Source organism: Crinia signifera, chromosome 6, assembly GCF_055691185.1.
Source record: "Crinia signifera chromosome 6, ASM5569118v1, whole genome shotgun sequence".
Taxonomy (NCBI): Eukaryota; Metazoa; Chordata; class Amphibia; order Anura; family Myobatrachidae; genus Crinia; species Crinia signifera.
This window is the reverse complement of record NC_139222.1, coordinates 245504309-245792666: the sequence shown is the minus strand read 5'-3', so window position 1 is coordinate 245792666 and position 288358 is coordinate 245504309. Positions and strand designations below refer to the sequence as shown.

At 45.1% G+C, this 288358-nt stretch overlaps 4 protein-coding genes across 8 annotated transcripts in view; 2 read left to right on the top strand and 2 right to left on the bottom strand.

Moving 5' to 3' along the window:
* The window catches only part of LZTS2 (leucine zipper tumor suppressor 2), a 147842-nt gene extending 109780 nt beyond the window's left edge, over nt 1–38062 (top strand). For all 3 annotated transcript variants that reach the window (XM_083149221.1, XM_083149223.1, XM_083149222.1), the window contains 4 exons: nt 22882–23403; nt 30480–31070; nt 35044–35313; nt 36037–38062. In XM_083149221.1, the coding sequence (XP_083005347.1) occupies nt 22921–23403; nt 30480–31070; nt 35044–35313; nt 36037–36741 (2049 nt within the window). In that variant the 5' untranslated portion in view covers nt 22882–22920 and the 3' untranslated portion in view covers nt 36742–38062. The remainder of the gene's footprint in view (nt 1–22881; nt 23404–30479; nt 31071–35043; nt 35314–36036) is intronic.
* A 15585-nt stretch (nt 38063–53647) lies between these two features.
* Nucleotides 53648–132487, bottom strand: PDZD7 (PDZ domain containing 7). The gene is made up of 16 exons (XM_083149218.1): nt 131953–132487; nt 126257–126663; nt 123272–123412; nt 116032–116206; nt 114729–114905; nt 112688–112835; nt 110213–110273; nt 103299–103784; nt 100181–100372; nt 95404–95567; nt 80645–80736; nt 79590–79681; nt 63222–63293; nt 60719–61339; nt 55130–55230; nt 53648–54169 (listed from the first exon to the last, which is right to left on the bottom strand). The coding sequence occupies exons 2-16, from the start codon at nt 126447–126449 to the stop codon at nt 54017–54019; spliced, it is 2868 nt and encodes a 955-aa protein (XP_083005344.1). The 5' UTR covers nt 126450–126663; nt 131953–132487; the 3' UTR covers nt 53648–54016.
* A 3957-nt stretch (nt 132488–136444) lies between these two features.
* LOC146009140 (proton channel OTOP2-like) lies at nt 136445–157283 on the bottom strand. Of its 2 annotated transcripts, none has more exons than XM_083149219.1 (7): nt 157173–157283; nt 154732–155133; nt 151931–152067; nt 144285–144343; nt 144051–144175; nt 142219–143180; nt 136445–136970 (listed from the first exon to the last, which is right to left on the bottom strand). In XM_083149219.1, the coding sequence occupies exons 2-7, from the start codon at nt 155129–155131 to the stop codon at nt 136749–136751; spliced, it is 1905 nt and encodes a 634-aa protein (XP_083005345.1). In that variant the 5' UTR covers nt 155132–155133; nt 157173–157283; the 3' UTR covers nt 136445–136748. The 2 variants fall into 2 exon arrangements, with proteins under 2 accessions (XP_083005345.1, XP_083005346.1); XM_083149220.1 differs by lacking the exon at nt 157173–157283 and adding an exon at nt 155251–155920.
* A 5022-nt stretch (nt 157284–162305) lies between these two features.
* Nucleotides 162306–193315, top strand: SFXN3 (sideroflexin 3). Of its 2 annotated transcripts, none has more exons than XM_083149217.1 (11): nt 162306–162468; nt 165901–166067; nt 167026–167196; nt 168609–168707; nt 169588–169663; nt 170223–170308; nt 172406–172533; nt 177568–177617; nt 178605–178654; nt 182920–182967; nt 185475–193315. In XM_083149217.1, the coding sequence occupies exons 2-11, from the start codon at nt 165904–165906 to the stop codon at nt 185569–185571; spliced, it is 969 nt and encodes a 322-aa protein (XP_083005343.1). In that variant the 5' UTR covers nt 162306–162468; nt 165901–165903; the 3' UTR covers nt 185572–193315. The 2 variants fall into 2 exon arrangements, with proteins under 2 accessions (XP_083005343.1, XP_083005342.1); XM_083149216.1 differs by lacking the exon at nt 162306–162468 and adding an exon at nt 163978–164539.
* The last annotated feature ends 95043 nt before the right edge of the window (nt 193316–288358 follow it).

Sequence of the window (288358 nt, the reverse complement as noted above, 5' to 3'; positions counted from 1 at the left end):
TATGTCCCTATGTCTCTATGACAGCTAGACTGATCCCACTCGTCATTATGGTATTGGGGAAGGTTACTGTAAATATCAGTGTCTATTTCTGTTATTGCTCAGCAGTTTGTGATAGACAGCTTAGTGTGACCATCCCATGAGTTAGACTGTGTAGACTCCGGATTCTGCAGAGATGCCACTCTCATAGTGTCAGTATACTGTGCAGTATGTGTCAATTATAACAACCTGTACGGTAAGGTAGTAATACATGGCAGCCGGATAATAATATATAGCAATCATTTATTGCATTATGCACAGTCTAATAGTAATTGGTGGTACCCTGCACTCTCTGATAGCAATTGGTGGTAACCTATGCTGTAATTGGTGGCAACCTGCGCGGTCTCCTAGTAATTTGTGGCAACCTGCGCGGTCTAGTAGTAATTGGTGGTAACCTGCGCAGTCTTCTCGTAATTGGTGGTAACCTGCGCAGTCTCCTAGTAATTGGTGGTAACCTGCGCTGTCTCCTAGTAATTGGTGGTAACCTGCGCGGTCTCCTAGTAATTGGTGGTAACCTGCGCGGTCTCCAAGTAATTGGTGGTAACCTGCGCAGTCTCCTAGTAATTGGTGGTAACCTGCGCGGTCTCCAAGTAATTGGTGGTAACCTGCGCAGTCTCCTAGTAATTGGTGGCAACCTGCGCGGTCTCCCAGTAATTGGAGGTAACCTGCGCAGTCTACTAGTAATTGGTGGTAACCTGCGCGGTCTCCTAGTAATTGGTGGTAACCTGGGCGGTCTCCTAGTAATTGGTGGTAACCTGCGCTGTCGCCTAGTAATTGGTGGTAACCTGGGCGGTCTCCCAGTAATTGGTGGTAACCTGGGCGGTCTCCTAGTAATTGGTGGTAACCTGGGCGGTCTCCTAGTTATTGGTGGTAACCTGCTCGGTCTACTAGTCATTGGAGGTAACCTGCGCGGTCAACAAGTAATTGGTGGCAACCTGCGCGGTCTCCTAGTCATTGGAGGTAACCTGCGCGGTCCCCTAGTAATTGGTGGTAACAATCTGATCATAGTTTACTGTTACCTGTGCAGTCTGATAGTAATTAAACCATTTGGCACCTACATAATAGAGTGCAAGCTTCTTGTTTCAGTGTGTGTCCTGCCTTAAACTGTAAATACTTATATGACACTAGGGTGGTGCTGGTCTTCCTACCAATGTTCACAGTGTTTAGCAATAGTAATAACATTGGAAATGCACATACACAGTGGACTCCTGGTAAAACTGGATTCGATCGGAGCGTTGCTTGTTAGAGGACTGTATCTTATGTCATGGAATCAGTCATTCCTGGCTCGCTTCATACTCCTGTTTTTGATGGCATTCAAACAAAACAAGCAGTAGCCAATGGTGGGTTAGTTGAAAGCACATGGTTGTGCTCTTGTGGTGACGCTTGGAGCGGCAGATCAGATTTATAGGTTGCATAGGCTGTCTCCGTGCTGACCCAATGGGCAGATTTGTGGGAACACCATTTCCTGCCTTTCTTTCCACTCTCTCACGTCTGCGCCATCTGCCCCATAGCGAAAATCCCATATTTCAATGTATGCTTCTAATTAGGCTACTGTAGTATGAGATCGCCACAGGGAATAAAACATTCACCATGTTCATTATTTCTCAGTATTGAGGTCACCGATGAAAGGGAATGAAAGTCAAACAAGAATAAGAACCACTTTTCATGGTTGTTATTAATGCTAAAGAAACCTGGCATGTAGCAAGCTCGATCTTACATGTTTAATACAGCGCGGGGCGAGGCCTCTGACCAGGGTCATTCCTATGCTCTAAAAAAAATGGCTCGAAAACTGTTCCTTTTTTAAAATTTAAAACCACGTCCGTTGACGTTCCCTGGCCCTGTCTTGATTAACATTTCCTGTTATGTGCTCGGTTCTCTTCTCTCATCCCGCCACTATTAGCCTTCAAATGCTCTTGGTGCAGATTTGTTTTGCAGCTGCAGACAATGCTGGAATTCCCATTGTATAAAGCAGTTCCTGCAATCACTCCTCAGATAACACTCTCCTGTTTGCCCATGCTATTTATTCTAAGCCATATTCTAACAGCCTTTTAAGACATGATTTGACTCATTTTTAAGTTGAATTTGATGGCAGTGTTATTTGAGGCTGCAGTCTGTATTGAGCGTGCAGAGGAGCCATGTGACGTGATTGTAATCGTCTATTTTGTTCCATCCCAAACCCAACATGAGGGCGCTTCAATAACATATTCCCACACGTGAATAATGGATGAAAGGATGGGAGGCAGAGGTTAGGGTGACTCATGACTCACTACAGGCACTGCTGGAAAGAGAACCTCATCCCTTTCTGTATGCATGATGATCCATGTTTATTTTCTAGAGAAAGTTAAAAAAAATCTATGGGAAAGGCTTACTAACGCTTGGATAAAGGGCCAGATGTATCAAAGTGGAGAGTGATAAACAACCAGCCAATTAGCTCCTACCTGTCATTTTTCAAACCCAGGGGGCGATTCTCTAAGACAGAAATGCAGTAAAAACATCGTTATCAGGTTTTTACCGCATTTCTGTATGCTCTAACCCCCCTCCGCAGTGGCAGCGCTGCGGAGGGAATCGCCAGTAAAAGCTGGCGATTCCCTGCAGAAACCTATGGGCTTCTTATCGCAGCGCTGTTTTAGGGATCCGACACGGATCCCTCCCAGCATGCCCTGTGGCCGGCGCGTCACTCTGCACATGCGCAGATGGACTCCCGGGTCACAGACCCAGAAGTCCAGTGCCGGCACCGCATCGCAAGGGACAGCTCTTATCGCAAGAGCTGTCCCTTGCGTTAATGACCGCATGTGTTAGAGCATATGCGGTTATTAATAATGCGGTGGCCGGCGAACAGGGCTGCGGATGTTACAACATCCTGCCCCCAGCCTGTAACAACATGGCAGTAAGGATTGGCTGGATGTTTATCACTCTCCATCGTATCACTATTTGAAGCTTGACTAATCCGCTTCTTACGGTCAGGAGGGGTTTGGATGATAGTTTATCTTTCTCAGCTTTATCTCTCCCCAAGCTTTGAATAACTCTCCCTGTGTGTTTTGTTCCCAAATTTCAGCTGCGTCATTCCTTGTGGCCGATCAGTTACTGTGCTGTATCTCTTCTCCCAGCTAAGAGTATGAGTCACACGACCTCCGCTCCGGTGAGATTACTTTTGTAACCGCACCGCCTGTGTTGGAATATGTGTGTCATTATCTGATGGGGAAACCCCCATTTAGTGACAGGCCTGTGTGGCTGGATGTACTTGTTGTGATCGCTCTGGTGTGAATATGGCCCAATGTAATGAATTTATGTTAAATGTTCAGCTTGCCGTTTGCTATGAAGTTCTTAGAGATATGATGGAGGTATATATATCAATGTTATAAGACTTTCACGGAAAGGTCAACTTTTCAGTGCAACATTATAAGAAGAAAATCGTACAACAGTATTGTCCTCAAATGAAATGGAGAAAATGGCTTGCATGTGATACCATTTGATAGAGAAATACACTACAAACTCACGTTCAAAAGTGTTTTACGCCAGGGCTGCTTACCCTCCCACCTTCAGTAACTGCCTGTTACCGACTCCACCCACTGCTCATTGGGCAGGAAATGTGCTGACACCATCAAGCTTCTACAACCAGTACCTGGAACTGCTTATTTCCACTTGCGCATCTATTGGTGACAAATGCCTACATCTTTGTATGTATGGTCCATGAACACGTTGCCATGGCAACACCTCCTAGTTGGTGTCTGCTAAATACCATTGAACAGACCTGCTTGGTAGCTGTCAGAGTCTGGAAGCACTGGGCTTACTGCTGGGCAGCTGGAGGATGAATAACCTTTTGCGCAATTCTGTTCATCGTAGGATACCGTAGTTCATAGTTTCCTGAAACAAGATGATCATTATTGCTCCATAGGATACAGTATATTAGGGGAAAGAAAGTGAACATGTGGTGTTATGAGATTTAAACCAGTGGTAAAGCAGCAATGTTCAGGATTTTGTCTCAGACTTTAAATTGGGATTTGGATCAAAGGGGCAGTAAACGCCCAAAATTACATAAATGCATGGACTAAACAGAGGCCTGTTCAGTGTGCCAGCTACCATCTGAAGCTCATATCTACAGATCGGTCTCTGTGAGAATTGTTGTTTCCTTCCAGTAACAGAACTTACTCATGTCCGTTAGACCGTGGTCTGAACCACAAAAGTGGTTTATGGCTCAAATGTAACTTTTTGTTTCTGTTTAGCAAGGGTTTTATCCTTTAACATTTGCCATATAGACCTGCCTGTATGCCATTTATTGTATGATTTTAAGGTCACCATTTTTTTTCTCCTTCAAAAGTTTGGCCTTGGGGTGCCATGAACAAAAACCCTGCTACTTGATTTCTATGGACAACCAACCAGATTTGATTATCTTCTAGAACAGAGATGGGGAACCTTCAGCCCTCCAGCTGTTGCTGAACTACACATCCCAGCATACCCTGCAACAGTTTTAGCATGGCCAAATAGCAAAACTGTAGCAAGTCATGCTGGGATGTCTAGTTCAACGACATCTGGAGGGCCTAAGGCTCCTCATCCCTGTTCTAGAAAGTGCTCAATAAATAAGTTGATTCCGATTGGTTGCTATGGGTAACATCCCATCTTCATTAAAACTCCTATCTTAGTAAATTTACCCCATAGAGTCTTTATGCTATTTTTAAAAGCACTAAATAATCATGAGGAGAGTCTGGTTACATAGCAAGCATCATTTTCCACTTTTGTATATAGTTGCTAAAATAAAGCTGGTTTAAAAAAAAAAAAAAAAAAGTGATTTCATTTCAGAATGTTGAGTTGTGATTAAAGGGTGCTAGCATTCTTTATTCAGAAACAAATGACCACAATATAAGGGTCTGAACAGTGCAAGGCAGGGCAGTGTATATGCAAGAACTGCCTGATACTCTATAAACAGTCTGTTTCCCAGGTGATTAATGGGCTGCTTGCTATGTAATTATGTTGGGACGTAAGCACAGGAGATTTAGAGAGTAATTAGAGAGAGGACGTTACAGTTGGTCACTTTCTCTCACTGTGGTGTTTCTGCATTTTATTGTCCTGGGTGAAATATAAGCTGTGACCACTAATGTGTTTGTGTAACACAATCCTCTGCTGTGGTCCTATCCCTACCTCGTGCTATGTTTACGGATATAAAAATATGTTTTTATTTTTTTACTTTTCTGTAGGTGTTCTGCTTTTCCTGTTTGTGTGTATTTTTAAAGTGTTTGATCCCAATTTGTATGTAGCCATTATCATCTGCTTATTTTCCATCCTGTTTATAAACCCATTATGTTATCAACCAGTAATTATTTTCGGTACTTGTGTATTATCACGGCGCCCATAGCATTGCATCGCATACCACTAATTAAGGTATGCGATGGGACCCGATTTGAGCCTTTCCCCGGGCTGAGTGTACAATTTTAATATCACGTCGCATCGCATGCCATTATAATGGCATGCGATGCGACGCGATTTGGTATAATTCCCATGTTAAATGCCCACCCAGACCCGATTTTTAATTGTATCCCCATCCTGATGGGTAATGACTATGTGAAATGGCCCCCCATTGTTAACGCCACCCCACTATCAACGCCAACCCTAAGCGTGGCGAGCGGCGGCGGTACGCGTCCTCCGACCTTTTCATACCCTTTTCATACCCCCACTATCCACGTCGGAATGGAGTTTATTTTATATAGTGTGGCGAGCGTACGTGCATTACTTCACAAGTATTACACGTCCCCTCGCGGGGCTCGGTGGCTCGCTGCGCTCGCCACACTATATAAAATCAACTCCACGCCGACGTGAATAGTGGGGGTATGAAAAGGTCGGAGGACGCGTACCGCCGCCCCACGTGGGCTCGCTGCACTTGCCACGCTTCGGGTTGGCGTTGATAGTGGGGTGGCGTTAACAATGGGGGAGCATTTAACATAGTCATTACCCATCAGGGTGGGTGTACAATCTAAAATCGGGTCTGGGGGGGCATTTAACATAGGAATCAGGCATCTGGGTGCCTGTACAATTAAAAATCGGGTACAATCAATTTTTTGTCCTAAGGACAAGTCTGACCTGGTTTCCCCTGCAGCTCCCCGGGAGGGGTCACACACTTGATGTGCCAAGTTTTGGATATGATAAATTGAATGAGATTTATCATATGCAAATCCCGGGGCGCTGCAGGGGGAGAGCCGGGCAGGGGGAGATTTGTGCAGGGTCAGCGGGCGAGGGACGCTGGGGAACTGCAGGGGGAGATGATGGCGAGGGATGCTTTTAGGAAGTACCTTACTGTATATGGTCATTGACATGAAAAATAAAAATACTTATACAGGAATTCTGAATATCTAGAAAGAAAAAGACCAACTGATCCATTGATTCTTTTCTGAGAGTAAACTATTAACCCTTTGAGTGGTAACGTTGCTGTGAGAGATGTGCATAATATCTGCTAAAAATGCCAGCGCCGCTCACAGCAACTGTTCTTTTTTGGGAGGGAAATGTTTAACAAAACTTCAATGAATTGACTTCAGATCATTTGTCGGTAATAACTGAAGTGATTCATATTGCTCGGCTTTGACCCTGGCATTTTTAGCAGATATTTTGCACATTTCTCACAGTAACGCTGGCACTCAAAAGGTTAATAAGTAATTGGAGCGGACCGATGTTTATTCTGGAAGGTTTCGATTCCTTACCTCACACTCTATAAACAGCAACTTCTTCCTAAGCTTATGCCCATGCTATAGTACCTAGGATCAGTTTGTACTATTACTCCAACCATCCATCGTATGCTTTACTTCAGATCCAAACTGTTTTCTGGCAGCTTCCATCTCTCTGGCATCAAGCAGGTCCAACTTGTCTCTCCAGCTGTTATGTAGGACCCACCATGCCATAGCTATTAGGGAATGCTAAAATTGTGGCAGGGCATGCTGGGATGTGTAGTTTCAGGATGGCGGGGAAGCCATAGCAGATTGGCCAGGTTTTGACCCTGACCGTTTAGTAGATTTGGAGCTCGGGGTATGTCTTGTAAAGGAAGTGCAGAATATTTAAAAATTCTGTAATTTTACCAATCCTTTTTTTTTTCTTCTTCTTTCTGACCTGCAAAAAAAATGCACATCTATCATCCATGCAATACTGGTGGAGTGTTACAGAGTGTGTGGTTCTGTAGCGCGGGGCATCTTTTCAGTTAAGTTTTCCGTTAAACAGTTTCCTAATTGCAAAATGGAGCGAATAGGATGCACAAACAGCTTCTGCTGATTAACATATGTGGCGTGTCTCTATTCAGTGTGTGACTGCCGCTGTTTCTGCATAAGAAATGGAACGTTGTTTTCCTAGAAAACAATGTAACGCAGCATTTTGTATGCTAAATGTTCGCCAGAGTCCGAAAGAATGGGGCGCATGAGACGCTTGCGTACCCCGTTCCGATGGAAACTCTGCAGCTGTCTCCCACTTGCTGCCTATCTCCCCCACTCACTGCACACTCCCTACCTGTCTCCCTAAAGCGGAAACGGGCAGGGAAGCACCTGGCCAATGCCGCCTTGCTAAGTGGGACGCGCAAGCGAATGAGCCGCTTGCACGTACTCGGCCACCCCCCCCCCCCCCACCAGTGCGAGGTTTGCAAGTTGATTAATCACTTGGGGGTTTAATTTCTTCGGTACTTGTGTATTATCACGGCGACCAAGTTTCTTACCTACGGCACTGTAGGAAAATCGCATCACATGGGCCATTTTAATGGCCGTGCGATGCGATCCGATATTCCTATGTTTTTTATTCACTGCTCTCTTAGCCCCAGGGGATCGCATCGTATCGCACCTCCCGCATATATAGAGTGTACAATGCCATTACATTAGCTATACAATTATATCATTGTATGACATACAATGAGGTTTTAGGCACCCCCACTATCCACGCCATCCCGAAGCGTGGCGAGTGCAGCAGAATGCGTCCGCTGACCTTTTCATACACCTACTATCTACGTCGGCGTAGAGTTGATTTTATATAGTGTGGCGAGTGGACGCGGATTACTTTATATGTATTCCGCGTCCCCTCGCAGGGCTCGCTGGGCTCGCCGCGTTTGCCACACTATATAAAATCAACTCCACGCCGACGTGGATAGTAGGGGTACAGTATGAAAAGATGGGAGGAGTCGCTGTGCTCGCCACGCTTCGGGGTGGCGTGGACAGTGGGGGGGGGGTTTGCCTAAAACCTCATTGTATGTCATTATTGTATACCTAATGGCATTGTACACCCTATACAATATAAATAAGAGAGCACTAAATACATTACATAGGAAAATTGGATTGTATTGCATCGCACGGCACTTAAAATGGCCCTTGCGATGCGATTTCCCTACGCAGAATAGCCCACTAAGCAAATAGCTTAGTGGGCGCCGTGATAATACACAAGTACCATTTCTTCATATGGTATATGTTTTGCATGGGTTAAATTTTTTTTCTAACATGACAGAACCTTTGTCTTGTTTTGTTACACTGCTGCTATGAGGACCACAGTGTTCTGTACAACGTGTGGATGTTACAATGGGGGCCTTGTCATGTTATACATTGTGTTATCTCATCCGCCTCTTCTGTTTCATCTCTCGGGCAATGTTTGCATTTTTGGAAATTAATCTCAACAATGAAACTGTGATACCATCTGGACAAAAGCAACACACATCTTGGGGAAAAAGCAGCACACATCTTGGGGAATTCCACAAGAGATATTATGTTTTTGAAGTATTTCCGATGAATATTATTGGTTTCTTTGGGTAAAATGTTGAAGCAGTCACATATTTTAGATGCTTGTATTATGATAACAACAATAAAGGTAGACTTTGATCTAATGTATACATTGCTACTTGGTTACATTGGGAGGGTTTTATACTAGAAAATGCCTGCAGTAGGTGGTGTGCTATGGTCAGTGTGACCTTTTTGTAATTGTAGCAGGTTTTATTAATTGCCCATGCTGTGTCCACCACCTTCGGGGTTCTTGTAACCAAAAGTGCAAATCCAAGTTCCCAAAAAAGTGATTCCATTCAGCCCCTAGAAGTGTCTCTGTGGCTCCTAGATTCTGATTAGCATTTACCGTTTGATTGGTTTGCAGTTGTCTGTGACTTCACTGGTCTATTCATTGTGCTGCAGCTCTCAGCTCAGAAGTTGCTCCCAAAAAGTTCTCTTAATGAGATATCATTTCTAGACTTTTTGCAAAGTAATGTTAGAATTTTTAGTCCCATAATTGTATACAGATGTGCCTACGTACATGGAGGTTCCTTTTGCGTTAAAAACAACCCTTCTAGGCCTACGCATGTGCAGTAGACTCAGGGACAGATCTTGGGTCCCATAGAGACCCTAGTGCTCAGAGTCTACAGTGCTACAGGCTATCTGGGTTTTTACCGCATTTTGGGATGCTGTAAGCATCCCCTGCCGGGTTACCGCGGCGGGGGGCATCGCCAGAAAAATCTGGCGATGCCCCATAGAAGCCAATGAGCTTCTACCGCAACCCTCCGCCGACCCCCCGCCGCCCCGCATCGCCCCCTCACCTGTGTCCGGGCAGCACAGAGCTGTGCTGCCCGGACCTGAGACCTCCTCCCTGCACTGATCCTCTTCCAGGTGCAGGGAGGAGGAGAGACCGGCGCAGCAGCAGCGCCGGGTGTGTGAGGGAGGGGGGAGCCGCCGGGACCTGCTGGGACCCGGCGACTCTCACCGCAAATGACCGCTCTTAACGCAAGAGCTGTCCTTTGCCTTAATTATCGCATATATTACAACATATGCGATAATTAAATATGCGATGGGCGGCGAAGGGGGGCGGAGATTCTTAGAGAATCTCCCTCAGTAAGAGCTACTATACTTGGTAAAGTGCTGGGAAATGGTGCTGATGATTCAATGGAAATGTATCTATCTCTCATTCCTTTTTCCCCCAAAAAATGTAACAGTGTAATGTGGTCTAGGTGAAATGACCGAGATTTCTAGACTAATGAGGGAGAGTGGGAGATTACTGCTATTTCAGGGAGTCTCCTGCAGAATGCGGGAGGGTAGGCAACTATGTTGTAGATGCTTATAAATATGTTTCCAGACAGTGGACAAAACAGTGTGCACATGAAGTGCAGTACAAGGGTGATGTGTTGCTGTAAGAGTATGTATATACTCTTTATATCAGTTTATGACAGGGTCTGTCACATTACCCCCAGTTGCAGCACAGGGAAGACTTTCACTTGCATCATTTTATGACAGTTGTACTAAAGTGTTCATATTATATGACCAAATAAATTGCCTCCCAACAATCAGGCAGCATGTGTGAAAGGGGTGACTCCTTTAGGATAAGGTTTACAAGGAAGTGTTACACCAATTACTGCACAAATTACAGTCTGTGTGTGTCACCCAAATGGAATTAATAGCACAAATGCTGTTTGTTTCTTTCCAACCCCCTGCAAATTTAACCAGCTACTGTGAAAGAGAATACACAAGTGCTAAGGCCAGTGGATGGAGTTCCAGTAAGGGGATAATAATATATTACAGCTCCAGTACTGTCTGGTTGGGATAATACTTTGGAGCTGTATCTGGCTGTCTAGCCAGCTGTGTCGGGCCGGAGAATGCGCACAGGGACTGTTTAGACGCCTTTGACCTGCACAAGAGCTGTGTTGTTTGTGTTTTATGTATCTGCAATTGTAATTCTCTATTGGCAAAAGTGCGAGAAATGTTCTAGCAATAAATTACCTGATAACCCTAAGTATTAGTGAGTCGTTTGATTGTAAATATTACATATGCTTAATTTCATTATATAATATTAATCACATGGCTAATGCTGTACAGTGGATATAAGACAATATGACCCTTATTCAAATCTGATCGCTGTACAAAATTTGTTTGGAAAATGGGCAAAACCATGTGCACTGCAGGTGGGGCAGATGTAACATGTGCAGAGTTAGATTTGGGTGAGTTATTTTGTTTCTGTGCAGGGTAAATACTGGCTGCATTATTTTTACACTGCAATTTAGATTTCAGTTTCAACACACCCCACCCAAATTTAACTCTAACATGTTGCATCTACCCCACCTGCAGTGCACATGGTTTTGCCCATTTTCCAAACAAATTTGTACTGAGCTCAGATCTGAATAAGGGCCAAAATTCAAACTATACACCGGATGAAGAGCATTCATTATAGTAACTCAGAGTATTGGCCTATCACCCTAGAAACACTGGGGCAGATGTATTAAGCTTTAACAAGAGATAAATCCAGTGGTGATAAGGAGAGATAAACGTCCAGCCAATCACCTGCTATCTGCCATGTTACAGGCTGTTTTTGAAAAAAGTCAGTAAGGAGCTGATTGGCTGGACGTTTATCTCTCCTTATCACACTTGCATTTAACTCTTGTTAAGGCTTAATACATCTGCCCCACTGTACGCTGAGAACTGGCCTGTCATGCTAGCAACACTGTACACTGGGCCTTATTCTGGTTGACTCGCTCAGATGCAAATTCCTATCCTTGCGAGTCACTCTAACCTCGCCTTGCGATTGGTTAGCCGGCACCACCATTTGCATGAGGTTGCGAACAGATGTTTTACATAAACATCCCTTTGCATACCAGTGGGAACCTCCCCCATCTTTCGATGGTCGCTGACTATCGAATGATGGTGAAGGTGCACACATATTTAAGGGTGGTCCAGGCCACTCGTACATATGCGTGTAGAATTCCAGGGTATTGGGCGGGCAGCTGACATCAAGTTATGTCAGCTGTCCGCCCCTAGCACATGCACCACGAACGCATTAGTGTGTGTACGCCCAGCGGTTTCATGGGAATTCTGGGCGTCCACATATGCTAGTGGGCCAGGCCAGCACCCCACGTAACCCCCCCCCCCCCCTGTTCACGTGCACTCAGCAATCAGACTTTTCGCCAAGTTCGCACGCAATACACATGCGCAGAAAGGATGCGGCGCATGCACAAAACATCGGTCCCCAGGCAAATTTGTGGTCGAGCGAGTCAACCAGAAGTATTGGCCCATCATGCTAGCAACACTGTACACAGAGTATTGGCCCATTATGCTAGTAAAGGTATTGGCCTGTCACCCTAGTAACACAGAAAAGGGGGATACCCAAGAAAGGATATCCCCCTTTTCTGTATACGTTTACCTACTCCCCGGGAGCACCTCCACAACCATATCATATATTAATGGTCATTTTTGTTGAATGGAGAATGCCTTTTAACCCTTTGTCAAATTAGTCCTGTGCCCTAGGCCCATATCCCCATTACCCCTTTCCCTATTTATCAACCCTAGTAACACAGTACACTCACCATAGTAATATAGTAATACTGTACAATTGGTACAGGACTGTCACTGTAGTAATACATTTGAATATATACTGTGTTACCATCCTTTTTATAACACCAATCTTTTTACCAAGTACATTGCCTGCACAAAATATCATGAAACACTAGGGTTACATTATAGGTTATACATATTATAGAACTCATAACCCTGTTTAATTCTACAGTTTCTGTTTTAGGATATTTATATACGAACTGGAACTTTATTTTTAATGGGCTTATATAATAAATTAAATTGCAGTTTTGGATAACTTTGGATTAACATCTCCAATAAAGGACACCCGTGAGTTGCATTATCTGGCACAATGGAGCAACCGTTGAATTGCTCCGTTGGGTGCCTATTCATATAGACATCCAACATTGGGCGCTCAAAATAGTTGAATCACCACCTGTGACTTCTGTCCGTACTCCTCAGCCTCTGCTGTTGATTCTTTGCAAATCCTTGTGGGATTGCGGCACTAGAAAATACATCTTGCCTGACCCCTGTTATCTGTGTCTCATCTGCTAGTGCGTGAGAGCTGTGGAATGTTTTATTAGTAATCTTTAGTTAAACACACAAAAAGGAAAATAAAACAAAAAGGAAAATTCTGTCTCTTTGTTTGTTTTTTACCAAAAGATAATCATTATTGTAAGAATGCGAACAAGGTCAAATTGCATTAGAAATGTATTGTAAAGACCACCTACTTATTATTATGTATATTGTGCTGAGCGAGAAGAAATTAAATATCACTGCAAAATAGCTGCAAACAAAAAATCCAGTATTGCAAGAGGCAACGGGGCCGATTCAGGGAGGAGGGCGCGGTAGGTCTGAATCAGGCCCAATTTTAGTACCAATAACTGAAACCTTTCCTAAAATATTTGGCTACTAATGTTATTTAGATATAACTTACCATTTAAGCGTAGTTAGACATACCACAATTCTGCAATGGACACAACAAATAACCTTGAAGTTGAATTCATTAAAGGAAACACAAACCCTTTTTGCGAAGATGTGCACAATTCTTCTTCTGCCTTTGGGTGGTATTCCGTGGCTTAGAGTTACACCCTTGCAGCCTGGTTCTTATTTAGGAAGGAAGTTGATGAAAGCAGGGAGAAATGGCCGTGATACAGAAAGGAAATGATACAGCAGGAAGCACAAGGTGCGTGCGACCGCAGAACCGATGTTTTTTTTTCTGTCCCTTTTGATGATGTTTGGAATATTTAGCTATTTTTACAGACTTTCTGAGAAGATTACAATGCGTGCCATTAATTTTATAAATAATTTTCCCTCGCGAGGTCCAAGGCTTTGTAGCTGGTAATCATCTAATGTGAGTACAGATGTTATCCTAGCAGCCTGCAGCACCTGTAACAACAAGTGTGAATGACGGGTATTGTTCTATACAACAGATGGGGAAATTATACAAGTCAAACGTGATCTAAATTAGACTTATTACTGTACCACGGGGTGAGGTTGTTTTTTAAATCCTGTTTTCTTTTGGTAGTTGTCGTGTTTTTTTATTTGATGGGTATTGGAAAATCCGTCTGTTGCACAGTGAAATTGAAATATCTTGGAACACAGAGATAAACAACACACAAATTATTACCAGATGAGCAAAATTAGACATGAAAATGATGAGTTGCAATTAATATGGCTTCTAAAAGAGCTGATGTCCCCTAGCAACCACTGAGATGCTAGCTGTCATTTAGTAGGGGTTGGTAGGACATGTCAACGTTCATCATGTCTGTCTGGATGATATGCTTACATGATGAACTGTCGACAAACGGTCCCTTGTGGTCTAGTTGCTGCTTACAGTTTTCTGGTGGTAGTGACCGCTCTAGCGTCTTATCCTGGATCGCGACGGTGCTGTGAGAGTCACTTCTGGCATGAACCTCTGATGCTGTGGTGTTCCAGTGAGTATTTCTTCCCCTATCCCTAACCCTCTCACCCCCTCCTCCTTAAGATTAGAACCCTTTTAGCACTATGGCCCATTGAGGAGGCTAAGACTGCCTTCCATAATTCTAAACATAGTAGATTAGGTTGAAAGAAGACTTACGTCTATCGAGTCCAACCTTTTTCCACCAAGTCCAACCTTTTACACCTAATGAGGGGTGCTGCCATGCTGAGACTTGTAGTCCCAGACAGAAAAAAAAAGAAAATACAGGTGCGCAAAAACTAAACACCACTAATCAAAATAATTCTAGTAAACTCTACAATATAATAGTGTAAACTTGAGGTGCTTAGCATAAGTTTGGCTTAAAGTAAGGGCCCACCAACCTAGACCAGTTGACCTCACCTGGTATGTCCTGGCCACTAAGCTCAGGGCATGGGTCCCTCCAGCCATCACAAAGGCATCACAGTAGTTTTAGCAAAAAATGACCGGATGAAATTCTAATTTTTATTTAATATGTAATAGGAATAATGCTCCAATGCTTGATGCAGTAGTACATCTAGGCCTGCGTAATTAAATATGGTTATCAACATCTGTCTCGCTGTGCGATAAAACCCTGATAATTATAGCTGATGTTATCCTTTAGCTATCATGTCCCTGCGGTATTGCACCAGGGCTCGACACCAGGTGATGGCAGCTTATCACTGTTCGCTCAAGTGATCTCCCCATGGAATAGTTTGGTGAATAGAATACATGCACATAAGCAAAACAGGATAAAGTGGAGTCAAAACGAATGACTCAGTATAATAGTATTTGTCTCTCTTATATAATCTGAGAGATCGGGGTCTATGGGGGAGGGTGCAGAGTCCTTCTGGGTGAATGTTTGTGCACCCTGTGTGCTGAATGGCAAGTGACAACAGAGGTAAATGTAGAACTTAAACCATACTTTTGGGAAATGTGTTCTGGAACTATGTCAAGCTGTAGATTATGTTCCTGATAGTGGATTAAGTATCCGAATGACTGCTATCATTGTATCATTGTATCATTGTATAATTGCTTGCCCAGACAATAAAGTATAAAGGCTCCTGAATCATCCTCAAACATGTTCATTGGATGATGTGAACCACCACATACCGCAGGAAAAAGTAGCATCACTACAAATGGAATAAATGTGTTAAACATAAGGAATAATTGTTATTTCCCCATTACTAAAGGAATAATGAGATCTGAACGTAGTACCTTCAAATTATGACACCTCTAAGCAAAATGTATAGATGAACAAGGCGTTGTATGTATTATTATTATCCATTATAGCTACAGTATGTAGGTGGCGCTACAGTAGACAAAATAAAAAACAGCAGGTAGGAATACAAGAGAAAATCCACCAAAACAAATCCAGTTAAGGACAGACTATAATTCGGACCCAGCATCCCTTACTGTGTAAAAAGAGGAGTGGTCAGATGGGACACGCCCTATGTCTCTGCATGTTGGCTGAGCAGAGATTTAGGAGGCGGAGCTGCTTGGCTAGGCTTTCAGGGGGCCGGACTAGTCCATCAGGTCATCAGTCCAGAATTGCAAGATGGCCAGTCCAGCCCTTCATGTGGCCAGCTTAGTCATACTGGAATAGATGTACAGATGTAGCGGGGGTCATCTTTGCTGGGGCTGGTGATTCCATCGCCAGCCCCGTTAGCGGCCGGCTACCGCCAGGGACGCGCGCACGAGATGCTTGGCAACGGAGCCTGCCATCGCCACTGGTCCCCCTCGCTGCCCGACCTGGGCAGCATCTCCCTGAAGCGGAGATGGGCAGGGAGACGCTGCTCAGCCGCCGTGATACCCTATTGCCGGAACTCGCCAGTGAAAGGGATCTGGCGGGTGCCGGGATTGAATGAGTGGCGCTACATCTGTATGATCCTCCGTTATGAGGTAGAAGTGGTATCAGCGCACGTTATGTTCATGGATATTGATACTCCCCCATGTATGACGTTGGGGGTGTGTGTGAAATGCAGAGAGAGTTAGATTTGGGTGAGTTATTTTGTTTCTGTGCAGGGCAAATACTGGCTGCATTATTTTTACACTGCAATTTAGATTTTAGTTTCAACACACCCCACCCAAATTTAACTCTCTCTGCACATGTTACATCTGCCCCACCTGCAATGCACATGGTTTTGCCCATTTTCCAAACAAATTTGTACTGCAGATCTGAATAAGGGCCTGTGTGTGGGATGCAGTTTAAATCCCGGCGTTCAGAATCCCGACCGCCAAAATACCGACAGTTTCTCCCTCCGTGGGTGTCCACGACACCCCTAGAGGGAGAATAAATTAGCGTGCCGAGCGTAGCGAGGCATCGGGCCCGCTGCGTGGCGAGCGCAGCGAGCCCGCAAGAGGGGGCGATCCACGTCCCCCCCCCCTTGTCGGGATTTCGGCGGTCGGGATTCCGGCGTCGGGATTTTGAACGCCGGGATCCCGACCGCCGGGATTTCATACTGAATCCCTGTGTGTATGTAGTTTCCCTGCTTACGCAAATGCACATAGACTGAGGCTGGACAAAAGCTGATTTTCCCTTGTGCTGTTTAATTGGTCTTATTGTGGGACAGAGTAAAGATGTTTTTGTTCTGAATACTAATCGGATTTTAGCTGAATGCAGGGTATAACAGGTAACAGGAAGCAAAGGTAATTCTATGCCAGCTGAACGTAATCCTGGATGGTCCCCTTGTATTTTCAGCCCTCTCCCGAATCGCGGTTTGCCAAGATAATGTTCTATAAAGGACATAAACATTTTTTCTGTTTATTAACTTTGTAGTGAAGCCTATGAAATGATAATTATTATTACTACAGTATATCCCTTCTAGCACATTACTTCATTGTTAACTGTCCATTTCTGTGTACAATGCCCAAGTGCATTGTGGGATGAAGGACTTGTGTCATGAACGAACTACTATTTCTTAATTGCCTAACCTCAAATTCTTGACTCTTGTCTTCAGAGTTTAGTAGTTGTTCAGCAATGAAGTAGAGATGTATCAAGTCAAGAGAACGATGATTTATGGTATAGAGCAGCCAATCTTTGTCCTTTCAAAGACTGTACTAAATAAATGGGAGAAGTTTATTGGTTGCTTTGCAAAATTTGTCTACTTTATTTCTCCGCCGCGCTTGATACATTCCTTAGTTTGTTAATAAACAAAGATTTATTTTTAAAATATCTTCTACAGTTGTTTTAATACTAGAATAGACAAAGGGAGCTAATAAATCTTCATGTCACAACTGGGTGACTCCTGGCATTTGTGAAGTTTTTGTTTATCAACCGTTTGAGTGCCAATTGAATTGGTCAAAATAGGTGTGAAAATTGGCAAGCAAACATTTTTATTTATCATAAGGAAATATCATCTTTTTTTTTTTTGACACAAATTTTTTTTTATTTGAATTTATATAGCAAATGTGAGCGACGCTGGCATCTTTAGCCGATGCTTTGCACATCTCTCGCAGAGATGTTGGCACTCACAGGGTTAACAGTTCCAAAAACAAACCTATTCCCTCTTAATGTGCGTACACACGGTGAGATATTGGCTGTGGACGCATGGTATATTTTTACTTGTGATACCAACCTCGCGCTACCACGTATCAGTATCGCAAGCAGTACAAAAACTGGGCCAAATGTAATAGAGGGTGAGAATCAGAAAGTGGGAGATTTTGGGAGAGTTTTCCCTTTTTTTTTTTAAAGCGGCAATTATTTACATGGCAAAATCAGGTTGACTTAAAAAAAAAAAAAAATTTTTTTTTTTAAATCACCCCAAATCTCTCACTTTCTGACTCTCAAACCCTATAACATTTGGCCCACTGGGTAATCTTTACTATATACCGGTAGTCAAAATCATAAGGCAAAATTGCACCATGTGTATGCAACCTTAAGTATGTATTAATTTCCTGAAGCTGAGAGAGGCCAAATGTGCAATGTTTTTGACTGGTGATATGGTTTATGTTTCTAAGATGCTAAACTATTTTACACCAATTACCCCCATTCCTAAAGACCTCTGTAGGGAAAAGTGTCACAGAGAATTTAAGATGTGAAAGAAAACCCTGCTTTTCGCTCTTCGCTAATACAGTCTCTGGAAGGTTCTACTTCTTGTCTGTATCAGGGACATAGGGACTATGTATCTATATTTTTATTGTGTCATGTGGTGATGATATTAATTTGTAAGGGAACAAAACAGAAAGCGCCATCTGGTTCACATACACCTTTTCTATCTATCTGCATCAGGGACCAGCAGGTCTGGGGGCCCAATCTCTGCCCAGCAGGGTTGGAGGCTCGACCCCTGCCCAGCGGAGCTGGAGGCTTCATCCCCACCACGTAAAATTATTGTTACTGGCTGCGCTTGCACATTTTCGTATAACCTTGTGCTGGCAGAGATAGGCTGGAGGACAGCCTGTATTGGTAAATAATGGCAATGCTGCCATATATGCGTTGTGGTAATGAAGCAATCAATGAGTGCATCGGGCTCTGTGGCTCGCTCCGCTTCGCTCGCCACAACTTTACTAAAGGTGGTGTGGACACAGGAGGGTGGTGTGGACCCCTAAAATAACCCTTGTGGCTCGCTGTACGCTACCTAAGTTCCGTAGCGTAAGCGGTGGCCACAAAGATGAGGAAGTACCGAAAAAAGTTGTATTGTACAATAATATACAGTTAGGCTTCGTTATTTTATGGTCATATAACCTTTTACAATTGTTTCTATTTTGGGAAAACTGCGTTGGTCTAGTGTCTAACAAAGGCGGACATTCCTAGGTTAGCTCTTCAGACAATGTGACTTGTTTGTTTTGCCCCAGGTTCATTGCCGGGGCTGCTGATATTTGACCCTGCGGTAGAGGGGAACACTTGGGCGGAGAATGGCTCAGTTGCCTTGGGAGCACTCGGCAGGTGTTTGCGATCAAGGGTGTAGTGTTAAAGGAGTCTGTGTTATTTCTCAGCTCGCTGTCATTGGCAGCAAAGGTTTTCATTAGCACAAGGCAAGGCACCGGTGTCTAGTGTTTCCACAAATGTGAACTAGTCACGCAAAGGCTCCGTGAACTCCTGGCTACAGTCAGAAAGCGAGTAACAACTGAGAAGGGGGTAAAGAGATCCCCATACAAAGTAAAAGTGAGGTCAGAGGATACATGGCATCTGTAGACATGAAAGCGGGGAAGGCGGAGGGGGATTAGCGCAGGAATCAGATGTATAAGTCAGACAGCAGCAGAATGTTTATTGAGAAGGTTAAAAGCCAGAGAGTGGATTCATCCTCTGAGATGTGCTAGAACTTGGTTTTTATACCACATTAGAAGCAGATGTAAACCAGGTTTCCAAGAAGTGCTATGACGATCCATATTGCCAGATATCTATTTCTGTTTGATTTGTCTGATCCCAGAAATGTAATATGCTGCGGTATCCGGGACAGGACTTGGTTATTAGTGCTTTGAGTTGTGTTGGGCCTGTTGAAGAGTAATAGCAACTTGCAAAATTACCATGGATGCGCGGCGTGTAAAGGTCATTTTGGAACTGGATAAAGTCCAGAGAAAAGCAATAAAACGGTTGGAGTCCTTAAGCTTAACATGTACAAATATATTAGGGGGCAATATTCTATCAGGCAACCTCTTTACTCTGAGGCTGGTTTCACACACTCCGGCTCCTGCCGGACGGTGAAATCCCGCACGGCCAGGGAGCCGTGCTGCACACAGTACTTTATCATGGAGGGGATGGCCACAGCCCGGCAGCCGTCCCTTCGGCTGGTTTCACACACTCCGGCTGCTGCCGGACGGTGAAATCCCGCACGGCCAGGAAGCCGTGCCGCACTCATTAGTTGTGAATGGACACTATTGTGTCCATTCACACGGGACGGCCACGGCCCGGCCGCACGGCTGCAGCCGGATCCCGCCACTGGAAGGGACGGCTGCCGGGCTGTGGCCATCCCCACCATTGTAATCTGCTGAGTGCGGCACGGCTCCCTGGCCGTGCGGGATTTCACCGTCCGGCAGGAGCCGGAGTGTGTGAAACCAGCCTTCCAGTGGTGGGATCCGGCTGCAGCGTGCGGCCGGGCCGTGGCCGTCCCGTCTGAATGGACACAATAGTGTCCATTCACAACTAATGTGTGCGGCATGGCTCCCTGGCCGTGCGGGATTTCACCGTCCGGCAGGAGCCGGAGTGTGTGAAACCAGCCTGAGGTCGAACACTAGGACAAGGGGGCATTTGTTCAGACTAGAGGATAGAAGAATCCGTACCCTTAGAAGGAAAGATTTTTTTTTTACAGTCAGGGTGATGAAGGTATGGAAAGGAGGCGATAGCTGATACATTGAACGCATTTAAAATAAGTTTGGACAAACTTCTAGGGGAAAAACATTCAGGGGTACAACTAATCACTATTCAGCCATAGTTGGAACAGATGGTAATACTAAAATGGTGATCTCACATCTAGTCTATACCACATAACGGGTCCCATATTAGGTTGAACTTGATGGACGCAAGTAATTTTTCAACTTCAACTACTATGTAACTATGTTATAAGTGTAAAGTAAAGTTTGGTATTAAAAGCCCAGAGCTTATTGTTCTGTAATGGGGTGGCCAGTATGGTGGTTCCCTGGGAATGAATGCATGTTGGCCTGCCTTCATCTTCAGTTCAATGACTCCTTATAAATCTTTCGCATTATATTATATTACTGTCCAATGACTTCCATTTACCTTGGCATCTAAGCTAGTAAATTGTATATTTCTGGAAAACCATTTTTTCCTGTTTGGTTAAAAGATTTATTGAAATGAGTGATGGGGATTTGCAGTTCCAACTCTTGTGTAACTTCCCAGGACCGATCATTTGTTGTGAGACTATGTTAGAGCAAAAAGAATGACCGTAAATATAGCTACATGACATACTTTAGAACAAAAGGCAAGTAAACCTTACTCTGATTACCTTGGATTTGTTGTTATCAAACTCTTAAGGTGCCCATACACATTGCGATAACAGCTTGCAATGCGACGCATTATCGGGCGCATTGCAACGCATGCGATGCGATCCGCGGGCAGTACAAAAAGGATGTGCAGCACAGACTTTTTGTACTGTGCGATGCCCGTGGGAGCGCGCATCGCGTTGCATTGCACGCTGCTGATCGTAACGTGTATGGGCACCTTTAGAAACATTGGAGAGATCAAGATTGTGCCCTTGTTTTCACCTTTTTTTTTTTCCTTGCATAAATAAGTTTGTTTTTCACCCTGTAGCTCAACTTCATTTAACTTGTAGGTACAAATAGTGGGTGCCTGCAAACTGGGTTTTGCTGTTTGGTGCTAGCAGCTGCAATTACCAGGAGACCGACCGGGACTGTTTTAGCAAGTTTATATGGGTTGGTACTGCTGTGCTTTGCACCTTAGTGTATGCAGCAATGATGACTGACAGTTTAATAATTAATTGTTCAATGCTTTACTGATTGAGAAATACACATATATAAAGTGCAGTACAGTTATAGATAAAAATCGTACATATAGGGCCAGATGCACTAAGCTTCAAAAGTGAGAAAATAGAGAGTGATAAACAACCAACCAAACAGCTCCTGCCTGACAGTTTTCAAACACAGGGCCTTATTTTGGTCCATTCTTTCTGACAAAATCCTTCTTAGATGGACAAAACCATGTGCACTGCAGGGGGGGCAGATGTAACATGTGCAGAGAGAATTAGATTTGGGTGAGTAATTTTGCTTCTGTGCAGGAAAATACTGACTGCTTTATTTTTACACTGCAATATAGATCTCACTTTGAAGTAAAACCCCACCCAAATCTAATTCTCTCTGCACAAGTAACACCTGCCCCACCTGCAGTGCACATGGTTTTGCCCATCTAAGAAGGATTTTGTCAGAAAGAATGAACCAAAATAAGGCCCACAGTCTGTGACATGACAAGTAGGAGCTGATTGGCTGGCTGTTTATCACTCTCCATTTTATCACATTTGAAGCTTAGTGCATTTAGCCCTCAGTGATTATCACAATGCAATGGGGGTGGGGGGGGGGGGGGGTATGGGGAAAAGGTCCTAATGGGGAAAAGGTCCTAATGGGATACCTTCGGTGGTAATGTCAGATACCCTGTGGGTGTGTGAGCTGTTTCTCCCACAGGTGGTACGGCTGTGGCATCCCGCTAAACCATACCTCTAGGTCTCCCTTGGTGCTTACGGTGGGGCCTGGTGTTGGCGTGCTTGTTGGTCTCGTCTGGAGGGTGCTTTTCTGAAAAGGGAGGCATAGAGGCCTGCACCTGATTCTGTAAGGGTAACAACAGCCCAAAGAAGTTGCTATGACTTTAGTACTGAGAATATTTCTTCCAGATGATGTTCTTTCCCATGTTGTTTACTTTTAGATAAAACGCTGTTGCGCTCCCACCAAAAAAAATAATTGGAACACATCCCTCTAGAAAAAAACTATCCTAACTTTCTTTTATTTGCTCCATTAAATGTTAATTTCAGTACTTTCATCTGTGTCCTGAAAAGTAGGGGAGAAATGTAAACTAGTGCACATTGAGTCAAAGGAATGTAGGGAGAAACAGCCTTCAGCCATCTGAAGCCAAGCCTAGCGGTTATCTGTTGGATACTCCTTCAAGACCACAAATACTTTGCTTTGAGATTAAAAGTACTAAGAAATATAATGTTTTCTTTGTTCTGTTTTTCTTGCTTTTAGGTTGCTTATGTAGACCTACGTCTTCCAGTCTCCAACACAATGGCTGCAGTGCAGGCTTTTCCGCCATCCATTGACCAGAACACCGAGGTCAACGTTCCCCAAGGCCAGCCAGGGTCAAGGTCCCCGGTTACGGAGAACACTATGGGAAGTGTGAGCAGTCTGATCTCCGGTAGACCCTATCATGACAAGCAATGCAAGGCCTCGGAGTTTAGCAGCAAGTGCCGAAAACCTGTCAGCATGCCAAACTTTTTCAAACAGCAGGAGGAACTCTTAAAAAATAACTATAACTCCCAGGACCCGTTATTTAATGGTCTCCCTACAAAGAAACCTTGTTCTGCTGTGTCTGGGAGTAATGGGAATTATACCTATGTCAATGAGGACTTCAAGGAGGAGTGGCATGAAGCAAGAGCCCCAACTAGCCCTTACAGTGATGTGGAAGATATGCGAGAAGACAGGACCCTCAGTGGGAATATACGAGGACCCCCACCCAAGCTCATTCCTGTTTCTGGCAAACTAGAAAAGGTAGTGTTTTTTTTTTTTTTTTTTGCTATGGGCTGACTTGCATATACTTGGAATAACAAAGTGGACATAATAAGGCTGTTTCTTAGTTTAAATAAAAAGTATTTTATTAGGTTGTATCAGGATAGCTACTTTGTTATATTCACTGGAATCAATGATATATTATAAAGGTTCTGTTACTAACTTATATCATGACACTGCTGCAGCAGGAGCTGTAATGGGTTTTGTACGGTATCCCGGCGGCTGACCATGCCAGTGGTCAGGATCCCGTCACCCAGTGGGTAAGTAAGTGTACTAGCCCTTTCCCCTACTTCATAACTTTAATTCTGCCTACCTGCAGCCTACCTGCAGCCAAACCCTAACAATTAGTGCTACTTCATATATAACACACTACAAGACATCTATAATTATTTTTTACTATACCTTCAATCTCGTCATATCTCTCCTTCCTTCTCTCATCACTCTCTCCTTCCTTCTCTCTTCTCTCTCCCATCTCTCTTCCTCTCATGTTTCGCTCTTCCTCACATCTCTCTCCTTCTTCCTCCTGTCTCTTTCCTTCCTCTTGTCTCTCTCTCTTTCTTCCTCCCATCTCTCTCCTTCTTTCTCTCACTCTTCCTCTCATCTCTCTCTCTTCCTTTGCCATCTCTTTCTCTCCTTCTTCCTCCCGTCTCTCTCCTTCTTCCTCCCGTCTCTCCTTTTTCCTCCCGTATATCTCTGTCCCTCTTCCTCCCATCTCTCTATTTCTCTCTTCCTCCCATCTCTCTCCTTCTTCCTCCCGTATATCTTTCTCCCTCTTCCTCCAATCTCTCTCTCTCTCTTCCTCCCATCTCTCTCCTTCTTCCTCCCGTCTCTTTCTTCCTCCCGTATATCTCTCCCTCTTCCTCCCATCTCTCTCTCTCTCTCTTCCCTCTTGCAAACTGGACACTGCCAGGTATTCAGTAAAGTACAGTCTCCAGTTGGTGACTGTGGCATTAATTTATTGAAGGATCAGTCCGGCATTTTTTTAAGACCTCTAATTTGGTGTAATGTTTTTTATAATATCAGGACACAAAGTAAACAGAACATGTAACGTTTCTCTGTATATTTTTGTCATCTAATTATAAATCTCTGCTGAAAAACACAGGACAGAGAAGACGTTGTGCGGTTCACTAGGCATAGCTGCGGTTTCCCTACTTCCGTATAATGATAGTCTGTGCGCGTTACATAATCTGAGCTTTTTACAGCAAAATGCTAAGGTACTTCTATGGCTAGTTTAGCCCAGTAATACTGAATCTAAATGGCTAGTTAGCTCAGCCTCCTAATATCTACTTAAAAAAATATCTACTTGGCTAGCTCAGCCCTGTAATACTGTATCTACGTAGCTGGCTCAGCCCAGTAATACTGTATCTACATGGCTAGCTCAGCCCCCTAATACTGTATCTACATGACTAGCTCAGCCCAGTGATACTGTATCTACATGGCTAGCTCAGCTCCCTAATACTGTATCTACGTGACTAGCTCAGCCCAGTGATACGGTATCTACATGACTAGCTCAACCCAGTAATACTGTATCTACATGGCTAGCTCAGCCCCTTAATACTGTATCTACGTGACTAGCTCAACCCAGTAATACTGTATCTACGTGACTAGCTCAACCCAGTGATATGGTATCTACGTGGCTAGCTCAGCCCAGTGATATGGTATCTACGTGGCTAGCTCAGCCCAGTGATATGGTATCTACGTGACTAGCTCAGCCCAGTGATATGGTATCTACGTGACTAGCTCAGCCCAGTGATATGGTATCTACGTGGCTAGCTCAACCCAGTAATATGGTATCTACATGGCTAGCTCAGCCCCCAATACTGTATCTACGTTACTAGCTCAACCCAGTAATACCGTATCTACATGGCTAGCTCAAACCCCTTATACTGTATCTAAGTGGCTAGCTCAGCCTAGTGATACTGTATCTACATGACTAGCTCAGCCCAGTGATACTGTATTGACGTGGCTAGCTCAGCCCAGTGATACTGTATCTACGTGGCTAGCTCAACCCAGTGATACTGTATCTATGTGGCTAGCTTAGCCCAGTGATACTGTATTTACGTGACTACCTCAACCCAGTAATATTATATCTACATGGCTAGCTCAGCCCCCTAATACTGTATCTACGTGGCTAGCTCAGCCCAGTAATACTGTAGCTACGTGGCTAGCTCAGCCCAGTGATACTGTAACTACGTGGCTAGCTCAGTCCAGTGATACTGTATTCTTGGCTGTACAACAGTAGCATTTATTCACGTCAGGCCTGTTATCAAATTTCTCACAATAGCCTTTTTGTAATGGGATACAATTATACAGTATGATGAGATCAGGTCAGTAAGACTTATTATTATAATTGTATTTATAACAAGTGTTTCGCAGCACCGTACAAAGGATCCGGTCAGTAAGAATGTGTCTCAAACACCAAAGATAAAGAAGCTCCAGTTATCTTCAATGTAGCAGCATTTTATTGGCTAATAACACCATACCTCCCATATGGGAGATATACAGTATCAATATAAGCCAGACCTCAGGTTCCCAACATATTCCGCAGTAGTCAATCATTCTTAAGGTGGAGAAAGGCTATTTTCAGATAAAAGCCAGAATGGGAGCTTCTATTTAGTGGGTGCAATGCTTGTGTGAATAAACCCACCGTAGGTGTTAGTCACCATGTTATCCTGGAATTACTATGTATTTCTTGCTGTACAGTAATTCTGTGACAAATAATAAGGGTTAGTGCTGTACCTACAGAGAAAACCATTGCTCTCTGCCAAATTGTGTCCGTTTGCTGAAAATAAAATGATTTGAAAACTGTCCAGTATGTTCCAAAGCACAAGACAGAGATATAGACTAGCAACCTGGGTTCCAAATATAGATTTTACACTGTATTTATAAATGTATGCATTAATTATGAACATGTCTGTATTTAACGGTCTCCATCTACTGCAGTGCACCAACATACTTCCTACCCCATTTGTTGAGCCTACATCCTCTCTACTCATGTCCTTTGCAGTTATACCATATTGATTTCTAAAATGTTCCCATGGGGAATAATGTGTGCGTGCCATGGGTATGCTTATATCACATAGGGTTAGACTCCACCCAGAGCACATCCCGATCCTTACCCCATCCATTAAGACATCCCTCCCATGAAGCAACACATCTCCCTCTACCTGTTGCATCATTTTCCCTCATGCTCTACTTTCTCTAGCAAAAAAAGTACCTTAGAAATTACTTCTACAAGAGAACGAGACTTCGAGGGAATGACATATACAATAGCGTAAATGCAGCTTAGTCTGTGAATCTGTACACAAAGTGCTACGCAATATGTGCGATGTGACTAGATTTTGACTGCATGCAGTCAAGATCTAGTCAGGCGAGACTTTGCTAAAATGGACTAATGTTAGGTTGAATAGTTGGTTAAGTGATCTGCATAGTTCATAATTTGTATTACAACTTTAAGTTGTCATACAGGTTATCAGAATTGTGGGGTAGATTTATTAAGCTCGGTGAAGTGATAAAGTGTCTGTTTTTTATCACCGGCCAATCAGCTCCTACCTGTAATTTTTCAAACCAAGCCTGTAACTTCACAGTTAGCGGATTGGACGGTGATAAAAACCAGACCCTTTCACTTCACCGAGCTTAATAAATCTGCCCCAATGTGACTTAAATATAAAGTGTCACGAATACCCCTTTTCCATTAGCAAAAATAACCCGGGTCGATGCGGGGCACAAAATCCAGGGTGGGACCGGGCTTGCCTGGTGTAAAATGGGTATTAGATTGTTGTTTCGCAGGTGCCACCCCTCATTGAACGTACTGTAAATGTACTCATAAAAAAGAATACTACATACACACACACACACACACACACACACACATATTGTGGTGTATTTATCCTAAACTAACACTGGAAAAGGTAATTGGTAATTTGGGATATATATATATATATATATATATATATAACATCTCGTTATAGTTTTATATGTACTGTGTATAGATAGGTTATATACTGTACATCCAATTTCCAAAGGGAAAAAAAAACGGCACCCAGTAGACGATGTCAGTAGCAAAACGACATGTAGAGTGAAATGTAATAGGATGAGAGATTCGGAAAGTGAGAGATTTGGTAAGAATCTCCAGTTTTTTTTTAAAGCGGCAATCATTTACACTGGTTTTGCAGTGTAAATGATTGCCGCTTTAAAAAAACTGGAGATTTCTTACCAAATCTCTCACTTTCTGAATCTCTCATCCTATTAAATTTCACCTGTACTGTATTTGGTATACATGGGGAACGTTTCGGGGTATACCCCTGAAACGTTCCCCATGTATACCCAATACATGTCTTTTTGCTACTGACATCATCTCCCCGGGAGCAAGTTGCTGTACTTTTTGAGTGCTGGCAGAATTGGATCACTCTCTCTCGTTATACAAAGGTTATGCTGATCTATAATAGATAACGTACCCTATGCTAGACATTCTATACTGTATATGATATTTCATATAAAAAACCTCCAGAAGAGGCCATTTCAAATCGGTGACTGTCATGTCTTTGGCACATAACACACTTTAAACCATATTTAAACCAGTTTTGGCGCATGCGGGAATTGCTCATATCAGAATGCCAGGCACATCTTTGGATGGTGTCACCCGGTGTGGCGATACTGTTGATCTTAAGAGCACCAACTGGGGCAGATGGTGAGAGTGATATAAAGTGGAGAGAGAGAGAGAAATGAACACCCAATTAGCTCCTATCTGTCATTTTTCAAACACAGGGGCAGATGTATTAAGCTTTAACAAGAGATAAATCCAAGGGTGATAAGGAGAGATAAACGTCCAGCCAATCACTTGCTAACTGCCATGTTACAGGCTGTGTTTGAAAAAAGTCAGTAAGGAGCTGATTGGCTGGACGTTTATCTCTCCTTATCACCCTTGGATTTATCTATTGTTAAGGCTTAATACATCTGCCCCAATGTCTGTAACATGGAAGTCAGTAGATGATTGTCTGGTACTACTTCATCATTGTCCAACGCTTAGTACATCTCCCCCTTCTTTTTTTCTTTTTGTTTTGCTCATTGTTTGTGTAATTTGTTCAGTGATAATGCTGTTAAACAATTAATTGGTACACTTAAAATTCATACAATATAACCAAGGGTTATGCATGCAGTCTAGCAATGAACTCATACCAATGATTGTTTTTTTTTTTTATTTATTTACAACTCTGCAGCTTAAAATATTTTTAAAGTTTTTAAATTTGACCTTAACCGTTCCACTAGGAGAACTTGTGTCTGGGCGGGTCCTGCGGAAATATCTTTTCTTGGCTTTCTTGCCTTTATAAATATATCCCTCTGCTCTAGTCAGGGCAGCATAAAAATGACGCCAGCTGCATTGGTATACTGATCTGGAAAAGTCTAGACAAGTGATTTGTTTCTATTTTTCTGTGGAAAAGATATTCCAGCCTGATGCTGCAGGTTGTGGCCTGCCTAATGTACCCATCACACTTTAAGTCGTCACCTGTCACAGAGCAGTTTGTGTATACATTCGTGACTACATATTAATATAAGCGTCAAACTTTTTTTGTTATTTCTAGAACTTTATTTTCAATAAATATCTGCACCAAATGCATCTCTACACAGGATGTTCAGAAATAATAGGAATACACGTAGCGTATAAGTGAAAAGGCCTATATGCCTATATTGCTTTTCATCGCCACACTAACAGGTGTGTCCTCATACCCCTAGCCTCCATACACCTTGCAGCCTGAGGAGCCTGGCCGAAGTGAGCTGTACTGAGTGGTGTAGCGTCTTTTTCTCTCAAATATGAGTCTTGGGGGGGGGGGGGGGGGAGGGGGGGGGGATTTACTAAGATTTATTTATTTATTTATTAACAGTTTCTTATATAGCGCACACAGATTCCGCAGCGCTTTACAGAGAATATTTGAACATTCACATCAGTCCCTGCCCCAGTGGAGCTTACAATCTATATTCCCTACCGCATGTACACGCACACACAGACATTCTAGGGTTAATTTTTTTGTTGGAAGCCAATTAACCTATCTGTATATTTTTGGATTGTGGGAGGAAACCGGAGTACCCGGAGTAAACCCACGCAAGCACGGGGAGAATATACAAACTCCGCACAGTTAGGGCCGTGGTGGGGATCGAACCCATGACCTCAGCGCTGTGAGGCAGTAATGCTAACCATTACACCATCCGTGCTGCCGGAGTTCTATTTCACATGGGATGTTGCTATGGCAACCAATTAGAATCTACTTATTTATTTAGCACCTTCTAGAAGATAATAGATCGTATCTGATTGGTTGCCCAATCCATCTAAAATAGAAATCCCATCTTAGTAAATTTCCCCCTTAGAGTCTAATTCATACCTGATGGCATGGCTGGGAATTCACGTGTGAGGGCGTCCTGCGATAAAATCCTGCTAACTTTTGTATCGCTGGCCATATGCACGGTGGTTGACAGGAAGCCGGCATTAGAGGGTGGTAACCGCCTGTTTCCTGGGAGTGTCGGTGAAAACGCAGGCGTGTCAGGGCATTTTAAGGGAAGGCGTTTCACGTCAGCTCCAGCCCCATATAGCCCGTTTCTCTCAAAGCCGCTGAGTAAGTCCTGGGCTACGCACAGACTGCGCACATTGGGAAATCATTTAGTGGTGAGCGGCTTGCGGATGGATTTGCAGCTAAACGCCGATCCGGCTTATTTTCGGCTTAAGTTGCGCTAAGCAATTTGCAAGCTTACATGGGCGGGATTTCACTCTGGCGGGGCGGCAGGTATACCTTATCGCTGGGCTCCAACAATTAGCAGCCCAGCAATCAGATCTGTATTAGGCCATTTGTCGCAATCCAAGGTGACAGAACCGCATCACGTGACCTACGCGCATTCGGGCAAAAAAGAGTGAACTTGCTTTTTTTTTTCTATGTTGATAGAAGCTTATATTTTAAGCTGTACAATATATACCAACCTGTGCAGTCTGGCTAATAAGAGAAAAATGATTTAGAATGTGTCATATACCTTGTTATTGACAATTTATGTCACCTTTTCTCTTATTACAGAACATTGAGAAGACCTTGATAAAACCTACAGCTTTCAAACCAGTGGTGCCGAAAAAACGTAACTCCTCTCTACAGTATCTGGTTCAGCGGAACGGAGGCCCAAGCCTGTCTGACAGCCAAGGCAGTTTAAACCTCCTTTTCAATGGGAACTCAACAGGGCCAAATGACAAACACAACTCTTTCAGCTGCCGGAACAGTTCCGTCTCCGGAACACTGTCAGACTCTGGCCGGAATTCGCTGTCTAGTCTTCCCACCTACAGCACAAGCTGCAGTAACCAGATAGAACCCGTCAGCATGTCCATGAGTCACATTAACCTAGACAATCACAGTAATATTAATGGATTTTCTGACCGGACGTCTAGAGCTCGGACACGACCTTCCAACTCTGACAGTGGCCGCTCGTCGTCCAGCAAGAGCACAGGATCGTTAAGCGGAAGGGGGAACCCGTCTTCTGATAGTGGCTCATGTGACCGGTCCCCGATTAACGAGGAGATTCTCATCAGAGAGCTGGAGGATAAATTAAAAGACAGAGAGATGGAACTGCAGCATCTGAAAGAAAATCTAGATGAAAACGAGGCAGCAATTTGCCAGGTTAGAAAGATGAATTCATATCCACAGGTTCAAAATGCACCTACTGTAGCCAGGGCATTTTATGCAAATGTTGAAACCTTGGGGGAACAATTTCTGGGGTAGATTTATTAAACGCGATCAGGGGAATATGCGCTATCCCCATGCGTTATTGCAGGGGATAGAGCTTACCCTGATCTATGACACCCACAATGCAGTTGTGTAACGTGCAGGGCAGGAGGCATAGCGCAGCAATGATATTTTAAAAGAGCGCCTGCGCCTTACCTTATGTATGATCTGGCAATGTGGGGCTTCGTTCTTTATGGAGCCCCGTCCCGGATCGCCATCTTCTTCTGGCGCTGCGGGTCTCCTGCTTCTAAAGTTCAGCGCCACATGCTGGTCTCTGGCGTCTTCAAATTAAAACCGCGCGTGCGCCGGGTATAAGGCATCCCCGGCGAACATTTCCTGAACATTGCAGAGGACACCGGGTGAGACACGCAAACCGGCGCATGCGCAGTGGATAAAAGAAAGACAGCGCACAAGTCGTTATTGGAGGTCGCATATCCCCCGTTGGGTGGGGATAACGCACTCCCATAGCGAATACATAAATGATGATACATCCAGGCGATGTGCGAAAAAGTGGTGAAGCGGTAGGGGGGAACATAAAGAACGAAAGATTGCGGTTGATAAATCTACCCCAAAATTTACATTTATCCTTAACAACATGCTTTGGTCACCGTGCAGTATTTATTACTAAATACAGAAAAAGAAAGTGAAAGTAATCCCTACTTTCTATGACTATTTACTCCCAAAATTCATTGTTTTATATCTATTATATATACAGTATTATCTGTTTTCCGGTGTTCCACCTTTTTTGGCAGGTTCCCAATTCCTGCCTTGTTTTGGTATGCTTTTTCACGCAGCCAGCATGTTGTTGACCAGTTATGTCAGGATACTCTGATGCTGGCACCAGGTGAGAAGGTCCCACGCGAGTCCCTCTCACCTCCTACGCCCAGGGGCCTCCTGCTGCAGGGACTCCCAGGCTCCTCCTCCCTGCAACCAGAAGGGGAAGTCCTGTTGTTTGGGAGGAGGAGGTTACCAGGTCCAAGCAGCACACCTCAGGAGACTGCCCGGAGAGCAGGTGAGAGGCGGTGGCAGTATGTAGAAAGAAGCCGCAGTTGTCTTTTGATACATCACGGCCTCAATGTTTAACGTAAGACTACATTTATTGAACCCCACCAAAACTTGCACTCATGCCACTAATTCCGCTGTTTGAACGCTGATCAACCTAATCACTGCCCCACGTCACCACGCACAAGTGAAATCCCTCCCATCTGCACAGCTGCAATGCAATCACAGCAATGCAAAGAGGGGGAAATTAATTTGACCATTGAGTGGAACATGTGCGCAGCACAGCATAAGCTGAGACTGTGGGGAAATCGGGACTGCTGGTGACATCCGTGTCCTGTCCCGCCTGTGTTTTCTGCAGTCCCTCCTGCCCCGCCGGCAGCCGGTTCCTCAATAGGTTTCTATGGGGTATGCGATGATGCCTGATGTATCGATATCTGGCAGCATCACATCAGGTCCCAAGGCTACCGCCATTCTGAGATGGCGGTACCCCATTAAAGCCTATGGGCTACAGACCGCACTGCCGGCAGGGCAGTGTGGTCAGCCGGGTTTCGCTGCTAACCGTGCATGCGCAGACCCCCAGCACCCGGCGAAGCAGATCGCCGGGACGGGCTCCTTTTGTCTGCAGGACAAAATATTCGGCTGAAAGTCTGGCATATTGCATTGTGGTCCTGGGCGATAGATCCCGCCCACATCTCATTACATATGCAGCCCTACAGTAAATGGCCCCCCTAGGTTCATGTATCCAGACCTGTGAGGTTGCCGTCTTGCTAGACCTGGTAAATTCCCATGCCACGTCTGAAAGCGGCATGTAGATTGCAGCCACAATAAGAAGTGATCCACACCTGTGCTTGGTAAGGGCACCTACTGTAGCTTCACGGCGTCCTATATTGTTTTATCTTACCCTGTTGAACAAGCCCTGAGCCGATTATGACAGCGCCATGAAACTATGTGTTATGTACCATAGCGCTATTACTAGCAGACTCGTGCATTATTAACCAGTTTTCCATTTTAGCAGGTGCTTCATGTAGCAGATGGGCCGCCGTGGTACCGTGGCCAGCCTCAGTCTTATAGAGCAAGTTGTTAGATATCATCATACATTCACTGATCCAACGTCTGTCTTCTGGGAATGACTAGAATACAGAGTTTCTCTCTTTACACTGGGCCTTTACCATTTCCTTGTGCATTAGTGAGAAGTACTGGGCTGCCGCTGCTGCATGTATGGCAGCGTATTACTACTGGTGCCGGCTTTCACCCCTGTTCGGCATAGTAGGCTGCAGGGACGTGAGCAATGCACAGAGCCAAAAGGGACAGATTACCTCATGTCTTTATCCACCTACTGTACTACTAAAGAGATCTAGTGGTTGCTGGAACAAGACAGCTACTTGTCCCTTATTTGTTTCATACATTTTTTTCAATGAATCAATGAAAACATTTTAATAGTACACATTACATGTCAGTCAATTAATTATGTGACCTCTGCAGAACAACTGAGGTCACATGTATCTTCGTAAAGAGCGTAAACACTTAAGCCATCAATTATTGAAACTTTGGAGTTCTCTGACATATATGGACTTTCTGACTGTAATCAATTCAGACCTTCGAAGCTCTCTCCAGTTTCCTCCACATCTACCCCCCCCCCGCACACACACACACACACACTGCCCTCCACAGCTCACCCTTTCCACCATACACCTTATACACTCCTCCTGCACACTGTCCCCCTTTTGCTCTCACACACACACACACACACACACACACTAGTCGATTATCGCATTGGGACGATGTTATCACAGATGTTGATAAATCCACCCCATAGGGGTCGATCCTTTTAACCCTGATGTGCGTGGATGATTCGCAGAGTGCGAATCATCACAACACCTGGCGCACTTTATGGCGGGCCGAATTCGCTGAAAAGTGCTCGCACTTCCATAGGGGTGCGAGCAAATTTTAGCCAATTCGGCCCTGCAAAGGGTGCGAGTTAGGGTTAATTCGGGTGCCGTTTTCAGCGTGTAAACGGCACCCAAACGGCAACTCGCACCCTTCGGGGGTTAATAGGATCGACACCATAGACTTTACAGTAGATGATGCGTCATGCTTGTGTGTGATTAGATTATATCACATGGTCTCAAATATGGTAAACATTATAATTATCACATTTTGTTATAGTCAGCACTATTATATGAATGTGAGTTTTTGGCCAGATAGAACAATTGTCACAGCTGTTCTGTAAGAACGTAAGGCCCTTCTCATCTTTTTGAAATCCCTCCAACCCAAAATGTGTTATGCTGGCCACACATGTGCTGTATCTGCTGATATAAGGCAATAGGTGTAATGCTGCATGCAGCCCAAGTACAGTCTCATCAAAAATCTCCTCACTGTGATACCATGTCCCAGAGGCGGTGGCTGCTCTCTTTGCTCTCTCATTTTTATTGTGTTTTTTTTTTTATATCATAATTACTCCTTTTATTATATTTAAAAGGTATTTCTATCCAAATAAGTGTAAAGCATTATGGGCCAGATGCACTAAGCTTCAAAATGGATAAAATGGAGAGTGATAAACAACCAACCAACCAATCAGCTCTTGCCTGACATTTTTTGAAACAGTTTGTGACATGGCAGGTAGGAGCTGATTGGCTGGTGGTTTATCACTCTCCATTTTGTGCATCTGGCCCTATATCATTACTGGTACTTCACCAAAATCTAAGAAATTCAAATGTCAGCATACAAACGGGGTAGCATTGTAATAACACAAGCTTTATATAGATGAATGAAACATCTTCTCTGTGCCTGTACATCTAATTTGACAGGCGTTGGGTATGTGATGTGGATGGAACGTTTTCATAGGATTTCTTAATGTCGTCCTCAGGTCTATGAAGAAAAACAGAAGCGATGTGAGCAGGAGATGGAGGATCTGCGCCAAAGCTGTGCCCTGAAAATGAAGCAGGCTTCCCAGAAGGCTCAGCGGCTGCAGCAGGTACTGCAACTTCAGATATTCCAGCTGCAGCAGGAGAAGAAGAAGCAGCAGGAGGACTTCTCCCAACTTCTCCAGGAGAGGGAGCTGCTGGAGAAACGCTGTGCCTCGTTTGAGAGAGAGCAAACAGAAATGGGGCCGAGACTGGAGGAGACAAAGTGGGAGGTACTTTAAATATAATCACACCTGGAAACAAAGTTTTGTTATTATTTTATTTAAACTTTGTGTCTATTAATATTTATTTTTTATTTATTCATTTTTTGGGGGATAGACCTCTTGGTGCACAATTCATAATTTAAGAAAAGTTTTATTTAGACATTGTGGGGGAAATGTAATAGGATGAGAGATTCAGAAAGTGAAAGATTTGGTAACAAATCTCCAGTTAGTTTTTTTAATGCGGCAATCATTTACACTGCAAAACCAGTTTGATTTTGCAGTGTAAATGATTGCCGCTTTTAAAAAAAACTGGAGTTTTCTTACCAAATCTCTCACTTTCTGAATCTCTCAGCCGATTAAATTTTACCCTGTGTTTTTAACAGCAACATATCCTTACTGAAACTGCATTTGTACATACCTGTCCCATGAAACACTGAAGAGGAGTTCGGTAGTGATGCTTCCGGCCAGATAACAGCAGGGATGCGTGGTGGATTGCTGTGTGCAATACTCATCCTTGCTACTGCTAGAGCAGCATTTCTGTAGGGGACGGAAATTAATTCTGAATCAACTTTCCAACTAAACCCATCTGTTTTTCCGTAATAGAATGTTTCGGCATTTCCTTCTATTCATTGTGGAGGAACCGTTATTAATTCCCAAGGACAGTTCTAGGTTTTACACATTTGTCCCAGAAATTCTATTTATTTTAACACAGTTTATATTTTTTTTTTTCAGGTTTGTCAGAAATCAGGGGAAATATCGCTGCTTAAGCAGCAGCTGAAGGACTCCCAGGCTGAGCTGTCTCAGAAGTCCAATGAAATATTGCTGCTCCGATCCCAGCTGAGAGACGCACGATCAGACCTCCAGGTTAGTGAAGACCAAGTCCAAGAGCTCCAAGACACTACTCACACAAAGACGCTGGAGCTGGAGGTGTGCGAGAACGAACTACAGCGAAAAAAGAACGAGGCGGAACTTCTACGGGAGAAAGCCAGCAAGTTAGACCAAGAGGTGTCTAGTCTGAGAGAAGCAGCCGTCGCCAGTCTACGGCACGGGCTGTGCCACTGCCAAGAGAAGGAAGATCCATTCTTGCTTTATGAGAGTGACGAGGCCAAAGCACAGCGGCAGAACTCTGAAAACCTTCAAGGAATGAAGCAGTACATGGAGCGGCTCCGGGAGGCGCTGGTGAACGAACGCCGGAGAAATCAGGAACTTATGGAAACGTTTGAGGATGAACGTCGCATATGGCAGGAGGAAAAAGAGAAGGTGATTCGGTATCAAAAGCAGTTACAGCACAACTATATCCAGATGTACCAACAGAACCGGGAGCTGGAGAGAGACATTAAACAGCTGACTCTAGAACTGGAGGCCAGGGAGCTGGATGATTTTGACTTGCACGGTGCAGAGATTCAGTTTGAAGAAATCACAGCCACAGAAATTTAAAGCCAATACCTTACCATGTATGCCTTTTTTCTGGACCTTTAAGACATTCCAATTGGTGTGTTGCCAAAAAAGCAACTCACACTTTGAGACACATCATTGTCTAAAGGACCAATGTAACTTGTCGTTGGGCAGGAACAAGGACAGTACTGTACCTTGGATATTGTTCCCGTTCCATTCTCAGGACATCCGTTTTGTTCTAGAACAATATGCTTCCATTAGATACAAACTGCAATAGTTTTATTTTTCATATCTTTATAAACCTGCCCTGTGCCTCTCTCTAATTTTGTTGCTATCAGTAATAGTATCGCCATATTTTTTTAATGTTTCCTGTCACGGATAACGTCTGCCATTCGCTTAGTTCACATTAGGACAAGTTTAGGTCTCCTCTGTAAATAATGTAACATAAGAGATTTGTTTCCTGAAGCAAAATGGCCGGTTTTGTACAGACTATGATAGCAACGTCTCTCTTTCTTCCATTTTTGACAAACGTAGTCGCTTTCGATCTCAGGTAGGCCACCTGCTACAGCGCAATCATAACACACTTCAAATAACACCTTATGCAATACACACTGTCCATTCGCCTCGTTTCTAAATGGGCTACAACCCCATACCAAGTGCAGAAGCCCTTTTGGCAGCCAAGATCATTAACCCTTTGAATGCCAACATCTCTGTGGGAGATGTGCAAAATACCTGCTAAAAATGCCAGCGTCCCTCCACGTTTGTTTTATAAATTCAAATAAAAATAAATTGTGTCAAAAAGATTAGATTTCCTGTATGTGGTAACATTTACAGGTCATTATCTCACACCTATTTTGACAAATTCACTTGGCACTCAAAGAGTTAGAGAATGTTGTGCATCCGTTTTACGGAACCTCACTTAATTTACCTTATGTCATGACAATAGCATTATAGAAGTGTTGCGAGAAGTGTATTATCTACCTTTAACCTTTGAACCCAAAGTTAATGCAAAGGGCACCTACTTGAGAGACAAATGGTTGGATTACATGACGGCGCCTCCTACTGCCCATTCGCTGCAGGCAAAGAAACATCTGGAAGGCAATGAGTAGCAGCTACAGTGGAGTTTTAATCATTCTGCCCTGCAGCCATTGCAACATGTACACTTGCTTGACTTTTAAAAGACATGTACTGTATGGATGCCATTGCAACCACGTGGTAAGAGAGACAGGTTGGGACAGGACTGTGCTCTCAAAAACGGTATGGCTCATGTAAGGCCGATAAGAGTGGCTTATCCCCATGTTCTATGGGTCATTTGTTTGTGAACCTAATAAAACCTGGTTCAGCCCAGGAATGCAAGGAAATATGTCTTGCGTGGTTGGTCTAATTTAAAAACGGTAGGTATGAGGGAATCTTAGAGGTTGTCCACCTGGCTACTGCTGGAGGTGGGGCCAGGTAAATTTCATTATTAGGACTTGCGGGTGTGTGGGAGGGGATGCAGCTAAAATAACACCTGCGAATCACAGCATTACACCGTGAGGGGGTGAGGCTACGATTTGTGGTCAGTCAGGGTAGAGGGTTACGGTATAAAACATCTAGTGTCTAGGTCTACAATCATATGGTCGACAGGGTCAAAAGGTCGAAATCAAAAAGGTCGATCTGGTCAAAAGGTCGACATGGAAAAGGGTTGACATTAGTTTAGTTTTTTATGTTTTCAGGGTGTCTATGTCAACATAGTTAGACACGGACACTGTCTAAGTGTACTGCGTCCCCTCGCATGGCTCGCTGTGCTCGGCACACTATTTTATTCTCCCTCCACACCCTAATGGATGGTAGAGCAGAAAATACCGCCTGTCGGCTGAAAATGTAGTAAAGAAAGCATGTCAACCTTTTTCATGTCGACCTATTGCATCTCAGGGCCGAAACTAGGGTTTCCGGCGCCCGGGGCAAGGCAGTCATTTGGTGCCCCCCCCAGTGATGCTGGTGCGCGCCGGAGGCGCGTTGAAATTTTCGGGGGGGGGGGGGGGGGGGGGGGTGGTGTGTGGCCTAATTTGTGGGCGTGGCCTATAATCGGTGCTCCCCCGTGAGGCCACGCCCCCATTTTGCCGCTATGGGGGCATGACCCAGAGGCTCTGTGAGCCTCTAGCCATGCCCCCAGCCCCCTGGCTGCGGGAATAGACGCTGTGCGCATGCGCACAGCGTTTATTCCCCCGCTGCTTAGTTAGCAGCTGACAGGGGGGACCGGACCAAATGACGCCTTGTCCCTGGCGCCGGAGACCCCCCCCTCCCCGCACAGTCCTCTCACCGCATCTTACTTTGACTTCGTCCGTCTCCTACTAGCGCTGCGGCGGGAAGCGCTGATGACTTCAAAAAGACTTGCCAGACGCTGATTGGCTGAATTCAGCCAATCAGCGTCCGGCAAGTCTTTTCGAAGTCATCATTTTACTAGCACAGACCACTTGGTAGAATAACCCATCTGGTATAGCACTTAGGTGGGGACCACTTCCAATTTGGAAGCATAAAGGGAAGGTAAATGATTAAGTATATAATGAAAGTAGAAACATGAGATTCTGAAAGAACATTCTCAAGGATGGAAATATTAATACTAAATCATAATGTAATATTTGTCTGTCGTTATTTGTTAGGTGTGTTTTATTTAGCCTGTTCATTTAGTTATATACTGTAGGACCTGATTCAGATGTTAGGAAGGCTGCAATTTTTGAATATGGACAAAACCACGCTGCGCCGCAGGTGGGGCAGATGTAACATGTGCACAGAGCTAGATTTGGGTAAGTTAATTTGTTTCTGTGCAGGATAAATACTGGCTGCTTTATTCCTACACTGCAATTTAGATTTCTATTTGAACACACAAACCCATATCTAACTTTCTCTGCACATGTTACATCTGCAGCGCAGGATGGATTTGTCCATCTGAAAAATTTGCAGCCTTGCAAACAGGTCTGAATTAGGCCCATAGTGACACACTTGGGCAATGTGTCAAAACGGCATTAATGATCTGTTGTTACTGACAGGGGTGGACTCCATAATCATCCAGAAAGATTCCTAAGCCCACTATCATTACACATGGTATTCTGCAGAATCGTTTTTTGATAAATGTTGAGGCCCTAGGTTTACCCCAGACATTGGGAAAAGTACACATTTGGTATCGTCCGTCTCCTACTAGCGCTGCGGCGGGAAGCGCTGATGACTTCAAAAAGACTTGCCGGACGCTGATTGGCTGAATTCAGCCAATCAGCGTCCGGCAAGTCTTTTCGAAGTCATCAGCGCTTCCTGCAGCCGCGCTAGTAGGAGATGGACGGAGTCACAGTAACATGCCACTACAGCGTCCACACACCTGTCACCGTACCTCACAGCGCCCCTCACCTCCAGCGCCCGGTGCGCGTGACCCCCCAGCCCCCCCCCCCTAGTTACGGCCCTGTGCATCTTTTGACTGTTGACCTTTAAACCCTGTCCACTTTTTGACTGTCAACCATTAGTGGTCGACCATATGACTGTCTACCTTAAGTCATTCTATGACCAGTCCTGATACCGGTTAGAGCAGTGGTAGCCAACCCTAGCCCTCGAGAGCTACCAACAGTTCACATTTTCCAGACAACCTAGCTGCTGCACAGCTACACTCATTAATCACTGACACATTTTAAAAGATCCACAGATGGAGCTAATTAGCTCACTTGTGATTCTGTGAGGAGACCTGCAAAACATGCACTGTTGGTATCTCTCGAGGACTAGGGTTGGCTACCCCAGGGTTAGAGTATGTACTTAGAAAACCCCCATGTGAGCTACTGGGTAGGTACAGATATAATGTACAAATGGTTTTATTCAATCCATTCTTTGCATTGTCTCACTACTGTTTTACTGTCTCATCTACATACAGTACAGGTTGAGTATCCCTTGCTACAAGCATTACTGGGACATCTGTAACCACACTACTGAGCACCCCTGATATGAAACCAGCAATAAATGTGTACAAGAAAATGATAGATTGGCAATCAAATTCAGTGCTGAGATAGTACACAAACTTTGTTTCATGTTTTGAAACCTTGTTTCATGCGCAAATAAAATAGTATTTCATGTGTTTAAACAACATAAATGCAAGGTACCTCATTGAAATATCCAAATATTCCGAAATATTAAATAAAAATCCGTTATCCAAAATTCTTCTGGTCCAGAGCATTTTCGATAAGGGATACTCAACCTGTACTTCCATTTTGTCAGATAAACAGGTTGTCCATTATAGCACAGACCACTTGGTAGAATAACCCATCTGGTATAGCACTTAGGTGGGGACCACTTCCAATTTGGAAGCATAAAGGGAAACTAAATGATTAAGTATATAATGAAAGTAGAAACATGAGATTCTGAAAGAACATTCTCAAGGATGGAAATATTAATACTAAATCATAATGTAATATTTGTGTCGTTATTTGTTAGGTGTGTTTTATTTAGCCTGTTAATTTAGTTATATACTGTAGGACCTGATTCAGATGTTAGCAAGGCTGCAATTTTTGAATATGGACAAAACCATACTGCGCTGCAGATGGGGCAGATGTAACATGTGCACAGAGTTAGATTTGGGTAAGTTAATTTGTTTCTGTGCAGGGTAAATACTGGCTGCTTTATTCCTACACTGCAATTTAGATTTCAATTTGAACACACAAACCCATATCTAACTTTCTCTGCACATGTTACATCTGCCCCACCTGCGGCGCAGGATGGATTTGTCCATCTGAAAATTTGCAGCCTTGCAAAAAGGTCTAATGGTGGCCATACACACGCAGATTTATCTTCAGATCTGGCTGGTTGGAGCAAAAACATGGTTATGGATGACAGTAAATGACAGTTGACCATTTGCTTGGAAATGCTGGAAAACAGACAAACTGTCACTCATCCATAACCATGTTTTTGTTCTAACTAGCCAGATCTGAAGATAAATCTTACTAGTGTATGGGCACCTTGAATTAGGCCCATAGTGACACACTTGGGAAATGTGTCAAAACGGCATTAATAATCTGTTGTTACTGACAGGGGTGGACTCCATAATCATCCAGAAAGATTCCTAAGCCCACTATCATTACACGGGATGCGGTCATCTATTAGAATTAACTTAGGTCTACAGTCATTAGGTCGACCCCACTAGGTCGACTGGCATAAAGGTCGACCTGACTTAAGGTCGACATGGGCCAAGGTCGACATGACTTAAGGTCGCATTTGCATAAAGGTCGACATGAGGAAGGTCGACTGGTCATAAGGTCGACATGGGGTTTTTCACTGTTTTTTGAGCCAACATGTGCCGACAGGCGGTATTTCATGCCCTACCATCCACTAGGGCGTGGAGGAGGTTATTAAAGCTGTGGCGAGCGAAGCGAGCCACCGTGCCCGAAGCATTGCGAGCGAAGCGAGCGATGCGAGGGTCCGATTCTCATTGCCAACTGTGTCCATGTCGACTGTGTCGACATTCGAATAAAAAAAAGTGAAAAACCTATGTCGACCTTATGACCAGTCGACCTTCCTCATGTCGACCTTTATGCAAATTCGACCTAAGTCATGTCGACCTTGGCCCATGTCGACCTTAAGTCAGGTCGACCTTCCTGCCAGTCGACCTAGTGGGGTCGACCTAATGACTGTAGACCTAAGTTCATTCTGACAGATGTACCGATTCCCATTACACATGGTATTCTGCAGAATAGTTTTTTGATAAATGTTGAGGCCCTATGGTTACCCCAGACATTGGGAAAAGTACACATCTGGTATCACCCTATATAGGACAACAAGCAAATAACATTTGGCACTTTTTTATGGAACCTGGGCAATTTGCTTGTGATTTTGCCTTTTACCATATATACAGAATAAATCTATTCTGTTATCAAATAATAGATTTTTCTCTTTAAATCTAAATGTTGCTTAATTAGATTGGCTTTTCTGGAACAAAGGTTTACTTCTAAATCTAATGGGCCCTGTTTTTAAATAGAACAAAAAGAAAAGGGCTGGTCTCTCTGTTGGCACACAAAGGAGAAAAATAAATTGTATATTTTGTATCCTACGGTTGAATAAATTCCTTAAAATTTACATTTTAAAATTTACCATTGATGAAATAAAAAATACATTTTAAGGAATTCATTCAACCGTATGATACAAATATACAATGTCTTCTACTTTCTCCTTTGTGCGCCAACAAAGAGACAATTCTTTTTTCTTTTCTTCTGTTGTGATCTATGTCTTTTGTCCTTGGCAGCACCCCCGATCCTAGAATCCGATATAATGGATTAAAACAAATTGAGGCAGTCATATATTAATATCTACTAGTTTCCCACATGTCCCTTTCTCATGTATTTGGTTGACCTTAAAGAATGTCAGCATGTTGTTTTTTTTATTTAGTAATTAATTTTAAGCTCAGTGAAGTGAAAAAGTGTCTGGTTTTCATCACCAGCCAATCAGCTTCTACCTGTCATTTTTCAAACCAAGCCTGTAACTTCACAGTTAGGAGCTGATTGGCCGGTGATAAAAACCAGACACTTTATCACTTCACTGAGCATAATAAATCTGCCCCTTAGGCACCTTAGTTACTGAGGGGAAGATGTATAAAGCAGTGATAAGGGAGGAGACGTGATAAAGTGCCTGGTACTTATCACCGGCCAATCAGCTCCTGATTGTTAAGTTACAGGCTGGGTTTAAAAAGGGACAGTCAGGAGCCGATTGGCCGGTGATAAAGTACCAAGCACTTTATCACTTCTCCTCCCTTATCACTGCATCATACATCTACCGCTGTATGTGTGAGAAAGAATTCAATGGTGAGGATGCAACTTCAGTACTTCACAGACAATAGTCCTGTTATCATGACAACATAATGTTGACCAGCCCACCAGCTGGCCTCATGGTCTGACGTAAATTATAAGTATAAAAATTGTGTTCCTGTTTTCCTCAGAACATGATGCAATTTTTTGACCTTTTACATTTGTAGAGAGATATTGGGGGGTATACAATTATCCAATGTAATTTACATTGGGTGATAGAGTTTTTGTGGCTATCCAATTAGCCAAAATGCCGGCATTTATCAGGGATCAGGTTTAGGAGCGCAAAACATAATCTACAGTAACAGACCCATTTTTCCACAATAGCTCATGGTTCTTGATACTTATTCCGGACCCCATGTGTTAGCCCATTAATGACCACCATCAGCCTGTTTATAATTGGCTTAAAAATTAGGTTATGTAATTGGATACCCCCCATTGCAGCTGTCTATGTAAAGGTGTACATGCCTACATGGCATTGACCACACCCGAGCGGCACTGATCCCACATCCACTGTTTCTCATACTAGGCCCCTTTTCCCGCCCCAGGCCCATTTGGCCCTGGAGAAAGTAAATGGCATATATTAAAGCTCAGCCTAGCCACTGTTCTCCTCACCATAGCACCATATAGCCGTTTCATGCTGCCATTGTATCTAATGCTCTATGGAACATCTCAGTCATAAAATGGAGGGGGCTACTCTTACTTGGACTAGTATGAATGAAGCTGCAAGCAGCTTTCTATTGGTCCTTCCACTCAAATACATCCCATTTGGCCATTTTAATATTGTGAAAAATTATGCCTACTGCTAATCGGTTCTGCAGCTTTAATTCATCAACATCTAACGCAGACCACATACGATCAACCGTTCACACAATCATACGACCTGCATATGATCTACATTGTATGCAGTTCGTTCTAATGTATGGCCAGCTTTAGTTGTATTGTGTCACTGGCAGAAGAACAAATGCATAAATTATCAGACATTTGCATCTATACAGTAGATTATAGTTTTGTCATATCAGATTAGGACAGTGCTTCCCAAACTGTGCGCTGCGGCTGTCACAGGGGTGCCGCAGCCTGTCAGCCACATGTCTTTTTTATTTGAGCGGGCCAGGCTGTCTGTACACCGAGGGTGAGTGCAGGGAACAGTGTGGCTGGCCGGGCAGTGTGTACAGCGCTAGTCAGCGCTGTGAGGGGTGAGTGCAGGGAGCAGAGCAACTGGCCAGGCAGTGTGTATGGCGCTAGCAGTGCTGCTGAGTGTGAGTGCAGGGAGCAGAGTGGCTGTCTTGCGGCAGTAATCTGTGCCGAGTCAGCCAGTGGCTCGGGTGCAGGGGTGGTGCGGGATGTGCTCAGGGTGTTCCCTTTGACTGTAATCAACCGGCGTGGGTGGGGGATGTTGCTCGGGACTTGCTTGGAACAGTGCAGGGGGTGTAACCTGGGACTGGGGTCAGCCGAGTGAGCTGTAGTGGCCAAGGAATGTGCTGGGCAAGGGTCCTGAAGACCGATTGAAGTTCTGGCTGCTATTAAAGTGAGTAAAAAATGTACGTTATATGTGAGATGCTCCATAGCAGGGCCGGACTGGCCATCTGGCACTTCTGGCAAATGCCAGAAGGGACGATGGCCTTGTGGGCCGATTTTGTGCATCCAAGTCAGCCCTGCCTACTAATAGATTGGAATCGGTGTCCGCATATTTGCTGAGCTCCTGCACTGTCACGTGTGTAGGAGCTCAGCAGGTAGCAGCAGCAAAAGTGAGAATCATCGGGGACTACATGCTGACGCTGCCAGTTCCGCCTGCAGCTGCACTGTCTGTTCCAGTCTGCTACAGTGGACTTTCTATGTGAGTACCTGCCTGCTGCCAGGGGACAGAGGAGCAGTGCCTGGGGAACTGTGGGGGGAGGGCAGAGGATCAGTGCCTGGGGAACTGTGGGGGAAGGAGAGAGGAGCAGTGCCTGGGGAGGATGTGGGGGGAGGACAGAGGAGCAGTGCCTGGGGAGGATGTGGGGGGAGGACAGAGGAGCAGTGCCTGGGGAGGATGTGGGGGGAGGACAGAGGAGCAGTGCCTGGGGAACTGTGGGGGGAGGAGAGAGGAGCAGTGCCTGGGGAGGATGTGGGGGGAGGACAGAGGAGCAGTGCCTGGGGAGGATGTGGGGGGAGGACAGAGGAGCAGTGCCTGGGGAGGATGTGGGGGGAGGACAGAGGAGCAGTGCCTTGGGAGGATGTGTGGGGAGGACAGAGGAGCAGTGCCTGGGGAGGATGTGGGGGGAGGACAGAGGAGCAGTGCCTGTGGAACTGTGGGGGGAGGGCAGAGGAGCAGGGCCTGGGGAACTGTGGGGGGAGGAGAGAGGAGCAGTGCCTGGGGAGGATGTGGGGGGAGGATAGAGGAGCAGTGACTGTGGAGGTCACAAGCAGGTGGGCCTGTGTGGTGCAAATTTCAGGGCCAATTTTTGGTCCCAGTCCGGCACTGCTCCATAGGGAAATCTATAGGAGGGGGGTTCCTGCTATAGTACCCCCTTTCACATCGCAATAACCTGGGTCGTTCCCGGGTTGTTGCCAGGTCGACCAAGGTCGGTGTGTGGTGTGAAAAGACCATGTTGTATATCCCGGGTCCAGCAATCTGACACGGGGTATAAGCATTGTTATTGCTGAGTCAGATGTGGGTTGCCGGGCAGTCTGAACGGGTAACGCATGTCGAGCAACCCAGGTCCCGTTCTCTTCTAAGGAGGAGGCAGCAGCGTCACCACAGTGCTGTTTCCTCTCCCACCCCTGCCTGTCGCGTTGCCGCGCCACCCACACCCCAGATGATGTCAGCTAACAAAACCAAATATCGCAAATGCTGGGTCACTCACAGGGCAGACCAGTGTCCGAATCCTGGATGTGACCCGGTATTTGCGGTGTAAAAGCTGTAGAAATGACGTATACCCCTTTCACATGGAGCAGCAAATGACTGGGTTAAAAATGTCGACCAAGTAATTTGCTGAGTAATGGCCCCTACACACATAGCGATATACAGGCATTTTCTAAGTGATCTCACTAGGTAGCTTAGAAAATGCCGCTACATCGCTGCGTGTGTAGGGGCCATAGCGGTAGCAATGCGTGGCCCCGCGTGTCGCTATAGGCCCGAGGACTAATATCTATCACACTCTCCGGTGAGAACACTGGCCCTGACAGATCGCTCAGCACACTGCGCTCATACATCGCTGGGTGCTGAGCGATCATACTCACACTCTCCGGTGAGAACACTGGCCCTGACAGATTGCTCAGCGCGCTGCGCTCATACATCGCTGGGTGCTGAGCGATCATACTCAGCAATCTAGCATCGCTCAGAATGCTTTGGCATCACTATGTATGTGGGCCCCTTAATGCAGAGATTTCTTCGGTATGATAGGGTGCCTTGAAAAAGTCATAGAGACCCAAAGGGTGCCTTGGACTTAGAAAGTTTGGGAACCACTGGGTTAGGGCATATGTTATTGCTAAATGATCTATGCAGGAATACAGCCTGTACATAGGTCTGTACTCCTCTGCTTCTGTGACCTCTTGGCAGTAAAAGCTGCGGTGGCAAAGCACAAATTGTAGATGAATAGTCCGGAGCCGCGGCTGCAGTTAAGCTTTAATGACGTAATGCACAATAGCTGTAAATTCTTACTGATTTTGGAGCGTCTGACTGACATGAAAGATTATTATTCTCCAGGGATTCTTCGGTTACTGGGCTATATGGAGGCATTGACCTGAAGTTGCACACACACACGTCATTGCGGAATTAATGCGATGAGGTAATTCAGTGAGGTGAACATTACAGGGAAGCAGGCGTGTTGGGGAGAATTAGAGTTTACAAATCTACAATTAAAAAAACCCCAAGCATTCGGTCATGTTGTGCCACAGATCCACACAGCTGGAATGTATTATTATTAATGTTATCCGCTATTTATATGGTGCCATAAGGGTTCTGCAGCACCTAACAAAGTACATAATCGAATGCACAAAACAAGACAATGTAGCACAAGTATAAGGTATATATATACATTTCTTCATCAACGGACATGACACTGAAATAGGCTTCAGGGTGGCAGAAAGCAAGGCTAAGGGCTGCTGGAGTAGTAGAGGATAGTCAAGTAAGAGAAGGCAAAGCACATGAGGGGAGAGGGCCTGTTCGTGACTGCTTTCATTTTAAAGGGAAGAGGCAGGCAGACCAGGGTGACACAGGTGGTGAGCATGGATCAGGGGGTTAGGATGAAAGATGGCTGGGTTTAATGGAGGAGTGGTTCTAAAGAGCCCGTTCTAAGGCCGGTTTCACACACTCCGGCTCCTGCCGGACGGTGAAATCCCGCACGGCCAGGGAGCCGTGCCGCACACATTAGTTGTGAATGGACACTATTGTGTCCATTCACACGGGACGGCCCGGCCGCACGGCTGCAGCCGGATCCCGCCACTGGAAGGGATGGCTGCCGGGCTGTGGCTATCCCCTCCATTATAAACTAGTGTGTGCGGCACGGCTCCCTGGCCGTACGGGATTTCACCGTGTGTGTGAAACCGGCCTAAGGGTGGGTGCCGGACGGGGTCTAGTTGGGATCCCGACTGTTAAAACACCGATAGACAGGTTCCCGATGGCCACCGGCTATTCTCTCTCGTGGGGGTCCACGACCCCCATAGAGGGAGAATAAAATAGGTGGCGAGCATTGCGAGCCACCGCGCCTGCAAGGGGCTTTGTTGCGCTCGCCATGCTGTCTGAGTCTGGCTAGTTGGAATACTGACGTCGGGCTAATGACTGTCAGGATCACGACTTTCGGAACCCTATACCTATGCCTACCCTCGCGGAATGGCTGGAGGGTCCTGGAAATCGGGTCCCCCTCCTGGCCCCCTGGAAAGAGGGGCAACCCTCCTGGAAAGGCTCCCGCACCCCCCCTCAGCTGGGGCGGTCTGCAGGTCTAATGGAGTGAATCATGCTGTTTTAGCCCTGCCCACCGCAGTGCAATGCCTTAGAAATGGCATTGTACATTGGGATGTGGCTAAAACAAAATCACTCTGGTTATGCCCTCAAACAAGAATCCACTCATGTAGCTCCACCCCCGCCCCACCCCTTTTCACTCCCGTAAGATATCTATACCTTACAGAACATAAAAGGAAGGTGTTTAGCAATAGTCGCAGGGTGACATGATCTAGAAGCCAATAAAATAGACATCAGAAAGTGGAAAACCCATTTAATTACTGTTACTGCAAAGTGTTTCTGAAAGCAAATCAAATTGTCTTATAGCTTTTACAGGACTATTAATATCATTACCTGGTAGCTCAGAGCAAACGGCAGCCGTGTACCGGCGCATTTCTGGGCAGGACCAGAATGCTTGGAAGTAATCAGAGACCATTGCTCACATCTGCAGAGATAATCACAATTCCTCTATTCTGCCAAATGATCTGCTGGATTTACAGTCACTCGCATTAAGCATGTGTCCCAGGACATTGAAAGGGTTCATTGTGTCTGACGTCTGTGCTTTCATCTTGCTTTGTGAAGACTTTTATCTGGTTTTGGTCAGTAAGTCTTTTTAGTCATCACACACATCAAGATAATGATGTTCCCCAGAACTGTTGTGGATCTGGCAGGGGCTCGTGGAATAGATGCCAGAAACCATTTCCACAACAAGCATCGCTAAACTGACGTTCGTATTAAAGTGGATCTGTAAGCCGGTAAGAAAGGTGTTTCACCACAGGTGCTGGCAATCCTACATTACCAGGGAAGGCCAGGACCAGAGCATTTTCTCCCTGAAGGAAAGGGTCAGGTAGGCAACCCTGATGTATTTTTCAACTTGTATTTTTACTATAGCTGTCATTAACATACAGTACTGTAACTACAGACCCCAACAGTGACATCTGCTGGCGGAAGATATATTACACAAAAACTGCCAAATTCAGAGCTGATCCTGCAGTATAAACTGTGGTTGAATAACATCTAAATTAGTAGTTGATTATTGGAAATATATATTAGGGGAAGACTAAGTTGTTCCAAAAATACGAATACAAATATCTCAAAAATCTTTCATCACAACCAAACAGTAAAATGTGCATACAAAAGAGTACTTTCTTCTATTTATATCGGGTCTTAGTAACATCCGTTAATTATTATTAACACTAAAAACATGTTTTTCAGAACAAAAATAATCACAACAATCTGCCCCCTACGGGGTTGGGGCAAGTTGTTACTGATAAAATAATCAATATAAAATCTTAATATAAAAAGTGTTCGTTAGAAAACTGTACGTTTACCACAAAAACTCCATTTGGCATATATTTGGTATATGAGGTCTGAATATGAGGGTTATTCAGACCGGATCACACCTGATAAAGCAGTTGTTGAATGACTGCACAAGCATACAGATTGTAGGCTGTCCTGCAATAACATCCAGTGTCTTTATAAATCGCTGGCCGTTTGCAAGTTGATTGACGCCAAGCCGGTGTTTATGGGCGTCACCCGGATGTTTTCTGGGCGTGTCAGGGAAAACGCAGGTGTGCCCAAGCCTTTTAGGGGAGGGTGTGGGATGCCCGCTCCTACCAGTGTCTCTTTTCGCTTCATACATTATACTGTCTTCGTGTCATAAAATGAACTTGATGGAAATCATCTGCTTTTCTTAAAAGTAATTCCATTATTTCCATCATTTGTTGCCATCTGATAGGGAGTTTCAGGTATTGTACCTCTGTCTGTTTTCTCTTTTTTATAATTTCCAACCATGGCGGACCTACAGAAAAGAAAGACCGAAACTGAATAGAAAAATCTGTCCCAGTGTTCACAGGACAGTCTAATTGTGTGTAAATGTTCCGCTTTCCCACCTGCGGGTAGCAGTTTTACGTGGTGGGGGCAGTTTGGAGACCCCCTGACACTCACTTGCACATGGGATGTGGTCGTTAGGTGGCACAAGAAAGGTGGACAGGCAGAAGGCCAGCAGTGTCCATAGCTCGACCGGTGGGGGTGTGGCTTGCATTTGCAGCATTGCTGTGAGGTCAAATCCCCTTTGCCAAGGCCACACCCCCACTTTGGAAGCACACACAAGTCAAGTGTAGGAGTTCCAATTCCATAACTCTCTGCACATTAGATTTTCCCCTTCTGTAGTGCACATGGTTTTGCCCACGGGCTTCTTATTAGGGAGGCACCTGAAACATAATCTGCTGCATGTGGCGTGATATTAGGGCTAATTAGCCTGTAACAAGCTTTTGTCTGCCCCCCAAAAAGTGCAGCTTGTTGTGGAAAGGTTATTTTTTATTTTTTGAGAACTGGAACCTCCCCATTTGCTTATGCTTGGACTTTTTGAACAACATATGTAACTTTTGTTTCCACTAATATATCTACTTTAATGGGGCACTGACAATATATCAATATAACATAAGGGAAGGAGAGTGACACTTTTTGGTCATTCCTTTCTGTGTAGAGGACATTCTCACTCAGCAAAATGACTTGAATGTTGCTGTCTTAGGGGTATATTTACTAAGATGGGTGTTACCGATGGGATGTTGCTATGGGCAACTATAGCAACATCTCATCTGAAACAGAACTCCCATCTTTGTAAATTTAGAGGGGTACAAAGAAGGGAAACCGAAATGGTGCAACGCACGCATCACGAAACTTACCCGGAAATCTAAGAATTCTCCACATATATAGTTTGGAGCAGAGAAGGGAAAGGGGGGACATGATAGAAACTTCCAAATATATGAACAAGGTACAGGTGGGAAAATTCTGCAAATGAAGGGAAATATTAGAACACGAGGACATGCACTGGCGCGGGGGGGGGGGGGGGGGGGGCGGTTCAGAGGAAATTGGAGGAAAAATTACTTCACAGATAGAGTAGTGCAGCGGTTCTCAAACTGTGGGTCCTGACCCCAAACTGGGTCCCGACCACCTCAACATGGGGTCACAACTCCATGTTGCTGGTCATCAGACTAATGTGTTTGTTAAGGGGGGACAGGGGATAGCTCATTAAGTAAACACCCTCTGCTTCCCTCTTCAATCCCCCTACCCCTTTTCCATCCCTGCATTTCCCACTGCCTCCCTGTTACAATAGTGGTCACTTCACTGTCCACACATGTGGCGGCCATTCTGTGGAAACTTGATGGGGTCCTTAATAAATAATATTTATTGTCTGACAGGGTCCCAGATCAAATAGTTTGAGAACCACTGGAGTAGTGGATAAGTGGAATAGCTCCCATCACAGGTGGTAGAGACTAAGGGGGTTATTTTTGTTCATTTTGACAAATCCCTTCTTAGATGGACAAAACCATGTGCACTGCAGGTGGAGCAGATGTAACATGTGCAGAGAGAATTAGATTTGGGTGAGTTATTTTGTTTCTGTGCAGGGAAAATACTGACTGCTTTATTTTTACACTGCAATATAGATCTCACTTTGAAGTAAAACCCCACCCAAATCTAACTCTCTCTGCACAAGTATCTGCCCCACCTGCTTGGGATAGGCATATGAATATCTTTACAAATAATTGGGGATCAAATAGGGTTTGAGGTAACAATATGGTAAAAAAAAGGGGGGGGGGCAGACTAGATGGGCCAAATGGTTCTTATCTGCCGTCTCATTCTATGGGGTAAATTTACTAAAATGGGATTTCTATTGAAAATATGGGATGTTGCCCAGAGCAACCAGATTCTACTACTTATTTAGCACTATCTTGAAGATAAAAGTATCTGATTTGTTGCCCATAGCAACATCCCATCTGAAACAGAACCCCTATGTTTCACTTTACTGAACTTCAGCAAACTACAAACCACGTAATAAAAGCTTACACAAAAACACTAATATACCACAAAAACATTCCAAATGTCCCCTCACTCTTATGCTTCATGTAGGTGACAGGTACGTGCTGGACAGACCATCTGCCGCACCGCTCTGCATCCAGCACCCTCATAACAAGCTACACGATAAGATCATTGCCGTGGATAATGTCTAACCTCCAATCTGCAAGTACAACACGTTTGTATCCTCAGGCACCCTATGGACGCAGAGGCAGACTCAGTGCACTGGACCACATAGGGCTTCACAACCCTGCTATGCCACTACAGCTTATGTATCCTTGCCATACATAAGGTATACAGCCTGTTGGTGCATTCTGCACCAGAAATGCTACAATGTCAGCACATCCTGTGTCCAGGCTGTAGTGTTAACAGTGTATTTAACCTCTGCATTACTGCTGTTACCTGCTGTTAGCAATATCCAGCTGCCTAGATAAGGCCTAGTACGTCATATATCCATAAAATGCCCCTCTGAAGTGCAGTGTTCTTTTCCTGCACTTGTATTTCCTGCTGGCTAATTGCACCTTCCAAATGGAACAAGACCACCCTTGTGTCCAATAGGTATATACTGTAAAAGCACCACAATCACTTTCATGTTGTACCTGATAATGTATTCCTGTGTAATTGTTCCCATACATGTGAAGGGAGCTATATCCTCTGACTTCCCAAACATGGGGCCAATTTAGAGACACAATTGAATGAACAGAGTAAACTGATCCAGTTATATAGGGCAAGCTAAATCACCCGAATGCAAAAGGTTTTGTATAATGATCAGCACCTTGATGCGGTTGTCGTTCCACTAGATATAACAAGCACACCCGATACCACTGTTTGCAGTCTCCTACATTATGGAAATGGTGCAGTAGTATAGCGCTTGTTAACAGGTCACTCTGTGATTGGCTGGTGACCTAGGGCCAGATGTACTAAGCTTCAAAAGTGATAAAATGGAGAGTGATAAACAGCCAGCCAATCAGCTCCAACCTGCCATGTTACAGGCTGTGGTTGAAAAATGTCAGGTAGGAGCTGATTGGTTGGCTGTTTATCACTCTCCATTTTAGCACTTTTGAAGCTTAGTACATCTGGCCCCTAGTGAGAAGTGTTAACCATCTAATCCTTGATTACTCTACATGTTGGTGTTAGAATTGCCACCAATACATGTGAAATGAAAATGTACTAGTCAGGGGGCCATATTGTCTTGTGTGATTGTGCAGTGGTTAATGAGTAGACAAGTGTATGTATATACTATTTTGTTGTGTGTGTGTGTGTTTGTGTTTTATACTGTGTTGCTACGAAAACATGAGGCTCAAAATTCTATCTGGTCTTACCCGTTCGTTCCCCAACAAATAAACCAGAAATCTATACTATACCATATAGACAAAGTGACGTTTCATTTATTTTTGTATTTTTGCCCATTTTAGTGCAATAAAAACTTTGTCACATTCTAAAAAATACATTATTTACATAAATAACAAAAATAAAAGTCATGGTGCTCTTTCTTCAGGTCTCTTCCTATATACATATGATCATGCATAGCTCTTGGTGCTGGTGCGCACAGGATAGTTCATTGCGGGAAGCATACGGGTATTGCAGGAAGGCCGAAGAAGACACATTAGGCACTTGCAGTGATAACAGAGAGCACTGACATTAGGAATAGGATTAAGGCTTTCTGAAATGCCATTAATCTGTTTGTTACGTCTTTTAGTGCAAGTGACAGATCGGAAGGCGAAACTCCTGGTCACCGCTTCTCGCTTCTCTTTGGAATTTTAACTACAAGTTCCATTGGCTCTTTTTGCTTGTTGCTGTAGGACTGGCGAATCACGTTCACTGCCCGCTGGTGGGTTACGTTCTTCAGTGTTTCTCCGTCAATAGAGACCAGTTCATAGCCAGCCTTGAAATATAAGAAACTAAGAGTGAGCTACTCACATTATAATGCATTTCATTATTACTGATATTGGCATAGACATACTGTAGGAGGGGAAGTTACATAGGTCCCAGTAAGCAAATACTGAGAACTTAGAGGGTAGGAACTTGAACTCAGGCAATACAAACAAAGTGTAGAAATGTCCCAAGGTGCAGCCAGTCCCTGCAGCCACATATCCAAGTGGGGGACCACTATGCAATCCTCACTTGACGATATTCCTAAACAAAAGTTGAATCTGTTGGTGCTAAACTTTGTTTGCCTCCGAATTCAGTGAATTTTCTAGTGATATCGGATAATAAAATTTTTTTTTTTTTAAAAATGTGTATAAATAACACAATAATTCTAACAAACTTAATAATGTTACAAGAAGGGAACCCCAAGCTTCGTACCAGAACCCACACTGGGGTAAGTGCAGATGTGAATATAAAGGTATCTTTATATTAAAGGATCACCAAATGTGATAATGATAGAATAGTAGTAGTTATCAAACTTCACGTCACAAAGAAACCTTTATATGTCTAGAGTAATCTGTCATTTCAGTGAGTACGGTACGCACTTCAAGTTTGGGAACTACTACTATTCCTGATCATCCATCATTATCACATTTGGTGATCCTTTAAAATAAAGATATAAAGATACCTTTATATTCACAGCTGCACTTACCCCAGTGTGAGTTCTGGTACGAAGCTTGGGGTTCCCTTCTTGTAACACTATTAAGTTTGTTAGAATTATTGTGCTATTTATACACATTTTTGTATTTCTTTCATTTTCCTATATCATGAGAAAATTCACTGAATTCGGAGGCAAAGTTCAGCGCCAACAGATTCAACTTTTGGTTAGGAATAGCAATCAGGCAGTGCTGATGGCTGTTTAGCCCACAATGGGGTGATTGAGTCAGCTGCCAGTGGTCCTGTCATTTATTATTACCTTGAGTTTACCGCTGATAAAAGCCGCACCTCCTGGGAAGATCTTCTCTATTTTAACCATAGGTTGGACTTTTGATTCAATGCCACCAGAAATGCTGATTCCTGCAACAAATGAAAACAGGTGATTTATGATCTACATTGGTGAACGTTGGTGAATGGTAGATGACAAAGCTCAAGCAGAATCCGCCGCTCGACAACTGCCTAAATTACTAATGGATACAGACATCACTTCTTAACATACATTAGTAATTCTAGGTAAAACTTTACGGTTTAAATGAATAAGTAAAGAAGTTGCCTACAATCTCCCTTGAACTGGCAGCTTCCTGGGCTGCAGATCGCAAACAAAACACCGTAGGCCGTCCTACTGTATATGATGTATTGTATGCGATCCTGGCCAAGGCTGCCAGATCTGATAAATCTAGTGCAGCCCTTGTGATCTCCAGCGCCGATCCGATGTGCATCGGAATCAGATCTAAAACACATGCGATTTGACACTTTTGTATCCGATTTGTCGGAATCGGATGAAAAGGACCCAAATTGCACTAGTGTATAGGCACCCTTAAGAGTTTCAGCAGTAATCAAAGGCGCTTACACCTCTAGCACTGGATTCAGACACATTGGCCCCTTTTCTAGTCGAATCAGACGGATGCATATTTCAGACAGGAACCGAGTGCTCTTAGCCCTGCCTACCGCAAGGATCGCTCACACCGTCCGAATGCGGTAAGACGCAGAGTGAACGGACCGCAAATGGATGTTTCATGTGAATACCTCCCCTATCTGTGGGAACCTCTCCCATCCTCCGATGGTCGCCGACCATCGAATGATGTACCGAGTGGTCAGGCCGCACCGAATGCTCCAGACCACTCAGACATTTTTCCGAATGAAAGCAGGGATATGGGCGGCCAGCTGACATCCGGCTATGTCAGCTGTCCGCCCCACACTAGCCTCACGGCCGCATTACCATACCTACACCTAGCGTTTTCATGGGAACGCCCATGAAACGTGGGGCGTACGCATATGGTAATGAGCCAAAAACAGCCCTTCACGCCCCTCTCCACCCCCTGATCGGATGTTTCCGTACGAACATTTTCTGCACGGAACTCACGCCGTGTTCGTATGTGTGAGGCGTTCGCACATGCGCAGATACACCTCTGCACATGCGCAAACACCAACCATCGGACGTCCGAACACACACTGAGCCATCCGACTCAATCAGAATAAGGGCCATTGAGACTTTGTTCTGGAATGATGACACTGCAAACTTGTTCCAAGCATCTATAGATCTATGTATATTTATAGTGTTATAGTAAATGATTTCTATATAGAAGGATAATGCACACTACAGTTTCCACTTTTATAAGTACATTTGAAGAAAGTTCATAAAAGAAAACATTAGAACAAAAATGTGTTCCACAAAAGCTGGATGTCACCTTCCAAAGTGCAAAAGGAGAAGCCTGAGGCAAGTATTATTATTGCCCCTTTTCATTTATTTATTCTACTAAGGTCTGAATTCAATGCTATACAGTAGGTTTAACTGCCTCCGAGTACTTACTAATCTCTTACCTAGTCAATTGTGCTTTTCTTTAATTTTTGGTAGAACCCAATCAGGCAGTTTATGTTATCTACTGTAGATTAGCACCAGTATTGGTCATCTTTATTTAGTGCATTTAAGGTTTAAGCAGTGGCAGATTTTATCTATGGGGTACAGGACCGCAGCACCCCAGGTAAAATCCACCACCTCCTTGTCAGTGGCTTTGCATGACAGGCAGTCCCATTGGGAGGTGTTCCCTCCCTCCAGGACTGCCAGTCCGGGCTGTGCTAGGCAGAGAGCTGGGTTTCTGAAGGAAGCCACTCCCTGCCTTACTGTGCAGCCCTAGTCAGCTTCTATGGTCTGCAAACGATGAGTCAGGCTCGGCACCTGATAACTGTATCGTACAGGTGCTGGGACCCTGGCAGCGGAAACCGCCAGAGATCTGGCTGCGGAAACCCGGCGGCGTGCCAAGCAGCAGCCCCCTCCTACTTACAGGTAGGAGCGGCCACTGGGGTTAGCGTTTTCATAATACAACAGGTCTCATACCAGTAGCTGAAGCACAGTCCAAAATTCTAATAAGAGACGCACCAATTTACCCCAAACTCTGCCAAGCGTCACCAGCCGTGACTCACTGTCAGTGTAAAGCCACTGGTAACTGCCAAAACTGCAGCAGCAAAAGACAGGACATTGGATCATCAGCCCTCTATCGCAGCCTCCACAAACATCTACTGGCTAGCAATCTGCCCGCCCTATCTATGACAGATGAGTCTGGGTGCGGGCTGTTAATTAACAAGCCAGTAGCAGTTTGTTGGCTACGGAGGCTGGGGATGGGAGATCATTTTTTGTTTCTATTATTTGTTTTGTTAGAAGACATTTTAAGAGCCCATCTCCAGAGGACTAGTAAAGTCATGGGCTGCTAATGGTGCCCACACACAAAGTGATTCTCGGATGCATTTTGAAATTCAAATGCATCACTTACAGTTCACATCGCACTTGTTTCTTCTGTCTTGCGATGCGCGCTCCAGCGTAGTTCACAATGCACCGCGTTTCTTTTGCCTTGAGATGCGATGCACGCTCCCACGTAGTTCACAATGCACCTAGTTCAAATTGCACGCTATTTTAGTGTATCGCAAGAGATCTGTACCAGGGGCCTGATTCTGGTTCACTCGCAAAAGCAAATTCTCTTTAATAGACAAAACCATGCAGCACTGCAGGTGGGGCAGATGTGACCGGTGCAGAGAGAGTTAGATTTGGGTGTTATTTTGTTTCTGTGCAGAGTAAATTCTGGCTGCTTTATTTTTACACTGCAATATAGACATCAAGTACAAACTCCACCCAAATGTAATTCTCTTTGCACATGTTACATCTGCCCCACCTGCAGTGCTGCATGGTTTTGTCTATTAGAGAGAATTTGCTTTTGCGAGTGAACCAGAATCATGCCCTAGATGCGATCTATTATAAAACGCAGCACATATTGCACCGTGTGTGGGCACACTGGGTGCTGACTGGGTCTGAACCACACAACTGGATGAAGACAGTCAGTCATAAATGGGAGGACAGGTGCTAAGGGGAAAATGCACTAACACCCCCGTTTTCGGGGGTTTTACTGCATTTTCAAATGTACTAATGCCCGGCTGCCCCGTCAAGGGTATCGCCACCTTTGGGCACAGATCCTGACCCCCCCTGCCCCTGACTTGCCTTTCTCCAGGTCCTCCAGGTAAACTCCTCGCAACTCAGCCGGACGTCCTTTCGGCTGCAGGGGGTGGAGGAGGAGCCGGGGACAGCCTGCTTAGGCTTCCCAGCATGAGGGGAGGAGGAGGTGCCCAGAGATGTGACGGAGACCCCCCCCCGCACACAACCTCACAGGTATTGCAGGGGGCCTCCATCACCGCACTGCTAGCCACATATGTGACATATGTGTACATATGCGCTAGCATCGCTGCGATCGGGCGGGGAGGGGCAGCGATGTCTTTTAATACATCCTGCCCTAAGTGACAGCATACTAGCTCTCAGCAAGGGGGAGATGTCTTGGAGAGTGATAAAGTGGAGAGAGAGAGATAAGCTACCAAGCAGTCCCTAACTGTCATTTTTCTAATACAACATGCACCATGGCAGTTAGGGGCTGGTGAGTATTTTCTGTTTGAAAAATGACAGGAGCTGATTGACTAGTACTTTACCATTCTCCAAAGTTTAGTCCATCTCCGCCAAGGGAGAGTTTGCGAAGTGCTGAAAATACAAATGTCAGCTGACACAAGTTTCCTACGCGATCACATACTGTACCGCCCTCCAACATCACACAATCTGAAGAACTGAAGAAGGATATTTTTGAGGGAAAAAAAGAATAACTATATAAATATTCCCCACCTTAGGTCAATGAACGGTCTTCCCAAGGGGCCATCATGGTGCTGAGAGCATAGAAAAACTGCATGAAATGTGGTTCCGCTCTCTATTTTCCCACTCTTAACACAATTATATAATCAATCTTTACTTACATTGGTGAGAGCGAGGATACTCTGCAATCAGTACATACACCACATACAAAGCCCGGCCTATAATTATCCTGAGGACCACTCTCTTCATTAAGTTCATTTTGCACTTATCTGCTAAAGTGCTGCCTGGCTTCGCCGCGCTCATGTGTCAGATGAATCATGAGTGTTTTGTGCTATTGGAGAGGTCTCTTTTTACATGTGCCAGGTCCATGTACTTATGTCGGATACAGAGGGCTTGAAATGCACTTTCCTACAGAAGTGCAACTAAACTTTGCGCAATATGTTCCATTGTGTAAATGGATGATGCATTTACTGATCATTCACAAATGAAATCATTTTGCAGTAAGACAAAGGCTGTAATAAAGACGTACCGACATCCCCATAGCTTACAGACATAATCCCAGCAACAACAATAAAGGGCCTGATTCAGACCCAATCGTGTGTGGGGGGTGAATTCTGCCCTGTTTTCAATAATGCGCATGTGTAGACTCCCTGTGCGAATGCCTTCGGTGAGTATCAAACCCGCAGGGAAGGGGGCGGAAGCAGCATTCTCATGAAATACTGTAGCTGGACGTTCCCCTGGGAATGCAGGCGGATCAATGCCTGCTTCGGGCAAGCATCACATGACATCACCGCCTGCCCCCTTTTTGGCCATCTCCGTCGGAAATAAAAGCCAGTCTAGACCAGTGGTGTCAAACTTGTGGCCCTCCAGCTGTATTGGAACTACATGTCCCAGCATGCCAGATTTTATATAATGGATTGTGAAAACTGCAGCAGGGCATGCTGGGACGTGTAGTTCCACAACAGCTGGAGGGCCAGGAGTTTGACACCACTGGTCTAGACTGGCTTTTATTTGTGAACCGGAAGAAAATAATTTGATGGATGGCCACGTGTGTGGCCGAAAGCGAGGGGAGGTGTAAGAGTACACATCCCCTTGCATTCAAATAGTGGCTGGGTGGCATTTACCTAGTCTGCTATTACTCTCTTTACATGTTTACAATTAGTCATTTATATTATATTATGCTATAAAATATCTATATCTGACATGTGCCGTCAGAGGCGGACAGTTATGTCGGGTGCTCGTCCCATGCCACTGGTTCCGTTGATAGGTTGAGAGTGTCTAAGTTGACGGTCAATAGGTCCACCGCTATTGGTCGACAGGCACAAGGTTGACATGGACAATAGGTCAGCAAGTCAACATTGTCAAAAGATCGACACAGGCAACATGCGAATGGTCACCACATGAAAAGGTCTATATGAGCTTTTCGCTAAATTTTTTCTTTCTATTTCATGGTTCCACGTGGTCCACAACTGGGAATGGTACAGTGTGCCTGAAGCATGGCAAGCGAAGAGAGCCATGCGAGGGTACACGTCAACCAATCTCAACATCGAAACCAAAAAACTCACGATGACCATTGCCATGTTGACCCTGTGTCTGTGGACCATTCATGGTCAATCTTTGACTCCCCGAGTCACAACAGAGCGGTTTCAGCCCACTTCCACAAATAACACAGGTTGGTGCGACTACACAGAAAGTTGACACCACCGGGACAAATGTTGTATAGCTCACCCAATGATTGCTTCATTTTAGAGATTGTTACAGTCACAAGGTCATATTCCTCCTCATTCCCATTGCTGAAGCCATTTTGGGAAACTGGATCAGCATCGAAGGGAATTGCCTCCAATGTTACAGGTTTTAGCTTGATATCAAGGTTTGGTGGACTCATAGAGACACCTCTGAATATCTGAGATAAGATTGGCCGGGATTTCTTGGGTTTATTGAGCACAGAATAAGCAGTGTCCTTCTCTCTAGATCTGCTGCGAGTAGTTCTTGATGCTTTTGAGTTGTCGCTGGTGTCCTTTTGATCTTTTCTACTCCTTGTAGGCAAAGACTGGTTATCCCCAGGCAGTGATAAGGAGCGGTCACCGGACCCTTGAGATAAATTAGAAGACTTTGAGGATTCGGTAAGGAGCCAATTTGGCCTTGCAGGCCTAGAGGAAGACTTTTTAAAAGTTATATTTTGGGCATCGTAGGAATCGACTGGCACATCTTCAAGTGGGAGAAAGTTTTTGGAATGTGTCTTTTTTACATCTTTTGTATCCGATACCTGCAACCTCTCCATTTCCCCTTGTAGCGCTCGCTCACTGTTCGCATCATCCGCTAGCTTAAGTTGGAACGTTCCTCTGTGATCTAAAACAACATAAACATAATAATGATAATAACAGTACAAATGCAAAGCTTGGGAATATAAAAGCTGCATCTGTATAATAAGCTGAAGAGTGTGTGTGTGCGTGTCTGTCGCATTGCAGACACACCGTGGCACTCAGAGCCACCAAATTCAGCAACAAGGTACCTCTTGACCTGTTGGTGTGCACCTCAAAGCCGTTTTTGGGAAATTTCACTTAGAAATAAAAAAAAACACCAAGGTTTAATTTGGTGAGGAGTAGTTAGCCTTTTATATAAAAGAGGGGAGGAGTAGTTAGCCCGTTCATGGGAAACGCTGAGCGTTCCCATATGCTAATGGGCCAGCACGTTGCCCCACAAACCCCCACCCTGTTCGCAAGCATGGGTGCACGCACCAAGTGCATGCACATTTGCAGAGATGCCCAATACAAAAACATTGACCCGGTGCGAACGCATGCTGGCCTGCGAACGGACCAGAATAAGGTCCAATATGCGGCTGATTTAGAATAAGGTCCAATATGCGGCTAATTCACAGTTGGGAGCAAAGCAAAATAAACAAGTAGATTTGCACCTTGGTAAAACCATGCAACAGTGAAGAGAGGTTTGGCCTCAGAGAGAGATAAAGTAATAGCCAAAAAGCTCATAACTGCCATGCTACAGGCTGTATATAAAAATGGCAAAGGCTGGTTGGTTTTCTCCATCCACTTTATCTCTCTTCAAAGCTTACATAGGCTTGGGTGGGACAGTGAAATCTAAATTGTGATTCAGTATGTGTGACTAGTGGAGGGAACGCTGGTGGTCCGAATTCCCTGACAGTGGCATCACGCTAAACAGGATCTTGACAGGGGCAAGGTAAAAGTGGAATACTCTGCAGTATATTGGCATCCGATCCCCCTTGAGCTGCCTGGGACCTTCCTGGGCGGCAGGACCGCATGCAATACATTACATGTGGTCCTTCTGCATGCGATCCCTGTTCCCTGCTGCATGGAGGGGATGCATATTTGCATCACGTATAATCTCCGACTCGGATCCAATGCGAACGGGACCGTGCATCGGATCAGATGTCAACACAGGTCCGGTTTGGATACTTTGGTACTTGTGAGTTATCTGGACGCCCGATTTTTTGATTGTATGCCTTAAGTTAAGGCATACAATCAGATGCGATGCGATATCGCATCGCATCGCATGCGACCATCGGATGCGATGACCCGATTTTTCCATAGGAATCAATGTTAAAATGATTCCTATGGAAAAAGGGGTCCTTTTCATACCCCTACTATCCAAGTGGGCATGGAGTTGGATATAAACCTGTGGCGAGCGTAGCGAGCCACCGAGCCCGAAGCGTGGCGAGCGAAGCGAGCCCCGCGAGGGGACGGTATTCCGTGTCCCCCCCGCGGGGCTCGCTACGCTCGCCACGCTTCGGGCTCGGTGGCTCGCTACGCTCGCCACAGGTTTATATCCAACTCCATGCCCACTTGGATAGTAGGGGTATGAAAAGGACCCCTTTTTCCCATTGAATTCCATGTTAAAATGGACTCAGTCCATTTTAACATTGATTCCTATGGAAAAATCGGGTCATCGCATCGCATCGCATCGCATCCGATGGTCGCATGCGATGCGATGCGATGTGCCCGATCCGACCCGATTTAGAAATCGGGCGTCCGGATAACTCACAAGTACCGATACTTTTCACCCGATCCGTCGGGATCAGATGACAACAGGCCAAATCAGACCTGTGTATGGGCAACTTAAGTATACTGTTTTTTTTTTTTTACTTGCACAAAATAGTTTCATTTTAAAAAGTTATTAATAGATACATCTTATTAATATATGGAAACAGTTTATATAATGAATAATCCAAAATAGTATTCACTGACTCATTACTGACCAGGAACCGGAGTGACAAGATGCTTCTTTGGGAGTGTGTCGTATCTGGGGGGTCTGAGTGCAGGAGATGTCACTGGAAGGAATATACAAAATAAAATATTATTGAGAAACTGATTTATTTTTTTTGTTAAATAAAACTGTTGTACCAGGTTTACATACACCACCCATATCATAACTGGACACATTGTGGGACTATATATACATCTGGACCCCTATAAAAACACCCTGAGGGAGTGAAATGAGAACTCATTCATTCACTATGTATATATACTGATTACCTTGGTCTCCCAGCAAAAGAACTGCACCGATTACAGCTGGTACAATACACAGCTGTCAGGCTGTTACCCAACCAGCCCTGTTCTAGTCACATAACTCCCATTCTCTACTCCCTTCACTGTCTGCCCATAAAATGGCAAATCATTTTTAAGATCAACTTACTAAGTTTCAAAACCCTACATGACCAAGGCCCAAGGCTTCTGATTCCATACTGGCCCACCCGATTACTGTGATCTGTAAATGAAGGACCAAGGATACCAAGGATCTTCCAAAATTAATCTGCCAGGCGGTGCTCCGATGGAGACACCACTGGCGCGCACCTACATAGTGGTATGCCCGGAAATTTTCCGGGACAGCCCTCTACAGCAGCGCAGCTGAGCTTGGAAAATTTCCGGGCATACCACTTAAGTGGTTAAGCACCTTCTAGAAGATAATAGATAGATTCTGATCGGTTGCTATCGGCAACATCCCATCTTCTGAAAAAACTGATCTTAGTAAATTGACCCCAATGTGTCTAAGATGATACATACATGAAATAAGTACTACTTTCACAAAAATGTATATTTTGGGGGAATAGGGTGTGGGGGTTTTGGGTCTGTCAGACATTGTTGATGTATGCAGAAGTGTCACCAGGTCCTGTGAGGTCACACATTGGCCCTTATTCAGATCTGATTGCAGTACAATTTGTTTCTCAAAATGGGCAAAACCATGTGAACTGCAGGTGGGGCAGATGTAACATGCTTCATAACAGCTGGAGAGCCCCAGGTTGGCCATACTTGCTCTAGTCTATGACCAGTGGAACAATATGCAGCAGACAAAATTTTGGCGGATATTTAGATCTACAGTACAACATGTGACAAAAGGCAGCCATATAACATGACGGCAGTTTCTATTCTGTCAGTAAATAGATGATGCATATCCACATTTAGGCCCTTATTCAGATCTGATCGCAGTACAATTGTGATTGGAAAATGGTCAAAACCATGTGCACTGCAGGTGGGGCAGATGTAACATGTGCAGAGAGAGTTAGATTTGGGTGGGGTGTGCTGAAACTGAAATCTAAATTGCAGTGCAAAAATAAAGCAGCCAGTATTTACCCTGCACAGAAACAAAATAACTCACACAGTGCACATGGTTTTCCCCATTTTCCAATCACATTTGTACTGCGATCAGATCTGAATAAGGGCCTTAGTATCCTGAATACACTAACTTTAGGTAAATTAAGTGTGTTAGATGATCTGCACCATTGAAGACCCCCCATTAGTAGTTGTATTTTTCTTGACATTTCACCTCATAAACATGGGCCCCATACATCAGGCAGCAAATGGGGAAATTCCGCATTCTGGGTTGGGGGTTCTAGGAAATCTGTCAGTACAGCAATTATTGGTAGTCTGTGCATGCAAGCACCTTAAGGCCACCATACACTAGTGTGAGGTATTAGAAACCATACACATACCCTCCAACATGACCCATTCCATTAGGTACAAAATGCTCTGTTTATGGACTTCCCTGCCAGTTGCAGTTACAGAGGTGAGCCTGCAGCACAGTCCAATATTCAAAAAGGGGAGCCACACCTACTGCCACCCCAAACATCACTGTCTTGGACTCACTGGCAGTTGATGTGACCCCCCTCTTTGAATTTTGGACTGTGCTCAGGGCCGGTGCAAGGCACCGGAGCGCCCCAGGCGAGGGGGGGTGGGGCGCCCCGGTGCCTACGGGGGGGGGGGACCTGCGGCACTGTGCGATCTGGCGGCGGATACCAAACCCAGCAGCGCTTCCCGCGCCGCCGCCTGGCTGCCGGATAGCGCGCATCACTGCAGGGACCCCGCCGCCAGATCACACAGTGCCGCAGGTACCCGGCACGGACACCCCTGCAGCCTCCATGCGAGAGGCGAGGGGCGAAGTGCCGCCCTCCAGTGGCTGGCGCCCTAGGCAAATGCCTAGATTTGCCTAGTGGTGGCGCCGGCCCGGACTGTACTGCAGCCTCACCTCTGTTACTGCCACTGGCAGGGAAGTCCAGGAACAGAGCATTTTGTACCTAATGGAATGGGTCATGTTGGAGGGTATGCGTACAGTGTTCTGAGTGTAGCAAAGCACCTGACCAAAAGCATTGCAAGTGAAGCGGTAAACTAATTGGGGCACCACGTGCTCAGGTGTCGAAACTGACACAAAAACCCCCATAAAAAAATGTCAACCTTTTGCTTGCATCGACGCGTATGTTTAACTTTTGGTGTCAACCTAATATACCACACCCTTTGCATGATGTTTCCCTTTAGCGCACCAGCAGTGGAGGAAGCTGAGCACTGGCAGCTGTGCACACGACGAGGAGGAGAAAATGGAAAATCCTGACTGTTCCGGAACCACCTCTGCCTTTTAATGGACACCCTGGTGCTGGAATGTACTGTGGGAGTTGAGCATTCCTTATCACTCACCCCGTAACCATGTCCGATTAAGGATATTTTAAGGATCAATCCCAAAATATTATAGCGTGTAGATGTAACACATGGGCCAAGGAAAACATGACTAATTTTATATTAATGTGGACTGTCTCCTCATACCGAGCAGGGAGCCATTTCTTGCCAACTGTGGTATTGAAATAGCCTCTATAGCAATACGCCTGGTGAGCAAAGGGGATGCAGTGTCAAATATAAACCAAATAAACCTGATATTGGCAGTTTGCAGACGGAGCTGGTGGCGGCTGCGTGTGAGAATTACGTCATCTCCCTCTATCCCTTTTAAAACTCAGCTATAACCACGCTATACGCTATGTTGCCAGCGCACACAAGACTGTTATACACAGCTGTTATGCAAATCAATCTTATTATGGAGTCTGCAATATACTGACCACAGCCTTTTCCATATTGTTAATACAGGTGAAGATACAAGTAACCAAATGTGATTTATCAATCACACATGTATCAGAGTGGAGAAGTTGTCCATAGCAACAATCAGCTTCTATCTGGCATTTGCCAAGTACATACTATAAAAGAAAAGCTAGCAGCTGATTGGTTGTCGGCTTGTCCATTTCTTCACCATTATAAGGTTTGATACGTTTCTCACAGTCTAAATAAGTAACCGCATGTAATATACTATATACAGAGAATGGGAAGCGGTCATCTATTAGAATGAACGGTACTCTTTACCTAGAAGGGCGCCCGCGATTGGAATCGCGGGCGTCGGGGGTAAAAAATCGCGGCCATCGTGGGTAAATCGCGGGTACATTAAAAACGGATGACCGCGATTTTCCCATAGGGATCAATGTTAAAAACGGCGATTGACCGCGATTTTAATGTTAAATGCCTCAATGCCCGCGATTTGGCCATAGGAATCAATGTTAAATGGGCCACAGAGCCCTAATAGTCACCGTGAACTCTGAAATGGCCCCCACAATTGTTAACGCCACCCCACGATCAACGTGAACCCGAAGCGTGGCGAGCGCAGCGAGCCCGCGAGGGGCGGCGGTACGCGTCCTCCGACCTTTTCATGCCCTACTATCCACGTCGGCGTGGAGTTGAGAATAGAATAGTGTGGCGAGCTCAGCGAGCCACCGAGCCCGAAGCGTGGCGAGCGCAGCGAGCCCCGCGAGGGGACGCGGATACCTTCACAGGTAAACGCGTCCCCTCGCGGGCTTCACAGGTGTCCGCTTTTCGCCACGGACACCTGTGAAGCCCGCGAGGGGACGCGTATAACTGTGAAGGTATCCGCGTCCCCTCGCGGGGCTCGCTGCGCTCGCCACGCTTCGGGCCTCGGTGGCTCGCTGCGCTCGCCACACTATTCTATTCTCAACTCCACGCCGACGTGGATAGTAGGGCATGAAAAGGTCGGAGGACGCGTACCGCCGCCCCTCGCGGGCTCGCTGCGCTCGCCACGCTTCGGGTTCACGTTGATCGTGGGGTGGCGTTAACGTGACTATTAGGGCTCTGTGGCCCATTTAAATGCCTATGTAAAATCGCGGGCATTGAGGCATTGAACACTAAAATCGGGTCCAATCTCATTTTTAACATTGGTCCCTATGGGAAATCGCGGCCATCGCGGGCATCGCGTCGCACCCGATTTTTAGTGCATTCGATGGTCGCGATGGTCGCCCTTCTAGGTAAAGAGTACCGAATGAACTTAGGTCTACAGTCATTAGGTCGACCCCACTAGGTCGACTGACAGGAGGGTCGACCTGACTTAAGGTCGACATGGGCCAAGGTCGACATGACTTAAGGTCGAATTTGCATAAAGGTCGACATGAGGAAGGTCGACTAGTCATAAGGTCGACATGGGTTTTTCACTGTTTTTTGAGCGGACATGTGCCGACAGGCGGTATTTCATGCCCTACCATCCACTAGGGCGTGATGGGAGAATAAAATAGTGTGCCGAGCGCAGCGAGGCACCGTGCCCGAAGCATTGCGAGCGAAGCGAGCGATGCGAGGGTCCGATTCTCATTGACAACTGTGTCCATGTCGACTGTGTCGACATTCGGATCAAAAAACAATGAAAAACCCATGTCGACCTTATGACCAGTCGACCTTCCTCATGTCGACCTTTATGCAAATTCGACCTTAAGTCATGTCGACCTTGGCCCATGTCGACCTTAAGTCAGGTCGACCTTCCTGCCAGTCGACCTAGTGGGGTCGACCTAATGACTGTAGACCTAAGTTCATTCTGACAGATGTACCGCTTCCCAGAGAATACACATTGCAGTCAGTATTGTATAACATTCCGTATCAGACGGGGATGGATCATTGGACAGACAGCAACTAGGTCGATCATCATTAGGTCGACACCACTAGGTCGACATGCGGGAAGGTCGACATGGGTTAGGGCGACCGGGTCATTAGGTTGACATGCATAAGGTCGACATGGGATTTTTCACTTTTTATTTGGTCCCGAATGTCGACGCAGTCGACATGGACACTGAAACATAGCACTGCTGAGCTCGGCATGCTTCAGGCACGGTTCCTCGCTGCGCTTGGCACACTGTTTTATTCTCCCACCATGGGCGAAAAATGCGATTTTTAAAGGTGCGATTTTGTAAGCAAAAAAATCGCACCTTTAAAAATCGCTTTTTTTTGCCCTGAATTCGCATATGTAATGAGATACGACTTCGCGGCAAAAAAGTGCAATATGGTGCGATTTCGGGCGATTTTTAGTCATGAAAATGTGCGCATTTTAAAACATGCGATTTTGTGTAAAAAAAAAAAAAAAAACGGGAAAAAAAACTATGTGGGGTCCCCCCTCCTGAGCATATCCAGCCCGGGCTGAAAGAGCAGGTCCTCGTTTCATAAAATCACAGGAGCAAAGTCGGAGTTCCGTGGATTTTATAAAACCAGCACCAGGCTCAAGGGCCGGTCCTGAATCCCAAAATATGGGGGACAAAATGAGTAGGGGTCCCCCGTATTTCAACCTAATACATGCCGACCTTCAGTCATGCTGACTTTCATGCATGTCGACCTAATGCTTATAGACCTAGTGACCGTATCCCGTATCAGACACAGAACCAGCTCAGCTGGAAGCAGATAACCGCAGCTGTGCCCGCATACATCTGGCCTCCTTTTGCTTTGGACAGCCCTCTAGTTGTGACTCTGTAGAGCCAGGTGTATCGGCACTCAGTTCTGAATCAGGCCCTCTGCCTGACTAAGGTTAGACAGCCATAACGACAATATGTATCAGTGCTTAATATATTACCAGCATGTAGGACCCTTTTTCATCCACCACCCAAAACAACCTTATGATGCCTTGTACAATAAATCTAAGTTGATCACGGGAATCGCATTGTGTTTTACAGCTGGGGACGCAGATTAAACCAGAGTCCCAAGGGATGTGAGCCAGGGTCTCCAGCAAGCCTGTGATTATTCTGACATCGGAGTCACTGACCTCGAAACCACCCCTCATAGAACAAAGGTTTGACTATCGTGATGGCGAATTCAGAAATCAACGAATAAGCACCAAATCATACTCTGAGGGGTACTGTTGGGTGAATGAGACGACTCAGCGACTTAGAGCTCCATTCCCACAAACATTCTATGGACAAGGGGATGCATAGGAAGGGTGGCTGCTTGTGACGTTATCTGTGTTAGCTTACAAGATGTAAAACAGGCTCCGCCTCTGTGTCAGTGTTATATGTATTATTAGCTGGAAGATTTGCATATTCCTGAGTGAGGGATTAACATGAAGATGTACAGCGTTCTACTTAATTCTATGTCATTGCAGACAATTACCTCAGTGTTAAACTGCTAACATCAGGTGACTGTGATCATGTGATGGACATATTACCATTATGGGATCTGGATGATAGGTCAAAAGTCTAGATTGACAGTTAGTAGCTCGACGCCATATGGCAGATATGCACAGGTCAACAAAGACAAAAGTTTGGCACAAGCAAAAAATCTATATAACGATGGTCAACACCTGTTCATATGTTTTTAACAATTTATTTTCTTATTTAAAAAAAAATGTCATACTTTACCATCCACTGTGTTAGGAGCTGCACGGGCAGCGCCTCCGCTCGCCCGGCAGTCTCCTCTGTTCTTCCGGCGGTTGCCGGGTTACCGCGACGCCGTCGCGTCATCAGCCGGGAGCTTCCGGCAGGCAGTCAGGCTGCCGGCGTACAACCCCTTCCTCCCCTGCCGCAGCGGTTGCCAAGGCGACGGGGGACGCCTGGCGGCCGCAGGGAGGAAGGGGTGTGCATGACGCCGCACGCAGCGTCAGGGTAGCGCTTGGCGCGCTATTTAAACCTGGTTGCTGGAGCACTCAGAGGCCGGCTATAGCTCTTGATTTGGCGTCCTGAGTGTTTCCGGTTCCAGGCTCCTGCTCACCCGTGGTTCCTGTTTTCCAGTCCCTGTTCCTGGCTGCCTCCAGAATCCTTGCTTGTGTCTGCCTGCCGATCTCTTGGTGTTCAGATAAGTTGGGACATTCTCACTCCTTGCTTCCCATATTGTGTATTGTTACACCCGTCAGCAGTTCTTATTGTGTCAGCATATTGTGTATTGTTACACCCGTCAGCAGTTCTTATTGTCTCAGCATATTGTGTATTGTTACACCCGTCAGCAGCTCTTATTGTGTCAGCATATTGTGTATTGTTACACCCGTCAGCAGTTCTTATTGTGTCAGCATACTGTGTATTGTTACACCCATCAGCAGGTCTGATTGTGTCAGACTACCGTGTATTGTTACTCTTGCTCAGCATCTGGGTACACCTCGTGTATTGTGATACCAGTCAGTTTGGCCACGGTACATTGTCTTGCCTGTTGCCCACAGCATTAGCACCGCGGGACCCAGCCCAGTCCGCTATCCACTGACACCCCCTCCGTGGGGCAGGGTGGTTCTCGCCTCTTTGGTTGTTAGGTAGATTTCCCCTTGTTTACCTCCGGCCTTGGCGGCTGCGTTGTCACTAGTAAGACCAGGTGGCATCGGGGTGGGAGCCTGACTAACGGGCTCCCACGAACGCGGCTATTATTGGTGAAGGTTAGCTTAGCACGCATCCGCCAACTCCAAGGGGTAACAACGGAGTTAGGGTAGGCGAGATCTCCCTGTTCCTAACATTATAGCCGGCCCATACTTCACCCAACTTCCAGTCAGCTATTATGGATCCGGCCCAGCAGGCTGCTAATCACGCTCTGGCGGGGCAGATGCATACTCTTACTCAAGAGCTTCAGAAATTGACCCTCCGGGTAAACTCACAAGAGGAACGGGTGCAAGGGGTCTTATCCTCATCTAGAAACCCCGAACCCAAGTTGAGTCTCCCGGACCGGTTTTCCGGGGAACGTTCCCAGTTTTTTAACTTTAGAGAGTCATGTAAACTTTATTTCAAACTCCGCCCGGCCTCCTCTGGCGTGGAATCCCAGCGTGTGGGAATGGTCATCTCCCTGTTACAAGGAGACCCTCAGACCTGGGCGTTTGGCCTTCCCGCAGGGTCCGAGGCCCTTACCTCTGTGAATGTTTTTTTTTCTGCCATGGGGTTGCTTTACGACGACCCAGACCGTGCTGCCTCAGCCGAAGACAACCTGAGGGCACTACGGCAGGGTCAGAGTAACGCAGAGGCTTATTGTACCCAATTCAGGAGGTGGGCCATTGACTCTGGTTGGAATGACCCAGCACTCCGTAGCCAGTTTCGCATTGGTTTATCTGAGACGTTAAAAGATGCATTGGTTCACTACCCTACCCCGACCTCCCTGGATGAAATTATGGAGTTAGCCATCAAGGTAGATCGGAGGTTCCGGGAACGCCAGAGGGAAAGGGTCTCTGGGGTATATCCTTCCACATCACCGGGGGAGACCTCGGAGGTTGTCTGTGACGAACCCATGCAAATTGGGGCTACACGTTTATCTGCCGCAGAAAAGAATCGTAGGAGGCTGAAGGGTCTCTGTCTGTATTGTGGAGGTCAGGGTCACCGTGCAGTGGTCTGTCCATTGAAGGCGGGAAAAGACAGGGCCTAGGTGGGTTTGGGGAAACTCACTTAGGCCTATCTTGTTTTTCTCCCCTAGACTCGATCATTATTCAGGTTTCTGTCACCTGTAATAACTGCACTGTCGCTACCACTGCCTTTGTAGATTGCGGTGCAGCCGGCAATTTTATTGACAAGGGGCTGGTTTGTTCGTTGGGGCTCAAACCCATTTCCCTGGTCAATTCCTTGTCGGTTTGTGGCCTGGATGGTCAGCCACTCGCCAACGGCAGTGTTACCGCGTGCACCCCTTCTCTCCAGCTTTCGCTGGGGGCTCTTCATTCAGAAGAGATTTCTTTTCTGTTATTTCACTGTCCACTCACGCCACTCGTCCTGTGGTTACCATGGCTTAGGAAGCACAATCCCAGTATCGACTGGACCACAGGAGAAATCATACGTTGGGGCTCTTCCTGTTCTGATCATTGTCTCTCTCTTCCTCTTCGTCTTGTCCTTCCCGTTTTTTCTTCTTTACCCGTACCCTACAGAGACTTTGCCGATGTGTTTTCCAAGAAGGAAGCTGATACGTTGCCCCCTCACCGTCCCTTTGATTGTGCTATAGACTTAGTTCCCAATGCCAGATTGCCCAAGGGACGTCTATATGCTCTCTCAGAACCTGAATCCCAGGCCATGGATTCATACATAAAAGAGAGTCTCGAAAAGGGATTCATTCGTCCTTCTAAATCTCCTGTAGGTGCAGGGTTTTTTTTTGTTGAAAAAAAAGATGGATCTTTGCGTCCCTGCATAGACTATAGGGCCTTGAACAAAATTACTGTAAAAAATTCCTATCCGTTACCACTCATCTCTGTTTTGTTCGATCAAATCCGGGAAGCGGTGGTGTTTTCCAAGATTGATCTTAGAGGAGCATATAACCTCATCAGGATTAGAAAGGGAGATGAGTGGAAGACAGCCTTTAACACACATTCAGGTCACTACGAATATCTTGTGATGCCGTTCGGCTTGGCCAACGCTCCTGCAGTTTTTCAGGATTTCATCAATGAAGTACTCCGGCCGTTCCTGGGGGTATTTGCTGTGGTTTACTTAGACGACATTTTGATTTTTTCCAAGTCACTTTCTGAACATCGGCAACACGTCCGCCTGATTCTTCAGAAGTTGCGTGAAAATCAATTATACGCCAAACTCGAAAAGTGTGAATTCGAAATTGCTCAAGTCTCTTTTCTGGGTTATGTCATCTCTCCAAAGGGTTTTTCCATGGACCCCAGCAAGGTTCAAGCCATCATGTCCTGGGCTCGTCCAAACAATCTCAAGGCCATCCAAAGATTCTTAGGATTCTCCAATTATTATCGGAGATTCATCCGGTCCTTTTCTGACATTGTTGCCCCCATTGTGGAACTGACTCGCAAGGGAGCCAATCCTGAAATTTGGTCCCCACAGGCCGTTGAGTCTTTTCATCAGTTAAAGAAGGCCTTCTGCTCAGCTCCTGTCTTACATCACCCAGATCCTAGAATTCCTTTCATTGTGGAGGTTGACGCCTCGGATGTAGGGGCTGGAGCTGTCCTGTCTCAGAAGGACATTCATGATCAGAAGATTCATCCTTGCGCCTTCTTCTCCCGTAAGTTCTCCTCGGCCGAAAGGAACTATGATGTCGGGAATCGTGAATTGTTGGCCATTAAGTGGGCCTTTGAGGAGTGGCGTCATTGGTTAGAAGGGGCCAAACACATCATCACTGTGATTACTGACCATAAAAACTTAGCCTACATCGAGTCTGCTAAACGATTAAACCCACGACAAGCCCGGTGGGCGTTGTTCTTTACCAGGTTTCAATTCATCATTACATTCAGACCCGGCCCCAAAAATGTCAAAGCTGATGCATTATCTCGTAGTTTCCAGACTTGTCAGAGCACTGGACTCAAAGATACACCCATTGTCCCGTCTTCTGTCATTTTTGCGGGTCTGACTCAGGACTTGGCCTCCCGTGTCCTGGCTTCCCAGCCTTCTGCTCCTCAGGGGACTCCACATAATAGACTGTTTATTCCCAAACACCTCAGAAAATTGGTCCTCAAAGACTTTCATTCCAGTAGGGTCACTGGACACCCTGGCGTTACCAAGACCCTTGAGCACTTGTCTAGGGCGGTTTGGTGGCCCACCATAAAACAGGATGTTGCTCTGTTTATCTCCTCTTCTCCGGTATGTGCTCGACATAAATCTCCCCGATCATCACCAGTGGGTTCTCTCCTGCCGTTGTTCATTCCAGAAAGGCCATGGTCCCATATTTCTATGGACTTCATTGTCGATCTTCCTTCTTCTTCTCGTTTTACCACCATTTGGGTCACGGTCGACCGCTTTAGCAAGATGGCACATTTTATTCCCTTGCGTAAACTTCCCACTGCTAAAGAGTTGGCACAGCTCTTTATCTCGCATATTTTCAGACTCCATGGCCTTCCCTTGGATATAGTTTCTGACAGGGGACCTCAGTTTGTGGCCAGGTTCTGGAGAAGTTTTTGTTCCGGTTTAGGAATACAGGTCAGTCTTTCCTCCGGGCATCACCCACAGTCCAACGGGCAGACCGAAAGGGTCAATCAGGCATTGGAGCAATATTTACACTGCTTCGTCTCCAAATGTCAGAGCAATTGGGCCGAACTGGTACCTTTGGCAGAATTTGCTTATAACAACTCGTATCATGCGGCCTCCAAGAGCTCGCCTTTTTTGTGTAATTTCGGGTTCCATCCCAAGTGCAACTCCTTCTTTGTTCCTTGGGATTCCTCTCGGCCGCCCTTCTCCACAGTGTCCTTCCTTAGGAAGTCGTGGCAAAAGGTTCATTTGGCTCTGAGGCAATCTTCAGCACGTTCAAAAAAAATTTTTGACAAACATAGGAGACCATGTTTTTTCCGAGTGGGGCAAAAGGTGTGGTTGTCTACTCGCCACATTAAGCTTCGCCAGAGATGTCCTAAATTAGGGCCCAGGTTCATCGGTCCATTTTTGATCACTGCTCAAGTCAATCCGGTGGCATTTAGGTTGCAGCTCCCCAGAGCACTGCGGATCAATAATGTCTTTCATTGTTCTCTTCTTAAACCAGCCTCGATGGCTTCCCAATCAGGGCCTGCTTCCAACCGCGAACCAGTCCTCATTCAAGGGCACAAGGAATTCATAGTAGAACAGATATTGGATTCCAAGGTTGTTCGGGGTCAACTGAAATTTTTGGTCCATTGGAAGGGGTTCGGAGAAGAGGAGAGGTCTTGGGTGCCTGAGCGATTGTTACATGCGCCCAGGCTCAAAACAGAGTTCTTTAAGACCTTCCCGTTCAAACCTGGTTCTAAGGGTTCGGTGACCCCTCCTCCTGTTAGGAGCTGCACGGGCAGCGCCTCCGCTCGCCCGGCAGTCTCCTCTGTTCTTCCGGCGGTTGCCGGGTTACCGCGACGCCGTCGCGTCATCAGCCGGGAGCTTCCGGCAGGCAGTCAGGCTGCCGGCGTACAACCCCTTCCTCCCCTGCCGCAGCGGTTGCCAAGGCGACGGGGGACGCCTGGCGGCCGCAGGGAGGAAGGGGTGTGCATGACGCCGCACGCAGCGTCAGGGTAGCGCTTGGCGCGCTATTTAAACCTGGTTGCTGGAGCACTCAGAGGCCGGCTATAGCTCTTGATTTGGCGTCCTGAGTGTTTCCGGTTCCAGGCTCCTGCTCACCCGTGGTTCCTGTTTTCCAGTCCCTGTTCCTGGCTGCCTCCAGAATCCTTGCTTGTGTCTGCCTGCCGATCTCTTGGTGTTCAGATAAGTTGGGACATTCTCACTCCTTGCTTCCCATATTGTGTATTGTTACACCCGTCAGCAGTTCTTATTGTGTCAGCATATTGTGTATTGTTACACCCGTCAGCAGTTCTTATTGTCTCAGCATATTGTGTATTGTTACACCCGTCAGCAGCTCTTATTGTGTCAGCATATTGTGTATTGTTACACCCGTCAGCAGTTCTTATTGTGTCAGCATACTGTGTATTGTTACACCCATCAGCAGGTCTGATTGTGTCAGACTACCGTGTATTGTTACTCTTGCTCAGCATCTGGGTACACCTCGTGTATTGTGATACCAGTCAGTTTGGCCACGGTACATCGTCTTGCCTGTTGCCCACAGCATTAGCACCGCGGGACCCAGCCCAGTCCGCTATCCACTGACACCCCCTCCGTGGGGCAGGGTGGTTCTCGCCTCTTTGGTTGTTAGGTAGATTTCCCCTTGTTTACCTCCGGCCTTGGCGGCTGCGTTGTCACTAGTAAGACCAGGTGGCATCGGGGTGGGAGCCTGACTAACGGGCTCCCACGAACGCGGCTATTATTGGTGAAGGTTAGCTTAGCACGCATCCGCCAACTCCAAGGGGTAACAACGGAGTTAGGGTAGGCGAGATCTCCCTGTTCCTAACACACTGGGTGCAAAGTTCGTAGAGTGCGGCACTTGGCCCAAAGCATGGGGGGCGACGTGAGCCATTGGAGGGTAAGCAATACACCAATTGGGGCCATGAGTTTAGGTGTTGACATTGACACCAAAAAATGCAAAAATGCATGTTGACTTTTTATGTGTCTACCTTGTAAATGTTGACCCTTTGCAGTTGGCCTCTTAACGGTTAACCTAAACAATGTGGACCCTACGATCCATACCCTAATACAATGACAAAGGTAGCACCAATAGTAACAAGCCGGGAAGTGGGGGTGTTCAGGTTTGATCTCTATACAGACAAATTTCATTGGAATGCGAGCAAAAAAGCCGCCGCCCATAAGGAGAGAATCAACGCCCCTTGGAAAATGGCGAATGCAACGCTTATTGCTGTGCATTCACAAATCCATTCACAATTCCCGAATGCCATCTGTGCTAATGTAAGTAGGTCTGAGGCTTCCACTAACCTGCGACTGAGACAGGCTGGAAGTGGTCAGCGCTGACATCACAGACCCACCTTAAAAATGCCAGAGCACATCTACGTTTTTTTTAAAACACACCCAAAAATCGGCATGATTCCACCCCAACGCCGCTTACTGTCAGCCAAACTGTGACTGGGTTACGATTGCAAAGCATTCACATTTTGATTTGCTATTTGGGCCCGCGCCTGCGCAGTTCATATTAGATTGATTTGCAAATTCTCTAATTAGCGATCCTTTGCAGAATAACCCCCCATATTCAGTAGGGGCTAGCTCAGAGGACCGGTGCTCCAATGCTCAGCCATCAAAGCATTGTTGTAAGCCATTGTTTAATCCCAGTGTTAACAGAATTCTGATCCAAGCTCTCTCTCAAACTACCGTCCCATTTCTCAACTTCCATGCACCTCGACTTGCCTACACTAGCCTCACACACTTTCTTAACTCGCACAACTTAATGGACCCGCATCAGTCAGGCTTTCGTGCCCAACACTCCACAGAGACAGCACTGACTAAAGTTGTGAATGATCTGGTCACTGCTAAGTCTAAAGGCCACTATTCACTACTAATTCTTCTAGATCTCTCTGCTGCTTTTGACACTGTTGACCACACACTTCTCATACAAACACTACAATCCATAGGTCTTAAAGACACAGCCCTCTCTTGGTTCTCATCCTACCTATCTAACCGCTCCTCTATTGTTTGTTTCTCTGATTCTACCTACTCTTCGCTACCTCTTTCAGTTGGAGTACCTCAGGGTTCAGTTTTAGGTCCTCTGCTTTTCTCAATCTATACCTCATCTCTTGGCAAACTAATCAGCTCCTTTGGATTTCAGTATCATCTGTATGCGGATGATACTCAGCTCTACCTATCCTCCCCAGACCTGTCCCCATCTGTATTGAACCGTGTCTCTGAATGCCTTTCTGCTGTTTCATCCTGGATGTCATCTCGTCACCTCAAACTTAATATCTCAAAAACAGAATTAATTATATTTCCGCCAATAAATAGTAGTTGCCAACCTGATATCTCTATTGCTGTTGAGAAGATGACAATCACTCCTACCTCTCAAGCTCGCTGCCTAGGTCGTATCCTTGACTTAGAACTTTCCTATGTACACCACATTCAATCTGTCTCAAAATCATTCCACATGCACCTAAAAAACATATTTAAAATTTGCCCTTATCTTACACAAGACACTGCGAAAACTCTAATCCATGCTCTCATCATCTCACACATTGATTATTGCAATAGTCTCCTTATTGGCCTTCCCCAATACAGACTCACACCAATACAGTCCATCATGAATGCAGCTGCAAGGCTAATCTTCCTAGCCAGACGTTCATCGTCTGCAAAGCTACACTGTCAGTCACTTCATTGGTTACCTGTATTCTACCGTACTCAATAGAAAATTATTTTACTTACACACAAAGCCATAAACCAAACTACACCAACATACATATCTTCTCTTATTTCAAAATATCCCAAGATCTGCGTCTCTCATCCACACTAATTACTCGCTCCCATTCCCGACTGCAGGACTTTCTTCGGGCTGCACCCACTCTGTGGAATGCCCTCCCAAGCACAATAAGACTCTCCTCCAGTCTCCAAACCTACTGTATAAGCGTTCCCTAAAAACTCATCTCTTCAGGCAAGCTTATCAAATTCCAGAACCAGTCATAGAACCTTGCATTCTGGTGGAATCGATGCAATAAAGAATACAGGGGTAGATTTATTATAGCGGCGCCTATCTCGCCGCTATAACAGTTCCTGCTTCGCCTCATTAGCGAGGCGAAGCAGGAGGGGACACCGACAAGATCTATTAAGATCTTGCCGCCGGAGTGGGGGAGCGCTAACTCCCCCCTCCGGCGATGTCCCTCCTGGATACAGTGCATCAGTTAATACTGATGCGCCGTCTCCTTCCCCCCCCGACCGGCTGACTGCGCATGCGCGGGATCTCGCTAGTCTCGCAAGATCCCAGCGCAGCTCAGCGCCAGCAGCAGGGAGAGTGCTGTCCCTGCTGTTAGGTATAGGGCATCGCCGCCTGCAGCTGGCGAAGTCGACAGCTGCAGGCGGCGGAACCGTCAGCGATGCTGACCGTTCATAAATCTGGCAGGAGGCAGGGGCGCAGTGCAAAATATCGCCCCTGCGCTATGCCTCCTGCCCCACACCGCCGGCGTTAGAGTAAACGCTCGGCGGGTGTGATAGATCAGGGGAAGCGCTATCCCCTGCTATAACGCACGGGGATAGCGCAGATTCCCCTGATCGCCTAATCATAAATCTACCCCACAGTATCTATCCTTATGTATCAATGCCTATTTCCCTATAGATTGTAAGCTTGCGAGCAGGGCCCTCCTACATTTTGACTGTCTGTAAATACCCAGTTTGTTTTATCACTGTCTCCTTTGTAAAATGCAACGGAATATGCTGCACTATATAAGAAACTGTTAATAAATAAATAAAATAAATAGGTCTATGACACTGCCTAATTAACATGATGGAGGCCTTTGTCCGGGGATGCTAAAAAAAAAATCATTTATAATGAGGACCTCTGCTGGGAACCTGATGTACTGCAGCCAGACATCAGGAGGGGAGGAAGCCAATGTACTGGCTAAAATAACATTCAGTTACCACTGTTCTACCAAGTATCCATTAGTGTGTAGTAAACCCAGGTGACTGAAACCCAATAATGTACTAGCTATGGGAACCTCACAAGGTGGAACCCCCACCCCAGCACCCATGTATGCTGCATGCCCTATAGCCAAGATTCTACCAGAAATCACTGCAGTTCGCAGTTTTCATTGTAAAATGCTTTCTCACCTGATCTACTTTTGAGGGCGTCATACGCTTCCATCTCCAGGGAAATGACCATACTGTCAAACCGGCCGAGATCGGTGAGTGCGATCAAACCTCTGTAAGGTAGACAGGACAGAGCACGTGAATCCTGTACCTGCCACACTGCTGACGCTCCTAAAGGAAGCTATCATCAGATATAATAGCTTACTATGTGCTGTACAGGTATGGTAATACACCACTGATACTTTTTATAGGTCAATTATTGCTTTGCCACATTCCTCATTTGAAGTGTTTGTGGTTGTTGCACACACCTTGCCGACAGCTTGTACATGCCGACATGAAAGCCTACACATAACACATTTCATACAACTCATCTGTTTTAATGAGGTTTTGCCAAGAAATCTCATTGGATAAATCTAATCATAGATTATTAATATGTGAACTCTACTTTCCAGCCAAAAGAGCTTCAACATGACAGGAGACCACCAGTGTTGTAGGGATGAGCATCGACAGGTTTACCTTTGGTGGTCTACACTGACGGCAGGAAACCGTATACAGGAAACCACTTACAGTATTGCTGACAGCGGCACAAACTGACTAGGCGGGGCATGATGAGGCTCCAATCAGGGAAGGGTTGGAGCTGTATGGGAAACATCAATGATTGATGGGCATCCCTAGAAAGGGGCTGTCCAGGGTCTCTAGCATACGTTGTTCAGTGGTATCTGATGCTAAAATAATGAGGGTTCCATTTGATGTTAATTTTCAATTTTTTACTGAAGACGGCAAGAAAGTTAGAGGGTCGGGTGCGCAGGATATTTCATCCGGTAATATACACCCAAATAAAGAGGAGTGAGAGAAACTACCAAGCACTCAGCTCCTGTAATTCTTCCAACACAGAGGGCAGTTATGGCTGGTACATTACCTCCCTTATTGCAGTACTTAACCTCATGAGCTTGATAAGAAGATGATTAGCATCAGAGTCTCCTGCAGGGGGCGCTCTTTGATAATGATCCATTTATTATCATCACCAGACAATACTTCATCTGCGCCCAGTTGTTTAGATAATTCGGTAGTCTTACCTGATGTCTCGTAAAAGAAGAAGCTTCTCAGGCCGATCCAGAATTGCAAGCAATGGTCTAACTAGGTCCTCAATCCCTCCATCCTGGATGTACTGCAAAGACAAATCATGTAAGGTAAGTGCTTTATACAGTTTTAGTACTTTTTACAGTTCATTTTGAAAAAACTGAACTCTAATGCAGTATTACACAATTGTATGAAACAAACAAAAACCAAAAGGTATAATGTGTGCTCCCCTCAAATCCATTATTCTTTCTGCTCAGGTTCCAATGCCGAACTCAAACTAGGTTAACATGGTCAAAAGTTAGACATGGCACAAATGTGCACAGGTAAAAGGTACACAATGCAGTGGTTCCCAAACTTTTTTCAGGTACCTTTGGGTATCCATGATTTTTTCAAGGCACCCTTAAGCCAAAATAATTATCGAGGTGTCCCTTTTTTTAAGTACTTGGGCCAAAATAATGTGACAAGTACTTTTTTCCTGATCTTATTACTAATCAACTTGTTTGCAAAAAATGGATGGTGGGGGGGGGGGGGGGGGACTTTAACGCCAAACATCGCCAGCCGTGACTTACTTGACAGTTGGTGCACGTCCTCTATTTAAATTTTGGACTGAGCCGCAGCCACCCCTCTGGAGCTGCCACTGATGGGGTCTAGTCATAATATATAGAATAGCCATGTTTTGTGGAAAACAGGGCTTTTCTGAGCTTCGGGCTGTTCACGGAGCAGGTTACTGTGGAGAAGTTCTTGACTTCTCCTGTGGAATTTAAATCTGTGGTTTCTGCTTGTCCATGGTGTTTAGACTTGCCATCGCAGGATGGCAGAATCTGAACCTCTGTGCAGAAATTGCAAGCAAGCTAAGTGCTTCCCTGCTCAGCACCCAGCCATAGCTCAGCCCCTTACCCCCCAGCAGCGCTCCGGGACCTCAGGCACTGGAGCATGTGCAGAGACACCCGTCGGCTGAATCCAACACCACAGCGGGGGACAGCAGAAGACAGCACAGCTGTAGCCTGAAATACCACATCACATTGCCGCTTACCTCCAAACTTTCTGAAAACACGACGGAGGTGCGTGCCCGAAATTTGGGGGCATGGCCTGTAAGTCACTTTACACCTGCCCGTGAGGCCACAACCCCATTTTCCCCACTCTGGTGGCATGGCCAGTGCTGTGTGAGCTGCTGTCCATCCCCCCCAGACCCTCTGTTTGTGGGAATAGAAGGAAAGCAGAAAGAAGGGGCGCTCCATAGTGCATTAAAATATACATTTAATATACCACATCAAATAAGTAAAATCCAGGTACAACAGGTATGAGCAAATAGAACTCTGTGGGCTGGCTACCACCAGCGTCTGCAAAGCTACTCTGTCAGTCACTTCATTGGTTACCTGTATTCTACCGTACTCAATAGAAAATTATTTTACTTACACACAAAGCCATAAACCAAACTACACCAACATACATATCTTCACTTATCTCAAAATATCCCAAGATCTGCGTCTCTCATCCACACTCATTACTCGCTCCCATTCCCGACTGCAGGACTTTCTACGGGCTGCACCCACTCTGTGGAATGCCCTCCCAAGCACAATAAGACTCTCCTCCAGTCTCCAAACCTATAAGCGTTCCCTGAAGACTCATCTCTTCAGGCAAGCTTATCAAATTCCAGAACCAGTCACAGAACCTTGCATTCTGGTGGAATCGATGCAATAAAGAATACAGTATCTATCCTTATGTATCAATGCCTATTTCCCTATAGATTGTAGGGCCCTCCTACCAGACCACCCCTACAGATACCGCATGCCAGCGTGCGCCTGAGTTAGCTAATTTACGCTGATTACTACTCAAACACATACACCTGAATGTAATAAGCAATGCTGCAGTCTATTAAGTCCAAAGCATGATTTCACTACCTGCAAGCCACACACAGCACGCAAACACATTGGAAGCTTATCTTTCTATACTTCTCGACATTTAAACGTTTGTTTAATTTAAGGTAAGAATCTTTTTAACACCTGCTTATATATGCTAAGGTAGGTATTTGCTAAACAGTTAGACACATTCACTACGTGCTTTCATAGACTTTACGCAGTAGCACACTCAATCTACACAAGTCGACATGTGTCAACGTGTTCACTCTAATACAAACATAGGTTTTGTATTTAGGATACAATAACATAAACCACATCTAACACCTACAAAGGATGTTTCAGCAATGTTTTAAGCCCATGACCACTATTTTGCACACAATCTTTGTATAGTACCCAAAATACAGAACTCTACCACTATCTCATCTGCTATGAATTGGATGTTACTACACTCTGGATATAAGATGCCACCAATCACATTATTGCACTCACATCTCTCTAACAAAGGATTCCTACATCTGCTTATGACACTGTAAAATCATATATATTTTAACCCCTTCCCGACATTGCCTTTTATGGTAATTTTTTTTTTTTTCCTCCTTGCGTTCAAATAAGCGTAACTTTTTTAATTTTCCGGCTATATAGACACATGAGGGCTTTTTTTTTGCGGGACAAGTTGTACTTTTTAATGGTACCATTTACTATACCGTATAATATTCTGGGGAATCAGGAAATAATTCAATGTGGGGTAAAAAGAAAAAAAAAACGCAATTCCACAATTTTGCGCTGGTTACGTTTTTTTTGGAGTTCATAGTTCGTTTAAAATGATGGGTTATCTTTATTCTATGGGTCGTTACGATTCCGGTGATACCAAACTTATATAGTTTTCGTTACATTTTACCACAAAAAAAAAAATAGAAAATGTTACGGTTTTTCGAATTTGCGTCGCATCGCCATGTTCTGCGGCTTATAACTTTTTTATTTTTCCACCTACGGACCTGGGTGAGGGCTCATTTTTTGCGGGCTGAAGTGTACTTTTTAATTAATACCATTATGGGATATGGGCGACTTTCTGATCTCTTTTAGCTATTTTTTTTTGGGTAGGCGATGCGACCAAAAAACGTAGTTTTGGCGTTGGGGATTATTTTCCGTTTACGCCTTTAACCGTGCGGGATAACTAATGTTATATTTTAATAGATCGGACTTTTAGGAACGCGGCGATACCAAATATGTTTATTTTTTTTATTTTTTATTTATTTTTATTTGGGAAATGTGGAAAGGGGGGTGATTTGAACTTTTAATATTTTTTTATTTTTTTTTTTATTTTTATTTTTTTTTTTTTTTTTTTTTACTTTTACTACAAGGCCCCCTAGTGTACTTGACCACTAGGGGGCGCGATCGCCTGTACTAGGTTCAGCCATAGAGCTCTATGGCTGAACGTAGTGATTTTATGCACTTCCTATTACATCCTGCCTCAGGCAGGATATGATAGGTATGCAGACACGGCCAGCACAGGGGTCTACATTAGACTCCTGGCTACCATGGCAACCGATCGGCACCCTCCGATCTCGCTGCGGGGGGCCCCGATCGGCGCCGGAGGGGGGCGCCCCCCCTTCGATCAGCTATTTAAGCACTGCGGTCGCTTTGCCCGCGGTGCTTAAAGGGTTAAACGGCCACGATCGGCGAACTCGCCGCTCGTGGCCGTGAGAGCAGGGACCTGGCTGTAATATACAGCCATTACCTGCTCTCTTTCAAGCCAGCTCACTCCGTGAGCTGGCTTGATTCCCCCGCAACCGACATATGACGTAAATGTACGTCATATGTCGGGAAGGGGTTAAAAGTTATCATGTTTGGCCCATTCACACATCTTTTTTTAGGGAGGACACATATGCATTCCTACACAAATTTACCTTTTCACCCTTGTTTGTCTGCCTCACCCACTCCATGAGGAAAGCATTGTTCTGGACCTGCTTTTACCTACTACTGTAGGAGCTACCTCACCTGCACACAAACTGCTTTCTCACCTATTAAGTTGCTCTGCACATGTGCTGACACAAACTAATTAGCTGGGAAAAGTTGGATAGGAACATGGCAATGGCCATGGAGAGGGTTACACATGGGGAACTTCTACCACACTTCAACAAATGTGCAAAAATACCCTGGTCAGTAAGTACACATAAATGTAGTATTTGTTTCACACAAGAAATTACACATACCACAATTTTTATTGAATTGGTAAAAGAAATTTATTTGCTGTTCAGCATCACAGCTTAGTAGACACTTTCATGTCATAAATCAAATAAACAAATAAAATAGACACAAAAATAAAAAAAACAGCCAGAACAAGAGGTTGCATATCTCCAAACATGTGTTACCCTGCAAATGCAATGGTGAAAGAAATGGGGACACCAGAATACGTACTGCAACAACCAGGGTGAATACTAAGCAAGATACACACCACCAAAAATTTATCCTGCATTTGTAGAGGTCAAAATAAGAACTTTAATGCCCATGGCACGAAAATGGATAGATGGCCAACTCAGGAAGTGGATGTCCAGTGCAATTGAAACATTTGGGGTCCAACCACAGAGGAAGTGAACCAGGTCTCATTATTTGGGCCCTTTTCTCCCCCTTTTAGATGGGGCCTTGGGGACAGGGGCCTTTGGGTCAGATGGCTTGCGGCGTCTTCCCCTAGTGGACACAGGAGGGTCAGCAGAGGTGGAAAGTTGGGGAGCAGCTTGGGGTGGGGCAGCAGATGGGGGATTGTCCCTTAGGGACCTGGCGGTGGGCAGCAGCTCCGCAAGAATGACATTCAGGCGGCTGAGGTGTTGGCCAATGTTTTGCATGCCAGCCGCCAGAGTGTCATTAATGCGGTTGAAGGCCTTACACTGCTGCCTGTTTGTGGCCTTCCAATCCTCCAAAAAATCCCCAATCTGCTGCTGACGGAGCGCAGCATCCACCCCTTGCTGCTCGATCCTCTCTAGCGTCACCATCATGCTCTCTTCCCATGTCTCCTGTGGCTGGGGGTGTCTTCTTGGTGGAGGCTGGACCACTCGCTCCACCTGTGGCTCTGCAGAGGAAGATGCTGCCGGTACATCCTGGGTTTCTGCTTCTGCTAGGATAATAATTGAAAAAAATGTCACCATCACATACGCACTAAAAAATCTCTTTCAAAATACAATGCATTACTGTGACTTACCATCAAAAGCAGCATCAAAGACCTCCGCCGGGAGCTCACTGTCCATATTGGAGATCCCCCTGACCTCGCCCACATCAATGACATCCAAGGCGTCCTGCTCCAGGGGGGTATACTCCAAAGTATCGGGCATAGGACCTCTCCCGGTGAACATGCTGTGGTTGTACCGGTCAGTCATCTTCCTCTTCATTGCCGTTTTGAAGTCAGTCCACCTACAAGTTTAAAAATACAAATATCACCATGAGATATGTGCACCACTGTGCTACGTGTAGGGTTACCACCTAGTCCCTTTAATTCCGGACACATGTTACTTACACAGGTTCTGTGGCAGTTTAAAATTAGGTGAAGTGGAGTCTTGAAGTCAGCCAGCCACAGAACCTGTGTAATTAATATGTGTCCGGAATTAAAGGGACTAGGTGGTACCCCTAGCTACGTGACATTTCCTAGTGTGGGTGATCTTATGTTTTTTAGCCATATGTGTCCCACACACACATTCATGTCTCCATTAGGAGGCATTTCAGTGTCTCATCACATTCATTAGGCCACTAAATGCACATACATACATCACTATGCAGAAATGACATCATCCATGGCCAAATTATGCACCTCCACCTGTTGTGAAACTACACATTCCACCATAGCTTGACAATGTGGTTATTATGGAGTAATTTAACTATGGGATGGCATACTGGGATGTGTAGTTTCTCACCAGCTACATGTGCACAGTTTGCTCATTCTTGTTTCAGTAGCATCATATGGAACATGTTACAACAACTCTTTCAAAAACACACTTTCTCTTGTCCCATCACATACTTCACATGAGCAGAACTGTGCCCATAACCTCACATCACACCAATGGTGCATGTTTCATATATCAATGTGGGTTATTAGACATGGTTGTGTTCACATGTGACATTGAAGTGTAGCACTATCTACAAACACACCTTTCTATTATTCTCAAAACATACATGTAACATATGTACACACATATGACATTATCAGGGGGACAAACACCAGGGCTATTTTTCAGCAGGCTCCAGCAGCAACTGAGGCCCTTATTCTAGGTCACTCTTTCTGACCACATATTTCTTAGATGGTCAAAACCATGTGCACTGCAGGTGAGGCAGGTGTAAAACCCCACCCAAATCTGATTATCTCTGCACAAGTAACACCTGCCTCACCTGCAGTGCACATGGTTTTGTCCATCTAAGAAATATTTTGTCTGAGTGAACTAGAATAAGGGCCTCAGTTCCTGCTGGAGCCTGCTGAAAAATAGCCCTGACAAACACACTAACCTTTTCTTCACCGCTAGCCAATCTCTGACCACTGGTGACACCTGGTTCACTTCCTCTGTGATCTTGTCCCAAAGCTTTCTCCTTGCACTGGCACCCGGCTTCCTGGTTGCCAATTCTATCCATTCGCGTGCCCTGGGCACTAAGATTCTTAATTCTGCCTCTACAAATGCAGGGTTTCTCTTTCTGGTGGTGGCATCCTGCTCAGTCCTCACCCTCGATGTTGCAGCCTGTTTTCTGGTGGCCCCAGTTCTCTCACCATGCACCTGCTGGGTCACACCTGTTTGGAGAGATGCAACCTCTTGTTCTGGCTGGTTGCTTGGCCCTTGTGGAGCTGGTGGAGGTTGAACAGGGCCTGTTAGTGAGGGGCCCGCTTGGTCTGGCAGGCTACCTCTCTCTTGAGCCCTCCTTCTCCGCTCCTGTTCCCTCTTCTGTAACGCTTCAAGCAGGGATTCTGCTTGTGCTCTCTGCAGAGCGTCCTCAGCTGCGGAATCGTCTGAGTTAGACATGTTTGCAGCAATTCTGGCCTGCATCTGACTGAATATTTATATGTTAATCTCCCGCCATGAACAAGGGGGCGTATATTTTTTCCCGCAATGTGCATGCTGTTGGTTTTGGTCTGTGTATATCGGAACGGTCCGCGTAAGTTTCTATTCGCATCCAGTTTGTTAATGTAAGAAGGATTAATAAAGTTAATACTAAACAAACCATTTTTTACACCAATCAGCAAGCACCAAAAGTGATATATGTACCTGCAATTAATAACTGCGCCATTGGCACTATGACTTCAACCAGGGCTAGGCCGTTTTCGACCCAGGAGTAGTTGGCCTTGGTTGAGGTCATGGACCGTCACCTGGGGCCCAGGGGCCCATATGTCAGCAATATGGACAAGCGGCGGGAGCGTATACTGCTGCCCGCCGCCTAATCTACTCCACGACCGGCGTCCGCAGAAGCCTGGGGCAAGTGGAGCGGCGCTGGTCTGACCTGCGCCGGCGGCAGCCAGTTTTGCTCTGCACACTTTGCCGCCATATTGCCCGATGTAAGTTTTTATTACTAGTATGTCTGCGTTTTTTTGCAAATGTTTTCTGTACTTTTTATAAATATGTTCCTGAGTATGTGGGTGTATATGGGGTGTATAGGGGGTGTATATGGGGTGTATAGGGGGTGTATATGGGGTGTATAGGGGGTGTATAGGGGGTGTATAGGGGGTGTATATGGGTTGTATAGGGGGTGTATAGGGGGTGTATAGGGGGTGTATAGGGGGGGGGTTTAAGTAGTTGCTCAGTTTTTGGGTGTATCATATCAATTAGTTTGCATGATAAATGTCTGAAATATAACAGCAATGATAATTTGGAAGGTTATGAGCATGACTAATGTGAATTTTTCTTTCCCCCTTTTTTATGCAACCCAATCTTCGATTTCTATGTCATCAACATGAACATTTCAGCACGGGCAAGGGCACGCATGGAAGCCCGGGAGCAGGCAGCCCGGGACCAGGCAGCCCAGGAGCAGGCAGCCCTGGAGCAGCCAGACGAGGAGGAGGAAGAGGAGGAGGAAGAGGAGGAGGAGGAAGAAGAGGAGGAGGAAGAGGAGGAGGAGGAAGAAGAGGAGGAGGAAGAGGAGGAGGAGGAGGAGGAAGAGGAGGCCGAGACAATGGCTCAAGCTGGGGCCCACACAATTTCCCCATCCCCTTCCCCCACCCCCTCCACAACCCCCACCCCCACCCCCTCCCCAACCCCGTCCCCTACCCCCACCCCTACCCCCACCCCCACCCACACCCCTACCCCCACCCCTACCCCCACCCCCTCCCCACCCCATTTCCAACCCCCCTACACCTCTCCACCACCCACCCCCAAACCTCTCCAATCCCCACTCACACCCACTACCTCTATCCAAATTCCCATCCCATCCCCCTTGCTCCTGACCCCCCCAACCACCGCACAGCCAACCAGCGGCGACCAGGATGGCTCAAGTAGCCGTAAGTAAATAATGTGTCTAATGTTTACCTACACATTTCTACACATAAACAATCACAACAACCACATATGTGTATCCAACATCAACATTAGTTGCAACATATCACTGCAGGGCGACCATGAGGTGTGTCCTGTCCTTCTCCAGGAACAAGGGTCCCCTTGGTGGTTTTTTGGAGTGTGGCCATGCCTCACCCCTTGAATAATTGACATAACAGTACATCCAATGAGATATCCGACATTAGTGGTGTGGTAGTTATGTGGCTCCAGGTGTTGGGTAACTCCAGTTCCCAGCATGATGTGCAACATAAATGTAGAGATTGCTTTGTTAATAGTGTGTGAGGCCATGCGGATGCATGCTTTACAAACATAGCTGTAGGCCTATAATTTGTACAGCAATGTCCTAAATTTAAAATAGTAAGGAGTGCTTAAGCCACAACAATGTCATAACCCTTAAATAGCACAGCCTAATTGTGAGGTTAGAGCAGGGGCTGGCTGGCAAATTTTAGCCTGGGGGGCAAGTCCAGAGCACTGGCCCATAAGTAGCGCATTGGACTGGACACCACAGGCTGATCTGCATAAATAAAGAACAGGACACCACAGGCTGTTCTCCTGCATAAATAAAGGACAGGACACCACAGGCTCCTGCATAAAGAACACAGCACCACAGGCTGCACCCTTGCGTAAAAGACAGGACACCACAGGCTGCTCCCCCTGTATAATAATCATGCCGTGACATTACAGGCCGCTCTCCCTGTATAAGAAAAGTAATGCCATGACACCACAGGCTGTTCCCCCTGTATAATATAATAATAATGCCATGATACCACAGGCTGCTCCCTCTGGATAATAATTTGTGTCATGGCATTACTATTATTATATTATACAGGGGGAGCAGCCTGTGGTGTCATGGCATTATTATTATACAGAGGGAGAAGCCTGTGGTGTCATGGCATTACTTTTATATTATACAGGGGGAGCAGCCTGTGGTGTCATGGCATTATTATTATACAGAGGGAGCAGCCTGTGGTGTCATGGCATAATGCCATGACACCCCAGGCTGCTCCCCCTGTACAATAATAATTATGACACCACAGGCTGCTCCTCCTGTATAATATAAAAGTAATGCCATAACACCACAGGCTGCTCCCTCTGTATAATAATAATGCCATGACACCACAGGCTGCTCCCTCTGTATAATATAAAAGTAATGCCATAACACCACAGGCTGCTCCCTCTGTATAATAATAATGCCATGACACCACAGGCTGCTCCCCCGTATAATATAATAATAGTAATGCCATGACACAAATTATTATACAGGGGGAGCAGCCTGTGGTGTCATGGCATTACTTTTTTTATACAGGGAGAGCGGCCTGTAATGTCACGGCAAGCACTCTCAAGCACTCAGAAGCAGCACCCTCCCCCTCCTCAGTGGTAGTACTCCCCCTCCCCAGCCCTCAGTGGCAGCACCCACCCCTCCCCAGCCCTTAGTATTAGCACCCCCATCCCCCAGTGACAGCACCCCAATCCCCAGCTGTCATACAAACATAGAATCATTTGAATTTATCAATGGCAGAATCCCCCTACCCAGCCCTCCGTGTCAGCAACTACACCCACCCCAGCCCTCAGTGGCAGGACCCCCATCCCCAGCTCTCAGTGGTAGCCCTCCCTTCCCAGCCTTCAGCGTTAGTCCCAGCCTCCTCAGCACTCAGCCATGGCCCTCCCCAGCCCTAAGTAGCAGCTCACCTTCCCCTGGTGTGTCCTCCTCACACGGCTTCATAGTTCACAGGCAGCTCCTGGACCTTGCCGCTGGCATCCTAGTGGTAGCTGGTCTGGCTGGGAGTTCTTGCGTTGACCCGTCCTTCAGCGGCGCTGGCTGTCCTCAGCTTTTCGCCCCCCCAAAAACACAAAAACCTCATGCGGAGTGCAGCTGCAATGCAAAGTGCCCAGGCGGGAGAGATGGGGGAGCCACCGCTTCTGAGGAGTCGGGACAGCCAGCGCCGCTGAGAAGCTGAGGGCAGCTGGCACCGGCTGTCCTCAGCAGTGTTAGCTCCCGCTGGGGCACTTTGCATCAGTGGGGAGGGAGCGCTGGGCAGAAGCTGCCGTATTACATGGAGGGAGCGCCGCCGCCGGGAATCAGGGGGTCACGTTGCTACTCCTCCGGCGCCCACCCACAGACCCCGCTCCTCCAAGCCGCCGCAGGGGGGTCACTCTGCCGCATGGTGGCTACGCCACTGTCTGCAGCCTGCCTTCCTCTGCAGACGCTGAGACGCGTGGGTGGGAGACGTCATGACGTCCACTCCACACCCAGCGTCTGCCCGGGGATAAGAGGGAACAAGCAACCGGGCCCTCCTCCACGTAGTCGTGGAGGCCGGCGGCCATGTTCCTGTGGCCGCAGTCTTTTAAAAGACTACAGGAACATGGCCACCGGCAATGAAAAAAAAACGTTAAGGCGGCCGCGTACACGGCCGCGGCCCGCAGCACACCTGACAGAGCGGCCTGGGGGGCAGATGGCACCCTGCCCCCCGGCCCAGCCCGCCCCTGGGTTAGAGGACAGTCCCCCAAAACCAAACTACCAATTGGGATACAGCATACATTCATCCAAGAAGGAGTAATTGAATTAATGTTATTTACTATGTACAGTATGTGTGTGTTAACATATTATTTTTTAGTACTGTGTTTACAGCAGACCCATCTTCAATGTAGTTTAAAAATGTATGTGGCCTTCACACATAACTCTGAACTTTTTATTATGTACAAATACAACAAACATTTGTGTATGTTATATATTATTTTTTTTTTTTATCCCTTCACTACAGACACTGAACAGCAGCAGGAGGAGGTGGCAGCCCTGATGCGGGAGATCGTCCTGACTCTCCTGTATCTCCAAATACTTTTTGGCCTACTGGAGGCCCGCATTTAATTTATTTTTATCCCCCCCCCCCCTTATTGTTTTTGTTAGAAATAAAAGTTTCTATTCTGTTATAAATTGCCTGTGTTTTTAATAATAAATATGTTAGAGGGCTTGTAAGGGTAGGTACATACAGATGTGTAATGTAATTTATATTTGTCATTTGAGGTGAGGGGTAATGATTGATGTGTGAATGTGTTTTTGAGTAAAATAACACATAGTGAAAATGCATGAATGTTTAATGTTGTTCGATTAAAACATCACACATAACATCAGGGTAGGTATACATGTTACACATTTTGGACAAACTAATTATGGACATAATTTAGTACATATACAGAAACACCAACATAACTTGATTTAAAAGTAACAGCAATATGGGGACACATAGATAGTCATTAAAATGCCACATTAGAACATAACAAATATACATGTAATGAGGGTTAAAATGTAGTTTTATTAGGTTCTTTATTAAGGTAGACAATTGAGTTAATAGAAAACAATAATTGAATAACAAATAGATTAATTAATCAGTTGTCAGACTTCTAGTTGAAAGGCAAGATTTGCAGGTCCATATATGTGAAGGGTATGCCAGCGTACACGGACGTACGCTCACTCTCACGAGCGGTGACATAAGCTGAGTTTTCCATTGAAAACAATAGGGAGCCGTCCGTGCAAGCTGCCGTACGCTCAGATCTCCGCAAGAAGTCGGTGGGAAGACGGACGAAAGACGTCCGCGTACGTTGCCGTACGCTCAGTTGTACGCCAGTTGTCGGAGTGTAAGGGCTGGGCCGGCCGCGTACGTTGCCGTACGCTCAGTTGTACGCCACTCCCCTTCTACGTTGTTACTGCCCGTACGTAAGCGGCTGATTTGTGGGTGGACTTAACCCCAACGGCCGCATACGGCTAGCGTACGTTAATAGCGAACGTACGCACGTTTGGCCGCTACGATCAGAATAACCTCCTAAGTCTCTACTGGGCAGAACATGTGAATCCTTATTTAACAACAAAGCATGTTTATAACATGTATGGATAGATTATTGACCTGCAAGCAGGGCCCTCCTGCCTATATGACTGTCTGTAAATACCCGGTTTGTTGTATCATTGTTTCCAATTGTAAGGTGCAAAGGAATTTGCTGCGTTATATAAGAAACTGTTAATAAATAAATGTTGTAATATAAATACAGATGTAACTTCATATATTTTGCCCCAATACGCCATGCAACGCAAGATGCCTGGTGTGAGTAAGCCGACAGTTCCCATACCTGACAGTGTCTTATTCACATCACTATGCAAATAAGACCCATAAGCAGACTCTGCTGATTAAAATGATATGTATTCCACATATCATGTATATACCGCACTATATTCTGTGTGTGACCAAGATCTTCAAAAAAGATTAGAATAAATGTGAAATGATGAACAAGCTGCAACTCTTGGTGCGAGCAGACGTGTGATTGTATGTTACTAATACCACAAGGGTTTCTGCACAGCCTTGGAAGTAAATGTATACATGAAAATAAACGAGATTTAAACACAGGTTGCTTGTACTTTGGCACCACCTAGTGGTCACAAAGAATTATATCACTGACAATTATAAAATGTCATGTAAATGATATACAATACTGTGCAAATGTCTTAGGCACGCGGAAAGCAAAGTAAAAATGCTTTCAAAAATATAAATATTAATAGTTTATTGTTATAGATTAACAAAATGTGAATGAACAGAAGAGAAATCTAAAGAAAATCAATAAAAAAAAAAAAGCGTGACCAAATCTTCAAAACAGCATCAATTCTTCTAGATACATTTGCAAGTCAGGGATTTTGTAGGATTATAGTCCAGTATAAGATCAAGCAATTATAACAAACAGATGAGAACAATCCTCATTTTTATATGTAGGTTGAAACACAGTCATTAATTGAAACAGAAACTCATTGTTACTGGTTACTCATCCAGGGCCACTGAACACTGCAGCTTTTTAAATGTAAGCAGCAGTGATAGCCTCTCAGTCCACATCTGAATGAGGCCCAATTTTATTAAAGCAAATCTTCTTATAACAAGCTCTCAATTTGTCTTTCCCTGATGTACATATGTGTGACCTGCAGTCAAGGTGAATATATTTGACTGGCTGAGTAGTTATGACATTAATTCTGATGGAAAACCTCAATACTTAGCAAGAACTTGTCTGTCATATTATAGGCAGGGTGATTGCAAAGTTTCTTTGTGCCCTTAGCAAGGTGAGCCATACGCATGCGCACTGTATCGATAATCGGCCACTCGGCGAAATTGGAACCGTGCAATCAGGTCAGAATCGGGCCCACAGTACAAAAGATTAATACTGTAATACAAAATGTTAAAATAAAATGGGTTACATAATCCACCCACAAAAGGTACCAGGAATGGCAGCCATTTTGGGCACACTATGTAGGATTACCCTGAGAGATGACACAAAATGGGTGGTTGCACCCTAATAATGCTAGGAGTACAGTATGTATCCAACATAAGTGTCAGGTCCATGTTTTTTTCTAGCCATCCATGAGCGTACCAGGTGAGGCAGCCATGTTGGGTTCATTGCGAAGGTTGCAGTGTGAGATAAGTCATTGAAAGATCATCCTAGAGCAAACATAGGAAAAATGAACACATGTGTAGTAGTACGATATTCCCTGTATGGAACCGCTGAAATACATCCTGCCCAGAGGACATGGTAGAATATAGGGTGCATGAGGCAGCAGATAGGATTGGCCATAGGTAGCAATGTCCACATAGGGCAAAAGAGAGAAGATTTACAAGCGAGAGTCCAGAAAAACCAAAGTTAGTCTGTGTGTGTGTGTGTGTGTGTGTGCCATCCGGTAATTCCAGCAGCCGTGTCCACCTGCAGCAGTGCTAGTGTCCAGGATTCTTTACGGATATGCACTGGTAGATCTACTCTGGGTACATGAAGGCAAAGCGGCCTTGGGCCAGGGAAGGGAATCAGGTTGGCAGTGGTGTGGAGCGGCTAGATGCTGATCCACCTTGCATCTCCGCCTGTGCAGCCACAGAAGAATTCACAGTACCAGATGTACTATGAATCCACAAATAGATCCAAAATCCAGCCTTTGTGCCTGCATAGCTGTCCAGGTGTTCTAATCAGGACGTCTAAAGCACCTGTACTCAAGCACAAACATCCTTTAACCCTCACTGTAAGGGGCTAGTGGTGAAGCAAATTATATTTTGGATGTAGACAGCATGGACAGGATTCACTTGTCTATAGAAACATGCTGAGGGCCAGATGTACGAAGCCTTGAATAGTGATAAAGTGGAGAGTGATAAACCACCAGCCAAGCAGCTCCTACCTGACATGTTACAGGCTGTGTTTAAAAAATGGCAGGCAGAAGCTGATTGGTTGGTGGTTTATCACTCTCCATTTTATCACTTTTCATGGCTTAGTACATCTCACCCTGAGTGTTTCTAATTTTGTATCTAGCCCTGGAACACAGGAACACCCGATATAGAGTAAATCTGATATATTTGGTTACACACGTACCCGTCTACAGTGGCGCAGGACAGCCGCTACCTCATCCTCATTTAGCAGTTTCTGGGCCATGTCTTCAGCCACAGACAGCCGATCCTCCATAGACATGTCTCCATTATAGAGGGCATTCAGATCTCTCTGTGCACCAAAGAAGAATGGCAGAGTGCGGCGTTTACCTAAGGGCAAAGAGAGTGTAAGTGTAGCACACTAATACCCCTTTCACATCACCAAAATAACCCGGGTTATTGCCGGGTAGACCCGAGTCGAGGTGCAGTTTGAAAGCACCCGGGTCGAGCAATCTAGCAATTCAACCTGGGTTAAAAGACAAGTTAAACCTTGGTCACAGTGTGTGGGTGACCCAGGTTCAGTGTGAAAAGGTCTGACTTGGATCAGATCCGCATTCAAAATCCCAATGCGAAAGGGGTATAAGCTGTAAAAGTCAGTTCATGCACTTACTTTAATTTACCATGCGATTGTACCATTCTTGAAATAGCTCTATTCAGAAGAGTTGATAATGCTACCAGTGGTGCTGGCTAAATTCAAGACTGCATTTCACCTGGTTTTAGCCAGTCACAGAACATGTGTAGTATTATTACTCTTGCTGATAGTAAGTCAGTTCTAAGTTATGTCAGGGGCTCTTTGTAATCTTAAAGGATACATTCTCGGTGATGTCACTAGCTCTCTGGGATCTAATAGGATGCTTTCTCAGTGATGTCACTAGCTCTCTAGGATCTAATCGGATGCTTTCTCAGTGATGTCACTAGCTCTCTGGGATCTAATAGGATGCTTTTTCAGTGATGTCACTAGCTCTCTGGGATCTAATGGGATGCTTTCTCGGTGATGTCACTAGCTCTCTGGGATCTAATAGGATGCTTTCTCAGTGATGTCACTAGCTCTCTGGGATCTAATAGGATGCTTTCTCAGTGACGTCACTAGCTCTCTGGAATCTAATGGGATGCTTTCTCAGTGACGTCACTAGCTCTCTGATATCTAAAGGGATGCTTTCTCAGTGACGTAACTAGCTCTCTGGGATCTAATAGGATGCTTTCTCAGTGATGTCACTAGCTCTCTGGGATCTAATCGGATGCTTTCTCAGTGATGTCACTAGTTCTCTGGGATCTAATAAGATGCTTTCTCAGTGATGTCACTAGCTCTCTGGGATCTAATAGGATGCTTTCTCAGTGATGTCACTAGTTCTCTAGGATCTAATGGGATGCTTTCTCAGTGAAGTCACTAGCTCTCTGGGATCTAATAGGATGCTTTCTCAGTGATGTCACTAGCTCTCTGGGATCTAATGGGATGCTTTCTCGGTGATGTCACTAGCTCTCTGGTATCTAATAGGATGCTTTCTCGGTGATGTCACTAGCTCTCTGGTATCTAATAGGATGCTTTCTCAGTGATGTCACTAGCTCTCTGGAATCTAATAGGATGCTTTCTCAGTGATGTCACTAGCTCTCAGGGATCTAATAGGATGCTTTCTCAGTGATGTCACTAGGTCTCTGGGATCTAATGGGATGCTTTCTCGGTGATGTCACTAGCTCTCTGGTATCTAATAGGATGCTTTCTCAGTGATGTCACTAGCTCTCAGGGATCTAATAGGATGCTTTCTCATTGAAGTCACTAGCTCTCTAGGATATAATAGGATGCTTTCTCAGTGATGTCACTAACTCTCTGGGATCTAATAGGATGCTTTCTCAGTGATGTCATTAGCTCTCAGGGATCTAATAGGATGCTTTCTCATTGAAGTCACTAGCTCTCTAGGATCTAATAGGATGCTTTCTCAGTGATGTCACTAACTCTCTGGGATCTAATAGGATGCTTTCTCATTGATGTCACTAGCTCTCTGGGATCTAATAGGATGCTTTCTCAATGATGTCACTAGCTCTCTGGGATCTAATAGGATGCTTTCTCATTGATGTCACTAGCTCTCTGGGATCTAATGGGATGCTTTATCAGTGATGTCACTAGCTCTCTAGGATCTAATGGGATGCTTTATCATTGATGTCACTTGCTCTCTGGGATCTAATATGATGCTTTCTCAGTGATGTCACTAGCTCTCTGGTATCTAATAGAATGCTTTCTCAGTGATGTCACTCGCTCTCTGGGATCTAATAAGATGCTTTCTCAGTGATGTCACTAGCTCTCTGGTATCTAATAGGATGCTTTCTCAGTGATGTCACTAGCTCTCTGGGTTCTAATGGGATGCTTTCTCGGTGATGTCACTAGCTCTCTGGTATCTAATAGAATGCTTTCTCAGTGATGTCACTTGCTCTCTGGGATCTAATAAGATGCTTTCTCAGTGATGTCACTAGCTCGAAACCCTGTGTTGTATCCTGCATTCACAGCCTCATCTTTATCTGCCATAGAAAGGAATAAGTCAAACCCACACAGAATATGTTGAGCTGAAAGAATCACAATAGAAAAGAGATGTTCACAAGCAAAGCCAGAACTCACAAAGATGCATTACTGTGATAATAGAAACGTTTTTATTTTTTTTGTCCTTTACTTAATTGGAACTGCAAAATAGACTCCACATACATTATGGAACTTACTCCGGTCCACACGCAAAGCTGCATAATTCACAGCTTTGCCTGTGGTTTAAACCCCCCCCTCCCCCCACGCAGCGTTTCCGCGCACGCGTGCGAATGGATGTTTAGCATAAATATCTCCATTTGCAGCTTGCGTGCGTGGATGAAACCATCGAATGATTTCTACCTCTCTTGTGTCTTTACATCTGCGAGCGCCCTGTGCGGAAAGCGGGTGGGCAGCTGACATCCGCTGACTGGTTGCCCGCCCCCCACACACACGTCATGGGCACATTAGCTTGGGCGCCACCGCCCCACACACCCCCGCCGGCACTGCTAGGTGCAAACTGAATGGCGAACAAGCAGTTTGCCATGCCCACTCGCACCAAGCGGCTGCACATGCACATAAATGCTTATGCATAGTCGCTGAACATCGCTCCCCCGTGCGCACACAAGGGGGAGCGAACAAATCAGAATAACCTCCTATATGTATGTTTGATCCTTAGACTTGGCAATGGTATTATACTACTTCTAATGCTTGTGATTATTTTATATTAAGATTTTCTTGTCTATTCATCACAAGCCGCCTCTCAGCATGAATATGGATTATGCATCTTTATGTGCGTTAGCCTGGAAACAGAAATCTCCTCCACACTCTGTGTTACTCCGAATTACCCTTTTTCAGGCTTCTGATCATAAATTTCTGAACAATGTTAACTAGAGAATAGAGAGGAAAGAATATTACATCCATACATATAAAGCAACAACTTACCTGCACCGTGACAAGGATCACAATAACATTCTGTATATAGGACTCGCCTTTGTTAACATATTTTTAACAAAAATAGGACAAAACAGGGACAACAACAAAAAGTGCACTTTCCTGATAGTCTACCTACGGCTGCCGCCCCATAATGTTACTTCCTGAGGACTTGGGGCCTGATTCAGCTTGGTATGCTAAGCAGCTTGCAAGGAAACCTCGCGGCGTAGCCCTTGGCCTCCCCCTTCCCGGAAAATAGGAGTGACATACCCCAGTTTACAGAAGCACTGGCTGCCCCCAGCCCTCCTTACAATTGACAGGTAGAGGTGTTCACTGTTCTGAGATCACAGGACCCATCCTGCATGTGTGCAGAACCTCACCATTGGGAATAATGCTATTTGGATTGCTTCTGTGATACACCCTGAATAAGCCCCTTAGTGCAATCTGTAATGGAACTGTACAGTAGCGCCCAGTGACACTGGTACACAGGAATTACATTTTAAACGTTATATTTATTCTTTTTGGAATTTTTTTTGTCAATTTGTACCCCCTAATCAGAGATAAACCTCTTAAATAATGCCAGCACGGACTAGTTCCGAGAAAACCAAATGTAATTTTATATGTATATTACAGGGTTGCCTACCCTTACGGAATGGCCGGGAGGCTGCCGAAAATCGGGTCCCCCAAAACCAATTACACTTGCAGTGTAAATGATTGCCGCTTTAAAAAAAACAACTGGAGATTTCTTACCAAATCTCTCACTTTCTGATTCTCTCATTCCATTACATTTCCCTCTAAATCTTAAATTTAAAAATGTTAATAATAATGAAAATACAGTAAAACTAATATGTGACTGTATAAATATTCTGAAACAATATATATATTTTTTTTTAGCAAGTCAGGTTCACTAAAGGTAATCTAAACAGGATTTGGAAGTCAATCAAATATAGGATCAGATTACGAGACAAAAATTGGATTGGTCTCCAAATCCTTCTTACCAGTGACAGGCTTAGTGCTATGTAAGGTGTCACTGTGACAGCACTATTGTGTATTCTAGAACTGCCACACAATACAGTGTGACAGCAGCTGATACTTCACAACTTTGAGAGCAGTTACTAGTTGCATACAGTATGCAGCATATAAATAGATAGACTTGGCCACCCTTGTATGTGCTTGTACCACAGATACACCCTCTCTAATGTCCAAGTGCCACACATCTGGGTTCCTCATACTTGGCCACCCTTGTATGTGCTTGTATCACAATCACAGCCTGTCAGGTATACTGTATGTGCTATTATTCCAGACTTTGGCAGTAAGAGAGGAATTAAAGCTGTGTGATACCAGCCATTACTATGATGCCTAGCCGCGTGCATACTGGCAATTACGGTGGTTCCTCCACGGTGTACATAGTAAAACTTGTGATGCTAGCAGATGCAATGTGCCATACCAGGAACACCACATTGCCTCCATGTTTGGGAATGTCATCCCTTTAAAAAGAACGTACCTTTCTCTGTGTCACTCTGTGATGGTGATCTGGCTCTTCTCTTGGAGTCCGGAGTAGAGGTTTCCTTACTCTTCTCCCCATTCTGCTTTCCACGGCTGCCTTTGAAAAATAAATTCATGAAGGTTTTCGAGCGCTGTAGACCATCGTTTTCCGGGGAGGTGTTCTTCTCTTTCTTCTTCTTCTTCCGGGCTTCTACATGAAAGAATATTTTGACGGACAGCAGTAAGTACCTTTTTCTTACTTATGCTACGTGCTATGCTTTTACCTGTTTCCTATTATTCTGAACAGACAGCTTAAAATTAAGTTTTGTGTTAGGAATGTAAGAGTTAAAATAAATGAATTACAAAAATAATAATAATAAAGGTGTTTGCCGGGAATTCTAGGGGATATTCTTCTCAACTCCTTCACTGTGGATGATGAGTAGGGGCCTCTTCCACTGGGTATATTTTAGGACTGCAGAGGATGAGCCCCACACATCCGGTGCAGTGAGGGGCCACAAGAATAAAGCTTATCCTACCTGCATACTTGTCGACAGAGAAGGGGACAGGGCCAGGCTCTTAAAAAGTCATTTGGCAAATTACATCATGTTGGCCCTGCCCCCTCCCTACAGACACATGATTCCTAGGAATAATTCCCTATTCTGCTAATTCACTAGAAAGAGCCTGGGATGCGGAATATTCACCAACTCTATCGGTGGGCTATTTGTATATGTATAATATAATATAAGTAGGTACTGTAAGTATGCCTATCTGTGCCAGTAGCGACTGGTAGGGCCCCGCTGCAGCCGCTGGGTTGGCATGTGCGTCGTCGTCAATTTCAAAATAAAAATAAAAGATTGAATGAATAAAAGTAGTGGGGCTGGTCCCTCTACACACTGCACCACTTACAAAGATGCTGGTGGGGGTGGATCTTCGGTCGAAAAGAAGAGTCCTCTCTTAAAGGGCTCTCTACCTTTTTCATGTTGTCATTTTCCATGTTGACATAATGCTTGTATCAGCCTCATGACCAAGTCAAACTAAAGCATGTTGACCTATTTCATGTGTCGACTAAGTGGTCAACCTAATTGCTGTTGACCCAGTAAACCTAACCCTCCTGTTGAGTAATTAGTTGTTGCTGACATGCTAAATGGGTTTCTGCAACGTGCTTACAGCTCTCAGCCTATCATCAATAAGCCCCCCCCCCCCCCCACACACACACACACACTCCTATTGGCTTCTTTTACAGGAGTCAGGGGGTGGGCTTATTGATGATTGGCTGAGCACTATAAGCCTGTGTCCTGTTTGACGGTCGTGACTATTGGTCCTGGGCAGGGCAGCCAGCACATATCTTACATACAACTTTACATTTTTCTTGATATGTGGTTGGCTCCCCTTGCAGGCTTTGGTCAGTGCTGCAGCCCAGGAGCAGCAGCCGCCATTGATACCATACATCAGTACTTTGCCCTTTTAGCACTAATCTGACCGGACCGGAATCCGGCCTATTGTGCGCTACTGGAGAGTGAAGTCATGTATTGCGTATGTTTAATTACACTGTCATATACACTACAGTATCTAGTAATTAATTCATTAATTAAGTGGTCACTGTGCAGGTTTGGCAGTTTTAAAATGTGCAGAGATCTAGGGGTCATAGATCTTTGCGTTGGGAAGGGCTGTGTCCTAGCTTAAGTCTAGCCGTCAATTTAAAAGAAGCCAGTGTTTTTCCTGCATGCAAAATAAAGTTAAAATAAAAAATTCTATTTTTGCACCCCTTGCATTGCAAATTGCTCCTTGTTTGCTCTTTTTATTATATATTTTCTCCAAACTCTGAATCCGCACATAATGCCTAGCGTTTTGTAATGCTTGGATCAAGCTAGTTGGATTAACCATATATGCCAAGTAAGCACATTCCTATGGCAACACTGTTCCGCGTGCACAAATAACTAGGAACGCCTATCATTTCCTTGGTCTTTTTGCTTTTTCATTAATGCCTATTCTTCCCAAAGAATAAGTAGGGGAGCCTTTTAAACCCTGGATGCAGGAAAATTAATTACAGGCATATAAACTTGCAAGTGGTATAAACTCTAAACACAGTCCCAGTTCCAAAATTCTTCTTCTTTATTTCAGGATAAGTGAAAATGGAAACAGACTGTTGAAGAGACAGCTTAATTCAACTGAGATCTAAGAATCTATTACAATATTGAGGTCTATGCAATAAGCCTTTGAGCCAAAAAATACCAGCCAATCAGCTCCTGCCATGATTAAAATAAAGCAAAATAACATGACAGTTAGGAGCGGATTGACTGGGACTTTTATCTTCTTCCATGTTATATTTTTCCAGGGCTTAGTATATAGATCCCAATATTGTTATATAACATATACAATTTTTAACCACAGATGTACAGTAATCTCAGGATCAAGACAAAGGCCCTTATTCTGGCTGACACACTCGGGCACGAACTCGCACCCTTGCGAGTCAACCAGAACCCACCCTGTGAATGGTGGTATGCCCGCCCCCCCTTCGCACGCCGGATTCGTTTGCCCGGCATGCCCTTGGATGTTTTACATAAACATCCATACGCATGCCAGTGGGAAACTCCCCCATCATTCGATGTTCGCCGACCATCGATTGATGTTGAAGGTGCAAGCATATGCAAGGGTGGTCCAGACCACTTGTACATATGCGTGAAGAAATCCAGGGAATTGGGTGGGCAGCTGACATCCGGTTAGGTCAGCTGTCCACCCCTGTATGTGCGTCATGGACACATTAGCATGTGTACGCCCAACGTTTTCATGGGAACGCCCGGCACCCCACGCCCCTCTCCACCCCCTGCTTGAAAGGCAGGAAGCATGCACTCAGCAAACAGATTTTTCGCCGAGTTCACACGCATCCAGTGTAAACACATGCACAGAAATGCTGCTCTGAATGTACACAAGAGGCAGTCAAACCAGGAGTGTCCAACAAATTCTATACTTACACAAGGTATCATCTTTGAAACTAATAAATGAAACATACAGATTGTATTAAGTCACAGATTAATCATGATATGTCTATGGTAAGAAGCGAGGTGCGGCCAAGTTGACTGTGATATATGGACAAATCTGTAGAACATACTGTAGATAAAACATTTTTGAAAACTCACCCCAAAGAGTAATATAGCTCTGAGATCTCTTGATAGGCCTTCGAGGTTTACTAAGAGCCATTAGTAATGCTGTCTTTGGGGATTCGGAGCCTGGAAAATCTCCAAAAGGTTTCCTCTGCTTCTTCTTCATCTGAGCTTCTAGAAAGCTCTCAGTTCGTATGGCAGTGTCTTTAAGAAGGAGAGTGGGGTGCACAGTTCTTTGGGTTTCACTTATGATACTTCCCAATTTCTGAGGTCCTTCGGAGAACCCTGATGAAGATGCATGGAGATCTGCCTGTATGGTAGATTCCAAACCACCCATGTAGTTTGGATCAAGTTCAGTAGAAATGCCCACATCCACCATCCCTGGCTCGTACAAGGCTGGACTGGAAATAAGTGCTTGATGATATCCATTAACGGCACCATGAGGAACTCCGGATGAATAGGAAGAAATGGAAGAGCTGGTTTCTGAGGTTTGAGAAAGTTGCTGCAATTGGCCATTTGTTACTGGTGTAATAAAAACATATAACTATAATCAGCAACTTAGAAAATAACAAAATACATCTGCAATTGCATGTAATGACCTGGACAGCCAATATGGTTGCTTCACACCAAACTGCAGGGCCAGATTAAAGGTTCCAGGTACCGTAGGCTATTATACATGTAGCTCTCCTGGTAATACTGCGAAACACACGTGTATGAGCACTCAGGAACTCATCATTTATACTGCCCATGTGCATGTAATGAAGGGTCTACAACTGGCATGTAGGATCTAATGTTTGTAGTGTCGGACGGGGGTTTTGGCTTTAGGCACTGTAGAACATTGTACATACCTATAAGTAATGGTTCCATCAGTAAGTCACAGACAACCATCTGTCAGTCACCTTAAGAACTTCACCCCCTGCAGTACATTGGGACGGGTAATCGCTAGCAAGCATGGAATAAATTTGGCTCTCATTTTATTCCCCAACTGTCACCTGAAAAAGCACTCGGCCCCTTCCAAGGCCTGGCGCCCTAGGCTGCAGCCTAATCAACCTATTAGTTAATCAGGCCCTGCCAAACTGAAAACTAATGGCGGCAGCTCAAACCAACCAGCAATTCCAATCAATTCAGATAGAATCAGGTAGGTTAATGACAGCTATATTCCAGTAAAGGTTATAATATAAATGACTGCTATATTCCAGTGAAGGTTATAATATGACCTCAACAACATTCATCCAGCTTAAGTACAGACCTATAAAATGCCACCACATGGGTGATCAAATGAAACCAAGATAGGCCACTTTGGGTTGAGTGAATGTATCATCCAATATACTGACAGTTGTGAGAATTCTTTGATCCTCCTCCTTAGGCCGGTTTCACACACTCTGGCTCCTGCCGGACGGTGAAATCCCGCACGGCCAGGGAGCCGTGCCGCACACATTAGTTGTGAATGGACACTATTGTGTCCATTCACACGGGACGGCCACGGCCCGGCCGCACGGCTGCAGCCGGATCCCTCCACTGGAAGGGACGGCTGCCGGGCTGTGGCCATCCCCTCCATGATAATCTACTGTGTGCGGCACGGCTCCCTGGCCGTGCGGGATTTCACCGTCCGGCAGGAGCCGAAGTGTGTGAAACCAGCCTTAGGCAAAGTGTAAGTCTGTCTGCATTCACCAAACAGAGTTTGTACAAACGGTACTTTACATTTTTGTCCATCATGTTTACACCTGTACTACCAGTACCCATAAATACTGGGTAGCATTTGACACTTGTTGATCTCTCTACACTGGCTTTCCAGGGACCACATACACTAGATGTCGGCAGCTGAACATCTCATCCCTATTTTATGGGTCTAAAACACAATTCTGCTTTAGTTCCCTCCTATGCATTGTTGTGCATTTGTTTTATGCGAAGTCATATCTCCTATATATTTGGCTACATCTGTCACTCAAAGTGGGTGTCTGTGTCTATAACGCTCTGTTCCTGGACTTTCCTCTTAATGTGTGATTGCCTTCATCTGTGCTGAACACCTTTCTGAGAAATTAACCTGTTTAAAACAGGTGATGGCAATCATACATTAAGGGGAAGTCTAGAAACAGAGCATTGTGTCCCTCCTGGAGAGGGTCATGTTGGGAGGTATGTGACAGAGAACCAGCCCAGTGAGCCCACAGACAGTGCCAGACACCCACTGCCTTCCCATGTTGCCCAGCACTGCTACTCCACAGCCACCAGGTGAGCGCCCCCCTCCCGCGATTTGCGGCAAAACCTCCCCCCCCCCCCGCGCCCCCCCCCCCTTCTTGCGATTCGCGGCAAAAACACCCGCTCCCCAGCGACCCCCCCTACCGCGATTCGCAGCAAAACCACCCCCGCGACCCCCCCTCCCGCGATTCGCTGCAAAAAGAACCCCCCCCACGACCCCTCCCGCAATTCGCGGCATAACCACCACCCCGCGACCCCCCCCTCCCGCGAATCGCGGCAAACCCTCCCCCGTGACCCCCCCCCCCCGATTTGCGGAAAAAACACCCCCCCCCCCGCGTCCTCCCTCCCGCGATTCGCGGCAAAAAGAACCCCCCCGAGACCCCCCCTTGCACGATTGGCGGCACCCCCCCTGCGACCCCCCTCCCGCGATTCGCGGCACCCCCCCCCCCGCAATACGCAGCAGCCCCAGGATTAAATGGCACATGCAAAACACTGACATGGCTATGGTCGACAATGAAAAAGGTTGACATGAGTTTTTAAAGATTTATTTTTAATTTTTTTAATTTTTTCATATTCATTGTCATGTGTCGACATGGACACCAATGAAGTGGCACACTTATGTCAACATTTACATGTGTTGACCTTTCTGTGTTGATTTTTTCTTGTGGCGATTCGCGTCACACCCCCCCGCAACCCCCCCTCCCGCGATTCGCGGCACCCCCCGTGACCCCCCACCTCCCGCAATTCGCTGCAACCCCCCACCGGAACCCCTGTGAACCCCGCCCTCCCGCGATTCGCGGCACCCACCCCCGCGACCCTCCCTCCCGCAATTCGCGGCACCCCCCCGTGATTCGCGGCAGCTCCAGAATTAAATTGCACATGGAAAACACTGACATGGCTATGGTCGACAATGAAAAAGGTTGACATGAAGTTTTTTAAGTTTTTTTGTCATTTTTTGAATATTTTCATATTCATTCTCATGTGTCGACATGGACACCAATGAAGTGCCACACTTATGTCAACATTTACATTTGTTGACCTTTCTGTGTTGATTTTTTTCTTGTGGCGATTCGCGTCACACCCCCCGCAACCCCCCCTCCGGCGATTCGCGGCACCCCGGCACCCCCCTGCGACCCCCCCCCCTCCCGCAATTCGCGGCAACCCCCCACCGGAACCCCCATGAACCCCGCTCTCCCGCGTTTCGCGGCACCCACCCCCCCGCAACCCCCCCCCTCCCGCAAATCGCTGCACCCCCCGCGATTCGCGGCAGCCCCAGGATTAAATGGCACATGCAAAACACTGGCACGGCTATGGTCGACAATAAAAAAGGTTGACATGAGTTTTTGAAGATTTATTTCATTTTTTGAATGTTTTCATATTCATTGTCATGTGTCAACATGGACACCAATGAAGTGGCACACTTATGTCAACATTTACATGTGTTGACCTTTCTGTGTTGATTTTTTCTTGTGGCGATTCGCGTCACACCCCCCCGCAACCCCCCCCGCGATTCGCGGCACCCCCCGTGACCCCCCACCTCCCGCAATTCGCGGCAACCCCCCACCGGAACCCCTGTGAACCCCGCCCTCCAGCGATTCGCGGCACCCAACCCCGCGACCCCCCCCTCCCGCAATTCGCGGCACCCCCCGTGATTTGCGGCAGCTCCAGAATGAAATTGCACATGGAAAACACTGACATGGCTATGGTCGACAATGAAAAAGGTTGACATGAGTTTTTGAAGTTTTTTTTTTTCATTTTTTGAATATTTTCATATTCATTCTCATGTGTCGACATGGACACCAATGAAGTGCCACACTTATGTCAACATTTACATGTGTTGACCTTTCTGTGTTGATTTTTTCTTGTGGCGATTTGCGTCACCCCCCCCCACAACCCCCACTCCCGCGATTCACGGCACACACACACACACCTCCCCCGCGATTCTCAGCACCCCACCCCGTGACCCCCCCTCCCGTGATTCACGGCACACCCCCGCGACCCCCCCTCCCATGATTCGCCGCAACCCCCGCCCCGTAACCCCCCCTCCCGCGATTCGCGGCACCCACCCCCGCGACCCCCCCTCCCGCAATTCGCGGCACCCCCCCGCGATTCGCGGCAGCTCCAGAATTAAATTGCACATGGAAAACACTGACATGGCTATGGTCGACAACGAAAAAGGTTGACATGAGTTTTTGAAGTTTTTTTTTTTAATTTTTTGAATGTTTTCATATTCATTCTCATGTGTCGACATGGACACCAATGAAGTGCCACACTTATGTCAACATTTACATGTGTTGACCTTTCTGTGTTGATTTTTTCTTGTGGCGATTCGCGTCACACCCCCCCCCCCACCCCCCCCGCAACCCCCACTCCCGCGATTCACGGCACACACACACCCCCCCGCGATTCTCGGCACCCCACCCCGTGACCCCCCCTCCCGTGATTCACGGCACACCCCCCGCGACCCCCCCTACCATGATTCGCCGCAACCCCCGCCCCCGTAACCCCCCTCCGGCGATTTGCGGCAACCCACCCCGCGACCCCCCTCCCGCGATTCTCTGCAATCCCTCCTCTCCCGCGATTCGCAGCATCCACCCCCCCACAACCCCCCCTCCTGCAATTCGCGGCACCCCCCGCGACCCCCCCTAATGCAATTCGCGGCACCCTCCGCGACCCCCCCTCCCGCGATTCGCGGACACCTAAGTTGCAATACAGGGCATCTTTCATACAATTCTAACCATATTTCTCATATACAAACGTTCACAAATTAAGGGGGCGCAGCCCCTTACGACGGTGTGAAGAGCGCCCGTAGGGCGCGATGAATCACCTAGTTCTCTATATTAGTTAATGGCAGTATAAACTTGGTCAATGTGTAACTGCAGGGGGGGGGGTGAATATAAACGGAAAAAATAAATAAATATATATATTTGGATCCCTGTGAGCACACTTCCTGTGACCCAGTCATATATGGGCTTTCACTTTGGGGATTAATACTCTCATTCAATCCATCTCAGAGGTCAAGAATTCTGTGGGCAGTGCCATACCATACCCTAATTTTTTTTTTTTTTTTTACAATTATTTGGCTTACTCATTTCAATTGTATCAACATTTATGAATGCTGTTCTCACCATTGCTGCGTATTTGAATTCTGTCTTTTATGAAGTGGTCTTATTGAATTCAATGCTCTCTGAGCCCCCGTTGACGAAACGCGTTGGGCCAGTTACTTTATTGGAAAGACCAAAATTCTGAAGGATCACAGATCCAAACCTCTTTATTGTGTTGGTTATATTGCCCATGAGGCATTGTTTTATTAAATTATGTTTTTCATTTTAATTGTGTGTAACCATTTATAGCGCACTCTGAATCTGTTCTTTTTATCTCTTTTACCCCTTCGGGTCCTTTCTAACAGGGGACTCTCAGAGGCGCTGCCTGCTACTCATACCGTGTGCACAGTTTGGGTTATTTCTGTGTCTGCATATACTGACCCCCTGTGCCCCCCCTTTAATCCGGCCCTGGCTACAAGTATAAGTCTGCTACTGTATGTAAAGTATGTAAGTCTCCCGCAATCAGCTCCCGCCTGTCCCTCCCCGCCCACTTTGCGCTAGACTGCATTATTGAGTGACAAAACCGGGAATCTCAACTTTATATTTATACTGTAGCATGGACATCTACAATGCAACATCATTGTGGATGGAGGTGGAACCACAACTGATACGTCACATCCCCTGCATCTCCCACCAGAGGGCAGCATCAGTCTTGGGATGTATGTCTTTACATTCTATTTTATTTCACTGAAAGTTATATATTTGTATGATAATCCCATTTAAGAAACAATGGGGGAAATTTACTAAGATGTGAGTTCTATTTCACATGTGATGTTGCTATGGGCAACCAATCAGAATCCACTTCTTATTTATTTAGCACCCTCTAGAAGATACTAGACAGGATCTGATTGGTTGCCTATAGCAACATCACATGTGAAGTAGAATACACATCTTCTTTAAGACACATTAGGGCAAATGTATTAGTCTGCCCCTAACGTTTTTAAAATAATGGGTCCCGCTTCTTCTGCATAACGTGGAGAAGCAGGCACCCATTATGGGCGAATGTAGTAACCCCCCAGTGCCGATAAGGAGAGCCCTTATGCCCAGTGTTAACGGCTCTCCTTATTGGCGTCCCTTTGCATGCGCACTTGTGCTTCCCCCCGGCCAGCTGTAATGGGCATGTGCGAGATCTCGCTATTACCGCGAGATCTCCATCGCAGCCTGGAGCCAGCAGCAGGGCTAGCGTTGTCCCTGCAGTGGGGATTGGACAACGCTAGCCCTGAGCTGGCGCTGTGGCCAGGGCAATTTACTGCCTAGTCGGCTGTTATTACATCCCCCGGCCGCTAAATACTGGGGGATTTGCAGGGGACAGCCCCACCGAGCGTTACTTGCAGGCTGTCCCTAGCGCATGTTAGGTGCACTGTTGATACATTTAAAAAAAAACGTAATCACCCCAGCAGAAATGCACTTAACGCTGGTTAATACATCTGCCCCATTATTCCTCTTGTCTATGCGGTGCAAAGAGTTTCTATAAAGAACATAACATTTACTGCCCTAGGTCTAGATGATACATTTACCAATGTGGAAAAAGTTGGTGAACACTCAGTAGTGCTATAGGAAACCTTATATCTGAGCAGTATACATTTGCTTGGAGATATCTGTGTCCTGGCAGAAAGCACTCAGCCTCCTGCTCTGCGTCCCAGTACTTACATCTGTTAAACCAACAGTACTCCGCAATCATCTCCTTGAACGCAGGGTACATTCCCGTCTCCTGAAAAATATGGGAGGGGGGGGAAATGAATTGGAAAAAATGAAAGAAAAAAACACACACCTGCAAATACAAGAAGAACTACAGAAAGTAAAACCTGATAGTTGTGTGTGATGAATAATACATCCCCCTTCACAGATGAAACAGAATACACAGAGCCTTAAGTAAGTGACCCTGCAATGCCTTGAGATGGAGCCGATGCTTGATTATTCCCGTCCCTTCTGTGCGGAGGTAATTAGTGGGAAGTCATTTATCCGGAAACATGCTTTGCTTTTCCCTTTTCTCTGACTCTTTATGTAAAAGCTCCAAAGGGATGTGAGAATTCTTTTTTTTTTAAATTCTCTCTATCCAGCTATTTATTTATTACCATTTATTTATATAGCGCACACATATTCTGCAGCGCTTCACAGAAGAATATTTTGAACATTCAATATATATCCCCACACATATTCATTAAAGGGTTAATTTTGTTGTGAGCCAGTTAACCTACCAGTATATTTTTGGATTGTGGGAGGAAGCCGGAGTACCTGGAGGAAACCCACGTAAGCATGGGGAGAATATACAAACTCTATACAGTTATGGTCAAGGTGGGAATCGAACCCATGACCTCAGTGCTGTCAGGCAATAGTGCTAACCATTCCCAGAAAGTGATGACACTCTAAACATAAACCTAACGGTTCTGAGATAGGTAGGACATCCAGCTAGTGAACCTTAGGCTTCCGATACAGTGATTATACTGAGGAAGTGAACCTAAGGGTTCCAAGACAGTGATGACACCCAGGCAGTGAACCTACGGGTTCTGAGATAGTGATGACAGCCAGGCAGTGAACTTAAGGGTTCTGAGATAGTGATGACAGCCAGGCAGTGAACCTAAGGGTTAATAGATAGTGATGACACCCAGGTACTGTAGCAAGCCTAAGGGTTCCAAGACAGTGATGACAGCCAGGCAGCGAACCTAAGGGTTCTGAGATAGTGATGACAGCCAGGCAGCGAACCTAAGGGTTCTTAGATAGTGATGACAGCCAGGCAGCGAACCTAAGGGTTCTGAGATAGTGATGACAGCCAGGCAGCGAACCTAAGGGTTCTGAGATAGTGATGACAGCCAGGCAGCGAACCTAAGGGTTCTGAGATAGTGATGACAGCCAGGCAGCGAACCTAAGGGTTCTGAGATAGTGATGACAGCCAGGCAGCGAACCTAAGGGTTCATAGATAGTGATGACACCCAGGTAGCAAGCCTAAGGGTTCCAAGACAGTGATGACACCCAGACAGTGAACTTAAGGGTTCCAAGACAGTGATGTCACCCAGGCAGTGAACCTAAGGGTTCCGAGATAGTGATGATAGCCAGGCAGTGAGCCTATGGGTTCCGAGATAGTGATGACACCTAGGCAGTGAGCCTATGGGTTCCGAGATAGTGATGTCCCCCAGGCAGTGAGCCTATGGGTTCCGAGATAGTGATGACAGCCAGGCAGTGAGCCTATGGGTTCCGAGATAGTGATGACAGCCAGGCAGTGAGCCTGGGTTTTGAGACTGGGATTATACTCAGGCAGTAAACCTAAGGGTTCATAGATAGTGATGACACCCAGACAGTGAGCCTAAGGGTTCTGAGCCAGCGATGACACCCAGGCGGTGAGCACAAAGGTTTCCGAGACAGTGACAACAGCCAGGCAGTGAACCTAGGGGTTCCAAGATAGTGATTATACTCAAGCAGTGTAGCTAAAGGTCTTGAGACAGTTATGACACCCAGGCAGCAAACTTAAGGCTTAAGAGACAGAGATGACATATAGACAGTGAAGCTGAAGGTTCTGAGACAGTGATGACACCCAGACAACAAGCCTAAGGGTTCTAAGACACTGATAGGCTTCAGAGACAGTGTTGACACCCAGGCAATAAGCCTAAGGGTTTGAGACAGTGATGACACTTAACTGGCTTCTGACATAAAAGGAATCATAGAGGGAAATTTACTAAGATGTGAGTTCTATTTCACATGGGATGTTGCTATGGGCAACCAATCAGAATCTACTTATTTATTTAGCACGTTCTAGACGATAATAGATATTATCTGATTGGTTGCGCATAGCAACGTCCCATCTGAAATAGAACTCCCCTCTTAGTAAATTTCCCCCATAAAGTGCATCTGTACTTGGAATATATAATATGGGTGCGCAAGGGACCTCTTAGCGAGCAAAACTGCTTCCTTTATTATTAAAATTACTGTTAAACTTCACCCCACTGGAGAATACGATGTACCAAGCCTTGCAGAGAAATAGAGTGGAGAGAGATAAAGTGCCAACCAACCAGCTGCTAACTGCCAAACACACCCTGTAGCATGGCAGTTAGGAGCTCACTGGCTGGTAAAGAGTTTCTCTCTTCCTTTATCAAATCAGAAGCATTTCTGCCCCTCCCCCAATCTGTATACCTTAATCGTGAGCATGATGTGAGTTAACCCCTTTAGCACTTCGACTGCCTTGCTATGGCTTATGTCTTCAAAGTTGACTCCATTGGCTGCAAGAACTTGATCACCGACCTTTATGCCCCTTTCTTCCGCTAATCCACCTGGGTCAACTCTGAATAGAAAAGAGAAGTATATGTTAGTAACAAGAACCAATAGAACTGAAGGCTTTTACACTGATCACAAGCATTCCAGAATTCCAGAATAAAGAACCAATCTATTTCTAGGGGTCAATCCTATTAGGTACAAAGGGCATACAAATGTCCAGAACAGCACCGCAACTTGCCCACCTCACGGCCAAATCCTGCCCTGGACTTGGGACATAAGTGTTGCTAGACCCATAAACTCTGTATGTGTGACATTCAAGCAATTACTAGGGGTTGCCAGGATTAGAAAAAAAAAAATTTATATATATATATATATATATATATATATTTTGGATGTGGCCCGGCACTCGCCGCTGCTGTTCGACTGCCCTGGTGCCCGTCTATGTGGAGTATTCAAGATCAAAAAGAAAAGACTGGCACTCCGGGGTCTTCAATAAACGTGCTGTATTGAGTGGTCGCTTTTGTTGCCACTCAATACAGCACGTTTATTGAAGACCCCGGAGTGTCAGTCTTTTCTTTTTGATTATATATATATATATATATATATATATATATCGAAAGGGAGTGGGGTTTAGTGATCCTTTTTCCGCGCCGGTTTGTGGGCTGCACTTCTATCGTACCTAGCTGTTAATATAGGTACCAGATGGGAAAAATAGAGATAGAGAGAGAGATAGATGTGCGCTCTATTCACCACTTAATAACCATACATTGGTACATAAAATGTATATTTATTCAGACTTTCTTTACAGTATAAATGAAATAGTTTTTCAATAAAAACAATGGCAATGTGGATTCCAGATTCAGACAAGATGTTATTCAAATGAATGACAGGAAAAAGATCCGACTTCAGAACAGGTAAACTTCTTTAACAAACGAAACCCTACGCGTTTCGTCCCTTAGGACTTCATCAGGGGCAAAAGATGATCTGAATATGAATCAAGTCTGGACAGTGCCATATATAAAGGTTTCTTCCAACGATATAAGCTGGATAGATATGGTGGATAAATTGGGTAAGGTAACTGACCACGTCAGTTCTGGTAAAACCTCTGTCCTGCAGAGGTATAGGACTTCAAAGAAAGGGGTCCAATATCTGCCGATATCTAGCTTGAAGCGACAACTGCTCAACCACAGAGGTCCACGTTAGTGGTTAGCAGATACAATTTCAGCCGATATGTAGCTTGAAGAAAAACTGCACAACCACAGAGGTCCACGTTAGTGGTTAACAAATACGGTGGAGAGATAATGTCCAACTCCTGTGGGTGTGCAGCGATATATATATATATATATATATCCGCACTCCATTTAATAGTTCATCCCGGTAGTGCTCACTCCAAGGCACAAGACCACCATATATAATTTTTGAAAGGAGGGCACTCACCAATTCGCAGTTAAAACTTCTTATTTATTCAAGCCATTAAAATATTGAACTTCAAACAGTCGTCAACGTTTCAGTCCGCATTTCAGACCTTCTTCAAGACAGACAATGCAGCAAGAGATCTTACTCCAACAGAGACCTGTTGGAGTAAGATCTCTTGCTGCATTGTCTGCATCTATGTCTTGATAAAGGATTTCAATATCCGAAACGTTGACAGCATTACCCGTGGGTTTTGTCGTTTTTTCTGTTGAGCTGCTGTTTAAAGTCTGAGTGCTGGCTGCAGCTGCTAGATATATATATATATATATATATATATATATATATATATATATATATATATATATATATATATGCAGATCAGCACTATTAACTGATTAATGAGCTGGCGACTTTGACAGCTCTACAAATAGCCATCCACAAACAAGCTTACAGAGCAAGGCTTACATTGATGGGGATTTAAGCGCCAACAACAACAGAAAAGTGGGAAGCGATGTAACAGGGCAACTTCTAACAGTATTGTACTTACTTGGAAACAAAGATCCCAAGTCCAAATTCTTTCCCCCCTCTAATATTAAAACCCCAGCAGCTGTCATCGGAGGACGTGTAGAGATGGACAATCCTTCTCATTCCATCTTCAGAACTGCTGTCCGATGGAGTAGAACCGCCCTTTTCTACAATCAGCCTCTTGTTCAGCACATCAACCCTATAGTAATAGAGTGGGAGACAGTTACTTTCCCTGAATCCTCTCTTCATCCTTCAATGCAATAATTACTCCCATACATGGTCCAACTGGCCATCTGGCTCTTCTAGCAAATGTCAGAAGGGCAGATCGACTGATGGGTTGGTCCGACGACATAGAGAGCAGGATTCGGTGGCAAGTTCCTTTGAGTGTGAGTCCATGTGTGTGCGTGCCTTAGGTGTACGAGCAAAGTTACAAGCCAGGCTGCTCACGGCCCGTCCCTGCCCCCATCACATAACATTTTTTATCTAATTTATTATTTTTGGTACATTGCTCATCCTAATATGCATTCAAACACCCAAAAAAGATCAGCTCTAGGTGGTAATAATAAAATGGGTCAATGCATATAGCAATCAGCGTAAAGTGAGTTTAAAAACTCTATACATTTATTTAAAAACACATTGATGAAAGCACAACATATTAAACAAATGAATAAAAATAATATGTACGAGTGCCTGGACCATATTCCCAGCGATTTTACATGAAATTGCACCCGTGTGTACTCACCTTTAGGGTTAGGGATCAGGGAATGTTACTCACTGGAACCTCAGAGGATGAGATGGTCACATGACCTCAAGTACCCAGAAGCCTTGATGGATCCTTATCACATATCACAAGAACTGCATTGGTACTGTATGTGTATAGTGTTATTTGCTGCGTTATTTACTTTTTAGGTTATATCATTTTAGTTAAGACTCAGAAAAGGAAATTCCATTTGTTTGGAAATATGTTTGTTACCAGTATACAGAGCACAACCTAATAATAATATTAATAATAATAATATTATATATTTGTATAACTCTGTTTCTATATATGCTACTAGCTGATTGGTTGTACTGTTAGTAAATAGGGTTCTGTATGCTATGCAGATTTACGGTAAGTTAGTGATGTGTATTTGCGTTGAATCTTCCCTGGTCAGAGGTCACGGTCACACGAGTCCTTGTACTGTGATGAAAACAGATACTGTGATCCTCTAATGACACTGACACGCTCTCTTTGGCCCATAGACGTGATACATTGTGATTTTTGGTTACCTAGAAGGACTGACAATGGTGCGGGGAATGTGAGTGATGAGCACGGCTCTGCTTACCATGTGGTCTTCTCTCTGGAGAATTTAATCCCTGGCACTTTTCCCATGCGTCTCACCATCATGCGCAGGCGGTTGTTTCCGGTCAGCACTTTGACTGCACTTCCCATGGTTATACTTTCTAAGCTGATACCATTCACCTCAGCAATCTTGTCTCCAACGCACAGCCCGGCCAGGTCTGCAAGTACAGGTTTATACCACGTTAGGCTTAGTGCTCACTTTACCTTACATATGTTAAATTAAACTGTTATGAACATTGCAGGGACTACGGAGAATTGGCTCATAACCCAGGTGCAAACTGAGTCTCATAACCCAGGTGCAAAATTCCCTCATTAATGATTGTCGGGATACCGACTGTCGGGAACCCGTCCGGCACCCACCACAGACATAGGACCAGATGTATCAAGCTTCAAAAACTGATATTGGAGAGTGATAAACAGCCAGCCAATCATCTCCTTACTGACATGTTACAGGCTGGGTTTGAAAAATGACAGGTAGGGCTGGTTGCTTATCACTCTCCACTTTATCACTTTTTGAAGCTTGATACATCTGGCCCAGTCATATACACATTTTGCACCCTCACAATGTAGACATCTAGATATGCCAGGGATTGAAGTGCAGCTGAATTGTGTATAAATCAGCACCGCACCTTGTGGGACACACCCAGCTCTGTAGCATGGGCCTGGTACAGACCTGTTTGCTCAGAAGCGAATTTGCAGCCCGAGCATTGACCGCTCAAGCGCACAGTCCGCATGTGCCCAAGCATGAGACATCTGTGCGAACAAAGCCAGTGATAGATAGCCATCGCTGGCTGTTCGCAAGATGATTGACAGCCAGGAAGTGTTTGCAGGCGGCAGCCCGGCATTTTCTGGGAGCGTCACCTAAAAACACAGGGAGAGGTTTGCTGACATCAGCAGCGGCCTACATCTCCCCACGGTGATCGCAGCACCAAGTAAGTCTAGACTTACTTGATGGCTGCAAACAGGGGGAGAACCATTTGATGGTGGGTGATTGCGAATGGGTTTCCCCTTGTGCACGGCTGCAAATGTATTCACTGCCCCGCACAGCTGCAGGGAGAAGCTTTTACCTGAATGTAGGGCTGCAGCCCAGCGATCAGGTCTGAATTGGGTCCCATTTCCAGTGCATTTCAAAAGACTTTCTTCTAGGGGGTTATTCTGATTTAATTGGTCCCCTGCGCGTTTGCATGGGGGGCAATTTTCAGCATTATGCGCATGTGCAGACACTTAGTGTTAGCGAGCACGGCGAACTGCATGTTCGCTGTCCCGCTTGCACCTAGCAGTGTGGCGGGGGGCAGCAGCAGGGGCACAGCCCATGGGAACGCCCAGCGCCTGCTTCCCGCACAGGGCACTTGCAGATATGAGACACCACAGAGGAAAATCATTTGATGGTCGCCAACAACAGCACCCAATACATTATCCAGCATATATACTTGCATTACACTGACATTGAACAGCAGGGCCACATACTGACATCACAGCTACATTACACAGCAGGGCTACACACTGACATCACAGCTACATCAAACAGCAGGGCTACACACTGACATCACAGCTACATCACACAGCAGAGCTACATACTGACATCACAGCTACATTACACAGCAGGGCTACACACTGACATCACAGCTACATTACACAGCAAGGCTACACACTGACATCACAGCTACATCACACAGCAGAGCTACACTCTGAGATCACAGCTACATTACACAGCAGAGCTACACACTGACATCACAGCTACATCACACAGCAGAGCTACACACTGACATCACAGCTACATTACACAGCAGGGCCACATACTGACATCACAGCTACATCACATAGTAGAGCTACACATTGACATCACAGCTACATTACACAGCAGGGCCACATACTGACATCACAGCTACATTACACAGCAGGGCTACACACTGACATCACAGCTACATTACACAGCAGAGCTACACACTGACATCACAGCTACATTACACAGCAGAGCTACACACTGACATCACAGCTACATTACACAGTAGGGCTACACACCAACATCACAGCTACATTACACATCAGGCTACATACTAACATCACACCTACATTACACAGCAGGGCTACATACTGACATCACAGCTACATTACACAGCAGGGCTACACACCAACATCACAGCTACATTACACATCAGGCTACATACTTACATAACACCTACATTACACAGCAGGGCTACACACCAACAACACAGCTACATTACACAGATTGTTACATACTAACATCACACCTACATTACACAGCAGGGCTACAAACTGACATCACAGCTACATTACACAGATTGTTACATACTAACATCACACCTACATTACACAGCAGGGCTACACACCAACATCACAGCTACATTACACAGATTGTTACATACTAACATCACACCTACATTACACAGCAGGGCTACAAACCGACATCACAGCTACATTACACAGATTGTTACATACTAACATCACACCTACATTACACAGCAGGGCTACACACCAACATCACACCTACATTACACAGATTGTTACATACTAACATCACACCTACATTACACAGCAGGGCTACACACCAACATCACACCTACATTACACAGATTGTTACATACTAACATCACACCTACATTCCACAGCAGGGCTACACACCAACACCACAGCTACATTACACAGATTGTTACATACTAACATCACACCTACATTACACAGCAGGGCTACAAACTGACATCACACCTACATTACACAGATTGTTACATACTAACATCACACCTACATGACACAGGGCTACATACCGACATCACACCTACATTACACAGCAGGGCTACACACTGACATCACAGCTACATTACACAGCAGGGCTACACACCAACATCACAGCTACATTACACTGATTGTTACATACTAACATCACACCTACATTACACAGCAGGGCTACACACCAACACCACACCTACATTACACAGATTGTTACATACTAACATCACATCTACATTACACAGCAGGGCTACACACCAACACCACAGCTACATTACACAGCAGAGCTACACACTGACATCACAGCTACATTACACAGCAGGGCTACACACCAACATCACATAGATTGTTACATACTAACATCACACCTAAATTACACAGCAGGGCTACACACCAACACCACAGCTACATTACACAGGTTGTTACATACTAACATCACACCTACATTACACAGCAGGGCTACACACCAACATCACACCTACATTACACAGATTGTTACATACTAACATCACACCTACATTCCACAGCAGGGCTACACACCAACACCACAGCTACATTACACAGATTGTTACATACTAACATCACACCTACATTACACAGCAGGGCTACAAACTGACATCACACCTACATTACACAGATTGTTACATACTAACATCACACCTACATGACACAGCAGGGCTACACACCAACATCACAGCTACATTACACAGATTGTTACATACTAACATCACACCTACATTACACAGGGCTACATACCGACATCACACCTACATTACACAGCAGGGCTACACACTGACATCACAGCTACATTACACAGCAGGGCTACACACCAACATCACAGCTACATTACACTTCAGGCTACATACTTACATAACACCTACATTACACAAGAGGGCTACACACCAACACCACAGCTACATTACACAGATTGTTACATACTAACATCACACCTACATTACACAGCAGGGCTACAAACTGACATCACAGCTACATTACACAGCAGAGCTACACACTGACATCACAGCTACATTACACAGCAGGGCTACACACCTATATCACAGCTACATTCTAACATCACACCTACATTACAGAACAGGGCTACACACCAACATCACAGCTGCATTACACAGCAGGGCTACACACCAATGTCACAGCTCCTTTACACAGCTTGCTACATACTAACATCACACCTACATTACACAGCAGGGCTACATACTGACATCACACCTACATTACACAGCAGAGCTACACACTGACATCACAGCTAAATTATACAGCAGGGAAACATACCAACATCAAACCTACATTTCACAACAGGGAAACATACCAACATCACAGCTACATTACTCAGAAGGGCTACACACCAACATCACAGCTACATTACACAGCAGGCTACGTACTGACATCACACCTACATTACACATTGTGATGTCAGTATGTAGCCCTGCTGTGTAATGTTGGTGTGTAGCCCTACACACCAACATTACACAGCAGGGCTACATACTGACATCACAGCTACATTACACAGCAGGGAAACATACCAACATCCCACCTACATTACACAGCAGTGCTACATACTGACATCACACCTACATTTCATATCAGGGCTGCACACTGACATCACAGCTACATTACACAGCAGAGCTACACACTGACATCACAGCTACATTCCACAGCAGGGATACACACTGACATCACAGCTACATTCCACAGCAGGGCTACACACTGATATCACAGCTACATTACACAGCAGGGAAACATACCAACATCACAGCTACATTACACAGCAGGCTACATACTGACATCACACCTACATTACACAGCAGGGCTACACACTGACATAACAGCTATATTACACAGCAGGGCTACACACTGACATCACACCTACATTACACAGCAGGCTACATATTGACATCACAGCTACATTAAACAGCAGGGCTACATACTGACATCACAGCTACATTACACAACAGGGCTACACACTGGAATCAAATGTACATTACAGCAGGACTATTTATTTTTTACTATTAGTATCAATAATAAAAGTTATTAATATAGCGCACACATATTCCGCAGTGCTTTAAAGGTAATATTTGTACAATCACATCAGTCCCTGCCCCAGTAGAGCTTACACTCTATATTCCCTACCACATGTACACACACACAGACATTCTAGGGTAAATTTTTGTTGGGAGCCAAATAACCTACCAGTATATTTTTGGTTAGTGGGAGGAAACCGGAGTACCCAGAGGAAACCCACATAAGCATGGGAAGACTATACAAACTCCGCACAGTTAGGGCCATGGTGGGAATTGAACCCATGACCTCAGCGCTGTGTACTTACATCATATTGTGATAAATGCATATAAAGTATCATTTCTGTGTATGTACTGTATTAGAAATGTTGGCAACAATGATGAAGAACATTTAACACACTGTTCACTCTGGGAATGTCTAGGTGTCAGTATAGGGCTAGAATCTGGCATTAATCTTACACAGAAATCTTTTGTAACTCTTTAACATGATGCAAATTTTTCCAGGAGGTCCTCTTATAACTCACTTTTCACCATTGATTTTATGTGATACATTTATATTATTGAGACTGAAAATAAATGTCTCTCTACACCAGTGGCGGCTCCTGCCTCTTTTAGGGAGGGGGGTTGCCTCTGGCCGCAGGCACCACCCTCCCCCCTGTCACCGCCGCTGCCACTGCCTTTAGGTCCCCGGCGCCTGTCCTATGGTGACAGGCGCCGGGACTGGCACATGCGCAATACAAACATATGTACTGCGCATATAGCCAGCTTCTATGGGCTGCTTCGGCAGCAGCCCATAGAAGTAATCATGGTCCCGGCGCCTGTACAATATAAGTTACAGGCACCCTGGACCAGCGCGTGCCCAGTACCGATATAGGTACTGTGCATCCGTATCTGCCATTCTTGCACGGCAGCCCGCAGCAAGGCGTCCCTGAGGGAGGGAACACCTCCCAATGGGACTGCGTTTGTGACTGGCAGGTCTGACTTCCAATAGGAAGTCACTGCCGGTCACAGTGAAGCCAGTGCAGTCTCACAGACTGCATCTGGCTTTACTACAGTGGTGGATTTTACCTGGGGGGGGTGCTGCAGCCCTGCAGTCCATAGGTAAAAACCGCCACTGCTCTACACCAGGGATGGGAACCTTCGGCCCTCCAGCTGTTGTTGAACTACACCTCTACAGCCCTGCTACAGTTTTGCTATTTGGCCATTCTAAAACTGTTGCAGGGCATTCTGGGATGTGTATTTTAGCAACATCTGGAGGGCTGAAGGTTCCCCCTCCATGCTCTACAGAGTCTACACAGTCAGCCAGGAAGCTCCTCTGCTGGCCATATGGTAGCAGGGTAGCAGGATATTATCATTACATATTATTTATAAGGCACCACAAGTGGTTCGCAGCGCCGAACATATGGCACACTAGACATAACAGTAACTCAAGAATTAAAACAGAGCACAGGTAACAAGGAATGGGATCAATGGGTCCACCAAAAGATGGTCGAGAGTCCTTAGGTTGACACCATTGTGTCGACATACAGCAAGGTCGACAGTGGTCTAGGTCGACATGGGACAAGGTCGACAGGTGCTTAGGTCGACACAAGCATTAGGTTGACATGGTCTAGGTCAACAGTCAAAATGTTGACATGGGGTTTTTCACTGTTTTTTGACCCGAATGTCGACACAGTCGAAATGGACACAGGTTAGGGTGCACCGCGCCCCCTCGCATCATGGCTTGCTGCACTCGGCAAATTATTTTATCCTCCCACCACGCCCTAGAGGATGGTAGGGCCTAAAATACCGCCTGTGGCACATGTCAGCTCAAAAAACAGTGAAAAACCCCATGTCGACCTTTTGACTGTCAACCTAGACCATGTTGACCTAACGCTTGTGTCGACCTAAGCACCTGTTAACCTTGTCCCATGTCGATCTAGACCTCTGTCGACCTTGCTGTATGTTGACCCAACGGTGTCGACCTAATGACTGTTGACCATCTTTAAGTCGACCAACCGACCGTATCCTAATACCAATTCTCAGTACATTATACACATCAGATGTAGGGAAGCAATGTAGTTGTCTAGGGGCAGGTTGTCGTAAGAAGAGATGAATGATTACATGTGAGAAGAGATGCAGGTATAGAGTATAGACAGTCGCTGAGTTTGAGAGAGCTGTAACTGAAGTACGAGGGAAGAGGGCTGTGAGAACAGGTGGAAATGGGGCCATGCTCCAAGGAGCTTACAACCTAGAGAGAGGAGGTAAAATGCCTCTAGAGTTATTAGGTTATAATTTTTTTCAAAACAAAATCTCTCCATGCATTTAGCAAAAGGTGACATCAAAATAAATGGGAAAACCCCTCCACTGGGGAAGATTGCACTTACAATACAGATAATTGACACTTTGCAGCTCTGTGACTTTTATCAGCTAATGTACATCATAAATGCTTCATCTTACCGGCACTGCTTCCTTCTTCCACTTTACTGACAAATATCCCCAGTCCGTGCTCAGACCCTCCTCTGACGCTGAACCCCAGCCTTCCATCAGGACTTTTCTCTACCGTGATAGCAAGGATAGAGTCGCTCTCATCGCTGTTGGCTGCAAAGTGATTGATACATTGTTTCTGTGAGTATAATGAGTTTTTAACACTTTGTAACAACTTATAAACATGTCCCTAACATAAAGGGGGAAGATTTATCAAAAGTCTTAGGGCCAGATGTATCAAGCTTCAAAAAGTTCTAAAGTGGAGAGTGATAAACAATCAGCCAATCAGATCCTACTTGCCACTTTTCAAACCCAGCCTGTAATATGACAGTTAGGGGTTGATTGGCTGGCTGGTTATCACTCTCCACTTTTATCACTTTTTGAAGCTGGATACATCTGGCCCATAAGGTGCCCATACATGGCACAATTATTGTATGCAATTTGGACTAGATTGCATTGCATCACATATGTTTTGCAATGCGATGCGATGCAGTCTAGTCCAAATAGCATTCAATAATTGTACCGTGTACCTTGAAAGAGATAAAGTGGAGAGAGATAAAGTGCCAGATTTAACAACGAGTGAAATTTTTGTTATCACTTGTTAAGAATGATCCAGCTCCAGCACTTTTTTTTCAGACACATGACAGTTTTGTTGGGTTGTGTACCCACAACTGTCATGTGTCTGAAAAATGGCACAAGGGCGGTTATTCTGGTTGACTCGCAAGGCTGCGAATAATAGTAACTCTGGAGGAGGGGGGGAGACCCCTTTATTGGGTCCCCACTCCTCCAGGGTCCCTGCCTGGGCTGACCAGATGAATGCCTTGGTCAGGGAAACTTGCATAAAAAGTTTCCCGCGGCTGTGGCATTACCCCTACTAATTTTGTCCCCCGTATTTTGGGAACCAGGACCAGCCCTAGAAACTGATGCTGGTTTTAGAAATCCTGGGGATCCCCTATGTTTTTTGTCCCCTTAATTTCTAAAACCAGGACCGGTTCTTTGAGCTCAGGGTTATGCTCAGGAGGTTATGCTGTTTTTTTTTCTTACACACATCGCACAGGTGCATTAATTTGCACATTTTCATGACTAAACTTTGTACTTTATCGCATTTCATTGCATGTTTCATGCCTCAATTCGCATTCCATTAAATAGTCGATTCCTTCAAAAAATGTGCGATTTGAAAACATGCGATATGGTACGATTTCAGAACCTTACTAAAAATTGCATCCGATTAAATGTCTCCTTCTCAAGTGGACAAAACCATGTGCACTGCAGGTGGGGCAGATGTAACGTGCAGAGAGAATTACATTTGGGGGAGATATTTTGTTTCTGTGCAGGGAAAATACTGACTGCTTTATTTTTACACTGAAATATAGATCTCACTGAAGTAAAACCCCACCCAAATCTAACCCTCTCTGCATGAGTTACAGTACATCTGCCCCACCTGCAGTGCACATGGTTTTGTTCATTTGAGAAGGAAGCCTTTGCGAGTGAACCAGAATAGCCCCCGTAGTGTGTATACACAGGATGATTTTTAGAATTTGTCGTACCAAGAAAATTAATTTAAAATATCATCTAGTGTGTCCCTGGCTTTAATAGTCTAAAGGTTGATTTGAACTCTCTCTCTCTAAGCTTTGCTATATCTCCCTCAACACTTCCTTAAAGGTACTTTTATGTTATTTGGGCGCCCACTAAGTTATTTGCTTAGTTTTCCGCGTCCCCTCGCGGGGCACGCTACGCTCGCCACACTATATAAAATCAACTCCATGCCGACATGGATAGTGGGGGTATGAGCATACTAACTATAGTGGGCGCCGAACTAACATATAAGTACCCTTTTAAACCAACTTAACCCAACTCTCACAAAAAGTTTCAACATTTTCTTCCATGAACGCTTCAGATTATTTTACGGGTGCATAGGAACATTTCCGCACATTGTATTAAAATAAATGTCTGTCTGGCTTTGTTCTATGGAACGCGGACATACATGTGTTAAATGTGGAGCTTCATAAAGTATAGAAAATTATCTTTGATGCTGGGGAAATATACTGCAAGACAATGGGCTTGTATAACCAGGTCGACAATGGAAAGGTTCTTCTTGAGCCTGCGAGCCGACCTGTGCCGACAGGCGGTAATCCACACCCTACCATCCTCTCTGGTAGGAGAATATAATAATGTGTGGAGCGCAGCAAGACACAGTTCCCGAATGGCGAGCGCAGCGCGGCACAGTGCTCAAAACATGGTGAGCAAAGCGCGCCGTGTGGGGGGGACGTGGTACACTTAGATGGTGACCATGTCGACATTCAGGACAAAAAAAAATGAGAAAAACTCATGTCGACTTTTTGATTGTTGACCTTCCCATTGTCGACCTAATGCTTGTGTCGATCTTTTGACCTTAGCCATGTTGACCTAATTCAGGTGTCGACCAATGTATGTCAACCTTATGACCTATACCCAGTCATATCGCGTCCAGGTGGCATTGCATATACATCAAAGTTATGTTCTGGGCCTAATTCTTCTCAGAGGCTTTTACCTCAGACTGGCTGCCACTGCTGTGAAGGGATGAGAGACATGTACCACAAAGGCCCTCTCTATTGTCAGAGATGTTTAATCACTCCAATTATTGCCTTATTGCATAGTATTTACTTTGGATATCTTTCTGTTGGAATTCAGCAGAGGTATGGACAGAGGCCGCATCTCCAATATATACATTATTCATCTCTGGCAAACATACTGGAAGCATGCACAACTATATACAGGTTGCATATACAGTATAGGGCCAGATGCACTAAGCTTCAAAAGTTATAAAATGGAGAGTGATATACAACCAACCAATCAGCTCCAGCCTGGCATTTTCCAAACAGTCTGTGACATGGCAGGTAGGAGCTGATTGGCTGGATGTTTATCACTCTCCATTTTATCACTTTGGAAGCTTAGTACATCTGGCCCTCTGTGATTTACCTTCTAAGGGAGAGTTTATCAGAATGACTCTTCCCATTGGAGACATGGCCCGTAGTCCCTTTTGGTGGCCATTTCCCGGCCTGTTCAGCCTCCGGAATATTTGCCTAGTCCTAACTGAAGAATCTCTCCTGGAAGTCCCGGGCAAGACAGCATTGGTCATCTCACTGTCATCCATTTCAATAGCATGTGCCATGGCGGCGCAACGTGAGGGAAAGTCATAGGGATCCTGGAGTCAGATAAATGCCTGTGGAGAATAATTCCCGTGTGCGTTCAGATGTGAATCTCCTTCATGTCATCTCCCACCAGAAGAGATGTATGTTGGACATGTTGAGGGAAAGCATGTGTTCAGGACATGACCGGAAATTCTGCGTTTTCCATTCCCAGGCTACAGAAAACAATGACCTGAACTGGTATAAAGCAACAAAAATAAAACATTTTTTTTATAAATCTCTATTTCTTTTATAATCTTTTCTTCCAATACTTTACATTGGATTAATAAGGCACCATATGCTGTATAGATACGTTCTATATATAGTATAGTAATATAATATATGAGGAATATATAATAATAAGAGCAGGTTAATCTTAAAAAATGGTACGCATCTAAAGTGTGCAATACGCTACTGGCAGGAATTGAGGGTCTGTGTACTTAGGAGTCTATTTACTGAGCCTTAACTGTTCACTAGCCAGCCAACCAGCATCTGTTTTCAAACGCAGCCTGTAACATGTCAGGAGCTGATTGGCTAGTACCTTATCTCCATCCACTTTATCTCTCTCTCTCTCTCTCTCTCTCTCCAAGGTTAGTACATAGACTCTTAAATGTTTTTATGACGGAATCACTGTTAATGCCCCCATACACTTATGCGACTTCTGAGGTAAAAGTCGCATAAGATTTCCCTTAAACCGCACGGCAGCTTCCTGGGCATACGATGTATATGATCCCAGCAAAGGCTGCGGCATCTGGTAAATCTACAGTGCAGGCCTTGTGATCTCTGGCTATGATCTGATGCATACAGGAATGCACATCGGATTGGAATCGGAGCTGAAACGCATGGGATAACTACAGCGTTGTGCTTTGCAAACTCCCATCCAATTTCTCAGCCTGATCCATTGAAATCAGAAGAAAAGTTCCCAAATCACACTAGTGCAGGGGTCCTCAAACTATTCTGCTCATGGACCCCGTCAGACAATAAAAAAAATAATACAGGACCTCAGCAAGTTATGGCAAAATGGCCGCCACATGTGAGGTAACTGAAGTGAAGTGAGCGCTATACTGACAGGGAGGCAGTGGGTAATGGTGGGATGGAAAAGGGTGACAGGTGGATGGAAGAGGGAGGCAGTGGGTGTTTACTTAATTACTTAACCTGTCTCCCCCCCCCCCCCCCCCACATCCACAGACATGCTTGATGGTCAGCAACAAGTCGTGACCCCCTGCTTAGGTGGTGGGGACCCACTTTGGGGTGGGGACCCACAATTTGAGAACCTCTGCACTAGTGTATGGCCCCCTCTAGAATTTGCGCACCTTTTGATAAATTATCACTAAAGTTTTGTTATTGGCACTTTGTGTGTTACTGTATACAGAAAGTAAGCTGAGTCCAATCATACTACAGTAGGTAACAGGTGTTTCTATAGTAGTTAACCCCTGATCTCTACTTACTGTACCTATTAGGTGGTTAGCAGCAAGGCGTTATTAAGGGACCCTGTAAGTGGCACATGATCCCCTAAGTGTGCAGCAGGTTACCTGCACCCCCCCCCCCCCCCCACCCCCAGATAAAATACACGCTGCTAGCATTGATGGGTCAGTAATGTTGCATTGGTCCTGTAGAATTTTGTCCAGTCTCCGCCGGCAAATCTCTCTTGCGTGGTGCCTTGGGGTTCACCTCTAAAAAAAATAGCCAGGTCAGCAGTATACAAGTCACTCCTGGGAGATATACCTGGTCGATATGAATAATTAACAAGAGGCAGAGGCTTTCTCAGCATGGCCGGTAAGCAGAGCTAACAAGCAGCTGTTTTTATTTGGGTTCCAATATGTGCGTGGGTGACACGGGTGACTAGCTGAATTGTAACCTGACTTCAAGCAGGAGCTACCAGTTTTCTAATGAAAGAAAATAAAGCATAACGATGATTTACAGTATGTACAAGAGACGTTATAACATATTAGGGATTCACATTCTCCATTAAATCATCTAGGAGCACAAATAAAACTACTAACCACAATCATAGCAACCAATGTGTACCTGTACTGCAGTGACAGAAAGAGCAGCCTGCACATGGTGATACATGCAGCAGTATAACAGTCTGTGTGGTGACAGCAGTGTGTATTGTAAACTCCCATCTCACCAGAATGATGGAGCGGTATCATATGACAGATTGCTGTTACACTTCATAGCACTGTAGCACTGTATAACCAACACAAAGGACACATGCTATTTAACCTGTTCCTCTAAAGCCGGACAGTATGAAAATATACTTATCCGTAACAGTTTACCCTCACTCTGCAGACAGAGCAGCGCCAGGATCTAATAATCGAATACGTTAGGCTGTAGGGGGCACAATGGTGTACAATGCATTGGACCTCTTACTATACTTGGAAAGGGAAAACAGTCACTGAGACCTGTACACTGTACCCGTAGTGAGGACCACAGAAATAAGGCTGCAGGCTTTTAATGACTTTCTATTTTGTAGCTTTTTCAGTGATCTTTATTGGGTCACTAATTGTATAGTACAAGTTTCCTTATGTATTAGCGATACCTGTAGGATAAAGTTTCCATACTCTAACTGTACTCGGAAAACTCTACATTGTATATGTTTGCTGCACAATTGTACGATTATGGCCCTTATTCTGGTTCACGCGCAAGGACAAAACCATGTGCATTGCAGGTGGGGCAGATGTAATATGTGCAGAGAGAATTAGATTTGGGTGGGGTTTTACTTTAAAGAGAGATCTATATTGCAGTGTAAAAAGAAAGCAGTCAGTATTTTCCCTGCACAGAAACAAAATAACTCACTCAAATCCAACTCTCTCTGCCCCCCCTGCAGTGCACATGGTTTTGTAAATTTGAGAAGGTATTTGTCTTTGTGAGTGAACCAGAATAAGGGCCGTGTCCTGCCATTCTTAAGGTGGCCATACATCAGAAAGATATTGTACCCAATCATACAATCTCAATTGATTTTAAGATGGATTGTATGCAGATTGTGTGCACATTGTGTGTCCAAAAACCACCAAGGACTGCCGGAAAATTGAAGAAAAATTGGACACAATCATGAGCGCAATCGATCTTAAGATCGATCTTTCTGATGCATGGCCAGCATTAGTTATAAGAGGCTACTGGTGAGTGTACTGTAGTGTCAATCATCATACTTACCACTCATACTATCACTGAGGTCTGCTGTGTGTAGCTAGTAACCCAGTGTTGCCACAGGATAAGGTCATAAGGTCGACAGTGTCTAGGTTGACAGTTAAAAGGTTAACATGGAAAAGGTTGACATGGAAAAAGGTCAACATGAGTTTATTATGTTTTTTTTTTCTTTTTTTTTAAACTGACTTGTTCATACTTTACCATCCCAATGGGCATAGAGTGAGAATATAATAGTGTGCCAAGCACAGCGAGCCGACGCAGTACACTTATGAGGTGTCCATGACCTATGTCAACATAGGCACCAATACTAGACAAAAACTCATGTTGACCTATTTGTTTTTGTTGACCTTTTGACTATGGATCGACCTTAGGACTGTTGACCTAGACCAGTGGTAGCCAACCCTAGCCCTCGAGAGCTATCAACAGTTCACATTTTCCAGACAACCTAGCTGCTGCACAGCTGCAATCATTTATCACTGACACATTTTAAAAGATACACAGATGGAGCTAATTAGCTCACTTGTGATTCTGGCCCTTATTCTGATCGGTGCGGCCGGAGCCGCATATGCGGCTCCGACCGCACAGACGAATCCCCGCCTTGCGTACGGATCGCCACCTCCGTCCGTACGCGGATATGTGGCGATCCGTATGAAAGTGGACGGGGATACGCCTCCTCCACCTTGGGAGCTGCCCCTGCATTCGATGGTCGCCGAACATCGAATGCAGGGCCGCACGCTCCACCAGGTCCCGCAACACAAGACCACACGGACACTTGTCCGTGTGAAATCTTGTATTGGGGCGGGCAGCTGACATCCGGCGATGTCAGCTGCCCGCTACCTACACGCGCGTCATGGCCTCATTACCATGCATACGCCCCGCGTTTGCATGGGAACGCCCATGAAACGCGGGGTGTATGCATAGGGAAATGAGGCTAAGTAGCCCCTCACGCCCCTATCCACCCCCTTTGCGGCGGTCAAAAGAAGTGTGCGGCGATTTCGCCTGCACATGCGCAGAGTGCCCTCTGCACATGCGCAGAGCGAAAACATCGGCGGAACGGCCGCATGCGGCCGTTTCCGAACCGATCAGAATAAGGGCCTCTGTGAGGATACCTGCAAAACATGCACTGTTGGTAGCTCTCGAGGACTAGGGTTGGCTACCCCAGATCTAGACACTCTCAACCTAACAACCCATACTCCTTTGCCACTGCATCCTCCCTGACCCCCGGCCTTTCTCTGCAAGTGCTGTCCGGCAGGGGCCTCTGATGGGACGATGTCCGTTGGGGGTTTCCCTGCTCACACCCAGATGGGGAACCTTGCCATTAATCCAATCTCCCCATAAGAGAAATAAGATAAGGTATTAGAGCAGACACTGTGGTGTTATAGGCACACACATAATAACATTGCCAGACTGAATTCTGAGTCCCTGCTGAAAATGTGGATGTAACCAGAACCTTCCTGGTGAGACCCCAGCAACAATACAGAGAGATGGGACGCAGTACACGGCACATCCCAGAAATAATAACTTATGGTAATGAGAGCGGAGTAACGGAAAGAGGTCATACGCTGGATTGTCAGGTGTTATAACGGGCAAGTTTACTAAAACCTCTACAAATATTGAAGCGATGTTGTCCATAGCACAGGGGTTCCCAATCTTTTTAGAATCACGGCACCCTATAGTAGCAGAATTTTTTCACGGCACCCCTAGGCCCCCCCCAAAATATATAAAATGAAGTAGATGGTGTTTATATGTGTTTCTTAGGTTTAGTTATGTGGTAAAGGGCAGGATTTGCTTCTGATTGTACATATTTTATGATTGGCAGCCACCATCACTGGTTTTGTCCACAAATAATTGATCATAAATAGTTTGAATTGGTCCTGGACCACCAACCCGTGGCACCCCTGTAAGTGTCCTGAGGCACCCCAGGGAGCCACGGCACACAGTTTGGGAACCACTGCCATAGCAACCACCAATAAGATTATGTCTACCATTTCTCTGTTGAATCCTAGACAATTATGAAATCTAACTAGTTGCAACGGGCAAAACCACATCTTCATTTATATTTATTCAAGTTATAGTAGTTACTTCTCTCTCTCTATAAAAGGTTAATGACAATAGTGCAAATATTTTAGTATTAGTATTACAGTAATTAAATATGAAAGTTGTCATTTCAGTAGTTCTGCTTATTAGTACACAATACTGCGACTACGCATACAACTAGCATACAGTGTATTAGAGTTACACAGAGAGGATGCTCAGTACACACTATTGATATGCACAGTGTATAATGCACCAGACGTGATACAGTGTACAAAGTCATTACAAGAGTACAGTGCTCACCTATGGTGATAATACTGGAAGTCCCCAGCCTGGCAGGTAAACAAGAAGCTGCAGCACGCATGCAAACCCCACACTCACTGCACTGTCCCTGCAGGGGGATAATCTCCTGCCGCTGCTGCTGCTGTCTGTGCTCACCCAGGGAATGAGCTGTTACATCACCAGTGCATGGGAGAGGACAACTGTATGTGCGCCCTCTAGTGGTTGATGCCGGCCAATAGGAGAACCCCGCTGCACCAGGCTGGTGATCAGTACAGGATGGGAAACTATTTGTAGCAATAATGTTTATACTGGGTGAGAGAGCATGAGGTGAGGGCAGTCAGTAAGATGAGGAGGCTGACACCCTAGTGGGAAGGTGCTTTGTGTCAGGGGTGTAGTAGTGAGACTGAGAGACATCTAATTATTTAAGAAATGGACATTTCCATATACATTTAAGGACAAATCCCACTTGCTTATTCTGTATTTAGCATAACGTAGATTTAACACATGAAATAATCATAAATGAATGAAAACTAAACACAGTGCTAACAGGGCAAAAAAACAAAAGGTACTTGTGTAGTTTCACGGCGGCAGCCAACGCTACGCACGGCGCCAGCTTACGCTACATTTGAAGCTACTCTAATAGCGTAGCCCAACAGCTGCCTGCGGCAGGCTAAGCTACGTTATCAGCATAGCCCAACGGCTGCCTTACTTGTGTAGTTTCAGGGCGGCAGCTTAAGCTGCGTTATCAGCATAGGCTGGCGCCGTGAAACTACACAAGTAATTACCGGGCTGTTGCCGGGAACATCATCTCTGTCCCCGGCGTCCCTTGGAAGCCTAGTCAGCCTCTCTCACACCAGCAGCGCCAGCATGATCCCCTCTCTTTGTCGGAGAGGGGATCATGCTGGCGCCGGCGGAGAGGCTCTCCATCTGTTTGATACGCAGGAGCGTCTGATGCGACGCTCCATCAATGTTACGCTCCTGCGTCTGAGTATCTATGGCTGAGATCTAGGATATGGCAGGTGTGAATGTGTTCCTGAAACACCCCCACTATCCACCGCAGCCCAAAGCATGGCAAGCGCAGCGAGCCCCACGAGGGGACGCGTTAAGCGTCCTCCCGACCTTTTCATACCCCCACTATCCACGCCGGCGTGCAGTTGATTTTATGTAGTGGGGCGAGCGTAGCGAGCCACCGAGACCGAAGTGTGGCGAGCGCAGTGAGCCCCGAGAGGGGACGCGTATGGCCTTACACGCTTCGGGCTCGGTGGCGCGCTGCACTCACAAACTATCTACAATCAACTCTATGCTGACGTGGATAGTGGGGGTATGAAAAGGTCAGGAGGACGCGTAACACGTCCTCCCGACCTTTACTCCATCTTTCTCCAAAGTGTAATACATCTCCCCAACTTATGAGAAGATCAGAAATACAATTCTAATAATTATGAGAGAATTTTTATGTGGGGGTCTGGGGCTCCACCTGCCCCATTGTTAAACTTTCCCTGCCAATGACACAATTGTAAACAGCTCCCTGGTTTTACTGCAGGATGAGTTGTGGATTCACGTTCCAATCACTTTTGCTGTATTGTGGGAAATAAGCTCCACCTGATGTATAGCTATGCAGATAGATCCCGCAATGTGTCAGACCATGCGTGGAGGCGAGAGCATACATCTATGGGCAATTCACAGGCGCGTCACACTGAAAGGGCATTGGCAGTCTCAAAGGCTGTTTGGCACGATGGGTGTATCTAGGTCGTATGCTGAGGCATGTGCAGAGAGCCATCTGAATTAAGACTTATCTCTTCCACCAAGGGAAGCATATGTTGTGCGTGCAGCTTGATGCCACCATTTGCAATGTCACCCACTTGAACTTCCTGCCCAGGACCTTCCAGAAGAAAGATTTAAAGGGTAATTGGATGAGCAATAATGGCCATAGTGCGCAACTCAAAAATGCATACCTCCTAACTTTGGCCTTTAGGACTCCGAGACCTGCCACACCAGAGGCGCGGCTGTACTTGAAAAAGTGGTGGGGCCTAGGAATGATGGATATGACCTCATTGTGGACTGCATGGCCTAGTGCTGTGACCCCTGTTTTTTCATCTGTTTGGTGGTGTGCCTGTGCGAATGTGCCCAGGCCTTGGTCCATGTGACCCACACCACACACTGCACCCATGTTTTGATACTCACCTTTCCGTTGGGTGCAGAATCCACAGCAAAAAATTATTGCATGTGCAGTAGTCAAATTAGTCTCCATAACATGGCAGGTGCCATGTTTCCGGTGACCTGCACATGTGCAGTAGACTCTGGCACATTACCAGTCTACAGAAAGGTGTAGAGGTGGGGGCAGGGTCGGTGTAAGGCTTCTCGGCACCCTAGGCAAAACTTCACTCTCTGACAAACTTGGGTGGTCCTCCCAGCCTCCCAGGAAGGTGGGAAAGTTCCCTGCTTTCCCTGGAGCCTCCCTTTGCCACCCACAACAGAGTACAAGGAGGAGGGGGCAGCAAAGTAGGGATGTATCCCTCAAGGGAAAGTTTGGAGGTGAGGTCTTTAGAAGTTCCACATCAGCCACCTGCAATAAGTACAACAAGGATCTTCATAGACATCCTTGATTTTTTAATTGGCAGACTTGGTGGCACCCCCCTAGATCCTGGCACCCTAGGCAGCTGCCTAAAGCTGCCTAATGGTAGAGCCGGCCCTGGGCGTTGGCCCACTCAGAATGTGAACCTGGAAGAGCATTATCTGCAGGGGTGCAAGTGTGCAAGTGTGGCAGTACGGGATGGTATGGCATACCGCTAAACATATAGCACCGGTACCCAGTACCGTCATAACAAAAAAAAGGCGAAGTCACCGCACTTGTGCAAGTTTGTGCCTTGGCGGCATGACATCATGGTGCCGCATTCCTATTGAGTGTGCCGCGGTGGCGCTCAGTTCTTCAGAGGACAAGGCACCGCCGGTGGGACACGATCACGCAGCGCAGCCTGGAGAGTGAGGCTACACAACTGAATGTACAGCTACACACCTGAATGTGCAGCCCCAGTAACTGAATACATCACATGAATGCACAGCCCCAGGAACAAGAGGCATCACACCATCTCAGAAAACAGCCCCAGCTGGTATTTAGTACATTAAACCTCAATTAGCAGCCGCTCACCTAGGGCCAGATGATATACTAAGCTTGAAAAGTGATAGAATGGAGAGTGATAAACAGCCAGCCAATCAGCTGATACCTGTCATGCTACAGGCTGGGTTTGAAAAATGACAGGTAGGAGCTGATTGGCTGGTTGTTTATCACTCTCCACTTTATAACTTCTTGAAGCTTGATACATCTGGCCCTTATACTTCAGCCCAGCTCCCTTCTTACCTGGGCACAACCGTCTCTCTCTCTCTCTCCCCTCTTTCACAGTAGCTGCCTATGGAATTGCCAAGTTTACATCCATCCTCATGCTGCGCAGATCATACAAGGAATGGGATCAGGCATTGATGTAGACCACGCTGTGCATATGCAAACACATTTCTATTCAGGCAAATCATGCTTTGTTCTGCATGTCAGTTCATACATTCTCTGACATTACCCATACATCTGATTATTCTATAGCAAATCCTATGAACATAAAATATAGGTCAGGCAGCCAGGAACCCATCATTACAAGAAAAGGGGCTGTAAATTTGGTTATGCCCCTTTTGTCATGTAGCCACTCCCCCTCGTGTCATATGACCATGCCCTCGACCACACCCTGACAACGCCCATTTTCGACAGTACCACTGAGACGTTTTTTTTCTACTTGCACCACTAATTATCTGTTCCTGAATTAGCTCCGCCTTTTCCCCCAAATTTACCTAACCTTAATTAATAGATGTCATTTAATTTAATGAGTGCAGCAGACAATGATCATAGGGACAGAACAGGTCACGTTGCCTTCACACAGAGATGGTATTAGCAGACTGCAAGAGAAAAATATAATTATGGAACTAGCTGTTAATTTGTTCTAGTATGAAAAAAAAAAGATTTGTGACATGTAAAATATCTTTGAAGTAATGGTAATAGAAGCGCTGTATCACTAACTTTTCCTATCCATTAGTTGGATTACAATGTCTTGGATGAGTGACCTAGGTAATAAATTAATCATCATACTCCCAATAAGATCTCAAGTGCATTACATTCTCAGACACAAAGCACACAAAGCACAACACAGGGAAGTATCAGTCTATTAATATCACATTAATGGGAAGATATGATTTAGATGTCAAGTTTATTACTTAACACTTATGTAATCGTTGTGATTTGTTCTCTATAAAATGTAAAAACTTTATTTACATTTCTGTTGCTGGAATTTTTCGCTCTGTTTTGTTTTCTTCTTCGAATAAAGTTTATTGAATAATTCACATATATTGTGTACAGCGGGCATGAGATGTGTCATTGAGCCTTATTCTAGTTCACTCTTAGAGGCAAATTCCTTCTTAGCTGGACAAAACCATGTGCACTGCGGGGGGGGGGGGGGGGGGGGGGGGGGGGCAGATGTGACATGTGCAGAGAAATTTAGCTTTGGGTGAGTTCTTTTGTTTCTGTGCAGGGAAAATACTGACTGCTTTATTTTTACACTGCAATATAGATCTCACTTTGAAGAAAAACCCCACCCAAATCTAATTCTCTGAACATGTTACATCTGCCCCACCTGCAGTGCACATGGTTTTGTCGTCCAGCTAAGAAGGAATTTGCCTCTTAGAGTGAACTAGAATAAGGCCCATTGTTATAATCAGCAGTCATCTGGTAAATGGTTATGGGACAGATGTCATGGCACTGAATTGGGAGTTCCCAGCGATGGTCAAGGGTTGAAGTCAAATGAATCAGCGGGTTTCTGCCAGGCAGCTGCTTCGCATATGTTGCAGTAGGCTTCAAACAAGCTGGCCACTGAATGCATGCGGTAGAAGATTCCCAGAGGGAGGGAGATTTTTACAATAATCACCCAGAGGGTGAAGCCGTAGAAGGACTGTTCAATTTGGCTCACCAGATGTGGCCGGGTCCCATAGGCGTATAAGATCCAAACCTGCCGAAGTCAATGAAAAATTGTAAGTTCATATAAATAACTAATGCTTCCAAAATTCAGGAACATGGCAGACCGTAGACAGATAGACGGACAGCACTTTGCATTGTGTGGTCAAACCAGAAGCCAGGACCAGTGACTATCACCTGGAATATCATTTCCCTCTCTGGAATGGATGGATGTTACGTGGATGGTTCGATGACCTGTGACTCCTGGTAGGTGATATTTTAGTTTTTTTGTTGTTTTCATTTGTTATTATTATTTGGCAACTGTTTTTATTTATTTGTTTCTTTTTGTTTCTAAACTGGTTTGGATTTATAATCTTACTATAATTACATTATGTATCTTTGATGGAAAAAGGAAATGGAGCTGTTTTTTTCCTGGTTTTATACTATACCATACCTCCCAACTAATTAGCCGCAACCTCATTTTCATACGAAAATAGACGCTGTGCGCATAGCGTCTATTCTACTAGATTGGGGGGTCTCCCAACTGCCACCCCCGCAGCGGGACAATGCCTGCCGCAGGTGGGACAGCGGGACAGGACCCGAAATCGGGACTGTCCCGCTGTAATTGTGACAGTTGGGAGGTATGCTATACTTTACAGCACTGCATCACATGCACAATACTGCATAATATATCCTTGATTTGTGCTGATTTGTTTATATTGCATAAGGAAAATTTGTGGGAAAAAAAAGAAATCTAAATACACTGGCACTTATGTGTTTTATATTGTAACATATGCTTAACATATGTCTATAGTAGCATATATCTTATCGTACATGAACATACTGTAGGTACTTTGTAAATAAGTTAGTGCTTGTGGTTGCAATTGCAGCCCATGTTGTGCCCCTAGGGATGTTGGTAATTCAGTGCTGCCCTCTTGTGGTGTTGCACTATTTTGTATCCTTTTATTACAGTTTCAAAAAGGATGCATAACAACAGCAATGTAATGAGCGCTCCCGGCGCCCTGTGCTTCCTTTGCGTGTGACTTCAGCTCGTATTGATTAATATATTGATTTATTTGCCATTTGTATTAACATTTCTTCTATATTACTCTCCTGGAATTGACAGGAGGCTCCCAAAATTGATGTGACACTTCTGCCTCCCCCCCCCCGGATAATTAGGGAAGGCCCTTGCATCCCATTCCCTGCCTACCCTCACACCACTGCACCCCTGCACCTCCATACCGCTTTACATATAGAAGAAAGGGGTGAGCTGATGACACGATTTGCAATAAATTGTGTAATTGTAGACCTGCTGCCGCATCACAACGCTGGTAATGTGGCATTGTAAGCAGAGGGCGGAGCTATGGTGTCTCATCACTAGAGACAGGATTATATGCAACATAAAAAGCTTGAAATATGCATGCAAATATGCATGAAAAATACTTAAAATATGCATGAAAAGTGTTAAAATATGCTACATTAAATAATAAAAAAAGTAATTTTTAACTTATTTATTTAAAAATCAGCATAAAATTAGTTGCAAATAAACCTCAAATATAGGCCCACAGCACCTGCAGGTGTCTAGTGCTGTACACAGGACTCTTTTTCTTCCTGGCTGCTACAGCAGACTGCAGCATCCAAAGCTCTTCTTGCATCAACTACACGGACCCTCATCTCCAGCGCCAATGGATCAAATGTCAGCATAGCGTGTGAGGGTGGCGCAGTGGAAGGCTTCCTCCCTGCGCCGCATACTCACTGTGACACAGCATTTCCTCCGCGCCGCGTGATGTCACAACCCTTCCGCCCGCCTCCTCTGCTGCAGAAGTCTGTCTCTTGGTGTAAAGTCCCAGGCAGGGGCAGGCAAAAGTTCAGGAGCTTCGTAATGGCATCCGCTCCAGCTGACTTTTATCACCATGGATTGGCAGCCTAGAGCAGTGTCAGACATAGCGTACATCCAAGGTTCCCCACACTGCGCACATATTGCCCCGGCCTGCACACTCTACCACTACCTGGCCAGCAGCAGGGCAAAGCAGTGCTGTAACTTGCGGGTGGGAAGAGGACGGGGCCTAAAATATGCACCATCACTAGAATTTAGGTAAAATATGCAATAACCAGTGAGAATGGGCAAAATATGCAAATGCATATAATCCTGTCTCTACTCATCACCATGCCCCCAGACCACCTTCTTCACATTCCCTCCTGTGCAGCTTGGATAGTCCCTCCCAAGGGAGCTGCTGGAAAGTAGGCAGAGAAGGTACAAACTGAATTACTCCCCAAACTCTCAAGTTAGAGCAATGATAAACATCTAACTGCACATGTTACATCTGCCCCACCAGCAGTGCACATTGTTTTGTCCATTAGTACACCAAATGTGCTTTCCCGATTGAACCTGAATCACCCCCATAATGCAGCCAGGGAGACATAGGAGTTTTAAGCTTCTCTGGTCATGTTTGTGCTCTGTGTCATTCTTGTGTTCCATAGGAAACACACATAGGGGATATTTACCGTTAATCGGGAATTGGTTGTGATAATTATCATGGTACTTGTTTCCTAGCACGGCACCCGTCGGGTTCCATCACATACCATAACTTAAGGTATGCGATGGGACCCGATCAGACCCGACAGACCCGATTTTCGGGTTTTAAAGACCTTTCCATACAATTTAAAAATCGCGACCGACCTGATTTTACATTGCACTCAATGTTAAATACCTCCCCAGACCCGATTTTTAATTGTATACCCACATGATGGTTAATTATTATGTCAAATGCCCCCCCTTTGTTAACGCAATGCCACGATACACGTCAACCTGAAACGTGGCGAGCACAGCGAGCCCGTGAGGGGCGGCGGTACGCGTCCTCCGACCTTTTCATACCCCCACTATCCACGTCGGCGTGGAGTTTATTTTATATAGTGTGGCGAGCCACCGAGCCCGAAGCGTGGCGAGGGAATGCGTAATACATGTGAAGTAATGCACGTCTCCTCGCGGGGCTCGCTGCGCTCGCCACACTATATTAAATCAACTTCACACTGACGTGGATAGTGGGGATATGAAAAGGTCGGAGGACGCGTACCACTGCGCTCGCCACGCTTCGGGTTGGCGTTGATCATGGTGTGGCGTTAACAATGGGGGGGGGGCATTTGACATAGTACTTACCCATCAGGGTGGGTATACAATTAAAAATCGGGCCTGGGGGGGCATTTAACATTGTAATCAGCCATCAGGGTGGCTGTACAAATAAAAATCGGGTAGATTCGGTCACATCGCATTGCATGCGATTTGGTCGCATATGATTTGGTCGCATGCGATGCGACCGATTTTTCCGACCCGATGACAATATAAATCGGTGGCGCTGTGCTAGGAAACAAGTACCATTATTATTTGTATATAACTAGAATCACTAATTAAATCACTTTACTTCCTGTTTCGACCCCTGATACAGCTAAAGGGTACGCACAGACGGGATGCAGTTAAAATCCCGGCGGACGGGATCCCGGCGTTCAGAATCCCGACGCCGGAATCCCGTCTGCCGAAATGCCGACACATTCTCCCTCCTGGGGTGTCCACGACACCCCTGGAGGGAGAATAAATTAGCGTGCCGAGCGTAGCGAGGCACCGGGCCCGCTGCGTGGCAAGCGCAGCGAGCCCGCAAGGGGGGGCGATCCCCGTCCCCCCCTTGTCGGCATTTCGGCTGTCGGGATTCCGGCGTCGGGATTCTGAACGCCGGGATCCCGACCGCCGGGATTCAATACTGAATCCCGCACAGACATCAGATCACACATGTGTACTGGGATATTTAATAAAGCAGAGGAATATTTACATACAGTAACCTTAAAATCCAGCATAAGCATTGCTCTAATGCATGCCTATTCAGGAGGACATCCAGGACAGGTGAATAGACCCATGTTCTGTTTACAGAATACATCTGCACTGTGTGTTAAGGGGGACATTTATCACAATCTCATCGAAAAAAAATGTTTGCCCATATCCACAAAGCATTGCAGCAATGTATCAATTATAATATGGAGGGTCAGAAATTGCAAAAAAGCTCTGTCCCTGAGGATCCGCTTACCACAAATCTCAGGGTATTTATTGTAAAATGAAAAAAAAAAAAACACCTGTGATTGTGTCTACGCAAGTATCAGCGGGTATCTCCAGTTTATAGAAAACACAATTTTAACACTTATTAATAACTCCCATGAAAGTGGGGCTGATTCAAAAAGCCCCATAGAAATGCAAGAATCACTATTAGCTTATTTTCGCATTTCTGTGCATGCCCGGCCACAGCAGTGCAAATGCGCCATGCTCAAAGTGCGATCACATTCTGGAAGGACGCATTTGCATTTTGATGGCCAGCAGAGGGCGGTGACGCAGTGTTTTCGGTGCGTGTTCTGGACAATGCAGGTACATTTGAACATATTCAGGGTGGCTGTGAAGACAGGGGGCTACTCTTATGGTAGCGGTCACATTTCTGTGATGTGATCCCAATTTGATTGCCATTACATCACAGGCCACCACTACTTTACATGCTGGGTGGCCTTGTCCTGTGCTGGGAGTCCCTCAGCATGCGAAAGACTGATGATGCAGTTTTGCTCTTGATAGTAAAACTGCAACTGAACCTGAATCGGGCCCAATATACCCTTCCTTGTGTCCATCTTTTCCAACATATGTTCAATATGTCCAACTCTAGATAATACTTGCATTCTTTTATTATCTCTTCTCAGGGAGGGGCCTACAAGTGGCAATTGAAAGCAATCACCAAACGCCACCTCTCATGGGTAAAATGGCAGAAATCAATTGTACTTGAAGAGTGGCAGGGCCAAATGACATATTTTGTCACCCTTCTCTCCTTACGAACCCACAATGACCAAACTGGGCAGAATGCAGTAGAAATACCCTTTCAGGGATATGGGGGACTACTCATCAAATTGGGAGTCTCCCACATGTTCCGAGAGAGTAGGTAAGTATAACTATGTTGTGATATGGATTGAGCTTTTTCTGTGTTTCACTGGAATCATGAATTATCACTTACCTGTGGGGTAGTGGTGAAGGAACTCGTCTAGGAACTGGACAACTAGGGTTCAATCCCAAGTAAAGAATATGAATGATCACTTACCTCTAGCTGTTAACACAATTATTTATGAAAGGCTTACATAAAGCAAAGCTACATTTATTTTTACATATAATATTATCATACCTGTATGTTATAAACACTCAGTAGATATTTCATAATAATGTGCATTTTTGTCGCCTGGGTTGGGGTTGTAACATTCTATTTATCACCATTTAATAATACACTTACCGATATATTGTAACAGATCAACAGGATTGATATATTTTGGAGAATCTTTCTTCTGGTTGTAATAAAGGTCGGTTTCTGCTCCTCCTTTAATGTGTGTCTTGTGTGAAGACTATCCATCAAACTGCTTCTGTCCTGCTGATTCTTAGGAACATCTGCACGCAAGCCCACCAACATTTTGGCACTCTTTACACTGGCCTCATGTTCCGAGCTTGAGCTCCTACTTTCATTTTCTGGGGATGTATTGCTTATAGTGTGTCTATTGGTTTCAATAGCTGAACCTTGAGATATAGAGAATACCCAGTCCCTTGATGTATCAGATTTACCTTGAGCTGGTCCAGAATAAAGAGCCTCGGTTATAAAGAGATTTTGGCCAAGTATCTGGATGGTTTTACAGAGAGAAAAACAGAGATCTAGAACGTAGAGGTTTCCTTCAATGTGCAGGAAGAATATGGCCACTAACGAGAACACGGACACCATCAGTGGACCACAAGAGCTTCCCATCAGAAGTGTAATGTCCAGGCTTCTGACCACACTCTTAGACTTGTCGTCTAATAGAAATCCTTTCTGGAGTCTGCATGTTACAATCCCAATTACAGAAGCAATGAACATTGCGGAGAGGAGCACTGAGTTGAAGAGGTAGTAGATACGCAATGCCTCCGGTACCGTCTCTGCAGACTTGGCAAGAACGCCAAAGCTAATCATGACACCAAATGTTGCAGAGATGGCGAATGCTCCCAGAATTAGACCTACAAAGGCCCCGTTGATGTGAAGAGTTACTCTCCTGTGTCCTGGAACTGCTGCCGTACAAGTCACCTTGCCTGTGTTCTTCCACAGAACGTACAACATTGTGGAGGAGAAGAGACTGAATTCAATATTGAAGGGGTGCAGGTAAGCTGCTCCTTCGTAGAAAATGTGGCACAGATCCGTGGCACATACACAGCTGTTAGTATGTACTCCAGCAGCTGGAACAGAAACAAAGATGGCTAAATGTGTCAATGCAAGATTTAGGGCCATATTCTGTTGTGTTTGCTCCCCTGTGTCATTGCACGGGGGGGCAATGTTTTTTTTTTGCACATGTGCATACGCTGGGTGCGAGTGGGTACGGCGAACATCGCCATCCCGTTCGCATCTAGCGGTGCGGGCGGGGGCTTGGGGCTGTGGCGATGGGCTACGCCCATGGGAATGCCCAGAATTTCATGGGTGTTCCCATGATTATGCTGGGCATTCCCATGAAAATTAGGCAGTGCCGGGGGCGGGCAGCTGATGTCAGTGGATTTAAGCTGGCCGCCCTATTCCCATAGAGGGAGCACGCAAAGCTAAGACATCAGAGAGTGTCTTCGTTTTGCATGCACCTTCCAAATCATTCAATGGTCGGCGGCCATCGAATGATTTGGCCCCGGAACCCAAGGCTGCAAAACATCCATTGACAGCCGCGCGGGGAACTTGGCGAGCGAGGGATGGGCGGCTATGCGAGCAGTGGGTAGTGTTTAAACCACACGCAATGCTGCGAAATTCGTATAGTGTATATTCGAATAAGAGCTAAGGAAACACTATAGCAACAAATATAATAGAAATGTAGGGGGAATGTAATAGGATGAGAGATTCAGAAAGTGAGAGATTTGGTAAGAAATCTCATAGTTTTTTTAAAGCGGCAATCATTTACACTTCAAAATCAAACTGGTTTTGCAGTGTAAATGATTGCCGCTTTAAAAAAAACTGGAGATTTCTTACCAAATCTCTCACTTTCTGAATCTCTCATCCTATTAAATTTCACCCGAAGTATTTATAAAGGTCTGGGAAGACTAGTGTTAGCTCTTCTAGACAGAACTTACTTTCTAAGATGTTCATCTTCTTCTTTTGGATATCATAAATTTCCACCAGCTGCTTCATAGACTCGTCAAGGACAACGCTCATCCACATTAGTATGTTTGTTGCCAGTGTATGCATCAGGCCAAACCTAAAATGAGGAGAATAGTTGCACTATACAGCGGTTTGATAATGGGATAAAATGAATTCATAAAAGGCAAGTACTGTATAACATAGAAACAGAATGCCTTCACAGTTACCTGTTCACGTGTTGTTTCTCCTGTATGCAGACCTTGGCATAAAATGACAGTAGAGAAACCTGGAAGGAAAACCAGAGGATCTATATAGGTGCCCGTACCTCAACAATTCAATAAACTATGGAGGAGATGTTTAAAAACTTGAAAAGTGGATATGTGGAGAAATTGCCCATAGAAACCAATCAACTTCATATCATTTATAACCTATAATTTATCAAGTACATTCTATAAATTGATATTTTAAGGGTTGTGGTATGAGAATGTTGATATGGTCAACATTCATTGTGTAGACACAGCAGTAACTTACCTGCTCCCAAAAGCAGCAGCGGCCCCAGCAGTGTCTTCCCGCTAGGGCTGGATTCAGGGGGTCAATACCCCTGGGCTCCCCTCTATCTATTGCCCCCTATGGTCAGCATGTATATTTTTTTTTAGCTAATGGTTTTGTGTATGGGAGTCGGATAGTGCTGCAGCTTCACCTATCTGCCAATGTGACAATGATTAATGGTGCTGAGCTTCGGGAGCCAAGGCACACTGACTGCACAAGTGTGCAGTACATTACTGGGAGTTGACCCATGAGACTTTACACAAGAGGTCAGAGGCTGAGAAGCTTGTGCTGAGTTCTGATTGATGGAGCTCATCATATGCTTCTCAGGCCCATGGAGGACAGCAGTAGCAGCGGCCTTGTCATGCATAGGCGAATCTAGAATTATGGTAATGGGTGGTCCCAGATCCAGACACAATAGGAGGGGGACTTTTGCGTGGCGTAGCCGCGCAGCAAAAAGTGGGCGTGGCCTCATGAGAAGGAGGCATGGCATCACAAAAAGGGGTGGTATTACACTTTAGACCATACACAGTAATGCCCATTACACATTTTAGCGAACTCCGTAATACCCATTACACATAAAGCCAATGACACATAAGGCCACACACCATAATGCCCATTACACATTGTGCCACACATCATGATGCCCATTACATACTATATAACAAACCGTAATGCCCATTACATATTTGCTACATAAGTGCTGCTTACCTACGTGCTCATTACTAGGGGGTTCTTTCTTGATGGCACCATAGTACCCATTACACATGATGCCGCACACCATAGTACCCATTACACATGATGCCGCACACCATAGTACCCATTACACATTATGCTGCACACATAATGTCCCTTACACATGATGCTGCACACATAATGCCCCTTACACATGATGCTGCACACATAATGCCCCTTACACATGATGCTGCACACATAATGCCCCTTACATATGATGCTGCACACCGTAATGTCCCTTACACATGATGCTGCACACATAATGCCCCTTACACATGATTCTGCACACATAATGCCCCTTACATATGATGCTGCACACCGTAATGCCCCTTACACATTAAGCCACACATTATGCGTTATGCCCCCACATACCGCCACTTGTAGCGTCCCTTAAGCAATGCCCCCAAAAGTGCCACTTACTGTAAATTTTTATATGAGCCTTCGCTGCTGCTGCAGGGAGAGATGGAGAGTGGTGCAGCTGCTTCTATGGGGAGAGGAGCAGAGCGCAGCACAGAGACACATGACACATAAGGCCACACACCATAATGCCCATTACACATTGTGCCACACATCATGATGCCCATTACATACTATATAACAAACCGTAATGCCCATTACATATTTGCTACATAAGTGCTGCTTACCTACGTGCTCATTACTAGGGGGTTCTTTCTTGATGGCACCATAGTACCCATTACACATGATGCCGCACACCATAGTACCCATTACACATGATGCCGCACACCATAGTACCCATTACACATGATGCTGCACACATAATGTCCCTTACACATGATGCTGCACACATAATGCCCCTTACACATGATGCTGCACACATAATGCCCCTTACACATGATGCTGCACACATAATGCCCCTTACATATGATGCTGCACACCGTAATGTCCCTTACACATGATGCTGCACACATAATGCCCCTTACACATGATGCTGCACACATAATGCCCCTTACATATGATGCTGCACACCGTAATGCCCCTTACACATTAAGCCACACATTATGCGTTATGCCCCCACATACCGCCACTTGTAGCGTCCCTTAAGCAATGCCCCCAAAAGTGCCACTTACTGTAAATTTTTATATGAGCCTTCGCTGCTGCTGCAGGGAGAGATGGAGAGTGGTGCAGCTGCTTCTATGGGGAGAGGAGCAGAGCGCAGCACAGAGACACATGACACATAAGGCCACACACCATAATGCCCATTACACATTGTGCCACACATCATGATGCCCATTACATACTATATAACAAACCGTAATGCCCATTACATATTTGCTACATAAGTGCTGCTTACCTACGTGCTCATTACTAGGGGGTTCTTTCTTGATGGCACCATAGTACCCATTACACATGATGCCGCACACCATAGTACCCATTACACATGATGCCGCACACCATAGTACCCATTACACATGATGCTGCACACATAATGTCCCTTACACATGATGCTGCACACATAATGCCCCTTACACATGATGCTGCACACATAATGCCCCTTACACATGATGCTGCACACATAATGCCCCTTACATATGATGCTGCACACCGTAATGTCCCTTACACATGATGCTGCACACATAATGCCCCTTACACATGATGCTGCACACATAATGCCCCTTACATATGATGCTGCACACCGTAATGCCCCTTACACATTAAGCCACACATTATGCGTTATGCCCCCACATACCGCCACTTGTAGCGTCCCTTAAGCAATGCCCCCAAAAGTGCCACTTACTGTAAATTTTTATATGAGCCTTCGCTGCTGCTGCAGGGAGAGATGGAGAGTGGTGCAGCTGCTTCTATGGGGAGAGGAGTAGAGCGCAGCGCAGAGCACGGTCCCACCCCCTCCTGGTGTCCCCTCTAGCCGAGTGGACATTTGAAATATTGTGCGCGCTGTTGTGCGTGATGTCGGGGGAGCACGCCGGGCGCCGGCGGGCTGAGGTGAAAGCGGGGAGAAGAATTGGAGCAGAAGCTGCAGGGGTGACAGTCATTGACAGCTGGGCAGAGGGCAGGAGGCTGCCCGGCTGTATTCAGAGCACTGCAGGTCACGGCTGTTTGAAATGATACCCCTTTCACAACAGAAAATGCAGGGATTTACCCGGGAATATGGTCCCAGGATCATGCAGGGACATTCCCAGGCTGACCCCTTATACACCAGCCTAGTCCCTGCATTTTCTGGTGTGAGGGGGAGAGACAACCACTCCCCTCTCCCCACCCCCCTTTAACCAACCAGCTATATCTTCAGAACCAACTGACCCATTTACATGAGACCAGTATCATATTGAAGAACTTTTGAGTTGGCTTCGAATGATTTTGGTCCCCGTGAAACTGGACTGTTTGGTTCCAGAGAAATCTGCCCTCAAAGAACATAAACAGTCATGAAATAACATTTAAGAAATAAAAAATAAAAAAAAAGTTTAACCTCAATATCCCTGGAACCAATTAACCCATATGGATGCAGCCTGGTATCAAATTGAAGGCCCAGCGATTTTGGTTCGACTGAGGTCAACCTCGAGCTTCAGCCGTTGAACTGGGTGGGGGTCGGAATTAGCGGGTCCCATGTTATCCTATAGGGAAAACGGTCCAGGTTTGCCTGGCAGTATCTTTGGTTCCCAGGGGGCTAGAGACACGGGGCTGGGCTCGTTGGAAAGCCTCATCCCTCAGCTACAAAATGGGCTAATGGGTGGTCCTGTGCACCCCCGGACCACCCCCTAGATTCGCCTATGTTGTCATGGGAGGGTTTTTAATCAGAGGCAGCGCTGAGCCTGTGAGGTCTCCTACATTGTAATGTACAGAGGGACAAACACAGGCTTTTCATGTAGTGTATATATATATATATATATATATATATATATATATATATATATATATATATATACACACACACATTAATCCCCCACCCTGCAGTTACCCATTGGCCAAGTTTATACTGCCTTTACCTTTGACAGTGTAATATTCTCCTGTGCAGTTTGCGGTCAGTAATGACAAGTGGGCTTAATCCGTTCCTGCTTAAAGTGGAACCCTAATCTCTAACCCTCTCTCTGGTGCAGGGTGGGTCAAACCGGTCCTTGAGATCTACCAACAGTTCACGTCTTCCAGACCACCCAGCTGGTGCACACATGTAGTCACTAACTTATATTTTCAAATATGTTCTGCATTCATTCCTAACCGACATATTCTACAAAGGTGGCATGGAAAACATGACCTGTTGGTAAATCTTGAGGACGGGTTTGGCTGTCCATGCTCCAGCAGCCTACCCCTAATGTCAACATTCACACAATGGGCCTTATTCATATCTGAGCTCAGTACAAATTTGTTTGGAAATGGGCAAAACCATGTGCACTGCAGGTGGGGCAGATGTAACATGTATAGAGAGAGTTACATTTGGGTGAGTTATTTTGTTTCTGTGCAGGGTAAATACTGACTGCATTATTTTTACACTGCAATTTAGATTTCAGTTTCAACACACCCCACCCAAATGTAACTTGCTCTATACATGTTACATCTGCCCCACCTGCAGTGCACATGGTTTTACCCATTTTCCAAACAAATTTGTACCGAGCTCAGATCTGAATAAGGTTCAATGTTCAAATGATACATTCTGAGAGTGATTACATGGTGTCTGGCGAAATTGTGATATCAACATTGTCAACATCGACATTGTTATTGTTGCGCAAATGACTGCATCAGGCCCCAAATATAGATGGTTCAATGACATAAAAACTCTTAAGGTGCCCATACACTAGTAAGATTTATCTGCAGATCTGGCTGGTTGGAACAAAAACATGGTTATGGATGAGTGACAGTTTGGCAGTTTTCCAGCATTTCCAAAGCAAATGGTCAACTGTCGTTTGCTCTCATCCATAACCAGGTTTTTGTTCCAAACAGCCAGATCTGAAGATAAATCTGCGTGTGTATGGCCACCCTTACAGTGCTGCATTAAGTTGTGTGACCAATAAATGATTCTAATCATTTGAAATGATTGAGCGCATTGGATGCATGCGCATGCATGAGTATGCGCATGTGCAGACCCCCTGTGCAAATGCCTTCGTGAGTATAACACTCGCCAAGGTGTTCGTGCGGGCAGGAGAGGGAAGGGGGCGTACAGGGATCTGGTGCAGGGGAACTCAAGAATTTTATGGCCATCCCCATGAAACTGATGGGTGTTCCCCTGGGAATGCAGGCAGGCCGATCCCTGCTCGGAGTGGGCGTCTGACATCACATGACACCAGCGCCGGCCCCCTTTACTGCCGTCTCCATCGAAAATACAAGTCAATTTAAAAAAAATTATTTTGCAAAAAAAAAGGGGCAACCAAGCGCTTCCATATCTCTGGGGAAAGGGAGGGAGAAAGGGAATAAAGGTGGACAAGATAGTGAAGAAAACAGTAATAAGAGTAAAGTGAAAATAGTAATGAAAAACAAAAGAAACAAAACAAAACTAAAAAATTATAAATAAAAAATATTGCTAAAATGTTTACAGCCCCTTTTGGGCGCTTTTAGTGTGGAGAGCACCAGTATTGCAGAGTCCCGAACGTCTCTCTAATGTAGCTTTCACATCACATAAAACATTTTGAAACGCTTTGAAAAACTGTAATTTTAAATGGTATTTTAAACGGGTCTAGTGTTCATATTGCAGCAGATTACCATTTAAAAATACCGTTTAAGTACCATTCACATCACCAGTCAAGCCGTTTAACCTCTGAACACGTTTCTACCCACAGCTTATTTCCTGGTTCAGGGAAGGGACACAAGACAAGGGACAGCCTATCACAGTGCTCTAACCTTTATTTTTTACTAAATACCATTTCAGTGCCATTCAGACAGCACAAAAAACGGCTCTGAATTGGCTTTAAAACGGGTAGGACTCTGCTTTTTAAACGTGTTGAAATACCAGTTAACTTTAAATGGTATTTTTCACATCACATAAAACATTTTGAAACGTTTTGAAAAACTGTAATTTTAAATGGTATTTTAAACGGGTCTAGTGTTCATATTGCAGCAGATTACCATTTAAAAATACCGTTTAAGTACCATTCACATCACCAGTCAAGCCGTTTAACCTCTGAACACGTTTCTACCCACAGCTTATTTCCTGGTTCAGGGAAGGGACACAAGACAAGGGACAGCCTATCACAGTGCTCTAACCTTTATTTTTTACTAAATACCATTTCAGTGCCATTCAGACAGCACAAAAAACGGCTCTGAATTGGCTTTAAAACGGGTAGGACTCTGCTTTTTAAACGTGTTGAAATACCAGTTAACTTTAAATGGTATTTTTCACATCACATAAAACATTTTGAAACGTTTTGAAAAACTGTAATTTTAAATGGTATTTTAAACGGGTCTAGTGTTCATATTGCAGCAGATTACCATTTAAAAATACCGTTTAAGTACCATTCACATCACCAGTCAAGCCGTTTAACCTCTGAACACGTTTCTACCCACAGCTTATTTCCTGGTTCAGGGAAGGGACACAAGACAAGGGACAGCCTATCACAGTGCTCTAACCTTTATTTTTTACTAAATACCATTTCAGTGCCATTCAGACAGCACAAAAAACGGCTCTGAATTGGCTTTAAAACGGGTAGGACTCTGCTTTTTAAACGTGTTGAAATACCAGTTAACTTTAAATGGTATTTTTCACATCACATAAAACATTTTGAAACGTTTTGAAAAACTGTAATTTTAAATGGTATTTTAAACGGGTCTAGTGTTCATATTGCAGCAGATTACCATTTAAAAATACCGTTTAAGTTCCATTCACATCACCAGTCAAGCCGTTTAACCTCTGAACACGTTTCTACCCACAGCTTATTTCCTGGTTCAGGGAAGGGACACAAGACAAGGGATAGCCTATCACAGTGCTCTAACCTTTATTTTTTACTAAATACCATTTCAGTGCCATTCAGACAGCACAAAAAACGGCTCTGAATTGGCTTTAAAACGGGTAGGACTCTGCTTTTTAAACGTGTTGAAATACCAGTTAACTTTAAATGGTATTTCAACTATGACACTTTCACACTGCAGCCTTAAACGTTTTAAAAGGCAAAAAAACGGCAATATATCGTTTTAAAAGTGTGATGTGAAAGCTACATAAGTTGGGTCTATACACTAGTCCGGTCCGCGATGTTCTTCATTGACGCCACCTGCCAGCGCCTTGTGGTTGCCGAGTCTCAGTCGGCAACACCTAAGTCAGCGGGATGTTCTTCTTCCTGGGGCTCACACTAACCCAACGTGTTTCATAGCAAACAGATGCTTTATCAAGGACTAACATTTATTTCCGATGGGGGAAAAAAATAATTCGATGGTTGGCGATCATACAATGATTCTTCACATGAGGGGATGTGCGCGGCGGCTTATTGGGCGTTCAGTCAGCTGGAGGGCGGTATTGACCTGTTCGCTAAGCTGTGAAAATACACAGCCTAGCAAACAGGTCTGAATCAGGCTCATAGCCCTAATTTTCCCCCTAAAGGCTCCGGTATTTCCTCATACATGGTCCTGGGCATAATAGTAAAAGTAGAGCACAGCGCAGACACAACATCACATCAGTCAGCAGTTACTCGTCTCTCACCTGTATGATGGTGAAGACGGCCTGTACAATGGGAAAAGAGGTGACCAGTATCGGGGTGCACTGATACAGTTCATGGTAATATCCCAGTGTTAGACAGTCTAATACCAGTGTGGCCAAAGCAAACAGACACAGTCCACCTGCATGATGAAGGGAGTACATGTTGCAGTTTATGTGTTCTGTACTAAGGTGCACCAACACTAATATACTGTATTATTATTATTATTATTATTATTATTATTATTGCATTACTGACCAAGAGAAAAGCAAATAGGGAGAACGTATCAAGAACTTAGCGCCAGAAGTATCAAGCTTCAAACAGCGATAAAATGGAGAGCGATAAAGAACCAGCTTCTACCTGTCATTTTTCAAACCCACCCTGTAACATGGCAGTTAGGAGCTGATTGGCTGGCTGCTTATCACTCTCCGCTATATCACTTTTTGATGCTTGCTACATCTGGCCCGTTGAGAGAGATAAAGGGCCTGATTCAGAGGTGGACATACAAGTCCCGCCATGACTGCATATTCATATACAGTGTTGCTGCGAAAACATGCTAATACAGCTGCTGCTGGGATCTGTACAGACACCCACCATCGGGATACGGTCACTAGGTCTACCACCACTAGGTCGACACCACTAGGTCAACATGCATGAAGATTATGTCTGAAGGTCGACATGCAGGAAGGTTGACATGACTGAAGATCGACATGGGTTAGGTTGATAGGGTCATTAGGTCGACACAAGCATTAGGTCGACATGGGGGAAATCGACAGTCAAAATGTCTACATGGGGTTTTTCACTTTTTTTAGCCGACGTGCCGACAGGCGGTATTTCATGCCCTACCATCCACTAGGGCGTGGTGGGAGAATAAAATAGTGAAAAAGTGAAAAATCCCATGTCGACATTTTGACCTTCAACATGTCGACCTAATGTTTGTGTCGACCTAGCACATGTCGACATTCAGTCATGTCGACTTTCATGCATGTTGACCTAGTGGTGTCTATCCAATGATCCATACCCCCACCATCTCCATCTCTGACTTTCTATCACATTGTGTCCAATCCTCACTGAAGCCGCTGTTGCCAATCAATTGGAACAAATGTGCAGAACCAAAAACATCAGGCAACTACGCAAACATCGATATGGAGTCTACCTCTACATCAGTTCCAAAGTTGAGAAGATGCCCAAAACAACCTTGTTACTGTCATTTCTAGCACAGTATTTGACATGACAGTTAAGTAGTGTACACACCGTGCAATTTACGGTACTTGTGTACTATCACGGGGCCCACGATTTTCGGCCGATTTTTCATGCTGTTCCATCATTGCATACCTTGCACACCCTCAATTTCCATCGTAGTGCATCGCATGCAATATAGTGTCATGTGATGCATGCCATGCGATGCATGTGAAGCGATTCGATTTGTAATTGTACAATCACCCTGATGGGTGCTTACAATGTTAAATGCCCCCCATTGTCAACGCCACCCCCTCTATCAACGCCAACCCGAAGCGTGGCGAGTGTGGCGAGCGTAGCGAGCCACCGAGCCTGAAGCGTGGCGAGGGGACGCGGAATACATGTAAAGTAACCCGCGTCCCCTCGCGGGGCTCACTGCGCTCGCCACACTATCTAAAATCAACTCCACGCCGACTTGGATAGTGGGGGTATGAAAAGGTCGGAGGACGCGTACCGCCACCCCTCGCGGGCTCGCTACGCTCGCCACGCTTCGGGTTGGCGTTGATAGTGGGGGTGGCGTTAACAATGGGGGTGCATTTAACATTGCGAATCGCATCACATGCCACTTGCTGGCATGCGTTGCTATGCAATATTTAATTGTACAATCATTGCATACCATCACATACCAACGCATAGTACCTGGGGGTGTGCAAGGATGGAATAACATGCAAATCAGCAGGAAATGGCCGAAAATCGGAAAAAAAGTACCTAATGTAGGGTACACACACGACGACCCGCTCACGATGCACATCGTGAGCGGGTCGTCAGTGTCTCGTCCGACCCGCTCACGGTGACGCGGGGGGGGGGGGGGGGCAGGACCCGCTCACAATGTGCACCGTGGGCGGGTCCGATCCGATGGCGAACCGCACCCGGCTGTATGGTCGTTCTTCAGATCCTACCTGCAGCAGGTAGGATCTGAATAACGACCGACCGACCCGCGGGGCCACGCATCGGATCGAGATCAGACCAGAACAGGGAAAAAAAGGGTCCCTGATCTACCTACAATCTACATCCAATTGGTCGGAATTGGATCTAGATTGAGGGGATCGGGCCCTAGTCGTCCTGGTGTGTACCCAGCATAAGGTTATTATAATTACTCCTTTCTGCTGTTACAATGTTGGACGTTAAAAACGAATTAATGAAATATACAGATTGAGCGCCTCTCATTCAGCGCCGGGGATCGCCAGAGTGCCGATCTCACACAAACGCACGACCCATTTTATTGGTGGCGGGGGACAGAATCCCTGCCCGTCTCCACTTCAGGGAGATGGGCAGCGTTAGGGGGGGTGCGGATGGGCTGCGGGCACTTATGGGGATCGGCGTGGAGGCGGCAATGGGCTCCTTCAGAAGGGGACGCGTGAGCATCTCATGCTTGCACATCCCCTTGTGGTGGCTGGCGGTTGTCTATCTGCCCGCCAGCCCCAGGTACAATAAGCGGCGCTACATCTGTAATATATATGTAATAAAATTATAAAAGCTCTTTCAGTTTTTATGACATGAAAATTCAGGACTAGAAACCACATTCATTTTGTGAATTAGAGTAAATGAAAGAAATGCGAGTACGTACCCTTTAGCCAGCTAGCTCCGGCCTGGTGATCCTGGTACATCTTGATGTTTTTGTTTTTAGCGGATGTCCACCCAAACCAAAGCATCCAGGCGGAGGAGGTCAACATGAGCACGGTGAGGAAGCCATGGACGTTGTGGCTTTGCTGGCTGTGGTGACGCATTTCTGCCAGTAGGACCGCACTGCCACAAAACGTCAGGAGAGCCAGGTAGAGTAGTGAGAGGAGAATAGTGGTTCTGGGGTTGGCAGAGTGGTGCCAGGTCTCCCTCTCATCCTCTGAGCTGCTGATGCTAATACTGGAGTACAAAGAATCCATAGAACGGGTGGTTTCTCTTGATGTAGCTTGGAAAGTATCCCCCCCATTACAGATCCCTGGTACATTCATGGTATTCCTGGTAGTCATTGCTATTTTCACGGAAGAATCAAGAAAGATGTATTAGCATAATAATGTTCTTTAACATGTCCTGCCCATAGAGATGTGAAATCACTTTGCAGTTGATGTCCTGCCCTTCAGATACCCACCTTTTCTGAGGTGTGGACCCCTGTCAATCAGCCTAGTAATGACTCAGAAGTGTTGTTTCAAGAATTTGTGGATCACATGTCAATCAGCCTAGTAATGACTCAGAAGTGTTGTTTCAAAGATTTTAAAATGAAGAAGTGCAGATTTTGGCAATGCGGGGACGGGGCCCCATTAGTACTTCTATCCATCAGCAGTCTTAGGGAAGCCATCCTTTTTATCAAACCTAATTATCGGGACCAACGCAAATCCTTTGACTTTAATTTCCTGCAAGACTTTTGATCTTTTTGCAAGGCAGTTACTGGCACTCAGACAGCAAAGACCATAGGAATCATTGAACCCAACTATTACTAAATGTCCTGGAACAGGAACAACAAGCGGCAAGCCAAGATATTATCTGTACACGCTCTGCCGTCGCTCATACAGTATCATTGTACAGTTTAGACTGACGCAAATAGCTGTGAAAAAAATCTTTAACATTTTGTAGTTTGTAGAAACATTTTGGTAGAAAAAAAATGAAAAATGTAATTCAAATTGTTAATGCACAATTTACTTTCCGTGATTGAAGAAAAAATTTCATTGTCAGATAATTTCTATACTGGATTGAGAAATATTTATTTTAGATGTGTTTTTTATATAGCATATTATGCAGCACTTTGCATTTGGGAAAAGTCACAGTTACAAAACAAGACATGGAGCCAAATGTAATGCTGCCATAGTTCGGGAGCTGTGCAGGATGCCATCCAAACTTGGACTTCTTTAAAAGGAGCAATCACTTACAAAGCATGGGTTTGCTTGTAAGTGATTGCCCCTTTAAAAATAACCGCATTACATTTGGCCCTTGGTCTTAAACAGGCAAAGTGTATGCACCATCTATCTTTGCAGGCGGGACCACGGCAGTGACTGGTACAGACTGGATCAGGGGTACCCATCCCCACAGCACGCATATGCAGAGCAGCGTGCACCAGCGATGGAAGCTGTGGCAGTGACTGGTGGGGATCAGCCTGGAGGGGAAGAGATCAGAGGCAGGGAGAGGTCAGCGGCGCAGGGATGAGAGCTGGGCAGGGAGAGTACCAGCAGCTGCAGTGACTGGTAGAGACTGGATCAGGGGTACCCATCCCCACAGCACGCATATGCAGAGCAGCGTGCACCCCCCCCCCCCGCCTTCTGCATCGCCGTACCATACTTGGTCCTCAAGGTACCCTAACAGTCCACATTTTAAGGATATCCTTGCTTAAGCACAGGTGACTTAATTAGTACTAAAGTCAGTTTCATTAGACAATGTAATTATATAAACATGGATATCCTTAACCTTTCGCAGTTCACATTTTTTGCAATTCAAACAGACTGGTTTAAATGTTTAATTTAGTTGTCATTTTTTAAATATAAAAAAACGGTCTACATTAAATATTGAATGGTGTTAATCTTCTTATTCTAATGTGGCTCACTATTGGATCGGCTACTAGCGCTAGGGCTGTTGAGCCTGACTAGATGTTGGACTTGAAGGGTTAAAAAAAATGGACTGTGGTTTATTTACTACGATGGGAATTCTATTGAAGATGAGATGTTTCTATGCGCAACCAATCAGATTCTTCATTATATCAATAAACATAATTTAAGTACAAAATTATATAAAAAGTTATGGCTTGGAAGAAAGTTTTTCACAATACTAATAAGTACATTTTGTAATGGTAACATCCACATACTGCACATCATATATGGAAATGGAGCAATATTATTTTATAACAATAGAGAAATTCTATTAAGTTTGCTCAAAAACGCTCTAATTTTAGACCTAATTATGCTGAAAGGTGAAAATCTTATGTTGCATTTTATGTAGCATTATATGTAATTTTTATTTTTGTGAAACTATTTTAGTTTTAGAAATAATGAGAATGGCACTCACTTATCTTAATTGCTCTCTTACCTTATTCTGATATGTGAAATGATCGCTCGTTTGTCCTACTGGGTTTTCCTGAAGTGAGTCTGCGAAGGTTCTAGACTCCAGTCAAGGTTATGACTGCACCAGCAGTGAAGTTATTAGTGATATTTAGAAGTGGTAAATAAGGAGGGCTTCACAAAAAGTTAAGACCGCCTCTAACTGTGGCATAGCAAAAGCCTGCAGTGTATTGAGAATATTGCCAATACTGGGGTAGCTTTTTGTTATTTATTGTAATTTGACAAAGTAATACTGCATTGCATTTATTTATTTTATTGCAAAGTCTGCCATCTTAACAAATACATGCAGTACTTGGTCAAAGTTACATTATGCAAATGTTATTGTTTGCAAAATCGGGCACCAATGTATAACTGGGTAGACAGTAGGTCAGCGTTATAAGGTCGATTTGCATTAGGTCGACACTGGACCGGACTTGAAGAAGATGACTGGAGCTGGAAGAATTAAACAGGACACTGGAACGGACTTGAAGTAAAACAGAAAAAATATATACAACTGGCTGTATAGGAGCTCAGGATGCAGATCCTTCCTAGGGAATGACAAGCGAAGTACTGGCTTCTGCCTGTGGTCTGGAGACCCTTTTTAACCCTCCCGCACTGTGCTAATTGGTGGGGAGTGAGATCTAGGGAATCCTATTGGTAGGCTTCAGGAAAATGGTGGCGCCTGGCAGACAGCATGGTGTGTGCACGCTGGGTACTCCTGCAAACCCCACCTGGCTGGAAGGGAGCAGAGGACATGGCCAGTAGGACAGTGTGGCATCCACCCATTGGACCACCACGCTGAGGAGAGAGAGCCTGTGGTGTACGATCTGAAAGGGTAAGTGCCGTAGCCACGGCCATGACAGGAGAGTGATAATACTTTGGCATTACAATGTTTAGAGCCATGATAAAAGGTAACCCACAAAAAGGCCTTTGTGTTTACAAATGCCAGTCTATTGGAACGTCCCAACAGTTGGAATTCCGTCCGTTTTTGTTGGCTTCCGACAGTACATCATCAGTCGTATTCATGTGTATGTACTGACTGTTGAGTGTCAGAAAGTCGGTCGGATCTGACAGCCTTCAATGCTGTTCGTAATGGCAGCATTGAGTAGGTGAGTGCCGATAGTTCCCCTGTCAGAAAATATCAGCACAGATTGAATACCCCCCTTAATCTGTTATAAAAAGGCAAAGAGACACTGTTTTTGGAGAAAGATTTCTGAACTTAGCCCAAAGACTTCATAGGCCATTTATGATATTAAATCATTTCATGGTTCTTTTTATTACATTATGGTTCTCAGGACCAGCTAGGCTGCAGCCTTTGAAAGCCTGCATTGCACTGGAGCACTGGAGTTTGCCACCACAAATCCTCATGAGTTTGTTAAAGAACTCCTGCACTATTGACATGAGACCTCCAGAGCCCCTCTAAGGAGGGTCTTCCACCAATAACAACCACACGTTATTTCCTTAGTGCAGATGGCACACCGGTACTTAGGATGTCACCTGTTTTATATCTCCAGGTAGTAGAGGCTAACTACAATAGGCAGGAGACCGTTAGATTGTTAAGTATAGTAGAAGTGCTCAAGACCAGATGAGATGACAATTAGCCTAGAACTAGGTGCAGCAGGTAATTATAAGTGATGTATAGAGGTCACTGACAGGCCGATCAATAACCTGCGATTAACTGTATAATGGAGTGGTAATAACACAGCGAGGATAGTGGCAGACTGGGGAGCGTGCCACCCAATGGACGCATCAGGCCATAGGCTGTAATGGTGGCTTCTAAAACAGATTGAAATTATAATTGAACTGGGCAACTGCAAATTATAATGAATGGCTCCTAAATAAATTGCTGTACAAATGGCAGCTATTTTCCTGGATGCCAAAAATTCAATGAGACCTCCTTGACTTACTTAAATCTGGCTACTGCACTCTTCATTCCACAGGAACTGCCCTTTCCAAGGTCACCCACGACCTTCTTAATAATAAGGGTCACTATTCCATTTTCATGTTGATTGACCTAACAGCTGCCATCAACGCTGTCGACCGTTGTCTAATTAATCAACCCTTCATTTATTAGGGCTCCATGACTCCTTCTTACAAATGTTGTCCTACCTTATTTTCTGCTCCTTCGCTGTCACTACTTCCAACTTTACCTCTCCCACCCTCTGTTGGTGTCCACAAAGGTTCTGCCCTTGAACCACTTCTCATCTCTCCTAAATGTTGAGGCTACACAAATGTCTTTCTTCTCCCCAGACCTCTCCCCCTAAACCCTTATCTCTGTCTCTCCTCTATCTCTTCATGAATGTGCACTTTTAAGCTCAATATATTAATAACTGAGCTTACTTCCCCTTCCCAATCCCCAATCTAAGGAGATCACAGAATCCGGACATTATAACATGCTTAATTTCTTCGATAACCAAAACGTCAATCCTCGCTAGCCACTGATCGGCACATCCAGTCAGCATATAGGTGATGCCGAGGGTCGGAGGATCGCAACCGTTGGTTTTTGGACACCTTAAATTTCCAGGATTGGAGACAAACGGATGGATAACAGGTTTCTGTCACTGAGCTATTGTCAACAATTTAGATTTTTGTACTTTTATTTTACTTGGTATTCTTCTAAATAGTAAACTTTATTGCAGATGGTGATTCCATCATCTAGGCTAGAATTGTGTGGGTATAATCAGGCCCACAGTGTTTAGTGTGAGGACAAATTATTGGGAACTCAGCGTAGTCCTAGAAAGTTTAGTAGACAGTACCGCAAACACAATCTGTAATACCAGCAGCCCACAGTCAGTCAGAATCCATGGTTGAGAAATCCTTCCAAGACCAGGAACAAAAACAACAATGATCTGATAGCAATCGATTTACAAGGCACAGTACAGAGGGCAAAACAAAAGAGTCAAAACTGGTTTCAGCCCCAAGGTTAGGGCACAATAAAAAAACAAAAAAACAAACAAAACCAAGAGTTATTCTAATTCAACATAACACCCCCCCTTCCCCCCACCTCGATCCCTAGCTTATTGAACCTGCAAATTAGGGCAAGGGAGATAGATTCTTAATAGTATCCTTCAATAGTTACATACACTACATGGAAGTGTGTCATTTCGGTCAGGGGTGTGAAGCCATAAAAATGTAGTGTTAAGAATGTAATACTTCACAGTGTTTTGTTTGAGTACCATATACAGTATTGTATGTTCCAACAATTATTAACAGAACCAGAACCTGTCAGCAGGAACCAGTCACATTTTACCGGCTGATGTCAGTCACCTCTGCTTTCTGGGATTGAGGGTTAAAATACCCTTCTGATAACATCCCTGGTAGTAAGGGAGTATTAATAAAGCCTGGGGAAATAAATAAAAAAACAGTAGCAATCCCTAAACCCCTGATAGTTGCGTCGGAACATTTCTAGTGAGGATTTCTGATCATTGCTGGCCGCTGATCGGCACATCCAGTGGATTAACCAGCGGTCGGTCAATACAAAAAACGGGACTGTCCTGCAAAAATAAGGACAGTTGGGAGGTACAGTATGCAATATAATGATGTTCCAAGTATATCCAGCAAGATGTTCCTAGATCTTAGCTACATATTTACTAGACAGTTACTGGCTAGATAACAAAACAAGTATGAAATAGTCCCAAGGCCCAGCCAATCCCTGCAACCTCAATCCAAATGGTGGACCACAGCAATGTCCCCACTAGTGTGAACTTTGGGAAAAACAGATGGGATCGTCGGCACTGGAGTTGTTTGTCACACCAAATCTTCAATTAGGAACATATGATTCCTCAGCTATAGTAGGTATATATATATATATGTGTTGGTGTATGAAGAGAAAATTAAAATGTGTAAATAAAGAGAGACACTTGTTTTATAAACATATGTGACCTGTATGGTCACCACGGTGTATATAATTGTATGAGAAGAAAATGCGTACTGTACTCATTCAAAGGCAAGACGTAGTGAAGCCTATAAAGGTTTCTTTTGCAGGATTCAATGCCGTGCAGAAATAATATAAAGAGAGAGATTCATATTTCTGCACGACATTGAATCCTGCAAAAGAAACAATTATAGGCATCACTACGACTTGCCTTTGGCTGAGTACGGTATGCATTTTCTTCTCATCCAATTATATATACACCATGGTGACCATACAGGATTGGAAAGATAAAAGATACCTTTATGTGTATACTCTATTACTCGCTACACTGTGAGTTGGGTACGATTTTCTATAACATCCCCTGTTCTATAACATATGTTTATAAAACAAGTGTTTCTCTTTATTTACACATTTTTATTTTCTTTCCATACACCTATATATGCCTACTATAGGGTCTACCCTCCTAGACCAGGGTAATTCCCGGGTTTTATTTTCTGTCTGAAAAGGGTAGTAGAGAGCCATTGGGAATTACAGGTTTGAGTGGAGCAACATAGTATACTCTTTAATACATGGGGAAATGTCAGCTAAAGGCAAGAAGCCTTTAGGATAGGACTCATGATGAGAATAAATAAAAAATGAGCACAAAGATACATGAATGCCGAAGTATGATGATAATATAGACAGAATGATATCTGTATCTCAGCAAATAACATCTGTTCTGTTGTATAAACGCGTTGCAATTTGAGTTCACCATTTTAACTCTATAGTCAAAATTGGAAAAGTTTGCACAAATTGAGCAGTGGGCCTAATTCAGCACTGGTTGCTAAGCAGCGATCTGGTTAGCGCGTGGCATAACGCTGCCTGTCGCCCAACTGAACGTCAAAGAAAGGGTTATCACTGTTCCATAAATAGACCTTTTAAAAGTTTTAAAGCTTGTATTTTTGTCGATGAGACTTTGCCAGATTTATATATGAAAATTATTATTTTAACCTTGTATTGACTTCTGATTAATGTACACTGTATGTATAGAGTCAGCAATGTATCAGCAAGTGTTGCCTTTTCAAAACAGTCACATTGTTGTTGCTTGTACCTAACTGGCTCCAGCCAGCTATCCTCCCCTACAGTATGTCAGCAAGGTATTCTTAGCCAACCCATGTGCATCCCCTCCACACACCCACCCAGTCCTGTGCTGCCTGCCTCCACTGACAGCAAAGCACACCAATTTATCCAGTCTCTGCTGTTCCTCTGTGCTGTATTATTCATGTATTGGCTGACAGAACAGCAGGGAATCCTAACAGGTTAGGTTGTCCTCCCTCCCATGTACACAGCAAGCTAGTGATGTCACTGAGAGGTCACTGCTGTAAGTGGAGCCTGTATAGCGTTTGACTTCTGAGCAAGGACGTAGAAAAGCGTAAGTGTGCAGTTCTAATCCTATGTAATAGCTGTTCTGGGCACTGGCAGTAATGTAACAGGACAGATTATGCTTTGCAGACATATTTATTTGACTATAGTTCTATCTAGGACAGCATTGTTTGAGTATTTGTACAGCTCTGAATGGGTTACAGTGTGTAGGTGGCACAGAGAAGGGGATTAGACAACAATGGGGCCAAGCCAGTGATTAAAGCAAATGATTGTGTTATTTTTGGAGAGCACCTCTCTCATCCATTGTTTCCTACAGCAAGGGTTGTTCTCAAGGAACGGATTAACCAGGGCTGTTTAGCAGCCCCATAGGCATACACAAACATTACCTTTTGTATCCATAACACTGGCAACCGGGTGGCTGATAAAGACAAAAATGTACTGAAATCTCATTTTTTTGCTATCGATCGATCAATCTATCGATCGATCGATCTGTCCGTACATTCCAATATGCATGTTCTCCCTGTGTTTAGTCAGGGTGCTCCAATTTCCTCCCACTCTTTAAAGACATACTTGGCGTTTAAAGGAATACGATCGTAAATAGCACTGTGGCACACACTGATAATGATTAGATATTCTCTGTAAAGCGCTGTGTAATAGGTAGGCACTTTATAAATAACTACTGTGAATATAATAAATCTAGCGTAAGAGACGACAAACTTAAATATGCTTCATCTCTTCATGTAGCCTATATATGCAAACACATAAATCTGTGTAAAGACGAAGATGATAATGTTTTGCAGAGAATCTCATTTAGCTGTGACTGTTTTGAGATGTTTAATGTAATAACTAATATATGTTGTGCCACTCTGTCCTGTTTGCTGCAATAGAGCCCACTCCATCTGTGCCTTCTTTACATATTCTCTCGCCCTCTTATTCTGCACAGTGCGGGGAGATGAAATGTGTGCAGGCGGTCACACAGTTAGGGTGGGGTCTTGGCACTGCCGAGCGAGATTATCTGAACGAAAAACAAGTTCTCCGTGAAAATGTGCTTGGCACAGTATTCCACATTAGTATCATGCTGTCAGTTCTATAGAGAACGGTTTTGTATCTGATATGTGTAAAAGACTGACAGTTTTTGTTATACATCCTGGTCTATGAAGTCTGTGTATGAAGAGTCATGTGTGTATGCATTCGTCACATTCATAAATGCAGTATTTGAAAAAGTAACTCGTGATTTTGCTGCTGTAAAGGGGTGTACACATGGGGCGATACTTCAAAGCGATTTGATTGCCTTAATCACCCCGTGTGTACAGAGTGGGCGATAGTGATGCACGGCCCCGCAGCGTTGCTATCGTCTGGCCATATAGATAGTGCGGGCAAGAATATTTTTTCTACACAGTATATTTGGCTGTGGCTCCCGTGGCTGGCAGGATGTAGTTAGCCATCCCTCTGATGGCTTAACTACAGTACATCTTAATACATATGGGTCTTAGCCGAAATGCCAGGGCTAAGTCACGTGTGTACACGGCTTAAGTTTTTACTGAACAAAGATGTTTTTTAGGTGGAGAGATTTTACTCCTGTCCCTACCCCCTTCCTTTGTACATACAGTATTGTATTACACAGAGAGGAATGACTTCTTATGCTGTATTAGGTACAGCCCGCCATATGTCAGCAGCAAGGAGGAGGCTTAGTGTTGTGGTTGTCATGGAAACATATGCTACGTACAGTCATTGGCATGCAACAGTTATTAGCAATATATAGTGGGGCATAGTGTCATTCTCCACATTACTATTTAAACTGGGTATACATTAGCTGATTATCGTTAACAAAATTTTCAGGAATATTGGCTAATACGCACTATGGGCTCGATTCAGACCTGATTGCATGGCTGCGAATTTGCACAGCAGGAATTTACTCTAGTGGGGCGGTGGCTTAACTGAACACTGCCCACGGATAGATCTCGGCTGTGTGATCAGGTCTGAATCGGGCCCTATGTCATTGCTGATGGTGCTTTTGCAGGTCATTAATGACCCCCTCTGTCCCCCTGTACATGCAGTGAAATCCTGACTACAGTATCTCATCAATGACGTCATGCTCCTGGATGTGGCCACTGAATGATGTCATTAACAATATTGTTCTGTGTGTATGCACTATATGATTTGTCAAGGAGTTCCAGGCAGGGCAAATCCTTAACGATATCATTCAGCGTGTATTTGCTTTATCGTTTGTTCAGGAGTTCCAAGCAGTTCAAGAGTAAATCGTTAACAATGTCGTTTATGGACGATTTTGTATAATGTGTACTTAGCTTTAGTGTTGCAAAAAGAAAGGAATGTGGCGTATGTGACTGATCTCTATAAACAAATGTAAATAACACCCCTGTACAGTGTATGTGCCTCTCAGTGGTACAGTGTGCAGCTTCTGAGTAACAGGAGAGAGAAGGAGTTAATGAATATTGTGGTCCAGGAAATAACATTTTATTGGTGGATAAGATGAATATGGAAAGTCTGAGTGTAATGTATCTGGGCACGGTGTCAGCAGCCTGCGATTGGCACATAGCGGAGTCCTGGAAAGAATGATTCATTTTTACTTGTAGAGGCTCCTTTTTCAGTTCTGGTTTGTAAAAGGCAAATCCTTCAGAAACACTGCAAACCTTTTGTTGTGTGTAGTCCAAAGCCCGTAGGATGTACAGCAGACGCTCCCTCTAAGCAGCTTTCCACCCTATCCTCACGAAAGCATCTAAGCATTTTTATACATAGTTGCCTACTCTCCTGCATTTTGCAGGAGCCTCCCTGAAATAGGAGCAATCTCCCTCTCTCCCTCATTAGTCTAGCAATCTCCCTCATGTCACCTAGCCCACATTACACTGTTACATTTTTTGGGGAAAAGGGAATGAGAGACAGATACATTTACATTGAATCATCAGCACCATTTCCCAGCACTTTACCAAGTACAGTAGTGCTTACTGACTGCGTTGGGGCTCATCTACATTTGGATACAAATCATTTTAAAAGATTCCTCTCAGATGTAGCAGAACACACCCACGCTTCTAGGTGCCACATTCACAATCTCTTTTCACAATCTCTCATATATGGAACTAGACACGCCCTTTAAGTGGAGCATGACACGCCCCCTCAATCGGGTGCTGTGAAAAATTCTGCTACCAACTATAATCTCCCTGAAACTAGTTTTCAAAAGTAGGCAAGTATGTTTTTATATGTATCACATAAAATATAACTGAACAAAACAACGTGGTTCATTATTATTAGAAATGATTTTCTGGCTAGTTTTCTTATGTGTGTCTTCCTAGCTATATGTATTAAGGGATAGACAGTTATGTTGGGTTAAGCCTTAAAACAAATCAAACAAATAATAACAACAACACTTAATTTAGGGGGTTTCAACCATAGCAATCAAACAGAACTAATCTGCAGCTCACAAGCCATTGGTCTCTTGTCACGAGTCCTCTCTTTATTGTCACAGACAATGCCTGAAGATCTCCCTTTCAACATTAACATCAAGGAACCGCGATGGGATCAGAGGACGTTCGAGGGCAGAGCCAGACATTTCTTCATGGTCACGGATCCTCGCAACGTCCTTCTCGGAGCTAAAGTTCTGGACGATGCAAAGAACATTGTAGAGAACTACAGGTCTCCTGGCTAGTATCAACTAATGGGTTTATTTACTAAGATTGGAGTTCTATTGAAGATGGGATGTCAATGAGCTTCTATCCATTAACCTCTAGAAGGTTCTAAATAAATAATAAGTAGATTCTGATTGGTTGCTATGGGCAACAACATCCCATCTTCAATAGAACTCCCATCTGAGTTAATAAACCCCTAAATGTTACCTTTTCCTTTTTGTTTACAATTCTATGGTAGGGCGCAGTAGGGTCGGGATGTATTAAAATACATCACCGCCCCTCCGCAGCGATGCCAGCACATTTGTATTAACATATGCGCCTAGCATCGCAAAGCGGTGATACCTGTCATCGCTGGCTCAGCCCATAGGCTTCTATAGGGTATTGCCACATAGATCAGTATTTCCCAACCTAGGTCCCCAAGCCGCACTAATGTGTATGTGCCTGAGTAAGTCAAAGATGGCTAAACCATGTTGTGGAATTATACCAATGGCGACACTGCTGTAATTATTAATGGCACCATTCTGATGGATCAGATATAGTAGGATGAGTCTCTTGTTGTATGCAGTACAACGGGTGCCGGACAGGGTCCTGACATCGGGATCCCGACTGTTAAAACACCAACAGACGTGTTCCCGACGGGCACCGGCTATTCTCCCTCGTGGGGGTCCACGACCGTACCCGCAAGGGGCTTTGTTGCGCTTGCCCCGCTGTCAGAGTCCAGCCAGTTGGGATCCCGACATCGGGCTAATGACTGTCGGGATCCCGACGTCGGGCTAATGACTGTCGGAATCCCGACTGTTGGAACCCTATACCACACCCGCTAACAACATATTCATTTACTTTGTTATGGTAGACAAGTTTAAATGTACAGATTTTTGTTCGTAGTAAGTGAATCTTGTTTTTTATTTTGTGTGAGTTACTAAATGTACACATTACAGATATAACTTACTGTGTATGACTTACAGAAGCGGAATACCCACACCAGGACTTACTGAGGACCAACTATGGCGGGCAAAGTACATCTACGACTCCGCATTCCATCCAGACACAGGAGAGAAGATGGTCTTAATAGGACGGATGTCTGCTCAGGTGCCCATGAACATGACAATCACCGGCTGCATGCTGACATTTTACAGGCATGTCTCCTTCCATCTAAGTAATGCACGAAACACCAGTGGGCTTAGGGGTCTATGTCATCAACATGTCCAACCCGCTATGGGGTCTTTTTCAAGGTCGAATAAAGTGAACAATTCAAGTTCAAAGGGGTTGACTACACAGGAGGTCGAAATACCAACACTGGCATGCCGATAGAGCAGTGGGTCTCATAGGGCGGTATTCAATGAGCCTGATTCGCCATGTTTTTATGGCGAATTTGTGCTGTTTGGCGAATTTTTGACTAAAACGGTGAATCACCCTATTCAATGACCACATGGCGAATACATTTGAAGGTTTTTTTTTGCCGTGATTCACCGAGTAGGAATCGCTATCTTTTTATGGAGAAGTGGAATGTGAACTTTTAAAATAAAGTGTTTTGTTTTTTACATTTGGGGTCAAAAAATCAGGAATTTTATTCTGAGGAGGGGCATGCCACTTTTATTCATGTGCTGTAAGCACATGAATATATATTTAATTTTAAAACAAATATTTTTTTTTTTTTTTACACAGCAGCCAGCAGGGGGCGCCGGAGCCGAGCCGCTCATTACATATTCATATATTCACTGCACCCGATGTTACGATCGGGTATAGTGAATATACACTCCCCTGCTGGCACCCCCGGGGGGCAGCCTGTGCTGCCTGGCACCCGGGGAGCCCACCTGCCCCCCACAAACGTTCTGGGCCAGGCAGAGAGACTTCCATCTCTCTGCCTGGCACCGTCCTCAGGCTCCCTGCGGCATTCGCCGCAGGAGCTCATATTCGCCAGTCAGGGGCAGCGAGCCCCTGACACGTTGAATACCGGAGCCCGCTGGCTCCGGAACGTGGCGAATGTGCAGCGAATCCTAAAAAGGATTCGCTGCACCTCGCAGGTATTCACATTGAATACCGCCCGTTGAATACCGGAGCCCGCTGGCTCCGGAACGTGGCGAATGTGCAGCGAATCCTAAAAAGGATTCGCTGCACCTCGCAGGTATTCACATTGAATACCGCCCATAGTCAGTCCTCAGGGCATAGTTTGCGTTTTCCAGTTATTTAAATAGCGCTCACATATTCCACAGCGCTTTACAGAGAATATTTGTACATTCACATCAGTCCCTGCCCCAGTGGAGCTTACACTCTATATTCCCTACCACATATACACCCACACACACACATATTAATTCTAGGGTTCATTTTTTGGGGGAGCCAATTGACCTACCTGTATATTTTTGGATTGTGCGAGGAAACATATATACGAACTCAGCTCAGTTATGGCCATGGTGGGAATCCTACCCATGACCTCAGTGCTGTGAGGCAGTAATGCAGTAACCATTACACCATCAAAAACAGGCAACATTCGCACAATATAATATCTTAGAGTAACACAACCTGTTCTCGTCTCTTTTCCCTGCAGAACTACACCCGCAGTCATATTTTGGCAGTGGGTAAATCAGTCCTTTAATGCTGTTGTGAACTACACCAACAGGAGTGGAGATGCACCCATCACAACAGGGTAACAAAATACTCGACTTATCTGTAAACGTTTTTTTGTTAGATACAAATGTGTTAAATAATTATAATACAGGATTCTATAGATTGCATTATGATAGAGCTGCACTGGCTGTTTTTTTTACTGTCAGAACAGCTTTGTTTTTGTTTTTTTCCTGGTGAGTGCGCACGCATATCTAAGTGACCTAGGAGATATGCGTACACGGCATTTGCTCCAGAAGTTGTAGTTGTCTGTGGAAAGCTTTGTCCCCATAGTACTGCTGGATGTCTGTTAAGCACAATATAATTTCTTCCACCATCTTATGCTGGGTACACATGGGTCTGATCCCATCAATCTAGATCCATTTCGATCGATTGGATGTAGATTGTGTGCTGATTGGTCCCTTTTCTGTCCTGGTGTGGACCGATACCGATCCGATGCGCGGTCCCGCAGGTCGGTCGTCATTATTCAGATCCTACTTACAGCAGGTAGGATCTGGAAACGACCATACTCCCGGGTGCGGGTCACCATCGGATCGGACCCGCTCACGGTGCACATCATGAGCGGGTCATGCCCCCCCCCCCTGTCATCGTGAGCGGGTCGGAAGAAACATTGTGAGCGGGTCGTCCTGGTGTGTACCCCGCATTAGCTGTAATAAATATAGATTTAGGTTAGATAGGTCTCTGACACTTATATACACTAGTAAGCTCACTCAAAACAAATGCTTTGAAAGCTAGTAGCTAATGTGTGTGAGAGAGAAAGAGATGTAGTTTCACTTGCTGCCAACAGATGGCAGTGTTTCAGTGACACGCAGACACTAGATATATATACAGATGATATATATATATATATACATTCATAATATATAATGCATATATTTTTCCTTTCGTCTATCTCCTTGCAGCCAGCTGGGTACAGCTTATGTCAGTGCCACCACAGGAGCTGTTGTTACCGCTCTAGGACTCAAGTCATTGACCAAGGTATCTAAAGTGCAGACATCAGAGTAAACTGTCATTAGTGCATTGAATATATGTAATTACTTCTACAGCAGATAGACAGTGGGTTGCAGTTAGAGATGTTTCCTGTATCTCACCCATTTCTGCTAGTGATGAGAGATGTGTAGGTGCTGAGGTGGCGGTTGTGAGGATACCGGGTTCAGTGGGGGTGGGGCTTCGCAGGTGTCAGAGCTGTGCTCGGTGTCCAGTAGCTTGTAGAGAATCAAAGACAGAACCATCTGATGATTCTGTACCATCTCGTTCTCCCTCATCGATGGACAAAGTATTCACCATCATCTATAAACCATTCATGAATCATCGATGGTTGATGGCCATCCCAACACAGAACAACACTAAGCATGGAAGTGAGTTTGCCTAGTTATGGTTATCTACTAGTACATTCAGAAGATGCCCTTACACAATGGGGTCAGTAGTAGTATCTGCTGACCAGACTCACCAGCATACCAGATAATGATCTATTGGGTATTGCTTTTTTCTTCATTGTTTTTACTGATTGACGTTCTCTCCTCTTGTGTACTCCCAGCGTCTTCCCTCCCTGGTCGGGCGATTTGTTCCCTTCGCTGCTGTAGCGGCTGCCAACTGCATCAACATCCCCTTCATGAGGCAGCGGTAAGAGCATCAGATCTTCCACACTTGTACTGTATGTGCCTGGGAAACATTACTGACATAACAACCTCATTATTAATTGCTTCACATCCTTCTTAAGTTGGGTACACACCTAAAGATGGGTCTGTCAACCAATTGCTTCAAAATGCTGGAAAATAGTCAAAAACTGTTGTTTGGATAAATTTGTTAGATCTCATGGTTTTAACCAAGTGACGATTGTCTATTTTTCCAGTATTTATGAGCAACTGTTTCATTCTCACATGCTGCCATACAGAGCTGGTGCTACCATTAGGTAACTTTAGGCAGCTGCCTATGGCCCCGGGCTTTGGAGAGCACCCCTTTTCAGCTTAACATTAAAATTAGGTATATTGACGGTAGCTGCATTTCCCGTGAGTAGCCACCATTTCCCCCAGGCACCCTTCTTTAAAAAAAAAATGGTTCTGCAGTTTCCAAGAGGGTTGGGGAGGAGGAGTGAGGGCAAAGACATCAGCCTCCATGCCAGCGGCAGCAGCGGGGGCCAATGCCTCAGTGGCACTGTGACAGTAGGGGGCACCTGGCCGGCAGTACCATAAACCAAGAGGCAGTGGCAGCAGCGAGTAACTCACTCCATTGTTAAGATGTTTTCTTTGGTGGTGGCTTCCTGGAGTCACTCTCTGGAGTATCCCAGTGTTTATTACAATGTGTCCCATGCATTGTATGTATGTATGTATGTATGTATGCATGCATGCATGTATGAGAGAGGCAATGTATGGTTGTATATACAGTATGTAAGTGTGTACGTACGAGGCCATGTATGCATACAGTATATGAGAGAGACAGTGTACATATGTTTGAATGTATGTGAGAGAGGCAGTGTGTGTGTGTGTATGCATGAACATCGCCTTCCGCAACAGCATCTCCTTCCAAGGCAGGCTACGCTGTGTATCACCGGTTTCAGTAAGAGGCACAATGCCGCCTGAGGGAAATCGTTTCGCAGTGGCTTATCCCAAAATTGCTTGACACTTTCGCCATTCTGCCACTGCCTGCCGAAGGCTGGAGTAGCAGCAAAAACTCCTCAACCTTCCCTGCCATCACCTCAAACAAGAGGTTGTGATGCGCTGGAACTCCACCCTCTATATGCTGCAGAGGATGGAGGAGCAGCAAAAGGCCATTCAAGCCTACATCAGCCACCTATGACATAGGCAGAGGAGTGGTGGGATGCACATGACTCAAGCCCAGTGGAGGCTGATTTCCGTGTTGTGCAAGGATCTCCACACGTGAAGTCAGTTCTGACACTGCCAGCTTGAGTCAGGTGATTCCCCTGATCAGGCTGTTGCAGAAGCAGCTGGAGAAAGTGAAGGAGGAGCTAAAGCATTTCAATTCCGCAAAGCATGTAGCTCTTGTGGATGAAGCCCTACATACACTTTGTGAGGGTGGTCAGTCTGTTAAAGTCAGAAGAATACATTCTGGCCACCGTGTTCGATCCTCGTTTTAAAGCGTATGTTGTGTCTCTGTTTCCGGCGGACACAAGTCTACAAAGGTGCAAAGACCTGCTTGTCAGGAGATTGTCATCTGAAGCAGACCGTGACACGTCAACAGCTCCTCCTTCATTTTCTCCAACACCTGTGGCTACGAGGAAACAGCTGACATTTCCATCACAACCAACTGGCGGGGATGCAGTTTGGAGGCCCCTGTACAAACTGGCTCTATTTTACCTGAGTTGTCCCCCCTCCAGTGTGTACTCCGAAAGAGTTTTTAGTGCAGTGGGGAACCTGGTCAGTGATCGGCGTAGGAGGTTGCTTCCGCCAAATGCTTTTGGTGAACAGTGAACATTGAATAGGGTGAATCAGATTTTCAGGGAAAAAGATTCACCGCAGAGAGTGAAAACAGCCCTATTCCCAAAACAAAAACGGTGAATCGGGAGCATTGAATACTGCTCTAAAAGTGTCCGGTGCACATCCCTACCGATAACAGTCCTATTCAGTCGTATACAAAATACTGTAGTCGTATTCTTAGTAAATTTTGCCCATAATGTTTCTGCTCAAAGTTTTTTTGTTTTAAAATGATGATTATTAGAAGTAGAAATAATTTTAATTCATTTTCTCCTTGACGTCTCTTTAGAGAACTGAAATTTGGAATCCCCATTACAGATGAGAATGGGAATAGACTCGGAGAGTCTACGACAGCAGCCAAGCAAGCAATCGCCCAGGTGGTGGTATCTCGTATTGGCATGGCGGCACCAGCTATGGGTGGGTACAGTTTCTCTTACCATAGAAGCATAGATGGCTGCATCTTCTGGTAGCAGTGGTGCCAAGAGAGGGGGTGGGGGGTATTAATTACCTGGGTCCAGGTCTGATGGAGGGGCCCAGTGGGGCTCCTGTTACTTGGCAGCAACAGCTGTTGCAGCTCTTCTCAGCCCAGCACAGAGTGGCCAGGAAAGTGCTTAAAGTGCCATTTTTTTCTATATTGTATTCTTAGGTTGCATGACCACGCCTCCCATGATTAGGCCACTCCCCCAGAGAAATACTTGTGCACGCATTCCTTGCAAAACAAGGTGTAGGAGGCATAATCCTGTTTGGCAGCCATGGTTTAAAAGTGGAATTAACATGTGCAGAGAGAGTTAGATTTGTGTGAGTTATTTTGTTTCTGTGCAGGGTAAATATTGGCTGCATTATTTTTACACTGCAATTTAGATTTCAGTTTGAACACACCCCACTCAAATTTAACTCTCTCTGACCATGTTACGTCTGCCCCACCTGCAGTGCACATGGTTTTTTCAAACAAATTTGTACTGCGATCAGATCTGAATAAGGGCCGGAGAGTGATAAACAACCAACCAATCAGCTGCTGCCTGAAATCTTTCTAACACAGCATGTGACATGGCAGGAAGGTTCTGATTGGCTGGCTCTTAATCACTCTCCATTTTATTACCTTTGAAGCTTAGTGCATCTGGCCCCATATATTTTGCGATACACAAATTGCTTCACAATGAGCTTTACAGTGAATTGTTTCCCCTAACCTTAGAATAATTGCTGCCAGTAATTACAGAGTTAAAAAAATATACAGTATGTTCACGCTGTATGTAACCTCACTTCCAGCCTTGTTTGACATTTCACGGACTAAATTGTACATTTTATCCTAACCGCCTATTTATTAGTAAGGAGGGGGCCTTTATGTTCTACATAACGAGTCACGGCAATTTTTATTTAATTAAAACGGCTAAATTGATGGAAAGGTCATAAAACAACAGACTGCTGGCTGAATGGGTTTCCACAAATCAAGGTTTAACACAAAATTAATTTTGTTTTCTCCGTAATGAAATAACAGAACAAATAAAACAAAAACAGCTTGTTCTGAGTAACCTGGGTATGGCAGGCCGTTACATACAGATACAGATGGGTCGGGATTCATCTTTGCAGGGGATGGCGATGGCGTGGCCCTCGCCATCCCCTGCCCCGCCGCCATCTGTATGCCGGAAGGGGACGCGCGCGCACGAGGTGCGCGCGCGTCCCCTTCCGACGGTGCTGCCCTCGGTCGCCCGGTGCCCACACCGGGCGACCACACCCCCCTGTAGCCTCCTCGGGTCCCCCCCCTGCTCCTGGAGCGGGAGGCGGACAGAAATGCGTCCGCCTCGCCGCCCGGATACTGTGACGCGCGTGCGTGGGGGACGCACGCGCGTCACAGTCAGATAGCGGCGCCGTGTTGCTGGCGATCCGCCAGCAGCATGCTGCTGGCGGATCGCCAGCAAAGATGAGCCAGGATTCATCTGTAGGGTGACCAACTCATCCCTTTAATCCGGGACACATATTAATTACACAGGTTCTGTGGCTGGCTTTCACCTGGTTTTAAACTGCCACACCTCAAGACTCCATTTCACCTGGTTTTAAACTGCCACAGAACCTGTGTAATTAATATGTATCCTGGATTAAAGGGATGAGTTGGTCACCCTACATACAGACCCTAGAATCTAGGGTAGCCAACCCTAGTCCTCGAGAGCTACCAACCATGCATGTTTTGCAGGTCTCCTCACAGAATCACAAGTGAGCTAATTAGCTCCATCTGTGTATCTTTTAAAATGTGTCAGTGATTAATGAGTGCAGCTGTGCAGCAGCTAGGTTGTCTGGGAAATGTGAACTGTTGGTAGCTCTCGAGGGCTAGGGTTGGCAACCACTGATACAGGGGAATGGATCATAGGATAGACAGAAACTAGGTCAGTGGTCAGGGAACTCGGTCCTCATTACCCCACACAGTGCATGTTTTGCTGGTAACCCAGCAGGTGCACAGGTGTACTAATTACTCACAGACACATTTTATAAGGTCCGCAGGTGGAGTTAATTACTTCACTTCTGTGAGGAGACCTGCAAAACATGCACTGCGTGGGGTAATGAGGACCGAGTTCCCTGACCACTGAACTAGGTCAAAAAGCATTAGGTCGACACCACTAGGTCGACATGCATGAAGGGCAACATGCTTGAAGGTTGACAAGCATTAGGTCGACATGGGTCTACAGTCAAAAGGTTGACATGGGACATTAAACTTTTTTTTGTCCCAAATAAACAGTCGACATGGACACTGAAACGCCATAATTTGGGCACGGTGCCTCGCTGCGCTCGGCACACTATTTTATTCTCCCACCACACCCTAGTGGATGGTAGGGCATGAAATACCTAATGTCGACCTAATGCTTGTGTCGACCTAATGACCCTGTCGACCTAACCTATGTCGAGCTTCAGTCATGTCGACCTTCCTGCATGTCGACCTTCCTGCATGTCGACCTAATGCTTGTCTACCTAATGCTTGTAGACCTAGTGACCGTATCCCAGATTCAAAACAATGCTCTATTAAAAAAACCAAAGGTACTTAGGGGTTATCCAGACCTGATTGCTGGTGGGTGATTTTGTCCTGCGATCAGATTGTTTAAGCCTTCGAATGGCTTCCATAAATATTACAGCTTGGCGGTCAAATGCAAATTCATTCTCAGCTCACTGACCATCGACTGAGTTTCCCAGTCTGTGCATAACCCAGAACCTACTCAGCCAGTGCGATAGAAACAGGGGTACTTGTGTAATATCTGGGCGCCTGATTTGTTCATTGCATCGCATGCAATATAGTGGCATACAATTCATGCAATGCAATTTTCATTGTAAAGACCCAATTTTTAATCGTATAGTCACCCATAGGTGATTTCATACCCCCACTATCCAACTACGCATGGAGTTGATTTTATATAGTGTGGCGAAGCCACCGAGCCCGAAGCGTGGCGAGCGGACACAAAATACATGTAAAGTAATCCGCGTCCGCTCGCCACGCTTCTGGCTCGCTGCGCTCGCCACACTATATAAAATCAACTCCATGCGTAGTTGGATAGTGGGGGTATGAAATCACCCATGGGTGACTATACAATTAAAAATCTGGTCTTTACAATGAAAAATCGCATCACATGCCTTAAGTAGTGGCATGCAATGATAAAATCGGGCGCCCAGATAATACACAAGTACCGAAATAGGGTGATGGAGCCAGAAACTGACATCACAGACCCTTCCTGAAAACCCCTGGGCACGACTGCGCATTTCCTGACACTCCCAGAAAACGGCCAGTCACCACTCCCAAACGGCAGCTTCTTCTCAGTCAACTTGCCAATGGTTAGCAATCAGAAAAGACGCTGCAGTTCTTCACAGAATGGCCTTGCGCATGCCCGCTACGTATCCTTGCACATTCGTCCGATAATTGTCCACTGTGTAAAATCTCAGACCAGTGATCTTGGGCGGGATGCACTAATGCAAAAAAGTGGTAAAAACCCTGGTAACAGGGTTTTTACCACATTTTCATATTCTCTAACCCCCCCTCTGACGGCACTGCAGTGGGTATCGCTAGATTTTGCTGGCGATACCCTGTAGAAGCCTATGGGCTTCTCTACGCAGCACTGCTTGAGAGATCAGACACAGATCCTGCCCAGCATGCCCCGCAGCCGCATCACAAGGGACAGCTGTTATCGCAAGACCCTTGCGTTACTAATATCATGTTAGTGAATTTTGCGATTAGTAAGAATGCGGTAGCCAGCGGAGGGGGGCAGCGGATGTTAGTACATCCTGCCCAGGTCTGAACAACCCCCTTATTACAGGAAATGTCCAAATCCTATTTCCAGAGAGGATTGGTAGCACCTGATCCTTTCTTGCTGGCGGATCACAGCACGCCACTGCAAGATTGTCCCGAGACCTTTTGGTAAAGAAAATATCTAGAAGGTGAACATAGTGCAAATCAATTTATTCCACACTGTGGGCTCAATGCCACATGATATATACACAATACTACACTACGCGGTATACTCTGCTTACTTGTTCGCTACTCATATCACCTGGAACACGCACATTGCAACACTTTCCTATGCTTCAGTCTCAGAGCGCTGGGACCCCAACACCGCAAGTACCCGGAGACGGCAATCCAGGGCATAGAAACATAGAATTTGATGGCAGATAAGAACCACTTGGCCCATCTAGTCTGCCCCTTTTTTAAACTTGTTACCTCAAACCATATTTGATCCTTATTTCTTTGTAAGGATATCACTATGCCTATCCCAAGCGTGTTTAAATTGTACTACTGTATTTGCCTCTACCACCTCTGATGGGAGGCTATTCCACTTATCTACTACTCTTTCTGTGAAGTAATTCTTCCTCAAATTTCCCATGAATCTTCCTCCCTCTAGTTTCAGTGCATGTCCTTGTGTGCTATTGCTCCTCTTCCTGTGAAGAATGTCTCCCACCTGTACCTTGTTAAAACCCTTGATATATTTGAAAGTTTGGGGGAAATTTACTAAAGGAAATTTGTAAAAAAAAAAGGTGTATTTGTATCCAGAAATACACTTACTTTTTACATTTCCTATCCCGAAAATACGGCAATTCGTATTCGTATTGATAGCACATAGAATTGCCGTATTTTCGGGATAGTAAATGTAAAAAATAAGTGTATTTCTGGATACAAATACACCTATTTTTTACAAATTTCCTTTAGTAAATTTCCCCCTTTATATCATGTCCCCCCGGAAACCCGGATCGCCCTCTGTATAATGGGCGAATCGGGTTTGATGTGAAAGCGTCATACCTGGGGCAGAAAGATATCAGCCAAGGTAAATTAACTGATTGAACCAGACACATACTCAACGTCATTGGCTATGAATTTAAGGTTTCTGGCTTGTTCAGGTCGAACTAGTAAGGCTGGGCCAAATTGTATGCATTTCTATGCTGCATGTGTAGATGGTGGCTGATTATTATTACTTTATTTTGCAGCGATTCCTCCAGTGATAATGAACATATTGGAAAAGAGAGCATTTCTTAAGGTAAGTTACAACCTAGGAAGTTTTCAACAGTCTGTAATAAAAACGATACTTGAATTCCTCACATAGAGGTGAGGAGCGGAGTTAACCTTTTATTATATTGGATAATATAAGCAGTAGGCAAAATAACTGAGCTTTCTACAGGCATGTACTACCTGCGTGCTAGGTAGCAAATATACACTGCCTAGCATGCAGATAAACGCCGCCCTGCCGAACACACGCCCCCCCACCCACAGAGCGAATCCCAGCACTAGCATGCGAGTAGATGTGCACGCTTACCTATCTACTCGCATGTGGCAGCAAGGAGGAGAAATTATTCGATGGTCGCTCACCATCAATTCACCATCGCCCCGATATTCTCACACCTAATGGTAAGACGCCTGTGTCTTCTTGCTGGCTCTTCACCCTGCATTTGCCTATGGGAGTCAATGTTCACCTGAGTTTACCACCGGACTAAGGGCAAGATGTACTAAGCTTCCAAATTGAAAAAAATGGAGAGTGATAAACATCCAGCCAATCAGCTCCTACCTGCCGTGTTACAGACTGTGTTTGAAAAATGTCAGGCAGGAGCTGATTGGCTGGCTGTTTTACACACTCCATTTTATCACTTTTGAAGCTTAGTGCATCTGGCACTTAATCATAATGCAGTTAGTTTGTATTTGGGACGTAAATAGCTTTAGGAAAACTGGCGTTATTTGAAAAACCTCATGAATAAAAACATACAATATTAAAAAAAAAAAATATTTAAATAAAAAATAAAGATCCAGATAATGACAAAAAATTGATCTATTTCAAAATTATAATTTGTTTGTATAATGTATTCCCCAAATACAACGTGCAAAATAAAACAACAGACAGGAAGCAGTTAAACTATAAATATACTGTGATTTTCTTTGGTAATTAGTATTCACATATTTGTCTATTTGAAACCTTCTAACAAAAACAGTATAATATTTATTTCTGTGTTCCTTCTGTCCATCCCCAAACCAGCGCTACCCATGGATGAATGCACCACTCCAGGTCGGCCTGGTCGGACTTTGGTAAGTTCCTTTTAAGAGGACTCTGCATTTGATTTCTCTCCCATGTTTGATATCTCTTTCACATCAGAAGCAAATTGTCGGGATTTAAGACACATGTTGGCCCTTTCATTCCAAAGAAAAACCTGGGTGTTTCTTTGGATTGAAAGGGCCAACACGTGTCTTAAATCTTGACACTCCGACCCTGCTCTTGACCAGAGTCTGTGAGCCGGGATTTAAGACCCGTGTTAACCCTGTCACACCACAGAAAAACCCGGGTTTCCCAGCAAATTCCTGTGTTGAAAAGCTTTAACCCGGTAATTTGGTGGTGGTGTGAAATGGGGTCAGGCTGCACCCGTCAAAATGCCAGGTAATTGTCGGGTGGCCGGCACTTGAAAGGGGTAGGTGTTCTAGCTGTATACTGTAAGGCAGATTGTGTTTTAGAGTTGTTTACAAATGTCTTCTTTCCTTAGTAGGAAAAATGGTGCAGGAAATACGGTACTTGTTTCCTAGCACGGCCACACCGATTTACATCGGGGTGGTCGTGTCGGAAAAATCGGGTCGATCGCATCGCATGCGATGCGATCGTCGCGACCGACCGATTTTGGACCCGATTTTTTTTTTTAATTAAATGTAAATCGGGTCCCTGGGACCCGATTTTACATTGGATTCAATGTAAAATCTTCCCAACCCCCCCAAATGTCCAGGCGTACACCCCACCCCACGATAGACGCCAACCCGAAGCGTGGCGAGCGCAGCGAGCCCGCGAGGGGCGGCGGTGCGCGTCCTCCGACCTTTTCATTCCCCTACTATCCACGTCGGCGTGGAGTTGAGAATAGAATAGTGTGGCGAGCGCAGCGAGCCACCGAGCCCGAAGCGTGGCGAGCGCAGCGAGCCCCGCGAGGGGACGCGGATACCTTCACAGGTAAACGCGTCCCTTCGCGGACTTCACAGGTGTCCGCGTCGCCACGGACACCTGTGAAGCCCGCGAGGGGACGTGTATAACTGTGAAGGTATCCGCGTCCCCTCGCGGGGCTCGCTACGCTCGCCACGCTTCGGGCTCGGTGGCTCGCTACGCTCGCCACACTATTCTATTCTCAACTCCACGCCGACGTGGATAGTAGGGGAATGAAAAGGTCGGAGGACGCGCACCGCCACCCCTCGCGGGCTCGCTGCGCTCGCCACGCTTCGGGTTGGCGTCTATCGTGGGGTGACGACGGGGACATCTAAAATGTGAAATGGGTCATATTGGCCCATTTCACATTTTTCACATTTTTTCAGGATTTCAATGTTAAAAAAGGTACTTGTGAGTTATCCGGGCGTCCGATTTTGTACTTACGATTTGCATGCGATTTGCATGCGATATCGCATACGATATCGCATACGATATCGGATCCGATTTGCGATTTACATGCGATTTACATGCGATTTAGCATGCGATTTGCATCAGATTTGCTATTCATTTCATTACCCCACTATCCCCAAAGTGTGTCTATCAACGTGAACCCGAAGCGTGGCGAGCGCAGCGAGCCCGCGAGGGGCGGCGGTACGCGTCCTCCGACCTTTTCATGCCCTACTATCCACTAGGGCGTGGAGTGAGAATAGAATAGTGTGGCGAGCGCAGCGAGCCACCGAGCCCGAAGCGTGGCGAGCGCAGCGAGCCCCGCGAGGGGACGCGGACACCTGTGAAGCCCGCAAGGGCACGCGGATACCTGTGAAGGTGTCCGCGTCCCCTCGCGGGGCTCGCTGCGCTCGCCACGCTTCGGGCTCGGTGGCTCGCTGCGCTCGCCACACTATTCTATTCTCACTCCACGCCCTAGTGGATAGTAGGGCATGAAAAGGTCGGAGGACGCGTACCGCCGCCCCTCGCGGGCTCGCTGCGCTCGCCACGCTTCGGGTTCACGTTGATAGACACACTTTGGGGATAGTGGGGTAATGAAATGAATAGCAAATCGGTACTTGTGAGGCTCCCGATTTTGTATTTACGATTTGCATGCGATTTGCATGCGATATCGCATACGATATCGCATACGATATCGGATCCAAAATCGGACGCCCAGATAACTCACAAGTACCTTAAAAAATCTTTTAACATTGAAGCCTATGTAAAAATCGGGGGCATCGCGTCGGGACCTATGTTAATGGTCCCGACCGACGCGATGCCCCCGATATTTTACCTTTCCCGACACGATTTCAATGTTAAAATATTTTTTAACATTGAAGTCTATGGGGAAATCGCATTGTTAACGGTCCCGACCGACGCGATGCCCCCGATATTTTATCCTAGCCGGCCAAATGGACCTGATTTAAAAGGAAATCGGGTCCATCTTATGGATCGTGTACCTTAACTAAAGGTACACGATCCATAAGATATGTGGCCGTGCTAGGAAACAAGTACCGGAAATACTATTGTAAAATCCATGACATTTTTAAATTGTGAATAATACACAAGTCTATTTGTAATATACACTGTACGGTTACTGTATGTTGTTAGTGTATTCCAGCATGTAAACCAGGGGTGGGGAACCTTTTTTGTGTCAAGAGCCGTTTGTATGGGGAAAAAAATCCTTCGGGGGCCATATGTAAAAATTTCTCTTACAAATTGTCCTGCTGCAGCCGTCCCACGCTCCGGCGGCTGCCGCTGAATAGGACTGACAGTCTCCGGCTGCTGTTGATTAAGAGGAATCTCGCGATAACTACCGACCTTTCACAAGAAATCCCCTGTACTTGATTCCTGGCAAAGCCGCCGGGTGGGTGAGCGGGCCACTCAGACCGGCTATGCGGCCCCCGGGCCTGAGGTTCCCCACCCCTGATGTAAACTATAGGAGGGTGAATTTACTAAAGCTCGATTTTAAATCGATCTAAATCATTGATGTATTTCAAGGCCTAGATCACACATTTACTAACGTCAAAAAAAATTAAACAATAAAAAAATAGTCATTTTAAAAATGTGCATTTTCGCCCCTAAAACGCATCAATTTAAATAAAAATAGATTATATTATATCTACTCCTTAGACCTTATTCAGGTCCATTTCTGCGCATGTGCATGTGGAGGGTGCATGCAGAGGGTTGGGCTGGCCCATCAGCATATGGGAACGCCCAGTGTATCATGGGCATTCTCATGAGTATGCTAATGAGGCTGTGACAGACATATGGGGGGGCAGGCAGCTGACATCACCGTCACTTTACCCCGAGCCTACACACATATATAAGGTTGCTCGGAGCAACCCTATATATGCCTGCACCTTCCACATCTTTCGATGGTCGGCGACCATCGAAAGATGTGGGACAGTCCCAGTGGCATGCGAATGGATGTCATTGCAAACGTACGTGACTTGCGAACGGTGGGCCGGCGTAACACCATTCGCAAGGCGGGATCTGGTTCACTCGCAAGGATGCGAATTCGCATCCGAGTGAAAAAAACAGAATAACCCCCCTTGTTTCCTTGTTTCCTTCAAAAATGACATCTGTAAAATGACATCTCCTTGTTTACTTGTTTCCTTCAAAAATGACATCTGTAAAGTAAAATAAAGTACTAATTTGAGAAAAGCAAGTCCTTGTCCAGTCGCTTATACTGTTTGCACAGTTTTCTAACATTTCAATTACGAAGAAGCATATTTATTAATTAATCCTGATAATTGTAATTTTTTTGGCACAGCTTATTGTGGCAATTACAAATTAAGTACTTTTGCCATGTATTATTATGCAAATAAAAGTGACAGGGTCTCCGATGGATTCTCTCTGTTTCAGTATGTTAAGATAAAATGATTGATAATGCCATCACTTTACTGCCATTTCTGAGCACCGGACATGCTACTGTCATCAGACCATGCACATGTAAGCAGCCGTTGCCGGGAGTGGTTACCATGGATACCTCTCCCAGTAACTTTTGCGTTACTTAGACTATAATCTACGATGTCTGCTTGGTAAATGTGTTACTTAACAACCGGGGGTTCTACTAAAAGCTATATAAAGTGTTCGCATTTTATTGAGGAACAAGAAGAAACCTGGATATTGCAGGAAAGTGCGAAATGATATTGTATAATAGATGAGAATTACATATCTAGCAAATACTGTACAGTACAACAACAAAAAGTTTTATTTTACACATTTGAACTGCCAAAATGTATACACATATTAGGGCCAGGCAGAATTAATTTGCACATTTTGAAGGGTACATAAAATAGACTACTACACAACTGGTAATAATTGTAACTCCATAGTGGCAGAGTACATGATACAACTACACAATATAACACATGAAATGTTTGTTCTTATCTTGTTCTAGCCTGGTCTTCGCAACTCCGCTCTGCTGTGCACTCTTCCCTCAAAACAGGTATGTACTGTACAAAGCATAAGTGCCGCATGTCCTGTGTCTTACAAGAGGTTTGCACATGGTGCATTATATAGAATTGTTGGTACTTATGTAATATCTGGGTGCCCAATTTTTTCATTGCATCGCATCACATGCAATATAGTGGCATACAATTCATGCAATGCGATTTTTCATTGTAAAGACCCGATTTTTATTTGTATAGTCACCCATGGGTGATTTCATACCCCCACTATCCAACTACGCATGGAGTTGATTTTATATAGTGTGGCGAGCGCAGCGAGACACCGAGCCCGAAGCATGGCGAGCGGACGCAGAATACATGTAAAGTAATCCGCTGCGCTCGCCACGCTTCGGGCTCGGGGGCTCGCTGCGCTCGCCACACTATATAAAATCATCTCCATGCGTAGTTGGATAGTAGGGGTATAAAATCACCCATGGTTGACTATACAAATAAAAATCGGGTCTTTACAATGAAAAATCGCATCACATCGCATGCCTTAAGTAGTGGCATGCAATTAAAAAATCGGGCGCCCAGATAATACATAAGTACCGAATTGTTTTTATGTCCGCAAACTTGAGGATACTTTAAGATATGAAAGATAAACCATCAAAACATTGATACCAGAATGTTGACATGTTCTCAATGCCAACGTTTAGCATGTCGACATGCTTAGAATGTAAGCAGATAATATGTCAACATAATTTTAATAACAAGTTCAAAATGTTCACGTTGTATGACAACAGTAACAATGTGGAAACATAACATTAGGGTTGGAGAAAAAGAGGATTAGGGTTAGGCTGCACTTAGGGTTAGGCTGCAATGAGGATTAGAACGTTATTAGGGAACACACCAGAACGACATTGGCATGATTTGTCATATTAGAAGGACAAATTGTGCTTATCACCTTGAATTGCGTGTTCCCACAGGATGACATTATATATAATGTGTTTGACTGTGCAGCACGGCATGGTACAGGCTGAAATATATTTATCTAGGCCATAATCAAGATCAGGGGTGCTGACAGTTCAGCAGGGCCCTGGTAAAATTAGGGTGTGTGGCCAATGGGAGAAGGTGTGGCCAGACCTCCTCCTCCTTCAAAAAGAAAAATTAGGTACTCTTTACCTAGCACGGCGCCCACGATGTCCATCGCGGTCATCGGGTGTAAAAAATCGCGGGCATCGCATGCACTACAGTAACGGGTGCGACGCGACCGACGCGTTGCCCGCGATTTCCCATAGGGATCAATGTTAAATTTTTCAATGGACCCGATTTTTCAGTTCAATGCCTCAATGCCCGCGATTTTGCCATAGGAAACAATGTTAAATGGGCCACAGAGCCCAAATAGGCACCCTTAGCAGTGAAATGTGCCCCACAATTGTTAACGAGCCCACGAGGGGCGGCGGTACGCGTCCTCCGACCTTTTCATACCCCCACTATCCACGTCGGCGTGGAGTTGAGAATAGAATAGTGTGGCGAGCCCGAAGCGTGGCGAGCCCCGCGAGGGGACGCGGATACCTTCACATGTAAACGCGGCCCTACGCGGGCTTCACAGGTATCCGCGTCCGCTCGCCACGCTTCGGGCTCGGTGGCTCGCTGCGCTCGCCACACTATTCTATTCTCAACTCCACGCCGACGTGGATAGTGGGGGTATGAAAAGGTCGGAGGAAGCGTACCACCGCCCCTCGCGGGCTCGCTGCGCTCGCCACGCTTCGGGTTTGCGTGGATCGTGGGGTGTCGTTAACAATTGTGGGGGACATTTCACTGCTAAGGGTGCCTATTTGGGCTCTGTGGCCCATTTAACATTGTTTCCTATGGCTAAATCGTGGGCATTGAGGCATTGAACTGAAAAATCGGGTCCATTGAAAAATTTAACATTGATCCCTATGGCAAATCGCGGGCATCGCGTCGGTCGCGTCGCACCCGTTACTTTAGTGCATACGATGGACGCGATGCACGCGATGGGCGCCGTCCTAGGTAAAGAGTACCAAAAATTAAATGACATAGTTGGTACGGCCACAGGGGGGGCACCAGTGTCTAATCTGGCGGTTGGCAGTGTGTGGGTGTAGCACACAGGGAGAAGAAGTGGATAGGCTGCCTCCCTCTCCGCTCAGCTTACAGCACTGAGCAGGATGTGCTGAGATGGAGAGAGAGGCTGCCGCAGTGGCAGTTAGTTCTCTCTTGCTCCCTGCAATGAGAGAAGGCAGATTGGGACTCAGGCCCATTCAACAGACCTGAGCCCTCTTGGCGCCTCTGGTCAAGATTGCCAGACGTTCAGTTGTGTACCTTGCCTCGGCCTGCAGATTAGGGCTGCAATTACTCTAAGGGTAGGGTTAGTATGCAATTAGGCTTGGGTTAGGCTGCAATTAGGGTTAATGTTAGGCTGTAATGAGGATGAGGGTTAGGTTGCAGTTAGGGTTAGGCTGCAATTAGAATTGTGCTGCTATTAGGGTTAGGGTGGTCTTCTACATTATCTGTACATTTATGTCTTCCATTCCTAATCCTGCAGCTCCATGAAAGTATCCAGCCTGGAGCCGGAGGTCCGCAAACTGGTCCTGGAGAAAAACCCAAACACAGACATTGTATACTTCAACAAGGGACTCTAGAACCTGATAATCCCATCCGCATATATTGAGCAGACTATATTTGAACACAGCGTTTATACAATTCACCGTCCGAGCTGCTATCACACATTTCCATGTGGGTATATTCCCCGGTTTTCTCAGGTACAACCAGGCACAGTTTCATGTTTTGGGACTTTGTCTTGGTTTGATGTTTCCCTGGCGAGTACATTCCGGTGACATCTTCCAGGAGTTGCTATAAGAGGATGCATCATCCTTTGAAGCTGAGAAGTGAAAACATATGGCGCACATTAACTATACAAGAACATATACTTCTGCTTCTCATCTATTAGTCCTTTTCTTTTCCTAGGAAATTGAGTAACTGAACCAGAGTGGAAATAAGATGCCCTGCAGTGTAATATAGACTGCAGCTGCTGTTTAATCTGATGCTAAATGTGCTTTAAATAGTCTTAAGTTCCCGCTGTATATGGGTTCTCATTGTAGGTGCTAAAACATATATATAGACCGATTAATATTTATGTAAGAGACAAGACGGCTGTAAGGATCAAACTGTATATCAGTGGTGTCAAACTCATGGCCCTTCAGCTGTTGTGGAACTACACGTCCCAGCGTGCCCTGCCACAGTTTTAGCAATCCATTATATAAAATCTGTGGCAAGGCATGCTGGGACGTATAGTTCCACAACAGCTGTAGGGCCATGAGTTTGACACAACTGCTGTATATGTTGAATAGAAAACTCTGCTCTGTAAAAATGTTTCATTACAGGGGCGTAACACAGAAGCATTGGGCCACATGGCAAATTCTATTCTTGGGCCCAACTATGGGTGACATTTAATAGGATGAGAGATTCAGAAAGTGAGAGATTTGGTAAGAAATCTCCAGGTTTTTTAAAGCGGCAATCATTTACACTGCAAAACCAGATTGATTTTGAAGTGTAAATGATTGCTGCTTTAAAACAAACCGGAGATTTCTTACCAACTATCTCACTTTCTGAATCTCGCATCCTATTACATTTCACCCTCTATTTTTTCCATGTTATACACTCAGCCCAGATACTGCTCATTACGCATTGGCGGGACCAGCTCCTGAAAGCCCAAGCGTGGTACTTCATGCCTATATGACCATTGGACATTCTTAGAAGTATATAGCAGAGGTTGGACGTGGTTGATAGAAAAGGATTGCCAGGCACACCCTCACCGACTGGCTCCATAACTATTGTAAGTCCTATCGTTTCATAGCATTAACTTTTAGATTTTTATTTATTAAAGCAGTGCTACCACCAGTCTTAAGCTTCCCCTCCTCCTAGCTGTAACCCAAGGGGCTGCTACATGTACTCTGTTTTATTTATAAAGTAGGGCTGGTAAAACGGGTCCTCGAGATCTACCAACGGGTCATGTTTTCCAGACCAGCTGGCTGGTGCATAGGTGCAGTCATTACTAACGGTCACTTTTTCAAACATGGTGCATTCATTCCTAACCGACACATTCTACGGATCCACAGGTGGTATGGAAAACATAAACTACTGGTAGATCTCCAGGACCGGTTTGGGCACCCCTGTTCTAAAGCCTTTGCCGATTCTGAATCACAGTGACAGCAATCGATCAAGCGGACCTCTATAAAGAGCAGAATGGCGTGTCTTAATTACAGCTTGTGATTGGTGCTGCTGCTCACCAGGGCCAGATTATGGTGCTTGGAGGCTCCAGGCCCAACTAACTGTTGAAGACTCTTACCAATAAAATTGTCAATAGGAGATGCCATTAAAAAGTGTAATGTGTAAGTACTCCCAGCACCACCGATGTGTAAAGGAACAATGTAGTGCCCCCCGTTCGGCTTATGCCACACAATAACCCCAGTCTTTATATATCGCAATGCCTCCTGGTGCCACTGGTGATGCTGCTGTGTGTGGGGGCCCCCAGATGTTGTGGCCACTGAGCGATCACACTGGCTGCCCTGTTATTAATCCAGTACTGCTGCTTACTGTTAGGGTCTCGGGTGACCTCACCGAACCTGACTCCGTTGATTCCCAGTGAAATTGGCGGACGCGTGCGGTGCTAGGCTTCACCAATAATAGCCGCGTCCGAAGGAGCCCGTTAGTCAGGCTCCAACCCCGATGCCACCTGGTCTTATGAGTGACAACGCGGCCGCCAAGGTCAAAGGTGTACAAGGGGAAAACTAGCTAGACCCAACCGGTGAGGTGCACCCAGCCCTTTAAGAGGTCTTGTACGTGCCACAGGCTAACCGGGATCCCCCTGGGAACAGGCAGTGCCCAGAAGTCAGACTGTATCCAATAACTGGCAATGATTCTAGACTATACCGAATTACAAAAGGTGCTAGAGCTAGCACCGTTTAAGTACAGATGGGTGTAACAATACACAACAGCTGGAATGATATAAATCCTGACAGGTGTAACAATACACAAAAGCTGGTATAATATAAATGCTAATAGGTGTAACAATACACAGAAGCTGGTATCATATAAATCCTGATAGGTGTAACAATACACAAAAGCTGGTATAATATAAACACTGTTCGGCAGATAAGAGAAGAGAGAAATTTCAAACTTATCTGAACCACCGCAGGCTGATTGCCAGGATAACGAGCAGCCAGGACTATCTCCAAGATACCGACACTGGAACGCTGATGACACAAGGCAAGGGTACTGCAACCGAATGGGAACACGAGGAGACAGATGCCAGGAACCGGGAACACTCCAAGCGCCAAGCAAGGAACTATAACCGGCGCTGACTGTCCTGGTCCGGAGGTTTAAATAAGGCGCCAGAGTGACGTCAGCCATGGCGGCACACCCCCTCCTACCCGCGGCTGCCTGGCGTCCCCCGTCGCCTAGGCAACCGCTGCGGTAAGGGAGGAAGGGGCTGCGCTGCAGTAGCAGGCAGCGCGTCCCTGCCGGGCGGAAGTACGCGTCTAATGACGCGGCGGCGTCCCGGCTGCCTAGCAACAGCCGGGACGTGCCGCCCAGAGGCTGCCGGGGATGCGAGAGGATTCCCCGTGCAGCTTCTAACAGTACCCCCCCCTTGAGGAGGGGTCACCGAACCCTTTGACCCTGGTTTGGACGGAAATTTCTTGAAAAACTCAGTTTTGAGCCTGGGGGCATGCAGGAATCGCTCGGGCACCCAGGATCTTTCTTCCTCACCGAAACCTTTCCAATGGACCAGAAATTTAAGTTGACCCCGTACGAACTTGGAGTCTAATATTTGTTCCACGAGAAATTCCTTATGCCCTTGAACGACAATGGGTTTACGGTTCTGTGTAGACCCAGAGTGAGAAGTCCTCGAGGCAGGCTTGAGAAGGGAACAATGAAAAACATTATTGATCCGTAATGTTCTGGGGAGACGTAATCTGAATGCTACCGGGTTGATCTGTCCTGTAATCAGAAAAGGCCCGATGAACCTGGGTCCCAATTTAGGACATCTCTGACGTAATTTGATATGACGAGTAGACAACCAAACCTTCTGCCCTACTCTGAACAAGCAAGGCTTCCTATGTCTGTCAAAAAAGACCTTAGAGCATGCAGAAGCCTGTCTGAGCGCAAGATGTACCTTTTGCCATGATTTCCTGAGGAGGGACACCGTGGACGAAGGAGATCTAGAGGGAACAATGGGAGCTTCCCCCAGGCCGGCACTCTGACAAGTCTGGAAACTGCGTGATAGTGCGTCAGCCTTGATGTTCTTGGGGCCTGGTCTGAAAGTAATGATAAAATGGAATCTGGTAAAGAACAACGCCCATCGGGCTTGCCGGGGGTTTAAACGTTTGGCCGACTCAATGTACGCTAAGTTCTTGTGGTCAGTGATGACGGTGATGCAGTGTTTGGCACCTTCAAGCCAATGCCGCCACTCCTCAAAAGCCCATTTTATGGCCAATAACTCGCGATTACCGACATCATAATTTTTTTCAGCTGCGGAAAACTTGCGAGAGAAGTAAGCGCAGGGATGAATCTTTTGATCATGGTCCTTTCGTTGGGAAAGAACCGCTCCAGCCCCAACATCCGAAGCATCGACCTCAACAATGAAAGGAATTCTGGGGTCCGGATGAAGCAAAATAGGAGCAGAACTGAAGGCTACTTTCAACCTGTCAAAAGATTCGATGGCCTGTGGAGACCAATTTTCTGGATCTGCACCCTTTCGGGTCAATTCTACAATGGGAGCGACAATATCAGAAAAGGAACGGATAAATTTCCGATAATAATTGGAAAATCCTAAAAACCTTTGAATTGCCTTGAGGTTAGTAGGACGCGCCCAGGAGAGGATGGCCTGGACCTTACCTGGATCCATGGAAAAACCTTTGGGAGAGATGACATAGCCAAGAAAAGAGACTTGACCAACCTCAAATTCACATTTTTCCAGTTTGGCATAAAGTTGATTCTCACGCAACTTCTGGAGGACTGTCCGGACATGTTGCCGATGATCAGGAAGAGACTTGGAAAAAATTAAAATGTCATCAAGATAGACTACAGCAAATAGACCCAGGTAAGGTCGCAGAACCTCGTTGATGAAATCTTGGAAAACTGCAGGAGCATTAGCCAAGCCGAACGGCATTACAAGATATTCGTAGTGGCCTGTGTGAGTGTTAAAGGCGGTTTTCCATTCGTCCCCTTTTCTAATTCTAATAAGATTATACGCCCCTCTAAGATCAATCTTCGAGAAAACCCTTGCCTCCCGAATTTGATCAAACAATACTGAGATGAGTGGTAAGGGGTAGGAATTCTTGATAGAAATCTTGTTCAGAGCACGATAGTCAATACAAGGACGTAAAGAACCATCCTTCTTCTCTACAAAAAAAAACCCTGCGCCTACCGGAGATTTTGAGGGACGGATGAACCCCTTTTCAAGGCTCTCTTTAATATATGAATCCATGGCCAGGGATTCTGGGCCGGAAAGGGCATATAGACGTCCCTTGGGTAATCTGGCATTGGGGACTAAGTCTATGGCACAATCAAAAGAGCGGTGAGGGGGTAACGACTCCGCCTCTTTCTTGGAAAAGACATCGGCAAAGTCTCTGTAGGGCGTCGGAAGAGAAGAAAGGACAGACTGGACAACACGAAGAGGAAGAGAAAGACAATGACCAGAACAAGAGGCCCCCCAACGTGTAATCTCCCCCGTGGTCCAATCAATGCTGGGGTTATGTTTTTTAAGCCATGGTAGCCCCAGAACGAGTGGCGTAAGTGGACAATGGAACAGAAAGAATGAAATTTCTTCAGAGTGAAGAGCCCCCACTGAGAGTTGAAGAGTGGGGGAGCATGCTGTTATTTTACTGTTAACTAATGAGCGACCATCCAAGCCACAGACCGACAAAGTATTGACCAAGGGAATAGGCTTGAGCCCCAGTGAACTAACCAACCCTTCGTCAATAAAATTACCGGCTGCCCCGCAGTCAATAAAGGCGGCAATATTGATGGTACGGTTACCACTAGAGACAGATACTTGAATAAGTATAGAGTCTATGGGAGAAAATCGAGATAGGCCCAAGTGAGTTCCCCCGGACTCACCTAGGCCCTGTCTTTTCCCGCCTTTAATGGGCAGACAGCAGCACGGTGACCCTGGCCCCCACAGTACAGACAGAGACCCTTGAGCCTCCTGCGATTCTTTTCTGCGGCAGACAAACGGGTGGCTCCAATCTGCATGGGCTCTTCCCCAGTCAATTCGGAAACCTCTCCCTGCGGAGATGAGGGAAGTACCCCAAATTCCCTCTCTCTATGACGCTCACGAAACCTCCGATCTACCTTGATGGCTAGTTCCATAAGACCATCAAGTGAAGTGGGAGTGGGGTAGTGTACCAGGGCATCTTTAAGGGTTTCAGATAGGCCGATTCTAAACTGACTACGCAGCGCGGGGTCATTCCAACCTGAATCTATGGCCCACCTCCTGAACTGAGTACAGTATGCTTCAGCATTGCCCCGACCCTGCCGTAATGCTCTGAGATTAGATTCTGCAGAAGCGGCCCGATCTGGGTCATCGTACAGTATCCCCATAGCAGTGAAGAAGGCATCTACTGAGGCAAGGGTCAAAGATGCTGCAGGTAATCCGAAAGCCCAGGTTTGTGGATCCCCTTGCAACAGGGAAATAACCATCCCCACCCGCTGAGTTTCAGAGCCAGAAGAAACCGGGCGGAGCTTAAAGTATAATTTACACGACTCCCTAAAATTAAAAAATTGAGACCGGTCCCCAGAAAAACGGTCAGGGAGACTCAACTTGGGTTCGAGGTTCCTAGGCGAGGCTAATGCCCCCTGAACCCGTTCTTCTTGTGAATTAACCCGAAGAGTCAATTCCTGGAGTTTCTGCGTAAGGGTATGCATCTGCCCCACCAGAGCGTGGCCTGCGGCTTGCTGAGCTGGGTCCATAGGAGCAAGATAAGGGTCTGGGGGTGTAGTATGGGCCGGTTATAATGTTAGGGTCTCGGGTGACCTCACCGAACCTGACTCCGTTGATTCCCAGTGAAATTGGCGGACGCGTGCGGTGCTAGGCTTCACCAATAATAGCCGCGTCCGAAGGAGCCCGTTAGTCAGGCTCCAACCCCGATGCCACCTGGTCTTATGAGTGACAACGCGGCCGCCAAGGTCAAAGGTGTACAAGGGGAAAACTAGCTAGACCCAACCGGTGAGGTGCACCCAGCCCTTTAAGAGGTCTTGTACGTGCCACAGGCTAACCGGGATCCCCCTGGGAACAGGCAGTGCCCAGAAGTCAGACTGTATCCAATAACTGGCAATGATTCTAGACTATACCGAATTACAAAAGGTGCTAGAGCTAGCACCGTTTAAGTACAGATGGGTGTAACAATACACAACAGCTGGAATGATATAAATCCTGACAGGTGTAACAATACACAAAAGCTGGTATAATATAAATGCTAATAGGTGTAACAATACACAGAAGCTGGTATCATATAAATCCTGATAGGTGTAACAATACACAAAAGCTGGTATAATATAAACACTGTTCGGCAGATAAGAGAAGAGAGAAATTTCAAACTTATCTGAACCACCGCAGGCTGATTGCCAGGATAACGAGCAGCCAGGACTATCTCCAAGATACCGACACTGGAACGCTGATGACACAAGGCAAGGGTACTGCAACCGAATGGGAACACGAGGAGACAGATGCCAGGAACCGGGAACACTCCAAGCGCCAAGCAAGGAACTATAACCGGCGCTGACTGTCCTGGTCCGGAGGTTTAAATAAGGCGCCAGAGTGACGTCAGCCATGGCGGCACACCCCCTCCTACCCGCGGCTGCCTGGCGTCCCCCGTCGCCTAGGCAACCGCTGCGGTAAGGGAGGAAGGGGCTGCGCTGCAGTAGCAGGCAGCGCGTCCCTGCCGGGCGGAAGTACGCGTCTAATGACGCGGCGGCGTCCCGGCTGCCTAGCAACAGCCGGGACGTGCCGCCCAGAGGCTGCCGGGGATGCGAGAGGATTCCCCGTGCAGCTTCTAACACTTACCCTCCTACACCACTTGCCTTGTCATTGGCTGGGCTGTAAGAGAATTGAAAAAAACTTAGGAAAACCACAGGATACAGAGCTCCGGCTAGGAGGAAAGCTCTGTATTAAAATCTTTTATTACTGTGTGTGGTAGCGCAGCTTTATAGGAACTTCTATAAAATATAAAAAATAAACCTTAAAGGCAATATTCTTCAATCAGAGTTAAGATTTGTCTTTATATGCAATTTGTATCTGGTTGATAAATAATATTTTCATAAATTAGTGATATCACTATTTAATTGAAATATATTATTACATATGAAATAAAAAAATAACATTTACATTTTGTTCTGTAAAACATTTGTTTGTTTTTTCATACCAGAAATATTGAAGAGTGTGGTCAATGACATACATAGCTGTACATAGAGGGCTATTGTCTTTTTTCTGCATAATGTAATACAGTTTCAAATACAGTCTCATAAAATCCCCAGTGATTATGTGGTGCTTTCTCAAGCCAACACGCACTGAAGTTTGCCATCTGCCTGTGGGATTTAGAACTCCAGAGCAGCATTTGTGTAACTGCTGCTGGAGAGGGTGCTGTGATGAGACGGGAGAAGCCGCTGAGCCTGGCCTGCGACCTCAGCCACCTAGATGCCGTGCAGCACGGACCTGGCCCTTCTCCCACATGGCATAACAAGGATCCCGCCTCCCATAGACTGCAGCTGCACAGTAATGCTCCGCAGACGGCACCAGCGGCAATCAGTGGGGTGCCGCGGATTAGAATTAGAGATCGGATCTGCGGTGGGGGGGGGGGGGGGGGGGTCTTTCAGACGGGGAGTGGAGTGACCTGGGCCCTTAGGATTGTGGGGCCCTTGGGCAACTGGCCATTAAGCCCATGCGATAAGACGGGCCTGCATATGATTCTGTACTTTGGTGTCATTTTTGCATAAGATATATTGCATAATATAACTAGCCATAATAAATTGCATGCAATATATCTTATGGTGTACAATTGTACCAATTGTACCATAAAATCTATCTGATGGGCTGGATTAGGGGGCTAGGGGTTTAGAAATGCCAGTCAACCTTCCTGCGATACATCACATGCGATATATCGCATGCACCAAAAACACTTTGTTTTCCATCTGATTCCATGTGATTCCGATAAATCAATGGTGCAGTATGAGCGATCTAGGGGCTCCTATCCAGATGCGGGACCGCACATCGGATGATCGGATCGGATTGAAAACACATACAATTTGCCACTTTACAAATTATATAAAAGGCCTGAAAGGTCGTATTAAAATTAAATTGTGCAAAATCGTTGTAATACATGGGGCTGTTAGAGTCTGAGCAGTCATATAATATATTCAACCTTTTCCTCTGCTCCTCTGGGATAGTGGCATAGCCAGGGGAGGTGCATGGGGAGAGATCGCTGTATGTGCTGTATGGTGGTCACTGCATGTGCTGCATATACTATTACTAGTAAGCCCACTCAAAGCAAAATCTTTGAAAGCTAGTCTGCTACCTTCTGTGTTTGTGCATCTGTGAGAGAGAAAGATATGTAGTTTCACTCTGCCAGCAGATGGCAGTGTTTCGGAGACTCACGGACACTAGACACACACACACAGATTATGGTGCTGTTTACTGTTTTTCTGAGCCCTGACTGTGTTTCTTTACACTGTTTGTAGTATGCCTGTTTGGGGTATTAACCCCTTCAGTGGTGGTTTTTTTGAGGGAGCGCTCCCCACTGGGTGAGTTTTTTCTGGGGAGTGCTCCTTTAAAAAAAACCCACCACTGTGTCCCCAGGTCTGAGCAGCGCAGCGTCCCTTAATGCGGCAGCCTGGCTTGTCATAAGCCGGCTCCACAGGCTGTAATACAACAGCCAAGGAGGGCATGGAGAGGAGGCGCAGCGGAGGAGAGGGAGCCGGGGAGCTAATAACTGGCAATCCCGAGAATTTTCCAGGCTTGCCAGTCTGGGCATTAAGGCATAGCCCGGAAATTATCGGGATTACCAGCGAAGGGGTTAATGTACAGTATTTACATGTTTTTGGTTTTGAAAACTGAATCTGAACCCCATAACACTTAAGGGTGATTTTGAAAAACCAAAACCCGAACATGAATCTTGATCCAGAACCAAAACAAGGGGGTCAGCGCTTATAACTAGACAAAAAAACCTTTAGCCAATCAGACCATCAGATTGTGTATAGAAGTACAATGTATTATAGGTCAGCTGATCTTAAGGAAGGTAATGACTTATCTATTCATTTCATGATGACCTGGTGGTGTCATGATATGAAGGATGGAATGGATAGTATTTTTAACCTAGACTGCTAAGCCATGTACACACGGGGCAATTTGGCTAGGCGATTTGGAGTAGATAGTCAAAATCACCTAGAAGGTTAGCCAGAATTACCCTGTGTGTGCACAGCGATGCATGGTGTCGTTATCGCCCAGCGAGACTATGCAGTCATGTAAATTTTCCCAAGACACTACATGGTCTATTTGGCTGTACATATGGGCTAGCGGCTGGGGATGGCACTCAGCTATCTCTGGCGGCTACATATTGATTTTTATCAAGCCAAATCACTTAGTCCAAGTCTCCCAGCCCGAGCCCATGTGCACACCCCTTTAGAGGCAACGTAGAGTTGTACAGTATTATGGCGATAAGAAACTGTAAACCTGGCCATACATTAGAACGACCAGCTTGCGATCCTGATTATGTCACGATTTCCCGTGAACTCCCGGCAGTCCTGGACTCACGATCTGGTGCATTTTTGACACACCATGTGCCAACGATGCATTGTACGATCCAGCTGCCGAAAACAATTGATCGTCTCACGATCGGTCGCATGCATCACTGTGTCCGGGAAAATGCTAGTCAAATGACGCGGGTCGTAGCATTCATCCATCCATCGAATGACCGACCACATGTGCAAAAACCACTCATGATTTGCACCCAAAAACAATCGATCGCACGACCCCCAGAATTGAATCAAAATTGTGCATTTGGGTCTGATATCATTCTGATGTATGGCCAGATTAAGACTAATGCTGGGATATTCGGGTATCCACTGCATCTTTGTATGAAAGCAGATTCATGTATCCAACTTGTATTATTGTCTTATTACTCACCTGCTATATCTCCACAACCTTCTTAACTGCCACAGCCACTATTTTGCCACCTCCACGATCAGTCACTATGAAATGCCATTGCTAATTGCTAAACCATTGGCAGATTGAGACACCACAAATTGAACCTACTGTAATTCAGACCTGATTGCACAGCAGGGAATTTGCAGTGACCAGCGTTCAGGTAGACGCCTCTCCGCCAGAGTGAAATCCCACAGTGCAAATTAATGTTCCCGCCGTGCGAATAAATGTGTACCGGTAGCAATGTAATCGCAGCCATCATTTATACACTGGGCCCCAGTCCTCGCAAGTGCTCAGTAGCCCTGGACTTACTCGTGGCTGCAATAAATGCAACCTGATCGAGGACGGAGCTGAAGTCAAACACCCTCCGCTAAAATGCTTCGGCACTCCAGCGTTTTCCCTCCTGACACTCCCAGCATTATTTCTGTCACGCCTAGTGTTTTTCTTGCCACGCCCATAAAATGGCCCGTTACCACCCACAGACGAACAATGGTTTTTATCTCTGCTTTTCAAATACCCTTAACAGGTCATGTTTTCTGGACTCCTCTAATCATACACAGCTAAATAATCTGTTTTGCAAAATCAGTAATTATCCCACCTGTTTCTCTATGCACAAAAAATCCTGAAAACATGACCTGTTGGAGATGCCCGAGGGTTTTTTCAGAAGAATTGTTAATTAGATCATAGGGAATATTATTGTGAAATCACAAAAGTAGTTTGAATAATGAACGTATAGACATATGATTTAACGTATAGACATGTGATTTAACGTATAGAATCAGAATCAGAAGAATCATCTTTATTGGCCAGGTATACTTGCGTATGCTTGGAATTTTTTGTGGTAACAGTGCAGCATCAATCAGGGAACACAAAGGGGGTGGGAAGAGAGGCATAAACATACATCACATACATTTCACATGTGTCTAGAAAAGTTCGAGTTAGTATTTAGTATTTGGTATGTTCAATACGGTTTAGTTGGTGGACAGCTATTGGGAAGAAGCCTTTTGTAGTTCTTGTCGTCTTTGCTGGGATGGACCTAAAACGTCTGCCTGACGGAAGGGGTTCAAATAGGTTGAGGCCAGGGTGTAGCTTGTCCGCCAAGATCTTTCCTGCACGCTTATTGACCCTGGCTAGGTATAGTTCTTGGACAGTGGGGAGCTCCGCCCCAATGATCTTTTCTGCCATCCTCACCACTCTTTGCAACCTTCGTCTGTCATTCTCGTTTGCTCCTCCGAACCAGATTGTGATCGAGGAGCAAAGGACATACTCTACTATGGCAGTGTAGAAGATGAGCAGCAGCTCCTGCGGGATGTTGAATTTCTTGAGTTGCCTCAGGAAGAACAACCGCTGCTGAGCCTTCTTGACAGTTGTAATGATGTTGGGACCCCATTTGAGGTCGCAGGAAATCTTTGTTCCTAGGAATTTGAAGGAGTCGACCCTCGACACTACTCTGTCAGATATTATGAGTGGGTGCATGGCATTTGGTTTCCTTCTGAAGTCCACCACCATCTCCACCGTTTTGAGGGGGTTGAGGTCAAGGTTGTTTCCGCTACACCATTTAGTTAGCCGATCCACCTCCCGTCTGTATGCCGACTCGTTTCCATCCATGATTAAGCCGATAACCGTTGTGTCATCTGCAAATTTAATAATTTTTACTGACTGTTCTGCTGAGGTGCAGTCGTTTGTGTAGAGGGAGAAGAGCAGGGGGGAGAGGACACATCCTTGAGGGGCACCGGTGCTAATAGTGCATGTGTTTGAAATGAATGCGCCTGCTTTCACCGCCTGTTTCCTTTCAGTCAGGAAGTCAGTGATCCAGGAGCATGTAGGTTCTGGGACTCCTAGTGAATGGAGTTTTGGCTCCAGGATGTGAGGGATGATAGTGTTGAATGCCGAGCTGAAATCAACAAATAGTATCCTTGCATAGGTGCCTGGACTGTCCAGGTGCTGTAGAATGTGGTGCAGCCCTAGGTTGACTGCATCCTCGACACTTCTGTTTGCTCCGTAGGCAAACTGCCGGGGGTCGAGGTGAGCATTTGTAACAACTCTCAGGTGGTTCAGCACCATACGTTCAAGCACTTTCATGACCACCGATGCTAGTGCAATCGGCCTGTAGTCATTGAGGTCTTTCGCAGTTGAGCTCTTGGGAACCAGGACAATAATTGAGCCTTTGAAGCAGGTGGGGACCTTGCACATTTCTAGTGAAGTATTGAAAATCCTGGTAAAGATAGGGGCGAGCTGTGTTGCACAGGTCTTGAGGGCAGATGGAGACACTCCGTCTGGGCCTCCAGCTTTCCTAGGGTTGACCCTCTTGAACATTCCTTCTACCTCTGTTTGGTCCACCTGGAGAGTCTGGGGGGGGGCAGTTTTGGAAGGAGGGTGGGCAAGCCGTTTTTCCCCGGTCAGGGGTAGGACTGATGCAGGTAGCTTCCTTCTCGAACCTGCAGTAGAAATCGTTCAGCTCGTTCACTAGTTTCTGGTGCATGGTGGAGAGGGTTCGAGAGATCTTGTAGTTTGTTATAGCTTGCATGCCTCTCCAATCTGACGCGGGGTCGTTGGTTGACAGGTTGTTCGCCAGCTTGTCTGAGAATCTTTTTTTTCCAGCTTGATTTCCCATGTTAGGGAGTTCCTGGCCTGTTTGTACAGGACAATATCACCACTGTGATAGGCTTCTTCCTTTGCCCGACGGAGCTTCCTGAGTTGACCGCTGAACCATGGCTTGTTGTTGTTGAAGGTACGTGCTGTTTTGATTGGCACGCACAGGTCCTCGCAGTAGATGATGTAGGCTGTCACTGTGTCGGTCAGATCGTCTAGGTTTGTAGCGGAGGATTCAAAGACTCCCCAGTCTGTGCATTCGAGACAGGCCTGAAGCTTCATTTTTGCCTCGTTTGTCCAGCTTTTGACTGATCTGACCACTGGTTTAGCTGACCTTAGCTTCTGGGTGTAAGTTGGTAGAAGGTGGACTATGCAATGGTCAGAGAGGCCCAGAGCTGCCCTGGGGATCATATACAATCCAAGGCCCCCAAGATGGCTGCCTCACACTTTACATGCTCCTGAAGGTCTCTACAAAACAGCTTAAATTCTACACAGCTGACTTCAGAATCACCAAAAATATCCAAGGACTTACCTTTAACTTGTACTTCACTACATGGATGTCTCTTTAGAACAAACGGATTGCACTCCTGCACTGAGATGCACACTGGATTGGATTTAAACCTCTGCCCCTTCTGCTAGGACTGGCTTTACATCCTCAGGGAACATCACAGAACAAGGTACTGGAAAAACTAACTAACTCTATCAAGGTCCCCATTGACATCAGTTATCTATGCTTCCCGTCCAGTTACATATATTTCTCTGTTCAGAAAAGATTCTCTTAGATTCCCTTAAAATAATCTAAAATACAATATCCCCAGCCCCTGGATTCCACAATCACACAGGGCCCCAGTTTATTCCCAAGAGACATGTTATCTATACAAAGAATATACACTTCAAAAGCCTCACACTGGGATTTCACACCTACATGGGCAATGGCTTCTAACACCTCTCCACAAGCCTGCTTTGTTCCTGAATAACTTGTGTGACTAAATCACTAAATTAGCAACTGAAAAGGAAAGTTACTTGTAGTTTATTTAATGAATATCTGTCCAAAATACATCTTTGTACAAGAAAGAAGCAAATAAACATAGCAATAACTTGGAGCACTCACAGACTTGAGTAAAAGTGTTTTCATCATACTGGATACCACAAATATGGCGCCGCAGAAGGCTGCCTTGGAGCTGTGCAGCTCAACCAAACTACATGTCTCCCCTTGTCTCCCCCTGTCTTTGTCCTCGTTCATCACCCCCTTGAGTGTGATGACCCTGCCAAGTGTGGTAACCAAGCACAGCAGAGAAGCCCTTCTGAAATGGAGCTCACCCCTGGTGCAGACCACCCATATGAGCCTGACGGAGCGGGACGTGGGCAGATCGGCAGCCCTCACAGTCCATGCTGCCCTTGCTGCCCTGTGCAGAAAGGATGCAGCAAAGTTGAATGGCAGTTGCTGGAGAGTGGACCGGCGACCATGGAGAACCATTCACAGAGGTAGCAGAAAAGTAAACCCCCAGGGCCTACTTATGGGGGCCCAAAAATGAAGTGGTGTGACTCAGTGCCCACCTGAGAAGATAGCCAGAACTGAGCCCCTGACAACAATGAGGGCAATCCCAGCCAGGCCGCTGGCTCCCTCCAGTAGGAACAGACATGCCCCTACCACCGCCAAGTGGCCTGGAGGGGCCCCTACCACCGCCAAGTGGCCTGGAGGGGCCCCTAACACTGAGCCCCTGACAACAATGAGGGCAATCCCAGCCAGGCCGCTGGCTCCCTCCAGTAGGAACAGACATGCCCCTACCACCGCCAAGTGGCCTGGAGCAGGCGTCCAACGCGCCTCCCAGCTTCCATCTCAAACCCTACAGACATGTGACATGTGAATAAACGTATAGACATGTGAAGGGTGCCATAGTCGCCACACACCAGTTTGACATGATCCTAATGTCACTGTTTGGTTCTGTTACTAACATGTAACTGCTCGGGTTGGAAACTTGCCTACACAAGTACGTGCATAAACATGCAGGGTTTGGCTGATCTAAAACATTTTATGCTGCTTACAACATTACTAAGTAATAACTGGCGACGGGTTATTTGAGGCTAGCTCAGTTTGTGCATCTGTGTATATCCAGCTTTGATTTGTAAATGCAGTGTGTAATCAGGACCATAGCAGAGCAATCCGGCTCAGCACCTCCTCCATCTGGTACACGAGATGTAATGACATCACAAATAAGCACTGTGGCGTCAGACCAGGGGCGTAACTAGAACTCTGTGTGCCCAATAGCAAAATCTTGATTAGGCCCCCCTATACCAGGTTTGGGGGGCTATCGGCAGGCATGTGCATGTCAGAAAGGGGGGGGGGGCAGGTAAGTACAGGTCAGAGAGGGGGGGGGCAGGTAAGTGCAGGTCCGAGGGGGGCAGGAATGTGCAGGTCAGCGAGGGGGGCAGGTAAGTGCAGGTCAGAGAGGGGGGGAAGGTAAATGCAGGTCAGAGAGGGGGCAGGTAAGTGCAGGTCAGAAGGGGGGCAGGGAAGTACAGGTCAGAGAGGGGGCAGGTATGTGTAGCTCAAAGAGGAGGGCAGGTAAGTGCAGGTCAGAGAGAGGGGGGTAGATAAGAGAGTTGGGGAAGGTAAGTGCAGGTCAGCAAGAGGTCCAGGCTTTCACCTGTGGCTGTGGGGATGGGTCAGCAGGCATGTGCAGGTGACAGAGAGAGAGGGGGGGGGGCAGGCTGCCAATTGCAGACCGGGGGGAGGGGACAGGGGATCGGCAGGCACATGCTTACATGCTGGTGGTGAGGGCAAAACATGTAATGTACAGGAATGGGTGGGGGAGGAGTAGAAGTAGCACCTCTATAACCAGGGCCACTCACCCATCTACAACACCCCCCTTGCCAGGTACCTGCTCCTAGCTGAGAGTATACTGCCCATCCTGTGTTGCACGGACGACTGCCTCATTAATTAGGATCTCCATACCGCCCTCCGATGTCCCTGCTGCATACATGGAACTGCTCTTGTGAAGAAGCCGCTGGGCGCCCACTGGTAAAAATATCTTAGTGAGCAACCACGGACCCCGCTCCCTGCGGGCAAATGGATTGGGCACAGGCATCTGGGAGTTGCAGCGCCCTCTAGTTTGGCGCTTAATGCAGGCGTCCTACCGCGCCTCCCGGCTTCCATCTCAAACCCTACAGGAACTTAAAGTGCTAGATGCCTAGACCCCTAACAGCGCAGCACCACAATTTTTTTTTTTGGGGAAAAAAATATTCAAAAGGGTGCAGGCAGTTCCGTAACTATATAGGGTGCAAGGGATACCCTGTTGGGTCCTTGGGCCCCCCAAAGCGGCCCGGGCCCCATAGCAGTTGCTTCCCCTGAACCCTCTATTATTACTGCGTCAGATGCAGATTGGCAGTAGGCTGTCAGTGATTCACAGTCCGCTGCCATTTGAGGATTTGATGGCCAAGGCCTTCATTTCCCAAAATGGAGGTGTATCAGTGCCATTGTAGGGGAGTGACAAGACCAGGGTCAGAGATTTCTTGTCTCTTTGTTTGACCTGTGACGGCCAACTTGCGTGAACTCATAGGCCACACAGCTGACAGATGCTCCAACAATGCATCCTGCATCACTATGTATACAAGAATCCCCACACCTCCTGCAGCATTACTATAAAGGCAGTAACATATGGGCAATGACTGGGTTGCCGTACTTGGCCTTGCTCCACCAGGTGGCGGTACTGGTCACACAGCCCTTAGTACGTCCTTGAATGCAGACCCTAGCACTTACACAAACATACCTAAAAAGTTGTAAATAACCTTTAACCCTTTGAGTGCCAAATGGCTTTGTTAAATTAGATGTGATCACCATCATCATAATGACCTGGAATTTTTACCTTATATACCGAAATATAGTCTTTTTTATTTTACACAACATTTTTTATTTGAGTTTATATAACAAATGTGAGCGACGCTGGAATTTTTTGCCGTTATTTTGCTCGTCTCCCACAGAGATGTCGGCACTCAAAGGGTTAAATATCTTTTACCTCTGGAACAATCCAGAAACATCTGCCCTGTATGCAGATTTGTGAATACTCCAATTTTCCCAATCAACTGACAACTGGCATGGGGGGGGGGCCTTGTCAACTGAATCGCAAACAATTCTTTCCCTATCTATAAACATGGAAATGTCACACATGAATAAATATCCCAGAAATCTGATGGTAATTATATAAAGTGGGACATTACAGTGGGATGTCATTATTGCGCAGTGCTGAAACAAATGCCAATAAAATACTGTCCCTAAATCAAGTTTCCTGTGAGTTCAAACTCTCCCTCTATAAAGATGTCAGTCCTCACCCATGGGAAAGTTCTGCTAGCACAGCTTTCTAGAATATTATTAGAGACGCGTGTTGTAAAGTGTTAGAACCATACTACAACAGCGACCAATAAATGTCAGAAATCAGCTGCTGTTATTCTCATCCACTGACACAGTTACGGAGACAATATTTTAAGTATATGTTATATACTACGTTTCACTATGAAATTGGGTATTTGTGTATGTTTTTTTATTTTGCATTTAATAAATCAAATGATTAATCAATATAATTATTCTTCTAAAATCTAAATGACCTATTGTCCAGTTTAAGGATAATACAGTAGCATTGTTACAGCAAACACCTCTGTAACCATAGGTTAGAGCCAAACCAGGCACATGTGCAGAGTTTATATGTTCTCACCGTGATTGTGTAGAATCACTGTAAAGGTCCATACACACTGGGCGACTATGCCCAGTGTGTATGGACAGCAATGATCGCTGTCATCGCTGGGGGGGAAAGCCGATCAGTACATACACGCTGAGCAGCTTTCCCCCTTCCCAGCGATGTCAGTGGTGAGAGGACGGCTTTGCATAGTGCAGCGCTATGCAAAGCCATCCTCAAAGCCACTCATCTGCTGGTAATACCAGCAGATGAACTGCTTTCCCGGCGATGATGCGGGAGCGCTGCCGGGCTTTCATTTTTACTAATCGCATATGCTCTAATATATGCGATTAGTAACGCAAAGGGCAGCGCTTCCGATAAGAGCTGTCCTTTGCGATGCGGCTCCGGCGCTGGACTTCCGGATCTGAGACAAAGGAGTCCCTCTGTGCATGTGCAGAGTGATGGTGCCGGCCATGGGTAATGCTGGGATCCCGTACTCAGCGCTGTGGAGAGAAGCCCATAGCGGTTTCTGAAATATAAATTGTGAATATTGTATACTATACAGTATATCACTAGTTAAAAAAAGCCTGTCAAAATGACATTCTCTGCGAAGTACTTTCACTTTGAGCTGTGACAGTTATTAGCATACAAACTCTCCATTCAACCCCCAGTCCCTATCTCCTCTTACCTCCAATCTCCGTCCTCACAGCTCCCATCTCCAGCAAGTGTGAAACATATCAGTGTCCCTGCAAAACTTGCTTTAACTTTCTGTTATGACATCAGATTATTAGTCAGATTATTTCTGTCCACTGAAAACCAAGGAATCATTGTATTAGTTTTCTACAGAATGAGCAGCTGATAAATGACTTTCTCATTTCCAAGGTTGCATCACTGTATAATTATTATTAATTCTTATTAATAAATAAGAAGATACAAAATATATAGTTGAACAGTAGCAAACTTGCCTACTTTTGAAAACTAGTTTCAGGGAGATTATAGTTGGTAGTAGAATTTTGCACAGCACCCCATTGAGGGGGCATGTCATGCTCCACCCAAAGGGCGTGTCTAGTTCCATATATGAAGAGATTGTGAAAAGTGATTGTGAACGTTGCACCTAGAACGGTGGTATGTAATTTAAAATTACATATCCAAATGTAGATCCCCGAAGCAGTTAGTAAGAGTTACCATACTTGGTAAAGTGCTGGGAAATGGTGCTGATGATTCAATGTAAATGTATCTATCTCCCATTCCTTTTTCTCAAAATAAATAAATAAATGTAACAGTGTAATGTGGGCTAGGTGAAATGAGGGAGAGAGGGAGATTGCTGCTATTTCAGGGAGTCTCCTGCAGAATGCAGGGGGTAGGTAACTATGCAGTAGCAAGATTTAAATATGACTCTAAAATCTAAGTGTGAAAAAGATGGGAGTGTTTCGGTTACACACAGACACTAGACATATAAGACAATGCCTAAATATCGCCCAGTGTGTATGCATCTTACCTTTCTTTTGCTCTTATGTTAATGAAGAACGTACAGTAACACCAAGAATACTACTTCTGGCCACAAGAGGGCAGCCTAAAACAATTAAAGCATTAGGATTTATCTACAGCTTATTTCTCACGCCTGATTAATCGGAGTATGTGGTGTTGATTGTGGATGTAATGTTTTGTTGCTGTGCATTCGTCAAAGCCACAGAGAGAATTTATTCACAAATGAGTGACAGGTAGTCCGCATTTGGGACAGGTAACCAGAGGTTGGTTAGCAAAATGTAGGTGTTTCGGTACCATTTTCTGAGTGAGTCCAAGTCTACTACTGCAGATCAATTTGCAGTTGGAGCGGCCCCAGTGTATTGGCTGTACCTCAGCCCACATTACACTGTTACATTTTTGGGAAAAAGGAATGAGAGACAGATACATTTACATTGAATCATCAGCACCATTTCCCAGCACTTTAACAAGTATAGTAGCTCTTACTGACTGCTTTGGGGATCTACATTTGGATATAAGTCATTTTAAAAGATTCCTCTCAGATGTAGCAGTACACACCCGCGCTTCTAGGTGCCACGTTCACAATTTCTTTTCACAATCTCTCCATATATGGAACTAGACACGCCCTTTGGGTGGAGCATGACATGCTTCCTCAATGGGGCGCTGTGCAAAATTCTACTACCAACTATAATCTCCCTGAAACTAGTTTTCAAAAGTATGCAAGTTTGCTACTGTTCAACTATATATTTTGTATCTTCTTATTTCTTAATAAGAATTAATAATAATTATACAGTGACGAAACCTTGGAAATGAGAAAGTCATTTATCAACTGCTCATTCTGTAGAAAACTAATATAATGATTCCTTGGCTTTTCAGTAGACAGAAATAATCTGACTGTTGTGAATGTGTTGAAATAATCTAAAAAATAAATTCCTGCGGCAAAAGCACATATTAAACATGAGAAGACAATCTATAGATATAAAAGAAGTACCCCCACTGACCACTAGAGGCCACTTGATGAACCAAATGACTCCCTTGTGTGCTAAAAGCTGTCATAACAGAAAGTGAAAGCAAGTTTTGCAGGGACACTGATCTGCTTCACACTTGCTGGAGAGAGGGAGCTGTGAAGACAGAGATTGGAGGTAAGAGGAGATAGGGACTGGGGGTCGATGGAGATTGTGTGTGCTAATAACTGTCACAGCTCAAAGTGAAGTTAAAAACGGTCACAGCTCAAAGTGACAGGCTTTTTGGTACTTGTGTACAATCACGGCTCCCACGATGTCCATCACATAGTAAAAAAATCGCATCGCATGCGAGGGGACGCGTATACCTGTGAAGGTATCCGTGTCCCCTCGCGGGGCTCGCTACGCTCGCCACGCTCGCCATGCTTCGGGCTCGGTGGCTCGCTGCGCTCGGCACACTTTCTGTTCTCAACTCCACGCCGACGTGAATAGTGGGGGTATGAAAAGGTCGTAGGACGCATACCGCCGCCCCTCGCGGGCTCGCTGCGCTCGCCACGCTTCGGGTTCGCGTTGATAGTGGGGGTGGTACAGCCTGAAAAATTACATTTGGGGGCCATTGAACATGTTTGATACAAATTTCAATGCATTTGGATGCATTTCTGTTAAAAATCGCATAGGATCGCATGCGATGCGATCGCATGTGATGCGATCGCATGCGATTTTAAAAATGCTTAAAAACTGCAAAAATCGCATCCCATCGCATGCCATCGCATGCCACTACATATGGCATGCGATGGGAGCCGTGAAAGTATACAAGTACCGGCTTTTTTTAACTAGTGATATATAATATACAATATTCACAATTTATGTTTCAGAAACCGCTATTGGAGTAACTGTGCACAAATGACAATGCTCAGAGATTACAATAACTATATAAACATCAATCTGACTTCCTTTCTATAAGGATAAATGCAGATCAGTGATGTCACTGTGGTAAACTGAGTGTCTGCATTTCTAGCAATTTTATTGGTTGCTGTAATTTGACATAAACAATAACACTGATTCCCTTATATTCACACTTACCCCTGATCAGAAACCACAACCTGACTGGTTCATATCATGTGATTTCTGCTGAATGTTGGTGCTAAGTAGCGCTGTCCTGTGGGTACCATTATCTGGCCTGGCACAGTCTTATTGTTCTGTGCATTATACCTAATAATGACCACCGATGGTTTCTCACCACTGCTGCGAACCAACCTGATTTATCATGTGAGCAAGAGATGCCAATGTGCTCCGTTACAAGTGGGTTTTGTCTTTGGTCCAATTAGTTCAGCTTTAATTGGGTAAATTAGTCACATGATTAGCCAAATGTCTTTTATTTTGTATTTATTGGCAGTTACTTATGTAGTACCACTACCTACATATTAAGTAGTATTTTACAGAGGAGTATTGATTAGTTCACATCAGTCCGTGCACCAGTGCAGCTTACAATCTATCATTCCTATCACATATATGGACACAAACATAAATGTCATTAATGCTTTAAGTTCCTGTCAGTCTAGACACACAACACAAGAAGTTTAACCTTTACATTACATTATTATCATTGACCATTGACCACAGGCATACTTGCCTACTGACCTTTGTTCATCTCTTCTCTGGAAGAAGCTTTGAGGAAGAGCTGTCATTAGGCACAATACCCATTGTGATTTCAGAGTCCACAGGAAAGGGGTGGGCTAAAATGATGCCCCACCCACTCCCGTACGAACCCAGGGACAGTGAATGGCTTCTTTGCACCTTAGGCAAAACTTCAACCTTCTACCTCCCCTTCAACACCACAATGCCACCAATAACCACTTTCCAGCCCCTCAAGTGAAAATGTGGAGGTGGCATCTTAGATGTTCCACAAGCACCCATAGGCAAAGGAATGGGGTGGGGTTCTGGTTGCCCAGAAACCTGCCTCTTCTTGGCAAGTGCCTTAAATGATGACAACAATAGCACTGGTATATAATATGATCAATACAGCTGCCACCACATCATGCAGTGTAAGGGACAGAGCAGAGCTGTTGCACATGCCCAGTGTACCAGCTTCTTCTACCACATTTACTGTATGTGTGGATTTGAGCCCTCAAACATCGCAATGGACCAGAGAGTAGCTGCCAGGAGGAAGAGACAGGAGCCTTACTATGAAGTGGGAGATTGTGAGCTTAGAAAATGCAGTACTGTTTCTATTATGTCTGTGTATTTATTTATTTATTATGTTTAACCTTTTCCTGAACACTTATTTAAATGTTTGAAAGTGCTGGACCATCTGTACCATTAAATATTAATACTGTATTTCATACAGTATCCATTGTATAAAAAGACCAATATTCAGGGCTGTTATCGTTCCCCCAGACTCCCGTAATTACTCCAATGCATTGCAGAGTAGGAGCTTTTGGAAAACATTTGGACCCCCCCCCCCCCCTCTAAAACTCCTGTGTTTGCCACTGCCACCACCTGCATAAAGTACGTCTTCCTCGTAGACATCCTTAATTTTGTGATAGGCAGACTTGGTGTCACCCCCCAAGATCCCGATGTCCTATGCAGCTGCCTAGAAGTAGAGCCAGTCCTGGGACTACCCTGACAAATTATGAGTGGGCAAGTATGCTAGAGGGTACTTAGTTGCCACATTTCCGGTGGCTCTTAATAGCCAATATAAACATGATTTATCTAGAGCTGTGTAATTATCTGTTAATAATATAGCAGCAATATAATAAAAAGGAAGCAAAATCAATTTATAGATCTTATAGACCACAGAACGCCTAGTAAATAAAACCTGCAACAATCTGACATAATACAGACACATCGTTATTAATCTTTTGCACATTGGTCTGCAAACAAAAAGGCCGTGATCAATAAACCTCTTTACAAATTCATTTCCATCTAGTCGTAATCAAGAGGCAATCTTCTCCATCAGTTTATTACTGTACGCTGGATGTTTGCGTTGCTACACGTTATACTCACGAGCGTTAGATTAATGCATGTTTAAGGACACTTAAAACAAATGAATATACAAAGGCACATTCTCCACCGGATGGCAGATTTCCAAAAAATTTCAGCCCTGTCAAGATGAACGGTGAAGCCGCCAGCTCCTTCACGGCTTACCCTGACGTGACTCTACCAGTAATCACCCTTATTTATTTTTCTATTGAGCTTGAGAAGAAAAGCGAGTGTAGCCTTTTGTGTGGTTATTACCCTGGGGAGAACTGATCACTGTGTCACTGAACTACACAGTCATCTTGTTATTTAAAGGGAAAGGATCCATGTTTCCTATACAGTAGGCCAAGCATATGGCTATTGAGTGACCTTCCCGTGGGACAGTCAATTTATCCGAGTGTCAGTCACCGTCTGTGATGGGCCTGAGATGAAATGTCACAGTCGTGGTGGGTATTTATTTAAATGCCACCGGTGCTGCTTCCAGGAGAAAATGAAATTACGCATTAAAGGTCATGAGATATAATAATTCCTTCGGGTTGTGCAGATTATCAGTTAACTCCTTGCTCCGAAGTCTACGCCCGGTAGTATTATATCACTCGTCTCCAAATTAAAGTTGGCAGCTCTCATTAAACATGAGATGCTCGAAAAAATATAATAAGCATTCCCCAGTTTCAGGCTTTCATATTTTATTACATTATAATCAGTGGGTAACCACTGTCATCATTTAAACTTGTGGCATTATTAGCAGTGCGATCTCTTGACCATCTGGATGTATGGGAGGGGTTTCGGATGACAGCACAACAGTCAACAGGTCAATACAATGCGGTTGGCATGGTACAGGTCTAATGTTGACATGTAAACTGTTGACAGGATGCAAAGGTTGACATGCTCAATATGTCAACATGACAATGGTCAAAATTTTTTTTAATTTTCCAAATTTTTCGTAATTTATAATCAGCGTGGACCGCCATTGAAAAAAGCAACCTTGCCTGCAAAGTGAGCCCGCGAGGATACGCATTTCTACTTACAGTATTTGGCTGAGATATGGTTAAACATACAAAATAACACAGCCCCCCCCCCCCCAAATACTTTTGCGTTGATCATTTTCATGTCAAATTTTTGTTCTACCTTTTTCATATTGACATATTGACCCTGTCAACCTTTTGCCCGGGTCAACTGACTGTATGTCATTTATATGGTGTTGAACTATTGATTGTCGACCCTTTTCTGGCCCACCTATTAAACCACACCCATATGGTAGTACTCTGTGTATAGGATGTAGGGGGGACATGAAATAAGATGGGAGATTCAGAAAGTGAAAGATTTGGTAAGAAAGCTCCAGTTTATTTAAAGCAGCAATCAATTATTACACAGTTTGATTAAAATGATTGCCGCTTTAAAAAAAATGGAGATTTCTTACCAAATCTCTCACTTTATGAATCTCTCATCCTATTACATTTCACTTTAGGTGTATCTCAGCTGTAGAACTTTAAATGTTCACTGATACCAAGACAGAATGCAATAAAGTTTATTTAATACAATTGTCCCGGGGGTACTTTTGCCAATAGCAACCAATCAGATTCTAAGTGATATTTCTCTAATACAGTTTAAATATGAAAGCAAATATTTTATTGGTTATTATAAGTAGCAGGACATAATTCCAATTGATTAAAAAGGCATGTGTAGTATATCAATGATGTGAGATTGATCTTCTAATTGTAGTAGAGGATTTATCCTATATACTAAAAGACACGCTTGTCCTCACCTTGATGGGGGGAATTCAGTTGCTGTGTGGCCACACAGCACTTGAACCTAATTCAAGTGTTGCTCTGTTTGGACACGCACAGCTGCTATCGGTGACATAAATGTTATGTTTTTCCGTAATTTCGGCAGATGGTAACTATACTATCTATACTATTTCACATAAAAGTTCTTTTATTCCTTTATGTACTGTGCCTGGTTGCAAATCTACACATTTGTTATTATGAGACGCTGTGATATTTTTCTAATACCTGTTATATTACAGCATATTGAAATAATGGACATTTTATAGTGAAATAAGGCATAATAATATAAAATTGTACAGATTATACATTTTCTATAGTTATTTCTGTTACCACTTTTATTTATACCCTTAGGGAATTAAAAATCAAACTTTAATGAATGATGAAACATTTTATTTTTTATATTTACAGTTTGTTACCTAATGTCCATCTATTCTACACTGGTAAGATTTATCTTCAGATCTGGCTGGTTGGAACAAAAACATGGTTATGGACGAGTGACCGTTTGTCAGTTTTCCAGCATTTCCATGCAAATGGTCAACAGTCATTTGCTCTCATTCATAACCATGTTTATGTTCCAACCAGACAGATCTGCATTTAAATCTGCGTGTGTATGGCCACCTTAAATGGACTGCATTCAGCATACAGGTGGTAGGATTGTCTGAAATCAAAATCCCAGCACTGGAATCCTGACTGATGGCCACAACACATCACCTGAATCCCAACCGGTAACCACAACACCAGCACCAGATTCCTGGCAGCACTATAAGTGCCGGCGCTAGAATCCTGACAGCCAGCATCTTAGTCTTAAGTTTGTCGCCAGGGACTATTAGTATTAGGCCTCAGAGGTGTTTTATATGTATGTATGTATGTTTGTGTGTGTGTGTATGTACAGTATGTAGTGTGTGTTGGTTGGATCGTATGCTATGTGTGTGGTTATTCAGTCTTTGGGGCCCCTTTGTCTTAAGTACCACGGGCCCCCAGGGCCTTAATGCAGCTCTGTCCCCACCTCTGGAGCCGCCACTGATTATGTGACTGTATTTTATCATTTAACGTATTTAATTTACTCAGATTTATAAAATAAGACTTGGGTTCCGTGAGTATTACAATTTTAAGAGTCTTTTTAAGCATTTTAGGCGTCAAAATAAAATATGATTAAATGTCATTTTAAATTGTCTCCAATTAAGACATAGTAATAGAAAATCATAAATGTCTGAATATAAGATGCAGACATGCATCCCTTTAATTGCTCCATAATTACCTACTGGAAGGAGAAGCAGCACTTTCCCGTCACACTGCAGCCAGTGTGACCAGTGAGCAGAGAAACACTTTTCGGTGCCTATTGACAGTATATGCTGCAACTTTTGTTATTTTCCATCGGTGAATCCACAGAGTTAAAAAATTGCTTCAGCTAGAAACTCTGTGGATTCACCGTTTAAACACAGTATCCCCCGCAGGCTTGAATGAAGCTTGCAGCTTCCATTGTTTCTTGTAATTCTGGCCACACTCTCAGCATGTTATATGATCACCCTTGATTACTGTAATTTTTGTTATTTTCCATAAGATGCATTTGTAGCTGCCGTTTTTTTTAACTTTTTTCACTTGTTGTTTATAGGGTTGCCCAGCAACTGCCCGGACTCTCTGATGCACCGGCGGGTGCGTGTCGTGGGCGGGTGACGTCATTGGACCAGGACACCCGGTCAGTGTAGGCTTGCCATTCACCGGGTAGAGTTGGAGGTTATTTAGGTTAGTGTCCTGTATGTATGTAATTGAGCTTGACAATGGTCCATTAAAGACCGAAACGTTGCTTTAGAAGACCCCGTGTCTGTCTATTGTTTCTCGTCACAAGTCATCTGAGTGCCGCCACCGTCCTTCCTCCTATAGATAGAAACATAGATATACAATACAATTCAGCCTGGCACTCGTCCTCACAAGAAACAGCCACCTGGGTGCCCTCCGGGGGTGATTGTAGGATGCAGCTCACAAGCAAGCAGTGGCACTCGACAGGAATTTTCAATGTTGTCAAAACAGTGGTTTATTTATCTAAGGTTTCGGGGGTCCAAACTACTTTTTATTCGACAATAACGTTTACCTTCAGCCCAAGGGTTGCTCCATGGGGAGCAACGTGTCGCCATCCTTCGCGAACATTTTTATGTTCGCGGAGGAGTGGGACATGTTCTTCAGGAACATCTAAACACATCTTGATGTATACCCATTTCATAGACAACCTATTCGTACTATGGACGGGGGGCGCTAAAATTGGAAGAGTTGTTGCATCACATCAACTGCAGAGAATCCCCAATAAGAGTGACCTCACAATACTCCACCACTGAGTTGAATTATTTGGATGTGATGGTGACCATCAACAATGGAGTTATTAATACCAACTTATACTCCAAACCAATGGATAAAAATAACCTCCTTAGAGACAACAGTCACCATCGGAAGGCCCTCAAAAAACCCTGCATCACCAGTGACCCTCTCCATTTGCTCAAGGAACTGGATAACATGATCAATCGCTTTATGGAAAGGGGATACAAGTACCGTGATCTGGTCAAAGCAAAAGATGAGATCCTAAACACTCCGAGAGCTGATCTACTTACGCCCAGACACAAAGGCACCAGGGCAGTAATACCATGGACATCCCGATATAACACATCGAGCCCAGTGTTGGCACAGGTCACCAGGGCTCTGTGGCCGATAGTGTCCACCGACCAACATCTCCCCGGCATGAGAAATGTAAAACCCATGCCTTGCTACACACGGGGCAGAAATATAAAGAGCTACATTGTACATAATGACATATCTGAGTTTTCTAGCTTCAGGTCAACCAACTTTCTAACACGTCAGCCCGGCTGTTACCGGTGCCCCAAGTGTACCACGTGCTCTCACATGATAGTCGGGAACACATTTCAAGACTCAGAAAAGTCCAGGACATTCAAGATCAAACACATCCTGGGATGTCAATCTTCACATGTGGTATATATTGTCACCTGTCCATTTCACCTCATCTATGTGGGGAAAACTACACGGCAGTACGGGAAAGAATGGCCCTTCACCGTTCAGCCATCAAACAGGCCCTTACGGGGAAGCCCTCAGACCAGCCGATAGCCCGGCATTTCGCCGAACAAAAGAACAATATGGCAGATTTCAAACATCTCATCATCGACCATATCCTGGCGAGGAAACGAGGTGGTGATAGAGCCAGTGACTTCCTACGTCTGGAATCTAAATGGATCTACACCGGTGGTGCCCTGATGTTCCCTCGACGTGCACGGTGTCCCCCATCGTCGTTCTCTTCCTGAAGGACGCACCGGTGATGCTGCTGAAGAGGATCCTGGAGGCCACCGTGGACATCGGGGGACGAGGTAAGTATGAAAAAAAGGGGTGGGGAGAAAAAAAAAACGCAAACAAAATATTCATAAAAACCACGGTTTTAGGAATATTTCGGTTTTTGGAATACACGGATAAGGGAGACCCGACCTGTATATACAGTATATAGTAACTGTAACTACACACTACATCCCAATATATACCTCCTGCATATATTATTATTGTGACCTTCTATTCCCATTACAGACCAAAGGCCTTGCATACATTTTAGAACAATCCCTGACAACTGACAACTGACATACAGCAAGCACCACAGCCAACACTGTCAGTATTCGTCACGCTGCATTTGTATAATCAGTTTGTCATTTACAATAAAGAAAACATTCATTAGCAGGGAATCTGTGCTGCAATGTTAATGATCAATAATCAGACACACCATAAATGTCAACGACCCATCTTGACACAAGACTGAACCTCAGATTTCTTCTGTTCAATAAATCACAATATTTTTAATCACATGCTAAGCAAGTATCGGCTAACAAATCATTTATCAAGCCACTGACAGCCTCATCACATTCCCAGCGCAGGCAGCCAATGAGTTATTACATTACAGTAGCTATGATATAGTGCATCAATTTAACCAAACTTCATACGGGGATGACATTGGTTTATGACAGGACCTAAAGCCAACAGTTTGGGAAATGAAACATTTATGAGATGATCAAAAATGCAATAATTATCATTTTTAAAATTCAATTTGTTTGGTGAAAATTTGTTACATGATAAAAAGACACATTGGAACTACAGCAACTGCGCTGGAGGCAGCGGAATGGTTCCTTTGCATTTCTGATTGAGAAATATACAGCGTTTAACTCTTTGTGTCTGATTTAGTGTAGAACATGAGGCGGCTGTAGTCTGTGCTTGGAAAGAAAAGGAGTGCATGTTATCGTGGTTTGAGAGATCTGTCTGCAGACATGCAGTGGCAAACGCAGGATTTTCAGAAGGTGGTTTCCAGAGGGGCGGAGCAAAGCACGGAGATGGACACTTAGGTGACCCAGTATATGCCGGGTCAGTTAAAGTGTTTTAGATAGACCAAATGTATATAAATAATAATAATTTAAAACAAAAAAAAAATATATATATATACATACAGGGGCATCAACAGCAGTGTAGACCCCTTGGCATAACAATGTATTGGGGCCCCTACCGATCCTCCAGCAGTAGGGGTGGGGGGTGCTATGAGCGGAAGCTTTGATGTCCCGCGGGTGGTAGGGGGTATTATATCAACCGCTCAGCATGTAGGGCCTGGATCAGTAATTTCCACTAATTACCCCTTTACTGCACAGATGGTGGGAGATGAGGTGAGAGAAGGGGGCATTGGGCTGAATGACGGAGCCCTGATACATAACTTCCAGGGTGGTAGAGGATGGTTAATATGCAGAGGAGGGGTGTATAGTGCAGTGGGCTTATTATTCATAATTTTCTGGTTGGAGGACAGCTTGCTTGACTGCAGATATCTCTAGTTCCCGGCAATAGATTTCTTAGATTTAATGGAATTTAAAATTAGAGAATCCCACCTACCAAATGGTACTAGGGACTAGGGGATCACAGTTCAGGAGGCAGAGCAATCTGCCAACAAGTATATAAAACTACATACCAGGTGTGTGGAGCTGGAGCAGTAACCAGCTGCTGGAAGGCTGATATCTCTGGTTCTTGGAACAGTAAAGACAAGCTCCTTGTGTCCATCAAAGGGGGAGTGTCCCAGCTTTTGGAATATACCCTCAGAAAAAGTCAGACAGAACCTGAAATATCTGACTGGGAAGAGCAATTAAAATTCTTGTACCCATGGAAAGAGGGGACCCTCAGCTTTCAGTCTAGGGTCCTTAGACTCCTGGGGGGGTTCTGGGTGCTCAGAAACCCCCCCTGCATGCGCTACTGTGACATGCATTTGCTCCCCTCTGAACAGACTGAGCAGCAGGGGTTAAAGTGAGGGGGAACAGGGTGGACTGAGTCCCACCACCTCTAATGGTAAGGGGAACGGAGTTCCACCTTTACTACAGTCCTGAACAGTAATTCCAACAGGAAAGCCTGTCCCAGCGGCTTCTTCTTCTGGCACGGCGTATGTAAAGTGAAGATGAACTGTGGACATTATGTGTATAAGGGGCATTACTGTGTGATTTAATATGAATCAAGGGCACTACATGCAGTGTAATGTGCATATGATTGTGCTACAGTGTGTTGTAATTTTAATTGGAGTTACTATTGTGTGACCACACCCATTCCTTGTTGGACAATTGTCCCTTTATGGGTGGTAGGGCACAAGTCTAGGCTCTAACTAATGAGGGGGGGGGGGGGCAGTCATCAATATCCCCACAATTCACCTATAATTGCACTAAAGGTGCATACACACGGAGCAATTTAAGCTTCTGATTAGACTACTGTATATACTCAAAATCAGAAGAAAAGTTAGCACAGATAGCACAGTGTGTATACAGCTTACAGTGCCGATGTGCACCCCTGTGGGGTTGGCCAGGAGGCTCCTGAAAATTGGTTATGCACCCTGGCCCCCCCGAAAGGTTGGCAATTGATTCACATTTCCCCCTGACCCCCGGACCTCCCGCCCACTACCCTGACTTTCCCTGTGTTTGCAGCTGTTATGAGAGGGGACGGGGCTAAACTTTAGCCCTGCCCTCGATTAGCCACGCCCTCTATTGAGCCGCAAATCCCAGCATTTGGTTGCAATGTGGGCAAGGCTTAATGTCTTAAGCAAGGCTTAATGATGCCCAGTATAAAGTGGAGGCACTTTAGTGTGGTATAATATGAACTGGAGTGGTGTAATGTGGCATAATATGAACTGGGGCACTGTAATGTTGCATACTATAATCTTGGGTGCTGTAATGTGCCATAATATGAATTATGGGTAATGTGTTCCATGATGTATAATGTCAGCCCTATAATATGATATAATGTGAGCTAGGGCACTACTTTGGGGCATAGCATTAACAATGGGTGCAGATAGGTGTGGCTCTAGAAGCATTGGCACAGGGGCCCCTGAAAATAAAACATGCCCGCTGTAGAATAAATTTGCCATTGGCTCAGTGAGGACCTCACATCCGAGGAGGGAGCTATGACCGTAACCCTGATTGTTCGGATATTGTAGTGCGGTGGGGACACAATATAATTTTATCCAAGATATAAGATATTAAATTGAATGAAATAGAAATCAGATAAATTGCCAAAATTGTTTTCTTCATTATTCTTCTGTACAGGCAGTAGCTTTATAATGGGAGAATCTTATTGTGTGGGGGTAATCTTACAATGACATGACTTTCCAATGACACTAACTAAGGTAAACGTAATGTGTGTAGCGAATGTAATACTATATATATGTTCAAAATAGAAGTCATTTGAAAACACGAGGTTTGTACTATAACAGCCTAATCTCATTCTCCAGCACAATGTGTCATAATATGTTTTTCAGTTTATTTCCACTTTCACCTAAAATGCCAGGCAGAAGCCTTTCCCCCGATGGTGATGCGCTTCATAAGCTGACACTCAGCTATCATGTCAGCAACCCGCTCACAGCCAGGAGCCGTCAATCACACAGAACCTGACTATATGAAATATACATCGGCTATTCCTCTATTAAGCTGAAATGCAATTACATTTAATTTTACAGAATATTTTGCCACTCAGAATACATATTTATCCACATGAGTATTTAACACAAAATTATATATCAATCATTTACTACAAGGAAAAGGCAAGTTAAAACAAAAGCCAAGTTATTTTTCTTTTGTGAGCGTAGCTACTTATCACACAACTGGGAGCCCTCCGGGTATGGGCTTGGCAAATAATTGACCAATTTAGGGGATTATACACTAATGGGCAGGTCTGTCTCAGTGTTCCGCAGGAAAAACTGACACTTGTTAAAAAGCGCCACGATGGATCTTCCTCAGCTCTGTGACAAAGTCAATGCTCACTTTATAAAAACAATATTTAGATTGCAGCTATGCCAAGGAAATCAATAATATACAGACATGAGGATGTTGGGTGCTGGATCCAGACATTGACACAAACTGATTCCACTTAACCCTCTCCATTCCTTTTTGTTTGCCTTAAAAAAGAGTAGTTTTATCTTTGTGGATAATATACGAGGGTATTTAAAGAGAGGAGAAGGCCAGTGTGCAGCCTCCTCCGTTTGGGATCCCTGCCGGCCGCAGCGCGCTGCCGCGCAACAAAGTCTGGGCTTTAGAGCGCTAAGACTTTATTGCGCATGGGCAGGCTGGAAAAATGGCGTGTCGGACATTTTTCCACTGATTCGGGTAGCACTGTTGCATTCATCGCGGGATTGCGGAGGGTAAGTATTAAAAAATGGGTGCACTGTGTGCAGTGTGGGCCCTTCTGCGACTGCACCGCACAGTTTGCACTCATTATTAAAAACACCACTGACTCCATACAAATAGGCTGGCTTCGTTGTGATTGGTTTCAAGCTGTGTGTCCTATCAGATCAAAGTCCATGTATACAGTATGTATGCAATATGTATAGCGTATGTATGCAATATGTATAGAGTATGTATGCAATATGCATAGAGTATGTATGCAATATGTATAGAGTATGTATGTAATATGTATAGAGTATGTATGCAATATGTATAGAGTATGTATGCAATATGTATAGAGTATGTATGCAATATGTATAGAGTATGTATGCAATATGTATAGAGTATTTATGCAATATGTATAGAGTATGTATGCAATATGTATAGAGTATGTATGCAATATGTATAGAGTATGTATGTAATATGTATAGAGTATGTATGCAATATGTATAGAGTATGTATACAATATGTATAGAGTATGTATGTATAGAGTATGTATGCAATATGTATAGAGTATGTATGCAATATGTATAGAGTATGTATGCAATATGTATAGAGTATGTATGCAATATGTATAGAGTATGTATGCAATATGTATAGAGTATGTATGCAATATGTATAGAGTATGTATGTAATATGTATAGAGTATGTATGCAATATGTATAGAGTATGTATGCAATATGTATAGAGTATGTATGCAATATGTATAGAGTATGTATGCAATATGAAATACTCTCCTCTGTCACACCCGCATTCAGCAATGAATCTCCTGATATGCTCAGTTCCCGTCATTAGTAGCGGATTGCTCCATATTTTCCTTCCTGCCCCAGTGGAGCTTACAATCCATATTCAATACCACATGTACATGCACACAGTCATGCTAGGGTTCATTTTGTTACAAACATGTCTTCCTTGGGGGCATACACACGTTTAGATGTTTGCATGTTTTCTAAGAAAGTAAGCACAAATTGCTCCGTGTATGACCCATAGCGATGGAAATGCGCAGTCCCGTGCATCACTGTTGCCAGCTCAGGTCTTGTGTGCATGCAGGTTGAAGGCTTAGCACAGATCACTATGTGTGTATGGGGGATCTAGACAATGGGAAGTTCAAGGGAAATCGCTTACCCTATATCACATATAGCACACATCGCTAAGCACAAATCTCAATGTGTGTATGGGCTTTTACCTTTATTTATATGGTGGTTGTGCTTATGTTTGTGAATTATCAATGGTTTTCCTTATCATAATAATCATATACGATTTGATTTGGTCACTGACCACCAACCCGAGGTACCCCTACAAAGTGCCTCAGGGCACCCCAGGTTTCCAAGGCATCAAATTTGGCAACCACTACTCTCGGTAGCCCTGTTATTTTGACCTGCATAGTTTGAAAGCCAGGGTTTGCTCCCTAGTGTCTGGCACCCAAAGGAGATGGGACAGACCTAGGAGAGGAGAAGAAGGGGGCAGGAAAAAGTGAGGGGGGTTGCCATGTCCATGTGCAGCCAAACTTGAAAGCCAGAGGAAGGGGCACTGTATATGGGAGGGACTTTATGATCATTTGTATCTCTTTGTTTCGTTTGTGAAACAATTTTCAAAATTTATAAACAAGTATTTCTTTTAACATTAAAAGTAATTATAAATGTGCATTCGTTTGAATGGGGACGGGGGTACTCAAGTGTTATTAGAGCTGGTTAGTCAGAGACAAAATTATGAGATTTCCAATTGCCATCCCCATAAACTGCCAACGGTCTCTGATTTTGAAAATAAAATCATCCATTGGGGGCGGTTTCTGGTTACTGAGAACCCTCCCTGGATGCACCACTGCTATTTATATACTTGACTTGTTCATACCCCAACGCCACATCCCCAGGTGGAGAGAGAGGGGGGGATAGGCAGACATTTTGCGTATGTGTGTGCATTTTCGTTACTTGCACAACAAAACATAAGCGCATCAAATTGTGAGTCAGCTCCCTTGTGTACATCCTCAGATCAGTATTATCTCTGCATCGGGCCCACAGCGTCACTAAACAGCCTATACACTTAAATACATCACATTTACTGTTGTTAAAATATTTTTAGAACTGAGGAAAATTGTCATTTTAAATGCGATGTCACACAAAAGGAAGATTTATTAATTTATAGAGAATCTTATATAAGGCTCCATTTTTTTCCGTCGGCTGAATGCAAAAAAACAAACAAGACGCAGGTAAATTCTGTAGAGTCTGCTGTATCCATCAACTAATCCCTCAGAGTTCTATTAAAAGGTATAACCCACAATGATTCAACATTTCTAAATCAATACAGCTACTTGAACTTTGTCCCACAGCATTCATAAATCAGGCATTTAGTCATAAGTGGCCTCTATTAATGGAACATCCGCAGAAGACGCTGACCAGCGTTGTAATAATCAACACTTAAGAGAGACCAGAAATTCAGCTCGCTCAGCCATGTGTATACTAGACAAGTAATCTCTCACTGTGGGATCAATTTGGAATTGTCTGGGAGGAAAAAAACCTTGTCTTTCAGGCTGCTGGGTCTATATAAAGAAAGCCTGTACTGTTACAACAACAGGATCTGTATTGTTACCTCAGTAAAACACAGTTTCTATTTTTTATTTTTTTTACTGCCGAAAGGTGGAAGTGAGGCATATTGGCAATCCCAATTTATAACATGTCACTCGGGCTAGGCTTGCCAGCTTAGAACCTTACAGTACGTGGATTAAACCTGATCAAGAAGGCGCCAGAGCCTCTATTTATTAAAGCACCTATTTTCTGTAAAGGCAAAGACACAATGGAGAGTTAGAACGTTTGCCCCAAAATGTAGGGGGATGGTGGGTTCCATCTTTTTGATTTTTTTCCTTCTTTTAAAATTGTTTATAACAAGTACGACGATTCTGACCGAAAAAAGATTTACATTGCAATATAACCATAATTATTCCCGACAATGCTAATTACTTACTCAAGCTGGCTGCTTCCCGAGGTTTCCTCATTACTAACAAGATAAAACAAATATTGCAATTATCCTGAAATTAATCAAACCATTACTGAATGTGTTTACCCCCAGTTTTAATATTCTTTCATACATATTATTAAGTCAATGTTCTTAATGAAAAGGTATAACGAGCGCTGCTAATAAAACAATCAGGAATGCATTTCCAACAATTATATATTTTAGCAATCTGTAACATTTAACCACTTTTGCAGTGATGACCTTCCAATCAACAATACACGATGAACAGTGTACATAACATGAAAGTATATGGAGTATAGCATATAGCGTAAAATGATGTCCCTTTGTGTGTATGATTAATGACATTATCAGTTGCATGCTTATTGCTTTGATGCCTCTGAACAAAGATTCTGTAGTTATCATCTTCAACTGATTACGGATGTTGGTTTAAAAATAGAATAGTTAAATTAAAAAGTATATCTGCCCCTCAAATGAAGGCTAGGGTGCAGGGCCAACAAAATGTATTGCAAGCCCGAATTGATAAAGAAGTGCAGATCCAAATCTGGAAGCCATGGCACGCCTCCCCCCCCCCCCCCCAAAAAAAAGTGGAAAAAAATATGTGCCACATGGACACATGGAAGGGGAGTTCCTCTCCTCTTCCTCCACAGCTTGTAGGCCATTGCTGTGCCCCCCAAATAACACTGGGCCTGGGTATTAGTATCTACTGTATTTCCACTTGGTGCCCCCATCCATACTCACACTATGGGGAAAAGTACTAAGCAGGGGCGGAACTCCCATTGGTGCAGCAGGTGCAGGTGCCCCTGAGGACTAACGGGCCCATTGCTGCCCATGTCACCCTTTTCCTTTCAATAACTGTTTTTACCTGTCACACTCTGCCACCTCCTGCCTCTCCATGTCACGCTCTGCCTCTCCCTGTCACCCACTGCCTTGTTGCATATTGTAAACTTTGTTTGGGGTGGAGGAGAGGGGCCCAAATGAATTTGTTTGCATCTGTGCTCACCACCCAAAAGTTCTGCCACTGGTACTAAGCCTTGGACAGTGATAAAATGGATAAAATTAAAGTACCAGCCAATCAGCTACTAACTGCCATGTTACCAGCTGTGTTTAACCCTTTTGAGTGCCAACATCTCTGTGAGAGATGTTCAAAATATCCGCTAAAAATGCCAGCGTTGCTCACATTTGTTATATAAATTGAAATAAAAAAATGTGTAAAAAAAAAAGATGATATTTCCTATATAAGGTAAACATGACCGATCATAATGAAAAAAAAATGTTTGCTTGGCAACTTTCAAACCTATTTAGACAAATTAACTTGACACTCAAAGGGTGAAAAAATTACAAGAGCTGATTGGTTAGTACTACTGTACATCTCTCTCTTCCCCAACTCACTATGGGAGGAGTATATTTATATTGCTGCACAATTGAATTAGCTGTGGGAACCCCACAAGCCAATCCCTAGGAAGTAATATGTTTCCTGAGGAGTGGCAAGGAAAATATTATGTTAAATGCATCCCTCTGAATCAAACACTTTTTCATGGAATCAGTTTATTTTTACACATTTACAGATGTTCTACATTGCTGGTAAAAAGGTTATTTAACTGAATAGCTATTCCCTATATGACTTTTTGAATCCCCTCTGTAATACCACTTTCAGATAGAATAGCCCCGAAATCCTGCATTTTACTCAGCATTTGAGTTCCAGGTAATTTTTGGCAGACCCAGCCTGACCCCCTATTCACATAGAAAAGCAAATTACAGGGTCAAACATCTCTACCCAATAATTTGTTGATCAACAAGGGTATTTATTTTGCGTGAAAGGGTCAACTCATTGAATTTAACTCGGGTTGACCCTTTCACACAAGAAAGGGGAAGGAGTTCCATCACCTTTCCAGAACCATTTTAAGCCCTGGTTAAATGTAAATAATTAAATTTTTTAAAAGAGAGAGGTTTCAAAAATACATATATGTCCATTAAGGTATTGAAGTACATTATGGCCCTTATTTAGATTAGAGATGTGCACCGGCCACTTTTCGGGTTTTGGGTTTTGGGTTCTGATTACCTTGAGGTTTTGGGTTCTAATGGGTTTTGGCAAAACACCTCCTAAGTGTTTTGTGTTTGGATTTTTTGGGGTTTTGGGTTCTGATTTTTTTGTTAAAAAAGCATAAAAACAGCTAAAATCGCAGAATTTGTTTTTTTTTTTTTGCTCCTACGCTATATTGACCTCAATAACATTCATTTACACTCATTTCCAGTGTATTCTGAACACCTCACACCTCACAATATTGTTTTTATTGCCAAAGTTTGCACTGAGGTAGCTGGATAACTATGCTAAGCCACACAAGTGTGCGGCACAAACATGTGGCTCATGTAAGAGTGGCACTGCAGCGGCAGACATGATGGCAGTTTAAAAAAATAGGTCCATAAAAGATACCTATCTGGCTTGATCATGCACTGTTTACCATGTGCAGCCAAGGAGCGGTGGGCATTTTGTGCAGCACAGAGTTTGTCTGCAAGTGTGTAACTGTTTTGATCACTTAAACATCCAACAAGACCCCTATCTGGCTTGATTGTGTGATAATGTAATCTGATTGTTTAATTTTGTGATTATTATTCATTTATTATTACCAGTCGTCTCTTAAATCATTGCCTAATGGGTGTAGGGGAGTGGGCTAATCAATTTTAAGGTGGCAGATGGAAGATGTAATGTAATGTAAACCATCACTAGCATTGGTTGCAGCAGTGGCAGTAACTGATGGACCCCGCTGTGCAGATAAGGAGGATGCTGACAGCGATGATGTCAAAGGGAGAGCCAGCGAACTGTTGCTCCATGCAGCGCTGGAAAACTTCGCTGCCCGTGGTGATGCCATAGGGCATGCGTAACCATCACTAGCATTGGTTGCAGCAGTGGCAGTAACTGATGGACCCGGCTGTGCAGATAAGGAGGATGCTGACAGCGATGATGTCAAAGGGAGAGCCAGCGAACTGGAAAACTTCGCTACCCGTGGTGATGCCATAGGGCATGCGTAGGAAGACGTAGCCCCAATAGGGGTCATGAAGGCAGTAAGCTTATAAGAGGCTCTGTCCAGAGGGATCTGCCAAAACCCACACTTGGCATTCAGGGTGCTAAAGACCGTTGCACCTGGCATGTCAGTGATCACCTGCTCAATGGTGCAGAGTGTGTATCTGTTTTGGTCAGTTTAATATTTCATAAGACCCCTATCTGTCTTGATTGTGATTATGATTATTTATAATTAATTTCATCTGATTTTTAATTTGGTGATTAGTAATATTATTCATTTATTATTTATTATTACCATTCGTCTCGTCAATCATTGCCTAATGGGTGGAGGGGAGGGGGCAAATCAATGACTAGGTGGCAGCTGGAAGAGTTCTATCTGGCTGCGACTTCTGTAACTCTATTGATCGCTAGGGTGGTTTCAGGTGATCTGGTTCGCTAGGCGGGTGTTCCCTTTGCTCACTGCTTCACATGCGTCCCTCGTGAAGCTGCGCGCTCTGTCGAGGAAGATGTCCTTTGCCGGTAGAGAAGTACTGATCTTCTCTCAAGGTGTTACGACTCGTAGCTGCACTCCCCTGCTACAACTTCAAAACAAGCACCAAGACCCCTATCTGGCTTGATTGTGCACTGTTTACACAGTGCAGCCGAGGAGAAGTGGGCGATTGGTGCAGCAATCAGTGGAATGCAAAGAGTGATATGCATTTCAAAGACAAGTCCCTCATACAAATGACTCTCAGCAGTGGGCACCAGACCAGACAGGTAAAAAAAAATTTAGCCGCCCAAAAAGAAGTGTAATTGCAGCCCCCAAAAAGAAGTGTAATTGCAGGCGCCCCCAAAGAAGTTTAATTGCAGCCGGCCAAAAAGAAGTGTAATTGCAGCCGCCCACAAAGAAGTTTAATTGCAGCCGCCCACAAAAAAGTTTAGCCGCCCAAAAAGAAGTTTCATTGCAGCCACCCCCAAAGAAGTGTAATTGCAGCCACCCACAAAGAAGTTTAATTGCAGCCGCCCACAAAGAAGTTTAATTGCAGCCGCCCAAAAAGAAGTGTAATTGCAGCCGTCCGCAAAGAAGTTTAATTGCAGCCGCCCTCAAAAAAGTTTAGCCGCCCCCAAAGAAGTTTAATTGCAGCCGCACAAAAATAATTTTCATTGCAGCCTCCCTCAAAAAAATTTAGCCGCCCCCAAAGAAGTTTAATTGCAGCCGCCCCCAAAGAAGTTTAATTGCAGCCGCCCAAAAAGAAGTGTAATTGCAGTTGTCCCCAAAGAAGTTTAATTGCAGCCGCCCTCAATAAAGTTTAGCCGCCCCCAAAGAAGTTTAATTGCAGCCGCACAAAAAGAAGTTTCATTGCAGCCGCCCACAAAAAAGTTTAGCCGCCCAAAAAGAAGTGTAATTGCAGCCTTCCTGCCCCAGCCCTGACTCCCCCAGGTCAGGGAGATCACATTCTCACCCATGAAGATGGTGATGGTGACACAAATCCAAAAGAGGACAGAGAACAATCTCTTGCACACGAGACCACTGTGCTGGATACAAGACAGACCAGAGTCCACCTAAAGGTGTTGGCTAGTACAGCATCCCTAAAAGTTTCAAGGCTCCAAAAAAAAAGACTGCAGTGGCAGACTCCCAAATTGATGCAGGGTGAGAGCTGCAAGCCTGCAACCAGCAGTGGGCGATTGGTGCAGCAATCAAGTGGAATGCAAACAGTTGTATGCATTTAAAAGACAAGTCCCTCATACAAATGACTCCCAGCAGTGAGCATCCGACCACACAGGTAACTAGATAAGATATACGGCATTATTATTTATTAGGCTGTGAGCCCCAGACCACAGACCACCAGACTGGCAGATTCAGTGCAGGCAGCAGTGCAGCACCAGTGGACTATATATATTTATGTAATATAATTAATTAATTAATTATTAATATATATAATAAATGGCACAGCACAGCACCAGAGGTATGCCCCAGCACAGAGGAGACAGTAGTACTACAGGCAGGTACACAGTTAGACTGTTCTCCTAAGCAGAGGAGAACATAGTACACAGCAGCACTGAGGGAGACAGCCCTAGCAAATGAAATAATTAATTACAGCACAGCACACCACACCAGAGGTAGACCGCACAGAGGAGACAGTAGTACTACAAGTACACAGTTAGACTGTTCTCCTAAGCTGAGAACAGAGTACACAGCAGCACTGAGGGAGACAGCCCCAGCAAATAAAATAATTAATTACAGGCAGCACAGCACACCAGAGGTAGACCGAACAGAGGAGACAGTAGTACTACAAGTACACAGTTAGACTACTACACAGCAGCACTGAGAGACAGCACCAGCGATTGCAAAAGCTCAAGGTCAAGCTCAAGTTTAAGCCCCAGCAGCAGCACCAACACACCCTCTCCCAACCCACTACTTGACTGGAGTGAAGATGGCGGGCACGGCAGCCGCTTATAAAGCCTCGCGAAATCCGACGCCGGGAGATGACGTTATAATCACGCGGACGGACCGAGTCAGGTGGGAATCTCCGAGCGCTGCTCGGAATCAGGCTCGGAATGATGCGTCTGTGGGGGTTCGGATCTCTGAAATCCGAGCCCGCACATCTCTAATTCAGATCAGATTGCAGTACAAATTTGTTCTCAAAATGGTCAAAACCATGTGTACTGCAGGTGGGGCAGATGTAAGATGTGCAGAGAGATTTACATTTGAATGGGGTGTGTTGAAACTGAAATCTAAATTGCAGTGTAAATATAATGCAGCCAGTACAAAATAACTCACACAAATCTAACTCTCTCTGCACATGCTACATCTGCCCCACCTGAAGTGCACATGGTTTTGCCCATTTGAGAACAAATTTGTACTGCGATCAGATCTGAATAAGGGCCTCTGTCACAGGTTCCCCAGCCCATATGCTTTCCAGTTTATACCCGAGCGTCCCAATCATTGCCTACAATATATTGTACAGTGTACGCCGGACATCCTGTTCCGTACACTGCACTATTTTACGTTACTTGTAGAAACCAAACTGTTTTTAAGACATATTTGTGAATATATTGTATTTTTAACTAATCTTGTTGAATTCTGACATAATGAATCACATAATAAAAACATAATTCATTTTTTATTGCATTCCTTCTCAGAGCATCGAGATCCGCTATTAAAAATCCGTCTTCATTTTGCTGGCACACAGCCCTGTGTTCTTTCATATTTAATTTATGGCAGCAGAACGCCAATTGACAAATCATCTTTTCTTACATTATTTATCTGACGCCGATTGATGGGCTCTTATTGATCCTGCAATATACTTAAATGTGGGAGGTAGGGCTGGAAAGTGGAATTCTTCATACTCTATGTGGTTATTGTTTTAAATCACATATATTGATAGAAGTGGCTGATATTTTTATTGCTTATAAAGCAGCAGTTCAGTGAAGTATAGCCTGCAATGTTAGATTTAAAAACTACAGCTTAAGTATTAATATATTATTCTGGGGCTTGTGTGATGTCTCATAGCCCATCAAATTCTATGTTCATTTTAACACCTATCAAACATCTTTGTTTTGGCAACACATAATAAAAGCTTATTTAGAGCTAAGAAGTTATCTTCTGTAATACACATTTGTTCAACGTAATAGCGTAATATGGAAGGGCTGAAGGTGGTGGGCCACTGGTGTATTAATAAGGGGCTGAGGAAGGTGGGGGTAAAAGGGTACACCCGTACCAGGCCACAACCTTTTAAGGGGCCCCAAGATTCTGAGGGATTCAGTGGCTGTAAGCATGGCTAGGCAGTGCAGTTCTAGCAATGGTTTATAATGGCCTCCAAGGCAGGCCATCCACCTTCCTGGAAGAGATTTTGCTTGGACCCGCATCTTGTAAACCATTTGGGCCTGGTCATTTTTGCAGCTCCCCATACTATGGAGTTTCATAAACTCCACACAGGCATAAGCATTCATCCACACTTACACCACTTATCTAAGAAATAACGTCACGGACAACTGAATTAGGCTTAAAGGGGACGGCTTATTTATTTGAGCAGGGCGGCCTATTTGAATCTAACTGAAAATTTACATCCCTGCTCTAACTAAGGTGGTGGGCAAAGAACTGCATAGCAATAAAATCACATTTGCTAGTAAAATAACAAAATAATGAAAATAATAAACTTCGGATCTAAGGGCCTACTGCCTTTTTGCCTAGGACTGGCCAACTGCCAGCGTCCTTGGCAACAGGAAAAAATTATATGCGGACTTCCCAAAGGGCCATCTGCCCTTAAGGCCAGGGGTTGACCATCTGCCTCTGCCCCTGACCTCGCATATAACACTAAGGCAGAGCTCGTCACTCTGCCCGAGCAAGAAAAAATTGGGCCACCTGCCCTGACACACAAGCTGTTCTCAAAAATTGGCCTATCCAAAAATGCTGCATTTCCCTTCTCCCTATCAGACCTACCCTGGTTGCTCAATACTCTGGCTATCGGGGGAGTAAAGAGATGTAGGGCAATCCAAACGACCTTGGCGGCTGGCACAGCCTGATTTCCTGTACGAAGGATACAGTATTGCCTGCTCCGCAGCTGTCCCTCCACGCAATAGCCCTCACAAATCAGGATCTACAGTTCAGTGCATGGCAGGATTTGGGCCTTCAGACCATACAGGATGTCCTCTTAGATGGGGGTGTGGCCCCCTTCTCCTACCTCCAATCTAAACACCAAATCCCATGACAAGACTTTTATAAGTACCTTCAGCTACGGAATTGGTTACAGAAGTACATGCCAAAAACTGCAGCACAGATTGGTCTCCCTAAAATATTAACTTTTCTCCTCACGTCCCAATCTACAAAAGGGAACATCTCTAGGTGGTACCAGCATCTACTTAGCGTAGTGCAGAAAGTGAAGTTTCCCGCACAGGTTAAATGGGAAAGAGACCTCCCCAATACTTTCAATGAGGGGATTTGGGAAGCCATCTTCCAGACATGTTTTAAGCTTTCCAGATGTATACATCACTCAGAAATGTATTATAAATTAATACACAGATTATATTATACCCCAGAGCATTTACATAAAATATGGCCTGATGTTTCATCTGGATGCTGGAGGAACTGTGGAATGGTAGGAGATATCTTACATGTTTTTTGGCTCTGCCCGGCAATTCAACCGCTATGGAGCGAGGTATTCTCACTCATCTCAAAGGTATTGGGAGTAGAGATTCCAAGGGACCCCCTTCTGGCTCTATTTCATTACCTCCCCAACGAAATGGCCGGATGAGACAAATACCTCCTGGGCCATATCCTGATAGCCACAAAAGCTTCCATAGCCCAGCTGTGGAAATCAGCAGAAATCCCCAATATATTAGCGATTGAAAATAAAGTACATAAACACTTTGACTTTGAAACATCTGATTGCAAGGGTTCTCCCCTGACCTCCTCTATGCACACGAGGTGGCTTAAGTGGACCATATATAGGGAAAACTCAGGCCGCCCCAGTACACGATATAGTCCGGTCAATCTATCTACCCTTAGATCTCCTAGCTCGAGCTCAAGTACCTCTGCCATGTAATTGATCTTCCTACTGCTATGTAGTGCATTATTAAATTGATGATGTTGCATTGTATACCTGATGTATTCCCTTCCCCAAACCCTCCCCATCCAGTCTTTCTTCTTTTTGTACCCCCCCCCCCTCTCTAACAGCTTCCATACGTGGTTAATATTATCATATGTTGTTACCTTATTAAAAAAATTCTCAATAAAAATTTAATGTGAAAAAAAAAAATTGGCCTATCCAAAGCAAAACTTTGTTAAGGTCCAAATGTGGGCCCACCTGGATCGGTGATGCCCACATCTCGACACCAACCACTAGCTACATGTAATACAGCTAAAAAAATAAACTACCGTTCTTTCCGCCAAAATAAGTCGACAACAACTATCTCTAACTATAAAACTGAAGAAATATAAAATAAAAATTGGGGCGGGAGGGAGGGCAATGACTCCAGTAGAAAGAGGCAGAAATTGCTGGAAACAAGGATCATCTATCTAGCAACCCACGCCTCTGACTACGAACCAACCTATCAACCTGCAGTATGCAAATCCAGCCACCTGCCAACCAAACAAGCCAGACACCAGCCCAACTCAAGTGTGCAAGCTAAGGATTTCTGCCAGACCTGGTGAGTTTATGCTGCTTTCAGCCAGACAATCTGTCTTCTACAGTCTTTACATTATTACATTATTATTATTTTTTTTTTGTAATAATAGAAAAACACATTCAATACGCAATGTAATATAATTATATGCTCCTCAAGGGTGGGCGGTTTAGGGGGCCCCAGAGAGATCAGTGCACCAGGCCCCAAGATTTCTGTTGCCGGCCCCAGGCTGAGGAGTGGGTAGTATGTCTTTAAAATGGGTGGACTGAGAGGCTGTGGAGGAGATAGCATTGCTGCAAGGTTGGGAGGGATTACTGATGTCATCGGGGTGCTTACTAATACTACTACTACTACCAATACCACTACTACCACTACTACTACTACTACTACTACTACCACCACCACTACCACTACTACTACCACCACTACTACTACCACTACTACTACCACCACTACCACTACTACTACCTCCACTACTACTACTACCACCACTACTACTACATACCTCCCAACATCTGGGACCCTGTTGGCGGGACAGGGTGTGTGCCGAAGGTGCGCATCAAATTTTTTGGGGCGTGGTTGCCGCGTTGGGGGCATGCCCAGCAGCTCTGTGAGCTGCTGGCCAGCCCCCAGCCCCTCTGCCTGCAAGAATAGACTGCCGGCGGCGGGAGGGACGCGGGAATGTCCCAAAATATCGGGACATTCCCGCAATAAGCGGGACAGTTGGGAGGTATGCTACTACTACTACTACCACTACTACTACTACCACCACAACCACTACTACTACTACTACTACTACTACTAAGTTTATTTATATAACTCCAACAGGACTGATAGACTTTTAGACTAATCTGTGAACCTTAGCTTTTGTTTCAAGTTGTGACTACATTTATAGCAGAATAGTAGTAGTTTCTGGCAACTAGGCCCCAGAATGGGCTCTGGCTGCAAGATATGCCAATGTTGCTTGATGGAAATACAGATTACTTTAGATGCAGTGGAGTAAGTGCTGGAAAAATATAGTCTTTATTTATTGCATTAGGGACCAACAGATCCTTTCTGTTTATCTTTATACACTGAGATCTTGCTTCGTGTACCTCTTTAGGATCATAAAACTGCAACGGAATTTGCTGCACTATATAAGAAACTGTAAATAACACTCTTTTTAGGGGTTGGGGATGAAAATTGGTCGCTAATAGCAAAGTGTTATTAGTGTTCTTATTAGTGGGGTTTCTAAACAGAGCAGTGGGGAAATTGTTGCTTGAAATATTTACTGACACAACAAGAAAATGAATACTGCATTGATTACTATTGCAGGTGAACCTGATCATTCCAGGAATGGAAATCAGGTACTCTACAACCTGGACAAGCATAGTTTTAGTGCCAGCCCATACAAAAAAATAATTGTATCTAACGTAAAACTTAATATAACATGAAAAAATTACATTTGTCATTATGACATCTCTCATAATGATACATAAACAAATTGGTATATAATGGGGCCATATAAGACCCCATAGCCATGCCCTGATGCTGCTGCTTAAAAAAAAAGAATTATCATAAAGGAAATAATTCTTATGTAAAATTAAATCCATCAAAAGAAGCAAAAACTCTAGCAGAGGTCCAGTATAGTATGGACTGGCACTCAGTACATCATGTACTGCACTCAAGCCTTCTTCATAGGTAATGTTAGTATAAAGGCTGGTAACATCAAGTATCACCAGACACCAGACAACTAGTTGGTGGCTGACCAAAATTGGGCAATTTATTTAGAAATTCAGTGGTGTCTACAGGCTACTTTGAACCACCGGCTGCAAAAAGTAGTCTATGTACTGTACTGGGAAACTGGTCGGCTGAGAGAGCCCATTGAGGAAAGAATTTGTTTCCCAGGAGGGGAGACCAATGTTTTAAGTACTTTGGGTAGGATATATATAAGAGGAACCCTAGGAAAATCCTGGATTAAAAAGTATGTTCGTCTATCCAAGTGTTATTAAAGCCTGTCACAATAATCAAATTCCTCCTTATATTTGTCAGTAGGATCAGATAATGGTCTTTCAATTTCTTTTTTGTAATCAACTCTATTTAATATAACTATTCCCCACCTTTATCGGCAGGGCAAATATTTATATTTGGATTCTCGCATAGGGATATGACCGCTTTATTTTCTTTCACAGTCAAATTAGAATAATCCCTATGAGATTTTTTTAAAACAGGCATCACATCATGTTTTACAAGTCTTATAGAAGGTGTCAATTGAGGAGCTGGATGAGAGCGGGTTAAAGACACTATTCAATTGTAAAGGTAAATTAGGGAGTACAGCCGTATCTTGGGGCTTTGTAGTCTTTGAAATGCAAATGTCTATGAAATTTAAACAATTCAGGTTTTTGTTATGGGTCTGAACAAAGGATAACCCTTTATTGAGAACGGACACTTCATCATTATTTGGCGTTAAGTCAGAAAGATTAAATATGACTATTTATTTGGTCCCTTCTGACCCCTCCCTCTTCGATTTGTAGTATCTGACACCCCCTCTCCTGCAGCGCCCATGCCTCCTCGACTTCTCGTATTTTTTTGCCTAAAAAAAATATTTTTACCAGGCTGATCAGTATTACTATGAGATGTCTGTGAGTCAATATTAGTAGACTGTGTATACCTTTTTCTCTTATTAGCGGCATAAGTATCACGCCAAGGACCAGGGGTGTAACAAGATATTCGTAGGCCCCATAGCAAAAGTTTATAAGGGCCCCCTATTTAGCAACTGGTGGTGATAAATGTATGCAAAACATATTACTTAGACAGTAAAGATGGGCCTCCTTTTACTACTGACTCCAGCAAGACATGTGCAATGTGTGCTGAGCGATCTGTCATGACCAGTGTTGTGTGGTGAGAGAACACCGACGATGACTATATATATATATATATACTGCATGCTGTATAAATCTAGCCCGGCTAGGGCAACGCGCATCAATGTCGCCAATGGTATACAGTTACACACAGAGCGACCTGTGCTTCATTTCTAAGCGATCTAGTCAGATTGCTTAGAAATAGCCATATTTCAGTGACGCTATTCATGTAGTTGAATGATTAGCTGCATGAAAGTTTCTGAAAACCCCCAGTATATGTGTTACACAGAGGAAAGGTAAGGTGGTGTTGCCATCAGGTTATCGCCAGCTTTTGCTGGCTATATCCCCCATGGCAGTAACATGGCGCGTGAAAAATGGGACAGTTGGGAGGTATGGAAATGATGCACTTATATGATATTTTCCTGATAGTTCTCTAGTCTATACAAACCCTGTGATTACTGCCAGCATAACTCATTTGTTAGGACTTAGGAATATAGCACTTACATAGCCACTGCTTGGGATGCTATTATTATTGTTACACCCCTGGCTGGGGTATCTCATAAAAGAAGGCTGAAGGCACTGTTCTAAGCATGTCTACCTAGCGCGTTCAACTGGTTGCATAGGTGCGCCAAACACTTGGTAGAGAGGGTATATCAGTGGCAGTTAATGATTACACTTGATAGCCATGGTGATACAGTAGTATCCTTATATCAGAACATCCTACACAGGATATATAAGACGGACAAAGTTCCTTATCTGTCTTCCCAAAACAACGTTTCACCATCTACCTAACCTAATATATAGATAGAAAGTTCTAAACAAGCCCTTTAGACAAGAACATTATAGCTTGGATAATTCGCCCCATTTACGGGATTTACATTGACAGGATTATGTGACATTTCTTTGCGTGTACATCAGTGACATGATTAATACGCTCAGCACCATTGAATAGCTTAACAAATATCTGAGTTTGGCATGTGATGTGACAGTTCTGTATGTGATCATACGACATGATAAGGGCATATTAGCAATATAGTAATTTATGTTTGAAGGCATATAATCAATGTTCATTTTTATTGCAATGTATTGAATTTGCATTATTATATAACTAGTTCCCATTAATGTGTTAGTTCTACTTTATATGCACTGGTACAGATTGGGGCACAAAGGCTTCTATAATAAGATATATATATGTATTTGGCAGGAATATCAGGAGAAATTGGATGAGGAATGTTTTGCAGGTAGAAATCTGTACATACATGATACAGTACAGTCATATCCCATTTCACCTGACTTTTACTTTTCATTTCACCAAAAAGTTTACTTTTAGGTGAATTCTTTCCTCCAAATATATTACACCCTACTAATTTGCCTAAGGTACATTGCCATTGTCCCGATTCTTGCTAACTTCCTCATAGAAACTAATTAGGGTGGTCTGGCACGATTGGTCTCATGAGCAACTTTGGGGTAGATGTATGAAGCAATGATAAGGAAGGAGAAGTGAGCCAGAGGAGAAGTGGCCCATGGCAACCAATCAGCACTGAAGTAACATTTATAATTTGCATAAGGTAAAATGATACAGAGCAGTTGATTGGTTGCCATGGGACACTTCTCCTCTGGCTCACTTCTCCTCTTATCACTGCTTCATACATCTACCCCTTATTAATCATTTTAACTATCTCCTTCTCCCTCCCACTTGAAAAGTGACAAAATGGAGCATAATAAATCTCCAACCAATCAGCTCCTACTTGTTATTTTTCAAACACAGCCTGTGACATGGCAGGTAGGAGCTGATTGGCTGGTTTTTTATCACTCTCCATTATATCTCTTTTAAAGCTTAGTGCATCTGGCCATCTCTCATATGAACTCACTTATGCCGACTACTGCGTAGTAGTAGTAGTACGTTTATTTATAAGGCGCCACAAAGTGTCCGCAGCGCCGTACATAGCAAAAAAAAAAAAAAAAAACTACAAGGTAACGTACAGGGTGTGTAGAAAGATACAGTATAAATAGGGGTATAGCTGGTAGAACTAAAATCAGCATCAGTTCAGAAGTAGGTGTCAAAATAGTCAAGGAGACCGAAGATGAAGTAGAGGAAGGGAAGAACAGGACAGGAGCACAGGTGAGGTAATGAGGTAGGGTGAGTACGTGAGGAAGGAGGGCCCTGCTCATAAGAGTTAACATACTAAAAATAGGTGGGTGGACGAACGAAATACAATAGGATAAGTAGGAACGGAGGGGAACGGAGGCAGGATAGGAGGATCAAAAGAGGTTAGGAGGAGGGATAGGCTAGTCGAAAAAAGTGGGTTTTGAGGGAGCGCTTGAAGGAGGTAAGGGAATCAGATAGCCTGATGGGTGGCGGGAGGTTGTTCCAGTGCAGGGGGGCAGCGCGAGAGAAATCTTGGACACGGGAGTGGGAGGAGGTGATTAGGTGAGAGGTCAGTCGGCGGTCAGCGATGGAGCGAAGAGGACGGGAGGGAGTGTGGATAGAGATCAGTGAAGAGAGGTAGGGAGCTGTGGAGGAGGAGAGAGCCTTGTAGGTGGTGGTGAGGAGTTTAAAGAGAACTCGGAAAGGAATGGGGAGCCAGTGAAGAGATAAACAGAGGGGGGAGGCGGAGGTAGAGCGGCGGGAGAGGAAGATGAGCCTAGCAGCAGCGTTAAGAATGGATTGGAGAGGTGCGAGGCGGGTGAGAGGTAGCCCAGAGAGAAGGATGTTGCAGTAGTCAAGGCGGGAGATGACAAGAGAGTGAATGAGAATTTTGGTCGCGTCAGTGGAGAGGAATGGTCTGATGCGTGAGATGTTGCGTAGGTGAAAGCGGCAAGACTGTGAGAGAGCACGAATGTGGGGGGTGAAAGAGAGGGAGGAGTCAATGATGACACCGAGGCAGCGCGTTTGGTCGGTGGACGTGATCTCGGTTTCACCAATGCTGATGGAGATAGTGGGAGAAGAGGGGATGTTCGGGGGATGGAAGATTAGAAGTTCAGTTTTAGCCATGTTTAGTTTCAGGAAGCGTTGGGTCATCCAGGCTGAGATGGCCGTGAGGCATTCGGAGACCTTGGACAGAAGTGATGGGGATAAGTCGGGGGAGGAGAGATAGATTAGGGTATCATCAGCATAAAGGTGGTAATGAAAACCATAGGAGCTGATGAGGGTGCCCAGAGAGGTGGTGTAGAGGGAGAAGAGGAGAGGGCCAAGGACTGACCCTTGGGGAACACCGACTGGCTGGGGGGTAGTAGGAGAGGAGGAGCTCGGAGTGGAGACGGAGAAGGAGCGATCGGAGAGGTATGAGGTGAACCAGGAGAAGACCGTGCCAGTGATGCCAAAGGAGCGGAGGGTGTTGAGCAGGAGAGGGTGGTCAACAGTGTCAAAGGCAGCCGACAGATCAAGCTGGATGAGGATAGAGAAGAGGCCTTTGGATTTAGCCGATAGTAGATCGTTAGTGACTTTGGTCAGGGCAGTTTCAGTGGAATGTAAAGGGCGGAACCCGGATTGGAGGGGGTCTAGAATGGAGTTAGCAGTAAGGTGGCTTAGGAGACGATTATAGGTCAGACGTTCTAGGAGTTTGGAGGCAAAAGGGAGGAGGGAGATGGGCCTGTAGTTGGATGGAGAGTTGGGGTCCAGATTTGTTTTTTTGAGAATTGGGGAGACAAGAGCGTGTTTGAAGGAGGAAGGGAAGATCCCAGAGGATAGGGAAAGATTAAAGAGGTGAGCCAGGTGAGAGCAGACTGATGGACTGAGACGACGGATAATATTGGAGGGGATAGGATCAAGCGGGCAGGTGGAGGGAGAAGCGGATTGAAGGATAGAGTGGACTTCAGCAGCAGTGGTGGGGTAAAATGAGGACAGGGGTTGGAAGGAGGGGAGTGGAGATGTAGGAGGGGAGGAGGGAGAGGGTGAGGTCATGGCAGCAGTGATGGCAGACCTGAGAGAGGAGATTTTGGTTGAAAAGTAGGTAGCAAAATCAGCGGCTACGATGGAGGACGGAAGAGCTGGAGGAGGGGGGGAGAGCAAGGAGTTGAAGGTGGCGAAGAGCCTGCGGGGATTGGATGATTGGGAAAGGATGAGGGACTTAAAGTAGGATTCCTTGGCCAGAGCAAGGGCAGAGCTGAAGGAGGAAAGAATGAATTTGAAATGGAGATAATCCGCAAGGGAGCGTGATTTCTTCCAGAAGCGCTCAGCAGTGCGAGAGCACTTTTTAAGGAATCGGGTGATAGGTGAGTGCCACGGTTGGGGGTTGGAGCATCGAAGGGGGATAGAGGAGGGAGGGCAGGCAGAGTCCAATGCCGAAGATAGGGTGTCATTATAGAGGGAGGCAGCGAGGTTCGGGCAGGACATGAGGGCGATTGGGGCGAGAAGAGGACACAGCGTGTTTGAGAAGGCAGCAAGATCAAGTGTGTTGACGTTATGCCGTGAGACAATGCGCTTGGGAGGGGGGGTGGGAGAGGGGGAAGCAGTGAGGGAGAAGGAGATGAGGTGATGGTCAGAAAGAGGAAAAGCTGAGATAGTGTAGTCAGTAAGGGAACAAGAGCGAGAGAAGACGAGATCGAGGGAGTGTCCTTGGATGTGGGTGGGAGAGGTAGTCCACTGAGATAGGCCAAGAGAGGAGCAGAGAGAGAGGAGTTTGGAGGTGCCAGGATCAGCGGGGTTATCCAAGGGGATGTTAAAGTCACCAAGAATGACAGATGGCAGGTCAGAGGAGAGGAAGTGTGGAAGCCAGGCGGCGAAGTTGTCAAGAAATTGGGAGATAGGGCCAGGGGGGCGGTAGATTACAGCGACACGGAGGTGGTAGGGGTAGTATAGACGGATAGAGTGAGACTCAAAGGAGGAGAAAAGGAGAGAGGGTTCAGGGTGAATGACACTGTGGGTGCATGAGGCTGAGAGGAGAAAACCCACACCGCCATGCGCAAGTCTCCAGGTACATGGTGCCCGCGCCTTGTTCCTGGAGACATACAGTACAGTATCCAGTGAATATGCACATATCACTTTGAAACGGCCACTGCGGATATCTATCTGCATGCACAGTGTGGCCACCATCACGGGAGGGGTAAGTACAGATGGAGCGGGTCCCAGCTTTGCAGGGGATGGCGGAAGATTCGCCAGCCGCCATCCCCCGCCAGCCTCCATCTGATCTGCGAAAGGGGACACGTACGCACGAGATGCGCGCGCGTCCCCTTCCGATGGCGCTTCCCCCGGGTCCCCGCTGGCTTGCCGGCGGTCACCCGGGGTCCCCACCGCCTCCCCGCTCTCCCACCTAACCCTGTCCGTCTCCCTGAAGTGGAGACGGACAGGGTTCCCGTCGCCCCGATGCCCGGAAACTGAGACCCGCGTGAGTGTGAGACGCACGCGCGTCTCAGTCAGATGGATCGCCAGCGGAGACAATCTGGCGATTCACCAGCAAGAGGGAGAGGCGCTTCATCTGTACAATATATGTGTGCAGTATATGCAGTGTGGGGCCTCCTGGACCCAGGGAATGCTCTTTTTCTGCCATGCCTGGCCCCTACTTAAACATGTATACATCCAGTAAATAGAATACTACATGGGCTTAGGAGCATACAGATGGAGCCCATCTCTATCCCAGTGCCCAACAGAATGTCCCCCCTGGTGAGCGCTGGCTGAGAGGGATTTCATTAGACTGGGACTCACACACACGCGCATCCCAGTCACTTGGAGGCTGGGCGGCGGAAAACCTGCCCGTCTCCACTTCAGGGAGACTGGCAGGGTTAGGGATGGGTTCTGGGATGTGGTGGGGACTGGCAACGGTGAGCGGGGAGGCGGCCAATGGCAGCGGGGAGCTCCGATGGAACGAGGCGTGCGCGCCCCCTTCCGACCGATGGCGGTACCTGGCGGCTGACGATTCTATCGCCAGCCCTCACAGACATGAAAGGGGTTCCATCTGTATGTGTGCACCCATTTTATGGGCATTTTCCAAGTGTTTCCCCCCTCCTACACAAATGAATGCCTCACTGCGAATCCGGCCCGTTTAAGTCTAAATTTATGTGTTAGCTGAATGACAATGTGAAACGCGTCGCTAGATGAATCATCAGCTACCGAGTTAGATTAAACATATAAGTGCTGCATTCTTTACAGTACCCTGGAGTTATACCAAGGCAAGGTTCTAATAAGGAATGAGAAGCAAGACGTGCAATGATTTCAACAAAACCAGGCAATTAATCCTTTCCTCCATATGTTTTCCCCATGTGTTGTCAGCGGCTCAGTTAAAACGCGTGTTACTTTATATCTGTCTGCTAGACGAGTGATGACTATAAGAGAGCCCACCACCATCACAACAAAATATATTATTGTGACCATCTTCATTATCTTTTCCCCGTGTAGCAGCATCATTTGTGTTGCATGAAATGAGCAGGGGAGAAGCCAGTGTGTATCCGTAGCCTGAATGAGATCTAATCAGGATTAAACCAAACGGGTAAATTTACAAACTGCTTAATTTGATTCCTTTGTCGTTTGATTAGCGTTCTTATTAGCTATTCATCATTTTAATTAATCTGAAGAGCTAATGTTCTTTGCGTGCTCATCAGGATGGAAGCAGATGAAGAAGATTCCCTGTTCCTTATTAGAGATTAATGAAATGTTAAATCAAGATAATTTCCGCTATATAAACTCTTTGTAAGCTGCGCGCTCTGTCTTTGTCTAACTTTATCATAAAAGATGCAAATGCATTTATACATACAGGAACGCTCGTTATTTTATTCATTTGTTAACATAATTGTTACTTTCTGAAATCCAATCATAGGGACCATCAAGTTAATATAGTTTTTTTTTTCCTATGCTAGAAACAGATTAGTACTTTGAAGCTGTCTGTCAATTGTTTTCAGGGAATGTACAAGGCATTCTGTAATTTTTTTCATGGGCCATAACAAAATAAAAATAAAACAGATTCATCAGAAGTGTGCAATCAGATTTTTCACATACCGTATGTATTAACATGATCCTGTGGTATGAAGGAGTTCAAATGTCTTGAATCAATCTCTGAAGCAGAGGCAGATTTTTACAAGGCAACCTTGGCACGTGCCTAGGACCCTGCAGGTCCTAAGGGGCCCCATGAAGGTATCCTGGCCATTCAAAAATGTACCCATTGCTCTACTACCGTGTGACATGATGACATCACATGGACCTGCCCACACTCACAAAGTACCTTTGATGTTCTTTGAAGGGATAAAAAATGTTTGGACGCACAGGGCCAGATGCACTAAGCTTCAAAAGTGATAAAATGGAGAGTGATAAACAGACAGCCAATCAGCTCCTACCTGCCATGTTACAAGCTGGGTTTGAAAAATTTCAGGCAGGAACTGATAGGCTGGTTTTTTATCACTCTCCATTTTATCACTTTTGAAGCTTAGTGAGCCAAAAATGGTTTCATCCACTGTATGTGGGCAGTCATTGTATTGTAAATGTGACACAGCAGGTATTAGGACATACCCCAAATTTACATTGTGATGATGTAGATATGATGTTTAATAGCATTTTTGCTGCTATCTAAGGCTGATTTCCCACTGGTAACTGACATTTGTTTTTCATTGTATTCAGTGCCCAATATCATAGGTGTAGGCACAGGAGACCTAGGGGGCATCGAGTGTTTGGAGCTCAGCAAGCAAGTAGCCACCCCCGCACTTACCCCCCCGCTCCGCGCACGGCTGCAAACGCATGATGATGTCAGCGGCTCTCCCTTGCTGGGGAACGCCTCAGTTTTCTATGGGAACACTCAGAAACGTCGGTGACACACCTCCAAACACTAGCAGGGCTTCATTCACCCTGCGAGCAGTGAGCAAAGGCTAGTCTTCGCTGGCTGGCCTCAGGCAAACAGCTCGCGTATATGCACAGCGTACCATGCGCATGCATGGTTATACGATTTTAAATTGTATAAGCACTATGGGTGTTTTCAATGTTAAATGTGCCTACTATAAGATAATTAATGGTATAAGCACCGTAATGGGTGCTTACAATGTTAAAAGCACCCCCACGCCACCCCCACTATCAACCCATTAGGGTGCTTATACAATTAAAAATCGTATAGGGGCTTATACAATTTAAAATAGCATCGCATGCAGGCATATGGCATGCGATGCAATGCGATGCGATGCCATACAACTTAATATCGTGGGAGCCGAGCTAGGAAACAAGTACCTTAATATTATTATATTAAGGAAAAGTGTGAATTCATACATGGTATAAGTAGTAAACCCAGCGCAGTGCTTCCACCCCTATATTTATATTTGTGATGGCAGGGGAAATCGTTCCATGGTCCCCGAACATCGAATGATTTCTCCTGCTGCGGGCACATGTGAGGAGATGTGTCCTCCTGACACAACCCCTCGCATGGTAGTGAGAGGATACGGTGGCAGCTGGGACTCGGAATCACCCCCCGGGAACAGCAACACGACACAAGGTATTTATACTGCACCAGTGTATAAATAAAGGTTCAGTATGATTTCCCGACATTCAAAATACCGATGGACAAAATACTGACACAATGCACCTGCTGCACCAATGGTAGTTTCACCTCTGAGAACCCCCATACCAGTGGCGTAAGTTTGTTGAAGAAGCCCGGAGGCAAGACTAAAGTTGGTGCCCCCCCCCCCCCCCCACACAAAGCTAGAGAGAGGGGGGAAAAATGAGAGAGAGAGAGAGAGAGAGAGAGAGAGAGAGAGAGAGAAAGAATGAATAATGGAGAAAGAGACAAAGACAGGATGTCAGGGTGACATAGACTCACCCTCCTGCGCTGCAGTGTCTCCTGGCTCTTTGTCACTGACAGTGACCCTGTGTGCTCAGTCCTCCTCAGGCGACTTCTGCCGCGCTGCTAGGCGGCAGGGAGGAGCGGCGATGCGGCCGCTACACACAAGGTAACGGGGAGGGGGAGCTGCGGGGGGGGGGCTGTAAAACCGCAAACGGGGAGGGGGGGCTGCCCACCTGCAACACTGCACGCATGGGAACGGGGGAGGGGGGGGGTCGCCCGTCCGCCCGAATGCACCAATGCACTCCGCACAGGGCTACAGGGGAGGGGGGCTGCCCACCCGGAACACTGCACGCACGGGTACAGGGGAGGGGGGGTCTCCTGCCCGCCCGAACACTGCGCACACGGTGGATGCACGCCGCACAAGGCTAGGGGGGGGGCACACACAGCGCCCGCACTGTGCTGTATACCATAGACAGCGGCACTAATGAACATCGGAGGCAATAGAGCCAGTGCCCCCTTTAAGCCTGGCGCCCGGCAGCAGATGACTCCATTGCCTCCGGGAGTTCCGCCACTGCCCCATACACAGCTACATCACTAGCTTGGGGTCACTGTGGGGTTCTGCATCTGGCAAAATATGAACTGGGGACATTACAGTGTGTCTAAAACATCTGTAGCATTTGGAGTATATACACATGATTCTAATAGCATCACCAGAAAATAATATTGGCAGGTCCAATGGAGGCGCCCCCCACAAACATTTATATGAATCTGATGGGTCCCACCATTCCTCCCAATTATACCATACTGTTTGCATGGATACACCTTAATAGCAGGCCCATGACACCAATTCTCCCCTTCCTCATACACACACACACACACACACACACACACACACACACACATAATTTTTCATATCTAATATGTTATTTGTACATTGTGTTAAGCCAGGAAAGACAATGACGTAGAAGAGAGGTTCTCCATCTTTTCCCGAGATGAGAGGATCTTTTGGAATGTTTATTTTTATCTGTAATTAAATCTTGATAGCAGGGAGCATCTATTGCACTTATATAACAAACAGATTGCTGGAAACAAATCTTTGGAATAAAACAAAGTACAAATTTGAAGACTGTAAAAAAAATAAAAACAGAAAAGAAACCGCTATAAAAAAATCATCTGCAAGAATCAAATAAGATAAAAAAGATAAAGGAAGATAAATTAGGCATTTATATTGCAATTGCCTTCAGGACGTAATATCTATTTAAACTGTGAAAGCAATGAAGATCAGGTCATTAATAGCTATTGTTTTGTAGCTCGTACGATAATAGTTTAAGTGGTTAATGAAATTTTTATGCATCAGCTGTGGACGGTTGGAGGAATAAAGAGGATTCCGGGGGAGGGTGAGAAATTAGAGTTTAGGAGACAATGAACACAGCCGCATTAACCTTTTCAAATAAATGTGTCTTGTTCTATGAAAATATTAGCAGAAACCTCTCATGGCAGAGACTGTCCATGTTCCCGTCAATATCAATTGATCACTGATTATGAATTTTTCATTACGATCTATTTATGACATGCATTAAGCTCAAGATGAATGGCAAATCATTGGTGCAGTATTGCATTCATCTGTCACCCAGGTGCTACGCTTATCGGGTTTTTCCAGGATTCCTATTTTGTTGAGGAATTAGGTACCAGAATAATATATTCTCTGCAGTCATTTAGAAAATGAGCTGCCATTGAGAAAGGTTTAGCTAAGCTGTGTGCGTTCTAATTTTAATTAGCAAATTACCTTAATCAAGTTAAATGTTCCAAAAATAAAAATATAACAAGCTTAGTTTAAGAAACAAATGAAAGTACATTCGAATCTATGCAGATGGAGAGGATAAAGAGTCGGTTTAGGAAGTATTTCTAGGGTGCCGCATGACTCATCGACAGCCGGGATTCTGACGGAATACGTATATTAATAGCCCCGTACACACTATGGCCCTTATTCTGATTGAGTTGGATGGCTCTGTGTGCGGTAGGATGGCGATGTATTGTGTTTGCGCATGTGCAGAGGTGTAGCTGCGCATGTGCAAACGCCTCGCACGTCTGAACACGGAGTGAGGTCCGTGAAGAAAACGATCGTATGGAACCATCCGAGCAGGGGGTGGAGAGGGGCGCGAAGGGATGAGGGATGTTTGGGCTCATTACCATATGCGTACGCCCCGCGTTTCATGGGCGTACCCAAGAGGATATACAATAGTGAAACAGATGGACACTCCTGCGCACACCTTCACCACACAATAATACAATGAAATACGCTAGACTTTTTTGCTTATTGAGGCTTCAAAACCTACAGAATAAGACTTTACCATCCCATAAATGTTTTATGTTTGTTTGTAACTGTCTTGTATAAGTTTACCGGTATTAGGCACACTCCCCCTTTTTTTCTGCTTGAATTTTAAATTTATTGATCTGCTAAATTATATTTGACTATTATTTGTCTTTTTTTTTTCACAATAAAATAATTATCTTTATTATATACCTAGAAAGTCTAGCGTATTTCATTGTATTATTGTGTGGTGAAGGTGTGCGCAGGAGTGTCCATCTGTTTCACTATTGTATATCCTCTTGGGTAAGTCAGTCACCCCCCCTTTTGTTTCAATGACATAGCCGGATGTCAGCTGCCCACCCATATCCCTGCTTTTATAGGGAAAAATGTCCGAGTGGTCTGGAGCACTCGGTGCTGCCTGACCGCCCGGTCCATCATTCGATGGTGGGCGACCATCGGAGGATGGGGAAGGTTCCCACAGCTGGAGGAGGTGTTCATGTGAAACATCCACTCGCGGTCCGTATGCTCGGCGTCTTACCACATTCGGACGGTGTGAGAGATCCATACGGTAGGCGGGGCTAAGAACACTCGGTTCGTGTCCGAAATACGCATCCGTCCGAATCAACTAGAATAAGGGCCTATGTGATAAATGCAGACGATATGCACGATAACGATATCGTTAAAAGTATTATCGTGCATATTGTTCAGTGTGTATGAACAATAATGATGCGTGTTTCTGCAGGTCTTTATCGTCCTCCTTTTTCATCTGTACATGCAGTCAAAGGTTGCCTATGTTGTTTTTGACTAGGTGCATATCGTTAGGTGTGTTCAAACGATAACGAGAAAGATACATTTTTCATAAAACAAGATGGTCTGCGGTAAAGCAAATAATGTATATCTATCGTTTCAAATCATTAGTGTGTATGCACGATATTGTTAATTCTGTAGCTCTGGGGAGTTCAAGAGAAATCATTAACGATATCGCTGTCTGCCTTTATCGTATAGTGAGTATGCAGCTTGAGCACCTGATTCAGACCCGAATGCTGCTAATTCGCAGCCCGAGAGCACTGATTGTAGCACACGGGTGAGTCCTCCCTGCAATAAAATCCAGTGTCTTCTTTTTTCACTGGCAGCTCCTATCTTGCAACAAAAAAAGGCCAGTTTCAAGTTACCTGTCTCATGGAGATGGGAAAAATATGATAACTTACCAGTATGGAGCAAGGATGATAATTGATAATACAGGTGGAGTATCCCGTATCCGAATATCCGTTATCCGAATTATTCCGAAATACGGACATTCCAGAAAGTGAAAAAAAAATATTTTTTTGCTAAAAACTCACTGGGGACATATGTAACAGCATCACTGGGGACATGATATGTAACTGGCACTATATATGTGCAAGACAATGATTGCTTGGCATTCAAATTCAGTGCTGAGATAGTACACACATTTTGTTTCACGTTTTGAAACCTTGTTTTTTGAACAATTAAAATATGTTTGTGTGTATTTTATGTGGTAATAAAATATATTTGTGTGTATATTATGTGTTTATACAGCATAAATGCAAGATACTTCAAAATACATAATTGAAATATTAAAATATTCCGAAATACGGAATAATCCGTTATCCAAAATTCTCCTGGTCCCGTGCATTTTGGATACGGGATACTCAACCTGTAGTATGGACCAGAGTTTCCTTGCTTTATACTGTGGTTGACTTGGAGGTCACTGGTCCAGGCAGCACAGCAGGAGGCTGCCCGGACACAGGTGAGGGGGTGCGGCGGGGGTCCCTGCAGGGCAGTGTGGGATGCGATATGAAGCTCATAGGCTTCTATGGGGTATCGCCAGCTTTTGCTTGTTTGTGGGTTTTCCTGCATATAAAAATGCTGTAATACCCCAGATAACGGGTTTTTGCAGCATTTTACCTTTAGTGCATCCCGCCCACTATATGAATTCTTCTAGATCCGGGCTGGGCAATTGCGGCCCTCCAGATGTTGATGAACTACACATCACAGCATGCCTTGCATCAGTTTCAGCATGGCCACATAGCAAAACTAATGCAAAGCATCCTGGGATGTGTAGTTCATCAACATCTGGAGGGCCGCAATTGCCCAGCCCTGTTCTAGATGGTAAATGAAAATGTGTGAAACCCAACGCATGCCCAGAAAAGGGGTTTGGCCTACATGGTCTCACAGCATGCCCCCAATGTCATCCCTCCGTGGGTGTGCCCAGAGATGATGGGCATGCCTCCTGGCTCCAGCCATCCACCAATCAGCATGCTGACAGTCATTCACTGTTTAACTGCAGGCTTGGAGACAGATAATAGAATGATGTACTCTGATTGGTGGATAACTACAACCATCCATGAATCAGCACGCTGACAGTCATTCATTGTCAGACTGCAGGCTTAGGGCCAGATAGAGAATGTGTTACTCATAATCAGAGCTGTCAGGCACTATTCTTTTTTTTTTTTTTCAAATATAATTATTGGTATTTCCAACATTACAGTTGCATATAACTCATTTACACTCAAGACAAACAAGCAGATACAGCATTTGGGGTACAATAGAGTCTTATAATCTTAGTTGTTTGTACATAGATATTAATCAAAAGTGAGGTGAGCACTCCTCAATCAGGTCTTTGTGTCCACCATTGAGCAACTGCGATAATTATTTTAATAACTAAACTAACAAAAATATATGCAATAAAGGTGGGGGGGGGGGGGGGGGGATAAATTTGGGGAAGTTGAGAGAGGGGGTAACAGAGGGGGTGAAAAGAAAGGGGGGGGGGGTGATAGTCTATTCTTCCAGTACCTTTGTTTACCATCAGATTTGGCACGGTGTTCCTCATACCTCATATGCCTTACATATCTATCGGTTTAGTCTCATGCTTTGTGTCAGGGGTCGATGGGAGAGTCAGGGGGGTCCGCCAGCGGGCCCCATTTGTCTATGAGCTTCAATGGGTTAGATTCATGGAAATATTGGTCATATTTGTCATAATTGTGTAGTCTTGTCAGCATGTGTAGCAGGTTTGTCAGTTGGGGGGGGGTTTTCAGCAGCCAGTGTTTCATGATCAGTTTCTTGGCCGCCGTGACCAGCAGGGTGAGGTAAGGTATAGCCTTTTTCTGGTGTCCTTTAAGTTCCCACATGTCGAAGTTGGCAAACAGGAGTGGAAACGGGTGCAGAGTTATTTTCATATCCAGTGTGGTATTTATATAATTTATTATCTTATGCCAGAATTTCTTTATCCGTCCACAGGTCCACAGGTTATGATACAATGAAGCTGAGGATGCGCCACATTTCAGACAACATCCTGAGTCCTCTGGGACAAAATGGCTTCGTTGTGCCGGAGAAATATATGCTCTATGGACTATTTTCATGTGCGTCTCCTGTAGTACTGAGGAACGTAATATGTGTAAGGTTCTGTCCATGTATTTAAATAATATGTCACTGTCTATTAATAAAGGAATGTCTTTACTCCACTGTTTCCTTACTTGTTCTTGTATCATGGGTGTCTTGGGTTTCAGGAATTCGCTGTAAAGCATTTTAGTTTTGAACCGGGCATTATCATATTTGGTCATAATTGAGCATAAATTAGTCATATTTTGTTTGTCTGGGGGGTCAGGAGGGAGTGAGGCCACATAGTGTAGTAGTTGCATTATGGGAAAAATGCTTTGGGCATTTAGATTATAGTTCGCTTTTAGTTGCTCATAGCTGAGCACTCTGCCTCCAGGGTCATAGACTTGTGAAATGAGTCTTAAACCTTTCAGGTATATGTGTTGGAACGCCGGGTTCTGTATTCCCGGGGAGAACATTGGGTTACCCCATATTGGTAGCCATTTTGATTTTAGTGTAGAAACTCCAAATATTTTGCATGTGTAACACCATGCTTCATATGTGTCTCTAAAAAAGAGATGATTTAGTATATGTTTTGGGATCTGGGGTTTAGGTGTGTGTAGCAAAGCACCTGGTGAGTAGGGGTGGAATAATGCACTGTCTAGTTTATGGGTGGTGAATTTATCTGATTCTAGTAACCAATCCATCGCGTATCTGGTCAAAAGGGCTTTGGAATATGCAGAAAGGTTTGTAAGTGCCAGTCCTCCCTCTGCTTTTGGCATCTGTATTTTATTTTGTGCTATTCTTGGTTTTCCTGCTTTCCAGATAAATTTTGTGAAAATTTGAGTTAGAAGTTTAGTATCTGCATTTGTTAATTTAATTGGAAGCAGTTGTAGTAAGTATATTATTCTCGGAAGTATAATAGTTTTCACCACCTCCACTCTCCCCAGTAGCGAGAGTGGAAGGTCGTGCCATGACTCCGTTGTTTGTTTAGCCTTTACAATGGCTGGGGTTATATTTAATTTGTAAAGGAGGTTAGATGTGTTTGGTATTTGGATTCCGAGGTACTTAATGTCTCTCGTTTTTAGTTTTATGGTTTGTAGGTTTGGGGATGATATGAAGACCGGTGCTTTTCCCTTCAACATCAACAGCTCTGACTTATTAACGTTAACCTTATAACCGGAGAAGCTACCAAAGTCTAGTATAGTCTGCATAGCTACTGGGATAGAGTGTTCTGGATATGACAAGAAGAGCAGCATATCGTCTGCAAATAATGCCACCCTGAGGTCCACACTGCCCACCTGTATGCCTTGGAATTGTGGTGATTCCCTCAGGGCCTCCGCCAAGGGCTCTAGGGCTAGCGCAAATAGAAGTGGGGACATTGGGCACCCCTGCCTAGTTCCCCTCAGTATCGGGAATGGGTCCGAGATGCTCCCATTGCACAGTATCCTTGAGGATGAGCCTGCATATAGTGTTTTTAACCAAGCTATGAATCTGGGTGGGAATCCGAATTTTTCTAGAGTATGATATAAATGTTCCCAGTGTACCATGTCGAAGGCCTTCTCGGCGTCCAACGATAAGACCGCCCTTGGTGCCTCCGACACAGCACACTGGGAGTTACACATCACCGCCAGTACCCTTCTAATATTCGTTACAGGTTGGCGACCCATTACAAAGCCGGTTTGGTCTTTGTGTACTAGTAGGGGGACAATTTGTTTTAATCTTTCTGCGATAATTTTTGTAAGTAGCTTATAGTCCAGGTTGAGCAAAGATATCGGCCTGTATGAGGCTGGATCAGAGAGATCCCTCCCAGGTTTAGGCAGGACTCGTATATTTGCCATATTAAAGCATGGGGGCAGTGTGGGAGCATTCAGAATGGCATTGAAGGTTTTCACTAGGCAGGGCGCTATTGTGTGTTTGAGCAATTTGTAATATTCAGATGTAAATCCGTCTGGGCCGGGTGCCTTGTTTGGCTTTAAGTGAGAGATGGCGTCTAGGACTTCTTGTAAGGTGATATTATTAGTTAGGGTTTCACGTTGGGTCGTGGGGAGTTGTGGCAGTGTCATGTCATCCCAAAATCTAGTAGACTGTGATGGGTTAGATATAGGTTCTGAGTATAAGTTTTTATAATATTCGTTTAGGACTTGAGCTATCTCCTTATTAGATTTTGTTTTGGTTGAATCAGCTTTCTTCAAGGGATGGATAGTGGAAGGTGTGCGCTGGCCTTGCAATAAATTTGACATTAGTTTCCCAGATTTGTTCCCATATTTATGGAACCTGTAATCTTTTTTAAATGAGTACCAAGATTCCATTTTTGCAAGTAGTTTTTCATATACATCACGGGCTTGTTTGTACTGCGTTGTGTTTTGAGGGGATGGGTGTGTTTTAAATTGTTGGAATGTCTCTGTCAAGAGCTGTTGCGCTTCTAGGTATTCTTTAGTTGTTTTTCTTTTCTGGGTGGTGGAGAATGAGATTATTTCGCCACGTATCGTGGCTTTGGAGGCCTGCCAATATAGTAAGGGGTCAGAGTCCAGGGTGTCTTTGTTATTATAATGGTACTGGTCCCATGCATCTTTTATTTTTTCTTTTAGTTGTGGTGATGTCGCCAACACTGTGGGGCATCTCCATGATATGTATGTGGATTGTTCTCTGTTTAATTTTAGTGTGAGTCTAATTACCGCGTGGTCTGATAAAGTAATGGGCTCTATATGGATCTCCTCTATTTTTGGTAGTAGTGTGGAGGATGTCAATATATAGTCTATACGAGATAGCTGGCCAGTAGCTGCTGATAGACAGGTATATTCCCTCTCAGTGGGATTGAGTGCCCTCCACACATCCACCAATTGTAGCTGTGTAGCTAATGTCTGGACTCCGAAGGTCGGTAGTTTACGTCTGTTTTTGTTTTGTATCTGTCTGTCTAAGATGTGGGAAGTGATTAAGTTTAAGTCGCCTCCTAGTATTATGGGCAGGTCTATATGAGGTGTCAGAAGTGTTATCAGTTTTATGAAAAAGGGTTTTGAATATATATTTGGTGCGTATACTGATACGCACAAAAAGGACTGTGTCTCATAGAGCATATGACAGAATAAGTATCTGCCTTCTGGGTCTGATACCACACTGGATATTGTAATAGGTAAATGCTTTCTTACCAGTATCGCTAGGCCTCTCGCCTTGGAGTTGTATGGGGCTGCTGCTGCGAGTTTCCATCCCATTGTGCCAAGTTTGAGGGATTCTGCTGCTGTCAGGTGCGTCTCCTGTAGTAGTGCTACATCTAGATTAAATTTTTTAAGATACATTAGTACATTTTTTCTCTTTTTTGGAGAATTGATTCCTCCAATATTCCAACTTCCTAATTTAAGTGACATCCTGTTTCAAGTCATTGGCTTTAAACATCATTGCTTTGTATGTTTTTATCTTATGTGTAAGGGTGGAGAAATAGAAATGACAACAGGGAGGGTAGTCAGAGGGTAAAAGGGGAGCGGGTGGGGGACATAGCATAAATAGCAAATTTAACTTCCGTAAAACATCTCTTATGTATATGATCATAATGATCATGTTCCTATATAGTAGGCCTGGCTCCTTGGGCCAGCCGTCCATTCTTCAAGTGGTTTAACCATAAACCTGTAACATGCAAACGGCATTTTACAATTCTTCAACTGATTTAGCTTAACTTATTAATGGTGTGTGCTATATAACATCTCCTAGAACATACATATATATATATATGTGTATTATGTTATTGTATGCTGGCACCGTTTTGGCTCAGGATAATCAGTTATCAACAAAAGGCTGCAGAATGATAGTTCCATTTCCCACAGTTAATGTAATCTCTGTACTGCACTGTCTTCTCTCAGTCATACTTGATAGCTGCTTCAGTGTGTAGCAAAGTTGCAGTATTGGGGTGGGGGGTTGTGGAACCGTAGCGTTCTCCTATCATCTCAGTCACAGTCGGACATATGATGTAATGTGCGGTGGGTCTCAGCAGACTCTTTTATGTACGCCTCTGCATTCGCCGCTGACATGAAATCTTTGTGTTCTGAGCCTTCAAATATGCGCAGCCGCGCAGGATATAAGAGTGCGAATTTCCGGCCCTCCTGGATTAGTTTGGTACAAATAGGGGAAAAGTCTTTTCTGGCCTTTGTCAATTCTGCTGAGTAGTCTTGGAATAATAGTATTCTGTGCCCATTCCACTTTATATCCTTGATTCTGCGTGACGCTACCCAAAAAAGTTCCTTGTGCAGGTAGTTTAACGATTTGAAGATAACAGCCCGGGGTCTGGCTCCCTCCTGTGGTCTCTGGGGGCCTAGCCTGTGCGCCCTCTCTATGACTAGGTCTGTACATCTGTCTTGGATGTTGAGAAGGGTAGGCAGGGTTGTTTTGATAAAATCATATAGTTCTTGTCCTTTTACATCCTCAGGGAGGCCAATGATGCGCAAATTATTTCGTCTTGACCTGTTCTCCAGGTCTTGGACTTTGTTTTGTAATTGCAGGAGTGTTTTATCATGCTCTGCAGTCACAGACTTGATTTCGCAGACCTCTGCAAACGTCTCCCCCAGCCTGCACTCCGTATCCATCACCCTCTGTTGTAGTTGCGCTAGCTGCTTATTTATATTTGCAGTCTGTTTCTCTAGTAATGGGCTTACTGCTGCCCTCACTGCAGCTATCAGGTCCCCGTATAGTACTGGGGCTGCTGGGTCGGGTTCTGGGGTTAGGGTCGGGGCTTGCCTTATGGGGGAGTGTGGTGCTGCTGATATCTGTTGTACCTCTTTGGGTTGGTCCTCCTCTGAGTAGTAATTACTGTGAGCGGGGGACGCCGAGCGGGACACGCTGGCTCCGGTCGTCGGCGCCATCTTGGATTTCTTCTCCTTTTTGTCCTGCTCCTTTTGCGTGCGGGTTTTGGTAGCTGGCATGCTCGACATGTATTTTTCCATGCGCCTGCGGTACTCTGCTAGGTGTCGCGGGTCGTTGGGTGCCGTTTGTGGAGGCTTAAAGCCGTATAATTTGGTTTTTGGACGGCTGCTGCAGCGGAGCTGGCTTCCTTAGCTGCCGCTCATGTAGCCGCCGGAACCGGAAGTCCAGGCACTATTCTTTACCTGCATCCCCAAAACTATTCTTTACCTGCACCCCCCACACCCACACCCACACAGTGGCGTAACTATAGCTCCACAGCCCCCACGATGGTGCAGAGAAAGTGTGGGCGCCGGGGGTCTGCGGAGCTATAGTTACCCGCTGCTGTCTGCCGGTACCTGGGCTGCCGTCACGGTCCCTTCTCTCCCGGCGCCGGCTCCTGCTGCTATAATGAAAACTGACACTTAGAAAATGGCTGCCCCCATACTGCAGACAGTTTTCTGTCTGCAGTATGGGGCAGCCATTTTCTAAGAGTCACTTTTCATTATAGCAGCAGGAGCTGGCACCGGGAGAGACGGGACAGTGACCACAGATGCGGCCGGGCAGGTATGGGCATGGGGGGCGCCGAGGTGAGCGGGAGGGGGAGGGGGGGGCGCCCCCCATGCCCAATGCGCAAATTAGGTACTTACACCACTGCACCCACACTCCTAACCTGCCCTTGCTTGAAGGCCCCTACAAATGGGAAGCTTCCCAATGCCTATACAAGAAGATGACCCGTAACCAGTGGCGTAACTAAGTTTTGGGCGCCCCACCCCACCGCTGCCACCCCGCCAAGCACCCCCAATCCCCTGCCGCCCCGCCGCCCATGCAAACCCCCCCCCCAATCCCCTGCAGCCTTACCTATCGCGCTGGTCCCGGCGGCTCCGTTCTTCTTCTGCTGAGGACCACCACAAAATGGCCGCCCCCATACAGCAGACAGTTTCAGAGACCAGCGAGATAGGTAAGTCTTCGGGGGATTGGGGGGGGGTGTAACTATAGCACCGCATCCCCGGCGCCCCCACATGCACAGTGCCCCCCTGCGGTGGTGGGGGCTGCGGTGCTATAGTTACGCCGCTGCCCGTAACAACATTTAAGTCATTCTTAGATTCTTCTCCTTGCCCACTTATAGGTGTCATCTAATATGTGATGTCTGGGACAGATGTGAGTACCGCCAGCTGAAATAAAATACATACAGTACACCTTAATGCGATGCTTCCACCAGCTGTAAATGAACTTGGCAGAAGATGCAGCTCAATTCTCTATATGGAAACCTGTGTCTGTAATTGCTGGCATACTTCAATCCATCATCAGAAATGTGTTTGTTTTAGCTGTAGGGTTGGATGCGCTGCCTCCTTACCTCTCAATTAGTGTTTTAGGAAATGCCAATGATGATTAGTAGTCGTTAGGCTGCAGAGTACAGTAATGAGTGTGAGCTTGCAGACAAGTCTCAGCGTGATGTAGAGTTTGTGCCACACGTCGTAAACACAAATCACCATTTGGTATCCGCATTAGATTTGATGCTGTCTTTATTCAGGCTACACAGGGGTCCTGCATTGTACCCTCTATCTACTGTACTGACTGACGGTGTGCACATAGCATGCATGCAATGCTCTATGTGTCCTAGCATACAAGATGGCAGAAGCAGGTATTATTTTGCTTGATGGCTATAAAATATAGTTCAGTCATTAGTTGACTTTTTTTGTTCATCAATAACTTCCAGCTGCAGCTGCGGTGCCAACTACATGGTGCAGAGTGGAACCACTTAACACCAGCGGCGTAACTATAGCACCGCAGTCCCCGCCACCGCGGGGGGCGCTGTGCATGTGGGGGCTGCGGTGCTAAAGTTACCCTCCCCCCCCCAATCCCCCGCAGACTTACCTATCTCGCTGGTCCCAGCGGCTCCATTATTCTTCTGCTGGGGACCACCACAAAATGGCCGCCCCCATATAGCACAAGTTCTCTGAAACTGTCTGCTGTATGGGGCGGCCATTTTGTGGTGGTCCTCAGCAGAAGAACGGAGCCGCCGGGACCAGCGCGATAGGTAAGGCTGCAGGGGATTGGGGGGGTTTGCATGGGCGGCGGGGGATTGGGGGTGCTTGGCGGAGCGGCGGCGGGGGGGGGGGGGCGCACCCCCCTAATGGCGCCCAAAACTTAGTTACGCCACTGCTTAACACATATTATAAACAGGCATGTATGATATATATACGTGCTGGGAGAACCAGCCTTAACACGGTTATGGTATAAAACATAGACTGACTCATGGTAGACAGTCATATGGTCGACCACTAATGGTGGACAGTCACAAGGTCAACAGGTTCAAAAGGTCAACAAGTAAAAGGTCAACAGGTGAAAGGTCGACAAGTGAAAGGTCGACATGGTTAAAAGGTCAACATGAAAAATGGTCAACATGGTCAAACAGTCGACAGACAAAAGGTCGACATGGAAAAAGGTAGACATGCAACACTGTCTATGTGTACCGCATCCCCTCGCATGGCGTGCTGCGCCCGCCATGCTTCGGGCTCGGTGCCACGCTGCACTCAGCACACTATTTTATCCCCCCCCCCTCATTCCTAGTGGATGGTAGGGCATGAAATACCGCCTGTCCGCACATGTCAGCTGAAAATTTTGTAAAAAAATGCATGTCTACCTTTTTCATGTCCACCTTTTGACCATGTCGACCTTTTGACTTTCGACTATTAGTGGTCGACCATGTGACTGTCTATCATGAGCCAGTCTATGATCAGTCCGGATACCCCTTAACATATATTCCATACAGCAGAACATGTGCGTATATGTGATACAGTAAGTGGTTCCCTGTGTACGATGTGGTTGGCATTGTAGTACAAGGGGGCACAGCCACCTCTGGGTAAATGTAATAACCTGTAACTTACAAGTATCGTGACTTTCTGATGAGTCTGCCCGATGCTTTAAAGGGGCAATCGAGTCGGTTTTACCTTTATAAATGATAACCAAATCTGCAAGCTGCAGCCAATGACATTTACCCCTTAAAGTGTGTACAGGATCCAGCTAATGGGACTGACATATTGGGCATATCATCTAGTGTATACTCACAGTGATTTCCTCCGATGCTGGCTCCGTGCCGGGTACACACTTTGGGCAGGATGCTCTAAAATGAAAATGCATTAAAAACCCAGTTTTACCGCATTTCCGCATGCACTAATATCCAATTCCGCATGCATCCGGGTCAGCGCTGTGGAGGAAATTGCTTTTGTTGGTGATACCCTATAGAATCCTATGGGCTTCATGCGCAGAGGGACTCCCGAGTCTCAGACCCGGAAGTCTAGGGACGGTGTTGCATTGCAAAGGACAGGTCTTATCCGAAGAGCTGTCCTTTGCTTTACTAATCGCATATGTTAGAGCACGGGTGTCAAACACAAGGCCCGCGGGCCAAATCCGGCCCGCCAGACCTCGTCATGTGGCCCGCACGAGGAGATAGCACGCAGGGGCAGTGTGTCCCAGCTCCTGCCTAGGCCACCTCCTCTCACCCACCCCGCTCGCACTCGCTCGCTCGCCGGAGCTGCGGGGTTGGTTGCTGGGACTGGGACATCACGCAGCTGGCGATCCGTGCTGGACTGCTGGTAGTAGCGGTAACCGTGTGTGCGAGGCGGCTGACTGAAATAGGTTAGTAGTGTATAGCTCGGGCTGGTCGCTGTACGTGGGGATCTCTGTCACTGAGGGTGACATTTACACACCAGGCCATGCTCTCCTCTAGTCACTGCGTGTCTATCTTGCTAGCCCACATTAAAATGTCTTTCCCAAAATGGTGTCACCTCTTCTAGCATCCCTAAGGCAGCTCTGTACCTTCTGTCCCTGTCTACCACTGAACCCTGCACCTCAATATAATTAGTACTGGATGTGGAATTAAATTTCTGCAGCATAGTTCTGTGTTTGATGGCCCACCATTTTTGTTATCGCATTATTGTTATATGCATGTCCTGTTTCATACTGCTTTAAAGTACACCTTGTACAAGTTTTCTGTCATTTGTACTTTTTGGGGGACCAGCCCTTTGAGGGGGACCAAACTGCGGATGCGGCCCCCGATGAATTTGAGTTTGACACCCCTGTGTTAGAGCATATGCGATTAGTAATGAATTGATGCGGTAACTGGTGGAGGGGGGCGTTAAGGGGCTGCAGATGTTAGAGCATTCTGCCCCTTGTCTAATATGCACCCAGCTTTAGGGCGGGATGCTCTAAAGCAAAAATGCAGTAAAAACCCTGCACCAACCCCCACCGCCACACACCACTGGTCGCACCGCTCCTCCCTCACCTGATGTCCAGGCAGCCTCCTGCTGTGGTGCACAGGCCAGTGACCTCCTCCTCCCTAGCACTGTACTTCCTCTTCTCTGTGCAGGGAGGAGCAGGCAGAGTCTCAGAACCAAGCAGCCACCAGCCGGCACAAGTGTAGGGGACGAGCCGCCGGGGACTAGGTGACACGTCGCTGGCTGCTTCGCAAAGGGCATAATGTTAGTGCATATGCGATTATTATAGATGAGGTAGTCAACGATGAGCGACGAAGTGGGGCGGCAGATGTTAGTGCACCCCATCAGTCTGAAGTCTTTCACTTAGTCAGTGTGCCCATACCCCTGGCTACCAGCACATGAAAGATCTGGCACATGAAAGCCCAATGTGCAGTAATACAATGTTATTCTTCATCTGAATCTGTCACCTGTGGAATTCAGCATTGCATCACCATAATCTGCTTAGTCTTCATATGTCAGTTCACAAGAATGTCACAATCATGAGACAATAGACAATATAATGCAGCAAAGACTGAAATAGATAACGTCATATAATCACAAAGGTAATGTATGTTTTCTAGTATTATCACTTGCAAGGGCTTTGTGTAACAGCATAATATAAGCCAACATGCAATTGCATCTGGATTTGGTAATTACAATGGAGTCAATCACCCAGGTTCTCTTTTTATGATAGGCTAGACAATTATCTTGTAACGTTGTTGTTCCCTTAAACCCTAATCCCAGCATAATGTGCTGAGAAAGAAACGTCATATTTTTGACAATTAAATTCTCCAAACTATATAATGATAGATGTAAATCTCTCCAAGATATACACTCAGATGACCCCGAGGATACTATAAGAGGAGGGTGTTCTAGACCCGTGTCTACTTGTTGAGCTGCTACAAAACAATGTTTTATTGCGCTTAACCCAAACAGAACATTGAACTGGGGCGATTCAGTCCTAACCGCAGTGCTGCAACTTTTAGCAATTGCATCGCAGCCATGCAAAGAGGGAGAAATCCATTCAAAATCATTCACCATCGATTGAATCCCCCCCCCCGTGTGCAGCGCCGGCTAAGCCAAGACTTACTTGCGCTGCTATGGCCGTGTAGAGATTGGGCCCACTGCTGACTTCAGCGACCCCTCCTCTCAACGTCTGTATTTTTCGGTGGCCCTCCTAGAAAATGCTGGGGTGCCACCTGTCAATCATCTTGTGAATGGCTTCATTTGCAGGGGGACCTTGCGCATAGCTTACCGTGCACATGCGCGGTCTTCAGATCATCGGCAAGACTGCAAATTCATGTAAATACTGGCTGCTATATTTTGGCACTGCAATATAGATATCAGTTTGACGTACAAACCCCACCAAAATCTAACTCTCTCTGCACATGTTACATCTGCCCAGGGCCAGATTAAACCAGAAGCAAAAGGGGTCAGTACCCCTGGGCCCCATCTAGCTAGGGGCCCCCTGTGGTTGTCATGTATTTTGTAAAAAAATAGCTAAAGGTTTTGTGCATGGGAGCGGGGCATGGGATGCTGCAGCTTCATCTATCTGCCAATGTAACAATGATTAATTGTGCTGAGCATCGGGAGCCAAGGCATACTTATTGCACAAGTGTGCAGTGCATTACTGGTAGTTGACTAAGTCCCATGAGACTTTGCACAAGTGGGCAAAGGCTGAGAGGTTTATGCTGAGCTCTGATTGGTGGAGCTCATTATATGCTTATCTGGCCCATGGAGGACAGCAGCAGCAACCTAGTCATGGGAGGGTTTTTAATCAGAGGCAGCACTGGGACTGTTAGGTCTCCTACAGTCCTACAAGTAAGCAGTTACCCATTGACCAAGTTTATACTGCCTTTACTCTGTGTTTTGACAGTATAATATTCTCCCGTGCAGTTTGCGGCCAGTAATGACAAGTGCAAGGGGTACCCCCTGTCTAAAGTGCCCCATGCCCCCAAAAGGCTTCATCTGGCACAGCATCTGCCCCACCTGCAGTGCAACATGGTTTTGTCCATTACAGAGAGAATTTGCTTTTGCAAGGGAACCAGAATCAGGCCCCAAGTACTGTATATTCTATTCATTGTTTTCTAAATGAGTCCACATGACCGAGGCATGTTTCATGAATCACTAGAGGGTCATTGATGGGACAAGGTAAGACGGAGCGCTGATGCTATCTCTGTAAGTGAAGCCGACTGACAGATACTGAACTATAGAGTATTGTGCATGATGCCTGACGGCACCCTTGACACACAAACAATTTCTCTGTCACAAAACCTGAAGGCTTCCATACCCCCCCCCCCCCATTTAAACGCAACCTGCGAAATCACCTCCGCCGATCCCTGCTATCACCTCTCCACAACACGATCAGATAAGAGCATTTATCTAAATTCTGCTTAACTCCACGGTCTCTGGAGCTGGGTCTATTAGATAAAACTGGTCGATAAGTGTACCTCAAAGTACTCTTGAAATGACATCAGTCAAATGTTTTGCTGAGATGCAGAGAAATTCACATATGCTCCATTCACTAAAAAGCTCTGTTAATGTCAACAGTTCCTCTAGGGTGACTGATAGCTTTATGCTGCAGTGCCATTAAAGATATGACAGCGGCATGTCATTAGACAAGGTATTTGCAGAAAGCGTTGTTTAAAAGGCTCCTGAGGATCTTTATGCGTACTGGCTGCCTGTATCTCTGGAAATATCTGTCTTTTATTAGCAGCGTGGCATTGGATATGAAACATAAGCTCCTCAGATCTGTTTTACTTATGATCAATTTTTAAAAACGTCTTTAGAAAGACAAGGTATAGCCGCAGTCAGGCTGGTGGGCTGATGTCCATGACAGACATATCATTTCCATCTTTATATATTTACAAGTTGCATATTCTCTACTGTGTAACGCAATAATAGTGGCCTCACAGCTATTTGATGACTTACTGCTGTTCTGTGCTGAGCTTTTTTTTCTTTTTTCAGTGCTTGTCAGAGGCTCCGATTTGGCCTCCTCCTCCCAGGCAGCCAGTGTACACAGGTCTCCGGAAATATGGCACCCCGACAGCCGTTCTAGGGACAACTTTACTGCACGAATCAACAGAAAACAGCCATGGTGGCCATTTGGGGGCAGATGTAAAATGTGCAGAGAGAATTAGATTTGGGTGAGTTATTTTGTTTCTGTGCAGGGTAAATACTGACTGCTTTATTTTTACACTGCAATATAGATCTCACTTTAAAGTAAAACCCCACCCAAATCTCATTCTCTCTGCACAAGTTACATCTGCCCCACCTGCAGTGCACATGGTTTTGTCCATCTTAGAAGGATTTTGTCAGAAAGAGTGAACTAGAATAAGGCCCACAGTGTGGAGACATGGAAAATGTGCACTGTTGGGGGTCCTGAGGTTGAGAACCACTGCTCTAGAGAGATGTAACTGGCAAGAGAACGCAAGACTGCATGGGTGGATAGGTGGGCAGGAGAGTTCTCGGTATGTGCAACTGATACGCAACTGATGTTCTAACAACTTTCATATTCCTCGTTCTGCATTAGCCCCCATAGTTTGCAAGACAATATCCCCTTCTTTATTATTCTACTATTATTATATTAGATATATAAAAGCATCCATCCACCAGCGACAACCTAGAACAGTGTTGGGATTGCTTTACCTGACAAACTTCTTTGGGGTAAGTCTAAGGAGCTTTGATGATCGCTGTGGTGGACAGCGAAACCCACATTCCAGAACAGAACCCTGGGGATGAGCGTTGTATAACCCAAGGATTACAGAGGAATTCGCAGTTAATGGACTGTTAGACTCCCAGGAACGCAGCACCATTAATCCCTATGATCCCTCAGACTGTTACTTGCCAACGGATCAGAGGAACCTTGGGACTTCAAACTCTAAAACTAATTTACAGATACAATATTCAATGACAAACTTTTCGCAACATGTTGCAGTTTCAAGCTTCTCATATGTACAGGACAGGAGCGTTATCCAGTTACATCCAGTAAAGGAAATTGTACAGTGACAAATGTCTGTAGGTGCTGACAGAACATAGGAAAAGATTTGTAATATCGCTGGAAATGTGGAAATGAAATGACAAATAATTACAGAGAACTGAGTCCCCGGCATGACCTGTGACTGATGCAGCCTCTGCTTAATGTAATATCAGAATAAAGACTGCGTTATACTGTACATCTGCTCCGGCCCTGTATATGTACTGTATGCAGCCCAGATATAACTGATCAGCAATGTTATAAACACAATAGCTATGTAAGGCGTCCTCATTGTATGCTGTACATATTGCTCACAAGGTCACAAGGTTTGCTGAAGAAACAAAATCCACCACAATGTTATGTATAACTTAAGAAGCCATATAAAATAAACCTGTAGTAAATATAATTACTCAATTGCCCTTTCTCTTTGTGTGTGTGTGTGTGTGTGTGAGGGGGGGGGGGGTGTCTAGTGACATCAATGCACAAAATGGGGTAAAAATGAAATTCTTGCGGGTAATGTATGGTCGCGCTGCCGAGACACAGCCGGGCATGTATGTGAATCTATATGCATGCCCGGCTGTGTCTCGGCAGAGTGACCACCCTTTATTTGATGGGGGCTTCTGATGTCCATACCTTCCTTCCTCTTTTTGACAAAGATTTGGGTAGCACGGATGGTGTAATGGTTAGCATTACTGCTTCACAGCGCTGAGGTCATGGGTTTGATTCCCACCATGGCCCTAACTGTGCAGAGTTTGTATATTCTCCCCGTGCTTGCGTGGGTTTCTTCTGGGTACTCTGGTTTCCTCCCATAATCCAAAAATATACTGGTAGGTTAATTGGCTCCCAACAAAAATTAACCCTTGAATGTATGTGTGTGCATTTACATGTGGTAGGGAATATGGATTGTAAGCTCCACTGGGGGCAGGGACTGATGTGAATAATCAAAATATTCTATGTAAAGCGCTGGGAATTATGTGTGAGCTAAATTAAACTGGTAATAAATAAAAATAAATAAATGTGCCTAAACTAATACTGTATATTAAAAGTCAGTTTACCCAACAGTTGTGTTTTATATCTTTCCTTTTCATTCTCCAAGTCCTGCCTTTCGAAAAACTGAAGTGAAATTGTTGTTAATTACAGCTAGGGTGTGATTCTGGTTGGTTTGCAAAAGCAAAACCATGCTGCACTGCAGGTGGGGCAGATGTAATATGTACAGAGAGAGTTAGATTTGGGTGAGAGTTAGATTTTACCCTGTAATATAGATCTCACTTTGAAGTAAAACCCCACCCAAATTTAATTCTCTCTGCACAAGTTACATCTGCCCCACCTGCAGTGCACATGGTTTTGTCCATGAAAGAAGGAATTTGCTTTAGCAAACCAACCAGAATCACCCCCTGCTAGTTTCATACAGATTTTTGTGGGATGACCAAACTGATGTAACGACCATAAAGAATGGAAATACATTAGGCCGACTTGTCCTCATCACCCCGCGGAGAGTGGCAGGAGAATAGAAAAAAATCCTATTCAAAAGACTGGGCGGCCGCTGATTGGCTGATCTCCCAACCAATAAGCGGCCACCCAGTCTGACATCAGTTACCTATGCTTTCCGTCCAGTTACATATGTTTCTTTGTTCAGAAACGAATTGTGATCCTTTCCCTTAAAAAGAATCTGAAATAAAATACCCCCAGCCCCTGGATTGCACAATCACACAGGGCCCAGTTTATTCCCAAGAGACTGGTTATCTCTACAAAGAACATACACTTCAAAAGCCTCACGCTGGGATTTCACACCTTTATTGGGATTGTCTTGTAACACCTCTCCAAAAGCCTGCTCTGTTCCCAAATAACTTGTGTGACTAAATCACTAAATCAGCAACTGAAAAGGAAAGTTACTTGTAGTTTATTTAATGAATACCTGTCCAAAATACATCTTTGTACAAGAAAGAAACAACCTAATACAGCAATAACCTGGAGCTACATAGACATGAGCAAAAGTGTTTTCAACATACTGGATACCACAAATATGGCGCCGCAGAAGGCTGCCTTGGAGCTGTGCAGCTCAACCAAACTATATGTCTCCCCTTGTCTCCCCCTGTCTTTGTCCTCATTCACCACCCCCTCAAGTGTGGTGACCCTGCCAAGTGTGGTGACGAAGCACAGCAGAGAAGCCCTTCTGAAATGGAGCTCACCCCTGGAGCAGACCACCCGTATGGGCCTGACGGAGCGGGAGGTGGGTAGATTGGCAGCCCTCACAGTCCACACTGCCCTTGCTGCCCTGTGCAGAAAGGATGCAGCAAAGTTGTTGCCAGCAGGGAAGTCTGGCATGGTCGAATGGTGCAGTAACCGCAATAGGGGCTGCCGGGCTGGAGTCGCTGTCAGGTGGAAACGCAGAGGCCATAGATCTGCCCTCCCAGCAATCATGCTATCAAACACGAGATCTCTCGCGAACAAGATGGATGAGCTGTCTCTGCTAATACAAGATGCAAGGTCAGCCACTGCAAGATCCTCCATCCTATGCTTCACAGAAACCTGGCTGGAAGACCATATTGCTGAATCCTCAGTGACTCTGTCAGGCTTCGGCCTCTTCAGGGCTGACCGCGACAAAGAGCTCTCGGGCAAATCCAAAGGAGGGGGCATCTGTCTGTACATTAACGACAGGTGGTGCACAGACATAAAGTCCCTGGGCAAGTCATGCAGCCCCCAACTAGAGACTCTTACCATCAAATGCAAACCTTTCTACTCCCCTCGGGAAATTGCCTCTATTATCCTAGTAGGAGTATACATCCCCCCACAACCAAGTCCAACAGAAGCCCAACTTCAGCTGGCCACTCTGATAACGGACACTGAACTTAGACACCCAGACTCGCTGGTCATTGTGCTTGGTGACTTCAACTGTGCTAACCTGAGCCAGGAGCTCCCAAAATACACCCAGCAGGTCACGTGCCACACAAGAGAGGGGCGAACGCTAGACCACTGCTACACCACCATAAAGTCTGCATACCGATCCATACCCCATGCAGCACTGGGTCTCTCCGACCACTGCATAGTCCACCTTCTTCCGACATATATCCAGAAGCTAAAGTCTGCTAAGCCTGTTATCAAGTCTGTCAAAAACTGGTCAATCGAGGCAAAAACAAAGCTTCAGGCCTGCTTCGACTGCACTGACTGGATGGTGTTCGAAGCCTCTGCCTCTGACATAGATGAACTAGCGGATGCAGTCACATCCTACATCAGCTTCTGCGAGGACTTATGTGTACCAACCAAGAAAATCCGATCCTTTAACAACAACAAGCCATGGTTCGGTAGCCAGCTCAGGAAACTCCGCCAAGCCAAGGAGGAGGCATACAGCAGCGGGGACAGGACACAGTACAAAGAAGCCAGGAACTCCTTGACTCGGGGTATCAAACTCGCAAAAAGGGAATATACAAACAAGCTGACACACAACCTCACAGCAAAGGACCCTGCGGCAGTATGGAAGGGCATGCAAAACATCACAAATTACAAGAAAGCCCAAACACAGTCTGAAACCAGCCATGAACTTGCAGAAGACCTGAACAAGTTCTACTGCAGATTTGAGCAGGCCGTACCTCCCCCACTCCATCCCAAAGACCACCACACCCAGGCCCTCCACGTGGACCAAGGCGAGGTAGAAGCAGTACTCAAAAGAATAAAACCTAAGAAGGCTGCAGGACCGGATGGTGTGTCGCCATCCAGCCTTAGGACCTGTGCAGCTCAGCTCGCCCCCATCTTCACAACGATATTCAACTCCTCCCTGGACTTGTGCAAGGTTCCTGCCTGCTTCAAACGCTCTATCATCATCCCGGTCCCTAAGAAAACACCCACGAAGGACCTAAATGACTTCAGGCCAATTGCACTAACCTCAGTGGCCATGAAAGCATTTGAAAGACTAGTACTGAAGCACCTGAGAGAAGTGACAAACTCTCACCTTGACCCCATGCAGTTTGCCTACCGGGCGAACAGAAGTGTAGAGGATGCGGTCAACCTTGGGCTGCACCATATTTTACAACACCTCGACCACCAAGGCACCTATGCAAGAGTCCTATTCGTGGACTTCAGCTCAGCATTTAATACTATCGTTCCCGGCATCCTGCAGCCAAAACTCCTCTCCTTAGGAGTCCCAGGATCAACATGTTCATGGATAGTGGACTTTCTAACAGCAAGGGAACAGGTGGTCAAAGCCGGCGCCTTCTCGTCCAGCACACGAACAATCAGTACTGGAGCCCCCCAAGGATGCGTCCTCTCCCCTCTGCTCTTCTCTCTCTACACGAATGACTGCACCTCAGCTGAGCAGTCAGTGAAAATCATCAAATTCGCAGATGACACCACTATCATCGGCCTAATCAAGGATGGTGACGAGACCGCGTACAGGCATGCAGTGGAGAAGCTGACACAGTGGTGCAGCAGCAACAACCTCGATCTAAACCCCACCAAAACAGTTGAGATGGTGGTCGACTACAGGAAAAAACCAAATGCACTAGCCCCGCTAACAATAGCCAACACAGTGGTGTCGCGGGTTGATTCCTTCAAATTCCTAGGGACAACCATGTCCAGTGACCTAAGATGGGGATTAAACATAACCACAAACATCAAAAAGGCCCAACAGCGCCTGTTCTTCCTGAGGCAACTCAGGAAATTCAACATCCCACAGGAGCTGCTGTGCGTATTCTACACAGCCATCGTGGAGTCTGTCTTATGTTCCTCGATCACAATCTGGTACGGTGGCGCAAGCGAGAACGACAAACAAAAACTGCAGAGGGTAGTGAAGACTGCGGAAAGGATCATAGGGACCGACCTCCCCCCGATAAGGGATCTGTTCTCATCCAGGGTAAGGAAACGAGCTGAGAAGATCGCAAACGACAAGCTGCATCCTGGTCACAACCTGTTCGACATCCTACCATCCAGAAGACGGTTCAGGTCCATCCCCGTCAAAACGTCCAGATCCGCAAGAAGCTTCTTTCCATTAGCCGTCCATCACCTGAACAATCCAATCAAAGCGAATGCAATCCCAATATCAACAGCCAAACAACGTGTCCCTACTTGGCGACCTGACCACCATAGTCGTAGCTAGAAATTAAATGCTTGTAATGTCTTTATGTAATATATGTAATGTCTCCCTCCCCCCCTTTTCATCCCTGCTTGATGCTGCACTGTAATCCACAAAAAATTCCTAGTGTGCGCAAGCACACATGGCCAATAAAGTTGATTCTATTCTATTCTATTCTATTCTATTTTGAATAGGATTTTATCTATTCTCCCGCTCGCCGCGGGGAATGGAGAAAATGATCTGGGTTAGCAGCGAGCGTGATAATAGAAAAAAATATTTTAAAAGACTGGGCGGCCGCTGATTGGCTGAGAACTAGGCCACTCAGTGGCCATCCAGTCTTTTGAATAGGATTTTTTTCTATTCTCTCGCCCGGACTCTGCTCTGTAGTCCCGCTCCCCGCCTGCTGCTACATCTCCTGCCGCTACCCCGGACTGGACCCTGCTCTCCGTACCCTGCTCCCCCGGACCTCGCTCCCTGCCGCACTGACAGCTGCACATAAGATTTATCTTCTGTGCATACCGTCCGACCTCCGGATCTGATCCGATGCGCATGGGACCATGCATCGGATCAGATCGCATGTCATACACTACGCAATTTGGGAAATTTCACCCAATTTCTGAACCCGATCCTCGGATGAAATCGGGCCCAAATCGCGTAGTGTATTGGGGCCTTAAGAGATACGTATGAGTGATTGTTGTCAACATTATTGTCAAACAAAAGTGTCAATAGTGTCAATTGTTTTTGTATACTTCTATACTTAAAATAAGAATAATTCTATTCACAGATTTTTTCCATAAGCTGCTTAGATGATTATGTATAAAACAATAATATATCACTAATACAAATTTCTCCAAAATTCCAATACTGTAAATGATATTGTTATACTGATATGCAAGCAGTGTGTAGCCATCTTAGGTGAGGGGCCCATGAGCGGAAGTGCTGCTGCCACAGGGCCCTGGCATTTTCCTGTTCTTCCTGGTCCTGGCCCAGGGCATATCCTATCCCTGCTATGACTCTGGTGCCACTCAAGCAATTGTTAGCTGGTAGCTTTTTACCTTCATCACTCACTGAAGTACAAAAACATAACAATTAATGGAGATATTGAAAGTGTTCAGAATCTTAATTCATTACAATGTAAGTAACAGTGTTATAGGGGTCTAATTACTAAACCTTGGAGAGAGATAAAGTGGAAAGAGATAAAATACCAATCAGCTCCTAACTGCAATGCTACTAAACCATACCTCCTCACTGTCCCGTGGGACAGTCCATTTTTTTAAGGGGGGTGGGGAGTGGGACTATCCCACATCCCGCCTGTGGCTGCGGGGGCAGTTGGAAGTACCCTTTTGTCAGTGCTGCCTTGCCTGGAAGAGCAGCAGGGAATAGCTCTTGTGGCACCATATAAATACAATATAATAATAATAGTAATACAGGCTGTGTGTGAATGATGGCCTGACAGTCGGGATTCCGATTGTCAGTATACCGACATCGGAACTGTGGGCTCTCTGTGCTTGCCGTGCTGCGGGCTCGGTGGCTCGCTGCACTCACCACAGGTTCTATTCTCCCTCTGTGGGGGTTGTGGACCCCCATGAGGGAGGATAGCCCCTGTCAGTTGGGATTCCGACTGTCTGTATACTGATCGTGGCGATCCCGACTGTCGGCCATCATCCGGCACTTTATCCCTATCCAATTTTTCAACTGATTGGAGGTGTATAGGCCCCATGGGTTATGGTCTTTGGGACAACCTATATTCGGTCAACAAACATTGGGTCGACCCCCTCAGTTGACAGGTCCTAGGTCAACACCTATTAAAGGTAAAATGGCTTAGGTCGACATGGACTATAAGTGGACAGGGACTTTAGGTCAAATGACCCGGGTATGGGTCATTGGGTTGACCAAATGTAGGCCAACCCAATGACCCATACCCGGGCCCCATAAGTCTTATCAAACTATGTACTAAATCATTTTGATGTACAGGACAAATAGATAGCAGCCAACTAGGTGATATACTGTATATCCACCCTCTCTATAGTAAATAATATACACTCGGTTTGGATCTTCTACATGGATACGTTAGAGAGGTAGAGCACTCTGTCTGGCACTTATGAGGTTACTCCATCCAGAGAGGCTCTTTATGAGAATGACAGAAGGCGTATGTATTATCATCTGCTTTCTCTCTAACCTCTCAGCAATCAACTAGAGGCTTCCACAGATACCCAGGGGTATGGGTTAGAAACCTTTACATTGATGAAGAGATAATCTTACATGTTGGGCAGAACTGTCCAGCTTGTGGCTGGGGGCTGTGCAATCCCCGGGAGGACTGCGGAAACATCACACTGTCTGCATACAGTCTCTTCCACTCCCTGAAGATATGCTCTTTCACTTAATCTGCAAACTGCAAACATTCAATTTCAGCCATTTAGATTCTAGAAATAAATCTGACTCACTCGGCGCCCCGGATTTATCTCCTCCTTGGGAATATTGAGTGTTTATGTGTTTTTTTTTTTTAATGGATTAAAATATTTTCTTTGCAACTTTTAACCATCAATAATCATATATTAAATGAATAGCTTTAATAGATCGGATCCAGGGAAGCAATTGAGTATTGTATTAAAATATCATATTACTATGTGTGTTATGTTAATAAGACATATACCATACTTGCAATTTAAATGTCTTAATCTTTCATATGCATTTGAGAATTAATAGCTAATAAAAACCTAATACGGCTCCTCATCTCTATGGGGAGAATTGAAGTGTTTTGTGCGCCAGCGGCCTCTAGGTGGCACCTGACGTAACAATTAAGGTGTTGCTTTGTTCAGGCAGCTGGCACTAACTATTATGTTGTTCTGTCATTTTGACGGGGTTTTAACTAGTAACATAAAATATAGCCAAAATGCTTGTTATATCTCCTGCCACTGCCTCAGCTAATATTGAAGCAAAATCCACAGGTACAATATGCTTATCTACCTCATACAGCAATACATGGTGGAAATGTGGGTATAATACTGGTATAAACTAAAATGAAAATAGAAAAAAAAAAAAGTAAAAATAAAAAAGTATAGATATTTTATACTGTCTATAAATATATAATAATAATAAAGTTAAAAATAAAAAGTATAGATAATTCAATGCTGTCTATAAATATATAACAATAAAGTAAAAATAAAAAGTATAAATCATTTTATACTGTCTATAAAAATACTGTATAAATATGCATACAGATTGGGTCAGTCAATAAAGAGAACATTTTGCTTACTTTTAAGACCTACTTCTTAGATGTTTATATATTTATAATTATCTGTACTTTTAATTTTATCATTTTAATTTAATTTTAATTGCCATTTATATTACCCACATGACTACCATTTATTACTTTTTTTTTAGAGTGACATAGGTTATTACTTCTGTTCGATATATACCAATTTAATGGGGGTTACAACATTATTTTGTCTTAAGGCAGCAATAGCCCCCAAACTCATAAGCATGTTACTTGAGCTGGTTTCACATAACAAAAACCTGCTTTTAACCTGTTTTTGTAAACGTGTCTTAAAACGGCTCAAAAGCCAGGTAAACCCCTTTCATATTGCATGTTGTAAATGGTATATTGCAGTTTCAATACCATTTTTGTACCTTCAGATTCAACCCGTTTCACCCATAGAAAGCCATACAATGTCATTTTATGTTTTTTTTCCTGCTTGTGGGCGGGGATCAAGTGTGGTTATCATTGGTAGCAAATACCGTTTCTGAGCTGTTCAGACTGCAGGAAAAACGGCTCAGAAACGTGTAGGACCCTGCTTTTAACACGTTTCAAAATATCGGTATTCTGTAACCGGTAAATTGATTGTGGAGCTTTCATATTGCAGCTGGTACCGTTTTAAAGCAGTTAAAAATCGGCAATATGCTGTGTTAAAACTGCAATGTGAAAGGGGCTCGAGATAGGTATATAGATAGATAATTAGATATACATCTATATCTATATATCCTGTATATCAGGGGCGGCTCCTACCTTATTGTAGGAGGGGGGCGTCAGCTTGGCGCACCGCCGGGTCCTGCTTTCTGCCACTGGTCACTGCTCCTTGCTGCAGTCCAGGGTCCCGGCACCTGTACAAGGCAGTTTACAGGTGCCGGGCCCAGCTCATTCTATTTTGTGTCTATGGACTGCATCGGCTGCAGCCCATAGAAGCCATTTCTCTCTGCCTACCGCAGCCTGGATTTGCAGTCCCGCAAACAGGGAACACCTACCAATGGGACTCACTTACTGCAGGCGACTGGCAGGTCACTCCAATAGGAAATCACTACCAGTCACAGTGAAGCATGCTATAAGATATTTTAATCAGCAAAATCTGCTTGTGTGTCTAGTTTTCATCACGATGTGCATAACCTGCATTTAATGGAAAAATAATGGAAAACTTACATGCTTAATACATTAGCTCATTTAACAAATAAAAGTATGTTTTGCATATTTAAGGTTAGAAATATTTTTTTTTTCAATATTTATTTATTACAAATCTGCTCTAATGTTCTACTTGTAAGTTCATTTAAACATTGTCGACTATAACTCACCCAAGAAAACCAGCTCTAATTATGAGATGTCTGACTTTATAGAGCTGTTTTGTGTGTGATTTGCTTCCATTACTTCCTGGCCTGCAACTGTTATACTATAAACATTGCATTCCAGTTGGTCCAACTAAATCAGACGCTTCCTGGTCCAAAATTCGCGAGGTCACATGCGATTTGCATATTCAGCGTAAAAGTTTCACACAATTACACTGGCTGTGTAACGGAGAGAAATCTGACATTTTATCGTCCAAATTTGAGCAAATTTTTTTGGAGCTGCAAAAATCACCTCTCTTTATATCCCAGCCTACGTTTTTATTCCCAACTGTATTTTGGCTACACCCCCAGACCCAGGGGCATGCACATTCGTCCCACTTAATCAGTTACAAGAGTTGGAAGGTATGTTATATGATAATGACAATACCATTATGTTCCCTTTGTCAGAAGGGCAGAATCATCATCAATACTAACACCACCATTGGAGAATAACATTTTTGTGGCACAGCTCTATTTTGGAATGTAAATAAAATAAAATCAAGCAATTGGAGATACATATTACAAATGACAAATACTGGGACTCTGAGGAGAACTGAGCCCTAACACATTGGGGTATAGTCAATGCTCCGGTGAGCACGACACAGCGGTCTCTGTTTTTCGTTCTCCATGTTTTCTCCATTTTTTTCTTCCCGTCGCCATGCCTCCTGCTCACCCTGCTCAACGTGTCAGCTGCTGACCGCCCCTGAAGGCGAGCATTGACCAATGGGGCGTACGAGGAGTAAATGGTTCAAATGTTGAAATTTTGCACAGATATGGCGAAAAAACGCAAATTAGCCTATAAACAAACGATTCTAAAGCACTTGATGTGTGAAAAGCTGTGTATCTCCTCAAAGCACAAGCGAAAGAGTGAGGACGAAGAGGTGAATCATGGGTACTAACTGAGGTGAATCATGGGTAGAAGAATCAGTGGAAAAAAAATAAGTACGTAACTTCAGTTCACCTAAAAAAAATGCAGAGAGCAAAACGGAGAGGCAAGCCCCCCCAAAAATGAGCAGCATTCCCCTTTTTTGCATACACAAACGGCGAAGTGCACAAAATTTCCCACAAGAAAGCAACGGCGATGACCAAGCGGCAAACAAGGCAAAGCTCTGTTCATTTTTGGCGAACCAGGAATGTTGAACAGGGCGAGGAAAAAAAAGCAAACATCGACGGAAAAAGAAGCAAAATGGGAGCATTGAATACTGCCCTCAAGCATAAACATAACATTTATGGTGGCATTTATGGTAATGTCGGGGAGATGTATCAAAAGTGGGAAAGTGGACCAGGGGAGAGGTTGCCCATTCCAACTAGCTTCTACCTATCATTTTATAGAATGTACTTCATAAATGCAACCTTGAATCTGATTGGTTGTTTATGGGCACCACTTCCACTGGTCCAAATCTCCACTCCTGACACTGCTTGATACATCTACCCAGTAGCAAAAGCAGGACACACATCAAGTGCATCATGGCCCTAATTCAGGTTGGTTTGTTAAGAGCGCCTGTGACGCAGCCTGCCACCCGGCCAAATGCCCGCGCCCCCCCGCCGAATCCCCTTGCGAGGGGATGTGATTGCGAACACATTCCCTCGCCCCATGTTTGCGAACACATTTCCTCGCATGCCTCCGCTAGCAGGAGAAAACATTCGATGGTCACCGACAGGCTGAACTGACTTTTATTTATGAGCACTAGGACAAAGATGGGGATGTCAGCCTCCCACCCTGGCATGCACTGGCCCACCCCCCTACCCAGAGGAGTGCCCAGCGTTTCCATGCGCAAATATGCGCATGCACAGAACTGTCCCTGGAGAGAATATGCCGGGGGCCGATTGAACTAGAATTAGGCCCCATATGTGTAATGCCTCTTTTTGCCCACAGTAATCCTGCAGCATGATGCGTTGTGTTGGGAAGGGTAAAGCACCCTGTATAAGAACTCCTTGCAGTGTACCGCTATGTACTGTAGGTGAGCACAGCACGCGGAGAGTTAAACAGCTTACAGAAGCAGCCTTTTGGGGTTAAATGATGAAGTATCTCCCATCTGTGACACTTCCAAGCAATAACATATAAACACTTTTTTTTAAATGAGAGGAGGGCAGTAAGTGGAAGATCAATAAATCACTGGGATTTTAATGAGAAGTACCAACCACAGGCTTTAACCTTGCTCATAATGGGGTTAACAGCAGTAATTCTTATTGACAGTGCAGTCTCCCCCATTCTTAATGACCTAATCAATACTTGTTCTCATCTTAATTTCCATCTAATTGCTCTTTAACGACGCCTGATAATGGCTCGCCTCTAGTGGAAAGGAATGCCTGGGCAAGAGATTGTAAAATCTCAGCATGAGAAAGGAACGATCATGTTAATCAAATCGTTATCACCTCGCCATAAAGCCCGGTATTTATAAAATTAAACAGGCTTTATCCTTAATTAATCCTTAATTACTTAAGATATCTAGTTGGTACTTAATATTGGAAATACATTTTAGAAAGTAGCCAAACAGCGGTCATTTGTGCAGCGTAATAATGCCTGGAACGGTTACTTGGGGGCTATGAATGAATCTTCTTTATAGCACCTGTTTCTGTTCAGCGCATAGGATTAATGTACATTTCCAACGTATGTAGAACACACAGAACAAAATCATGCATGTGCTCTATAATAATACGCCCATAAATCTTATTAAATAGTGTTCATTTGTTATGTACACAAACAGAACAGATGTACAAAGGCAGGAACAGTAATGAGGAAATAACATTAGTACAGTATGTGTAGCCATAAACCGAAGTCCTTTTGAAATGCCATCACAACAGAATAGGCCAGGGCTGGTCAACACCGGCCCTCCAGATGTTGATGAACTACACATCCCAGGATGCTTTGCATTAGTTTTGCTATGTGGCCAAGCTGAAACTGATGCAAGGCATGCTGGGATGTGTAGTTCATCAACATCTGGACGGCCAGTGTTGCCCAGCCCTGGAATAGGCCATAGGCCTCTCATTTATTCCATTAGGAGCCCAGACTGCAGGGCTTGGCTCAGCTCTGTTATTTTAGGAGCTACGATACGTACACATGTTTGAAGACAGATGGCGCCACTGACTTTTGGATTGACTTTCAGCTGTCTGCATGTCCATGGGCTTAAGCCACTTTAGACCACCAGAGATGCCTCAACGGGCAGCATGGATGGTGTAATGGTTAGCATTACTGCCTCACAGTGCTGAGGTCATGGGTTTGATTCCCACCATGGCTCTAACTGTGCAGAGTTTGTATATTCTCCCCATGCTTGTATGGGTTTACTCGGGTACTCCGGTTTCCTCCCACAATCCAAAAACATGCCGGTAGGTTAATTGGCTTTCAACAACAAAAAAAATAACCCTAGAATGTCTGTGTGTGTGTGCGTGTGGAAGGGAATATAGATTGTAAGCTCCACTGGGGCAGGGACTGATGTGAGTGTTCTAATATTCTCTGTACAGCGCTGCGGAATATGTGTGCGCTATATAAGAAACTGTTAATAAATAAATAAATAGCAGGGGTGTAGATCGTTTGGTTGACATGATTTAGGTCGTCAGTCATTACGTCGACCACTATTGTGGTTGACAGGCATTAGGTCGACACAAGCAAAAGACTGACACAAGCCTAAAGGTCAACATGAGTTTTTTTTGGTGTCTGTGTCAGCGTACCCCGACATGGACACCATATAAATGTACCACGTCCCCTCACCACTATTATATTACCACGTCACGTCCAGTAGGATGGTAATGTATATTAACCAGTGGCCGGGCACAACGGTTCTTCCTTTTCTTTCTTCAGGGCACACTTCCTTCTTGCCTTTTTCATACTTTGCTATCCATGTGGACTATAAATGGAAATAGGAAAAAGTGCTGAGTGCAGTGGAAGCAAAAGCGAGGGGACGTGGTACACTAATTCCAAGGCGTGGGATGATATGATCTATGCGAGGGAGCAATGATCACTGCTGGGTAGGGATGGCCATCAACATCGATGATTAGAAATCATTGATGGTTTATGGCCGATGTCGAATAGTTTTGCCATTGATGAGGGAGAACCAGATGGTTTCCCACCATCGATGTAAAGCTTAAACAAAGTTTCATTTTTGCTTTTTCCCTACAGTGCCGGGACACAGAATATAGCTCCGCCCCCAACACCCGTGAAGCCCCACCCCCGCATTTTGATTGGCCCACAGGCCACTCAATCAGAGAAAATGGATGACCATCGATATGCAAAAACATTGATGGTCATCCATAGAATGGTTATACACTATCGATGGGCAGTTGCACTTTTGCCATCGATGGCAACCATCGATGGCAACGATGGCCATCCCTACTGCTGGGGTAGCAAATTGTCTTCGACATGAGTATGCAGCTATGATGGGGACCACACAGTGCATGAAGCACACTGGGACTCAGCATAAGGCATCACACTCCTCTTAAGTCCACACTCAGTCTCCCCTCAGTCTGCCATTGGCTGGTATCACAGCAGTATGGGGGCCGGATTAGGAGGAGTGTGATGCCTTATGTATATTAGGAAGTAATGATATGAAAATGCTGGCAAAGAAAGTCTATGGGCCTGATTCTGAATCATTAACAAACCACAACCAATGCCGATGTTCCCATAGTTGAGCGATGTTTTGCAGTTGTGGTACCCCAATAAATTGTGTACATGTGGTAGGGAATATAGAGTGCAAGCTCCACTGGGGCAGGGACTGATGCGAATGTTCAAATATTCTCTAAAAAGTGCTGTGGAATATGTGTGCGCTATATTAATAACTTATAATTAATAATATCCTAAATTGTCCTTAACCCAGCTCTTAACCCTAATCTGAAAGCTCAACCTTGATTGAGGAATTATACTAATTTCTAGTTACTAATTGTTTTCTGTGTATTTTGGATAATAACTGCTAGATGCACTTGTCACCTGTGGTGTCGCCTCTAATTCAATTATATTCAGAATCTTCAGCTGCTAATGTGTGTACGGTTCACAAATTTCCTCTCTGCCAGGCACAATGTGCCCAAGGCTCAGTCACTTCGCTGCCTGAGACAGAAATTGCAATAGTGCCTTTCTTATCCCTTATGCAAAATACCATGCACAGTCACACACATGTACGAGGGTGGTTAGTACATAAGGAACCAAGGCCTCTCATTGCATACATTTATATAGCTCATACATATACGTATAATTAATAGTTTGGCCATGGTACAGATTATTTTTCCACATAGTCCCCATACTTGTATAAGCATTTGTTCCAGCGGTACCCCAAGGTATCTATCCCGGCATAAAGGAAAGCAATGTCAAGTGCTTGAAGCCAGGACATGAGGGCTGCTCCGCTTCCCCACTGGTTGCAAGTCAGCTTCTTGTTAGGTGTTTCTGCATTGGTCCAAAGCGATGGAACTCATTCGGTGCCGGGTCACGGCTAAAGGGAGCATGGTCCAACCAGGGCTGGTGTGGCCGCTGCTCGTCTGTGCTCCACTGGGGGGGGAAGCAGCCGCCTCTGACCCGGTATCCACGGGGGAGGGGGGGTGCGGTCGCCGCTCACTTGCTCCACGGAGGGGTGCAGCAGCCGCTTCCTTGCTACAAAGTGCCGCCTTCCAGTGGCCAGCGCCCACAAGCAAATGCCTAAAGCTGCCTAGTGGTCAGCAGTTATCAAATGGTAGTCTTACCAGAGGCAGTGCACCAAACCCATCTGATGTTATCTCTGGACACCTTGACAAGTTGGTATTCAGAAATCTGTTGACACCACACACCTCAATGTCTGACTATGGTTCCACGATTTCCGACACCTTACAGCTGATGACAGTATGACTGATATGAGGCGCAGTCTAATGGCCATTAGGGGAAGCAGTGGTCTACCTGCTCCAGCTTGGTGGGACATTAGAATGAAATAGAGAGCATTACATGAGAGGTCTTGTTACCTTACTTAATGAACCAGGTGCCGGATGACTGGCCGACAGTCGGGATCCTGATGATCAGTATACCGATATCGAAACCCCGACTGTTCAACTGCCCGACAGTCGGGAACGACCTACAAGGCTTATTCTCAGGACTCCCATAGAGGGAGAATAGAACCTGTGGAGAGCGCAGCGAGCCCGAAAGGGTCTTTTTTGTGCTCGTCCCCCTGTCATGGTACCGGCGGACGGGATTCAGATATCGGTATACTGACTGTCCGGATCCAAACTGGGATGTTATCTTGGTGCTCTGCGTTCTGTGCACATACTAATAGTTTAATGAGAATATTTCTAAACTGAACGCAGAGTTTGTGCGTCTGTATTAGGAAAATAAGATTGCAAGTTCTACTGGGGCAGGGACCGATGTGGGTTAAAAAACTTTCTGTGACTGATAATGGAATCATTAGGGAGGCCAATCCCGGGCCATTTTTTAAATCCTGCAATACCCAGGATTAGCATCCAGCTGCCACACTGGGAACTGCTGTGAAGCAGTCCTGGACCTGGCATGGGCGAGCAGATGCGGGTATAGAGGCGGGCAGACGCGTAGCTGTGCAGCATCACCTCTAATAGTGCTCAACACCAGTGGCGTAACTAGATATCCGTAGGCCCCATAGCAAAAGTTTGTAAGGGCCCCCTATTTAGCAACTGATTGGGACAAATGTATGTAAATCATATTACTTAGACAGTTAAAAGGGGCCCCCTTTAGCTCTGGGCCCCATAGCAGCTGCACCCCTTGCACCTATGGTAGTTACGCCCTTGCTCAACACTACCCTGCAAAAAAGTCAAATGAGCATTCTGTTCCCAAAATCCCAGGATTAAAGGCTCCAATCCTGGGATTGAAATCCTGGTAATTTTTCCCTAAATTCCGATATCCTGCCAATCCCGATACTGGAACTAGCTTCCCTAGGTCTGATGTTTAGTTTATGTTATCTAACAGTATGTTTGTTCTATAGGATAAACCCAATACAAATATTTGCAACAAAAAATATCATATAGTTCAGCATACAGGATATTTTGGTTCACTCCTTCTGGCAAATTCCTTCTTAAATGGACAAAACCATATGCACTGCAGGTGGGGTAGATGTAACTTGTGCAGAGAGCGTTAGATTTGGGTGGGGTTTTACTTCGAAGTGAGATCTATATTGCAGTGTAAAAATAAAGCAGTCAGTATTTACCCTGCACAGAAATAAAATAACTCACCCAAATCTAATTCTCTCTGCACATGTTACATCTGCCCCACCTGCAGTGCAAATGGTTTTATCCATTTAAGAAGGAATTTGCCAGAAGAAGTGAACCAGAATAAACCCCACAGTATCTATCGAAAATAGACTCCTCTTACCTTTGTCTCTGTTGTTTCCCAGTCTTGTCCTTTACCTTTTTGTTAGTAATTGTAAAGCACAAAATAATATGTTGGCGCTATATAAATACAAATGAATAAAAAAAAATGGATGTGGTCAGAATGGAGTGTGGTTCAGGAATTACATTTTCTGTGCAGTTTTATAGTTGGTTTTGCAATTCACTATATGTCCACACGGGGGCGCCACAATACACCTTTTCTTTGAGCAAATGTTGACAAAGCTGACTATGGAGTAGAGACTTCATTATTTTAAAAATGTCTGTTTGTCATACTCTGCTGAAGTTGTCTGCTCACTTCAAACATTCTGTTGACCTAGGTGAGGGCTCCACTTATACAACATGTACATAGAGGAGAGCAAATATTTGACCAAGGGAAAGTATCTCTCAGATGTTCTCTGACGTTTTGCCAGCAATAAAACCCTTTTCACAACAAAGTGACGGAAGAATAAATGACGACTACTGTGGGAAACAGCAGAACGTTATTGGCTATAGGAACAAAATATGGTTATAATAACTGCGATGTGCACAGATTCGGGGCCTAATTCAACACCGCCCGCTAAGCGGCGATTGCTGAATCCCCTCGGTAACATGCGTACGGGAACATATTCCCTCGCATGCAGCCCCTAGTAGGAGAAGTCATTCACTGGTTGCCGACTATTAAATTATTCCTCCTGCTTTCGCAAATAAAAGTCAGTCTGAAGACAAAACATCGGCCCGTGTGAATCAACCTGAATAAGGTCCATTGTGTAGAGGTAGACAGCTGACCTGTGTGTGGGCCGGATGCACTGAGCTTCAAAAGTGATAAAATGGAGAGTGATAAGCAACCAGCCAATCAGCTCCTGCCTGACATTTTTCAAACAAGATCTGTAGCATGACAGGTAGGAGCTGATTGGCTGGCTGTTTATCACTCTCCATTTTATCACTTTAGAAGCTTAGTGCTTTTTGTCTCTGTTGTCTTCTGCTTTATTTAATGCAACTGGCATAAGGAGTTCATTATTTCCATTCCTGCCTCCAGGATCTGTATTTTGGAGTAGTATTGTTCACCTCTAATTAGAGTGATAATTATATATGTATAATGATATTCTTCCCACATAACAGACTATAATTACGATTGCTGTGACTTGCAGCACTAGCTATCTGTTATCACATTAAGGGTATGTACACACTATTAGCATACAGCTGCCGGCTGGGGAGTCTGGTGCTCTTGTCCTCCGTCTCGGCCCAGTTGGGTGGACAGAAGCTTCAGGAATTGGTTGCTATAGCACATACGCATCATCAGAGTCTCAAGTTCAAAGGGCACCTGCGCCACTTCATGCTGGCGAGGGGAGGTTGTGAGCTCATTAAAATGATCTGTGATCCTCCATTACATTCAATTCAGTAGACTGTGGTATGCTCTTCATTTATTCCCAATAGTAGATAATGAGAAACAAATGAAAAATAATATGACTAAAACATTGGGGTCGATTACCGAATGACCGCGCATGCCAACGGTAGATTGTGCGCATGTGTGAGCCACCCACCCGAATTCAGCAAGCAAAGGCTAGCCTTACCTAGCTGCTCGATGGGTGACTGGCACCCTGCAGGCGTTTGGGAGTGTGCCGCTGGCATTTTCTGGGCGTTCACCAGAAATGCAAGTGTTCCCTGGCCGTCAGGAGGGAGGGCCGCTGATGCCATTAGCCGCCTCCTTCTCGCCATGGCCTTCGAAGCCCTGAGTGAGTCCAGGCTCACTCAGTGCTGGAAGCAGGGGGGGAAAAAATCAATTGATGGCGAATGATTTTGTGTGAAAGACACCGTACACAGGGTCGGGGAAGTGTGGGGGCGCGTGCGTGTGGCGGGGAGGCAGATACCTGCTTGATGGGCGCTGAACACTTGCAGCTCAGTGTGCGGGTCTGAATTAGACCCATTGTCTATCTAGAACACAGTAATTGTAAATGGTTAAAAAGATCATGTTCTGATTTAATAACTTATTATAAGAATGTCCATAAATGCCCGGGTCTGATTTCTAGTCTGGGCTCCAGCACTGGCCCTGCTCCCCCCTCCTTCACTTACTGCCCGTCTTCCCCGTCTCCCGCTTATGCTGTGTTGCCTGCTCTGCTTAGTGGCTGAACAAAGCCCTGCTCCCGGACATCAGATTCAGGACGCTGGCGGACGGGTGGTGAGCCAATCAGATCACGCGTACTGGTAGCCACCCTGACTGGCTAATAGTATGCTAGCTCTGATTGGCTCACCACCCGGGACGCATATTAATTGGCCGCCAGCGTCCTGATGTGAAGAAGCCTGCACTCTGGTAGCAGGGCTTCTTCAGCCACTGGACCATTCTCTCTCTCAGAGAGACTGGCCCGGGACAGCTGTACCCACAGCACCCCCTAATGGTGGCCCTGTGCTCCACTCCCATAAGGATAGAAACCAATTGTCACGCTCTTAGAAGCACCAGCTGGAGAGTAACGGAGGCTGGGTGCTTAACGTATGGTGGTTGCATCCACGACAGAAGGGAGTGAAACAAGGAGGATAAAATATAATGAATTTAATGAAGATATTGCAGACAGTGATAATGATGTTAAAAAAAAACGGTATATGGCAAGTATGCAAATATAAAGTCAATTGTCCAGTAAGTTATTATAATAGATGATGAAGCTTGGTCCTTGAAGAATATTGCAATATAATTGAAGAGTGGAATATAATATAAACCGGAGTAGTAATTAAGGGTTGCAGAAGGAATTGAGGATTGGATGACTTGAAGAACGAATGAAGATTGTATTGCAGATTGGATGAAGGTTGGAAGATTGGATGATTGGATGAAGGTTGGAAGATTGGATGATTGGATGAAGGTTGGAAGATTGGATGAAGGTTGGATGATGTGGATGATTGGATGAAGGTTGGAAGATTGGATGATGTGGATGATTGGATGAAGGTTGGAAGATTGGATGATGTGGATGATTGGATGAAGGTTGGATGATGTGGATGAAGGTTGGAAGATTGGATGATGTGGATGATTGGATGAAGCTTGGAAGATTGGATGATGTGGATGATTGGTTGCAGATTGGAGGATTGGAAGATAATAAATGAAGATAACTGAAGAAGAGGAATCCTTGCAGTATATGGCTGCTGCCAGAGGCAACCTTTGGAAGTGACCGTCGGGAGTATAGCAAGGTGAGACCCTTTTGAGGATCTAACCTTGCTGTCCACATAGGCGGTAAGCAGAGTCGGGTGGTACTTGATGCAGTAAACGCCCAGCAGGATCTTCTCCAGGTGAAGCTCAGGATTGTAGTGGGAACTACAGAGCCAGGTGAGAGCAGAAGCTCAGGATTGTAGTGAGTATTGTACTACAGAGGCAGGTAGGAGCAATGATGCTACGGGATCGAAATCATTGTACTGACTGCTGGACTAGCCTGAGCAGCCAGTACTTACCAGGTGAGCTGTGTTGGGATTGGTCAGGCAATCAGAGAGGGAGGCGGAGCCGTGCAGGAGAGGCTGGGAAGCCCTGATTGTATGCAGCTGCACAAGCACCGGCCTTTACACAGACACAGACCAGGCACAAACACACATGGCGATATGCTACTCATGTCCTGCATGGAGCTGGAGCTCAATACACCAGTGTCACCACGCGATGACAACACGGCCACATGTACCCCAGTGGAGCCAGAGACATAGCAGAGGTGAGCGCCATGGTTTCTAGTGCATATAGATGATGATCATATAGAATGGAATTATCAGAACCGAGCGTATATATAGCATAAACACAATGAGGCAAATAACCCCAAAATCACCCTAGGGGCCGATTCAGACCAGTTTGCACAGGTCTGAATTTGACCCCGTCCCCAATGGTGGGGGTCTGCGAATGCACATAGTTGCTCATGCGCATATGCAAAGCTCCGGAGCACTTGCAAAATGAAGGGCGGCCCGGAGGGCGGCCACTGGGGTCCGCCCAGCATTTCATGGGCATGTTCACTAAAACTGTGGGTGCTTCCATGGAAACGCTGGGCGCACCCCTTGCAAACGCAGGTGTGCCCATGCCTGCTTAAGGTGGGAGGGTGACATCACATGCCATCAGCACCCGCCACAAATTTGGCGGAAAGCGGCCATATTGGCCAGGCCAGCTTTTAATACTGAACAAAGAAAAATATCATTTGATGGTTTGTAAGCATACACATCGGCTCGCATCTTAGCGCAGGGATTCAGGCTGCAGTGCATAGGGCGGGGCGGCATTTACCTGCTCACTAGGCATGGAAAATATGCAGCCAAGTGAGCAGGTCTGAATTACCCTCTAAATGACTATGCAAGGAGCCTCACATCCCCTCCTCTGTGCTGCTGTTGGGGTCTCTGCCCCTACCATTATCTGACAGCATCTGTCTATGTGTCCTTACTTTGCATGCACTAATAAAATACTATCCTGAATCCATATGTATATATGATTGCATCCTAGACTGTGTTTCCCTTGAACAGACGCTGATCTATTCACCACTGCTCTCCTACGCAGAGCAGCAACAAATAGGTAGTCTTCCATTTACCCAGTCCCCCTGCCCCCCCCCCCCCCCCCCCACACACACACACACAAATGGGCATCAGAAAATACGCAAGATACTAAATTGAGTCTGCACAGCCTGTAACTTCCTTCTGATGCTGGTTTTGTATTGATCTATAGACAGTGCAGCCTTTCTCCTCTGCCCGATGTCACCAACAGTGACAGGTAGTCACCTTCACTTTACTGTTGGTAGCTTGACAGCAACCTTATAAGCCACATCCCCACTGACCTCCACTGCTGGCTCAGCAGTACTCCTGGGGAATTACCCCAATGGCTCCACTGCCCAGAACTCCAGTTGCCTATAACAGTTCCTTGGATGGCCCGCGTTCTGGGGAATGCCATGTTTTTTCTGCTCCAACATCTGCCAGAAGACTTGCTCAGCCGTGTTGCATTTCTCAGCTGTATTCTGCTTTCCTGGTCTGCTCCAATACCTACCAGAAGACTTGCTCAGCCAAGTTGCATTTCTGCTTTCCTGGTCTGCTCCAACACCTGCCAGAAAACCTGCATCCAAGCTCTGCGTATCCTGAGCAACTTTACCTTTCCAAAACCCATCAATAGTGTATTTGCTACCACTAGTTACATTATCTTCCTGGACTGCATTCTGTACCATAGGACTCTGTTTTGAGTCTGGTATGGGATCCCAGCGGTTAGAATCCCGGTGGTCAAAATACTCACACTGGGATCCTGACCGCCACAATCCCAACATGGGGGTTAGCGCAATGCCGCCTCTTGCAGGCTCGGTGCGCTTGCCACACTGAGGGCCCGGTGACTTGCTACGCTCGGCACACTAGTTTATTTTCCCTCTGCTGGTGTCAAGTACACCCACCGAGGGAGAATATGTCGGTATTGTGGCGGTCGGGATCCCGGCATCGGTGTTTCGACCGCCGGGATTCTGACCACTGGGATTTTGAGCACATCCCCTTTGTTTATTCTTTTTTTTTTTGTTATCTGCCGTTTTGCGATCACCAGACTGATTACATTAGCTCTTACTGAGAGATAAATGCAAGGGTGATAAAGAGAGATAAACATCCAGCCAATCACCTGCTAACTGCCATGTTACAGGCTGTGTTTGAAAAAAGTCAGTTAGGAGGTGATTGGCTGGATGTTTATCTCCCCTTATCACCCTTGCATTTTTCTCTTGTTAAGGCTTAATACATCTGTCCCACTGTTCCAAACGCAAGTCCAGGCGGTCACCTAAGTACCGGTGAACATATTAGATTCTATGGGAACACATGATTCTCTTTTACTGGACCTTTGTTGACAAAAACACTTTTTATGCTCAAAATGAGAGATGAGTAAAATTGTGTTGAAATCAAGTTTCATTGAGGAAAAGGTCATTTTGCAGAGCTGCAATATAATATGTGATCTCTTTGATTTAGCTGTTCTGCTCTATAAATTCACATTTCACTGATTGACTAGAGCAGCACAATAATAGTCCATAAATCTGTTGTGTAGTGTGGATGAGATAGGACTGGAAATACTAAAGGATAAATTTGCATGTGGCAGAACAAGTAAAATTTTGTGGCCAAACACAGAACGAGGCAAATATTTTGCATAACAGGTATGAAATTCTCACTCATCTGTCAAATGTAGCGTATACGCGTATTATTGTAAGAGAGAGAAGCTCTGAGTATCTTAGATGCTGTTTTTATATTATCAATTTAGTGGAGGATCAAAGAACATTCTTAGATCACAAATAAGCTTCCCCACTAACATCGACAGTAACTAACTGTTGAGAGAGAGCGGGAGGAGTTGATGGTCAATTAGGGAAAGACTAATATTGTCATTTACAGGAGAACTTTAGGTCCTAGCAAGCCTCCACGCATGTTGGGACTTGGAAAACCACTGGCAGGTGCTTTATTAAGGTTTCGCTGGTGCCTATGGTCACTCTGTAAAAATTTTTTTCAAATAAAGACACCAAATGTTTTAATATTTTATTATAGAGCTACCCTATCTGGGCAGACGTCAGCCTATAAGTCCTTTTTGGGAGGCAGCTACCTCCGCATCATCTTCTTTTTTCTTCACGTGGGGTGTGGTGGTCTTAATGTTTTTTTTTCATTGCCACCACCGTCCAGGGCTTTGCAGTGTCTTCAAGCTTCAGGAGCTCTTCATTTCTCCTTCCATGCCATCAGACTACCTCCCCAGACTCAAGCTGAATAATATTAGCCAGTACAATGGGACAGGATGATGACGCAGGGAGCCTCAATTAGCTCACTGTGGCCATCTTGGATTTTCAAAAATGGAGCCTCAGCCATCTTTGAAAATCCAAGATGGCCACAGCGAACCAATTAATGGTTGGGTGGTCATCATGCAAAAGCATTGAAGGACCACACAAACCCCTCTGCACTGCACAACACCCCTCTGAGTCTGCACAGCACAAACCGCTCTGAAGTCTGCACTGCACAAGCACAACACCCCTCTGTCTGCACTGCACAGCACCCCTCTGCACTGACTGCACTGCACTGTACCCCTCTGGTTTGCACAACGCCCAGACCCCACTGCAGAGCTGTGCGCAGCTGGAAGCGTAACTGTGAAATTGTGTCGAATTCTTGGGACGACAAGCTTTTATAGACTCTGCATCTCGCAAGAATCCGACGCCAGATTCCCACGTTTGGCCGTGCTCGGGTTTCCGAACAAAGCTGGAAACTTGCGAACGTGGCTCGCGGGATGTCGGGCCGGCTGTGTTCAGAACGGTTCGGATTCCGGAAAATCCAGACTGCTCATCTCTAATTTTTATGCCTCTTCCATGACTTCTAATTTGCTAAAGAACTCAAGCTTATGTCCATGTAAGATGTTGTATACAGTCAGAGGCGTCCCTAGATATTTGTAGGCCCTATTGCAAAAGTTTGTAAGGGCATAAGGACCCCCTTTTTAGCTGATGGTGATAAATGTATGTAAAACATATTACTTAGAAAGCAAAGATGGGCCCCCTTCAGCTCTGGGCCCCATAGCAGCGGTGGATTCAGTATGAAATCCCGGTGGTCGGGATCCCGGCGTTCAAAATCCCGACGCCGGAATCCCGACCGCCGAAATCCCGACAAGGGGGGGACATGGATCGCCCCCCCTTGCGGGCTCGGTGCCTCGCTACGCTCAGCACGCTAATTTATTCTCCCTCCAGGGGTGTCGTGGACACCCACGGAGGGAGAAAGTGTCAGGATTTCGGCGGTCGGGATTCCAGCGTCGGGATTCTGAACGCCGGGATCCCGACCACCGGGATTTAAACTGCATGCCGCAGCGGCACCCCTTGCACCTATGGTAGTTACGCCCATGTGTACAGTCCCTCACATCATGTGGTTTTCACATCCCAGTACATTCCTGCAGTCTGGAATACTAACACACATATCTGTGATTTATTGTTTGCAATTCCCTACGCCAAGCATTTTCCTGCTGTGTAAGTAGAGAACAGTTTAGCATATTTTAGCTAGTGCAGTTTATGGCTTTAATGTGATATCTGTCTATTGTTTTTTCCTTGCTTATAACTCAAACTAAACAACCAGTCATCAACCTCGTCAAGGAAAAATAGTTGTGAAAAGTTCCTGGAAATATTATATTTGGTGAAACAGGAGGCAGGAGTTAGAGCAATTATTTACTATCTGTACCATTAGGGGCTCATTTGATAAAACTCAGCGTATTGATAAATGCCGCTCCAGCCAATGAGCTACTAACTCTCCTGTGTCAGGAAAATGACAGTTGGGGTTGGTACACCATTTATCATACACAACAAGATTCATCTTTCGCAATGAGTTTTATCACTCATTGATAAATGGGCCCTTTAGGGGCAGATATATGACCAGGCGCTAAGGGGATTTCTGGTAACTGTGCATGCTAAGCGGAGCAGTTACTGTTCCCCTCCATGTAGTAATGTAAGTTTTGTGTATTGTACAGGTGTTGTTTCCACACTCACACCGACTGTTCTACTGTATGCTGCAGCAATCTCACACGTGCCCAGTGGAGTCGGCAGTGAGTCTGGTGAGTATCGTTGGAGGGGGTAAAGAGGTGAAGCAGAAAGAACTAAAGCAACATGATCTGTGCCACTATGAAAAAATTGTAATTCTCCACAAGGAAGGAAGGGGGAAAGGTGGCGCTTTGACTTGAGCTGGATCAGCTGCTGAGATATGTTGGGTTAGTCAGACCCGAACTACACTGGTACATCATACCTGCCAACTTTGGTGTTCTCCTCTCCTGGGTAAACTCGGAGAGGAGACAATGATCTACAGTCCGGAGGGGATGGGGTGTGTGTGTGTGTGCGTGTGTGTGTGGAGTAGACGCTGATGTCAATAAGCCCCGGCCCCCATTGCAGATAAATACTGTGACTTGCGGCAGTTCGGGGAAGGGAACTCACATCATTTATGCCCCTCCCCAAAAAGTGGAGATAAAGTTAAAGGAGATAAAGCACCAGCCAATGAACAGTATTTGAAAATGGCAGTTGGGAGTTGATTGGTTGGTGCTTTATCTCCTTTTACCTTATCTCCAGTTTATCTCCAGTTTATCTCTTCTCCAAGCTTAATACATCTGCCCCAGTGTTTACTATCTAGTTAATGGCCGGTGTCCTGGTGATGTCACTGACTGATTTTGTTACCGATAAAAGTCAGAGTGTTAATAATAATAATAATAATAACAGTGCCGATCAGAATCATTCAGTGTGTGACTAGCGTAAGCCTTGGAGAGAGATAAAGTGCCACACAATCATCTACTAACTGCCCTGTTACAAGCTGAGTTTGAAAAAGTGATAGTTAGGAACTGATTGGTTTGTAGTGTATCTCTCTCCACTTTATCACTCTCCAAGGCTTAGTACATTTGCCCCTTAATATGTTTATAAAAATACAGAGTGACATCTCGGTTTACAGATGGAGCCAGGCTTGTTTGCTGAGCCAGCGTCGACCTCTGCGTGCTGATCGCTGGGACAGGGAGGCGCATCCATTGTCGTGAATGTGATATCCGCATCACGTCGCATTGAATGGCGCGCTGGAAGCTGCATGAATGAGCGTGGCTCCGTCTATAGAATGTAATGTACCTCCCAGTATGTAGCAAGCTAGCAATCTAATTAATCTACTGACAACATGTTTGGGGGTGTGGCCAGCGCGATCACGTCCTTGTGGTCCCGCCCCTCACCATGCAATGCCGGTATTTCAGGAATTACACAGTGGTTGGCCATGCTACAATGACACAAATGTCATAAATTGCTGTCGTGGACCCTCCTGCTGAGGGGGGTCGCGGGACACTACCCGGATTCCAGGAGACTTGCCCCCTTTTTCTGGGGGCATCCGATTTCCTGGACCCTCCCAGCCATTCCGGAAGCCATTGGTGAAATATCTTTAACAATATGGATGATATAGTTGATGATATATAGGGCTCACTGGGCTGCATGTGTTCGAAGCCCCGCGAGCAGGTTAACCCCACCCCGCCAAACACACACCCCCTGCAATACAAACCCATGTGCAGGACTGGGAGGTGAGAGTGGAGCCAAGATGATGGAAAAAGCTATAGTGTGACGAGTACACTTCTGTTCGTAGCGCCCGCACAGAGGACAAATGTTGCCCACAACTCAAGACTGAGCTGGTCATGAAGGGGTAGAGACCCAGATTATGAAGTGCTTACATACATGTCTGCTTACCTTCCACGCTGTCTCCTGCAGCTTTCTGGCCTTCTCTGGGGTCTGGCACATGTGTGGTTACTTTGCAGATGTGCCTGCATGAAATAATGACCCGTCATAAATCAAACTCACCTTGCGGTGTGCCTTAGCATTCTACTTGTTGGCAGTAATAATCTGGAACTGCCGTGGATACGATGCTAGGAGATGCCATAGGTGAGCTTGATTTATGTCTTCCCACACACATTGTATGTTAAAATATATATTTCTGTTTAAGAATCTATTTAATTTTATTTACGAAAATGTTTAATTTTAAAAATAGTTTGCATAGCGTAATACCATTTAATCTGCAGAACTGTAAATATTTCTTATAAATATTATTCTTTTTTTAAGCGTAATTACTTTTCTGTATCCAAATAACTAAGACTAAGACACTGCTTTATAATTACTGGATGGCAATAATATTAATATATATTATAATAATTAGCCATATAACAGTGTGCCCTGTTCCGGCCGCGCCTCTTGAGCGCATGATGTCCTGTAGAGGGGATGGGGCTGCCAGCTCCTGAAAGA

Excerpts from the sequence above, each read along its gene's own strand:
- PDZD7 (XM_083149218.1), bottom strand. The coding sequence starts at position 126,449 with ATGGCACATGCTATTGAAATGGATGACAGTGAGATGACCAATGCTGTC. Across the intron at positions 112,836-114,728 it reads CTTGGGATCTTTGTTTCCAA|AGTTGACCCAGGTGGATTAG; the intron begins GTAAGTACAATA and ends TTTTCTATTCAG. Across the intron at positions 63,294-79,589 it reads CGCCCTCAAAAGTAGATCAG|TGACATCTCCTGCACTCAGA; the intron begins GTGAGAAAGCAT and ends TATTCCTTCCAG.
- LOC146009140 (XM_083149219.1), bottom strand. The coding sequence starts at position 155,131 with ATGACTACCAGGAATACCATGAATGTACCAGGGATCTGTAATGGGGGG. Across the intron at positions 144,344-151,930 it reads CCGTCTTCACCATCATACAG|GTTTCTCTACTGTCATTTTA; the intron begins GTGAGAGACGAG and ends TTTTCCTTCCAG. Across the intron at positions 144,176-144,284 it reads GAGAAACAACACGTGAACAG|GTTTGGCCTGATGCATACAC; the intron begins GTAACTGTGAAG and ends TCCTCATTTTAG.
- SFXN3 (XM_083149216.1), top strand. The coding sequence starts at position 164,504 with ATGACGTCATGCTCCTGGATGTGGCCACTGAATGAT. Across the intron at positions 164,540-165,900 it reads GGATGTGGCCACTGAATGAT|ACAATGCCTGAAGATCTCCC; the intron begins GTCATTAACAAT and ends TTATTGTCACAG. Across the intron at positions 166,068-167,025 it reads AACATTGTAGAGAACTACAG|AAGCGGAATACCCACACCAG; the intron begins GTCTCCTGGCTA and ends TATGACTTACAG.